The sequence below is a fragment of the Pelmatolapia mariae genome, linkage group LG2, assembly GCF_036321145.2.
Source record: "Pelmatolapia mariae isolate MD_Pm_ZW linkage group LG2, Pm_UMD_F_2, whole genome shotgun sequence".
Taxonomy (NCBI): domain Eukaryota; kingdom Metazoa; phylum Chordata; class Actinopteri; order Cichliformes; family Cichlidae; genus Pelmatolapia; species Pelmatolapia mariae.
In genome coordinates, this window is record NC_086228.1 from 6,705,669 (window position 1) to 6,907,580 (window position 201,912).

Here is a 201,912-nt window from a genome sequence, read left to right on the forward strand (position 1 = left end):
CCCCCACATTACCCAAATCCAACAAAAGTGGTATCAAACGTTTGTGCTACGTTTGTGCTGCAAAAATCTTTGTTTGTGCCGCTATCATTTTAAAGATATTAACAAAAAATTCTAGAGGTCAACAGAGGTCAACCAGCCCCCCCACATTAATGGAATCAAACAAAATTGATGTCAAATGTTTGTGCTGGTTTGTGCTGCAAAATTTTTTGTTTGTGCTGCTATCATTTTAAAAGTCTTGATGCATGCTTAATTATCCAGGTAAGTAAATCCCAAAAGGTTGATTATATTCAACTGGACATTTTCAGTTGGAGAAACGTTTCGTCACTCATCCAAGTGACTTCTTCACTCTCAGCTGACTGCAGGTTTCCCCAACCTTATAAACAGTACATTTGCATAGTGAAGGAAACTAGCACCACTGAATGAACAATGTGCTGGGGGGTTAGTTCCATGATTGTTAGTATGCAAATTCTTATGACCATTGAGTGGAGTCACCTGTAATGGAGAGGACCTTCCAGATGAGGCAGGTGCAGCTGCTCTCACTACCCGTTGTCATTTTTTCCTGCAGAACCCAGTGCAGTAAGGGGCAGTTGAAATTCCATCATCGGTTGAGCGTTTTGACCGGTATGCGAACTCAAATGGATCCAGGTTGGGGGAAAGCGATCATTTGATTTGATGCATGACTAACCGTTCAAAGCACTTCATAATGATGGAGGTGAGTTTGACAGGACGGTAGTCCTTAAAGCAGGAGGTCGATGACTTCTTGGGTACAGTAATGATGGTGGAGGCTTTGAGGCATGTGGGAACAGCGGTACTGATTTTGGCAAGGGATCTCCACACACTGTGGGGATTTGTTCACCACGGTCTGCAGAGTGGGCTTGTAGTCTGTGATGGTTTGTATTCCTTGCCACTGCCTCCAAGTATCTCTGCTGTTGCTGAAGTTTTGCTGTAGCTGATGCCACGTGACAGGTTTGACCTTGCTGTTCTTAGGCTCACCTAATTCCCAGCTCTGAAGGCTTGCATTTTTCAACCTTAGGAGCATTTAAACCTGACCTGTGAGCCATGGTTTCTGATTGGCCCGGACAGTGATAGTCCTGGTCTCTGTGACATGAACGATGCATTTTGGGATGTAGGCAATGACAGTTTCTGTATATTCCTGAAAGTCTGTGGTGCTGTCATGTGTGGCAGCCTGTGGTGGAAAAGCAGTCTTGCAGTGCCTCTGAGGACCCTTCTGGCCACACCTGTACCTGCTTACGAACTGGTTTGGTGACTTTGACCAGGGGCCTGGGGGAACCCATGGCACACCTAGGTTTCTGCCTGTAGTACTGACCCTTATGCAAAATAGGTGGAATTAAGACACAGTTCCAAAAGCAAACAACTGATCAGTGCTGAGAGTGGTTCTGTTGCTGAGGTTGGGGTGATCCTGTAATCTCTTAAGAACTACCTCCAACGCTTCTATGACTGGGATGCAAGTGAAGACAGATGTAACATCTCTCTCTCACTGTACATGTACTGTTTATAAAATTAGGGAAACATAACCTGCACAAACAAAATAATATGCAGGACAAATGTTTGACATCAATTTTGTTCGATTTGAAGAAGGTAGGGGGACCAACTTCACTCACATGTGTTTATAAGGTTGGGGAAACCTGCAGTCAGCTGAGAATGAAGAAGTCACTTGGATGAGTGATGAAACGTTTCTCCAACTGAAAATGTCCAGATGAACAGAATCAACCTTTTGGGATTTACTTACCTGGATGATTAAGCACGCATCAAGATGTTATTTTATTAAGATTTTTAAAATGATAGCAGCACAAACAAAAATTTTTGCAGCACAAACCAGCACAAACGTTTGACATCAATTTTGTTTGATTCCATTAATGTGTGTGTGTGTGTGGGGGGGGGGCTGGTTGACCTCTGTTGACCTCTAGAAATTTGTGTTAATATCTTTAAAATGATAGTGGCACAAACAAAAATTTTTGCAGAACAAACCAGCACAAAGGTAGCACAAACGTTTAACATCAATTTTGTTTGATTTGGGTAATGTGGGGGGGCTGGTTGACCATTTGACCTTTACATTTTCATTAATACCTTTAAAACAGAAGCAGCACAAATGACAATTTTAGCAGCACAAACCAGCACAAACATAGCACAAACGTTTGATACCACTTTTGTTGGATTTGAAGAAGGTGGGGGGGCCAACTTCACTCACATCTACCATGTAACCTGAGCGCTGCATTGCGATGAGGTGTGCAAGCCAGCAGGTGCAGGTGGAGTGGCTAATTTCGGAACAAACAGTGATGGAGCTTCTCTTTCGCACTTCACACAGACACATTTAGTCTGCTGGAGAATATTCAGGCAGAGCAGGATGTGCTGCCACTTTTTAAAACATAATTTGCTCGACCAGAGTTCTGCTGAGCAAACACGCAGCTCATTTAAACACACCTGAATTATCCTGATGTTTCAGCCCTCTGCTGGGGTCCAATTAAAGGTAATAAATTAGAAAACGTTCTCTTCAGTGTCCACTGTTCTCACTTTATGGCTATTAAACATCAAAAATAGTTTAATTATATATTTTTTTTCTTAAATGCCTACTCACTTTCTACAGAATTTATTATCACCACACTGTGAGACCTGGATTTAATAAATATGGGAAGGACACCAGGTTTTATGCATGTAGTGTACCAAATGCCTACTACCTGAAATCTAAATCTTTGGCTGTGTCTGTCCATCCAGTGTTCTCCTTGCTTCAGTCAGAAGTTAGAGCACACATCACCGGCTTCTGCTGTCCAAATTTGTTTGGTTGTGTGCCGGTTTTTCACAGAGGGGCCAGCGTCAGTGCATCACTACATGCTGCATTTCGGTTTGCTGGCTAGTAGCAGCAGCAGCTACGCTCAGATGATCAAGCTAAATTTCTGACACTGTCACAGTTTTATTCCACACCACACACTGTGATGCAGGACCAGGACTGAATTATAGGAACTGAGGTGAGATGACAAAGCTTTGAGAGCAGCTCCATGAAAATATAAAAATATCAGTGTTATCCTTCAGCCTCTTAGTAGCACATATAGAATAAATTTCAAAACCCTGCATCACCTCAGTCTCAAGTGATAAGACTTGGCATCCGACCTTGAGGTCAAGGTCACGAAGATGCAAACTTTTTCGAGACTTGTACTAGATGTATCTATGGTATCAATTTGAAAATACAACATTGCTTCGTTTTCAAGTTATTGTATTTGCAAACCTGGGCGTCCATGGCCCGCAGGCAGGTGGCAAGGTCAAGGTGGGATCCTTGACCTTTAAACAGGAAACAAACAGAAGATAACTGACTGAAGATGAGCTCGAGCATGATCACAGACAGTGAAGCACAGAAGACAGAAGCACATGAAGGGATATAAATCTGTCTAATTAAGAAGCAGAAACCACTGTGAGTCTATTTCAACCTCGTTAGTTTAAGATTAAAGCGACAGCAGGTGCAAAATTACAAAACTCTGAAGCAGGGAATGGCTTGGCAGAGCGTTGTTCTCTCCTGATCCCTCCTGATGGATTTTTGTCTACCTCTGATTTTCTTTGTGTCCATCCCACCAATTCCGGTGGTCTCGGGCAAATACCAGTTCAATAAAGTGAGAAATTTCAGAGATGAATTCTTCTGCGTCTCTTTCCGTTATACGTGTGATGTCTTATCCTTCATATTTTGTTCTGACATGTGTTTGTAAGCCACCATGGCATTTTCTGGCCACACGCTGAGTTTGTTTCCTCAATTTGGCTCTTATCAAATTTGCAAGGCGATAAAACTAAACTGAGACTAAAGTTACACTGAAATAACAATGCTTCTCTTTACTCTGTGTTGCCTCTGAAGTATAAAACCCAGTGGGAAACATAATCAGGTTCGTCTGCAACAATCCATCATCACTCAGCGTGAAACTAAAGGTGACTGTCTTAAAAACAAGAACCAGATTTTTTTTTGCTTTCCAGGAGTTCTGTTATCCTCGCTTATTGTGGATGCAAAGACCTGATACAGCCGTTTGTAAGACAACACATTTATGGTTATTCCTGACATACAAAGTGTGCAACAGACACATTACATAGTTATCTATGATGTGCAGTAATGAGGAAAAGGACAGAATTTCTTCTGAATTTCCACTTTCATTGATTTCCACCTGTGATATTTCATTTCCCAACATTTTCACATGGAACAGTTTAACAAACCCATAATACTATCATATAAACTGCAATATTGAATAAAACAAGGAGTCAAACGGAAAAACAAACAAACCAAAAATGGTTTTAAATCCTGATTTGTATCAGCTACCTGTTAACCTATATTAGTTCCTTTCAGATTAATGAAAGTTTCCTTTAGTTGTTGTTCTAACTCTCTGATCAATACAATCGATAGAACTCCACTCAGTTCTATCGATTGAATTTAACCTGATTCAGTCCACCCAATGCTTTTACTCACTGTATGCGCAAACTGTCTAGTTATGATACCCAGTAACACTTCAACGAGTTACCAATACAACTCAGACACAATGAATTTGTCTTGAAAGGTGCTATATAAATAAAACTGTACTTTTATTTACTTTCTTTACTCACTTTTTATGTTATTGCAATAATACTTTTTACACTTTTTTTTTAACACAAAAGAATTATCCTCATTCAAAAGTCATGTAAGAACCTCATTGGCTTACGGAATGTTGATGTTATTTAAAAAATTCATACAAAAACATGACCTCATTCAAAAATGTCATGTGACAACCTCATTGGCTTATGGAATTCTGATGTCACAGGCTTCTAAAGCGTTGATCCTTTGAAGCTTTGATCCTCAAATCCTTAAATAGGGGTGAGGATGTACAACTTTTAGTCCGTTATTTGCAGCACTTATGTTAGCAGCATTCAAACGTTCACCAGTAAATCATTTCGAAACATTTGGATCCTTTTCGTACTCACGGTATACAGACTCCAACATGTCTCAGAAAGAGCAAGAAAGACAAGAAGCTGACCCCAGCTCTATTCCATGGTATGAGTCCCTAGACCCTTATATCAGCTCTCTTCCTTGGGATGAACAGGTGGAATTAGAGGAAAAGCGATTGGAAGAAATGGAGAATGAAAATCTCATGAACAGAGAAAAGATTAAGATCCTGACAGAAGAAAATGAGAGAAAGAGCGCTGAATTAGAAAAATTATCCTACCAGCTTCAGGAAAGGGAAAGTATTATTGAGGAGAAACAATTGGCTCTCCAAGATAAGAAGAATCACGAGCTCCAAGAAAAGCTTGATGGAGCTCTGGAAAAAATTAAAGATCTGCTCCAAAAGGAGGAAAAAGAGAGCATTAAAGGGGATAAAATGCTCAAGAAGAATGAGGAGCTCCAAGAAAAGCTTGATGGAGCTCTGAAAAAAAATAAAGATCTGCTCCAAAAGGAGAAAAAAGAGAGCATAAAACAGGAAAACATGGTCAAGAAGAATCAGGAGCTCCAAGAGAAGCTTGACGAAGCTCTGGAAAAACTGAAAGAAATCCACCAAGAAGAGAAGCAACAGTCCACGCAGCAGAGAGACCTGCAGAGCAAACTCCAAGCCATGGAGGAAAAATACAAAGCTCTGCAGGTGAAACATGATAAAACTCTGCACAAAAGTCAACAGTTGCTTCAAGACAAGAAGCAAATGGAAATGAAACAGAAAGAAATGGACTCCAAGCTTGACGAGATGGAGGAAAAACACAGATTGCTCCAAATCAAGCTTGAGAAAACAGTGCACAGAAACAAAGAGTTCATTCAAGAGAGAGAGCAACAAGAAATGCTAGAGAAAGAAACAGACTCCAAGCTTGAAGTCTTGGAGGAAAAACTGAAAATGCTGCAAATAACTCTTGAGGAAACACTGCTCAAAAATAAAGAGATGCTTCACGAGAAAGACCAACAGAAAATACATCAGGAAGAAATGGATTGCAAGCTGAGGAACATCGAGAAACAAAATGAAGGCTTGCAAGTAATGCTTAAAGAAGCTCTGGAGAGAAATAAAGTGTTTCTTCACGAGAAAGACCAACAGAAATTACAAAAGGAAGAAATGGATTGCAAGCTGAGGCACATCAAGAAACAGAATGAAGGCTTGCAAGTAATGCTTGATGAAGCTCTGGAGAGGAATAAAGTGTTGCTTCACGAGAAAGACCAACAGAAAATACAAAAGGAAGAAATGGATTGCAAGCTGAGGAACATCGAGAAACAAAATGAAGGCTTGAAAGTAATGCTTGATGAAGCTCTGGAGAGAAATAAGGAGATCCTCCAAGACAAGAAACAAGAGCCCGTAGAGCAGAGAGACCTGCAGAGCAAACTCCAAGCCATGGAGGAAAAATACAAAGCTCTGCAGGTGAAACATGATAAAACTCTGCACAAAAGTCAACAGTTGCTTCAAGACAAGAAGCAAATGGAAATGAAACAGAAGGAAATGGACTCCAAGCTTGACGAGATGGAGGAAAAACACAGATTGCTTCAAATCAAGCTGGATAAAAAAGTGCACAGAAATAAAGAGTTCATCCAAGAGAGAGAGCAAGAAGGAATGCTCGAGAAAGAAACGGACCGCAAGTTTGAAGTCTTGGAGGAAAAATGCAAAATGCTCCAAATAACTCTTGAGGAAACACTGCTCAAAAATAAAGAGTTGCTTCACGAGAAAGACCAACAGAAAATACAAAAGGAAGAAATGGATTGCAAGCTGAGGAACATCGAGAAACAAAATGAAGGCTTGCAAGTAATACTCGATGAAGCTCTGGAGAAAAATAAAGAGATCCACCAAGACAAGAAACAAGAGCCCGTAGAGCAGAGAGACCTGCAGAGCAACCTCCAAGCCATGGAGGAAAAATACAAAGCTCTGCAGGTGAAGCATGACAAAACTCTGCACAAAAGTCAACAGTTGCTTCAAGACAAGAAGAAAATGGAAATGAAACAGAAGGAAATGGACTCCAAGCTTGACGAGATGGAGGAAAAACACAGATTGCTTCAAGTCAGGCTCGATAAAAAAGTGCACAGAAATAAAGAGTTCATTCAAGAGAGAGAGCAAGAAGGAATGCTCCAGAAAGAAACGGACCACAAGTTTGAAGTCTTGGAGGAAAAATGCAAAATGCTCCAAATAACTCTTGAGGAAACACTGCTCAAAAATAAAGAGTTGCTTCACGAGAAAGACCAACAGAAAATACAAAAGGAAGAAATGGATTGCAAGCTGAGGAACATCGAGAAACAAAATGAAGGCTTGCAAGTAATACTCGATGAAGCTCTGGAGAAAAATAAAGAGATCCACCAAGACAAGAAACAAGAGCCCGTAGAGCAGAGAGACCTGCAGAGCAAACTCCAAGCCATGGAGGAAAAATACAAAGCTCTGCAGGTGAAGCATGACAAAACTCTGCACAAAAGTCAACAGTTGCTTCAAGACAAGAAGCAAATGGAAACGAAACAGAAGGAAATGGACTCCAAGCTTGACGAGATGGAGGAAAAACACAGATTGCTCCAAATCAGGCTTGATAAAAAAGTGCACGGAAATAAAGAGGTGCTTCAAGAAAAAGACCAACAGAAAATACAACAGGAAGAAGAAAAACTTAATCTCCAGAGGAAAAATCAAGCACTCCAAGAATTGTATAACGAAACGAAGTACAAAACAACTGTACTGGAAGGAGAAAAGAAAAAACTGGAAAAACAATGCTCAGCGATACAGAGTAGCATCAATGAGATGCTGAGCAAAAATACCGAACTTGAGGAACTTTCTAAGACCTTGAAGTACAAAAACACTGAAATCCAGGCGCAAAAGCAAGAACAACAGAAAACACATAAAGACCTCCAGTGTAGACTTCAAGAAATCCAGAAGAGAAACCAGCAGCTGGAAGACATGCACACAGATGTGCACAAGGCAAAGCGAATAGAGGAGGCAACAGTTAAAGAACTGAAAGACAAGCTTAAAGAAAAACAAGAACAATTAGAAGACATGGTGAAAAGATGCAGCAAACTTGAGAAAGAAAACACAGAAACAATGGATGAGCTGAAAACCCTCATCATTGAGAAAAAAGTGCTCGTGGAACAGTGTCTGAAAAAGAAGAAAAAACGCTTCCACTGGTTCTGGAGGAGGGACACTGCTGCTTCTCACCTCATGTAACCTCGTCTTCCTCCACCTCTATTCCATCTTCATTTCCCCCCTTCCCCTCCCTCCTTTTTCTTTTTTCACCCTCACCCCCCGACCAGTCCCGGCAGTTGATTGCCCCCTCCTGAGCCTGGTTCTGCCATAGGTTTCTCCTTTAGGTTTCTTTCACTTTAAAAGGAGTTTTTCCTATCCACTGTCGCCTGGTGCTTGCTCAGAGGGGATTGTTGGGGTTTTCTCTCCTCTCTCTCTTTCATTCTTTCTATCCCCCCCCCCCCTTCTACCTTTTCCTTTACCCAATAAACACAATTGTCCACATTTTACATGTGTTTGAAAAATGTCTTCATTCAACAATAATTCATCTTAGGTATAAAAACAAGAAATAGGTAATAGCTGCATGTGTGTTTGTGTGTGTGCATAATATACATACTTGTATTCCAGAAAGAATTAATACTAGATGGATAGAGACAGGTTTTAAAGACTAGAAATGAAAACATGTGAGTCCTGTCTTTAAATAAAAATATATAAATCCCTATATTCCTATCTATTCCAAACAACGGTAGTAAGTAACAAAGTTTCAAATTTGTCTTTCACTTTTACTCTTAATTTACTAACCATGAACAAGAGGTCAGAGGTCAAATGTGGCACGATACCTTAAATCTTTCTATGATACTTTCTGTATGTGGACCAGAGATGGGCAACACCGCATAGTGTGATTACTTTTTTCAAGTAACGAGTAAAGTAAGGGATTACTATTGCAAAAAAGGTAATTAGATTACTGTTACTTTCCCGTAAGCAGGCTACATTACTGCGTTACTAATCCTCATCATTTTCTTCGTGAGAGTGTCTCATGACAATGATGTACGAGCGTGCGACGTCCGTGGCAGCAACAGACGTGTGTAGATCAACAAAGGATAATATGGAGTGCAGGAGAGAGTACGACCATGCAGGGTTTAAAGCTTACTTTGAGTTTGATTCCGTAAAAAGAGACAAAAACATTGAAAACATACAGTAGTGAAGTTCTTAGCTCCCTGTTTTAGTTTTGTTGTCGTCCTCCCCGGTGTTCCCCTGACTCTCTTGGTATTTGATGCATGAATGCTTCCTCGGCTCAGCTCCCGTCCCCCTTTTTTAAATACTTCCATCACACCAACAGGCACTTTAGAATCACCAATTGACAAGCATGTCTTTGGACAGGCTCAAACCGGAGAGGTGCTCAATGGACCACAGCGCTGCACACCCCTGGCAACTTTGGGGGTAAAGCCACTGGTTTGTGGTGGTTGCCAGGTGAAATCAGGGTCTGCTGCACCAAAAACATAATTGTGATTGCTTTGGTTGCAATCAGATTGCCATAGTCATCTGCAGTTTGCATGTTGGATGCCAACTACTCACAAAGCAGTGGGAAAAGTTTGGTTTGGTTTAGTTTGGCTTTCATCTTTACTTTTGCATCCTTTCTAAAAACACTGACATATAGGTCTGGTCTACCTGGACTGGCAGCATGCTCGAGGTATCCCAGGCTCGTCTGTTTAGTGACGCGGTAGATGAGCTCGCCCGGCTCGCTGTCCTGGTCGCTGGCTGACAGCTGCAGCGTGGTCAGCTTCTGAAAAATTACATTTTCTTATGTTGCAAGTCTCAAATCTTGATTGCCTGGATCCATTTAGTGTTTTATCATATGTGCTTTAAGCAGTAAATCTCAGGTAAAATGAACTGTTCTATCTACCGGGAAGGATACAAACACAGACCCAAGATAAACAAAGACTGGATACAGTCTTTATATTATCTGCATATCGTTTGAAATCTACAAGACATGCTGACTCCATGTCTGTGTAGGTTCCTAGTCAATCAGGTCATGGTTGTCTTAAGAGAGGCAGCTGGACTCCTTTAAAACATTTTACTTCTCATCCAAGAGGTTTGTTCAGCTTGAAAAACAAAAAGGTGGAGAGTCCCAGCTATTTAAACCCTAGTGGAGGTTGTTCTCTATGGAGGTGGTAGCTGACCTACCTACTATTAATCATGAGCTAAGGTTTGAAAAACCGCATGTGTCATTACCAACAGGGGTTCCAAGTAAAACCACTGGCATCATGGGAGAGTGTCTGCGTCTAAATTTCATTCATGGATGCCAGCATATGCTTATCAAATAAAGCCTGATTTTAGTTTAGTTTTCCTTCTATAAATAGAGATATTTCTAAACTGGAAATGTTCAAACTTCAAACTGGCGCAGAAAAACAATTCAAAGGGTATTAAGTGTCTGATGGTTCAAATTACCTTGAAGAACGATCATTGCAGTATACTGTAAAATGAAACACTGCATGTACATATTATACTAGAGAGTACCTGTGTGTAGTATGAATAACATAACCACTGCACCAGAGGTGTAAGCACCTTTTGCAAGGCACTCAAGGAAACCAATGAACAGCCTCAAAAATAAATGAACAGGTGGAGATGCAGACTGTATTTGCAGATTACAGCTCCACCACAAATCAAACTTCCATATTACAGCGAGACAGCTCAGCAAGGAAAAATAGTCAATCTCAGTAAGACTGAATGAAGACAGACTAAAAATTAATTGCATTTGCTCACACATTACTCAGCTGTAAGGTTTTCTAAGTACTCAGATGCAACACTGTTGAGGAAAACCCAAAGAAATGGCAAACAGAAGTTCATTCTAATAAATTGGAAATGTGGGTCAAATCCGTCAAATGGAGAAAGAAACTTGTCTCAGTGAAGACAAAAAAAGAATGTACAAAAGTCAAAACATTTTAATTAAATCATTAATAAAACAGATAAAAATATTAAGAAGACTCCGTGTAATAAACATCTTCACGTGAGCAGACAATGCAAACCAGCTTGCTCGAGCTCTCTCCTTGTCCATCTATTGACAATGGAGAAAGTTTTTTTCAAATCCAAGCAATGACATGTAAATAATGCGCAGTGTGTGTGTGTGTGTGTGTGTGTGTGTGTGTGTGTGTGTGTGTGTGTGTGTGTAAAGACCTGGTAAAATCTGTGAGTCTTCAGTATTAAAGGAAAAATGTAACTTTTGATGCCTAAAGTGAGGATCTGGGTGCTTGACTTTATCCTTTTAGAGGGAACCATCATTTTAATGTAGTGTACGTTTTTTTTTTTCTGATCAGTCACCTCTTCAAGGTGAATTTAACATTTACAACGAAGAGGGTGAAAATAATGTAAGATGACAGTGCCACTGCTGGCACTGACATCTCATGTGAGGCCCACTTTAGTGTTTAAGTAGTACAAGTGTAACAGTGTTTGTTGCTGTTATTTTATTGTACATTATAAATTGTAATATTGCTGCAGTAATCGCGGCCAGTCTGCCGTAGCCATACTAGAGTGTGCTGTGCGGAGTGGTGTGTGGCGAGCCTGTGCACTGATAAAACACCGTTGTTTCCATTCAGGAAATAAAGTGGCAACGATCGATCAGAGACTCTTTGTCTTCTTAAAAACACAACACAACACAGAGTCGAGGAGTCTGTTTGGGCCGAACTGTTGCAGCGGGATGAAGCAGAAACCGGTTACACAAGAAACAAACAAACAAGGAAACATCCACAAATATTTCTGAAAATGTAGTGGGGTTTTTTTTTTTAATTTCAAATATTGTATAGCAAGAAAAAGCTGCAAATGTGAACACATTTTTTTCTCACTCTTAACTAACTGAAGCCTGTCATTGACTACCAAAAAAACAAATTGGTACTCTCTTTATGGCCAGACACATGCCAGCACTTTTAATTTTGCTTCTACTTAACAAAATAAAAATGCAGACATAAGTGTACACATTAGTTTTTGACTGCTATTGAAAATTGTTTTCTTTACAAATAACTCTCTCACTGAGCTAACACAGCCAATCCCTCGACACTGTTGTGCTCTCTGCTCATATTGCCTTTGTATTAAATAATTTTTTTTGCTTTTTAACCCTTTAAGACTACCATAGAACCAAGTCCACCAGAGCTTATATTATATTTTTACATGTTGTAGTGCCATGTTGATGTTGATATACATGAATACAGCCATTACAGCCCAAATTTTAATAATATGTATGCATAAAGTGCATAGTAATTACATAAATTGCAAAAAAGTGCAATAAACTACAAAAAAATTGAAAATCGTTTTTGTTTTTTTAACATATATTTCTAGTTAGAGAAGTTTAAGAGGCTTATCCCTCAAAACTGTACATACAAAAAAGTTGCACAAACTAGTTTCCCACCACAGGAAATTTGTTTTAAGTGTCTTCATAGTTTTATTTTTGAAATACACCAATTTTCATATACTGCAGGAAAAACAAAAATAAATATTATAATGCAAATTTGCAAAATAACAGCATATGCATCAAAATAAACTATTCCCAGCAGTGCAATATGAGTCCTAAGCATCCCAGAAACGACACATAAAGTCATAAAGTCATAAAGTGGAGATATTTGTACGGGGCAACGGACAACTACAGCAGCAGTAGCAGTAGCGATGGCTACAAGTGATGGACGCGATTATTTTAAGAGAGCACGTCTCTTCTGGATGGTCACCCTGTCAGTGGCGCTGATATATTTCGCTTGCACAGTGTTTGCACCAGATGTAGTCCCATTTGAGCTTCTTGGTCCATTTGGCACCTTCTCCAAAAACCTTGCGTATAACCATCATGATCTACTGTACAAAGGGTGGTGGTTGACCTGTGCTATTCATATTTGTGAGGCCCTGGTTGCACTGAAGTTGTGCAGCAACAAAGGCATCAAGGACAAGACCACTCAGTGCCTGTGGTTTATCCAGACCTTTCTGTTCGGCTTCGCCTCCCTCCGCCTGCTAATTAAGTATGACCCAGAGCGTTCCAAGCAGGACTGACCTTACCAGGAGAAGCCTACAGAACAACACATCTGAGTCTAGAGACCCCTTCTTGGGGCCTCAACTTCTTCCACTGTTCACTTTGATTATAAGATCCTGCTGGAGAGCATGAAATGGAGCAATACTCTTGAGCCATTTCTTTAATTGTGTTTCTTTTAATATAATTCTGAAGACATATCTTTGATAGAAACGCTAGAAATTTTCTTACATAGTTTACAAGATCTTTAATTCCTGTAATAGATCTGTTTCATTCCATATTTTCTAGAGCTGAGGGAGTACGGTGCTACCTTTTCAGAAATAATATATTTTAAGGTTTGTCTTGATGCTGATGACTAGGGATAAGGGTTATTTAAATATGAGTGTTCTCTTGATGAATTTGAGTGCAGTACATAGAACAAAATTTAGAACAGATTACCTAAAGGTGTTTACATTCAGCCTACATGGTGCAGTACAGGTGGGTTGGTTTTGGGGGATTTTCCCTTTTTTCTCAGCTGCTTGGATGAACTGACAGGTTTGCTACAGATGGTATTTTGCCATCATCCTCAAAAGTGCTCTTGGATTAAATAAAGAGGGGAGCTGCTGTCAAATTTGCCTTTCTCAGATTAAAGTCCTGTGATTCATAGTCTTAATGTTGACACTACAAAATAAAGGATGAGTGAACTGAAAAAAAAAAAAAAAAAGGCCCCGATGGTAAAAAAAATAAAACAAACAAACAAAAAACTACATCTCCGCAAAATGACGTCACTTCCGGTTTCGGGCAGGTCATGGCGGACATGCGATAGTTCACGCTGATGGACGTAGGGAGTGTTATGAACAGCTGATCGGATCGGCAAAGCGTGTTTCTGGAATATTATGTTTTTATTGCTGCAAGTGCTTTTTATGCAGTTTTTGCAAAGCTATATGTGGAAGGAAACTGTGACCTAGGGCAAGCTGCGCGGCGGCGCGGCAGTAGCACGCAGCGGCCGCTCCGGAGCCAAAATGGTGCTACATTGTTTACGTTTTGTGTGTAACGTGTCTATTTTACTCTATGTATGAATATCGTCGCAACTGGTGTCCGTACATACAACAGACAGACACTTTTCAACCTAAATAACCCGGTTAACAACATCCAAGATGGGCTGCGGGAAACGCTACGTGAACTCGGCTTGCTCCGCGAACCAGGCCTCGAAGCCTCGGCGTTGCCTGGTGCCGGCGGCCGGAGGAGGGGACATCGGAAGCGGTGCGCGAGGAAGCGGAAGCGCGGCAAGCGGGCGGGAGTCCGTGCTAGGCTAAAAACAAACCCTAGCCGGCCGGCTCTCCCGTCCATCATCTTATCCAACGTCTGCTCCCTGGATAATGAACTGGATTACATCCGACTCCAGCAGGCTACACAGCGTGAGGTTAGAGACTGCTGTGTCTTTGTTTTCACGGAGACATGGCTCAGCGACAGAGTACCGGACCCCTCTATTCAGCTAAACGGGTTGGCCTCGTTTCGCGCCGACAGAAATGCAGCCCTGTGCGGTAAGACTCGCGGTGGCGGCTTGTGTGTTTACATCAACACGAAATGGTGCAAGAACTCTGTGCTAGTTTCTAGTTATTGCTCATCGCTGGTGGAGTTTGTGACTGTTAGATGCAGACCTTTTTATTTACCACGGGAATTCACCACTGTTTTCATTATCGGAGTGTACATTCCACCTGGCGCTAATGCTGAGGAAGCGCTATGGGAACTGTATACAAAGATCAGTGATCTGCAAAATACACACCCGTACGGACTGTTTATTGTTGCTGGAGATTTCAACCATGCAAATCTCAAGTCAGTGCTTCCTAGATTCCATCATTATGTGGACTTTGCAACGAGAGGGGAAAACACGCTGGATCTTGTTTACACAAACATCCCCGGCGCATATCGGGCAGAGCCCCGCCCACACCTCGCCTACTCAGACCACATCTCTGTTATGCTAATTCCAGCATACAGACCACTCGTCAGGCGATCAAAACCGGTTCTGAAGCAGGTGAAAACCTGGCCAGCAGGAGCCATCTCTGCTCTTCAGGACTGTTTCGAGAGCACTGACTGGAACATGTTTAGGGAGGCTGCAACTCACGGTGACTTCACTGACTTGGAGGAGTACACGTCATCAGTGTCCAGCTACATCAACAAGTGCACCGATGACGTCACTGTCTCCAAGACCATCATCTCACGACCCAACCAGAAACCGTGGATTACTGCGGAAGTGCGTGCACTTCTGAGGACCCGAGACTCTGCCTTCAAAGCGGGAGATAAGGTGGCGCTTAGAAGAGCTAGGGCCGAACTTTCTCGGGCCATCAGAGAGGCGAAGCGCGCACATGCCCAGAGAATCCACAACCACTTCAAGGACAGCGGCGTCAACCCACGTAAAGCTGCTGGACCTGACAACATCCCAGGCAGAGTGCTCAGAGAATGTGCTGAACAGCTGGCAGATGTTCTCACCGACATCTTCAACATCTCTCTGAGCAGTGCCGTCGTTCCCACATGCTTCAAGGCCACCACCATCGTCCCCGTGCCCAAGAAGTCTTCTGTGTCCGGTCTCAACGACTACCGTCCTGTTGCACTTACACCCACCATCATGAAGTGCTTCGAGCGGCTCGTCATGAAACACATCAAGACCCTGCTGCCCCCTCACTGGACCCACTGCAATTTGCGTACCGCCATAACCGCTCAACGGACAACGCCATCTCCACTGCACTCCACCTTGCCCTCACACACTTGGACAAGAAGGACACACACGTTCGAATGCTATACATAGATTTCAGCTCAGCATTCAACACGATCATCCCCCAACAACTGATCGGAAAGCTGAGCCTGTTGGGCCTGAACACCTCCCTCTGCAACTGGATCCTGGACTTTCTGACCGGTAGGCCTCAGTCAGTACGGATCGGGAACTGCACCTCCAGCACCACCACACTGAGCACTGGGGTCCCACAAGGCTGTGTGCTCAGTCCTCTGCTGTTCACACTGCTGACTCATGACTGTGTAGCAACACACAGTTCAAATCACATCATTAAGTTCGCTGATGACACGACCGTGGTGGGTCTCATTAGCAAGAACGACGAGTCAGCGTACAGAGAGGAAGTGCAGAGGCTAACGGACTGGTGTAAAGACAACAACCTGTCTCTGAATGTTGACAAGACAAAAGAGATGGTTGTTGACTTTAGGAGGACACGAGGCAACCATTCACCGCTGAGCATCAATGGCTCCTCTGTGGAGATCGTCGACAGCACCAAATTCCTGGGCGTCCACCTGGAGAAGGACCTCGGCTGGTCCCTCAACACCAGCTCCCTGCACAAGAAAGCCCAACAGCGTCTCTTCTTTTTGAGAGGACTGAGAAAGGCCCAGCTTCCACCACCGATCCTGACCACCTTCTATAGAGGAACTATCGAGAGCATCCTGAGCGGCTGCATCACTGTCTGGTTTGGGAACTGTGCCACATCAGACCGCAAGACCCTACAGCGGATAGTGGGAACAGCAGAGAAGATCATCGGGGTCTCTCTCCCCTCTATTGAGGACATCTACACCACACGCTGTATTCGCAAAGCCACCAGCATTGTGGCTGATCGGACACACCCCTCTCACACACTCTTCACACTCCTGCCATCTGGAAAAAGGTACCGAAGCATTCGGGCACACACATCCAGACTGTGCAACAGCTTTTTTCCACAAGCCATCCGTCTCCTCAACAAAAAGGGACTGGTCTGATAAACACACACACATGCGCGCGCGCGCACACACACACACACACATTATCACTCAGCTTAACTCAACTACCTCAAAACATTGATAAAACTGGTGTTGCTCTTTTGCAAAATATTATTACTGGACTTTTTTGCACTAACTTCTTTACCTCCTAATTATTGCTGCTACACTAAGGAATGTTTACGGTTCCTCCACTATGTTTACTGTTCCTCCACTACCTCAACTCATCACCACAAAACCTTGTTATTATGTTACGTTGTTGTCACACTGTCACTTGTTGCTCTTGTTTGCACATTTGCACGTACACTTTGTCTGCTGTCTGCTAACAAAAAAAAAGAAAAAAAGTCTTCCTTAGAATAGTTAGATAGTTTTGTTTTTTGTTTTTTTTGTTAATTTATGTTGTAATTTATGTTAGGTCAGTCTGTCTTGTCTCTGCTAGCCAGCTAACTTGGCCTCTTAGTTAGCTAGTTTAGTGTTTTCTGTTAATTTATGTTGTAAATTTATGTTGCATGTAGCACCTTGGTCCTGGAGGAACGTTGTTTCGTTTCACTGTGTACTACCTGTATATGGTTGAAGTGACAATAAAGCCGACTTGACTTGACTTGACTTGAAGCTGATGGCATAAGATGTAAGTACAACTCCTCCGGGATTTAAAAATAGTTACGCAAAATGAAGCGTGTCCGCTCCGACCGGCTTTAAAGGGTTAAAGAACTTATTTTAACATTGCACTGAACAATAAAAAATCCTCCCTAACAAAGAAAAGTAACTTCAAGGGCCAAAGTGCATTATATTTCTTCACGTCAATATACGGGCTGCAAATAGGGGTGATGTGGGCCGGAAGTGGCCCCCAGACCGTGAGTTTAAGACCCCGGTTTGACTACTCGGTCGGATCTCTAGCTGTCCGTGTTTGTAGCAGAGAATAATCAAGACTCAAACAACGGACACAGAGACGAATCAGTGGGTCAGCTGCTATGAGGGACAGCTTCCCCCGAGTTTGTGTCGGTCTTGTGTGCGGTGGTTTTTGATGCCGTTAGTCTTTAACGGGTTGGGCAAGGGTAAGTCAAATACCGAGATCTCGTTTAGAGCGCAGGAAAACTTTTTAAAGATTAAACGAAAGCTCTTTAAAAAAAAAAAAAAGTACCCTTCGTACTTTACTGCTGAGTTGAAAGTTTTTTATAAATTATTATATAAAGCAGTGAGGATTCATTTCCATCACTATTGATCAGTAGGCATGTGTGGTCCACAAAATTATTTGCGCATGTGTCAATTGTCTGTCTGTTTCGATCTGTGCTGAGAGTTGTGTGGGTCTATTTAGATCTCACTCCCGCTCTGTCCCTTTCCGTGTGTTTGTGTACTTGTGATTATTTGTAAATGTGTAAAGAAAGCTTTAAGCGTGCATAAGTATTAATGACTGAAAATGATTAAGGTTTTGCTCAAAGTACTGAAAATACACACGTCATCAGTTGCAACCAATTTTAACTTGGTTAATGCAACATTTTGTAGGCATATTATTTGAAATAGCTTCCTGCCTACTTCTGTGATTACTTTAAACTTGTTCAACGGTTGTTGTTTTTTTTGTTTCTTTTAATAAATGAATAATAATACTAATTCAGTTGAATTTTATATTGTACCATATATATTGGGTACAATATATATGGTACCCAACAATCAGACGATCCATTATGAGCAAGTACTTGGCGGCATGGAATAGAAGAATCACTACTAATAACGTCACTTATACATAAACAGTAGGGGTGCAACAATACTCGTATCGATATTGAACCGTTCGATACAGTGCTTTCGGTTCGGTACGCATATGTATCGAACAATACAAAATTTTTAATGTATTTTATCAACTTTTCCTCTGACGATGCTGTCTGTGTTGAGAGCTCAGTGGATCTGCGTTCGACTTATCCGCCTAGGCTGCACTGTCGAGCGCAGATCCACTGAGCGCAGGGCAAGCTAGCGAGACAGAAGTTAAAGTCGTTGCAACATGGCAAATTGAACCTCCCCCACCCTCATTTAGATCTGGCGTTTGGAACTATTTTGGTCTTCATGTGAAATATGACCCTGAAGGTAAGCGCGTCATGGACAAAAGTAAAACAGTATGTGGGATGTGCCACGCAATGCTCAGTTACATTGGTGGGAAATAGTGCGTTAGTGCAGTTAACGTGTTGACGCCGTCCAGCCCCACGCACGGGGCGATCCGCGGTAACTCGTTAACGGAGATTTGCCGTGTCGTGGCGTTAACGTCATTTCAACGAGATTAACGCTGACAGCACTAGTGGGAACACAACGAATATGACTGCACATTTACTCCGACATCATCCTAGTGCAAAGACAAGTGGAAGCAGACAAAAACAACAAGCACGCATGCTACAAACTTTACCCGAGTCATTTAGACAGCCGTTAGCACATGATTCTCCTTATGGGGACCTGATATGTTTAATATGCTGCTGAGAATATACCCCAGAAGAAGCTATAGTATAGCTTTTATTTTGGAAAGAGCCATTTCTCTGTAAGAAACCCTCTTTTCCAAAGATGAGTGATTTCTCTATCAGATAGATTTATTTTTTTATTACTTTGTTTCAGCAACATTAAATTTAAAAACTGTACTTTTGAGTTAAAATATATATTTATAATTTTAATAAATGACAAATTAAAAAAGCATGAACATTTTTTTGTATCAAAAAAATATCGAACCGTGACACCAAAGTATCAAACCGAACCGTAAATTTTGTGTATCGTTGCACCCCTAATAAACAGTTTAAATTGTAATCATATCATAGCAAAATACACCACATTTGTGTTCATTGTATCTTGTAGCTCTGTTTTTATTTTCAACATATTTAAATGTAGCATTCGGAAATTACGTTGATCCTAAAACATAGTATTATATCATTGACTTCTTTATTAGCAGATATCCATATTCTTGTTTCAGCATGCACCAATGACAGTTTTCAACTTGTTTAATTGAAGCATAATTTTAAAATAAGTGGATTCTAAAGTTTTTAGGTTAATTGGTGACTCTCAATAGGACACTGGTTTTAGAAGTGAGCATGAATGGCTGCTTGTGTCTGTGTTAGCTCTGTACTGGACTGGCAACCTGGACCCTTCACGTCACCCTGAAGTGGATAAGTGGAATAAAATGGATGGATGAAAGTGTGTTGTGTGTACTGAGGTTTTGTGTGGCTACAATTTGGCACAATGTAGTGGTCCTCAGCAATGTTCCCTCTAAGCTGCGCACGTGCGCAATTGCGCACTGCTGGCACGGTCTCTGTGCACAGAAAATCTGCGTTGCGCACAAAAAAAATCTAACCTGAATTGAAATTAAAATTAATACTTTAACAATTCTGTTTTGCAGTGTTAGTCAGTGAGTGACTGGCTGCTCCCATATGGGATTAGAACGATGCCACCTTATCCCATAGTTCAGCCAATAATGCGTATATACGCAGCCAATCAACGTCGTTGACAGGCTATGACAGCGTCCTTATGTGCCGACACCGGTGTTTGAGCTGGCAAAGCGGCGTGGCTGATGTGGAGTGAAGCCACGTTAATGACAACTTGTACAACCATTGGATATGTGAGCAGGACAGACGGAACAATTGACGGAAAAAGTGTGGACTTTATACCAGTTTTTAAATTGTGTTTGTTGGCCACGTAAAACCAGAGTTATGATAAAAAAAATATGCAACGTTTGGTTTTCTTCCTGAATACTATCGTTGTTTATATTTACTGCCGGAAGAAACGGTAAAAACGGCGTTTTATAAGAAAAAAGGCTCGAAAGCACTCTCCGCCTGTGAGGAAACACAAAACAAAAAAACCCCACCCTTTCCTATTGGTGGAAAAAAGTACCATGTCGACCAATCAAAAAATGATATGGCAACGTGGCATCTAGTTGTTAAGAAACGGGGGGAAGTTTTAGGAGTGACGGCGGTGTTTTGAGATGTGAGAGATTTGAGACGTTTAGCGCAAATGTTGTGTAGTTAGTGTGTAGTCAGTAGTTTTGTTGTATGTGTCAGAACAATGAGGCGACTGCTGAATGTTAAAGGTGTTACAGGAGTGATACATCTCCTGTTTTCAGGCCTGCAGGTAACATGCTGTTGTTCTCCTTTATCTCATAGTGGACAGAAATTATTTTTTGGAGTGGCACAAATAATTTGTGTGGCATCAGACTTGATGCAGAACAGCTGATTGTTCTGTAAATAGTTTGAAATGTTTATTTAAAAATGCCTTGGCTGCATTTAAAAAAATAGCTGCAAAAAACTTTGTTGTTTGCCAAACTGAGTTACTTTTTTGAAGAAGTAACTATATAATTAATTGCCCAGCATTGGTCATTATATACTGTATTTTGCAGACAGAGAGTTACAGGACTCTCTCCCAGACCACAGACTCATACTCATAATACAAGTCAGAGCTTTATAAAAAAAAAATAAAAAAAAAAGAAAGTTGTGTTTTCGAAATTGGATTTCAAGTTATTTTTATTTCCAATAGTGTTAACATACTACACAGGTCAATGACTAGATTTTTTTTTTATTTTCATTGTAAGTGGGCTAAAGCAGTTAATTAAAAGTAGTCTAACATAAATGTAAATGCTGTAATTTGATTATTTTAATAAACCATGTAACTTGGATGGATTAGATGCCGGTGTGACCACAGTGCACACGTCTGATGTCGCTCACAGTGGTCCAAGGGATCGCTCAGGGAGTTTGTGTGTTCGCTCAGACACATGAAAAATTAGAGGGAACATTGGTCCTCAGTCAGTTAATCAGTTGCTGTGCTGTGGAGGTCATGCATGTGGGGTGTAGATTGAGGAGGAAGAAAGTACAAAAACAAAAAAAATAAGGTGAATGAATTTGCCTTCTTAACGGCAGTGAGGTAAGAGTTTATCGATGCTCAACAAAATTTAACTTGAATCCTTTCTTAATCCTTCTTAAGAGATAAAAGTAGTGGGATGTAGAGCATGAACGTTTTTATGGGTTTCTTGTTTTGTTTTTTGTTTTCATGGCCTCCGAAGTAGAACACATGTCAGAAATGGTTTTAGAGCCAATGGTGTATTTTGTTATTAAAGTGGTCACCAACTGGGATCTGGAAGCACTACAGCACTTTGTCAGCTGCAAACTAGTCTGTTATGAGAAAACAGCTGCATACAACCTTTTGTTGCCAAGTTTGAAAACTGAGCTGTTGTTTGAAAACAGCAGAAGCCTAAGGGAGACTGTGACAGGCTGTTTGTCAGGTACAGTCCCTGGTTTCTTCAGTCCACATGCTGATTTATGCTCAGGGCTTCATGTATGAAGTTGTTTGAGTAGTCAGTAAGATTAGGAGAGCATCATATGAATAAAGGTTTAGAGCAGGTCACACTGACAAAAAGACAGGGGGCAGAGTCTAAGATGGTTTTTAAAGGGGTGATTATAGAATAGTATTTGGTGGATATACTGGACAAAGGATGTTAAAGATGGCCAGGCAGGAGTAAAAGTGGAAGATCACAGAGAAGAATCATGGATGTAGTTAAGGAGGAGGATGCTAGAGATAGCATGCGATGGAGGCAGGTTGTCTTCTGTATTGCAGCGGAAGGAATAAGGAACCCTTTTAACGACAGTTTCAATGTATATGAAAAATCCCATGTTAAAAATCCAGTTACTTCTTATCAGAACAGTAGAGTGTTGTTAATTCAAATACAATTTCATCATTAAGCAGAGCAAAGAAAAAGCGGTTAAATAAACCTAGTCCTATCTCTGGACAGATCAGCTCACAGCTCACCTACGGCCAATTTAGAATGTGTTTTAAATTACTTAAAATTGTGAGGATATTCTGTATCTAAAGAGACGATAGCCAGACAAATTTCAGAAAAAAGTAAACTATTTCAATATGTTTTGAGTGAAATTACATAAGTCTGCTACCTAGCCTGTGAGACTATTATCTAGTATTTATAAAATAAATGTAATTCCAATTTATTTGTTTTAGTTGTGACAAAAAAGTGAACACTTGGATTTCATTAAAAAAGAGAAAAAAACTACTCCAAATAATAAAACTGCAGTTTTTGAACTCTACTTTATTGCTCTAATTATAAATACAAATTATTGCAGGTTTTCCCCAAACAACTTAGCTTTTAATTTACCCAGTATTGAAGATGATTTTCTGGCTGTTTCAGGTCTTTTTTTTTTTCTTTTTTTTTATTTAACCTTTATTTAACCAGGAATGTCCCATTGAGATTAAAAACCTCTTTTTCAAGGGAGTCCTGGCCAAGAGGCAGCACATTTCCAAACACATACAAACAAACAAGATTAAAAATTACACAAAACAATTACACATTATTGAGGCAGTCTGTAAGCCTTTGAGTTTAGTTTTAAAAACATTTAAAGACAACAATTCAGTCAGTTTCCAGTCTTTCTGTAACAGGTTCCACGAAAAAGGCGCAGAGTGGACAAAGGCTTTCTTACCCAACTCTGTGCGGACAAGGGGAACAGACAGCAGCAACTGATCATTTGAACGCAAGGAGTAAGAACCACTATTTGTCCTTGTGACCAAAGTACAAATATAAGGAGGCAACAATCCAAGCATAGCTTTGTAAATAAAAGTGTACCAATGCCCCTGTCTTCTAATGGCCAAAGAAGGCCAATTTACTCTTAAGTACAAGTCACAATGATGGGTCAGATATCTACAATTGGTGATAAACCTCAAGGAAGCATGATACATCGTGTCCAACATTAGAAGACATGAGGAAGAAGCGTTCATATACAGAATGTCACCATAATCTAACACAGATAAAAAGGTTGCAGTGACAAGACGTTTTTTTACTGCAAAAGAAAAACACTGTTTATTACGGAAAAAAAAACGAAGTTTCAGCCTCAGTTTCTTTACAAGTCTTTCTATATGTGGTTTAAAGGTAAAGGAGTCATCTATCCAGACACCAAGGTATTTATATTCATGAACTATCTCTATGGCATTTCCTTCAAGGGTGGACACCACTGGAATAGGCTCTGGGACCTTCTTTGACTTAGAAAACAACATTAGCTTAGTCTTGTCAGCATTGAGAACTAATTTTAGCTGGATAAGTGAATGCTGGAAAGCAACAAAGGCTTTCTGTAAGGTTTCAATGGCCTGAGTAAGAGATGATCCGTAGCAGTAAATAACTGTATCGTCAGCATAAAAATGCAAATTTGTGTCTGAGACATTTTGACCCAAGTCATTGATATATAAAAGAAACAGAAGGGGACCCAAAACTGAGCCCTGTGGCACCCCCTTGTGGACAGCAACAAATTTAGAACAAAGACCTTCAAGTTTAATGCACTGGGTTCTATTATTCAGATAATTTGAGAACCACGCTATTGCATGTTCTGACAATCCAAGGCTGAGCAGTCTGTTTTTTAGGACAGCATGATCAACAGTGTCAAAAGCTTTTGAGAGGTCAATAAAGAGTGACGCACAGTACAATTTCTTATCAAGTGCCATAATAATATCATTTATCACTTTCATAGTGGCAGTGTTAGTACTGTGTTTTTTCCTGAAGCCTGACTGAAATTTAGAGACAATATCATTAGAGTACAAAAACTCCTTCAACTGGTCACAAACTAGAGATTCCATGATTTTGGATAAAACACACAAATTTGATATTGGCCTATAATTAGTCAACACCGATGGATCACCTCCTTTCAATAAAGGCAGGACAAAAGCTGATTTCCAAACCGATGGAATTTCTTTGGTTTTAATTGAAAAATTAAATAGAATTGAAAGTGGTTCTGCAATATAATCCGCTGCCAGCTTCAAAAAATAAGGTTCCATCAAGTCTGGACCAGGAGGTTTTCTGTGATCCAAAGCCTTTAAAGCTTTATGCACTTCATAAACACTAAAAGGTACAAAGTTAAAACGGTCTCCAGAAAACATAGAGAATTCTGGGCAAGAATTTGTTAAAAAAGTTTCTGCAGAATCAAACAAGGAACCCACTGATAAAAAGTGCTCATTAAAGCAATTCAAAATTTCAGTTTTATCATTAATTGAGACTGAATCTTTTACAACAAATTTAGGAAAGGTTTGAGTCATTTTATTGGCAGAAAAGGACTTGATTACTTTCCAAAATTTCTGTGGATCATTGAGATTCTCAGTGGTGACAGACAAAAAGTATTCGGATTTGGCCTTTTTAATAAGAGAAGTGCATTTATTTCTAAGCTGTTTGAAAACAGACCAATCAGTAGAAGTATCTGTTTGCCTCGCCTTGTCCCATGCTCTATTACGCTTGTGTATGTTATCTGCGAGTGTCTGCGAAAACCAGGGATTTTCTCGACCTTTAATTCTAACTTTCCGTAAGGGGGCATGTTTATTAACAATTTCCATAAAGCTTTCCTTAAAATATGTCCAGGCTAACTCTACATCTGGTAATAGTCCGATTTTTTCCCAATTAACTACTGACAAATCATGATGAAAAGCCTGTTCATTGAATTGTTTAAGATTCCTTTTACACACTATGCGCGGCTTACATTTTGGAATTTTAGCATTTCTACAAACAGCAACAACACAGTGATCACTTAGGTCATTACAGAAGACACCAAGCGAAGAGAATTTATGAGGTACATTTGTTAAAACCAAATCAATTAATGTGGACTTTTCAGGGCATTTAAGATTTGGCCTGGTAGGAAGATAGACTAGCTGGGTAAGATTAATTGAATCGCAAAATTCTTTAAATTCACCAGAAGTTGCATTTAGCCAGTCCCAGTTCAAATCTCCAGCCATTAGTAGTTCAGTGTAATTTAATTTAGCCAAAAGATGCTTTAGTGAAGATAATGCCTCTTTTGAAGCAGATGGGGGCCTGTAACACCCAACAATGGTTATCGAAAGAGTATTAGCAATATCTACATTCAAAGCCAAAAACTCCATTTGTTTACATATCGATTGGGACAGAACAATCGAGGCATTAAATCTTGATTTGACATAAATAGCTACACCGCCTCCTTTTTTTGGCCTATCAGTACGATATACATTGTACCCATATATGTTAATGTCTTCATTAGTAATAGATTTAGTTAACCACGTTTCAGAAATTATAACAACATCTGCATCTGTAGATTTAACCCAAATTTTGACCATGTCCATCTTCGGTAGTAGGCTGCGCACATTAAGATGAATATATTTGACACCAGACATTATTTTAAAATCAGAAGGAGTCTGGGAATATTGCAGTTCAGGGCCAGGATTTGGTTGCACATTTCCTGACAAAAATAGGAGCAAGACAATCAACAACCTCTGTTTCACCTTTGATTTGGGTTCAGAACTTTGATATGTTGAACCCGAGCTGAAGCCTCCATTAAATGGGCAAATGAAATAAGTATGCAAGACCAGAGTAGACTGAAGTTTAGGGAAGTCTCTGGGCAAAACAGGCATGAAATTAATGTCATGATCCAACTGAGCTGGTAGCTGCTCTATTTTTTGCAACATTATAGAGGTCTTATTGTTTTATGAGAGTTTTGCTGTTTTAATTGACTATGTTTAGTCATGCAAAACGTTTTAGATTTAGATTACATAAGTAGATAGGAGAATTGTTATTTAATGTTAAAAAAGATAATGTTTTACTATTTTGTGCCTGCCCTAACTTTAATGGTGACAACTAAGAGTGTTTCTTTATTAGGAGGATAGTTTTGGTTGTTTTTGTGAACAGACAAGTTGTTTGACAATTTTCTACATTTCTGCACAGAGAATAGTTTATAATGTAAACTGAAAAGACCAAAAAAAGACCTCTGTTGTCCTGTCATGCACACAGCTTTCCAACATAAAAATCAACTTTTGTGTAGTTGGTTTTCAGCTTTTAGGATGCTTTTATCTTGTATTACATCATTGTCCAAAATTCTGCTGTTATTATGATTAAAATCATCTCAGATTCATGTCTAGATTTCAAAGTAATGACTCAGGGTTTCCAGAATGACTCCAGATATTTTTTTTTTATCTTGCAGGTTCTTCAGTTGAGGACATGAGTGTAAACATGGAGAAGGTAGGAAAGTCTAAATTTATGTCACAAGATCTTATAGGCATTCTATGCACATATTATTTCTTAACATACAGTTTGTTTTTATTTGCTTGTGTACTGCAGTCTGGGGAGTTTTCAGAAGACATAAAAAAGAAGAACCTATGTCAAAGAAAAACTGAGGAACAAATTTCAACAGAAGTTGTCACCAGCAGATTTTCTTCAAATACATCCACCTGTGAAACGGCACCATGTGACATCTGAGAAAGATCTAGCTCAAACCTTTCTCCACAGGCTGATGATGTTAGACTACAGGGCCAGATATATTCCTCTAAAAGCAAACGGGTCTTTGGGGACACATCTAAAGCTTGCTCCAGAGGTCAATATTACTGGGAAAGATCACAGTGATTGGGATGTTTTTTAAACACGACTTTAGACACAGATCACACAGAACAGACTCATGTGCATCCAATGGACGTTCAGATGGCAGTATTTCACTGCTCAGACAGCTTCCTTAAACAGATGATGATTACAAAGCTCTCTCAGTGTCAGTATGCCTTACCATTGCTTGTTCTTGACCCAGTCACTATGGAGATCGAGTGTCCTCTGTGGACTTTCAGACAAATAACAAAGACCTGGAAGGTAACTGACATGAAAAATGGCTCAAACATTATGAAGAGTGTCCCAGTCTGCAAAGCTCGGACACACTTGGTGTCATTTTTCCGCCTGGGTTCTCTGTCAGTGTCTAAATCTCAGCTGATGAACACTTTGATCAATGACCGTCACAGCACCTTCTTCCACAGAAACTGTCCAGGAAGCACCAAGTCTCGCTATCTGATGGATGGTGTGGCAGAGATTGCCTGGTACTGTCCTGCTGGGAAACCCAATGATGCCTTCAATGACTGCATTGCCTTTTGTAATCTTCGTGGTGATGCTCTGTTGATTGAAAAACAGCGTGACATACTGATTGAAAAATCATCCATCAATATTTTTCTTGTTGCATCTCTGCAAGAACATGAAGAAAGCCAATCATTTATATCAGCTCTTTTTAAATCTCACAAACCGCTCGTTTGTCTCTGTGTTGATGACCGCTGTGGTGGTGTTAAGACAAAAAAGGGAAAATACAAAATGGGTCTCAAAGACAGAAGCCAGTCAGATATATCTGAAGAACTGAAACAGATCATTAGTGACATTTTATTTTCTCTAGATGGTTCCAGGTTGAACCCATCCTTCCAGCTTGAAACCATGGCTGAGCTCTCGGAAATCAAAGTGGATGAAAGTGACCCATTTTGTCAAATAGGGAAATCTGCTGCTATGAAAATAATGGATCTGCTTACAGCAGATAATATGGATGTCTCCCACACATTTCTGCCATGTCAAGGCCATCTGTGGCATCGGTGGAGCAAAATACACAAAGAACTGTATCATCTCAGAGGAGACATTGAAAAGGAGAAAAGTAAAAAGCAACAAGAACTGATGAAAATACGCCAGAAACAATGTGCTGTTTCCTGCAGTAAACTGATACAGTTGTTCATTGAAAGTCTGTCATCATTGCCACCAAAAGATAAAGAATATTTTCTGAAATTGATTCAAATCTTAATGGATGCCCTGTCCACAGATGAGCTTCCTGTTATTCTCAAAAGCTATGATGAAAAGTGGTCTGAGGTCTTGGCTTTGAAGAACAAACACATGAAATCAGATCTGTTAATAAAAAAACAAACTGAGCTTGAAGAAATATCCAAAAAACTGCAGTCTGCAACTTTTGGTTTGGAGCACATCTTCAGAGAAATGGGACAGATCTATGAAGCTCATAGAGCAATAGAAGGAGAGAGCAGACACACTGACTGGTCTAAATACCCTGAGGTGGCTGCACAGCTGATGATATCAGGACACCCGATGGAGCTGATGGATGGTGATGCAGGTCACATGCCTTTAACATGGATCTCCACTCTTTTAGAGGAAGTCATCAAGAAACTGGGGGACCAGAGAGTTTTTGTGTTGTCAGTTTTGGGCATAAAAAGCAGTGGAAAATCAACAATGCTGAGCACCATGTTTGGATTGCAGTTTGCAGTGAGTGCAGGCAGGTGCACCAAAGGTGCCTTCATGCAGCTGCTCAAAGTATCAGAGGAGATGAAGAAAGACTTGAAGTTTGACTATCTTCTAGTGGTGGACACTGAAGGACTGCGCGCTCTTGAGCTGGAAGGTAACATCACTCTTCACCATAACAACGAACTGGCAACATTTGTTGTTGGTCTGGGAAACCTGACACTGATCAACATCTTTGGAGAGAATCCATCTGAGATGCAAGACATCCTGCAGATTGTTGTTCAGGCTTTCATGAGGATGAAGAAAGTTCAACTTTCTCCCAGTTGTGTGTTTGTTCACCAGAATGTTACAGATGTTGCAGCAGTAGAGAAAAACATGGATGGAAGGAGACGCCTGCAAGAAAAACTGGACCAGATGGCCAAACTAGCAGCTGAAGAGGAGTTTTGCAGTGCAGAGTGCTTCAGTGATGTCATTGAGTTTGATGTCCAAAAAGATGTGAAATACTGTGCCCAGCTGTGGGAGGGCAGTCCACCCATGGCTCCTCCTAATCCAGGTTACAGTGAGAGCATCCAAGAAGTGAAGAACACCATCCTCTCTAAAGCTTCACAGTCTGCTGGGATCACTCTCTTACAGTTTAAAACCAAAATTCAGGACCTGTGGAGTGCCCTCCTCACTGAAAACTTTGTTTTCAGTTTTAAAAACACACTTGAAATTGCAGCGTACAGAAAACTGGAGGCCCAGTACGGAAACTGGACCTGGGCCCTGAGGAGCAACATGTTGGCCATTGAAAACCAACTTCATAACAGAATTGAAAATGGAAATCTTGACAAGGTGGACCTGAGTGACCTTAAAAAGGAATCAGACAAAACATATGAAACTATAGCAAAAGAAATGACAACATACTTTGAGGAGGACAAAGAGAAAGAAATGTTGGCTCAGTGGAGAGGCCGATTTGAAACCAAAATCAAAGAGTTTCATGATGAACAGGTGAGCACGGTGAAAAGAAAACTGGATGAAGTTATTCAGCAGAAGAAGACTCGTGAAAAGCTGGATGATAAGAAGAAAGAGTTTGAGGACAAGCTGCTACAGAAGAGCAAAGAGCTCGCTCAGCAGCTGAAGGATAAGGCCAAAGATGAAGAAGAGCTTAACAAACAGTTCAGCTCTGTTTGGAGAGACTTGGTTACTGAATTAACAGCTGATATAAAACCTGTTGAAGATATCGACCTGAAAGAAGATCAGTTTATTATCCTTCAAGAACTTGGTTTTGAAGAGACTCTCATAAATGAACGCAAAGGAAATGGCAGATACAAGAAACTATCACATTTGGGAGATTATTCGGATTATGTAAAACAAACAAAAGTTCTGGGAATTAAATGGCCATTAAATGCATTATCATATGAAAACCAACAACAGATCATATCACTTATTGAAAGAGCTGAAATTGAGTCACTTGATGCAATCAAAAGCAAGCCTGTAGCTACAAGAGGCTACAAACTAGCTTATTTGCAAGAAACAGCCAAACAGGTAAAACAAGAAGTTGACAGTTTTCAGAAGGAGGGGAAATGTGCTTTGAAGAAGGAGTTCACAGTCGATCTCATACTGTATGTGTTCTCAAAATCAGAGAGTTGGATCCTAGACTCCCTGAAAACATTAAAATCAAACAATGATATAGTCACTTATTTAGAAAGCACGGAAACACAGTATTACAATGTTTTTAGAAGCTTTTGTAAAGGAAGCTCATCTGCTGTTGTGCTCGCAGAACTGATCTGTGAAAGCTTCCACTCTTGAGGCTGTCTGTAACAAGACTGCCATTGGTCTGGCTTGAGAGATGAGGTGTAATTTCCCAGCATTCAATGGGAACAGGCTGAACTTGGAGAAACATGTGCTGAAGTCACTCGCTGAGTTTGAAAACTTTGATGATTTCATCACCTACATCAGAAATCCAAGGAGACAAACAGAAGCTTTTATAAAAGCACAAGTAAAGAAATACATCTTCACAGGTCACAAAGATGAAACTGTGAATGTACTCAAGAATAATGTTGATGATGTCAACTCACTTGTGAGTCGAGCTTTATCTACAGCAACACAGAAAGTCCAAACTCAGACAGGAGACATAAACATGTGGCTGAAGGAATTTTCTAGTTTGCTAAAAGATGAGTTAACTCTTGATACCATTTCTTCTCAAAACTTCAGTGACATCAATAATTTTGATTTCTTTATGGAAGCAATAAAGAAAGAATTTACATGCATAATTCATGAGATGAGCAGCCTCTCATTGGAAAAACTGAAGGAATCCAGGCTGAAGCCTGATGAAATCCTCATTGATCAGCTGTGTAATTGTTGCTGGGTAACATGTCCCTTCTGTGCAGCTGTTTGTACTAACACCATTGGGGATCACAGTGATGCTGACCACAGCGTCCCTTTTCATCGACCTGAAGGAATCAAAGGATGGCACTATAGAGACACAGTGGAATTCAGCATCAATTTCTGCACAACAAACGTTGCAAGTGATGGCAAATTTTATCCTCGTCATGATTCAGAGGAAACTGTTCCCTATAAACTGTACAGAACTGCTGGTCCAAAGTATGCTGACTGGAGAATCACCTATGATGAGTCTAAACTGGTGTACTGGAAATGGTTTGTGTGTCGATTTCAAAAGAAACTGGAAGAGCACTACAATTATAAGTTCCAGGGCAGAGGAGAGATTCTCAGTGAGTGGAAAACAATCTCTAAATGCAAAGCCATTAGAAGTCTGGACGAAATGTGCGAATGAGTCAAAGAAACAACGTTCTTCGGTTTATATATCTTACATAATGACAGAAAGAAAGATTTAGTGATTCAAGTAAAATAGCAGAATCTTTTTAGAAATGACAGGATTATTACAACATAGTTACACATAGTTCTAACAATTAAAGAGAATCACAGCATGTGAGATTAGACTCTTACTATGTAATAATGATTGAACATTTAAAAGTAACTCTTATTGAAATGTAGCTTTTGTAATAAAACCTTTTTGTGTGTATTTTGCGCTTACATTGAACAAATACATTCATTTTACTTTATCTTTCTTTTGCTGAAAGTTGTTGGAGATAAAGTTAAATTAGAATTATTTAATCAACTGTGTCCAGTAATATAATCTGAATTATCTGAATTTGTCTCGTGTGTTAATATTCTGTATATTTTGTAGTTTTATTTTAGTCTTCTGTTGAACAACTTCCAGTTTATCACATTTGTATATTAATCAAGTTTTCTAATTACAGTTTAGAGGAAATTAGAGAGATGAAACATGAATATCCACTGACAGATTTAGGGTTCATGAGATTTGTTTACTTGGTTACAATAAATTTAGAACAATTTAGATTTTTTGTTTTGAAAATTGTCTAACTTTTGTTTTCATGATGATATCTTTTTAGACCATTTATTTAGTAACAAAATAAAAAAAATATTTGAGATGAAGATTGCTGTTATCAATGTGCAAAGGTATTTTTATAAAATAAATATATGGTGACTACTATAACCTCAGTTCTTTGAAAAGCATAACTATTGGGAGTCCCCTTTGGCGTAAAAGACAGATCAGTCACTCCAGTCTGCAGCTTTACTTCCTCAGCGCTCCTGCTCAGGCCAGGGCCAGGTACCAGTTACAGCTTTCCTTTCAAAAACCATTTCTAATAATAACTGTACCCAAGAGGACACCAACAATGAACACTTTGTCTCTCCAGTGACAGAAAGCCAGCAGTTAAAGAATGTTGCAGCAGCAGAGAATGGAGAACACCATCTTGTCCAAAAACCTTTTATGTTTTTATTTTTAGCAGTCTCTTTTTTTTTTTCTGCAAAATGATAACCAAGTTAGCCTTTTCTGTTGATACAACATACCTCCTTTGGTTGGAATCGGTGCTTAAACAATGGGAAACACAAACTTTATACTAAAACCTCTCATGTTTATCTGTTTTTTTTTGTAAAAAGATAACAATGTTAGCCTTTTCTGCAGCTATAGGCATATATGGTATCATTCTATCAAATAAGAACATGTGAGTGAAGTTGCCCCCCCCCCCTTCTTCAAATCCAACAAAAGTGGTATCAAACGTTTGTGCTGGTTTGTGCTGCAAAAATTTTCGTTTGTGCTGCTTTCATTTTAATGATATTAATAAAAATTTCTAGAGGTCATCAAAGGTCAACCAGCCCCCCCACATTACCCAAATCCAACAAAAGTGGTATAAAACGTTTGTGCTACGTTTGTGCTGGTTTGTGCTGCAAAAATCTTTGTTTGTGCCGCTATCATTTTAAAGATATTAACACAAATTTCTAGAGGTCAACAGAGGTCAACCAGCCCCCCCACATTAATGGAATCAAACAAAATTGATGTCAAACATTTGTGCTGGTTTGTGCTGCAAAATTTTTTGTTTGTGCTGCTATCATTTTAAAAGTCTTGATGCATGCTTAATTATCCAGGTAAGTAAATCCCAAAAGGTTGATTATATTCAACTGGACATTTTCAGTTGGAGAAACGTTTCGTCACTCATCCAAGTGACTTCTTCACTCTCAGCTGACTGCAGGTTTCCCCAACCTTATAAACAGTACATTTGCATAGTGAAGGAAACTAGCACCACTGAATGAACAATGTGCTGGGGGGTTAGTTCCATGATTGTTAGTATGCAAATTCTTATGACCATTGAGTGGAGTCACCTGTAATGGAGAGGACCTTCCAGATGAGGCAGGTGCAGCTGCTCTCACTACCCGTTGTCATTTTTTCCTGCAGAACCCAGTGCAGTAAGGGGCAGTTGAAATTCCATCATCGGTTGAGCGTTTTGACCGGTATGCGAACTCAAATGGATCCAGGTTGGGGGAAAGCGATCATTTGATTTGATGCATGACTAACCGTTCAAAGCACTTCATAATGATGGAGGTGAGTTTGACAGGACGGTAGTCCTTAAAGCAGGAGGTCGATGACTTCTTGGGTACAGTAATGATGGTGGAGGCTTTGAGGCATGTGGGAACAGCGGTACTGATTTTGGCAAGGGATCTCCACACACTGTGGGGATTTGTTCACCACGGTCTGCAGAGTGGGCTTGTAGTCTGTGATGGTTTGTATTCCTTGCCACTGCCTCCAAGTATCTCTGCTGTTGCTGAAGTTTTGCTGTAGCTGATGCCACGTGACAGGTTTGACCTTGCTGTTCTTAGGCTCACCTAATTCCCAGCTCTGAAGGCTTGCATTTTTCAACCTTAGGAGCATTTAAACCTGACCTGTGAGCCATGGTTTCTGATTGGCCCGGACAGTGATAGTCCTGGTCTCTGTGACATGAACGATGCATTTTGGGATGTAGGCAATGACAGTTTCTGTATATTCCTGAAAGTCTGTGGTGCTGTCATGTGTGGCAGCCTGTGGTGGAAAAGCAGTCTTGCAGTGCCTCTGAGGACCCTTCTGGCCACACCTGTACCTGCTTACGAACTGGTTTGGTGACTTTGACCAGGGGCCTGGGGGAACCCATGGCACACCTAGGTTTCTGCCTGTAGTACTGACCCTTATGCAAAATAGGTGGAATTAAGACACAGTTCCAAAAGCAAACAACTGATCAGTGCTGAGAGTGGTTCTGTTGCTGAGGTTGGGGTGATCCTGTAATCTCTTAAGAACTACCTCCAACGCTTCTATGACTGGGATGCAAGTGAAGACAGATGTAACATCTCTCTCTCACTGTACATGTACTGTTTATAAAATTAGGGAAACATAACCTGCACAAACAAAATAATATGCAGGACAAATGTTTGACATCAATTTTGTTCGATTTGAAGAAGGTAGGGGGACCAACTTCACTCACATGTGTTTATAAGGTTGGGGAAACCTGCAGTCAGCTGAGAATGAAGAAGTCACTTGGATGAGTGATGAAACGTTTCTCCAACTGAAAATGTCCAGATGAACAGAATCAACCTTTTGGGATTTACTTACCTGGATGATTAAGCACGCATCAAGATGTTATTTTATTAAGATTTTTAAAATGATAGCAGCACAAACAAAAATTTTTGCAGCACAAACCAGCACAAACGTTTGACATCAATTTTGTTTGATTCCATTAATGTGTGTGTGTGTGTGGGGGGGGGGGGGGCTGGTTGACCTCTGTTGACCTCTAGAAATTTGTGTTAATATCTTTAAAATGATAGTGGCACAAACAAAAATTTTTGCAGAACAAACCAGCACAAAGGTAGCACAAACGTTTAACATCAATTTTGTTTGATTTGGGTAATGTGGGGGGGCTGGTTGACCATTTGACCTTTACATTTTCATTAATACCTTTAAAACAGAAGCAGCACAAATGACAATTTTAGCAGCACAAACCAGCACAAACATAGCACAAACGTTTGATACCACTTTTGTTGGATTTGAAGAAGGTGGGGGGGCCAACTTCACTCACATCTACCATGTAACCTGAGCGCTGCATTGCGATGAGGTGTGCAAGCCAGCAGGTGCAGGTGGAGTGGCTAATTTCGGAACAAACAGTGATGGAGCTTCTCTTTCGCACTTCACACAGACACATTTAGTCTGCTGGAGAATATTCAGGCAGAGCAGGATGTGCTGCCACTTTTTAAAACATAATTTGCTCGACCAGAGTTCTGCTGAGCAAACACGCAGCTCATTTAAACACACCTGAATTATCCTGATGTTTCAGCCCTCTGCTGGGGTCCAATTAAAGGTAATAAATTAGAAAACGTTCTCTTCAGTGTCCACTGTTCTCACTTTATGGCTATTAAACATCAAAAATAGTTTAATTATATATTTTTTTTCTTAAATGCCTACTCACTTTCTACAGAATTTATTATCACCACACTGTGAGACCTGGATTTAATAAATATGGGAAGGACACCAGGTTTTATGCATGTAGTGTACCAAATGCCTACTACCTGAAATCTAAATCTTTGGCTGTGTCTGTCCATCCAGTGTTCTCCTTGCTTCAGTCAGAAGTTAGAGCACACATCACCGGCTTCTGCTGTCCAAATTTGTTTGGTTGTGTGCCGGTTTTTCACAGAGGGGCCAGCGTCAGTGCATCACTACATGCTGCATTTCGGTTTGCTGGCTAGTAGCAGCAGCAGCTACGCTCAGATGATCAAGCTAAATTTCTGACACTGTCACAGTTTTATTCCACACCACACACTGTGATGCAGGACCAGGACTGAATTATAGGAACTGAGGTGAGATGACAAAGCTTTGAGAGCAGCTCCATGAAAATATAAAAATATCAGTGTTATCCTTCAGCCTCTTAGTAGCACATATAGAATAAATTTCAAAACCCTGCATCACCTCAGTCTCAAGTGATAAGACTTGGCATCCGACCTTGAGGTCAAGGTCACGAAGATGCAAACTTTTTCGAGACTTGTACTAGATGTATCTATGGTATCAATTTGAAAATACAACATTGCTTCGTTTTCAAGTTATTGTATTTGCAAACCTGGGCGTCCATGGCCCGCAGGCAGGTGGCAAGGTCAAGGTGGGATCCTTGACCTTTAAACAGGAAACAAACAGAAGATAACTGACTGAAGATGAGCTCGAGCATGATCACAGACAGTGAAGCACAGAAGACAGAAGCACATGAAGGGATATAAATCTGTCTAATTAAGAAGCAGAAACCACTGTGAGTCTATTTCAACCTCGTTAGTTTAAGATTAAAGCGACAGCAGGTGCAAAATTACAAAACTCTGAAGCAGGGAATGGCTTGGCAGAGCGTTGTTCTCTCCTGATCCCTCCTGATGGATTTTTGTCTACCTCTGATTTTCTTTGTGTCCATCCCACCAATTCCGGTGGTCTCGGGCAAATACCAGTTCAATAAAGTGAGAAATTTCAGAGATGAATTCTTCTGCGTCTCTTTCCGTTATACGTGTGATGTCTTATCCTTCATATTTTGTTCTGACATGTGTTTGTAAGCCACCATGGCATTTTCTGGCCACACGCTGAGTTTGTTTCCTCAATTTGGCTCTTATCAAATTTGCAAGGCGATAAAACTAAACTGAGACTAAAGTTACACTGAAATAACAATGCTTCTCTTTACTCTGTGTTGCCTCTGAAGTATAAAACCCAGTGGGAAACATAATCAGGTTCGTCTGCAACAATCCATCATCACTCAGCGTGAAACTAAAGGTGACTGTCTTAAAAACAAGAACCAGATTTTTTTTTGCTTTCCAGGAGTTCTGTTATCCTCGCTTATTGTGGATGCAAAGACCTGATACAGCCGTTTGTAAGACAACACATTTATGGTTATTCCTGACATACAAAGTGTGCAACAGACACATTACATAGTTATCTATGATGTGCAGTAATGAGGAAAAGGACAGAATTTCTTCTGAATTTCCACTTTCATTGATTTCCACCTGTGATATTTCATTTCCCAACATTTTCACATGGAACAGTTTAACAAACCCATAATACTATCATATAAACTGCAATATTGAATAAAACAAGGAGTCAAACGGAAAAACAAACAAACCAAAAATGGTTTTAAATCCTGATTTGTATCAGCTACCTGTTAACCTATATTAGTTCCTTTCAGATTAATGAAAGTTTCCTTTAGTTGTTGTTCTAACTCTCTGATCAATACAATCGATAGAACTCCACTCAGTTCTATCGATTGAATTTAACCTGATTCAGTCCACCCAATGCTTTTACTCACTGTATGCGCAAACTGTCTAGTTATGATACCCAGTAACACTTCAACGAGTTACCAATACAACTCAGACACAATGAATTTGTCTTGAAAGGTGCTATATAAATAAAACTGTACTTTTATTTACTTTCTTTACTCACTTTTTATGTTATTGCAATAATACTTTTTACACTTTTTTTTAACACAAAAGAATTATCCTCATTCAAAAGTCATGTAAGAACCTCATTGGCTTACGGAATGTTGATGTTATTTAAAAAATTCATACAAAAACATGACCTCATTCAAAAATGTCATGTGACAACCTCATTGGCTTATGGAATTCTGATGTCACAGGCTTCTAAAGCGTTGATCCTTTGAAGCTTTGATCCTCAAATCCTTAAATAGGGGTGAGGATGTACAACTTTTAGTCCGTTATTTGCAGCACTTATGTTAGCAGCATTCAAACGTTCACCAGTAAATCATTTCGAAACATTTGGATCCTTTTCGTACTCACGGTATACAGACTCCAACATGTCTCAGAAAGAGCAAGAAAGACAAGAAGCTGACCCCAGCTCTATTCCATGGTATGAGTCCCTAGACCCTTATATCAGCTCTCTTCCTTGGGATGAACAGGTGGAATTAGAGGAAAAGCGATTGGAAGAAATGGAGAATGAAAATCTCATGAACAGAGAAAAGATTAAGATCCTGACAGAAGAAAATGAGAGAAAGAGCGCTGAATTAGAAAAATTATCCTACCAGCTTCAGGAAAGGGAAAGTATTATTGAGGAGAAACAATTGGCTCTCCAAGATAAGAAGAATCACGAGCTCCAAGAAAAGCTTGATGGAGCTCTGGAAAAAATTAAAGATCTGCTCCAAAAGGAGGAAAAAGAGAGCATTAAAGGGGACAAAATGCTCAAGAAGAATCACGAGCTCCAAGAAAAGCTTGATGGAGCTCTGGAAAAAATTAAAGATCTGCTCCAAAAGGAGGAAAAAGAGAGCATTAAAGGGGATAAAATGCTCAAGAAGAATGAGGAGCTCCAAGAAAAGCTTGATGGAGCTCTGAAAAAAAATAAAGATCTGCTCCAAAAGGAGAAAAAAGAGAGCATAAAACAGGAAAACATGGTCAAGAAGAATCAGGAGCTCCAAGAGAAGCTTGACGAAGCTCTGGAAAAACTGAAAGAAATCCACCAAGAAGAGAAGCAACAGTCCACGCAGCAGAGAGACCTGCAGAGCAAACTCCAAGCCATGGAGGAAAAATACAAAGCGCTGCAGGTGAAACATGATAAAACTCTGCACAAAAGTCAACAGTTGCTTCAAGACAAGAAGCAAATGGAAATGAAACAGAAAGAAATGGACTCCAAGCTTGACGAGATGGAGGAAAAACACAGATTGCTCCAAATCAAGCTTGAGAAAACAGTGCACAGAAACAAAGAGTTCATTCAAGAGAGAGAGCAACAAGAAATGCTAGAGAAAGAAACAGACTCCAAGCTTGAAGTCTTGGAGGAAAAACTGAAAATGCTGCAAATAACTCTTGAGGAAACACTGCTCAAAAATAAAGAGATGCTTCACGAGAAAGACCAACAGAAAATACATCAGGAAGAAATGGATTGCAAGCTGAGGAACATCGAGAAACAAAATGAAGGCTTGCAAGTAATGCTTAAAGAAGCTCTGGAGAGAAATAAAGTGTTTCTTCACGAGAAAGACCAACAGAAATTACAAAAGGAAGGAATGGATTGCAAGCTGAGGCACATCAAGAAACAGAATGAAGGCTTGCAAGTAATGCTTGATGAAGCTCTGGAGAGGAATAAAGTGTTGCTTCACGAGAAAGACCAACAGAAAATACAAAAGGAAGAAATGGATTGCAAGCTGAGGAACATCGAGAAACAAAATGAAGGCTTGCAAGTAATACTTGATGAAGCTCTGGAGAGAAATAAGGAGATCCTCCAAGACAAGAAACAAGAGCCCGTAGAGCAGAGAGACCTGCAGAGCAAACTCCAAGCCATGGAGGAAAAATACAAAGCTCTGCAGGTGAAACATGATAAAACTCTGCACAAAAGTCAACAGTTGCTTCAAGACAAGAAGCAAATGGAAATGAAACAGAAGGAAATGGACTCCAAGCTTGACGAGATGGAGGAAAAACACAGATTGCTTCAAATCAAGCTGGATAAAAAAGTGCACAGAAATAAAGAGTTCATCCAAGAGGGAGAGCAAGATGGAATGCTCGAGAAAGAAACGGACCGCAAGTTTGAAGTCTTGGAGGAAAAATGCAAAATGCTCCAAATAACTCTTGAGGAAACACTGCTCAAAAATAAAGAGTTGCTTCACGAGAAAGACCAACAGAAAATACAAAAGGAAGAAATGGATTGCAAGCTGAGGAACATCGAGAAACAAAATGAAGGCTTGCAAGTAATACTCGATGAAGCTCTGGAGAAAAATAAAGAGATCCGCCAAGACAAGAAACAAGAGCCCGTAGAGCAGAGAGACCTGCAGAGCAACCTCCAAGCCATGGAGGAAAAATACAAAGCTCTGCAGGTGAAGCATGACAAAACTCTGCACAAAAGTCAACAGTTGCTTCAAGACAAGAAGCAAATGGAAACGAAACAGAAGGAAATGGACTCCAAGCTTGACGAGATGGAGGAAAAACACAGATTGCTCCAAATCAGGCTTGATAAAAAAGTGCACGGAAATAAAGAGGTGCTTCAAGAAAAAGACCAACAGAAAATACAACAGGAAGAAGAAAAACTTAATCTCCAGAGGAAAAATCAAGCACTCCAAGAATTGTATAACGAAACGAAGTACAAAACAACTGTACTGGAAGGAGAAAAGAAAAAACTGGAAAAACAATGCTCAGCGATACAGAGTAGCATCAATGAGATGCTGAGCAAAAATACCGAACTTGAGGAACTTTCTAAGACCTTGAAGTACAAAAACACTGAAATCCAGGCGCAAAAGCAAGAACAACAGAAAACACATAAAGACCTGCAGTGTAGACTTCAAGAAATCCAGAAGAGAAACCAGCAGCTGGAAGACATGCACACAGATGTGCACAAGGCAAAGCGAATAGAGGAGGCAACAGTTAAAGAACTGAAAGACAAGCTTAAAGAAAAACAAGAACAATTAGAAGACATGGTGAAAAGATGCAGCAAACTTGAGAAAGAAAACACAGAAACAATGGATGAGCTGAAAACCCTCATCATTGAGAAAAAAGTGCTCGTGGAACAGTGTCTGAAAAAGAAGAAAAAACGCTTCCACTGGTTCTGGAGGAGGGACACTGCTGCTTCTCACCTCATGTAACCTCGTCTTCCTCCACCTCTATTCCATCTTCATTTCCCCCCTTCCCCTCCCTCCTTTTTCTTTTTTCACCCTCACCCCCCGACCAGTCCCGGCAGTTGATTGCCCCCTCCTGAGCCTGGTTCTGCCATAGGTTTCTCCTTTAGGTTTCTTTCACTTTAAAAGGAGTTTTTCCTATCCACTGTCGCCTGGTGCTTGCTCAGAGGGGATTGTTGGGGTTTTCTCTCCTCTCTCTCTTTCATTCTTTCTATCCCCCCCCCCTTCTACCTTTTCCTTTACCCAATAAACACAATTGTCCACATTTTACATGTGTTTGAAAAATGTCTTCATTCAACAATAATTCATCTTAGGTATAAAAACAAGAAATAGGTAATAGCTGCATGTGTGTTTGTGTGTGTGCATAATATACATACTTGTATTCCAGAAAGAATTAATACTAGATGGATAGAGACAGGTTTTAAAGACTAGAAATGAAAACATGTGAGTCCTGTCTTTAAATAAAAATATATAAATCCCTATATTCCTATCTATTCCAAACAACGGTAGTAAGTAACAAAGTTTCAAATTTGTCTTTCACTTTTACTCTTAATTTACTAACCATGAACAAGAGGTCAGAGGTCAAATGTGGCACGATACCTTAAATCTTTCTATGATACTTTCTGTATGTGGACCAGAGATGGGCAACACCGCATAGTGTGATTACTTTTTTCAAGTAACGAGTAAAGTAAGGGATTACTATTGCAAAAAAGGTAATTAGATTACTGTTACTTTCCCGTAAGCAGGCTACATTACTGCGTTACTAATCCTCATCATTTTCTTCGTGAGAGTGTCTCATGACAATGATGTACGAGCGTGCGACGTCCGTGGCAGCAACAGACGTGTGTAGATCAACAAAGGATAATATGGAGTGCAGGAGAGAGTACGACCATGCAGGGTTTAAAGCTTACTTTGAGTTTGATTCCGTAAAAAGAGACAAAAACATTGAAAACATACAGTAGTGAAGTTCTTAGCTCCCTGTTTTAGTTTTGTTGTCGTCCTCCCCGGTGTTCCCCTGACTCTCTTGGTATTTGATGCATGAATGCTTCCTCGGCTCAGCTCCCGTCCCCCTTTTTTAAATACTTCCATCACACCAACAGGCACTTTAGAATCACCAATTGACAAGCATGTCTTTGGACAGGCTCAAACCGGAGAGGTGCTCAATGGACCACAGCGCTGCACACCCCTGGCAACTTTGGGGGTAAAGCCACTGGTTTGTGGTGGTTGCCAGGTGAAATCAGGGTCTGCTGCACCAAAAACATAATTGTGATTGCTTTGGTTGCAATCAGATTGCCATAGTCATCTGCAGTTTGCATGTTGGATGCCAACTACTCACAAAGCAGTGGGAAAAGTTTGGTTTGGTTTAGTTTGGCTTTCATCTTTACTTTTGCATCCTTTCTAAAAACACTGACATATAGGTCTGGTCTACCTGGAAGGGGAGCATGCTCGAGGTGTCCCAGGCTCGTCTGTTTAGTGATGCGGTAGATGAGCTCGCCCGGCTCGCTGTCCTGGTCGCTGGCTGACAGCTGCAGCGTGGTCAGCTTCTGAAAAATTACATTTTCTTATGTTGCAAGTCTCAAATCTTGATTGCCTGGATCCATTTAGTGTTTTATCATATGTGCTTTAAGCAGTAAATCTCAGGTAAAATGAACTGTTCTATCTACCGGGAAGGATACAAACACAGACCCAAGATAAACAAAGACTGGATACAGTCTTTATATTATCTGCATATCGTTTGAAATCTACAAGACATGCTGACTCCATGTCTGTGTAGGTTCCTAGTCAATCAGGTCATGGTTGTCTTAAGAGAGGCAGCTGGACTCCTTTAAAACATTTTACTTCTCATCCAAGAGGTTTGTTCAGCTTGAAAAACAAAAAGGTGGAGAGTCCCAGCTATTTAAACCCTAGTGGAGGTTGTTCTCTATGGAGGTGGTAGCTGACCTACCTACTATTAATCATGAGCTAAGGTTTGAAAAACCGCATGTGTCATTACCAACAGGGGTTCCAAGTAAAACCACTGGCATCATGGGAGAGTGTCTGCGTCTAAATTTCATTCATGGATGCCAGCATATGCTTATCAAATAAAGCCTGATTTTAGTTTAGTTTTCCTTCTATAAATAGAGATATTTCTAAACTGGAAATGTTCAAACTTCAAACTGGCGCAGAAAAACAATTCAAAGGGTATTAAGTGTCTGATGGTTCAAATTACCTTGAAGAACGATCATTGCAGTATACTGTAAAATGAAACACTGCATGTACATATTATACTAGAGAGTACCTGTGTGTAGTATGAATAACATAACCACTGCACCAGAGGTGTAAGCACCTTTTGCAAGGCACTCAAGGAAACCAATGAACAGCCTCAAAAATAAATGAACAGGTGGAGATGCAGACTGTATTTGCAGATTACAGCTCCACCACAAATCAAACTTCCATATTACAGCGAGACAGCTCAGCAAGGAAAAATAGTCAATCTCAGTAAGACTGAATGAAGACAGACTAAAAATTAATTGCATTTGCTCACACATTACTCAGCTGTAAGGTTTTCTAAGTACTCAGATGCAACACTGTTGAGGAAAACCCAAAGAAATGGCAAACAGAAGTTCATTCTAATAGATTGGAAATGTGGGTCAAATCCGTCAAATGGAGAAAGAAACTTGTCTCAGTGAAGACAAAAAAAGAATGTACAAAAGTCAAAACATTTTAATTAAATCATTAATAAAACAGATAAAAATATTAAGAAGACTCCGTGTAATAAACATCTTCACGTGAGCAGACAATGCAAACCAGCTTGCTCGAGCTCTCTCCTTGTCCATCTATTGACAATGGAGAAAGTTTTTTTCAAATCCAAGCAATGACATGTAAATAATGCGCAGTGTGTGTGTGTGTGTGTGTGTGTGTGTGTGTGTGTGTGTGTGTGTGTGTGTGTGTGTGTGTGTGTGTGTGTAAAGACCTGGTAAAATCTGTGAGTCTTCAGTATTAAAGGAAAAATGTAACTTTTGATGCCTAAAGTGAGGATCTGGGTGCTTGACTTTATCCTTTTAGAGGGAACCATCATTTTAATGTAGTGTACATTTTTTTTTTCTGATCAGTCACCTCTTCAAGGTGAATTTAACATTTACAACGAAGAGGGTGAAAATAATGTAAGATGACAGTGCCACTGCTGGCACTGACATCTCATGTGAGGCCCACTTTAGTGTTTAAGTAGTACAAGTGTAACAGTGTTTGTTGCTGTTATTTTATTGTACATTATAAATTGTAATATTGCTGCAGTAATCGCGGCCAGTCTGCCGTAGCCATACTAGAGTGTGCTGTGCGGAGTGGTGTGTGACGAGCCTGTGCACTGATAAAACACCGTTGTTTCCATTCAGGAAACAAAGTGGCAACGATCGATCAGAGACTCTTTGTCTTCTTAAAAACACAACACAACGCAGAGTCGAGGAGTCTGTTTGGGCCGAACTGTTGCAGCGGGATGAAGCAGAAACCGGTTACACAAGAAACAAACAAACAAGGAAACATCCACAAATATTTCTGAAAATGTAGTGGGGTTTTTTTTTAATTTCAAATATTGTATAGCAAGAAAAAGCTGCAAATGTGAACACATTTTTTTCTCACTCTTAACTAACTGAAGCCTGTCATTGACTACCAAAAAAACAAATTGGTACTCTCTTTATGGCCAGACACATGCCAGCACTTTTAATTTTGCTTCTACTTAACAAAATAAAAATGCAGACATAAGTGTACACATTAATTTTTGACTGCTATTGAAAATTGTTTTCTTTACAAATAACTCTCTCACTGAGCTAACACAGCCAATCCCTCGACACTGTTGTGCTCTCTGCTCATATTGCCTTTGTATTAAATAATTTTTTTTGCTTTTTAACCCTTTAAGACTACCATAGAACCAAGTCCGCCAGAGCTTATATTATATTTTTACATGTTGTAGTGCCATGTTGATGTTGATATACATGAATACAGCCATTACAGCCCAAATTTTAATAATATGTATGCATAAAGTGCATAGTAATTACATAAATTGCAAAAAAGTGCAATAAACTACAAAAAAATTGAAAATCGTTTTTGTTTTTTTAACATATATTTCTAGTTAGAGAAGTTTAAGAGGCTTATCCCTCAAAACTTTAAATACAAAAAAGTTGCACAAACTAGTTTCCCACCACAGGAAATTTGTTTTAAGTGTCTTCATAGTTTTATTTTTGAAATACACCAATTTTCATATACTGCAGGAAAAACAAAAATAAATATTATAATGCAAATTTGCAAAATAACAGCATATGCATCAAAATAAACTATTCCCAGCAGTGCAATATGAGTCCTAAGCATCCCAGAAACGACACATAAAGTCATAAAGTCAAACATAACTTTTAAAACTTTTAAAAACACAAGTATAGGCTCATAAGGCCCCGATGGTGGAGATATTTGTACGGGGCAACGGACAACTACAGCAGCAGTAGCAGTAGCGATGGCTACAAGTGATGGACGCGATTATTTTAAGAGAGCACGTCTCTTCTGGATGGTCACCCTGTCAGTGGCGCTGATATATTTCGCTTGCACAGTGTTTGCACCAGATGTAGTCCCATTTGAGCTTCTTGGTCCATTTGGCACCTTCTCCAAAAACCTTGCGTATAACCATCATGATCTACTGTACAAAGGGTGGTGGTTGACCTGTGCTATTCATCTTTGTGAGGCCCTGGTTGCACTGAAGTTGTGCAGCAACAAAGGCATCAAGGACAAGACCACTCAGTGCCTGTGGTTTATCCAGACCTTTCTGTTCGGCTTCGCCTCCCTCCGCCTGCTAATTAAGTATGACCCAGAGCGTTCCAAGCAGGACTGACCTTACCAGGAGAAGCCTACAGAACAACACATCTGAGTCTAGAGACCCCTTCTTGGGGCCTCAACTTCTTCCACTGTTCACTTTGATTATAAGATCCTGCTGGAGAGCATGAAATGGAGCAATACTCTTGAGCCATTTCTTTAATTGTGTTTCTTTTAATATAATTCTGAAGACATATCTTTGATAGAAACGCTAGAAATTTTCTTACATAGTTTACAAGATCTTTAATTCCTGTAATAGATCTGTTTCATTCCATATTTTCTAGAGCTGAGGGAGTACGGTGCTACCTTTTCAGAAATAATATATTTTAAGGTTTGTCTTGATGCTGATGACTAGGGATAAGGGTTATTTAAATATGAGTGTTCTCTTGATGAATTTGAGTGCAGTACATAGAACAAAATTTAGAACAGATTACCTAAAGGTGTTTACATTCAGCCTACATGGTGCAGTACAGGTGGGTTGGTTTTGGGGGATTTTCCCTTTTTTCTCAGCTGCTTGGATGAACTGACAGGTTTGCTACAGATGGTATTTTGCCATCATCCTCAAAAGTGCTCTTGGATTAAATAAAGAGGGGAGCTGCTGTCAAATTTGCCTTTCTCAGATTAAAGTCCTGTGATTCATAGTCTTAATGTTGACACTACAAAATAAAGGATGAGTGAACTGAAAAAAAAAAAAAAAAAGGCCCCGATGGTAAAAAAAAAAACCAAACAAACAAAAAACTACATCTCCGCAAAATGACGTCACTTCCGGTTTCGGGCAGGTCATGGCGGACATGCGATAGTTCACGCTGATGGACGTAGGGAGTGTTATGAACAGCTGATCGGATCGGCAAAGCGTGTTTCTGGAATATTATGTTTTTATTGCTGCAAGTGCTTTTTATGCAGTTTTTGCAAAGCTATATGTGGAAGGAAACTGTGACCTAGGGCAAGCTGCGCGGCGGCGCGGCAGTAGCACGCAGCGGCCGCTCCGGAGCCAAAATGGTGCTACATTGTTTACGTTTTGTGTGTAACGTGTCTATTTTACTCTATGTATGAATATCGTCGCAACTGGTGTCCGTACATACAACAGACAGACACTTTTCAACCTAAATAACCCGGTTAACAACATCCAAGATGGGCTGCGGGAAACGCTACGTGAACTCGGCTTGCTCCGCGAACCAGGCCTCGAAGCCTCGGCGTTGCCTGGTGCCGGCGGCCGGAGGAGGGGACATCGGAAGCGGTGCGCGAGGAAGCGGAAGCGCGGCAAGCGGGCGGGAGTCCGTGCTAGGCTAAAAACAAACCCTAGCCGGCCGGCTCTCCCGTCCATCATCTTATCCAACGTCTGCTCCCTGGATAATGAACTGGATTACATCCGACTCCAGCAGGCTACACAGCGTGAGGTTAGAGACTGCTGTGTCTTTGTTTTCACGGAGACATGGCTCAGCGACAGAGTACCGGACCCCTCTATTCAGCTAAACGGGTTGGCCTCGTTTCGCGCCGACAGAAATGCAGCCCTGTGCGGTAAGACTCGCGGTGGCGGCTTGTGTGTTTACATCAACACGAAATGGTGCAAGAACTCTGTGCTAGTTTCTAGTTATTGCTCATCGCTGGTGGAGTTTGTGACTGTTAGATGCAGACCTTTTTATTTACCACGGGAATTCACCACTGTTTTCATTATCGGAGTGTACATTCCACCTGGCGCTAATGCTGAGGAAGCACTATGGGAACTGTATACAAAGATCAGTGATCTGCAAAATACACACCCGGAGGGACTGTTTATTGTTGCTGGAGATTTCAACCATGCAAATCTCAAGTCAGTGCTTCCTAGATTCCATCATTATGTGGACTTTGCAACGAGAGGGGAAAACACGCTGGATCTTGTTTACACAAACATCCCCGGCGCATATCGGGCAGAGCCCCGCCCACACCTCGGCTACTCAGACCACATCTCTGTTATGCTAATTCCAGCATACAGACCACTCGTCAGGCGATCAAAACCGGTTCTGAAGCAGGTGAAAACCTGGCCAGCAGGAGCCATCTCTGCTCTTCAGGACTGTTTCGAGAGCACTGACTGGAACATGTTTAGGGAGGCTGCAACTCACGGTGACTTCACTGACTTGGAGGAGTACACGTCATCAGTGTCCAGCTACATCAACAAGTGCACCGGTGACGTCACTGTCTCCAAGACCATCATCTCACGACCCAACCAGAAACCGTGGATTACTGCGGAAGTGCGTGCACTTCTGAGGACCCGAGACTCTGCCTTCAAAGCGGGAGATAAGGTGGCGCTTAGAAGAGCTAGGGCCGAACTTTCTCGGGCCATCAGAGAGGCGAAGCGCGCACATGCCCAGAGAATCCACAACCACTTCAAGGACATCGGCGTCAACCCACGTAAAGCTGCTGGACCTGACAACATCCCAGGCAGAGTGCTCAGAGAATGTGCTGAACAGCTGGCAGATGTTCTCACCGACATCTTCAACATCTCTCTGAGCAGTGCCGTCGTTCCCACATGCTTCAAGGCCACCACCATCGTCCCCGTGCCCAAGAAGTCTTCTGTGTCCGGTCTCAACGACTACCGTCCTGTTGCACTTACACCCACCATCATGAAGTGCTTCGAGCGGCTCGTCATGAAACACATCAAGACCCTGCTGCCCCCTCACTGGACCCACTGCAATTTGCGTACCGCCATAACCGCTCAACGGACAATGCCATCTCCACTGCACTCCACCTTGCCCTCACACACTTGGACAAGAAGGACACACACGTTCGAATGCTATACATAGATTTCAGCTCAGCATTCAACACGATCATCCCCCAACAACTGATCGGAAAGCTGAGCCTGTTGGGCCTGAACACCTCCCTCTGCAACTGGATCCTGGACTTTCTGACCGGTAGGCCTCAGTCAGTACGGATCGGGAACTGCACCTCCAGCACCACCACACTGAGCACTGGGGTCCCACAAGGCTGTGTGCTCAGTCCTCTGCTGTTCACACTGCTGACTCATGACTGTGTAGCAACACACAGTTCAAATCACATCATTAAGTTCGCTGATGACACGACCGTGGTGGGTCTCATTAGCAAGAACGACGAGTCAGCGTACAGAGAGGAAGTGCAGAGGCTAACGGACTGGTGTAAAGACAACAACCTGTCTCTGAATGTTGACAAGACAAAAGAGATGGTTGTTGACTTTAGGAGGACACGAGGCAACCATTCACCGCTGAGCATCAATGGCTCCTCTGTGGAGATCGTCGACAGCACCAAATTCCTGGGCGTCCACCTGGAGAAGGACCTCGGCTGGTCCCTCAACACCAGCTCCCTGCACAAGAAAGCCCAACAGCGTCTCTTCTTTTTGAGAGGACTGAGAAAGGCCCAGCTTCCACCACCGATCCTGACCACCTTCTATAGAGGAACTATCGAGAGCATCCTGAGCGGCTGCATCACTGTCTGGTTTGGGAACTGTGCCACATCAGACCGCAAGACCCTACAGCGGATAGTGGGAACAGCAGAGAAGATCATCGGGGTCTCTCTCCCCTCTATTGAGGACATCTACACCACACGCTGTATTCGCAAAGCCACCAGCATTGTGGCTGATCGGACACACCCCTCACACACACTCTTCACACTCCTGCCATCTGGAAAAAGGTACCGAAGCATTCGGGCACACACATCCAGACTGTGCAACAGCTTTTTTCCACAAGCCATCCGTCTCCTCAACAAAAAGGGACTGGTCTGATAAACACACACACATATGCGCGCGCGTGCACACACACACACACATTATCACTCAGCTTAACTCAACTACCTCAAAACATTGATAAAACTGGTGTTGCTCTTTTGCAAAATATTATTACTGGACTTTTTTGCACTAACTTCTTTACCTCCTAATTATTGCTGCTACACTAAGGAATGTTTACGGTTCCTCCACTATGTTTACTGTTCCTCCACTGCCTCAACTCATCACCACAAAACCTTGTTATTATGTTACGTTGTTGTCACACTGTCACTTGTTGCTCTTGTTTGCACATTTGCACGTACACTTTGTCTGCTGTCTGCTAACAAAAAAAAAAAAAAAGTCTTCCTTAGAATAGTTAGATAGTTTTGTTTTTTGTTTTTTTTGTTAATTTATGTTGTAATTTATGTTAGGTCAGTCTGTCTTGTCTCTGCTAGCCAGCTAACTTGGCCTCTTAGTTAGCTAGTTTAGTGTTTTCTGTTAATTTATGTTGTAAATTTATGTTGCATGTAGCACCTTGGTCCTGGAGGAACGTTGTTTCGTTTCACTGTGTACTACCTGTATATGGTTGAAGTGACAATAAAGCCAACTTGACTTGACTTGACTTGACTTGAAGCTGATGGCATAAGATGTAAGTACAACTCCTCCGGGATTTAAAAATAGTTACGCAAAATAGAGCGTGTCCGCTCCGACCGGCTTTAAAGGGTTAAAGAACTTATTTTAACATTGCACTGAACAATAAAAAATCCTCCCTAACAAAGAAAAGTAACTTCAAGGGCCAAAGTGCATTATATTTCTTCACGTCAATATACGGGCTGCAAATAGGGGTGATGTGGGCCGGAAGTGGCCCCCAGACCGTGAGTTTAAGACCCCGGTTTGACTACTCGGTCGGATCTCTAGCTGTCCGTGTTTGTAGCAGAGAATAATCAAGACTCAAACAACGGACACAGAGACGAATCAGTGGGTCAGCTGCTATGAGGGACAGCTTCCCCCGAGTTTGTGTCGGTCTTGTGTGCGGTGGTTTTTGATGCCGTTAGTCTTTAACGGGTTGGGCAAGGGTAAGTCAAATACCGAGATCTCGTTTAGAGCGCAGGAAAACTTTTTAAAGATTAAACGAAAGCTCTTTAAAAAAAAAAAAAAGTACCCTTCGTACTTTACTGCTGAGTTGAAAGTTTTTTATAAATTATTATATAAAGCAGTGAGGCTTCATTTCCATCACTATTGATCAGTAGGCATGTGTGGTCCACAAAATTATTTGCGCATGTGTCAATTGTCTGTCTGTTTCGATCTGTGCTGAGAGTTGTGTGGGTCTATTTAGATCTCACTCCCGCTCTGTCCCTTTCCGTGTGTTTGTGTACTTGTGATTATTTGTAAATGTGTAAAGAAAGCTTTAAGCGTGCATAAGTATTAATGACTGAAAATGATTAAGGTTTTGCTCAAAGTACTGAAAATACACACGTCATCAGTTGCAACCAATTTTAACTTGGTTAATGCAACATTTTGTAGGCATATTATTTGAAATAGCTTCCTGCCTACTTCTGTGATTACTTTAAACTTGTTCAACGGTTGTTGTTTTTTTTGTTTCTTTTAATAAATGAATAATAATACTAATTCAGTTGAATTTTATATTGTACCATATATATTGGGTACAATATATATGGTACCCAACAATCAGACGATCCATTATGAGCAAGTACTTGGCGGCATGGAATAGAAGAATCACTACTAATAACGTCACTTATACATAAACAGTAGGGGTGCAACAATACTCGTATCGATATTGAACCGTTCGATACAGTGCTTTCGGTTCGGTACGCATATGTATCGAACAATACAAAATTTTTAATGTATTTTATCAACTTTTCCTCTGACGATGCTGTCTGTGTTGAGAGCTCAGTGGATCTGCGTTCGACTTATCCGCCTAGGCTGCACTGTCGAGCGCAGATCCACTGAGCGCAGGGCAAGCTAGCGAGACAGAAGTTAAAGTCGTTGCAACATGGCAAATTGAACCTCCCCCACCCTCATTTAGATCTGGCGTTTGGAACTATTTTGGTCTTCATGTGAAATATGACCCTGAAGGTAAGCGCGTCATGGACAAAAGTAAAACAGTATGTGGGATGTGCCACGCAATGCTCAGTTACATTGGTGGGAAATAGTGCGTTAGTGCAGTTAACGTGTTGACGCCGTCCAGCCCCACGCACGGGGCGATCCGCGGTAACTCGTTAACGGAGATTTGCCGTGTCGTGGCGTTAACGTCATTTCAACGAGATTAACGCTGACAGCACTAGTGGGAACACAACGAATATGACTGCACATTTACTCCGACATCATCCTAGTGCAAAGACAAGTGGAAGCAGACAAAAACAACAAGCACGCATGCTACAAACTTTACCCGAGTCATTTAGACAGCCGTTAGCACATGATTCTCCTTATGGGGACCTGATATGTTTAATATGCTGCTGAGAATATACCCCAGAAGAAGCTATAGTATAGCTTTTATTTTGGAAAGAGCCATTTCTCTGTAAGAAACCCTCTTTTCCAAAGATGAGTGATTTCTCGATCAGATAGATTTATTTTTTTATTACTTTGTTTCAGCAACATTAAATTTAAAAACTGTACTTTTGAGTTAAAATATATATTTATAATTTTAATAAATGACAAATTAAAAAAGCATGAACATTTTTTTGTATCAAAAAAATATCGAACCGTGACACCAAAGTATCAAACCGAACCGTAAATTTTGTGTATCGTTGCACCCCTAATAAACAGTTTAAATTGTAATCATATCATAGCAAAATACACCACATTTGTGTTCATTGTATCTTGTAGCTCTGTTTTTATTTTCAACATATTTAAATGTAGCATTCGGAAATTACGTTGATCCTAAAACATAGTATTATATCATTGACTTCTTTATTAGCAGATATCCATATTCTTGTTTCAGCATGCACCAATGACAGTTTTCAACTTGTTTAATTGAAGCATAATTTTAAAATAAGTGGATTCTAAAGTTTTTAGGTTAATTGGTGACTCTCAATAGGACACTGGTTTTAGAAGTGAGCATGAATGGCTGCTTGTGTCTGTGTTAGCTCTGTACTGGACTGGCAACCTGGACCCTTCACGTCACCCTGAAGTGGATAAGTGGAATAAAATGGATGGATGAAAGTGTGTTGTGTGTACTGAGGTTTTGTGTGGCTACAATTTGGCACAATGTAGTGGTCCTCAGCAATGTTCCCTCTAAGCTGCGCACGTGCGCAATTGCGCACTGCTGGCACGGTCTCTGTGCACAGAAAATCTGCGTTGCGCACAAAAAAAATCTAACCTGAATTGAAATTAAAATTAATACTTTAACAATTCTGTTTTGCAGTGTTAGTCAGTGAGTGACTGGCTGCTCCCATATGGGATTAGAACGATGCCACCTTATCCCATAGTTCAGCCAATAATGCGTATATACGCAGCCAATCAACGTCGTTGACAGGCTATGACAGCGTCCTTATGTGCCGACACCGGTGTTTGAGCTGGCAAAGCGGCGTGGCTGATGTGGAGTGAAGCCACGTTAATGACAACTTGTACAACCATTGGATATGTGAGCAGGACAGACGGAACAATTGACGGAAAAAGTGTGGACTTTATACCAGTTTTTAAATTGTGTTTGTTGGCCACGTAAAACCAGAGTTATGATAAAAAAAATATGCAACGTTTGGTTTTCTTCCTGAATACTATCGTTGTTTATATTTACTGCCGGAAGAAACGGTAAAAACGGCGTTTTATAAGAAAAAAGGCTCGAAAGCACTCTCCGCCTGTGAGGAAACACAAAACAAAAAAACCCCACCCTTTCCTATTGGTGGAAAAAAGTACCATGTCGACCAATCAAAAAATGATATGGCAACGTGGCATCTAGTTGTTAAGAAACGGGGGGAAGTTTTAGGAGTGACGGCGGTGTTTTGAGATGTGAGAGATTTGAGACGTTTAGCGCAAATGTTGTGTAGTTAGTGTGTAGTCAGTAGTTTTGTTGTGTGTGTCAGAACAATGAGGCGACTGCTGAATGTTACAGGTGTTACAGGAGTGATACATCTCCTGTTGTCAGGCCTGCAGGTAACATGCTGTTGTTCTCCTTTATCTCATAGTGGACAGAAATTATTTTTTGGAGTGGCACAAATAATTTGTGTGGCATCAGACTTGATGCAGAACAGCTGATTGTTCTGTAAATAGTTTGAAATGTTTATTTAAAAATGCCTTGGCTGCATTTAAAAAAATAGCTGCAAAAAACTTTGTTGTTTGCCAAACTGAGTTACTTTTTTGAAGAAGTAACTATATAATTAATTGCCCAGCATTGGTCATTATATACTGTATTTTGCAGACAGAGAGTTACAGGACTCTCTCCCAGACCACAGACTCATACTCATAATACAAGTCAGAGCTTTATAAAAAAAAAATAAAAAAAAAAGAAAGTTGTGTTTTCGAAATTGGATTTCAAGTTATTTTTATTTCCAATAGTGTTAACATACTACACAGGTCAATGACTAGATTTTTTTTTTTTTTTCATTGTAAGTGGGCTAAAGCAGTTAATTAAAAGTAGTCTAACATAAATGTAAATGCTGTAATTTGATTATTTTAATAAACCATGTAACTTGGATGGATTAGATGCCGGTGTGACCACAGTGCACACGTCTGATGTCGCTCACAGTGGTCCAAGGGATCGCTCAGGGAGTTTGTGTGTTCGCTCAGACACATGAAAAATTAGAGGGAACATTGGTCCTCAGTCAGTTAATCAGTTGCTGTGCTGTGGAGGTCATGCATGTGGGGTGTAGATTGAGGAGGAAGAAAGTACAAAAACAAAAAAAATAAGGTGAATGAATTTGCCTTCTTAACGGCAGTGAGGTAAGAGTTTATCGATGCTCAACAAAATTTAACTTGAATCCTTTCTTAATCCTTCTTAAGAGATAAAAGTAGTGGGATGTAGAGCATGAACGTTTTTATGGGTTTCTTGTTTTGTTTTTTGTTTTCATGGCCTCCGAAGTAGAACACATGTCAGAAATGGTTTTAGAGCCAATGGTGTATTTTGTTATTAAAGTGGTCACCAACTGGGATCTGGAAGCACTACAGCACTTTGTCAGCTGCAAACTAGTCTGTTATGAGAAAACAGCTGCATACAACCTTTTGTTGCCAAGTTTGAAAACTGAGCTGTTGTTTGAAAACAGCAGAAGCCTAAGGGAGACTGTGACAGGCTGTTTGTCAGGTACAGTCCCTGGTTTCTTCAGTCCACATGCTGATTTATGCTCAGGGCTTCATGTATGAAGTTGTTTGAGTAGTCAGTAAGATTAGGAGAGCATCATATGAATAAAGGTTTAGAGCAGGTCACACTGACAAAAAGACAGGGGGCAGAGTCTAAGATGGTTTTTAAAGGGGTGATTATAGAATAGTATTTGGTGGATATACTGGACAAAGGATGTTAAAGATGGCCAGGCAGGAGTAAAAGTGGAAGATCACAGAGAAGAATCATGGATGTAGTTAAGGAGGAGGATGCTAGAGATAGCATGCGATGGAGGCAGGTTGTCTTCTGTATTGCAGCGGAAGGAATAAGGAACCCTTTTAACGACAGTTTCAATGTATATGAAAAATCCCATGTTAAAAATCCAGTTACTTCTTATCAGAACAGTAGAGTGTTGTTAATTCAAATACAATTTCATCATTAAGCAGAGCAAAGAAAAAGCAGTTAAATAAACCTAGTCCTATCTCTGGACAGATCAGCTCACAGCTCACCTACGGCCAATTTAGAATGTGTTTTAAATTACTTAAAATTGTGAGGATATTCTGTATCTAAAGAGACGATAGCCAGACAAATTTCAGAAAAAAGTAAACTATTTCAATATGTTTTGAGTGAAATTACATAAGTCTGCTACCTAGCCTGTGAGACTATTATCTAGTATTTATAAAATAAATGTAATTCCAATTTATTTGTTTTAGTTGTGACAAAAAAGTGAACACTTGGATTTCATTAAAAAAGAGAAAAAAACTACTCCAAATAATAAAACTGCAGTTTTTGAACTCTACTTTATTGCTCTAATTATAAATACAAATTATTGCAGGTTTTCCCCAAACAACTTAGCTTTTAATTTACCCAGTATTGAAGATGATTTTCTGGCTGTTTCAGGTCTTTTTTTTTTTCTTTTTTTTTATTTAACCTTTATTTAACCAGGAATGTCCCATTGAGATTAAAAACCTCTTTTTCAAGGGAGTCCTGGCCAAGAGGCAGCACATTTCCAAACACATACAAACAAACAAGATTAAAAATTACACAAAACAATTACACATTATTGAGGCAGTCTGTAGGCCTTTGAGTTTAGTTTTAAAAACATTTAAAGACAACAATTCAGTCAGTTTCCAGTCTTTCTGTAACAGGTTCCACGAAAAAGGCGCAGAGTGGACAAAGGCTTTCTTACCCAACTCTGTGCGGACAAGGGGAACAGACAGCAGCAACTGATCATTTGAACGCAAGGAGTAAGAACCACTATTTGTCCTTGTGACCAAAGTACAAATATAAGGAGGCAACAATCCAAGCATAGCTTTGTAAATAAAAGTGTACCAATGCCCCTGTCTTCTAATGGCCAAAGAAGGCCAATTTACTCTTAAGTACAAGTCACAATGATGGGTCAGATATCTACAATTGGTGATAAACCTCAAGGAAGCATGATACATCGTGTCCAACATTAGAAGACATGAGGAAGAAGCGTTCATATACAGAATGTCACCATAATCTAACACAGATAAAAAGGTTGCAGTGACAAGACGTTTTTTTACTGCAAAAGAAAAACACTGTTTATTACGGAAAAAAAAACGAAGTTTCAGCCTCAGTTTCTTTACAAGTCTTTCTATATGTGGTTTAAAGGTAAAGGAGTCATCTATCCAGACACCAAGGTATTTATATTCATGAACTATCTCTATGACATTTCCTTCAAGGGTGGACACCACTGGAATAGGCTCTGGGACCTTCTTTGACTTAGAAAACAACATTAGCTTAGTCTTGTCAGCATTGAGAACTAATTTTAGCTGGATAAGTGAATGCTGGAAAGCAACAAAGGCTTTCTGTAAGGTTTCAATGGCCTGAGTAAGAGATGATCCGTAGCAGTAAATAACTGTATCGTCAGCATAAAAATGCAAATTTGTGTCTGAGACATTTTGACCCAAGTCATTGATATATAAAAGAAACAGAAGGGGACCCAAAACTGAGCCCTGTGGCACCCCCTTGTGGACAGCAACAAATTTAGAACAAAGACCTTCAAGTTTAATGCACTGGGTTCTATTATTCAGATAATTTGAGAACCACGCTATTGCATGTTCTGACAATCCAAGGCTGAGCAGTCTGTTTTTTAGGACAGCATGATCAACAGTGTCAAAAGCTTTTGAGAGGTCAATAAAGAGTGACGCACAGTACAATTTCTTATCAAGTGCCATAATAATATCATTTATCACTTTCATAGTGGCAGTGTTAGTACTGTGTTTTTTCCTGAAGCCTGACTGAAATTTAGAGACAATATCATTAGAGTACAAAAACTCCTTCAACTGGTCACAAACTAGAGATTCCATGATTTTGGATAAAACACACAAATTTGATATTGGCCTATAATTAGTCAACACCGATGGATCACCTCCTTTCAATAAAGGCAGGACAAAAGCTGATTTCCAAACCGATGGAATTTCTTTGGTTTTAATTGAAAAATTAAATAGAATTGAAAGTGGTTCTGCAATATAATCCGCTGCCAGCTTCAAAAAATAAGGTTCCATCAAGTCTGGACCAGGAGGTTTTCTGTGATCCAAAGCCTTTAAAGCTTTATGCACTTCATAAACACTAAAAGGTACAAAGTTAAAACGGTCTCCAGAAAACATAGAGAATTCTGGGCAAGAATTTGTTAAAAAAGTTTCTGCAGAATCAAACAAGGAACCCACTGATAAAAAGTGCTCATTAAAGCAATTCAAAATTTCAGTTTTATCATTAATTGAGACTGAATCTTTTACAACAAATTTAGGAAAGGTTTGAGTCATTTTATTGGCAGAAAAGGACTTGATTACTTTCCAAAATTTCTGTGGATCATTGAGATTCTCAGTGGTGACAGACAAAAAGTATTCGGATTTGGCCTTTTTAATAAGAGAAGTGCATTTATTTCTAAGCTGTTTGAAAACAGACCAATCAGTAGAAGTATCTGTTTGCCTCGCCTTGTCCCATGCTCTATTACGCTTGTGTATGTTATCTGCGAGTGTCTGCGAAAACCAGGGATTTTCTCGACCTTTAATTCTAACTTTCCGTAAGGGGGCATGTTTATTAACAATTTCCATAAAGCTTTCCTTAAAATATGTCCAGGCTAACTCTACATCTGGTAATAGTCCGATTTTTTCCCAATTAACTACTGACAAATCATGATGAAAAGCCTGTTCAGTGAATTGTTTAAGATTCCTTTTACACACTATGCGCGGCTTACATTTTGGAATTTTAGCATTTCTACAAACAGCAACAACACAGTGATCACTTAGGTCATTACAGAAGACACCAAGCGAAGAGAATTTATGAGGTACATTTGTTAAAACCAAATCAATTAATGTGGACTTTTCAGGGCATTTAAGATTTGGCCTGGTAGGAAGATAGACTAGCTGGGTAAGATTAATTGAATTGCAAAATTCTTTAAATTCACCAGAAGTTGCATTTAGCCAGTCCCAGTTCAAATCTCCAGCCATTAGTAGTTCAGTGTAATTTAATTTAGCCAAAAGGTGCTTTAGTGAAGATAATGCCTCTTTTGAAGCAGATGGGGGCCTGTAACACCCAACAATGGTTATCGAAAGAGTATTAGCAATATCTACATTCAAAGCCAAAAACTCCATTTGTTTACATATCGATTGGGACAGAACAATCGAGGCATTAAATCTTGATTTGACATAAATAGCTACACCGCCTCCTTTTTTTGGCCTATCAGTACGATATACATTGTACCCATATATGTTAATGTCTTCATTAGTAATAGATTTAGTTAACCACGTTTCAGAAATTATAACAACATCTGCATCTGTAGATTTAACCCAAATTTTGACCATGTCCATCTTCGGTAGTAGGCTGCGCACATTAAGATGAATATATTTGACACCAGACATTATTTTAAAATCAGAAGGAGTCTGGGAATATTGCAGTTCAGGGCCAGGATTTGGTTGCACATTTCCTGACAAAAATAGGAGCAAGACAATCAACAACCTCTGTTTCACCTTTGATTTGGGTTCAGAACTTTGATATGTTGAACCCGAGCTGAAGCCTCCATTAAATGGGCAAATGAAATAAGTATGCAAGACCAGAGTAGACTGAAGTTTAGGGAAGTCTCTGGGCAAAACAGGCATGAAATTAATGTCATGATCCAACTGAGCTGGTAGCTGCTCTATTTTTTGCAACATTATAGAGGTCTTATTGTTTTATGAGAGTTTTGCTGTTTTAATTGACTATGTTTAGTCATGCAAAACGTTTTAGATTTAGATTACATAAGTAGATAGGAGAATTGTTATTTAATGTTAAAAAAGATAATGTTTTACTATTTTGTGCCTGCCCTAACTTTGATGGTGACAACTAAGAGTGTTTCTTTATTAGGAGGATAGTTTTGGTTGTTTTTGTGAACAGACAAGTTGTTTGACAATTTTCTACATTTCTGCACAGAGAATAGTTTATAATGTAAACTGAAAAGACCAAAGAAAGACCTCTGTTGTCCTGTCACGCACACAGCTTTCCAACATAAAAATAAACTTTTGTGTAGTTGGTTTTCAGCTTTTAGGATGCTTTTATCTTGTATTACATCATTGTCCAAAATTCTGCTGTTATTATGATTAAAATCATCTCAGATTCATGTCTAGATTTCAAAGTAATGACTCAGGGTTTCCAGAATGACTCCAGATATTTTTTTTTTATCTTGCAGGTTCTTCAGTTGAGGACATGAGTGTAAACATGGAGAAGGTAGGAAAGTCTAAATTTATGTCACAAGATCTTATAGGCATTCTATGCACATATTATTTCTTAACATACAGTTTGTTTTTATTTGCTTGTGTACTGCAGTCTGGGGAGTTTTCAGAAGACATAAAAAAGAAGAACCTATGTCAAAGAAAAACTGAGGAACAAATTTCAACAGAAGTTGTCACCAGCAGATTTTCTTCAAATACATCCACCTGTGAAACGGCACCATGTGACATCTGAGAAAGATCTAGCTCAAACCTTTCTCCACAGGCTGATGATGTTAGACTACAGGGCCAGATATATTCCTCTAAAAGCAAACGGGTCTTTGGGGACACATCTAAAGCTTGCTCCAGAGGTCAATATTACTGGGAAAGATCACAGTGATTGGGATGTTTTTTAAACACGACTTTAGACACAGATCACACAGAACAGACTCATGTGCATCCAATGGACGTTCAGATGGCAGTATTTCACTGCTCAGACAGCTTCCTTAAACAGATGATGATTACAAAGCTCTCTCAGTGTCAGTATGCCTTACCATTGCTTGTTCTTGACCCAGTCACTATGGAGATCGAGTATCCTCTGTGGACTTTCAGACAAATAACAAAGACCTGGAAGGTAACTGACATGAAAAATGGCTCAAACATTATGAAGAGTGTCCCAGTCTGCAAAGCTCGGACACACTTGGTGTCATTTTTCCGCCTGGGCTCTCTGTCAGTGTCTAAATCTCAGCTGATGAACACTTTGATCAACGACCGTCACAGCACCTTCTTCCACAGAAACTGTCCAGGAAGCACCAAGTCTCGCTATCTGATGGATGGTGTGGCAGAGATTGCCTGGTACTGTCCTGCTGGGAAACCCAATGATGCCTTCAATGACTGCATTGCCTTTTGTAATCTTCGTGGTGATGCTCTGTTGATTGAAAAACAGCGTGACATACTGATTGAAAAATCATCCATCAATATTTTTCTTGTTGCATCTCTGCAAGAACATGAAGAAAGCCAATCATTTATATCAGCTCTTTTTAAATCTCACAAACCGCTCGTTTGTCTCTGTGTTGATGACCGCTGTGGTGGTGTTAAGACAAAAAAGGGAAAATACAAAATGGGTCTCAAAGACAGAAGCCAGTCAGATATATCTGAAGAACTGAAACAGATCATTAGTGACATTTTATTTTCTCTAGATGGTTCCAGGTTGAACCCATCCTTCCAGCTTGAAACCATGGCTGAGCTCTCGGAAATCAAAGTGGATGAAAGTGACCCATTTTGTCAAATAGGGAAATCTGCTGCTATGAAAATAATGGATCTGCTTACAGCAGATAATATGGATGTCTCCCACACATTTCTGCCATGTCAAGGCCATCTGTGGCATCGGTGGAGCAAAATACACAAAGAACTGTATCATCTCAGAGGAGACATTGAAAAGGAGAAAAGTAAAAAGCAACAAGAACTGATGAAAATACGCCAGAAACAATGTGCTGTTTCCTGCAGTAAACTGATACAGTTGTTCATTGAAAGTCTGTCATCATTGCCACCAAAAGATAAAGAATATTTTCTGAAATTGATTCAAATCTTAATGGATGCCCTGTCCACAGATGAGCTTCCTGTTATTCTCAAAAGCTATGATGAAAACTGGTCTGAGGTCTTGGCTTTGAAGAACAAACACATGAAATCAGATCTGTTAATAAAAAAACAAACTGAGCTTGAAGAAATATCCAAAAAACTGCAGTCTGCAACTTTTGGTTTGGAGCACATCTTCAGAGAAATGGGACAGATCTATGAAGCTCATGGAGCAATAGAAAGAGACAGCAGACACACTGACTGGTCTAAATACCCTGAGGTGGCTGCACAGCTGATGATATCAGGACACCCGATGGAGCTGATAGATGGTGATGCAGGTCACGTGCCTTTAACATGGATCTCCAGTCTTTTAGAGGAAGTCATCAAGAAACTGGGGGACCAGAGAGTTTTTGTGTTGTCAGTTTTGGGCATACAAAGCAGTGGAAAATCAACAATGCTGAACACCATGTTTGGATTGCAGTTTGCAGTGAGTGCAGGCAGGTGCACCAAAGGTGCCTTCATGCAGCTGCTCAAAGTATCAGAGGAGATGAAGAAAGACTTGAAGTTTGACTATCTTCTAGTGGTGGACACTGAAGGACTGCGCGCTCTTGAGCTGGAAGGTAACATCACTCTTCACCATAACAACGAACTGGCAACATTTGTTGTTGGTCTGGGAAACCTGACACTGATCAACATTATGGGAGAGAATCCATCTGAGATGCAGGACATCCTGCAGATTGTTGTTCAGGCTTTCATGAGGATGAAGAAAGTTAAACTTTCTCCCAGTTGTGTGTTTGTTCACCAGAATGTTACAGATGTTGCAGCAGCAGAGAAAAACATGGATGGAAAGAGACGCCTGCAGGAAAAACTGGACCAGATGGCCAAACTAGCAGCTGAAGAGGAGTTTTGCAGTGCAGAGTGCTTCAGTGATGTCATTGAGTTTGATGTCCAAAAAGATGTGAAATACTGTGCCCAGCTGTGGGAGGGCAGTCCACCCATGGCTCCTCCTAATCCAGGATACAGTGAGAGCATCCAAGAAGTGAAGAACACCATCCTCTCTAAAGCTTCACAGTCTGCTGGGATCACTCTCTCACATTTCAAAAGAAAAATTCAGGACCTGTGGAGTGCCCTCCTCAATGAAAACTTTGTTTTCAGTTTTAAAATCACACTTGAAATTGCAGCGTACAGAAAACTGGAGGCCCAGTACGGAAACTGGACCTGGGCCCTGAGGAGCAACATGTTGACCATTGAAAACCAACTTCATAACAGAATTAAAAATGGAAATCTTGACAAGGTGGAGCTGAGTTATCTTAAAAAGGAATCAGACAAAACATATGAAACTATAGCAAAAGAAATGACAACATACTTTGAGGAGGACAAAGAGAAAGAAATGTTGGCTCAGTGGAGAGGCCGATTTGAAACCAAAATCAAAGAGTTTCATGATGAACAGGTGAGCACAGTGAAAAGAAAACTGGATGAAATTATTCAACAGAAGAAGACTTGTGAAAAGCTGGATGATAAGAAGAAATAGTTTGAGGACAAGCTGCTACAGAAGAGCAAAGAGCTCGCTCAGCAGCTGAAGGATAAGGCCAAAGATGATGAAGAGCTTAACAAACAGTTCAGCTCTGTTTGGAGAGACTTGGTTACTGAATTAACAGCTGATATAAAACCTGTTGAAGATATCGACCTGAAAGAACATCAGTTTATTATCCTTCAAGAACTTAGTTTTGAAGAGACTCTCATAAATGAACGCAAAAAAAATGGCAGATACAAGAAACTATCACGTTTGGGAGATTATTCGGATTATGTAAAACAAACAAAAGTTCTGGGAGTTAAATGGCCATTAAATGCATTATCATATGAAAACCAACAACAGATCATATCACTTATTGAAAGAGCTGAAACTGAGTCACTTGATGCGATCAAAAGCAAGCCTGTAGCTATAAGAGGCTACAAGCTAGATTATTTGCAAGAAACAGCCAAACAGGTAAAACAAGAAGTTGACAGTTTTCAGAAGGAGGGGAAATGTGCTTTGAAGAAGGAGTTTACAGTCGATCTCATACTGTATGTGTTCTCAAAATCAGAGAGTTGGATCCTAGACTCCCTGAAAACATTAAAATCAAACAATGATATAGTCACTTATTTAGAAAGCACGAAAACACAGTATTACAATGTTTTTAGAAGCTTTTGTAAAGGAAGCTCATCTGCTGTTGTGCTCGCAGAACTGATCTGCGAAAAGCTGAAAGCTTCCACTCTTGAGGCTGTCTGTAACAAGACTGCCATTGGTCTGGCTGGAGAGATGAGGTGTAATTTCCCAGCATTCAATGGGAACAGGCTGAACTTGGAGAAACATGTGCTGAAGTCACTCGCTGAGTTTGAAAACTTTGATGATTTCATCACCTACATCAGAAATCCAAGGAGACAAACAGAAGCTTTTATAAAAGCAGAAGTAGAGAAATATGTCTTCACAGATCACAAAGACGAAACTGTGAATATACTCAAGAAAAATGCTGATGATGTCAACACACTGATGAGTCAAGCTTTATCTACAGCAACACAGAAAGTCCAAACTCAGAGAGGAGACATAAACATGTGGCTGAAGGAATTTACTAGTTTGCTAAAACATCAGTTAACTCTTGATATCATTTCTTCTCAAAATTTCAGTGACATAATTGATTTTGAGTTTCTGAAGAAAGAGATAAAGGAAATATTTGCATCCATCATTGATCAGATGAGCAGCCTCTCATTGGATAAACTGAAAAAATACAAGCTGAAGCCTGATGAAATCCTCATTGATCAGCTGTGTAAGTGTTGCTGGGTAACATGTCCATTCTGTGCGGCTGTTTGTACTAACACCATTGAAGATCACAGTCCTGATGACCACAGCGCCCCTTTTCATCGACCTTGTGGAATCAATGGATCACACTATGACAGTAAAATGGAATTCAACATCAATTTCTGCACAATAGATATTGCAAGTGATGGCAGATTTAGACCTCATGATTCAGAGGAATACATTCTTTATAAAGAGTACAGAAGAGCTGGTCCAAAGTATGCTAACTGGAGAATCACCCCTGATGAGTCTAAGCTGATATACTGGAAGTGGTTTGTGTGTTTGACTGTGAAATGAGGAATGAGAAGGTGATAAGAGGTCAAAATAACATAATCCTGTTTCATATTTGCAAAATTTCTTACATGTGTTTAATTTGTTGAAATGACAGGTAAAGGTATTTTGTCTTTGTGTAATAACAACCTAAAATTCAACAGTAACTCTAATTTAAAAATACAGTGAAAAGTGTAACTGCATTCAAATCATAATGGAGCAAAAAAATTCTCATCTGACTTTTCATGTTGTTGATGTTTAAGGTCACCACAAGTAGAGTTATTGTTTTTATTCTTTTTTTTCTTGTTTTTCAGTAGCATGAAATATGTATATTACAACTGTGTAACGGAGCATATTTTAAATCATTTGAATTTGTTTCATAGATTTAGAGTAATGTTTTCACTCATTTTATTTTCTCATGTTCAGATTATGACATCTTATCACTTTTAGATATCAATCTTAATGCTGTCTAATTCAAAAATTTAAGAGTAAGAAAATATTGTTGAATTCTTCCATTTACAGAGTAATCTATTCACAAATTTAGAGCTCATTATGTTTGCTTGAACACATTATCCTCATATGACTTAAACCAGTTAATCACAGTAATGGAAGTTTGGTTAGACTTGTTTTTGCTTTTATTTGCACTTTTATGATATCCAGTTCATTTTTATGATACATTCGTGTAAAATTTTTATTTTAGCTTTAAACATGTTGTTCAGTGACTGTCTATCTGTCTGTCTATCTATCTGATGCATCACAAAATAAACAACAATTGTCTTTATGATGCTAGTGTGTTTGTGTGTGTGTGTGACTGGGTCTGGGGCCTGTTGCGCTTTGGCACTTCTGAGCCTGGGCTTTTCAGCCTCATTATAAAGTATGTTTTTGTAGACAAAGAGAGAGCCATGCATGCACACACACACACCCTCTCTACAGGAACATTGTTGGTTTGTGTATCCAGTTTTTTGTTTCTTTGTTTGTATATTTTGTTTGTATGTATGTACTTACAGGTGCAGCACTTGGTGACACCTTCTGTTTGTATTCTCTGTCCGTTTATCTTTCCTCCTGTTTTCTCCCCCTTTTTCTTTTTTCTTTCTGACTCTATTTTTTTTCTTTTCTTTTTGCCGCTTCTATCCCCTCCCACCTGTCATTTCTGTTATTAGTATATAACACATGCACTCATGTGAATAATAATGGACAAATCGCAGCAAAAATGTCTGGCACAACTTCACCTACTTCCAAGGTGCATGGAGAGGATGAGAAACTATCAACGCAGGAACTCCAGCAACACTTAAAAGTAAAGAGGAACAACTTTAATAAGTGACCTATGCGTTTCGGCTCGTGGCCTTCATCAGGATCGTAGTAACACATAATACAATTCGTGCCTAAATAAAGGATAAGAAACAGAAAAAAATTCTAATTAATCAATCTTATCCTCATAGGTAAACTAGCTGGCGTATAACAGGTTGGTATTGGTTAAGTCACAGCCCAAGTAAATACTGGATTAATAATAATAATGAACAAGACAGGATAAAAAAAACATGTTTCATACATGGTTGATGAGTCATGAAATAAACATTGTACATTTACTAAAACATGTAAATGTACAATGGATGTGTCGTTTCCAACTCGCACTGCTGGATTGTCATATATTAACACTTACCAAATGTGAAGATATGATAATACTGTATGTGTTATAACCAGTAAGCTAACTTTTTCAGTGAACTCTAAAGCAAGTCCCAGACCACTCTGAGCATTTTTTTAAAAAAAGTTTCATTTTACAGAAATTCAGGTCAATAAACTAGAGTCAAGGGGGAATGGCAGGGTTTTTTTTTTGTTGTTGTTGTTGTTGTTGTTATTTTAAAGATTTAAAAAAAATAATGCAGTGTGTGGAGAGGCAGGTGAAATACAGGTAAGTGAAAATATGATTCTTCCTTCACAAGAACTGACCAGCTCAAGATTGTGAGCGACTTCCCTGAGAGATCAGTTCAGACCAGGAGTTGGGTCAGGTGAAGCTTGGGATAATGAGTGTCTCACATCTTAAATGAACAAATAGTGTCAGCTGTACAGTTAGATTTTCAAAGATTTATTAATGACATATACAAGATGTTGTGGATGTGTTGTCTCCAATAAGCACTGATGGATCGTCATATTTCACTGTTTTCTTATATTACATGAAAATTCATTCACAGATTTAAAGCTCATTTGTTTTGTTTACTTAGTTGGTACATTTAAAATTAGACTGAGTTTACTTTAATTAGACTTTAATTGTGAATTTTATCCTGTTTTTCTCCATTTTATCTTGAATATTGTCCTAAATATTGTTTTTATTATAAAATATCTTTTTACAGGTTTTTCTAAGTGTACCATTCGGTAACAAGTATAAGATGAACATTGGTGTTTACTGTGTGCAAATGTGTTATGACAAAATAAGAGATTTTCTTTCTGACAAATTGTGTGACATTTATATACTTGAGTCTTTCGAAAATTTGGCCAGTCATGTCAGTAAGCAAAAAAAAGTCAGTGCCTTTCAGTTGCATGTTCTCCCCGTGTTTGTGTGGGTTCTAATCGGGTACTTTCTCCCACAGTCCAAAGACATGCAGTAAGTGGGGACAGGTTAATTGGTAATTCTAAATTGCACTTAGGTACCCTTAACATGGGTAAGCAGAAGAGGATGGATAGATGAACTGTTAAAGTACCTGCAGTCTTCATTATTCAGCACCTGCCCTTCTTCTATTGCACTTTTATCTTTGTGATTGCTAATAGTTATATGTTACTTGGTCATTCTTGTTAGGCAGATGTGATTGCTATGTGGTACCTAAGAGAAACAGAGTTAAAGGGCTTTTTGGTGTTGTGTTGTTCTGTTTGTTTGTTTAAATTATTGTAAGGTTAAGGTTTTTTGGTAATAGTTTTAATGAATTTATTTTCTCCCTCACAAAACAGCTTTCAAGAACTTCCACTGACAAATGGCTGCAGTACTAGAGTATACAGTCACAATGGTGGAGAAAGTGTTCAGTAAACCTACCAGTACAACAGGATACAATACTTGATTAAAAGTTCAGGTCCTCCATGAAAAATTCCTAATTTAATAATTAAAGGATAAAATTAGCTTGATAAATACTGATGTTTTCTCAACTACCACTTCACCTGTTTTGCTCAAAATGACGTCATAGCTAGTGATGATTTAAGGTCATGTCTGCAGCGACTGAATTATCTGTCACTGTGAAGAGTCAGTCAACTAACTATAGGCAGAGTAACATAATTATAAATTGACAGAGTAGAAGATAAACCAATATTCATTATAAAATAAATAATCTTCACAGTAAATAAACATTTTTTTTAATTAACGGTCAAAAAGATAATTCCTAAAGAAAGCCATTACAGCATTTTCCACATTTACTCCCGATCTACTGCTATTGATAAAAACTGACGAACTAATAGCGCCCCCAGAAGTCCAGAAAAAGGTCTCTACTGCCCCCTGGTGTTTGACTGTAGTATATGCCTGGATAGAAGCATTCACAGTCTCTACCAGTGTTGACATGCAGGTGGAGCCCTGCATGTCAACACTGGTAGATCACAAATCACTCGCAGCTTTCACACAACCGCGCTGTCCATAAACTCTCACTTACTGTCCTAAAAAAAAGCAAAAAAAAAAAAAAGTTGTTGGGGGCGATGGTCACTTATCCCCATCATCCAACATACTGAAAGAATAGGTTCCACCTTAAACAGGCACAAGAGTGTGGCTCCAAAGATATGTGATGATTTAAGGGGAAAAAAGCAGTTAAAATTAAAGTTAACACGTTGCCCAAAATACAGTATCCTTCTGTTAAACAAAATGCCATTAAAAACTGTAAAATAAATTACAGTATGGTAGCAGTAAATTGTCAGTGTTCAGTCCATACTGGGCAGTGTCTTCTCAGGAAAATGAAACCTATCTTTTCCTATGTCACATGGTTTCTGGGAAATCAAGTGGTGTAGCCATTCAACTTTGGCTTTTCATTTCGATATCACTCAATTGAAACTCATGTACACTCCTCTAATATGACATGCCATTTATTGAGAGCCGCTGGGAGGAGTTTGTTAGGGCCAGACCTATCATTAAATAGTACTGATGTCTCTATATAAAGAACTGTGTCTGGTAGGATTCATAAGAAGGCAGCAGCATCTACACAAAACAGACAGAACTATAAGAAAAAAAACCCCACACACAACAAACAAAGGTGAGTTTATTATTGATTTCTGTAGTGTGTGTGTGTGCGTGTGTGTGTGTGTGTGTGTGTGTGTGTGTGTCTGCAAATACCTGGTAAAATCTGTGCCTGTGTGAGTACGATGGGTAGCAAATTAAAGGAAAAAATTAACAGCTGATCCCTAAAGTGAAGGTCTGGGTCTGGGTTACCTTGTCAAGGGAAATTTAGCATTTACCTTAAAGAGGTTGAAAATGATGTTCAGCACTAATGAGAAATGTTAAATGAACATATTAGATGTTAATCTCCAACTCCACAGACAAGGAGCACTGAAGTTGTTATGCCAGCACATAGTGTTGCAGTACTTAGCTAGGACAGAAACCTGTTGGTTTTTCCTTGTCTGTATGTTTGCAGTACCGTTACACACCCATACTCGCTTTATTTGTTTTCAGCGAGGGTTCGTCAGCACTTTCTCTAGAAAGGGAGATCTACTCCAGTTAATAATTATACTGTGGTTTACCCTGCAGCAGTATCATTTTCAGGTACCTGTTACACCAGGGACAACATGCTGTTTTATAACTAAGTTGCAGATTTGTACTCTTATGTTGCATTTCTACATGCAGCAACATAACAATGACCTCCATCACTTTTACAGCTAGATAAGCAACATCTCCCTCTCTGATATTACATTTAATCTCTTATTGTTTTTAGCGCCCATATTTCTTAGTGATCGCGACGATGCTTTAACCATTAAATTACAATGAGGAGTGATGAGGAATTGTTTAAAGTAGATGCTTTATGAAAATACCGACTATATTTACCACATTATACTACAAATAAACTGTACAATTAAAAAATGCATTAAAAAAAATCAATTTTAAAGTTTTAAAATTAAAAGTACTCATTCAACATGAAGAAAACACCAGTGTTATTCTGGATTATCATGGGAGATGTTTAATGTTGAGCTCAGCTGAAATACTTTTTGTTAATCCTCCTTGCAAAACAGACACTACAAATATATGATTGATTGATTGATCGATCGATCGATCGATCGATCGATCGATCGATCGATCGATCGATTGATTGAATGAATCTTTATTTTGAACATGTTGAAAAAGTACAACAACATAGAATTAAAAGAGACAAATAAACAAAGCAAAACAAAAGGAAAACGAGCAACCACAACTACAAATAACTTTCATGTTCAAAAAGGAGCAGGAAGAAGCATAAGCTTATTGATTTTATAGAATATAATGAACAGGATTTTTCTAATCTTCTGTTTTTGGTGAGTCTGTGTAACCTGCAGCCTCAGTTTTCTGTTCTTAGCTGAAAGGAGTGGCACCTGGTGTGGTCTTCTGCTGCTGTAAGCCATCTGCTTCACAGTTGGAAATGTTGTGCATTCAGAGATGCTCTTCAGCATATCTTCATTGTAACAATCGATTGAGATCAAAGGAGCTTGGAAAGAAAAGCGTCTGGACTTCTTTATGTTGCTTGAAGACGTTTTACCTCTCATGCGAGAAGCTTCTTCAGTTCTAAGGTCAAATGGTGGAGAGTCCCAGATTTAAACCCAGTGGGAGTATCACCCCAAAGAGGGACAAAAGGACCCCCTGATGATCCTCTAATCACCTAGGTTTAAAAGGTTTGCAAGCTCCTTTGACTACGATGACCTGGATGACTGAGAACCTTCACACACAAATCGATTGAGATAAATATTTTGAGTCTTCCTATCAGCTTATAGCAGTCTACCCATTTTCTTCTGACACGAGTGATTATCACCCAGAGAAATGCTGCTATGATATTTTTAATTTTTTGGACCATAAGCAGTTTGAGTCAACTGCTGTTGTGATTTTGCACTATGTAAATAAAATTGAACTGAATTGAATTCTCTGTAAATACTGGAGAAAATCATGGAAAATCCCAGTAGATCATGCCACATTCGAAATGAAATAAATGAGTTTTCTTATCAATTCTGAGGCTCAGTTTGAACTTCAGCAGGTCATTCTGACCATGTCTACATGCCTAAATGTTTTGAGTTGCTGTCATGTCATTAATGAGCAGGTCCATGTTTGTACCTGATAAAGTGTAGTGATTTTATGCTGCACACAGGGGACAAATAAATAGTTGTCTTTTTGTACTTTCATCTTTGATAAAGTGAATGCATATATGATACACAGACCTGCAGTAAAATGAGAAGCTGATGAGATGGAGGATCAAGATAACGCAGCTGCAGAGCAGAACAACGACAGCACAGGTGGAGACTCTGAAAACACATCTGAAACACCTCCCATCAATGAGAGAGGTAATGTGATCATATTATAGTGTTATAGTCAGACCTATTTAGAGTATGCATCTGATTTGAGTTTAGAGACAATGAAAAATGATTAAACTAGTTAAATGTAACTTTAATTTCTTTGTATATTTAGTTACTGTTCAGTAAAATCATACTCAGGCTGTGATTTTAATGGTTTCTGTATTATAACATGCTAATGTTGCTCTTTTTCTTCAGTGGCTCCTGATCTCACACTTGTACTAATTGGTGACCCAGCTTCCACTGAGATCGGACCAAAGAACATTTTCCTTGACCATGAAGTGCAAACAAATGTGGAACAGTTTTCCTCCAATCTGTATAATCTGTGTGGTCGACACGTCTGTGTCATTAACATGCTCGGCCTACAAACAAAGAGAATCCCTTTAAATCAGGGAGTTCATGCCTTTGTCTTACTATTACCCAACACTCTGCATAGCAGCCAGTACAGCTCAGGAGTGCAGTGGTTAGAGAAAGTTTTTGGGAGAGGAGCACTTTCTTATTTAATCACAGTGGTGACTCATAAAACAGGTGAAACATGTGAAAGTGCATTAAAGGAGCTGAAAACTAACACAGAGTTCAATGAAAAAAGGTTCCACACATGTAACAGAAGTATGATGGACGGAAAACAGGTAGCAAATTTGTTAGAAAAAATAAACGTCATGGTCTCTGAAAATGATCCACAAAGCTACACTCAACTGATGTGTGCTGAAGATAAAGACCAAGAAGGACACCTGGAGGAAAAATCCCACAAAGAAGAAAGGAAAAACTCAACAAATGAAAGAGGTACCTGCCTGTCTGTGTTTTAGGCATTTTTCCAACACTGTTGCAATTCTTAAAACAAACTCTTGCACTCAGCAGTGGGCTAACCTGTGAATCTTAATTTGATTAGATACAATGAATTCAGTGACATTAATTTATCAACAGTAACTTTAGAATTGTCCTTGTAAGCAAAATTTTATTCATTTGATAGATTTGTGCAAAAGTTGTGAGGGTTTCTGTCCAGAAAGTATTAAACGCAGAGGTGTAGTGCTGTTTGTTTAAATAGTGGTTACCCATCTGCCTATGTCTACACACAAATTAGAGTTATTTGTTTCTGAGGCTGTTTCACCCCAGTGACAAATTCACATTGTTGTAGTTATGCATTAACTGAGCATAAAGTCGTCTATCAGACCATTTTCATACATACCACTTCTTTTCATTCTTTCATTTGAGATACCTGCCTCCTCTCTACGTCCAGATGCGCTCGGAAGAACATAATGATTCTTCGTCAGCCTTATCTCATGTCTCTTAACTGCCACATTGATGTCTGGGAGCTAAATGGGCTTAAATTGTAATATTACCACTCATTTTGGTATGATCATGGAGACACAAAACACATTAGCTTATTCGTGTTTTAATCAGTATTAGTTCACTGTCGCCCAATGGACATGCCCTAATCGATGCTCAAAAGCTTTAAAATTGCTTTCTGCCATCAAAGCTCAGGTCCTCCACAACCATCTGCAACCACTAAAGGGTAAAATTTTAATGAAAATTGGATTTTATATTAATAGGAATAAGCCAAAAATGGAAATGGTGACAAAATGCTTATGTCAGCTGCTCCCTTATTTACAAGAGGTCACCAGAGCAGATGGATTCATATATTTGATTTGGCAGAAATTTCACACTGGGTGCCCTTCCTGACACAACCCCACCCAGGGTTTTATGTCTCCTCCGTGTCTCCAGCCAGAGATTGTTTGTGTGTTAGGAAAATGTGTTGACCACTATACTACAAAGTCCCAAAGAACAAGTTTGAAAGGTTTGCAGCAAAAACTAGAGAATTGTATTACTTTCATTACACACTGATTTGACTTTTTGGTTCCACTTTAAACTGTAGGAACCTCAGATGAGGAGGTGAGTGTAAAGGAGAACATCAGTGGAAACAAGGAGGTAAGAAAGTCACCATTTTTTTCATATAGGACATTTTACTTTACCACACTATATAACACTATAATTTCTTTACACAGAGTACATGTTTATTTGCTTATTTTCTGCAGCCAGTGAAGGTTTCTAGAGAAATCAAAAAGAAGAACTCATGTCAAAAACAAACTGAGATACTGCTTGGCAGACTTCAACTTCAAGACAAATTTCAAGATAAGTTTCCACCAGCAGATTTTCTTCAGATACATCCACCTGTGAAACAACACCATGTTACATCTGAGAAAGATCTAGCTCAGACATTTCTCCACACGCTGATGATGTTAGACTACAGAGTCAGATACATTCCTGTAAAATCAGACAGTCAGACAGAGGGGACACATCCAAAACCTGTTCAGGTGATTGACATAACTGAGGAAGATTTTAGTGATTTGGGGGCTTTATTAAGAATGGGTGCAGGCACACATCAGTCAGAACAGACTCATGTGCATCCAGTTGATGTTCAGATGGCAGTATTTCACTGCTCAGACAGCTTCCTTAAACAGATGATGATTACAAAGCTCTCTCAGTGTCAGTATGCCTTACCTTTGCTTGTTCCTGACCCAGTCACAATGGAGATCGAGTGTCCTCTGTGGACTTTCAGACAAATAACAAAAACCTGGAAGGTAACTGAAATCAAAGATGGCTCAAACATCGTCACTATGAAGAGTGTTCCAGTCTGCAAAGCTCAGACACCCTTGGTGTCATTTTTCCGCCTGGGTTCTCTGTCAGTGTCTAAATCTCAGCTGATGAACACTTTGATCAACGACCGTCACAGCACCTTCTTCCACAGGAACTGTTCAGGAAGCACCAAGTCTCGATATCTGATGGATGGTGTGGCAGAGATTGCCTGGTACTGTCCTGCTGGGAAACCCAATGATGCCTTCAATGACTGCATTGCTTTTTGTAATCTTCATGGTGATGCTCTGTTGACTGAAAAACAGCGTGACATACTGATTGAAAAATCTTCCATTAATATTGTTCTTTTTGCTTCTCTGCAAAAGCATGAAGAAAGCCAATCACTGATATCAGGTCTTTTTAAATCTCGCAAACCTCTCATTTGTCTCTGTGTTGATGACTGTGATGTTGTAAAGACAACAACTGGACAATACATCATAGGTCTCAAGGACAGAAGCCAGTCAGAGGTATCTGAAAAACTGAAACAAATCATTAGAGAATTTTTATCTGTAGATGGTTCCAGCTTGAAACCATCCTTCCAGCTTGAAATGATGGCTGAGCTCTCTGAAATCAGAGTGGATGAAAGTGACCCAGCCTGTCAAAAAGGGAAATCTGCTGCTATGAAAATAATGGATTTGATTAAAAAGAATAACATGGATGTCTCAAAGCTCAAAGATGAATTCCTTCCTTATCGAGGTGATCTGTGGCATCAGTGGTGCAAAATACACAAAGAACTGTATCATCTCAGAGGAGACATCGAAAATGAGAAAAGTAAAAAGCAACAACAACTGATGAACATACGTGAGAAACAATGTGATGCTTCCTGCAGTAAACTGATGGAGTTGTTCACTGAAACTCTCTCATCATTGCCACTGACAGACAAACAGTATTTTCTGAAATGGATTCAGATATTAATAGATGATCTCTCCACAGATGAGCTTTCCTCAGTTCTCCAAAGTTATGATAAAAAATGGTCTGAGGTCTTGGCTTTAAAGAACAAATGCAATAAATCAGATGTGTTATCAATAAAACAAACTGAGCTTGAAGAAATTTCCAGAAAACTGCAGTCTGCAACATTTGGTTTGGAGCACATCTTCAGAGAAATGGGACAGATCTATGAAGCTCATAGAGCAATAGAAGGAGAGAACAGACACACTGACTGGTCTAAATACCCTGAGCTGGCTGCACAGCTGATGATATCAGGACACCCGATGGAGCTGATGGATGGTGATGCAGGTCACGTGCCTTTAACGTGGATCTCCAGTCTTTTAGAGGAAGTCATCAAGAAACTGGGGGACCAGAGAGTTTTTGTGTTGTCAGTTTTGGGCATACAAAGCAGTGGAAAATCAACAATGCTGAACACCATGTTTGGATTGCAGTTTGCAGTGAGTGCAGGCAGGTGCACCAAAGGTGCCTTCATGCAGCTGCTCAAAGTATCAGAGGAGATGAAGAAAGACTTGAAGTTTGACTATCTTCTAGTGGTGGACACTGAAGGACTGCGCGCTCTTGAGCTGGAAGGTAACACCACTCGTCACCATGACAACGAACTGGCAACATTTGTTGTTGGTCTGGGAAACCTGACACTGATCAACATCTTTGGAGAGAATCCATCTGAGATGCAGGACATCCTGCAGATTGTTGTTCAGGCTTTCATGAGGATGAAGAAAGTTAAACTTTCTCCCAGTTGTGTGTTTGTTCACCAGAATGTTACAGATGTTGCAGCAGTAGAGAAAAACATGGATGGAAAGAGACGCCTGCAGGAAAAACTGGACCAGATGGCCAAACTAGCAGCTGAAGAGGAGTTTTGCAGTGCAGAGTGCTTCAGTGATGTCATTGAGTTTGATGTCCAAAAAGATGTGAAATACTGTGCCCAGCTGTGGGAGGGCAGTCCACCCATGGCTCCTCCTAATCCAGGATACAGCGAGAGCATCCAAGAAGTGAAGAACACCATCCTCTCTAAAGCTTCAAAGTCTGCTGGGATCACTCTCTCACAGTTCAAATACAAAATTCAGGACCTGTGGAGTGCCCTCCTCACTGAAAACTTTGTTTTCAGTTTTAAAAACACACTTGAAATTGCAGCGTACAGAAAACTGGAGGCCGAATATGGAAACTGGACCTGGGACCTGAGGAGCAACATGTTGACCATTGAAAACCAACTTCATAACAGAATTGAAAATGGAAATCTTGACAAGGTGGAGCTGAGTTATCTTAAAAAAGAATCAAACAAAACATATGAAACTATAGCAAAAGAAATGACAACATACTTTGAAGATAAAAGAGAGAAAGAAATGTTGGCTCAGTGGAGAGGCCGATTTGAAACCAAAATCAAAGAGTTTCATGATGATCAGGTGAGCACAGTGAAAAGAAAACTGGATGAAGTTATTCAGCAGAAGAAGGCTCGTGAAAAGCTGGATGATAAGAAGAAAGAGTTTGAGGACAAGCTGCTACAGAAGAGCAAAGAGCTCGCTCAGCAGCTGAAGGATAAGGCCAAAGATGAAGAAGAGCTTCAAAAACAGTTCAGCTCTGTTTGGAGTGACCGGGTCACTGAATTAACAGCAGATATAAAACCTGTTGAAGATATCGACCTGGAAGAGGATATGTTTGCTATCCTTCAGGAACTTGGTTTTGAGTGGCCTCTGATAAATGAATGCAAAGAAAATGGCAGATACAAGAATATATCACTTCTTGGAGATTATACGGATTATGTCATCCTTCCAAAGAAAGGAAATCTCTCTGACACAAGTGAACCAACTCAAGATATTGAGGAGGATGACAATGCTTCAAGTTTTTGGCAATATATTAAAAAAACCTTTGGATATAATTCAAAAACAAAACAAAGAAAACATAAATCACACAGTGCTTTATCTTATGATGAACGGCAAGAGATCAGACTGCTTATTGACAAAGCTGACAAACAGTCACTTGATGCAATTAAAGACAAACCTGTGGCTACAAGAGGCTACACACAAACTCACTTGCATGAAGTGGCCAAAAATGTAAAAGAGGAAGTGAAGAATTTTTCAAGGACATATACTTTGAAGAAGGAGTTCACAGTCGATCTCATACTGTATGTGTTTGACAGAGCAGAGAGTTGGCTTCTAGACTCCCAGAAGAAATTTAAAATGAGCGCAGATGCACTCACTTATTTAGAAAGCAAGAAAACACAGTTTTACACAATCTTTAGAAGCTTTTGCAAAGGAAGCTCATCTGCTGTTGTGCTCGCAGAACTGATCTGTGAAAAGCTGAAAGCTTCCACTGTTGAGGCTGTCTGTAACAAGACTGCCATTGGTCTGGCTGGAGAGATGAGGTGTAATTTCCCAGCATTCAGTGGGAACAGGCTGAACTTGGAGAAACATGTGCTGAAGTCACTCGCTGAGAATGAAAACTTTGATGATTTCATCACCTACATCAGAAATCCAAGGAGACAAACAAAAGCTTTTATAAAAGCACAAGTAAAGAAATACATCTTCACAGATCACAAAGACGAAACTGTGAATGTACTCAAGAAAAATGTTGATGATGTCAACTCACTTGTGAGTCAAGCTTTATCTACAGCAACACAGAAAGTCCAAACTCAGACAGGAGACACAAACATGTGGCTGAAGGAATTTTCTAGTTTGCTAAAAGATGAGTTAACTCTTGATATCATTTCTTCCCAAAATTTCAGTGATATAAGTGATTTTGAGTTTCTGAAGGAAGAGATAAAGGAAATATTTGCATCCATCATTGATCAGATGAGCAGCTTCTCACTGGACAAACTGAAGGAATCCAGGCTGAAGCCTGATGAAATCCTCATTGATCAGCTGTGTAAGTGTTGCTGGGTAAAATGTCCCTTCTGTGCAGCTGTTTGTACTAACACCATTGAAGGTCACAGTCCTGATGACCACAACGCCCCTTTTCATCGACCTAAAGGAATCAAAGGATGCCACACAAGAGGAACAGTGGAATTCAGCATCAATTTCTGCACAACAAACATTGCAAGTGATGGCAAATTTTATCCTCATCATGATTCAGAGGAAACTGTTCCCTATAAACTGTACAGAAATGCTGGTCCAAAGTTTGCTAACTGGAGAATCACCCCTGATGAGTCTAAGCTGGCATACTGGAAATGGTTTGTGTGTCGATTTCAAAAGAAACTGGAAGAGTACTATAAGTACAAATTCCAGGGCAGAGGAAAGATTCCCACTGAGTGGAAAACAATCTCTAAATACGAAGCCATTAAAAGTCTGGATGAAATGTGTGACTAAGTCAAAGAAACAAAACCCTTCAGTTTTGATTTCACATCATAACTCATTACGCAAATGCTAAAAGAATGGATTTTAGTGACGTAAACAAAAGTGCAAGACTGAAATGACAGCATTACTACAGGAAAAGAGAAACAGTGTGTGAGATTAGACTGTTCTTCTATGTAATAATGTCTTGATATTTAAAAGTAACTTTTATTGAAATGTTATTTTACAATAAAAAAAACTTTCTGTGGAGATTATGCTGAAACAAATAAAGTTATTGTATATATATATTTTAGTTTCTTTTGTTCAAGGTTGCTATAGAACATGTAAAATGATATTTCTTCATTCTTTTTTAGTCGTTCATATAGTCAAGTAGTATGTTACCAGTCATCTGAATTTGTCTCATATTGATTTTTCTGTAATGTATTTTTGTCATTTTCTTATATTATGTTGAAATTATGATAGCTGCCAGTTCATCACTTTATTACAGTTTATAAACTTATATACATGAGAATTCATTCTGATATTTAAAACTCGTTTGTTTTGTTTACTTGGTTCTAATACATTTTTAAGCAGTTATCCAGATTGAGTTTAGTTTGAATATTATATACTATTTTACCCCATTTTATCCTGAATAGTGTCCTAACTATTGTTTTCAGTAACAAAATTTTAGTCTATGAGATCAACATTGGTGTTATTAGTAGTCAGATGTGTTACATTAAAATAAAATCTTTGTTTTTCTTTCTGACATGCAGCGCAAATTGTGTGATATTTATATACTTAGAATTGTATCTTTCTTGTCCGATATATTTCCTTCTCGCTCCCTTTGACCTCTGGACTTCAAGTTCAGTATTAAGTACAGATGTTCCTTTTTTTAAATACATATACATATATATATATATTTTATTTTATTTTTTTAAACTTTTAACTTATTACAATCGAAACGGACAGGGCCAGGGAATAGGAAAGAGAAAGGCGAGGAAAAAAGAATTTGCGAAGAGGCTCAACAGAAGAAGAGAGAAAGAAAAATAGAGGAGAAGAGAGATAGAGAGAAGACACAAAAAATCTGTTTGATCACCTGGTGGAGAAAAAAAAGGGTGGGGGGAAGAAAAAACAGGCAAAAAGAGAACAACACAGTAGGCAAACCACAGCAACAACCAACATAAGCATAGATAACAGTAAATAATAAATCTCGAATGTTACTGAGTAGCACACAAGACCAACTGCATGAAGCAGCAGCCAACCAAGATAGTATGTGTCTGTGAGTATCTGTACAAACCGGTACTCAGGTGTGAACACTTGTGTGAACACCCGTGTGCACACCTGTGCGTGTAAGTGTGCTTGTATTGACAAGGTTTCTGTCTAAGTAACTGTCTAATAGTAGGTGTGGGGAGTCACAGCCCTGCCGGGGCATGGAGGAGATCCAGGCCCCAGACATCTAGAGGGCACCCAGCAGCCACGGTGCAGAAGCCACAGGGGACTGCCACAACAAGCCCGCAGGCTCTGGCGGCTGCTGGCTACGCCAGAGCAGACCGGGCCCCAGGCCCAGAAACCCCACATCCAAGGGCCCTCCACACCCCGGAAGAGGCCTGACTGAGCCATGGGGGCCAGGCCCCACCAAGCAGCCACCGGGAGTGAGCCAGTACATACCCAAGCACCCAGCCCTGGACACAGAGAACCACCAACGCATTGATGGGCGGCAGGGAGTGTGGTTGGGGGAGATGTTCCGAGAGATGAAGTCTAAGACCAGACCTGATCCATAAACATAGAAAAACAGGCACACAAAGACACGGACATGTATTCCCACCCTCATGCACACATATACAAATACTTAGCACTCGCCCACCATGGAGACAAACAGAAATGAACACTGTACACACACTCACACTCCCCAAACATACTCTATACCCCCAGGTCCAGGCACCATCACCCCCAGAGGGGCAACCCACCCTCAGACCTAGGAGATGTTTCCCTTTACTCTGGGGTGGAGACAAGCAAACCGCCCCCAGTCCTGCAGCAGCAGGGAGGCCCAACAGCCCAGACCCTGACAGATGGCCAGTTCCTCCTCCCAAGCCCTCCACCCCAGATGGTGAACAGTGTGAAGACCCTATACCTCACTGCGGGTGCTCATATGTGGTGTTGCTGCGTGCTGTTCTAAAGTGATTTAAAACATGTGAGGGGATTGGTGCCAACAACCCTCTGCCAGATAACAGCTGGCATCAGCACACCCCCTCCCAGGAACCATCGATGTCTACATCTATTTAAAATTGAGAGGTGGGCACAGGAGGTGAGGCTGAATAAACAGACCGTCCTCTGGATGCCGTTTAGTGTGCCCACCCCCAAGGCCCTATATATATGTGTCATGAGAGTGTAAGTAATGTGAGTGTCTAAGTTGTGGAATAAAGTGGCACAGGTGGCCAGGAGGGGACAGAGGAGGAATGCCTCCCCTGTACCTCAGTGACACACCTGTACCGCAAGGCCCTGCATGTGTGGTGGTGTGATGGAGCGGGAGGAGGGAGGCAACTGGGGGTGGGGGGGCAAAGCACCCCCTCCCTGGAGCCATCTCCCCCGCTGACACCCCAGAAGGCACCCTGTTCCCTGGACTCCACCAAGGGCAGGGGGCCCAAGCCCATGTAGACTGGGGCCCACAACAGCAGCACCACCAAGCCCCACAGAGCCCGGGGCGGCCCTCCTGATCCCACAGCAGAGGAAAACTTACACCCATCCCAGCATTCAGCTGTTGGGATGGGTTGGGATGGCCCAGCCAGAACCACAGCCCGGAGGCGGAACACCCTCAGAACTCCTAGTCCCCAAGCCCGCCCCGGACCTACCTAGGGGCAGCTAGGCTACCAGGCCAGTAACCTACATCCACTGGCACAAACCCTCCCCCAGTCCTACTGCAAGCAGTGGCTAGAAAAACACCACCCAAGAGCCACCAGAGCCCTCTCCAGGTCATGACCACAGCCCCCGGGTTGAGCAACAAAAGAAGCCTGTACCTACCCCCACATCAACTACAATATCGGAGGCAGGACAAAACCACGACCCCCACACCCCCACCAGGCGATGGAGCCAATCACAGGAGCCCAGAGAGATTGACCTAATGTAGAATAGAATAGAATAGAATAATCCTTTAATTTTCCCACAAGGGGAAATTTGGTTGTAACAGCAGCAAAAAAGAACAGAACAGGACACAGTACAGAAACACACACAATTTTTACAGAAAAAAATATTTACATCATAGACAAAAGTTACAAAAACAGGGTAATGTGGCAGCAGAGGCTGTATTAAGATTAATATTGTCACGGTTCGCGAGGCGAGCTGTATGGAATTACTAAAGGACCCAAGATGCGGCACAACTGAGGTGAGGAAGCTTTATTGATGGAGCGTGCTCATACAACAAAGGCGAGGGTGATGAAAAACAGAACTGAGTAAACCTAAACTGGGAAAACTAAGCATAGAAAACAAAACTGAAACCTAGAGACACAAATGGAGATGCAGGGAGACTACAAACGCCACTGCTGTTTACTTTCTTGTCTTCATTTTTGTCTGAAGTGATAGCAATGCTGTACGTCTTAATTTGTTTCAGAAATCCCTCAGTCAGAACATGGTATATCATGTTTAGGTGGAAACTAGCGATCTAACTCCCTGCTAACTTCTAACTCTGTTAAATTTAATAAATTCTGTTTTCATGGATGCCTGGATGTTAAACTTAATTGTTACACCTGGTAGAGCAACCACACTGATCATTTTATTACAGATGAAAGAATTTAGACAGTTTTTCAACTCTCAGTAATGCTGCAGTAATCGTTTGACTTTGGGTCCTGCAGCGGAGTTTGGGCCCAGACATGGCTAATGATGTCAGACTTAAAGACCGGATTGCCTTGACAGTGTGAGCAGTTGTTAGAAGACGTAAAACCCATCTTGAACATCCGTTGACCTATATAGTGTACTCTATGTAGTATTTTTGTATTGTATTAATCGTAGACTGGGATTTCTAATCAGTTTAAAGGTTTTTAAGCATATTTGAGACCAGAAGTTGTGGTCTAAGCTGACTGATAGATCCGCTTCCCATTTTGCAATAGGAAGGGATATTGAGTCATCTTTTTTGGAGATGGTCCTGTATATTTTACACAGTGATTTGGGGGATTTGAGATTAAGGAATTGTACCACACTTAATGGTCTTTGTGATTCAACTTGATTAGGTTTAATTTTCTTTTAACTATAGATGTAATTTGTTGATATTCTAAACATCTGTTCTTGTTAATCCCATACTGTATAATTAGTCTGTCAAACGGAATAAAGTCTGTTCCTTCGAATATATATATAAGGAATTAAATACTTATATATATGAATATAAGTATTTAATTCCTTTACAACTCCAATCTGAGAAGTTTTCATTAAGTAGGCTAGTTTCAGTCATTGTGCAAATGCAATCTTTATAAGGTTCGGGAAACCTGCAGTCAGCTGAGACTGAAGAAGTCACTTGGATGAGTGACGAAACGTTTCTCCCTCTGAAAACGTTACGTCCAGATGAACCGAATCAACCTTTTGAGATCAAAGGAAGTTAATCATGTAGTGAAGTAGACTCTGGGTTAGGATGTTACATGATGTCCATAAACGCACCACTGACATCCACACCTTCCAGCCGACAATTACCCGGCTATAAGAAACAGCTGCGCTTCACCACTGAGAGAAGGCATTTGGCAGTCGTGGCAATCCAAGGTGGCTGCGAGCATTAGGCAGTCGAACACTGCATATCTCTTAAGGAAAGCTACTTAGAATTGCCCTTTAGAGAGTGGTAAGTGCGACCTTTGTGTTTATCATACTGTGGCATAGTAGGGTGGACTTTGACTACTGTTTCCCTCCTTTGTTGCAGGTGTGCATTATACTGCTGCTGTCTTGTCAGATGCCGTTTTGTTTGTTATGCACTACTTTTATAACGTACAGTGATTTGGGATGTGTTGGTTTTATGTAGATCTTTTATTGATTGTTTAACGTTTTATCTTTTCTTTTATTGCTTTAGTGGAGGTGCGGCCGCTTGTTCAGAGGCTAGGCACGTGAGGTGGAATCCCCTCCCCGATGCATGCGAGTGTACACACCGGGCATAGGCAGATTGCACCCTTTAGTTTAGTGTGAGTGAGGTTTGCTGTGAAATCACACGGGTGAGTAATTGGTGGCACCCTTGGGCACTCCTCCCTGTAGGTTGCCTCCTCAAGTGGCCGGTCTCCACCATTTTGTCTAGTTGCTTCCTTTTAATATGTTGTGCTTGTTTTAGGGTTGCATTGTGATAGGGAGTATGTCGTTTTAATCATCGTTGTTAATAAAGTGTTTTAATTATGTTACTGTGTCTTTTGATCTTACAGTTATGTTTTAGTAGTTTCTTCTAATAAACTTTTGAATTGTAAACTCCCTTTGTCTCACCTCTGCCATTAAATAACGAGTCTGTGGGCTTTGGTAGCCAGTGCAATCTTTTCATTGGCTAGAGAAATCTTTCCTGGGGTTGTAGCGCCCTCCCTCATTACCTTCTGTGTATTTATGTCAGAATCTCCCTCTGTTCCATTTCGCGTCGTCCCTCAGTGTTCTGTGCATTTCCCCGTGGTTTCCCCGTGCCTCCTTGTGAGTTAGTTTTAGTTCTTCCCAGTGTAGTTTCGTATCGCCCTTTGCCTTTCTGTTAATAAAGTCGTGTTTTGAGTTTAACCTCCCCGTTTACGAGTCCAGCGTTTGGGTCCAATCCTGCCTGCCTGCACAGCACATCATGACAAAAATAGCATGAGCCATCATCTACAACACAAAGCTATTCAGCACCTGCTGACACAAAACAGTAAATAGGAAAATCTTACTAGTTCTACTTTAAAAATTATTATCACCATTTTTCTCATTTTAGATTTGAGTTTCTAAGGTGTGCTTGCATCTAAACCACGCAATCAGAGACTAAAATTAATATTAATTTATCTAAAATGTTAGGTAGCATCTCAGATTAAAGACATATCAAGTGTAATCTGTTAATAAAAGAACTCCAGGTAATTTGGAAAAAAGTTATCATTATATCATATTATCTCAAGTTATGAATTTTAGTTGTATTACATAAAATCACTAAGAACAAGCGCTATTTGCTGTAATCACAATTTGCCATTCAATCTTTCTCACAATAAAATTCACGATTAAACAACTCTGCCTCTGTCCGTTATCTATGAACCACAAACATGGATGTCTATGCTTCTTTAAAAGATGATCAAATGCTATCTTGCTGCTCCAGAAGGTTTTAGTGTAAAAACATGGACGAACTAACAGGCCCCAGAAGTCAAGAAGAAGGTCTCTGCTGTCCCCTGGTGTTTGACCTGGATAGGAAAAAAGCTCAAACAGAAGAAACTTCACTGCAGATATTTTAAAAATTAACACATTGCTCAAAATGTGCCTTTTAGGAATAATTAAGGACATAAGCATAACTGCAGAGTGTATACTTCAAGCAAAGATTGTGTTACCTTACTTAACACAAGTCTGTGTACTTTGCTGCAGCTCTGGTAGTCTTCCTTTGTGGTAAGGCCAAAACCTCACTGGGTGCCACAGTCCTGATTAATTCTGCACTCTGACATTTCATGTGGTTTCATGCACATGTTTCTGGAGGGAGACAGGAAAGAAGTTTTACTAATGAGAAGAGAATGCATATGATGCAGCTGGTATCTGCTTGGACCCTTTGGTTTTTACATCTAGTTTCAATTAGAACATGCAAAATATATGTTGATATATGGATGTGTGGTATCATTAGTTCAGTTGCACCAGTCACAGTGTTTATTAAACCACATATTGTAATAAGAAACTGTGATTTTGATCCTGTGTGTATGGTATGTTATGTAATGAGAAGATTTCAAATTGTATGTCAATGTTAATAAAAACATGCATGATAAAGATCGAAGTTCTGAAATGTTGGGTCATTCTGATCATGAACTGGGTTTCCCAGGGAGCCTTTCCCCTCATGAAAGTTAAAAGCTGTTGTATTGACCTAAAATAAAGTCCATGCTTCGTGAACTTCAACATCAGAGGCCACAAGCTGGTTAAAGGTTATATGTAAGCAGGGTGTGCAAATGTTGAACTAAGATAACTGATAATCAGTGAATGGCTGGTGTTATTTGATACAGTATCTCAATAGGATTTTGTAGGACGAATAATCAAAGGTAATTATAAATGAATAGATAGTAAATACTGAAATATTGTAATTATGAATAAATTAAATACATTTTTAGAAATGGAGTCAGATGTTTTATTTCAGTCCTAATGTGCAGCTGTAGAGGGGTAAACATGTGTCCATTACAGTGGATACTGTGCATTAACAAGAGGTGCTTAAAAATGACATGAAGATTTCACTGGACATTTTATTAGTATTAGCTTGGTTGTACTGGGTACTGCTACCATTTTGCCCTCAGAACTGCTTTAATTCTTTATAGCATAGACTTAACAAGGTGCTGGAAACATTTCTTAGATTTTGCTCCATACTGACATGACATCAGACGGTTGAATCTCCTATTCCACCACATCTCAAAGGTTCTCTATTGGATTGAGATCTGGTGACTGTGAAGGCCATGTGAGTACAGTGAACTTATGTTCAACAACATGATTTAAGCCTTGGTTATCCTGCTAAAAAGCTGCCATGAGAGTATGGGTGCAGTGCAGTCAAAAAGGGATGATCAGCAACAATAACCAGGTAGGTTGTGGGATTTTTAAACAATGCTCAGTTCATACTAAGGGCCCCAAAGTGTGCTATGAAAATATTCCCTATACTGAGACACCACCAGCCTGAACCGTCAATACAAGGCAGGATGTGTTCATGTTCTTTATACCCTGACATCTGAATGTTGCAGCAGAAATTGACTCACAAGACCAGGCAATGGTTTTCAAGTCTTCTGTTGTCCAGTTTTGGTGAGGTTTGAATTGTAGCCTCTGATTTGTTCTTAGCAGACATGAGTGGCATCCAGTGTTGTCTTTTGCTGCCATAACCCACCTGCTTCAAAGTTCCATGTGCTCTGCACTCAGAGATGCTCTTCTGCATCTTTGAGATGTAATAAGTGGCTGTCAGTCTTGCCTTCCCATCAGTTTAACCTCCTAGGACAGGGGTGGGCAATCTCAGTCCACGAGGGCCGGTGTCCCTGCAGGTTTTAGATCTCACCTTGGGTCAACACACCTGAATCACATTAGTTCGTTACCAGGCCATCAGCATTTTGTGATATACAAAGACCTATCCGGCATTAACAACATCAAAGTCACTTAAATCACCTTCCTTCCTCATTCATTGTAGCTTCATGCTATTAGCACTGAAAAATTCTCTGAAAAATGATAGACGGCACATGTCCCGTGATGGTGCAAGTGATTTTCAATAACTTTATTAAAACCATATTGTGACACAGACCAGAACACTTACAGAGCACACAACAGAAATAAATACCATCATGTGTACAGCGCTCATTGCCGAACAGAATTATTGCAGCTGGCTTTTGATTTATGTCATCCAGAAAGAGAGAGGGCATGCTATGTCATCAGACAGAGATACCACCAGGAGCTGGGCTCAGTGTGCCAAACACCCTGCCTGCTTTTTGACCGTAGAGAGCAGTTCCTTAAACACATCACCGGCTCTGATATACAGCTAGGCTGCGTCTCAATCTAAAACAATCAGCTCCTGCACAGCTCCGCTCGAGGAGGCATCGGGTTGCTTTAATCAAGGTCCATGTCAGGCTTGCTCTCTGTAGCTTCTGAGGCGGGATTGCCCGCAGCCTCGGGCGTTCCCTTGTCTGCCGCTGCTTCCTGGGGTTTCTCCTGGCCGTCGACAGGCCCGTTCTGCTCTGCAGGGGTCTCCTCTTTGGGAAGCTCCACTTTGGGTTTGGGCTTGGTCACGATAGGGTTACAAGCCCCGAAAAGCTCCTGTGGAAAAATGAAATGATGGGTTGATTCAATAAAAACTGAACCAACCCTACAGTCTAATATTCCCAGTGCTTACAATCTTAAACTCACCCTTGTTTTTGCTTTAATGTCTTTGACTTTGACAGATGGATCCACCGCCAGGCTCTGTTTGCTCTGCTGGTTCATGGCACTGTTCATCCAGATCATTGCATCGTTGTTCAGTTTGTCCACCTTGTTTACATCTGCCTCCTCTAAATGGTCATACTGCTCATCCTGGAAATCAAACAGGCAACATTATGTGCTGTGCAGGCAACAGAAGCTATTAATAGTAGTTCATGTCTTTTAAAAAATACCATCTAAACATATTTAAAAGCAAATACATTTCTTAATACTGTAGTCAATAGTAGTCACCTTCATTTTGTAGGCTTCGATAAATTTCATGTACTGCTGGATTTGTTTTCCCAGCTCATCAAAAGCTTTAGGTCTCTCTTCAGACTCGGCATACCTGTCCTGAATCGGCTGACCGAGTTTCTGCAGAGCACATGGTACACACATCAGATCAATATGTGATCAGACTAAGACAAGAAACATAAAGAAATAAGAACGAAATCAGCGCAATTATCACCTTCAACTCTGCCAGTTTGTCAATGTACACCTGTTTGGGTTGGTCCTCTCCATCTTCATACAGCCAGTTTTCAGTATCCTCCAGCTTTAAGGACAAAACATCTCGGTCCTAAAGAATTAGAATGATTTCACATTATGTCGAGGAACATTGAATCTGCTGCTAATTACATCACGGCTTATCTTAAACGATGAATGAGACGATGCTGTTCACTCACAGATTCGCTGACGAACTTCTCCAGCATGCCGTGCAGTTTGTCCCTCATTTCGTACACGTACTCTTCTACATTATTCTTAGCGTCATTCCTCTCCTTCTCCAGCTTATCCTGCATGATCATCTTGCCCTGAGGAGAACAAACACAGCCATTCTTACTCCCAGGCGAGATGACTGGATTGTGTAATGTCAGTGTGAGAGATGGGTGAAAATATAGGTACCTCATTTTCTACAAAAAGATTGAGCATGTCGTTTGCTAGCTGCCACTGTGGGTTGTTTTCAATTGGAAGCTCCAGAACTTTTGTCTTGACTTTGGGTTTTTTGGCTTGTGGAGGCTGATCGGACTTCTTCTCACCCTTGTTCTCCTCTGTGGAAGTCTAAGGAAAAAAGGTATAACAAAATATAAACACACAGAATGAAACAACTGTATTATAACATTTACACAGTCTAATGAATTCGCTTCATAAGGATAAAACATTATAAGAATGAAAACATTACAGGGTTCTAACATAGAGACTTTAGTCTGGCCTATCAATATTTAACTGATTCTACACAAACATCTCACCTCCATCTCTTCACTCTCTCGTGGCGTCTTCTCTTCCGTTTCTTTCTGAGCATCTCCCTGAGTCGGCTGCTCATCCTGATCTGTCTGCATTTTGCTCTGCTGTGGGAAGAAATTTAAGAAGTCTTTAAGAAGAAGCATCTCACAATGAGTACCACATGACTCTTTGTGATGAACTGTTTGTCCAAACTACCTCTCCCTCTTTGTCGGCAGCCTGTTCTGTTTCCATTGGTTCCTCTGCCTCATCAGACTTCTGCACTTCAACCAGAGAGGCGCTGGACACACTAAAGATTCCATGAATGTTCACCCGCACTTTCACTTTCACTTTGGAGCTCTCACCTGATGCCTGGGGGACAACTTTCTGGATCATAAACTGACCTGTGGAAATAAAGGGTTAAAAGGAATAAAGATTAAAAAAAAAAACTAGGAAAAATAGGTTTAGTGAAGCTTGTTAATCGCTGCCTGTTATATCCCACAGTCATTAAAAATATATCACTCAGGGTCAGTTATAGGTCTGCATTTATTAAAAAAAAACAAAAACACAAAAAACCCTAGGGAGACTGCAACATATTATTAAAACCTGGGATGATAATGGTGAACCGTGATGTATTAGGTAGAAACTGATCAGAGAGAGAGAGAAAAAAAAAGATGATTACTGGAGATCATTTTAAAATTTAGTGAGATCAAACTGGTTAAAAAAAAAAAAGGCCAAGTTTAATAGTGAAATTAAGAGGATTTCCAGCACAAGGAACTCAAAGCATTGGGCCTAAACAGCTGTGTAGCCTTAAGAAAAACTGTTATCAGTGAGACTAATAAAAAAAATGCTTCAGTTGGCAGAAGGAACATAAAAATTGGACTCTGGAGCAACAGAAAAAGATCATGAGGTCTGTAAAGGATTTACTGTGATGGTCACATCAGGGTACAAAGAAAGGCGGATTAAGTGACGTACTCATCATCTACAGCGTAGAGTACAAGCTTATGAGAGCAGTGTTGATGATGTGGCATTACTTCAGTTGGTCAGTTCTTGGTTCAACAACATTCTGCACCCAAAACTTCACCTGATAGTCTGGATATAGTGAGTGAACAGGTTTTTCGATCATAGGATTTTTTTTCATCTTTATCATCGATGGTTCAATTTGTGAAGGAGTTGTTCAGGTACCACGAGACATCAGTTTCAATGGGACACCAACTGGTCCAGACATTAACCCAACTTTTTAAGGGTGTGCTGGAGAAGACTATACACGGTGGTCCACCTCTCCACTCGTGAGCACAAGATCTTGGTGAGATATTAATGTGATTCTGGACATATATAATTCTTTAGACATTGCATACGCTTATTGAAAAGAAGTGATGGCAAATGAGCACCATCATCAAAGCTTATGGGGTTCAACTACATATTAGTGTGTGACTTTGTTTGGCCAGGCAGTAAATTTGAAAGTGAGGAAAGGTACACCAACCAAGATATTTTTCTAAGGACTTTATGGGGCGAAAAAATTAAAACTTATAGGTACTAATCTAGCTGTGTGTCTGCTTGATGTGTAGGTAACACAGTTTTAGGAAGGTTTCATTTCTTACCTATAGTGGGATCTGGATAAGGCAGCTCATTAGGGGAACTGTAGTAAGCCTCCAAAGAGAAAGGCTCTTTCCGGTAGAAAGTCAGCACTTTGGAAAAGGGCGCAGCATGGTTTTTGGGAAACACCTCGCAATCACTGCAACAAATGAATATTAAATTACATTAAATAATTAAGATAAATTTCAGCATAAATAAATAATAATAATAATAATAATAATAATAATAATAATGATGATGATGATGATGATGATGATGATGATGATAAAAAGAAAGAAGCGTTTTTCTTTTTTTTACCTCACACCGTCCTCTGCAGCAGAATGCCATTTCAAAGAGATGGGATATGGAACGGCATCTGTGATGGAGAATTCACGGACTTTGAAGGCCGGAGACAGGATTGCACACTGAGGAGAGGGATGGCCTTGTGTCAATGAGCGCTGCAGTAGTATTGTATTATATTAACTCCTCTCAATCATCAACACTTGTTAAAGTTCGTCAAATGCAAACAACTGATTATTTTCTAGTAGACATCAGAATAAAACCTGACTGCAGTGTACCTGCAGAGCGCATCCTCTGGCCACAGCTTCATCAGCATTCAGTGTAGTGCTCAACTCCTTTCCAAAGAATTTGCTGATTCTCTCTTTGACAGCTGGGATTCTGGAAGCTCCGCCGACCATCTCAACCGCATAGATGTCTTCTTTCTTCAGTTCTTATGAAATAAAAACAAAGTTTAATCTTAAACATGAAGAAAAACTAATGAGTTCCATTTTTAAACTCAATTAGCCAAAAACTAAATTAAACTTACTGGCCTGTTCCAACAGACTCTGCAGAGGGGGTTCTACTCGGGCCAAAATGTCAGCACACATCTCTTCAAACTGAGCCCTGCAAAAGAAAAGCGGAACATGCCGTCAGATTTAAAGCAGATATCAACAATCAGCAAAAAATTGCTTTCTTGTCGAACTACCTGTTCATTTTTCCAGTGACATCGATGTCATTCATGAAGCACTCGATGTTGAGTGGCAGGTCAGAGGAGTTAGCGCTCATCAGTTTCTTCAGTTTTTCACACTCCTGGTAGAGCCTGACCAGAGCCCGGGGCTTTGACTTCACATCAAGCTTGTACTTTTTGCCAAATTCCTCGCAGAAATGTTTAACGAGCACCTCGTCAAAATCCTTTCCTCCCAACAGCGGGTCACACGCTGTGGCAAGAACCTGAGCGGCAGGGTAAAGAGTTATGGTTATGACACAAACTCAGTTGTAGACTGATAAACTGTGTGCAGTGCACTGGGATGTCTACACACCTTGAGCTTGCCTTTATTAAAGGCACACACAGATGTCTGGTATCCAGAATGGCCCAGGTCAACAAACACCACATTCCTGGCCTTCTCCTCAGGAGCAGGCAGATCCTGTTTGTAGATTCCATAAGCCAAGGCAACTGCAAGGACATTAATCAAGTCAATTAGAATTTTTAGGTGTACCTTATTAACTAGTTAGAAGATGGGAGCTAGTATGCTTACAAACAACACCAAGCTACAGTGGCTTTGTATGACTCAAAGTTCAAAATAATCCTCATCTTATATTCAACTCAATTTTATTTATACTGGGCAGTGATGTAGCCCTTTTAGTGCCTGATATGATCATATTATGATATCTCCTTTTAAGAAAAAAAAAAACCTGTTTGAAATTTGAGTATGTAGAGCAGTTCGACTGACTTGAGCATCCACCACTTTGAATATGACAGAAAATGATCAAGAGCATAATAGGTCTCAATTACTGTCAGATCAGAGTTGATTAGTGAGATGCACTTCCTTGCCTAAAAGCCCTGGTACAGACCTGCAGTTGTCTCATTCATCAGCCTCAAGCAATTGAGTCCAGCAATCTGAGCAGCATCTACTACAGATCTCCTCTCAGCATCAGTGTAGTAGCAAGGAACCTGGTTAGAACAGAAGGGAGTCCATTGATTAGTCAATTAGCCTGGTTAATCAGCCCGCAAGGTGGCACACACTATAAGCCAGATGATGTGATTCTGATCTTTCTCAGCTGATAAACAGTGGATAATTTGGTCACACGAATATGCTCTCATGTTAAGCAACACAATATATCTGTGTCTGAATTACAGTAAAGTCACAGACTGAATATCAGACGCATCTTTAGTATTTGCCACAGGTTTTTATTGTTTTGAAGGTTGACAAGCGGAAGGAAATGCTTGTGTATGATTGCTGAGAAATAAACTTCCACTGCCAATTTGAAAAGAACTCTGAGCAATTAAAAAAAACAAACAAAAACAACTTATAAGCAGCTGTCTCAAAAATGAGTCTCTCATCCAACTCCAGTCTGCAAGTTCTGGTTTAGTGTGCAGCAGATCTCCAGAGCAGAAGGATCACTACTGTAACCAACAGAAGTTCTTGGAGGTGAGTTTAAGTATTAATTCTAAAATAAGTCTGATGCACAATCAAAGGTCATGGGTTTCTGATAGAATATGGATAATTCAATAATTAAGACTGGATTTAGTGAAACCAAACTATGTACAACATAGACTCTGTGTCTCTGTTGTATGCCATTCTCTCAGAGCTTGGGCGTTATTGTGTTAACCTACTTAATGAAAGACAGATTCAGGACAAGTCTGATCAGGTAACATGACAAATGCATGTGTGTGAGGCATGGACTTGTTATGACAGCATACTTACAGACACAACGCAGTCAGCCACGGGCTTCTTCAGGGCGTTCTCTGCCGTCTCCTTGAGCTTGGTGAGAAGCATGGCGGTGACCTGTTCAATGCTGAATACCTTTTCTTCCTCCATGTACATCACCTTTAACAAAAATCCAATTGACAGACATGGAAGTTTATTACGCGCCAGCTCAAAATGATTGTTTTGTATAGCAGCAGCTTCTTTAAAATATTCCAGTTAGTGACACAGAGCAGCAACAGGTTCTCAGAGGTTTTCGATTAGATCCTTAAAGAAAAACAAACCCATTCTCAGCCGCTAGAGAAAATGTTAAACCAAGTTTACTGTAAAGTCAGGTCTGGAAAAAGAATACAAAAATTTTAACTATAATGCAAATGTTCCCGCTACTTGTCTTACCTTGATGCCTGTTGTTCCCGTGGGCATTTGTGCAATATCGTAGACCATGTTTTCTTTGAGGGACTGCACATATGGATCTGAAAATGCCCTGCCATGAAACTTCTTGAACCCTTGGACTGTGTTCTTGCAGTTTGTGACGACCTGTTTAATCAGAGAAAAAAAAGAAACAACTCTGTTTAATTGATGCACAACTACTAACTGCGCAAACTGTCAGTTTATGACTTGGCAAATTGATTTGTGTTGGTGCAGTTTCTGTGTAGAGAGTTGTTCATGCTCTGTGCACTGTGTGATGAAGCGACCCCCACCCCGTATCCTCTCCTGAGCAAAACCTGTACCCAGCACCCCTCAGCTTCTCGTGAAAACATACCTGGCTTTTTGCAGCTGCACCAATTGATCGATTCCGGGGTCCAAAAGAAACACATGCTCTAAAAACAGAAAACACAATTCACCTCTCTCATCTACAACAATTACTTCACAATGGTGCGGCTAGTTCACAAACTGGCGATATAATATTAACTTTTTCACGTGTATTTTTTAAGATTCTGAAATCACAATTCTATGGTCCTTTATGTGGTTTTTCTGTGGACCGAAAGCGTTAAAAATGAAGCACAATAGGCTGATAATGTGGTTTTGACAGCCTGGTTCCGGCCTCCTCCCGTCAGCCTGCAGTAAAACATCCATCACCTGACTAGTTAGGTCACTTAACGACCTTTAAATGTTTTTTCGATGGTATTAATGTATTCAAACCCCAAAAGAAACAATAAATTAAAATGAAGTTATCCCAGGGTTTCTTTTTCTCCAACAATTTCGTTCCGGCTTGCTAGCATTAGCTTTAGCACTCACATGCTGTTTCCTGTTGTGAAATCTGTTAGCATGCTAACTAGCTAGCAATGTTAGCTTCACTCAATATTAGGATAAAGAAAAGTACATTCATTCACATTCTGTAGGCGTTATCGACGCACACGATAGATTGCAAAGCATCCTCAATAATGTGACTAGTCGTACTTACGGTGTACATCGATCGCTGTATTCATTGGCGACAGTTTCAATCCCTCCGGCTCGGGCTACTGCTACATAGCAGTTCAAAAACCCGACGTCAAAGCCTACAACTGACATTATCGCTAGCTAACTTGGTAGTGTGGAGTTACAAGGAGGAACAAAAATACAGTTCGGTGCTCAAAGTGACAGCGGTGGCTACAGAAGCTCTCAGTCAGCGGACGGTGATACACCCTTGTTCTTCTTGTTCCATGAAGCTGAGCAGCAGCATGCGGTACGCCGGCAGATGCGTGACAGCGTTCAGGAATTTTCTGTCTGTGCACTGACCAATAGCATCCGACTGCGGGGACCACAGAGATGTTATCATGCGCCACCTACAGCTCAGACCCGGAATCGCATCAGCAGGTCTTTTATTTTCCTTTGGGGGTCGCAACAGCGGATCATGTGATTCCTTCTCACCCTGTTCATAGCATCCTCTTCTGTTACACCAACCCTCTGCATGTCCTCCTTTGGTACATCCATGAATCTTTTTTGTGGTCTTTCTCTTTTCCTCCTAGGTGGAAGCTCCATATCCATCCACCAACTCTTTCTCATATCTTCATGGTATGGGTCATCAGCTTTATCTCTATATATTTACTACCACTCGGTCTGTCACACTTGTTTCTTCTCTTCTCTATACCTCAGGAATCATTTCACTCTCCAGGACTGTGTTAAACTATCTGGTTAAGAACTTAGCTGAGCTCTACATACCTCCACAGGTATGTCATCTGGACCAACCGCCTTTCCACTTCTCATTCTTTTTATAGCTGCCATCATTTCCTCCTACTAATCCTCTGCACTTCCTGATTCACAGCTTCCTCTCTCTCTTTCTTATTTTATACATTCATCAGGTGCTTAAAGTACTCCTTCCACCTTCTCAGCACACCCTGTTCACTGATTAGTACATCCTCACCTCTATCCATAATCGCCCTAAACTGTTGCACATCCCAGTATCTCACTAGAGTCTGTATCATCGCTGTCTGACTTCTGGTAGCTGTAGTGCCAACCATTAGCAGGTTGGTATTTTCTAAAGTATCACAACTACTTCAAATCAGCTGTCAGCTGCAAATCAGCTGTAATAAAATTGTCTGGCTGTTAAGACTTCTGATTAAGTTTCTGGCAACTCTCACCAGTTAAACATATCAAGCAGTCACATCAGCAAATTAGCATCAGGTGATGCAAAATCATGTTACAACAGAATGTTCTGCTTTTACTTTGACACATAGTACCCACCTACGCTGTTGCAGATCCTGCCATGGCAACAGCACTCACCAGTGACTGTGGCCAGCAGGACACTGGATTCTACATCAAAGTCAATTATCCTACTTTTATTAGAGACTCGTGAATCTAGAGATTCAACTAACACAGGGAAGGAATACAGTATATAAAGTTCAATGTCGTGCAAAAAGACAGCTGTGGCACTGCCTCCACCCCTGGGACTCAAAGCGTGGGGATGATTCCAGAAACACTGAGCCTGAAAATAAATAAGTTATATGTCTATTCTTTAGCACTACTTTTATAATTGACTAGTATTATCTTCTGCAGCTGCACTATTTCTGCCTCATCAGCATTATTCTTATGGGATCAAAAATAGCAAATAATCACATCAAACTGTTCAAACTCATTGGGATCTTGCTCAAACACAGATTCCAGCATTTTTAACCAAACCAGTTATTTTTTCTGTGCACTGAAATTAATTCAATGCAAAATATGTATTAGAACATGTAAAAATGCAGCCCTATTACAACATCCACCACATAATAAGTGGAAACATGACAAACTGGTGTGCACAGGCATCAGATGATTGGCCAGAACATCACCAAACTTCATTTGTGAGAGTACTACACTTATCCTCCAAACGTCACACTCTGACTGAACTATTTTTTTTATTTTGTCATTCAATGTTAGGAATTAAAGTGAACCAACAGTCAATCAAAACTGATTTCACATAAATATTTTCACTTTTTATTGGTTAGACAGACAGACTTGGAATTATAAACAGAGGGCAGTTTAGAAAGGCTGTGAGTGTTCATTGATCGTTCTCGTAGTCGGCTGGATTCTTCCTCTTGCCCTGCTGATGGACGCTGTTGCCCCAGCTGTAGGTCAGATACATAAGGACCATTGCTGCAAAAAGGATAATGACAAAACAGATTAGCATCACCGATCTGACACTTTATTTTTAAGTAGCTGCACCTTACTGTGAAATAACTGTCTTTAGTAAATCCTTAAAAATCATATTGTCTGTACTCTCCGTTCTCTTCAAATCTTCACTCATGCTTCACACACGACACCACTAAAACGCTTCTATTATATTAGCACAAATACTGTTATGGTCAAACTTATAATCAATTAATTTAACAGGTCATCTAGGTTTGCTTTATTTTTTTTTTAATCTTAAAAATAGCCTAAAGTAGTTCAGAACAAGATCCTTTTATAGCTTAAAATACCAGCATTTTTAGCTCAGAGCCCAACTCCCAACTCCCAGATTCCAGGTGAAGTTCAACTAGAAAATTTGAACGACAGAGCTGAAACAAACAGGCCAAGCATGCTACATATACTCTCATTTAATTATAAGAATTTACTGCTATAGACATAATGAGCTGGTATACCAGAATCCTAACATAGTGTAAAAGAAAAACACTCACGGGGTGCAACTTTGAAGAAAGACGACGTGACCCTCCTCCACACATTTGGGATTCCCTTGGAGAAGTAGTTGGGGAAAGCCCTCTGCTCAAAGGGAGACAGACTGTATGTGATTATATGCCTGACCTTGGCCAAGTTTCCAAAGTGGCGTCCCATGTTTACTGGAGAGCTGGGCTGAAAAGACAGCAAGACGCATACAAACACAGTCATCAGTGCTTAAGTGCTTCTGTGAGCTGGATTTAAAGCAAATATTTTTTAACCCAATAGCTGGATAATATATCTAATGCTCTCCTCAGAAACCAGCCTGTCATTGGAAAGGGGGTTATTGGGGTTACTGAATTTTAAATATAAAGGGCAATACATACGTGTCGTATTAACTTTAACGTAAAGTCGTCATTTAAACGTTAGCTTATGTAATGAGGTTCACAAGTTAGCTTTATAAAGCGGTTTTATGTAACAGTATTACATAAACAATCACCTGCCCTTGTCTTAAAAACTTCTTGTGATAGTCACTAACACAGAACCCCCAAAGGGTGCCAGATTATTGATCCGTAGCCTGTCTCAAAGAACACAAAATTAAAATCTCAAACGAGCTAAGGTTAGCCGCGCTAAATGTTAGCTCGTCTGTTAGCTCAAACAGGCTAGCTCCTGAGGTACAACAGACCTTGAGCTTGCACGAAAGCGTGGTATTTGAATCGCAATAGGCTCACACTAGCTCAGTTTCGCTATAAAAATTTACTGACATATTACGTTTTGGTATTACGGATAAATTCAAGAAAAACTATGCAGTTGAAATAATGACATTGAGACTCACCGCTTTGCTTGTCCACGGTGTTTCTGAACACTTCCGGTGTCCGTCGACCTTTGTTATTTAGGCGTCAGCTCACGCCGAGGGCATTACTGCCGCCTGACGGGCTGGGGTTTAAACGGCAAGCCATGCTCTAAGTGAGGAAAATGCGTTTTTTCTAGTTCCAGGTCTATTAATACTGTGCTCGTGTGTTTTCAGATATTCCAATATTTGATTGTGGGCATCATCTAGTTTAGGCCACAGATCCTAGCTGCTACAACAAACCACACTCAGAAGGTGGCATCAGATAAAATGCAATAAAATCGACTAAGCTCTAAAGGTTTTTTCCTCAGCTCCTCAGCTGGGACTTTAAACAAAACAGGTAAAGTTGTGGTCGAAAGTTCCCTTACACTCATCGTGGGCATGGATGTCATGTTAATTTTTATTCAATGATCCAGGGTGGAATGATTGTGCTTCACAGATCTTTGTCTGTGAAGGTTCTCAGTCATCCAGGTCATCGTAGTCTAAGGAGCTTGGAAAGAAAAGCGTCTGGACTTCTTTAAGTTGCTTGAAGGCGTTTCACCTCTCATCCGAGAAGCTTCTTCAGTTCTAAGGTCAAATGGCGGAGAGTCCCAGATTTACAGATCTTCACAGATCTTTAATCACTTAAAAAAAAAAAAAAAACAAGAATTGGGTGCAGAATTGAATTTGTGTTGGATTTTCTTTAGTATACATTTGTATACAGGCTTAAATATGAATATATACACTCCCACTAATATTTAGCTAAATGTCTCTTAACGTGTTGCACCTCAACCAGACACTTTGGTTGCCATAAATAAGCTTGAGGCATATTTTTGGCTGGATGACCACTTTTCATGGCACAATTGGTAGTTCATTTAAATTGATTGCTTTCAAGGCAATGACTGGGCATTTAAACATAGTCCACAATTTTTCACAAGGGTTGAGGTCAGCGTTTTGGCAAGACCATTACAAAAGTGTAATATTAGCCTGCTTTATTTATTCCAAAACCATTTGTGATGTGTGCTTGGCATCATTGTCCTGTTGGAACATGCAATTAGATTTGAGTTCATACTGTCTAGCTTTAATTTAAGGTGATGAAGAAAGACACCTCTCATCTCTGTGGCCAGATAGCTCAATCTTTGTCTCGTCTGGCCATAAAACTTTTCTTTTTTCAGTAGATTCCCTCAATTTCAGCGCCACTCGTCTGTATTTGGCATTGTACACAGAATACACTATTCCAACAGTAAAACGCTCTTTTCTTTAGTGGCCCATAGCTTTTCACACAATTCCATTTAGACAAAAACGAGGTTTATGCATGCTATTTTTAATTTTTTTCAACTTTTGCCTACATAATTTCATTCTTTCGAATATTCCTAAGCTGAGCACAGACACACAGTGAATTCATTCAGTTTGCATAAATAGACATGACGTGCATTTAGTCTCATTCAACCAGTACAAATATATAAGCATGCAGTCAGTTCACACGTATGCAGTCACTCAGTGACCAGAAGTAATAAATACACACTGAAACCTCGACAACTTTCATTCTGGACATTATGCAGACAGACGTCTGTAATCCCCATGAATAAAACGATATGTAAAAGGTTTGGGAAGCGTTTGTGACTGCTTTTTCTTTTTGTCCAGAACAGGGCTACTTAAAATTTGGCAAATTGTGTTAAATTAAAGAATAATGACAGACAACCCACCCAGAATAAATTAACAAAAACAAGCAAACTTAAAATAAATCATACATCACACATTTTCAAGTGTGTTAGATTCATTACAACATTTCTAACAGCTGAAGATCAGGATGCATCTGCACCTTTTCTGGCCATGCCTTAACAAAACCGAAATAAATGCCACACTTTTACATGATAAAATTCTTTAAGTAAACACACCTGCTCCAGATCAAACTTCTTTCATGCACAACGATTTTATAAATTCGTGAAATCACCGAGCCTGGTCAGAATATTTGATGCTTGGAAACAGTCCACCTGTGTGATGACTGCTGATGAGGGTTTGTTGACATTCTGATCAGCCTGAAAAAGAGAAAGGCATGTTGGTAGCTGGCTTAGCGACATGTACACCTGGTGGCGACCATGTCTTCAAACTCCTTGTAGACATAAGAGCCGTCCTCTTCAAAGATCATGACACTGAGGGGGCTGTAGTGGGAGGGGACACACGAGGGCCTGGGAACAGAGGAGTCAAGCTTCTCATAGATGAGGTTTTGCACCATGGTGTGGACGGGTGACCCGTAGATGAAGCCCATTATCCTCGGGCAGATTCCTCTGCAGTACCTGGGATTGTACTTAGGAGGAAACACAATCCAGTGGTCCAGTTTGAGCTGACTGAAGCGCACCCTGAAATCATACAAGGCGCAGTCACGTGTTGGGAATTCGGAACTTGGGAGAAGCTCAGGCAGCTGGATGTCCAACCTTGTATCACCTCGTTTGCTCTTTGGAGATTCCCTCTTCCATCTCCTCTTGCGCCCACGGCTGCGTTCTGGTTTTAAAACCCCCTCCTTCTGAAAATTATTAAAGGCCACAGATGGCCTTTTACTTGCTTTAGCACTCTCTAGTGACCTCTGGTGGGCGATTTTACTGGTGTCATTGAGGTAAAGAAGTAGAGGAGGGGACCTCAAGGTGATCTCCAGGGGACTTTTGCAGCCATTGCCCTTGGCTCTTTGTTCCTCTGGGCAGGTGATGTTGACAAGCAAGTGTATGTTCTTTTTTGGAGACTTTAGGAGAGGCAGAAAAAATGAGGTGATGTCAACCTCCACCCAGTTTCTCCGGCTCCTCCTGCCTGTGCTGGCTGAAAAGTTCACTGCACGTTGGACCCCTGGACAGAGCGGGCACTGATTTGACCGCTCATACTCCTCGATAGTGATGTAACACAGAGAGCTGACAGGTGCTGAACTTTCATGGTCCAAACTGTACAGTAGGGCCGAGTTCAGAAGCTGCTCTTTTCTTCTCACTTGATGGAGGCTGTAGGATAAATCCTGCATAAAACTCTCTGTGGAAGAACACAAGAACACAAAGGGCAGAAAGTCACCATCATGTCATGATGCAGACGTGCTCAAGATTACACCAAATTTTAATTAGGTTGAATAAACATGCACAACTTATACATGTAGCCAATTCCACCAATGACATTTTACTTTTAAGGGAAGGTAAAAATGTCTGATTAGTGACAATAATGTGTTTCCATAATCAGTTACACACAAAAAACTCCCTAAAAACGCACACTTTTTGTATCTAAAACATCAACTTTTACACACTTTTAAAAAAATATATAATACAAAATATTGGTATATTGTAGCATACCCAAGTATTATCACACTAAAGTTGAATGACTAAAAAAAATAAAAAATAAAAAAGATCTCAAGCTTTAATGTCTGTGAAACCATTCATGTGGTTTGAACCGTTTAAGATATTATGTGTTGTATATTAGAAGCTATAAATAATATATCAGTCCCCTGTCTGCAAAACTGTGATTTCTACAGGCATCCAATCTGCTGTCAGAGATCCGACATTCAAATATTTTGTGATTTTAAACAGTATTCATTCTGCGTTAACTTGAGCTACATCCATGAGAGTCCATATTCATAGAATTACAGTAATAGATTTAACCAAAACGTATCTGAAGGACCTCACTCAAGACGCTTTGTAGATAATAGAACTACAAAATGAACCCTCACAAAAAAAGTGAAAGACTAAAACATCTAGAAACCACCTACCTTCATCCCTCACAGTTTATGTAATAAATCTTATTAAAGACGTGCATCTTTTTCCTGGAACATTATTAAATCCAGCAGCCACAGTATATACCAGCCTTGTGTAGAAATTAGTTCTCCCTTTAAACCAGGTTTCCCATGGTACCCTCTATAATTTGGGTTAGCACTACGGTTAAGTTATGGCATTTCATAGGTGCTTGACTGAGCAGTTTTGCTGTAATTTTGCTGCACCAGCAATCATATAGCAAGCAACACAATCCTCAGAGCAGGTATGACTACCTTCACCACACTGGCCTAGTGAGTTTGTGTGTCAACAGTGCAAACAACGCACCTAGTTGAGCGAGGGTGTGTGCAAATGTACGTGCATCTCTTGGCAGCGAACATCTACCTGCTGCTCTGCCTAATAACAAAAAAAGCGCAGAGCAAAATGATCTGGGGAAGAAATATAGGTAAGGCAGAGAGGGAGGGAATAAAAATGAGAAAGAACAGGCAGCTAAATGCTGCAAAAAACATCCCAGTTATGAACCAGATCAAACAAACACTCACCACACATGCAGCCTAATGATTTATGCAGGTGCACCAAAAGCCATAGCATTACCTTGAAATTCAGTATTTAGGATTGTTGGCAGTCCCAGGTTGCCTTTTTTAATGTTATAATATGAATAAAGTTATTCATTTATAACTAACATCAACGCACAACCTGTAAAATCAGTGGTTAGTGTACGTATGATCTCAGTCTGCCCCTGGTACAGCAGAGAGAAGTGGGTCAGGTCAGTGTAAGATGAGGAGATGTAGTATAAGGTATGGTTAATGTCTAGGTAAGGTGAAACATGAGACAGTCACAACACTGTAATACCATTAAATGAACCACTTTTTGTTCTGTGTTGAGTCAGTTTGTTGGGACATTTGACTCAAAAACTTTATTTATATTACCAAATATAAACAGAGATACTTATCCTAAGGTGCATCTGGGACTTGAATTTCTTCTGAGATCTAGGAAGCTCTGGTAATCTCGCTTTGCTTTACCTCATCTTTGAAAAAGTGACCTATATCTCCAAAACATTGAAACTCTATAATCTTAAGCACATGACCCTTAGTAACTATCCTTTGGCGTTTTAAAGCTGTGTGCGATGTTTCAGAGCCTGTTCGTTTATTTAAATGGCCATGGAGCATCAGTGCTGCATGAATGTTTTGTTTTCTCCAGTGCAGTCAGCTGTCCGTGTGACTTGCTCACCTTTGTTACTTTGTGCCAGGCACTCGTCTTGTGGCTTGATCAGTCGGACAGTGTTGTAGATTTTGCTCCCGTCCACACTCATCTGCACTCTGGAGGACTTCTTGTAAACCTCCGTCAGATATTTCATGTACCTGTGCTCGGGTTTGAGCTTTTTCTTCAGACCGGGGTTCCACCTCGACCCCCCGTGCTCCGACAGAGCTTTCAGCAGCGGGGAGAAGATGCTGTCGTACTGGTAGGTGAAGTCGGTCAGGGTGTGCGGCGCGTTAGTGGCAGGCCTGGAGGGTGCAACCAGCGGGAAGCTGCAGGTGACGAGCAGCAGCAGAGCGACAGTGCGAAAACGACGAAGGGCAGCTGACATCAGCATTTGTTTTTCCATTATAAACAACGAAACCGGTCAAAACCTATCGGGACTCTCTGTGGAGAGCTCGAGGTCAACAGGAGCGAACACGTGCTGCCGCTGATCAACACGCGCAGGTGAGGGCAATCAGCTCCATCACTCATATTACTTTGTCATGTAAAAGAAAGCTGCTGCAGGAAACCCTGTGGCTTGGTCGTGTGAAAAATAAGAATCAAAACTGCAGCGAGCTTGTTTTATATGTGGCATAAGTGAGAGGAATGTGTTTTGTAAAGCACCAACTCTGATTAAACTTTAACTTCTGGCATTGAAGTATGTTTCCGGTTATTGTAAAAATAAGGTCAGACTACACGTTTTAACATTTAAAGTGGAAAACCGAGCCCTCTAAACAGATTTGAAACACATTTTAGCAAATTTAAATACATTTAATCCTAAAGTAGGTGAATTTTAGCAGAGCTACACTGTCTCAGAAATTATTTAAATTGTTATTTAAATTGTTTACTTTTACCTGAATATAAAATCCTAAATGGTCACGGGCCTTTTTATATTTCTGTAAGTCTGTAAGTTTTAGATCCTATGCTGCCTAATTTTTAGTTATCTAGTAGTACTCGCGGAGAAAAACTGGGGGCGCAGCTCTCCCAATTTTTGCTGCCAAACTTTGGAATAGCCTACCCTACCTCAAAATTTTAGGAAAGGAAACTCTACAGATAATTTCAGAAAACATATATAAACACGCCTTTTTAAATCCGGTATTTAGCTAGTGCTTCCACCTAATAATAAAAATACCACTGTGCAGCTATATCTGCTGCATCATTCATCATTTTATTGTTTATGTATTTCTGATGCGTTTCTTGTTTGTTTAAATGCTTGTTTTAACATTTTTATTTACCTCATTTTATAACATAGATTTATTTTATAACTATATCTAATATAGATATAAAATAAACTGAACTGAGTTTTCGCAGCATGGATAAGGAAGAATTTAAGCTAACAAAAACCAAACATGTTGGCATGGCAATATGTTTTTATTTTGAAGAGGTTCCTCCAAACTTCCGGCGCCACTCTTATTCTTGTGTTTTGAGTTTAAGCGAAAAACCTAAAGCAAAAATTGTCAAGAAATATATAGTTGGCTGATTATTTATTGGAAGTATCAACCGACCGTTTTATATAAGCGTATGCTGTCTGCTGGGCGTAAGCTAGCAAGCTTCACTCCCTCCCCCCAAGTACAGCTAAAGTTATTTTTAACAGGTGGAAAAATATGCCAAATGACTAATTACCTTTCAGTAATTCAAACGTACTACATCTTAAATAATTTGACTTAACTGAGCTTACCTGCTTTAAAAACAAAAATTATGCTAACAGTTAAACTTAACTGCTATTTTATTTCTTACAAAGACGAACGTGTTAGTAAGGGTATTCTGTATGTTTCAGGGAAATGAGATCCCAGCAGGAACCATTGGTTCCCATTAACACGGTAAGAGATAACTCAACTTAATAATTAAACAAGTTTGAGAACAGTACAGTATTATGCTATAAAGAACATAAACAAGCCATACAAACAAAATTTACTTTTTGCCAGCTTCCCAGTACATTTTTTTCCTTTATTTCTTTTTACACCATTTTATTTGGACAGCTTGAAAAGGCTGCCAACAGATTTATGTGGTGAGTTTGAAATAACCAATCTGGACCATGTCCCAGACAAATGTGTGTAGTTTTTGACAGAAACTGTTTATTTCCTCCATCAGCTCTCTAGGAAAAGCTCGTCAAATGTGACAGTATGTTTTGTCATGTCATCACTTCAGAAGTGTGGGTTTATGTTTACTGAATGGCTTCTCACCATTGGACCTGACATACTGTGCCAGATGACTAATTTGTATTATTTCCAATATCTTTGGGATCTAAACATCAACAATAGCTGGTATTAGCTAACATTATGCCAGCTTATGTTAGGCTCGAGTGTCCTGAAAATCACACCTTGCCTCTGAAAAACAGTTTGGTTACATTCTCATTTTGTGAGTTTATTCACTAAGCATCAGAGTCCAACAATGTTAGATACACTGGCAGATATAGCAGTGCTTAGCAGCAGAGAAGTTCAGAATATCCTCAATATCAGTGTCATCTAACAGAAGTGAGTTTTACTGGCTCATTGACTCATTTCGGACTCCTTTCACAAAGCCTCCTCCAGAGTAAATAGATGTATGCACCCAGCATATTGCTAACGTAAACAGTGGACTGACAGCCTACACTTACTACAGTTGAACGTCAGCCAGAGTTTTTTGAGTGGACTTGGGGGTAAAAATGTAAAATACTGCAATTTATTTTCTATTCCTGATTTATTGATAAGGGGTGATAGTATTCAAATATGCTAAAATATAGTTTGTAGAAAAAAAATTTGTACAGAAATGCAAAGCAGCTGGCTGTGGCTGTTATAGAGCAGTCTAATTTTAATGTTTTGCTCTCTCTTGGCTTACTATTTCCCAAGAAGTAGGGAGGTACAATCTATTTTTGTATTTCCTCATACTTTGAAAAGTCAGGAATCGAGAAGTGACCTGTAAACATTTACTACACATTAGGTAATGAAAATATGCGTGACTATACACATTGTGGTGTTAATCAGTGAGAAAAATAACACATCAGTTTACATGAAATTTAAGATAAACAATGATCATTATAAATACCATTAATAATAAAACAAATGCACTGTGCAGTGCCATACAAAATGGTTACAGTAAGTACTCCTCTGTAATTCCGTTAAAGACTATAAGATATGTAAAGCCTTAATAAGGTGTAAATTATAAACAGTGTTATCTCCTTCAGGTTTAATAGTTCATGACACAGCTTGTTTTGTGATACTTCTTACCAGTCATGAACAAACTTAGTCTTTTGTTTCTTCCCATGGGGCTGAAACAGTTTACTGATTGTGTTGAAGCCTTTCGTCTGCTCTCTGTACTCCTCTATATCTTCTGCTTTCAAATTCTGCTTCATTCCCAGAAGTGCTCTGACCTCAGCCGGAGCACCTTTGCCCAGGTAGTAAAAGGCCTTTTTGCCATCATTGTCTCTTTCGTTTACATTGGCTCTGTATCTTTGCACAAGCAGAACCATGACCTCAGTGTGCCCATGTATGGCAGCGATGTGCAAAGGCGTGTAGCCTCCATGTGCTTTGGTGTTGACGTTTACATGGATGCCACGTTTCCTGGGGATGTCCATGAGTTTGCGTATCATTTCGCTGCTGCCGTCCTTGGCAGCCCAGTGAAGTGCTGTGAACCCTGACATGAAGTCTTTCCTCTGGGCTAAACCAGTGTCCCGCAGCAGCAAAGCATATATATGTCCCCACATCCCAGCTGCACACTTCACCAACCACTCATGAGCTAGTCGCTCCAAAGGCACAGACTCTGAGTACTTGGCATCATCTGCTTGTCTTGTGGTCTTGTTTGGCGGCCTCACCTCTGGTAAAACTCGTGGGTGCGTGTCATCTCTGTGTGTGACCATCTTACTTTGGATTTCTCTGGATATACCCTTGCAAGCGGAAAAGTTTGCGTTTGAAGTTGGTGCTGGTCGTGTAGAAACTTTAGCACTCGAATTAATTGGTTTGTCTAAAGTTATCTGCTGATGCACTCGGGAGTGTGATCCGCCCAGTGCTGCTGGTGCACAGTCTCTCCCTGGAGATTTCACAGCTATGACAGCGAACACAGCTCCAGATTTCCCCGCTCTACTCGTCTGATCTCCGGAGATATTCAGGACCTTAACGGTGGTCGTATCCTCGATACTCACGTTTCTAGATATCACACTCTTTTTCTGCATTTCCCACAGAGACATGTGTTTTACATCGGTGTTAGAACTGGGATTAAAGTTTGAGGCGTCGCCTACGTTATTGTTTTCAATATCTGAGTCAGTCCTGGCTGGCTCGGCTCGGTCTGGAGATGTGCAGGAAAAACTCGTGTTTTGGCTGGAAAAGCTCTCATCCATCTGCAGTTTCTGCGACACATCCTGTGCCGCCTCTTTAATAAAGTCCTGGTACCTTTTCTTCACGACCACAAACTTCACCTCGTCGATCTGTTTGACCACAGCGACGCTGTTCACCAGCTTCTTGAAAAGCTCTCTATTGTGCTGCTTTTCCGCGGGATCGCTGCAGTTGATGTGGCTTCTGAAATAGTTTAGCAGCTCCGAGTTCTTTACTTTGCCTCCGTGCTCTAGTAAAAAGGACAAAATGGACTCTTGGGTCAGATCCATGTCGTCCCGGCGGCGCAAAAATATGAAAAGATATAGCGGATGGTTTAAGTAGAGCCCAAAGGATAATCCCGCACTGCTTGCTCCCCTCTCTGCTGTCCTGCACCAACCTGCTGCTTCCGGCGCCTCTCTAAATAAATCCACCCGTATGTTATTGCGGCCCTCCCAGTTAAAAAGACTGTGTGCAGGACTGACCCTCCCGTGATCAGTGGATTCATATAAAAGCTTAAGTCTTACATTTAAAGATTGAAATTAAAATGTCTGTATTTTGTCCTTATCAGCGTAGTATTTATTTACGTCATACATGAGTACATGAGTTTAGCTTGATTTAAGATGTGTGTGTGTGTGCGTGTGTGTCTGTGTGTGTGTGTATATATATATATTTACATACCACAGATATATTCAATTTCTCAAATATCTCATCATTGAGGGCTTATAAAATTACATTGATTAAATTACATTGAAAAACGAAATCGATAAATACACGAGAAGTGGAAATAAACATATTAAAAGACAGATTTCGACAGCAAACTGGTGTCTGCATGTTGTAGCTGGTCACGGACGCCTATTTTAACTATTTTGCATGTTTTTGCACGGTTAGTTTTTCCTTTAATCATATATTTTCTCTGCAAACTTACATTTTCAACCATGGTTATCAAATAAATATTTGTAGCATTAAATAGAAAAAGTAAGGTGAACAGGTATAAAATGCATACATTTTCCACGGTCCTACTGTGTCGTTCATTTTCTTTATAGGCTATGTACTCTGCTGTAACCCCACTGAAATTAATCGCAATGCAGTTATATCTTCGTATATAAAATCATTTTCTGGGTGCAGATATTACTATTTAGTGTCACTTTCTGTAAATATATAAACCTCGACAATTACGTGGTACAGGTTTTCAAGTCAGAAAACTGGATGAATATTGGAAAGCGGCAGAAAAAACTCCCTCTAATAAATAAATTGTACCATTTCCATTTCCATTGAAAATAATTACAAATAATAGTTAAAAAGTGCTCCCATTGTGAACCAGGTTGTTGAGGTTTTCCGTGGCAGCCGTTGCAAACCCAGTCAAAGCCGTTATTATCGTAATTTCGCGTAAAATCTTATCAAAAGCAACTATCTCGGTGTCGTTTAGTATATTTCGAGCTGCTGTAATATCATCCTCCAGCACCGAGGGGGTGTTGCCTTCAAGTAGCCATATTGAGAGCAGTGTGAGTCTGTGTGTGATGTGGATGGAGTGCAGGTCGCGCTGAACACTCATAATTCCTGCACACAGCCACTTGTGACGATGGCGGCCAGCGAGGTGGATGCTTTTGCGGTAAGTACGACGGTGGGCTGTGTGCGGGCCTGCAGCGGTGACGAGCGGTTTTTAGAAGAGCAGCATTGAGCTAGCAAACGGTTTCTTACATTCAGGTGTAAATAAAAGCAAGGTGATGTGTGCGGGGATTGCAGCAGGATGGCTGCGGTGATGAGGAAAGCTCGTTATGTGTAATGAATCGCGATGAAGATGGTTGATTCAGCGGAGAAATGCCTCGTCGCTCCGTTTTGAGGAGCTGGTCCTTGGAGACGTGCGGAAAGCGCGCACTTCAGCATCCAGGCGCGCTGTCTAGGACGAAACAGCACGGAGCCCTGCTGTGTGTCAGTACTTTCCTGTTCACCGTGTCAGCACCTCTGACAGGTGTGCACTGGGGCTGAATTAACAGCACGAAAGGAGCATGTGGTTGAAGACCAGGTCAGCAATGACTGAGAGACTGAGTTAAGAGGATAAACGTAAGTAGTAGTAAGTGGTAGCTACCAGCTCCTCAACCGTCAGCATCATATTGCTCAGCAAAAAAATGTCAGCATGTTTCAGCCAGACATGTAATTCAGGGTAATGCCATGCGTTAATTAAATCCCATCATGGCTCACCTCACATACCTGGAATTTAGTTTCCTGTCTACGTTGTAAAGGATGGAAGAGTTCAAGTTAATGTAGTGTTTGTGTTTGTGGAGGGGAGCGAGGGGGGTACCAGGGCAGCCAGCAGCTTGGATATCCTCCCATCCTGTGAAATAACATCCACATAAAGAGCTCTTTGTGTGGGTGTGTGTGTGAGAGAGAGAGATGTGAGGGAGAAGCAGAGGATTGTTGTGTTGAACACATCCTGGTGCTCATGTTGAGCCTTTTTGCAAGATGCCAGGCTCCCAGGGTGAATCTGGTATTGGAGGAACAGTCTCTCACTGCCAACTTACCAGGCCGTAGCATCATTCATCCTACTGCGTATAGTTTGGGCTACTATATACAAACTCGCAATACCCAAAGCTCAAGCTGGGAATTCTGAGTGAGTTTATCAGCTTGAGTCTCTGGCTACATATACAAAAAGATTCACTGATATGATTGTCAGTAAGTTACTTATAAGCGCCAGTTTTAAAAATAATTCATCAAACAAATATTTGTTGATGATTTAAATGTTCAATAATAATAATATCTTTATTTTTGTACCTGAGGGAGGCTGTAACAAAGTTTAGCTGCTATAACGTCTAAAGTATGCTGGAAAACAGTCCCAGGGAGTTTGGTATATACAGAGCAGCTTGTGTATGTAGTTTTTTGTGTGTAATTAATTCATTTTTAATATGGATACTGGATTACACTTGAAGCTAATGAAATCATGAAAAAACACTCTAATCTGCTCCATTTCATAACACATGAAGCACATGATACATTTAACGTGACATCAGTGCTAACTGGAATTTGGTTCACTATTTGGATGGTTCCTTTTTATAGATGGGACTGTTCAGTGTGTTAATTGGAAGAGGGAGAGAGGGAGAGAGAGATGACCTCATTTGCAAAAGATGCTTTTAAGCCTAAGAGCAGAGTGTGTGTGGATGGGATGTGACAGATGGACCTTTTAAGCTCACCATTCCAGTCACTGTTTTATTTTGTTGGATATTTACTAGCATAGGATGAATATGGTTTTGTTTTCATTGTAATTGCTCAGAATGAAGAGAAGCGAACTCTGGAGCTCAGTGGCCATGTGGGGTTTGACAGCCTTCCAGATCAGCTGGTCAGCAAAGCATCTGCACAGGGATTCTGCTTCAACATCCTCTGTGTGGGTATGTCTGAACCTAGGAGGAGCTTCAAACTTAGTCCTGTAACCATAATAAGAGTTCATTTGAAATTCATATACACTCTTTCTGCTTCATGTGTAATTTTCGCTCTCTGTTTTTCTGTCTGTTTTTAAGGTGAGACTGGGATCGGCAAGTCCACATTGATGAACACTCTTTTCAATACAACATTTGAAAATGAGGAAGCCAGCCACTATGAGCAAAAGGTGGAGCTGCGCCCGCACACGTATGAACTGCGGGAGAGCAATGTCAACCTCAAGCTGACTGTTGTGCACACTGTAGGGTTTGGAGACCAGATCAACAAAGAACAGAGGTACAGGTTGTTGATGGATGTGATGATGGACTTTTAGTTAAAATGACTGCTATCCAGACTGAGCATTTTTTTTTTTTAAAGAGGAAGAAACAGTTTAGAAATCAAAGAAAACCTTTGAAAATTCACAGAGATTAGACTATAAACCTGATAGATCAGTGCCAACCCTGAATCACTTTGCCATTTTTCTCTTATGCTGAAACAATTTCCGATTGTAAAATCGAGAGCCAGCTCTGCCCCGCTGCTGGCATTTAAATTGGAGAGGAAGAAAGGGAACGGGGGAGTGACTGATAGAGCAAATGTGGTTTCAATAGCTGTTTGAGTGCTCCATCAGCAGGAAGTGTACACATCTAACATGCTTGGCTGTGTACAGAGTTTGTACCCTGGTTACCGATATGTCTGTTGAACAACATGAAGTTGAATGTTCATGCATGTAATGTTTTTTTTACTGCAGCTACAAACCCATTCTTGAGTATATCGATGCCCAGTTTGAGAAGTTTCTTGAAGAGGAGCTAAAAATAAAGCGCTCCCTGTTTAACTACCACGACACGAGGATCCACATCTGCCTGTATTTCATCGCCCCCAACGGACATTCTCTGAAGTCCCTCGATCTCGTCACGATGAAGAAACTGGACAGCAAGGTGAAAAGAGATCCAAGCTCTGTGTATTTCAGCAGTTTTTACTGAGTCCATGGCTTATCTTATGGTTATCTTCAGGTGAACATCATCCCTGTGATTGCTAAGGCAGACACTGTGTCCAGGAATGAGCTAGAAAAGTTAAAGATCAAGGTTATGAGTGAGCTGGTCAGCAATGGAGTCCAGATATATCAGTTTCCCACAGAGGATGAGGCTGTTGCAGAGATCAACTCCTCCATGAATGTGAGTCCTAAAAACAGATAAACATAAAAACATGTGCACCGTGGATTTGGTACCTAATGCTTTTTTAATGCTTGTTTGTAGTCATCGGTTAATCTGCATACTTGCTCTCTCTTTTTTAAGCTAACTAATATTATGCTGATAATCACATGTAAGGATAATCAACTTTGTCATGTCATTTGAAAATAGATGTTCATTGGTAAGGAAACAGTATTTTTAGAAACATTATATAATGCATAATGGCATATTAGGATCCTGGATATGACGCAGCATTATTAATAGCTCTGTATTCTAACATTATCAGTACTCTTTGTCACAGACTCTTCTGCCGTTTGCTGTGATTGGAAGCGTAGACGACGTGAAAGTAGGAAATAAGATGGTGAAAGGAAGGCTGTACCCCTGGGGATCTGTGGAGGGTGAGTCTGCTGAAATGGTTTGGCAGTCATCATGAGGGAGCTGTTTAGTCAGATGCCTGCTGCTCAACTCCAGTTTTCTTTTTATTTATTTATTATTTGACGTATAAACATGATGGATTTTATGAGCAATTAAAAGACCAGTTTTTCTTTTCAGTGGAAAACGAAAAGCATTGTGATTTTGTGAAGCTGAGGGAGATGTTGCTGCGTGTGAACATGGAGGATCTCCGGGAGCAAACGCACGCTCGTCACTATGAGCTGTACCGTCGCTGCAAGCTGGAAGAGATGGGCTTCAAGGACACAGGCACTGACAGCCAGTCGTTCAGGTGAAATTAGGGAAAGCAGTGATGCAAATGCATCTGGGCAATTTACTTTATCAAAAAAAAACAAACCCAAAACAAAACTCTAGCTTTCTTATGAGGTTAAAAATGTGCAAATAAATTGGATTATTCATAAACAGCACATTAAAGTCAATGGTTTAAGGAGATTTAGATAAAGAATGTGACTTGAAAACTATTAATCCCTCAGTATCACAGTTAAAATGTTTTATAATTTGGTGTGTCTTGTTTTCTAATTTTGAATGTTGAGTTAAAATATTGCTTGTTTATTATTATTTATTACTATTGCAGAGCATTTTTCTGGATGAGTTCTGTTAGCGGTAGTTAACATTACAGCGTTTGCGCTACAGATTTTATGGCTCAACGAAGTGTGAAGTTATAGGGCAGTAAAGTGAGCATATTATTGACTTTACCCTGATCTTCAGCCTGCAGCAGACATACGAAGCCAAGAGGAAGGAATTTCTTGTGGAGCTGCAGCACAAAGAAGAAGAAATGAGACAGATGTTTGTCAACAAAGTGAAGGAGACAGAAGCTGAGCTGAAAGAGAAAGAAAAAGAGGTGAGGATTAACAAAGTCGTAAAAGAACTCCTGTGTGATCATATCTCATATTTGGCTTGTATGACATTGCTCTGTGTATATACATTATCATCACCTGTAGCTTCATGAGAGGTTTGAGCAGCTCAAGCGTATGCACCAAGAAGAAAAGAAGAATCTGGAGGAGAAAAGACGAGAGCTGGAGGAGGAGATGAATGCCTTCAATAGGAGGAAGGTTGCAGCAGAGACACTGATGGGACAGGCACTCCAAGGTTGCTCACAGCAGCCATTCAAAAAGGACAAAGACAAGAAGAAGTAAGTTAATGTGTTTGCATTTACCTTGTGCTGGTTGCTTAATTCACACACTGATTGTCAGCAGAACTGTTAATACAGTCAATGAGTAATACCATAAGATCAAGCTATTTATGGATAACCATTGTCAATCTACATTATATTCACTGACCTTCCATATCATGGAGGTCAGTCTTTGTGGTGTTTTTTAGAAAGGGGGGAGCAGTAGAACGTGATTAACGAGATAGTGTTATCTTCCCGGCGGCCATGTTGGCTCAGAAAAGGATACGGGGACAGATTCAGACTGACACTGTGTGCCCAGACACTGTAGGAAGGGTCACAGCTTGGATGACACAGCCTGATGCTTATGTCTCTGCAGGCTGACCTGCCAGACTGTATCTCGGGCAGGGACAATTCTGTTTACATTGGACTGGTCTCACCGATGCTCTCGCCATGCAGAGCACAGATGATACTCATACATCCCGCAAAGAGCTGTAATCATGATGTTGCGTATGCTTTAAATGCAGCTTGATCCTGGCATCAGCCTTATAAAACACAGCACACCAAAGCTGTCTTAATAGTCAGTAAAATAGAAAAATGAAAAGAACTGAGTGAGCAGAGTTTCTTGGAAACATTTACTATTAATGGTAAGGGCTTCAGTATTCCAGACAGTAAAATTTTATGAGGCGTTTAGCCAGTATAATTACATGTGAGGTGGATGAAGAGATTTCAGGTATTTTAATGTTTTAATAATTCTTCCTGCTATTCTTATAACACTGTTTTTGAAAAAGCAATAAATGCATTTTTATGCATTTCAAAATTAACAGCTTCGTACACTAAGCATATACACAAAGGGATTTATAAAATAATCCTTTAAATATGTCATATGAAAGATGAGGAAATGTTTGTAAAAATCTTACTGTAGACAAGAGTGAGCTGAAGCTTTAAGGTAAGATAGCAAGTGGAGAGTATTTAAAGTCACTGTCTAACCAAAAAGTCTGGTTGCTGTTGCTGTTTTTTTTAAATACACTCACTGAGCACTTCATTAGGTACACATTGCTAGTACCAGCTTGACCTCCCTTTTTACTTCAAAAAACCATCTTAATTTGTCATGGTACAGATTCAACAAGGTGTTAGAAACATTCCTCAGAGGTTCCTCAGGTCCATATTGACATACTAGCGTCACCCAGCTCCTGCAGATTTGTCAGCTACAGTGATCCCTCGCTATAACGCGGTTTACCTTTCACGGCCTCGCTGTTTCGTAGATTTTTTTTCCATGCAATTTTGCATGCTTTTTTGAATTTTAATTTTTTACAGCACGTTGTGTTCTGTGTCCTGATTGGCTGTAGATCATTGTCAATCAATCTCTTCAGTGCCGTGTCTCCTGTACACTACAGAATGCGTTTAGCTTGTCAAATTTACATAAATCTTCGATCGCTAGCAGCGTGACTCTGAAGTGCTGTACTGTATGTTTGGAAGTTTTCTCCCCAACAAACACAACAATGTCGACGAAAAGTTTTGCACTGTCAAAGGCACCTGCGGTAGCACCCAAAAGGCAGAGGAAGATGCTAACCATCGCACAAAAAGTTGCACTTCTGGACATGCTAAAGGAAGGTAGAAGTTACTGTATTTTTCAGGTAATAAGGCGCATTAAGCAAAACAAAACAGTCAGATAAGTCAAACTTTACTCAACTCATTCTTCTTGCTTCCTCCACTTCCGTATGATTGAATTACACTGAATTGAATTGAATTGATTCATTATGTTAAATTCTCTCACAGCTGCTCTATTCTGTTCTGTTCTGTACCTGAAATTAGGGTTTGAGCTTTGGTTTCGTTCTATAATACTGGACTTATTTTTCTACAAAGGTTTGAACTTTGAGAATGTTTAAACAAGTGAGAAAAGTGTGAAAATGTTCATGCCTGTCTCAGAGAAGTGAATAAAGTGCATGGTGAGGGGTTTTACAACCTTAAAACATCTATAATAATTGTAAATAATAAAGTTGGCTACTTCACGGATTTCACCTATCGCAGGTTGTTTTTAGAACGAGGGACCACTGTATACATCCACAATGTGGATTTCCCATTCCACTACATCCCCATTGTGCTCTATTGGATTGAGACCTGGTGACTATGGAGGCCATAGTACAGGGGTATTGTACTGAGGTTTTGTACTTTTGTATTGAGTACAGGGAACTCATTGTCATGTTCAAGAAATCAGTTATCCTGCTAAAAAGAGCCATCAGATGATGGGTACTCCATCATACAGAGATAGTCATGGTCAGCAACCATATTCAGTTAGGCTGTGGTGTTTAAATAATGCCTAGATACGAAGAAAATATCGCCCGCACCACCAGCAGCCTTCATTCTGATTCTGCCATCCAAATTTTGCAGCACAAATCAAGATTCATCACACCAGACAATATTTTCCATTTCCTATTGTCCAATTTTGGGTTATTTTGCAATAATGAGCAGCTGAACAGGTGTACCTAATAATGTGGCTGGTGAGTGTGTGTATAGGCATTGTTGGTGTATAAAGAGTTAAGCTGTCAGTGTTTTCCTGTTGGACTTGAGCTCAGAGACAGTTTAAACCTCAGACTTGTCACACAGCTAAATGTCTCTCTGGGATATTTGTTAGTAAATGTGATTTAAATGTTAAACTGTCAGTAATGGGAGTTGAGCTGCCAGCATATTTCAACCCAAACACTCTTGCATTCCATTTCATTCACTATTTACTTTTGATTCCTGCCATATTTCAGATCCTTCATCCTTTTTTTTTTTCTTTTGCCATATTTTGTCATATTTCTTTTCCCCTTTCAGTTGATTTATGGATCAAACATCAGTGGAAACCAGGAATGTTTGTGCCATCAGCATGGGAAAAACGATCTTACGGATGAGAAAGGGAGCCTTGTTCAGTGTATTTAAGTTTTATATGCTGATTGTGCTAAACACATAATAATAAATCAATGGACGTTTTTCATAACATGTAACTTGTGTAATTTTATGTTCTTGACAAGAATGTATGTTCATCTTCAGTTGTAAATTTAAGTCTCTGGTTCTCAATGAGACACTAACAGAACTTTATATTAAAAAATAAATATTGAATAATCTTTTTACGTATATATTAATACATTTATTCACAAGATGCTTTGTAACGTATATGAATATACTGATCTTTTTTAATTGTTGTTTTTCTCAGGTGATATCTTTCAATTGCCTAAGCAGTGTTCTGTGCAGCATTATGAAGAACATGGTTAAATTTACTGACAGTGAATCTGGAAATGAACACAATTTCTTTGTCTTCATTTACATTTAAATAAAGAGAGATGATGGGAAACAGAATAGAGCATCAGTTTGTGTGTCACCTGAACCCATTTCCATCGGAATGCCTCAGTGCTTTGGGACTTTCATCGCATGAGCCCTTTGGTTGACTCAAAGCATTTCATATTGTAGCTGTTGTGTCATGCCATACCCAAAACACATCTGATAATTTTGATTTATTTAACAGTGTTGCTTGTTTTATTTTTATATCAATCAGTGGCAGCAGCAGGAAACCCAGCAACATGATTTATTTTTAATCAACATGTGCAGTGTTATTGAATTTGTCACATGACCTTTACTGACTGATGCTTGTTTGGATAAATGATGATGTGGTTTTTCTTTCCTCTCATAGCTTCTTTAGTCTCCCATCTGCGTGCTCCCTAACCTCAGGAAGGAATTTGAATTAGAAGACTTTCTACCACGTCTAAAGATCACAGACTAACTACTCAAGTTTATTATTTTTACAGTGTTAAAATAAAAGTTTTGCTGAACTTTCACTTGAAGTGAGTCAAAGTCTTCCATGTCTACTAAACAATGTTCTTTTTAAACAGCGCTCTGTAGCATGGTCTCTGCATGGCTCCTAAACTGCAAGTATTAAAATATCTCCAATACCAAAATTTCCAATTTTTTTTGTACTAAATGTGCTACTTTCGTCTGTTATGCTTGTGGTTTCTGATAAATGACAAGTTACACTGTGAAATATATACTATAAACTGACATGATTATTGCTGTTAAAGGTACTGATTGTGAATCATTATGATTTAGAAGCACTTTAAATCAGTTATAGTAAATATGCTTTCTTTATTTATATCCAATTATAAATGGTACCCTGTACTACTAACTTGTCAGCTCTTTGTTGTGTTTGCAATATATATATATATATATATATATATATATATATATATATATATATATATATATATATATATATATATATATATATATATATGAGAGAGATTTCATATTTTAAACTGTATATAAATTCAGGATTAGATCTCTTTATGTCATAAGATCTATATACTGGGTCTGTGTAGACCTGCTTGGCAGATTTTTAAATCCTAATGTAATAAAGAGTTACTTTATTGAAAAATGAACTGTGTACTCTCTATATTTACTTTGATTTTTAGACAGAAAAGACCAAAGAAGTGATGGAAAATGCAGGTTCCTTCCAGATTGTTCCAGAAACTTGCCAGTGGCCCTCAACATAGTATGGTTGTTTTGTGTGTGTGTGTTCCTTAAACTAACATCTGGACCATGGAAACACTTAAAAACATGAATTTTAGAGGAAAGTTTTCTATAAAAGTTGTGTGCGTGTGTGTCTTTTTTTTAAATAGTTTTCTATGATTTCGACACCCTTTTAAAAATGTAATCTATTTTACTACCCACTAAAGACATTACTGTGTAAATGTTGATATCATTTGTATATCTGTATTTATTTATTAATGAATTTAAAAAAATTTAATCCAATATAATTTATATACCAAAGGAGCCAACTTTATTACGACGCTATTTTGGGTCGTATCCCACCTTCTGACGTGCGATTGGCCCTAATGCATGAATGGGGTGGACCTTGTATGTGACTTGCTAGTTAAATATCCAATTAAAATGTAGAGCTGTTAACGTCACTTGTTGAGGACCAATAGAAAATCGACATGGTTGGTCATGGGCTTGGTTTTATGCCTGTTTTAACGCCTTAACTGTCCTTTTCCCCGTCGCCTTACGCCAAGGGTAGGGGGTGTGCATAGGCAGAAACTAACCTATGCTTAAAACTTTCTTTAGTGAAAGTTCATACTTACACTTTTGTGTGTTTTATTTCTCCATTCACTCGCTTATTTAAAGCGCGTGGATTTTTTTCACCTGCTCTTTTTTTTTAATATAAAAAGCAACGTAACTGTTTAAGGTAAGTAAACCCATTTTCCTTATATGATATATATATATTTTTTATCTAGTGGTGTTCGTGGCTCTAAACAGTAAATGACGTGTTGCTATCAGCCAAAAAAAATGCTACTAGTTTTAGAGATGGATTTTTAGCTAGCGTTAGCTTTAATTGCTAAACAGTTTACGTCGTCAACAAAGAGTAGTTTGTCATTTTCTGGTTTCTCTAATAAAGTATGAAGTTTACCTTACATAGTACTTACAGACTTATGTTGTTGTTTCACTCTTATCTTTACTGTTTAAACTGTGTACTGTCACTTTGGTTTGCTGTGCCATGCTTTGCGTTAGCTCTCCATTGGTGTGTATGGCAGGGACATGTCTCGACATGACGCCGGTCCTTGCCCTGACATACACAAGGCCTGCTGCTGTGATACGGCTACATGTATTGTGGACTCACAAACTAGCACTAGAGCTGTGGAACTCGTGTTTTACACACTTTTAGTAGCAGAAATGTCGCTTTAACTAAAAACGGAGAAACTTTTTTTAAGCATATCCCTGTTCTGTATTCGTCTCATTTCGCCTCCTGTTTATATACAGTCATTGCTCCTGTCCAGTCCAGTTTAGTCCAGTTCAGTGACGGGCATGTGTTAGCGGAAGGCTTGTTGCAGGATCTTGTTAGTAAACTGCGCTCACTGTATTTGTTTAACCATTTTTGTTTCGGACTAGATGTCCTTTAAATACACCAGTCTAATATTTTAATTACGTCGCAGACAGAGCCTTGCCTTATTAAAGAGACTAAGATGTTTATCAGAATTATGTTAATACTTTATACACATTTTATGGTCACACAGTTAATCCCAGTGTATCTTTTGTTTGTTTGTTCGTGTTTTTTTTTTTTTTTTGGTTTTTTTTTACTGTATCACTAAGTTTTATTTTCATGTCTGTGCAGATGATTGACACAGTAACAGGCCCTGTGGCACAGCCCTTTGCAGCCCAGCTGAAGGCCCTGATTGATCTGGAGGGCCGATACCAACCAAAGCTGAGTGGCTTGAGGTTCATTGAAAGCGCCCAGGACAATGGCCTCAGGATGACTTCTCGACTCAGGGAGCTGGAGGTGAAGGACCTGCTTTCGCTGACCAGGTTCTTTGGTTTCAGTTCAGAGAGCTTCTCGTTGGCTGTCAGTTTGCTGGACCGATTTCTGTCTGTCATGAAGGTTTGTAAATGCAGTACATTTTGCTTACTTTCTTAAAATCTTAGCAGTTGTTCCGTGCTCCAATATCCATTTCCCCATCTCCTACAGATTCAGCCAAAGCACCTTTCTTGTGTCGGCCTGTGCTGCTTTTACATCGCTGTGAAGTCCACAGAAGAAGAGAAGAACGTGCCTCTGGCCAATGACCTGATTCGCATCAGTCAGAATCGCTTTACAGTGTCTGACATGATGAGGATGGAGAAGATCATCATGGAGAAGCTCTACTGGAAGGTGAAGGCCCCCACGGCCCTGCGCTTTCTCCGCGTCTTTCACAGCCACGTCCTGGAGCAGCTCGACGCTGAGAGGTAAGGACAGACGGTCACACCAACCTGCAGGGCTGAGCTATGACTCAACGAGATTATATTTACTCTACTAAAATGTGTCTTCTCATATTTGGTTTGAAAGCTAACACTAACCAAAAATATATTTTTTAGCCAACAGGCACAGTCCTGTTTGAAATCGTGTAGACTTTTAGACATGTGACAGGGTGTTAGAAAACAAATATGCAAGTCCCCCTTTTCAAACGTTACCTTTTAAAAAATAGAAATCCTTTTGGTTGGCTTTTTTATCACTATTTATGTAAGCTGTACTTCACATTCAGTTTGCTTTGACACTAAAAGCATTTTTTCCCTTTAGCATGAAGCTCCTGAGCCTTGAGAGACTGGAGGCGCAGCTGAAAGCCTGTCACTGCTCATTTGTCTTCTCCAAAATAAAGGTAAGCCAAAACAACTACTCTCTCCACATTGAAAATAATGACTTATTTCAATGCTTTTCTGCGCTTTTCATTGAAAATCAGACTGCTTTTGTCTTGTACACTTCTCGTTTGTTGTTGTATTTCAGGTATAATGTAATCTGCGTCGATTTACTTTTAAATGTTGTCATAGTTTCTACTTTTCTTTTCTTTTTTTTTAACAAGAGACTGTTTGTGTTTCTGTGCAGCCATCTCTGCTTGCCCTGGCTCTCCTGTGTTTTGAGGCCCATGATGAACATGACCCAGAGCACCTTGACAAAATATCTGAGGCCTTGAGCAATCTGCAGCAGCAGCTAAATGTAAGTCCAGCTCTGAGCCTTTTGCTTTAAAGAATATATACGAGCAGTTCAAACTAATCCTTATTTTAAACTGGGCCTCAGAGACACAAGCCCTTTATGCCAACGTTCTTCTGATTGGTTGCCCCTAGCAGGCAGAAGGTTTAAACAGGTCAGTGGGACTTGTGTGCTCATGGCTACACCCGTGTGCCTTATTAGGAATAGGTCCGCCTTATCAACATACAGGTCAAAGAGTAGGAAAAAACTGTATCAAAATGAGCCTTTGCTCAACTCAAACCAAAATGGCTCGTTTTTAACATTATTGCATATTAGTGTTTTTGTCTAACAGTTAATATAAGGTGGTGATGATCCATGCAGTGTAGCTTAATGAATTTTAATGCTTCTTGCCAAGTGTTAAGCAGAGAAAGATGTGACGCCTCATTCTTCTTTCCTGCAGATCAAAGACGGGGATCTGGTTTGCATGCGGGAGCTAGTTGGAAAATGCTTGGCTGAGTACGCCACCACTAAGTGCTGCAGGCCAAACGTCCAGAGACTTCGCTGGACTATTTCGGGAAGAACTGCACGTCAGCTGAAGCACAGCTACTACAAGATCACTCACCTTCCCACCATACCTGAGTCAGCTTGTTAAAACCTGGGCGTCCAAGTGGGTGACTTTACATGGAAAGAAAAATTACAGCATTACCACTGTTACATCTTTGTCCTCTGACTGGATGTAACATGCAGTATGGTCACCCACTTACAGCTCCAGCTTTATTTTCCTTAGAGACCTTCATCTGTGATGATGGATGTCTTTAAGGAAATGCTTTCTTATCCCTTAAGTTTGTAATCATATGTTGATCAGACACACATTTTTCTATCCCTATGACAAGGAGTAATTCTTCCTCAGAAAGGTTGAAGTTTTACTTTCTTGGTTGAGCCGTTTGCACAGGTGTCTAGTATGTTCTTGTTTAAATCCGTACCACGGTGTTTGGTGTTTCCCTGGAACGGGTTGCTGGTTTTAAGCTAATAAGTATAGAACCACCTAGGTCCTCAGTCCACCATGTGGAAGAGGAGGGAGAGGGATTTTGTGAACAGCAAAAAATGGAACCAAAAGATCGGGCCCAAAGTCCTTCACTCCCACCCTAGGTTGCTAAGCTGTCCTGAATGCACACTCCTACCCAAGGTGATGATTTTTTTTTTTGTTAAAGAAAACATTTTATTTTGATGTGGCGAGGGAGCTCTGGTTTGTACCAGGGAAATTAAGCTAGTGATGATCCTGTTATCTACAGCTCATCAGTGTTTGAGATGCAACGTTACCAACGGTTACAGATGAGTTGTTTTCACCAACTCTTAATTTGTGGACACCGTGTGAAGCACCACAAATATACTGAGTTAAGTTGTTAGTTTTTTAGAGAGCACCCAGAAAACCCCAAAAAAGGTCATTGCAGTGGAAATTCAGGTTGAAATTTATATCGCATTTTCTGTGCCAGTTTCCCTGTTTAGTTTGATTTTAGTGACAAAACAAAATGTGGTCTCAAATTCAAAATGACTGAATACGCCATCTGATTAACCTATGTATTTGTACCTTTCAATAAAACTTTATTGAAAAGCTATTGCTGAGTGCACTTTGTTTTTATTAAAACATGTCAGAAAATTCTCATAACGAGAGTTATCAACTTCCTTTGTAGAGTCTTCCCACTCCCCACATCTGGTTTGCACAAAATCAGTCCTTTGAGGACGAGACCAATGATGTGACAGCCAGGCTTTTTAGTTCGTCTCAAGGCAAATTCTTGTCACAGTAGACCGAATGAATCCACTGTTGTTCTGCACATTGTGCATGATGGGCAGAGGTAACGCCTCAAGCATGTACTAGCATCATGTTAAGGGTCACTTCTGTAAGCTGGAAAAGTCTGGACCGCCACCGGCAAAATTCCCAGAGATCTCTGCACCGCTGAAGTCAAATCCAGGATTCTAACAAAGGAAAAAGAGTCAGTAAGACATACTGCTGATTGTTAATCTGTAATTAAGATTTCCTGAGGATGTATCTGAGTTTAAGAAACAGATGTAAGAAGACAAACTCATCACTGAGTGCTCATCTCAACAATTTCCAGAATCACAGCAGTAACACTGCAATGAGTGTTTAATAAAGACACACTTATTAGGTTAGTTAGTGATAGTAAATTAGCCACAGGTGTGCACACAAATGGTTGGTAGTCTCACTGTTAGCCCTGCAATAGACTGGTGACCTGTCAGCCTCTCACACAATATCAGCAGAGAGACTCCAGCTCATCCTGATTTGGATAAATAGTTAAGAAGATGAACTGATGGATGGATTGCTTGATAAAGGGCTTTGAGGTTGAAAGCAATGCCTTCATTAACTTAACAGATCATCACCTTTAAAACATTCTCAGGAATGAGCTCTGACAGCCAGACTTTCAGAACCCCTTACAGGTTTCATTACGCAAAAAATGTAATATGTTAAAAGTCAGTGACTCAACACACTGCCACATAACTGCAAGTTAGCAATGTCGCACATTACATCAGAAATCTCTATCGTAATGAGAAAGACATTTTCCAATCTTTCCTTCAAGCTGAAGTGTTACTGCTAATCCTACAACTCAAAGAGCATGTCAGCTGCATTTCTGAGAATTAAGGTGGCATGGTTATTTTTGTTTTCTCCTTAGCCTACCCAGAAATGACCATCACAGAGTTCCCTTGATTATTTCCCTTCATTATTTATGGATTGCTTCATTTATAAGAAAAACAGATTCATCACAACCTGGGGACTGAGTTATTATTAATGGATTGGAAATGAAAACATTAGTCAGCTGTCTATATTTCAACAATCCAAAACATACACTCATTACACCTGTCCAACTGCTCGTTAATGTGCATATCTAATCAGCCTGATGGCAGCAACTTAATACAGTTAGCCATACACACATGGTCAAGATGATGTGCTTCAAACTGAGCATCAGACCGAGGAATAAAGGTAATTTAAGTAGCTTTTTTGGAATATTTATATTTCAGAAACTGCTCATCTCACTGCAATTTCCCCACAGACCCACCTGTGGGGTTTATGGAGAATGGTTTGAAAAAGAGAAACTATCCAGTTATTGGCAGCTCTGTAAGAAAAAATATATTGTTGATAGTGGAGGTCAGAGGAGAGTGCCCTGACTGCTTCAAGCTGCAGGTAGCAGGAGCTTCAATAACTACTTGTTACAACCAAGATGTAGAAAAGAGTTTCTCTGGAAACACATGCTGAAACTCAAAGCAGATGAACTACAACAGCAGAAGACCCATCCTGTCAGCTAAGAACAGGAAACTGATGCTACAATTCAAGCGGGCTCAAATTGGACAATAGTCTCAATCTCTGCTGCAACATTTGGATGGATCCACGTGGCCCTGTATCAAAAGTTCAGACTGCTGGTGGTGGTGATGGTCTAATGATACTGGAGATAGACTGTGGTGTTTAAATTATGCCCAGCTGGTACTAATGAGCCCACAGACCAAAACCTGAGTATTTTTGCTGCCCATGTCAATCCCATTATGACCACAGCATGACCATGTTCTCAGGGTTGTTTCCATTAAGAAAATACACCATGTCACAAATCTCAAATCATCTCAAAGTGGTGTCTTGAACATGACAGTGGTCTCAAATGGCCTCCACGGTCACCGGATCTCAATCCATTAGAGAACCTCTGGGATGTGGCAGAACTGGAGATTCACATCATGAATGCTGACAAATCTGCAGCGACTGTGTGACGCTATTATGTCAACATAGAACAAAATCTCAGCGGAATATTTCCAGCACCTTGTTGAATCTGTGCCATTAAGAATTAAAGCAGCCCTGAAGGCAAAATGGGCTCCAAACCCAGTTGTAAGATATGTACCTAATGAAGTGACCAGTAAGTGTATGTAAAGCCTTTAAAAGTTTCCTTTTTAGAAGGTGGTCCTAACCTGGCTGAAAAAGTAGCAGCTGTGCAGTAGAAGAAATGTATTAGGATTACATGCGTGCAACATACGACAGTCATTAGGATGTACAGTAGAGTCGACGTTGCTACAGAGGTCAGCGAATCAAACTCACCTCTCGCTGAAACCTCTCCAGAGTGAGTTTTCTCTGCATCTGGTCTTGGACCCAAGCATTCGCACAATACTCCCCCTCCAGCAGCGAGGACCAGCAGTTTCCTGCTTCTCTGTTGGTCTTCATCAGAATGATCCGGATAAGACATTTATCCTCTGAGGAGATGATCAGCAAAGCAAACGATGCATCAAGCTGGCTCTCATTAAAGTCTAATTTGGTAGTTTCTGAGAATGTCTCCTTTCTATCTGACCATTTCTAATTCAACAATGAAATAATACACAGGGTGAACATAAAGCCCCCAGTAACTTAACATAAGTAACATAAAGACATGAATGGATGAATATCACAAGTCTTAACACAGCCAGTCAACAGCAATCATTAGAGTTATAAGGATAGTTATTAATTCCTTTAATATTTCTGTGAGTGTGTCACTTACCTAGTGTCCATGTGGCCTCATCTGATACAGTTGTTCCAAATAACTTTCCCTGGCAAAAAATAAAATAAAACAAAAAATGAATAATATCCGTTTTATTCATATCAGCACATCTGGACCTGTTCTTGGAAGAGTTAAAAGACCTGCACAGGTCTAGCTGCGTTACAGCAAAATACAGTGAAGTTACATACTCTTTGCGTACACACAACAGCCAGACTGATTTCATTGTACGGTATCAAAATAGGCGACACTGCTGATTAACTGTGACGTGGACTTTTAGGTCCAACTGTGATAAGTATGACGGAAAGGGGCTACATGAATGGTCTTACAAGGCTGGATTGTGTTTACTGGTTAGTTCAGTCACTGGGTAAAAGAGGGTGAGAGTGGGGTGGAGTTGGAGGATACACCAGGAATCGCATTATCTTACTTTCTGCAAATAAAGATCACAGCATGCAGGTTCATCTCGGGACCTGGGAGTCACTTTGGTGCCCTACCTTGAATATTTCCTTTCCCTTGACCAACAGCTCGATGTCTCTGGACCCCAGGTGACACTTGACCTCTTTAGCAGTGGTCCCGTGAGGCACGTTGACTTCAATGAAGACCTCCTCCATGGTCTGGTACCAGGAGCCCCATGGCGTCTTGCAGGGGACGACACCGCTCCTCTCCTCGAAGTGTACCGACATGCTACGGCTGCAAGCCGGCTCACGGGTCGGCTAACCTCCGCTGACCAGCTTCCAGCGTGAAACCGAGCAGGTCGAAGATACGCTGGAGGCTTGCTGTGCGGTTAACTGTTACAGTTACCTATATGTTTTTTAACTTTAAAGGACTGTTTTTAAGTTGGTGTATTTTACCTCTCCCTGTGGTGTTATGCCCCTCACAAGCTCCAAATTTCTTCTTCTTCTTCTGAGTCTCGGTGTCATTTCCGGTTGTGAAAATCACGGAAGCTGCAGCGCCATCTACTGCCCGATAGGATGAACCAGTAATTAGAAAACCTTGCTCCCACGAGACACACCATAGACTCTTTAGCTAGAATTTTTCTTTCTTTTTAATGTTACTGAAATGTCACGTGTTGTATTTATTTCCTGTTTTAATGCTCCTATTTTAACTATTATTAGCTAGTTATTTTAACTAAATAAAGCAGCTGAATCCGGAGTTTTTCTAAAAATGGAGTGGATTTGCTAATCTGTTAATTAGATTACTCTCCCTGCCTCGTTGCTTCCTGCGTCCATATACATACCTACTGGTAACTTTAGCGACACATAAGCAGAAATCCTGCTCTGAAGTGGCTCTTTTTTTCTTTCTTTTTTTAATTTTATGAACTTGTGAAACCTGATTCAAAACCAAGGATGGCCGTCCCTTCATTAATTTTAGCTGCTTTTATCTGCTGGATGAGGTAAGTCCTGTCTGTGGAGTTAAACATGGAACAGAAAGCAGTGATCGTGCGAGTTTAAGGTTTGATTTTCTCTCTGCAGTCTAGGTAATGTATGGGGAAATGAAAAGATATACTCAGACAACATCACTCGCATTCTGGACAGACTTCTAGATGGTTATGACAACAGACTGCGACCCGGTTCTGGAGGTAATTTAAACTTTATGTCCTAATGCCTTGCTCCTTGAGACCTTAGAGATAAAGACATTATGCAACAGCACTTTTTGTGCTCTTAGGTACATTTTGCATTTGTTAATTAATGTTGCAGGCGGCACCACCGAGGTGAAGACAGACATCTTTGTCACCAGCTTTGGACCCGTTTCAGATGTTGAAATGGTAAGATAGTACTTCTGTCAGGAAGTGTGTATGTGCTGACTGTGGGAGATAATAGTGCTTCAGTGACCAGCCTTACGGGCACTCTGCCATGAGACCATCTAATGAGCTTTAATCTGTTTGACCAGCCCTATAACTCCGTTATTGATGGCCTCTAAATCAATATGACAACATGTCAGAGAGCGAGGATGGCTGAGTGGATTGATTAATGATTATCCGGGATGAGTGGCATCCATCACTGCCTCATCATCTCCCCTCACCTTTCACTCTGTATTGAAATGTCGCCTCGGTCTTGTGCGTGCTGATGAATGGACGAAGATAGAAATTTCATTCTTGAATCTGGGATTGTAGCTGTGGGAGTTTTTTGTATCAAAACAATATTACGTTTGTGCCTCAGGAGTACACCATGGACATGTTCTTCCGCCAGATGTGGGTTGATGAGAGGCTGAAATTCGAGGGCCCCATTGAAATCCTGCGGCTGAATAACCTCATGGTGGACAAAATCTGGACGCCAGACACTTTCTTCAGAAACTCCAAGAAGTCCATTTCCCATAACATGACCACACCCAACAAGCTCTTCCGCATCATGCAGAACGGGACTGTCCTTTACACCATGAGGTGATTTTTCACAGTGAACGTGTATTTTTGTTCTTTGTTTTTTTGTTTGTTGGAGCAGATCATCTTTGCTAAACACAAGACCAAATCAAAACATTTATCAGAGACTGATCCCAGCTCCTGCTTTCAGGCTCACAATCAGTGCAGAGTGTCCAATGAGCCTGATGGATTTCCCTATGGACGGCCACTCCTGTCCTCTACGGTTTGGAAGCTGTGAGTATTTCAGACCAACGCTAGCATCCAGGAATATACAGATTGATAAATATGACCAAACCTTGAGCATGTTGATGTGATATTTTCTTCCTATTTTAGATGCATACACCAGCAGTGAAATTCTATTTACCTGGAGGAAGGGGCCAATAGCTTCCGTGGACTGTCCCAAAGAGTCAATGAGTCTTCTGCAGTACGATCTTGTGGGACAGACTTTGTCCAGTGAGATATTCAAATCAAACACAGGTAATGCAAAAAAAAAAAAAACCTATTTTCATAAGCAGCCTATTATGGCCGTAGCCACATATACAGGCATAATTAAAAGATCCTCAAGTGTTTATTAATGTTTGTGTAGAAAGGGGTCAAATGAGTGTCTGCAAGCCCTGCACTAGTGTCCATTACTCCCCGCAGCAGGCCGATATATAAAAGCAAAGACTTCCTTGAGCCACCATCTAAGATGCTTAAGTGGTCAGGCCCTAATGCGTACCGTGCACCTTAATAGAATAGAATAGAATAGAATAGAATAGGCCTTTATTGTCATTGTACATGTACAACAAAATTCTGGGTGCTCCACATCAACTGTGCCAGAATAAAATATAAATAGTAAACCGCTTAAAAAACGTGTAGAACCCCAGTGGTTGCTCAGGCGGGGTGGGGGGTGAGTTTTCTCTTTTTACCAGGAGAAAGCCTCCCTGCTGTGAATCCAGCACATTCCTCGAATGGAGCAGAAAAGGATGAGGCAGGCTCCAAAATGTAGCGATGATACACATTTAAGAAACACGGAGTAAGACAGAGTACATCTAAATAAGTGTGTGTGAGCGTGCATGATGCAGCACGTTTTTGGTCTGTGAATGTCTGCATGCATGTGTTCAGACAGAGCAGGGCAGCAAACACATAGTGGCACTGCATGCTCTCCGCCAACCCCCACCTCACTGGCTCCTTCCCCCTCTTCCTCTTTCCTTCCTTCCTTTTTTTGTCCCACTGTCTTCTCTCCTCTCTTCCTATCTCCTCTTTCTTTTGCTCCCTTAGACTTAGCAGCCTGTTCCTGTCCTGGCAGCATCAATAACTGGTTCTCTCAGCTGCTATTCCCTTTTGAAGGGCAAGCAAGGGCATCCGTTCTGTGCGACCACGCTCTGTCCCTCACACTCGCTGTCTTCTCACGTGCTGTTTATCTTGCAGGTCACTACTCTGTGCAGGTGGTCCATTTTCACCTCCAGAGGAAGCTGGGCTACTACCTCATACAGACCTACATTCCTCTTATCATGGTTGTCGTACTGTCACAAGTCTCTTTTTGGATCAACAAAGAGTCTGTTCCTGCACGCACAGTTGCTGGTATGCCCTGTCTTCCCTCATGCCCAGTTTGATCTAATCTTCCTCTGCATGTGTGATTCATGAATACTCTGCTGCCCTTCAGGCATCACCACAGTGCTGACCATGACCACCTTAAGCATCAGTGCCCGCCAGTCTCTACCTAAAGTAGCCTATGCCACGGCAATGGATTGGTTCATTGCTGTGTGTTTTGCCTTCGTGGCGTCAGCTCTCGTCGAATTTGCGGCAGTGAACTACTTCGCCACCTTGCAGGCCCACCGTCTGAAGAAGAAGGCAGCCAGACAGGAGAAGCTTGAGGTCCTGGCCACCGGCAGCGATGATGATGACACAGTTTCGGTAAGCAGTTTTCATATTAAAATGTAGAAAAGCTTGTATATAACTTCTTTAAAGGGGAACCCTACTGATCTTTCCACCAGAGGGCCTGATAAATCACTCAAAAATGAGCAAATTTCATTGGGGTGAGAACAGAATGAATCCTCTTTAGCCAGCTCCTCAGCTCTGTGGGATAACGGTTACAAGCTACATTTACTGTTAAGAGCCAGTGTGGCTGGGGTTTACTGTGGGTAATGCAGTCACCAGATAGTGTTAAGAAAGATGAATGTAAAGAAGCCATTTCTGAATCTGAACCACCTATTTCGATGCATTTTAAAAGTCACTGTCAAGCACTAATGCTTAAATGTTTGGGGTCAATTAGAAATGTCTTGCTTTTAAAAGAAAACTACCTTTCACATTAAATTGATCAGAAATAACAAAAGCTGATAAATGGAATTATTAATCATGATTTTTAATGCATATGTGGGTGGCATTTTCAGCAATCGTGACACTAATGGCGTCTAATGCAAGTTTATAATGTTGAAAACATTACACTCACACTAATACAAGAGGCAACACATTTAGTGAGTGAGTGTGTGAGAAATCAGCCCCTGTGCTTACACTGTAGTTTTAAAAACCCCACATTTTTGTAGAACAGTCATTATTCTTGATGTGAGAAATGAAGGCTATTCAAGTGGGACCCTGACATAAAACCTCTGGTGTGTACTACTTCCTACACAGAACAGGATACGCGGTTTCTAACCTGAAAAAGAAAGAGAAGTGGAGATCTGAGCAGCTGAGTCTTTAGTCTGAGAAACGAACACCTCACAGGTCCTCAACTGGCTGCTTCATTAAAGTGCCAGATTGTAGTGGTTGGAAAGAGAGTAGTACACTCCTTTGTGTGAATTTTCTTTTGGGCACAATTTCTTGTGTGGTATAATCTTCATTCACTTGGAAAAAGACCAAATGTATTTTTTCAGGTTGATTGTGAGACTATAATCAAATCCACAGGGGCTCAAGGTCCAGACAGTTCTCAGTGGAGTTATCGTAAATGAGAAAAATTCTTTTTAGTGATAAATCAACCTTTACATTGGATAAACATAAAACAGGTAACATAAAATGTCAACAGGATGAACAGGCTTTTATAGATATTCCAATAAAATCATTAAATCAAGCATTTATAGTTCTAATTCCATCAGTTATTAATTGTTATATTAGAACAATTTGCTTTTCTTTCAAAACCATGGACATTACGGAGTAACCGTAATGCTGAGAGGTAGTGTAAGTCTCGCAGTGGTGTAATAGAGCAATTCTAAATATGTAGTTTAGATTAACCTGATCTTTTAAGAGATCATCCGTTTTTTCAGCAAAGCAATAAAGCAAAACTATATACTGTATGTTTTAAAGGCTATATCTGGGAAGGCACTTATTCATTTTGTTGCTAAGGAGGGATATGTTGCCAAGATGCAGTGAGTTTCCAGTTATGAACATGGAGACCTGTATACCCTATAGGCTGCATCTTTATAGCCAGTTTCATGAGTTGACTGGATAAGTGTTGTCTTAAAAAAATTTTTTATAGAAACACAATGCTCAGTTACATCATCTTTTCCACAGTGTATTTACAGCACTAATAATGGCGAATCTATAGGTACAGAGCCTCTGAGTCTCTAGTTGATGCAGTGATGTTAGTGACGAGCAGACAGTCAGCAGCTGCAGAAGCAGAAAAAAGAAACCATGTCACACACACGGCTCTTTTTCTATGCATTTCCAAGTAGTCCTCCTGCCTCTTTCGCTCTTCTCACTTGGGGCACACCATGCATTAAAAAGTAATATGGGCTGTTGTGTACTCTCATCTCTGGGCTAGCTATATACTGCCTGCTTTATGCTAATACAGTAAGCCACCCCGGTGTCCTCCTGGGACCTGCCTCACGTGTAGATCTCATGGTTAGATGCTCACTTTAAAAATAGCTTCAGTGTGAGAACAGAGAGCAGCTCCAGCACTCCTCCCCGTGTGATCTCACAGCCATCATATATGCATCCTCAAAACTTCCTGCTGCTTCCTATAGAAATGTAGAGATGCGTGCCATGGTGAGAACGCTCCTGTGGAAACAAACATGGCTTGCAGCCTTGCATACATGACACTAACATGTTAGCATGTGTTCCCATTTATAAATTTGGAGGTTAAAAATCTGCCCTATCTTTTTTTTTTTTTATATATATATATATCCACCTCCTCCCTTTCAGTGATTACCACAAAATCAACACTTACCTCATTTTACCTCTTTCCGCTTTTCCACAAAATCATTCCTGCTGCTCCCCCCATCAGTCGGACAGCAGCCCCCGGGAAGGCCTGAAGAGGAGAAACCACTCAGTGAGCCGCAGTGAGCCAGGAGATATTCCCCATCTGCCCATTTTCCTCCAGCAGGGCTCAGCCATTCCCCAAATCCCACAGCTGGCCGGCACCAGCCCTATTGATGCGTATGCCCGCATCCTCTTCCCCCTTTCCTTTGCTCTCTTCAACTTGATTTACTGGTATATCTATCTGGTCAAGGACACAATGGAGAAGCCCAGGTAAACATCCTGTTCTTAATTACACTGGTACATCTATTTTTGTCTATTTATTATGTCTAATAGGGCAATGGCAAAGTATATAGAAGTCCAGATATTTAAAAGGTAAGTAATCATCAATAATTCGTGAAAAAAACAAGGTGGAAACGAAATGCGTGATGCCAAGCATGAGCTTATTCATCTGTGCTAGAGAGCTCCATTTTGGTCCAGACACCACTAAGCACAAAACTAAGACACATCTGAGTACATCTGCTAAAGGCTGCAATTTTATTTCAGTACGTCAGAGAGGAAATGGGCATCACTGGCTTTTGCCCTAACATGATAAATACATTTTCCAGTTCAACAAAGAGTTTCTGTTCTTTCCTTTTCACGCTGCTTAAAATATCAGGTATAAATAAAAGACACTGATTTAAATTAGACCACAGTCCCCTTCAAGATGGTCTCCTTGAGCAGCCCTGCATCGTTCCTAGTGTTCCTGCTATTTATGGAGCTCAATATTCAAGTTCTGACCTTCATTTTGTGGATAATTACAAGCGACAGGAGTTTTTAAGCAGATGACTCCGCAGAGCGCAGCCAGGGCTTTCATAGGGTTGGATCACAATGTCCTGAGAGGTCTGAGGGAGAACATGCGCCGTTGTGCTAACAGAGGATTCAAAATGCAGGGCTTTTAGCCACAGGACAAAAATGAAATTTTACTTCAACAGTGCACCTTAACAGACTCACACATGCCAAGCGGTCAGGACAGGACATCTGATCTGGGGAGCAATCTAAACAGCGGGGGACATAAAAGTGGTGCAGCGCTGCACAAGTAGACTGTGGGTTTGCTGTTTTGAATATATTCGTAACGATTATCCAGACAAGATAACCTTATGAAAAAGACACAACTTTTCAAATGTATTTGTCCTTGTTTACATCTCAATGTAAATGGTTAAATCTTACCTTCTGAGTCATGCAGAAAGCAGTGAAAATGGCTGACACAGAGTTGGAGGGTATCCGGCATTCTGCAGATGAAGTTAAAAACATCTTACGGTGAACAAAAAAACCCCAAAAAACGTGTACACACATACTTAGTCCGTGCCTCAAAAAGCCACAATCCTGTCTTGCTCATATAATAGTTTCAGTGGAACCATAACTACCCACAGTTTTTGTCAAACACTTATCTAGGCAGTAAAGACATCAATAATTTCTAATGCTGAAACAGCCCCGGGAGCTGTAGGCGAAAAAGGAAAAGAAGAAAAAAGGAAAAGGAGAATGATGTTAGGTGGCATTGCTGCTGCACTGACGCCAGCGTTGAGGCTTTTATCATCATCATCATAGATTTACAATACAACAACAGGCCGGACTCTCAGCTAATTTGAGAGGAAAGTAAGCATCACGCTCTGGTTTCTTTTATGTAAGGTTTACCTGAGGGAGGGTGGCTGTGTTAATGACAACAAACCTGAGTTTACTTTGTGCATCAACCACACGAACAAGCTTCTCTTCTTCACTTTCTCACCTATAAGTGAGCCACTTATAGAGTGCAAAGCTCCATGTCCAAGAAGGAAAAAGAGAGGTACAGTACAAAAAGACAGAGAGAGGCCGAGGGAGAGATGGTGGGGGAGAGAGAAGGAGAGGGAGAGATCTGTTATGTAACACTGGGGAGTGCAAATCTGCTCATCATGCTTCTCATGTTCCTGTCAGAGAATTTTTATGGTTGTTTTGTTTATAACGTTCTGCAGAATAATGAGAGAGACAAGATGGAGAGCATGAGAGCAGCTGCATCACATCTCTTCCCCTTTATATTTTCGCCATGTCTCTCGCCTGCTACTTTTTTCTTTTCTTTCTTTTTTTAAGGAGAGGACAGGGAGCACGGTAACAGTTTTGGCTGTGCAGTATACTGCAGAGAGAGCATCTCTGAATGTGGAAACAGAGAGGCTTCTGTACACTCTGCTCACATCCCCCCCCCCCCCCCCCCCCCTTCCACTCTGCTGTATTCTGGTGTTGCAGGGATATGGAGCTAGACTGAGAAGACCTGGAAAAGGGCATGTGCAGCCTGAGAGACCTTCAGCATCCAGCCGGCTTCACCTCACCCTCCTCTGCCTCAGCGAACGAGCTCTCAGCATTCACTGTGCTCTCATCTGACAGAGGAAATGAATCAGAAACTCATTTATTCTCCCGCTGCACATCTATTCATTTCACAGGCTATGACCACTGCCCACTTGTGTTCTGATCAGTAGCTGAAGAGCCGCCCTTTCACGGGCCTCGGCCACTTTAAAACCCCACCGCGGCACACATGACAACTTCTGAGACCCCCGGACCGAAGCTGACGACACACACACACACACACACATGGTATGCATGACGCCCACACACACGCACAAACCAAGAAACACATCAAAAAGATGTGGATGATATAATCTATGATGGCTTTAACTGGTGGTGATGCAACAGTGAACCAACACTTTCAGAAGCCTGCCCTCTACAGAAGCACAGCTCCCACTACAACAACATCAAAGGCAATTTAGAGGAGGCTGCATCCTTCCTTGAAGCCTCAAAAATGTACTGAAACCTGAAGAAGAAGAAGAATTGTGGGCTTGTGTTTTCCATCCCACATTTCTGCTTTGGTGCTCCCCTTGCATTTCCAGAAGTACAGCAGGTCCTCTGGAAACGCTGCAGGGAGGAGTACGTTATATACCCATGGGTGATGGTGGTATTCTTTTCCTATTCTTGTATGTAAGGTGCATAAAAGATAGTTGTGTAAAGGTGGACTCGTGTACCTGTGATGGATTGATTCTGTTTTTCACCACTTAATATATCCGGTAAGATGAAAACAGAGGGAATAAAGTTGTTCTTAACTTAATCTGACCATTTTAAATCCTGCAGTTTATCCCATTCTTCGACCTTGTCAGGAAATAGACAAACTCATCTGCCGTGTAATCAGCACGAAGAATAAAAGCAGCCTAAACGAACGCGGTTGTCGGTGTTTTCACTCCTGCCACGAACGCTTGTTTCTTCATTACGCACATTCACTTGTCCCTTTAATATTTTTCTCTGCAATGGAAACTGCTCATCCACCATCATCAGTCTCCACTCTTTGATCTTGGGCTGGCTGCACGCATGCGCCCCTCATTGGCTCCTCTGCACTGTCTGGAGTAAGTTGGATGTGCGCTCTCCTCACTCGCATCCCGAAGGCGCCTCAAAAACTGTTGCGATGGGGAGGATCAGGAAAAACCACTTTGGGATTTTGACTTTTTCTTTACTAGTGACTTTTGTGTGGGCTCAAAGGTAATGTCGTTTACGCTTTTTTTGCGTCTGTGTGTCTTGCATGCGATTTTAGCTCTGTGAACGCGTGCCTGGCGCGTGACATTAATGCGCTAATTTTTTTTTTTTAAATATGTGGTTCTTTTCTTGCATTACACCGCCCTTTTTCTCCACAGCGTCAAGGATATCAAAGATCCGAGCAATATGCCTCTGGTAAAAGAAACAGTGGACAGGCTGATGAAAGGATACGACATTCGGTTGAGGCCAGATTTCGGAGGTAACGAGCAAATTGAAAACGGGAATGTCATGTTTTCACGCCCTCCTGACGTGCGATACATGTTTAATGAATCGCAAAATCTGCTTTCATTTACATAATTATCCCTTCACAGTCAAATAGGCCTTTCCAATTAGCCCAAGAGAGATGATGTGCATATATTTCATTTGATGATGGGGGGCTTTTAACGTGATCGATACCGCTCATCAATGTTTGATTACGCCGCTAAATAAATAAATGAAATTAACACCATTTAAGCTCATCTGTGTATCAAGCGTGTAGGGTTTTTTTTTTCTTGATCGGGCTGATGATGCACAAGCCTCCTGTAGGTGCGGGGTTCGGAGAGGAACCTGCGCTGGCGTCACGAATTTGTTAAAATTTACATGATGGTGAGAATAATTCATGTCCCGTGTTAATGCCTCCTTTTTCACCACCCCCTTCCTTCCTTCACAGGTGCCCCGGTGGCTGTGGGGATGAATATAGACATAGCCAGCATAGACATGGTCTCAGAAGTCAACATGGTAGGTGAATCTTTATTATCATTACCGCCCGCTTCATGTTGCCAAATGTACCTGGCACGGCCGCTATGTCCTCTGAAGTGAGCTATACTTATCATGGGGGCAGTATACGTGATGGAGCCAGGTCGTTAATTACATTTAGAGGTGGGGGGGATATAAAAAAAATGTGAAGGCTTCCGTCCCCCCTCCTCCTACCCCAAACACATCATCGCCATCCTCTCCTCAGTCTCCGCATTTGCAGTTCTGGTGTGTTGCTGCATTTGAATTCAAAACACACACTCACTGGCGCACTCGGACGCACAGCCCCGGCTGCGCGCACGGAGAGAGCTGCTTCTGTGTGTGTGTGTGTGTGTGTGTGTGTTTGTGTGCGTGTCACTGCTTCACGTTGTCAAGCCTCGGTGCTGTAATTTTGTTGCCTCTCTCTCACACACACGCACAAAACACGCAAAAAAGAAGGAGATCTAAAACGCCACCTTTCCTCTAAATGCGCATAATTTCGCCCTTTTTAATTCAACGGCCAATCACATCATCAACCTCTACACAAGCGATCTCCCCTCTATTTGTCAGATGACGTCAGCAATTTGTTATTAATAAATGTATAATCACACGGCGGTGGAAAAGAACCCCCCACCCCCACCATCACACACACAAAAAAGAAGGAGGGTGTGTGTGTGTGTGTTGGTTCGGGGGTGCACAAAGATGTAGAACTTCTGCGACTTGGTAGGGCAGATGGGGGGGGGGGGGGGGGGGGTATTTAAGCAGCCCATGCAAGAGCACCACCTATTGATCCGTGTGACTGACAGACAGACAGACGGACCACTGCAGCACACATGACACTGCCAAGCAGTTTAAGCTACTTCACTGCAGCTGTAGGGCATCAAATACTGTCTGCCTCCATTGTAAAATTAGTGGTTTTGCTCATGGGAGGAGGGCGAGGAGGAGGTGGGGGGGGGGGGGGGGGGGTAATGAAAATATTAAGGCCATATTGAAGAACTCAGAGTGTGAGAAAAGATGATTTCTAAAGCAGCCTCTCTGCAGGGCAACATAATAGATGTGTTATATAAGAGCGTGAAAAACAAGTTTGCCACCAGGAATGGAAGGAGGTGTGTTTTCTATCATTAACAGAAGCTTTTTCTTTTTTCTTTTCCTTTTTTCTGAGCTGACGTCTAGTTCATTTTGCTTGTCAGATTTTGATTTGGCAGCCCGTTAAAGCCGCTGTGTCTGATGGTCGTTTGAAAGCGGACAGAGTGGGCTTTCCTTTTTTTTCAGCAGATAGATACGACAGTGATGTGAGTTTGCTTTGGGTGGGGAAAAGCACTCAATGGTCAGAGCTTCTCCTTTGATGGAAATGATTCATTTTGGTGGAGGATGCTGCCAGAACGGAAGTGCCTTGGGGGTCCGGGGAGATTTGAAATAGAAACCCCTCACCAGCTTCCGCCTCTCCTTGTCTCTCTCCCTCCCTCTCACTTTTCCTCTCTCCCTTCTCCATCCTTCCCTCCCACCACATTGACTGGATCCCTGGATGTGACTCTGGGCTCAGCAGCCATGTAATCCACCTCTGCCTTGCTCCAAAGGGTTATCTTACTTAAGAACTGGGCATCTATGCAGGCATTCATCTGGAAAAAAAACACTGCTTCATACATCCATGTGTGTGTGTGTGTGTGTGTGTGTGTGTGTGTGTGTGTGTGTGTGTGTGTGTGTGACAAAACACAAAACTGAGCGCAAACAGTGAATGGCGACTGACGTCATGCAACTCCCCGTGGCTATGAGAGAGCATTCATCTCTCTCATTTCTCAGAAAAGCTCTCCCTGCCAAATCGGCACAAGCGTCCCTCTGACACGACAGACAAATTTAGACAAAAAGAAAGGGAAAAAAAAAGTCTAAGTTCTTGTGGACTTGTGCTACGTTGTGAAAAATCCTCCTTGCGACTTACATAACACGCTGGAATTTCCTCCTCCTCCTCCTTCTATCTTCACGTCCGGCTTCTCTTTGGTGCAGTAGAGGATAACAGCAGTTGACGAGATTGATCTTGGAGAAATCAATAATATCACCGTGCGCCATGATCACGAGGATGGAGTCGGTGACCTGTGCTTGGTGCAGGGCTGCTTTGATCTTCCTCATCAGGGGCAGCTTGCTTTTAAGATTAAAGTGCTGAGAGGGAAAACAACAAGGAGAGAGAAGCGAGGATGAAACTGGTGATGAAGGTGGCGAGGAGCGGGGTGGGAGGGATGTGAAGGTTACTGTGATCAGTTTCGGCATCTCCTCTAATGATATCTGCACACATGGTGTGAGCTGAAGTAAAGTTGCTGCAGACCTTTGTGCCAGCACAGAAGATCTGGAGTGTCCTTCCTAAACGCAGTGCCACTTTTTTCCATTTTGACATCCAGTATTAGCACACGTGTGTATTCCTTGTCAGGTATTTTCAGCTTCCCCACTGAAATTATACAACCTTAAAAACTTGCATCAAAACCCAAGATTTTTGTGGCAGAGTCACCTAATGAAATGGAAATTTTCTGCATGCTTGTGCATAATTTCCCACACTCTTTTGGAGGTCTGCTGTATTTTAAAGTAATCTATGGGACCTTTGTGGTCCAAGATTTGGCTACAAACCACAAGTTTGTTATGACTTTGGTGCAGGGTGGGGGGTTAAAAACAGAGCTCTGCATCAAGCAAATTAGATGACTGCAAATGTGCATCGTGCAGTCTTGTCTAAACAGTGTCAGAAGAGATAGCCACTGGAAAAACAGGCATTAAACAATGTCCATGACATTGTTTAATGCCTGTTTTTTTCTTCTGCCTGTAGTGCCAAGCTGGCAGTTAGAAGAAAATTGATTTGTTGTAACTTGTGCAAGTGATCAGAATTAAAACGAAGAATGCAGATGTTAAACTTGTAATAGTTAAGCTGATTTTGAATGTGCTGTCCACCTTCACCATCTTCAAGATCAAAAAATGTTCTGCAGGCTGTCCTAGTCAGAGCAAAGACTAACTTTCTGAAAGCAAAACTGGAAGTCTAAAGATATATTCAGATGGGAATGATTTCTGAAGAAGCTTTTCTAGGGATAAATCCAACTTCATCCAAGTCATGTCTGTTTCCAAATGAATGCAGTTTGCGAAAGGGAAGGAAAATGGAGGAATCAGCTGTATGCAGGGCCATCTCCAGGATGTTTTCATAAGGGTGGCCATATGGGAGCCACTAAAAGTATTTGGGGTCGCACACCAAAAACAGAATTTCCAGTTTTATTATGCTGTTGTCAAGTATAGGTTACCTGAAAAATATGACAACAAAGATACAAAAAAAAAAAGGTAATAATCTGTGTTAATTGATTGACTGATTGATTGGGAGTCCCAGGCATCACTTTAATAATTCTCAGTATTAGATCGTGTAAGAGTGTGAACTGGTACCTGTCCAGGGATTGGCACCAACTTTTCTACAACCTTATTACATTATTACCAACATAGGACAGGAAGGGGAAAGCAGCAAATTTTGGGGGGTGGCCAATGCCCCCACCCCCGGTGGCGCCCCTGGCTGTACGAAGTGATCTTGAAATCAGCTGTTTGTGTGCAGGCCCGCTTTCATGGTGGTGTTCAGCACTGGGTTGCAGACAGCTGCTCGCTCCTCTAATTAACGCTAAAAACGCCTCTGGTGGAGAATGAACTCTGCATTTTGAACGGGGGGTGGCTGATTGAAGCCATTGTGGCATTTTTATTTTATTTTATTTATTTATTTTTTGCTCTGCGCTGACATGAAGACCATGACGGTTGTGGGAATTGTAGTTTTGCTGCTCCTCTCGCTGTTTCAGTGCCTGTTCACATGTGTTTGTACCACAGCTGTGAAGTAGTATACATGTATATATATATATATATATATATATATATATATATATATATGTATATATATGTATATATATATATATATATATATATTTGCACATTCTTGTGCGGTCTGCAGCACTGGCTTGCTCAGGCTCAAAGGTCAGCCATGTTGTGGGGCCATAAAAATGTGCAGGTCAGTCAGCGCTGTGGTAGCAGCCTCGCCTGCATGACATTACAAATGTGCTATTTTGAGAGGAAAGTGTCCTCCGAGTCCGAGGTGTGACCACACATCTTTGCTGGGTGGGCTGTGCTGACTCACTGGGGTTAGTGCAAAATATGGCACAGATATGATATCATGGCCAAGACCCCCACCCCCAACCCTACTCCACGGTTTATCTCTGTCTGTCTGTCTGTCCTCTCCATCACTCATCTCCCTCACTTAGCAGCTGAAGTTTGATTTGCATAATGCTGTTTGTTTTTTCGCTGAAACCACAGATCCAGGAACCCAAACCCTGGTTACGGTGCATTAAAAAGTGTTCTGCACACAGCCGGTGCAGCTGATTAAATACAAGTCGAGTCTGTTGTCTCAGCAATGCATCAGCGCTGCATAATAATGCCTTCAGTATGCGATCCATATGTTGAGCATAGCTGTGCACTGCAAGGCAGGAATGCGGAGGGAGTTAAATGAGTATTTTCACTCCTCTTTTTTTCCCTCTTCTCCTTCCCGGTTGTTAATTACATGTAAAATACCTGAGGTTGGTGGTTGTTAAGAGGCACTGCCTGTACTATAATACTGTTCTCTGAATGTTAATTAGCTGGCTGTGAATTAAAAGATTTAAACAAACCAGCTGTGGTGGCTTCTGGGATGGAGGAATTAGTGGGGCGTGAGTGTAGCTTTTTATTAAGATCTTTATCCCGGCTGTTGCCAGTTGTGTTTCTTTACGTGAGTAACGGGATCTGGCCGTCAGATAACGGCGGCCGATGTCCAGAGGGACGGGAACGGCCGTGCAGCACGTCCATGTGATGCAGCTTCGCTTGTGTGTCTGTGAATTAGCAACCATTTTGATCTTGTTTGTCCAAACTGATCCTGTTCCATTTTATTTTCAGCTTGTGGAAAATAAGCTTGTGTTATTTTTACTCAGTGTTGCTATGACAACCCAGCCATTTCTTTTTCCTCTTTTTCTTCTTCTTTTTTTATATGGTGGATCCAATGAAGTCAAGGGGGAAAAGGCCTCTTTTTTTGTTGATGAGACTTTTTTGAGGTTTTCTATCACTTATATTCCAGGTGAAGGTTGTTTTGACTTTGTTTTAGCATTTTGTTTTTAATTTCTGTTTCTCTCCATCCATTTTCTTAACTTCTTATCCACCTGAAGTCCTGGTTGTGGCTGGTTCAAAGCCTCTGGACACTCTGAACACCATCCCATCAACACAGGGACACAGACAGGTGTTCACATCACACCTGGAGTCAGTTTAGGATCAAGCACTTAACCTAGGGAGAGCATGCCTGGTCCAAATCTCCAGATCACCAGAAGCTTCGAACCCACAACCCTCCCTGCTTATCATCTAAGCAGATTAAAAACTGATCGAGCTTCTGTGTGATGAATGGCTTTTAAAAAACCACCTAGTTACCTAAATTTGCACATTTTCATACAGATATATTCACACCTTTCCACCATTTAAATACAAGAAAGACTTTTTTTCATGTGTTGCTGCTTCAATTCTTCTTTCTGCCTTTGCTCTGCTGAGCTTTCCAAAAAAAAAGCTTAAGAGAAGAATCCAGGTTATCCAGAACACTGTCATTAGTAATGCTGAGTGGACGCACACAGTAACAGATTAATATGGTAAGCAGTATAATTACAACAGTGCAAGAACAACACTTAATCCTGCAGCTTTCTTACATGCATGCCGGCTCTTCTGCCTTAATGTTTAGTCCATGGTCACTTAAACTGTTAAACCTAAGGTACTGTAAAGAGGCACACTAATGAGCTTTATGCTACACCTAAAGGTAAAATCTGGCACAACATACATTGTTAAATATGGAAAAGTATGCATATTTTGAACACTAGGCAGTTAGTGACTTAAATGGAAATGCAAACATTATGCCAATTTTTAAACAATTTCTTCCAACGGCACTTATATAATAACAGGAAATCGCTGCTTTGCTAATGTACTGAATGTTCTTATTATTAACTTACCCTTGTAGAGTCCCGCAGCATAAAGTTGCACAAACTTTAAATTGGTTTTAATCTAATTTCATTGTGGCCAGTGCAAAGGGAAAAAAATCTAAGCTTCCTAAAGTGGGATGTAAGTTATCCGGCTCCATTAAAAGCCTTTAATGTGTTTTGATGACTCTGTTAATGATTCTGTCAGGCACTTTCTCCACTGAAACTAAGTAGCTGAAAAATGACCAACTGGAAGGAGAGTCATAAAGGCCATGTTGTCACTTCCCTCAGGATGTGCATGGCTGGCAACTCATTCAGAATGCACTTACGGCCCCCTTGACCCCTAATATTTAATTTGAAGACTGTACTTAACCAGAAACACAGATAGAGAAAGACAAATGAATACGCTCAGCTTGACCAGTTGTTCTGGGTATGTGCCTCCGCTTGTAAATGCTGAGACGTCTGCAGACAAGCTCGTTATTCCCCAAATGTCCAGTTGTCTCCTCACACACAGTAGATTTTGTTATTAGCAGATTCTTCCTGCTTTTGCTGGAGCGCCTGACAGCAGGACCAAGCACATGAGAGCATTAGCAATATGGTGGACTTCTGTCCACTGCTGTAAAGCTGCAGAGAGACGAGGGAAAGGTGCACAAACCAAACATCCATGGATCTGTTTTTGGTTTTTTTTTTTAGTATTATTTTTATTTCATGTGTATATTTCACCACAGTGAAAATATCTTTAGTAAAATTAATAATAATGATAATAATAATAATAATAATAATAATAATAATGATAATAATAATAATAATAATAATAGTCTTTTAATGAAGACAACGAACAAGTAAAAATAGACCCATGCTGTTTTCATAAATATTGTAATGTATTTATCATTGTGTGGCTATAGACCACAGAGAGGCTGATTGGTCTGTCGCAGAAAATGTTTGACAAAAAAAGGGAGTGCTGTGTAGAAAGCATTATTAGCAACAAGTACAAATTATATCCATCACATTTAATTACGTTTTACGGTGGGAATTAGTGCAGGACAGCGACTTAATAAATTATTAATTAGAAATTAATAAAGAACATGAAAGTGACTGTCGGTGGACGTGTCTTTTCACACACTGTAAAAAATTATCCTGTTGATTAAGAGTAAATTCTGGCAACGGGGTTTCTCGTATTGTAGCGTTAGTTTCCTACTAAATCTACACTGCAGCAAATCACCATGGTAACACAAGCACACCCAATCACAGTAAACGGCTGTGTTTTATTTGTATTATTGAGCAGCGTTCACGGTACATTATCGTTTTTTTTAATTTGTTTTGTTTTTACAATTTTCTTACAGTAAAGTTACAGTTTCTTACTCTTTATGTTTATTATGTTATATGTATTATATAAAATCTAGTGAATTTTCACTATAATCAAGGTAGCAGGGTAGTCAGTGCAAAAGTATTTTTTATTTTAATTTTTTTAAGATTATCAAGGGAATTTCACCTTTACCTAAATAAATGTATATAATATCAGCCTTTACTGTTGATTAGCAATTTCAATAAACCAAACCATTCTCTGGGAAAGAGGAGACTTGGAAAATAATGTCACCCAAAAATGAGTTCAATCTGAAAAAACAAAAACATCAATCAGTTTCATATTTCAGGCACATACCATCACCGTTACCCCTTCCTAAACCTAATGTGACTGCTTTGCACAGACAGAACAGAGGAAGCAGTTTATATGTTTATGAAAAGTGAATGCTTAAAGTCAACTTTTCCCTCAAATCTAAATTTACAAACCCAGCAGTATATTGTGTTAAGCCCATCTATGTGCAGCCCCCCTCTTATGTCGCTTGTGACAGCTGATGTAGTTGTAATGGAGGACTTGTAACAACCATAGTCTGTCAGATTTCTCAGGGAAACACAAATGTACTCCTTGTCACTCTGTCAGGTTCTTAATGGGGGTTTGTTAGCCCAGAAACATATCTGCAGCGAGACACTGTCACTGTGCACCCAGCCTTGATGTTTTTTCAAGTTAGCCGAGCCTCGTTTGTATGCTCTTTGTGTTTATGTATTCGGTGCTGTCGTGCCTTTTCTTTTAAATGTTGGTGCTCTCCACAAGATGTCTCCCTCACTGATGCTTACTGGGCTGTCTGTGTGATGTTAATGGAGTTTCTGAGAAGTGCTTGTGACAAGGAGATTGAAGGTCGCTCTGGAGACCAGTGCTCAAGCATGGGATGCTCCGACTAGCTGCAGCTTTTTTCTAGGTGCGGATGGGAGAAATATCAATCAGGATTTTCTCTCCTTACACAGCCCTAGTGACTGAATGCTAATATACAAGATGCAGAAACATATTTGTCAGATTGTCAAAGATAGTCTCGTTATTTTTTTAGGCTTTTGAGGGTTTTTTTGCATAAAAATAACATGGTTGTCCTGCTTACTTTACTGCACAGCACCTGTACAGCATGACTCAGCCAGCACTTCGTCTGTTACAAAACTGTTCCCTTGCAGTACTCTGTGTTGCAGATTTGGTTCTCAGGCTGCACTGAGAGAGAGAGAGGTGAGGCAGCTGTACTTTGTGTCTCTCTCTAAGCTCAAGTGATGTCCAAGTCAAGGTAAACAGCACCATCTGCAAGGACGTAATTATGCTGCCATTTTACAGCACAGCCAGGAGGCAGCGTGCAGGCCCAGGTGTTCTCTGTGCATATCTATACTGTTAAAACCTCTAACGTACACACACAGAGGCCCTGCAAATATGCAAGCTCAACACTTTAAAATGAGGACAGGCATCTTTAAAATCCAGGTTTAGCTAATTTAGCATTTCACATCGTTTGGTGTCCACTCCTCATCTAATCTGAGAGGTCACAGTGAGAAAAGTACATGTGTAACTGCCTCACTGTCACCCTGTCATGTCAGAAATCTTTATCTTATTAGTAACACCTGAACTTTTCCTACTATGACAGGATAAAATGTCCGCTGTGAATATGTGACTCATTTAGTATCCGAGTACAGGAGACACTTCACAATGATCCAAAATCAGATTTTTATTTTTATTTGTTGCCTACTATTGAGTGTTTACTGTTTATACGTGGAGTAGTGACATATTTTGGTAACAGCCTGTTATTTTTATTATTTTTTATTGTTTTATTCTAATCGGTGAAATAAAATAAAGCTGACTTTATTTTAGAATTGTAAAATTTGAAAATTAAAAACAGAAGTCTAAAAACAAAAGTTTGAATTTTGTCGGAAAAATGTCAGAATTTTGAGATTAAAAACAAATTTGCGTCTTTTTTTCATTTTTCATTTTTATTTTTTCAGTGGCCCCTGTCTTCTTCCATGAAAAGTGAACAAACTCTTATGAAAAAAATAAACTGAGCGTTGAAGCCAAACTGGTTTTCTGAGATTTATTGAAAGAAACTCTGCAGAGGGATCAATACAGTACAGACAGTCTTTGCATTAGCATCGATACAGAAAAGAAAATTCGCAGTTCCTTTATGCTCATTGTGTGGATACAAACTGTGTGATCAGCTGTGGAGGGTTTTCTTCTCACTGTCACGTGGGCGCCTGCTTGATAACAACGACACAGAAAGCGCCTCATGACCTCGAACACAGAAAACAGTCGGTTGTTTTTCCATCTTCTCACACGCTTTTTGTAAACATGTTACAATCACATAAATGAGCTGAAATACACATTTTCCATTGTATCATCAACATCTAAAGACAACATGCTATGTTAACAGTCTGATTATTACTTAATTCATTACCTGAACTTACACCTAAACTTAAACAGTAGCAATCCTTTGAGTGTGACAATGTTCCATGTTTAGAATCTAATTAACTGAAACACGTATGGAGGCTGAAAGTCCAGAAAACTCAGTGTGAACAAGTTAAATTGAATAATCAACTGAAGTTAAATGCATCGTGTCATTTTAAGAAAGGACATTTCATTTTCAGTGTAATAATGCTGAAATGGACTGAAACTAATATCACCAGGTAATCACCAGAATTTGCTGGTTATCTTTCTGTTATATCTTCGTGACTCTTAAATCTTTAGGTTTTAGTTACTCGAGTAATTTCAAGTTGAGAGCTGGGACTGCAAACAAGAAAATCAAAAATAGGAATATGGAACTCCCGGTTCACACCAGTGACTCTATATTAAAGATGGACCTGGCAACTGTGACATCACCCTTTGGTTTATGGACTACCGTTTTTGTCGCCATCTTGGCTGTTGGAGGCAGAAGTAACAATATTTGGACACAAACTTTCCTTACAGAAGTTTATCATCTAATGATTTGTGTTTCTGGGCACAAATTTGGCATCATTTTGTTTTCCTCAATATAAAATTCCCATCATTTTTTTCCTATCCATGAACACAACTTTTTATCAGCCCACTGTCATATGTGCTGATTTGATTCCATTTTCACTATGTTAATATTTTTCCACAGTCTTCATTCGGAGGGTGGAGGGGTTTGTGGCTGTGGAGACTAATTCACTGTTAACGCCAGAGACTCAAATTTGAGCTACAGACTTTTCAGATGTAATTTCTGTCATTTTTAAATATGTTATTAATTAACGCTGTAACGATAAATGTATGACATTTGATATATTTGTTTTTGAGAGATCAGAGTGATTTTTTCTCTAGAACAACATAAATAAATTACACCATAAATTGCACACAAAAAATGCTGGATGCAGCAAAAATTATACAAACTAAAACTCATATATGCAAATACACACACACATAAATATGTATATATATATATATAGATATATATATATACATATATGTAGATATATAAAATATCTCAGAAAGTTCATTAAACGCTTCGATTCCCAAAAATTAGAATTTACTGGCAATTATTTCATAGTTAAGGCTTTATAGGGTTAAAAATATGCTGCTTGGTTTAGGCACTAAAAAGGATTTGGTTAATGTTTGCTTTCTTGGTTGCCATGACAACGCCTCCCTATTGCTCGCGTGTTTATGGTATGACCTGTATGTCCTGCTGAAGCACATTACTTACAAATACACACTTACTGACACGAAGCAACCCGACAATTTGTGTTCATGAACCACAGCAGTTTGAGAAAAGTTGTATAGCTAAATTATTAGCATCTCTAATCCTTGCTTGCTTGGTTAGCAAGGTGCATACACAGACTCTATTGCTATTATCCGAGTTATTCTGAGTGTTTTTGAGTTGCAGCTGGGGCTTTAAAAGCAAGGATACTGCCTCAGCAGAATATCTAGTAGTGACCAGATGGACTGCACTGGTGCAAAGGTGATCTCCATTTTAACATGGAGGTCTATGGGGATTGACTCACATTTGAAGCTAGCCTCAAGTGGCCGCATGAGGAACTGCAGTTTGTTGTCTTTATTACTTAGCCTCCTTGTCACATTGTGATTTTATCCACCAAAATGTCTGACACCACATTAACAGAAAGTTTCCACAACAATAATTTCTGTAACCATCTTCTCACACTGGGTTAATATTATGTGTTATTTTTTTTATAATTCTGCTAAAGAGAGGCCTGTTTGTTTTCCTGCGATAAAGACAGGAGTGTATCACAGGATGTGCTGCCTGGGTTTGTGATGTACTCTGAGCCTGCAGGCAGCAGCTAACGATCCCAAAGGTGATAGAGATATCCGATCGACAGGCTGATAATGAGACAGAGAGGGAGCGAGTGTGAGAGGAGGGTTCAGTGGGAACCCTTGTAAAACAGGATAAGGAAGCAGCTGTCCTCGCGTGACTTTTTTTTTATTCCTGAAAAAGAAAAAATCAAGATGGCAGAATCTGGTGTATTTTTAGATGGCCTTTTTTACACTAATACTTCGGTCGGGCACACTGCACACAGTGAATTTAGTGTTTAGTGGCAACTGCGCAGCAGCGTCACGCCAATGTGTTCTGATGGGGCTCGGAAACATAGATACACGGCAATAAGTGATGATGATGGCTGCTTGGAGTAAAAGCTCAAGGGCCTTGTTTCACGGACCGTATTTTTTAATTTGTTTTCCCACTCGCTGATTGCACTGCAACACACTGTAACCAAGCAGATCCGACTGCAGTGCTGTGTTTCGCTGTGGCTGTGTGTGGGTGTGAGTCTTTTTTTAAGAGTGAGAAGCAGAGAAAAGAGACACACGGAGAGGGAGGAGGAGGAGGAGGAGGTACGGTTTTCTACCACATCTCTGAGCATGTGTAAAAACAAACTGTACAGTATAAATACTGCTTTTTTCCCCTCCCCACTAAGGTTAAATCTGGAAAAGTCTCCCCTGAATCTCAGTCGCTGTGATTGTTTATTATGCAAAGTCAGAACATAAAAAAAGAGAGAGAGAGAGAGGGAGGAAGCCCCAGCTGCAGATATCTACCAGGAGTTTGCATTAAAGAGGGTATCGTCTCTGTAAAGCAGAAGGCAGCTTCATTCGCTCAAGTGGAAGCAGATATTTTTAGCATGAGACAATAGTCAGCCAGCTGAGAAAGTTGCCCTCTGGTTATGGTCTAAAAATTAATGGAGGATAGTTGAATATTAACCCCCCAACCCTGGCCACCACGGGCCCCCTAGTGCAGGCTGTGGCCTTTCAGACCACCGACGACCTTTTGGCTGACCTTCTCACTATGCAGAGCCCATGAAAACGTGCCACAGCTCAGACATGAGCGTGACATGACATCCCGGTAGAGCTTCATGTGCTCCCCGGTTGAAATGGTGATGAAAATAAAACATATATAAAAAAATGTACAATGAGTTTGACTGTGGCGTTAAATGTAGTTCACCTCTGTTTGGCAGGACTACACCTTGACAATGTACTTCCAGCAAGCGTGGCGGGACAAGCGCCTCTCCTACTCTGAGATTGCTTACAACCTGACTCTGGATAACCGAGTGGCTGACCAGCTGTGGGTCCCTGACACCTATTTCCTCAACGACAAGAAGTCCTTTGTGCATGGCGTCACAGTGAAGAACAGGATGATTCGTCTCCACCCTGATGGAACGGTGCTGTATGGACTCAGGTAAGACTTTTATGTGTCATAGCTGTGTCTTTATGAATTGTTTTTATTGGCAAGTGATCTGGTTGGACCACAAAACAAAGAAAAAAAAAGGAAGAAAATAAGAGAAGCTATTTCAGCCTCTACAAACTCTACTCAGAGCAGTCAAGCTGCACTTTTCATACGCAAGGAGGGATTATTACGAGGCCACCCATGGTGCCGCTTTCTGAGATGATTAACAAGGTTGAAAAGAAGAGGCAACACGGAGGCCAAGCGAGGCAGGTGTGTTTGTGTAGCGTTGCTCAACAACAAGGCATTTCAAAATAAAACCCAGGGTTATATATATTTAAAAAGGCAGTGTTTTCAAAGAATAACCTAAATCTGATTATTAAAAAAGCCGATATATGACACAAAATTAGCACCTGTTAAAGCAAGAAAAAGTGCAAATGTGTATATTTCCTGTTTTTTTCTTCCTCTTCTTTATTGATATCAAAGGATTGGTGATTGTGTTTGGGCACAGAAAGGTTACGTTTGACTGTTTAAGTTAGAGCTCAGTGATTTCAATCTATACCACTGACTCATTGACTTTCCATGCTAATGTCATCGAATTAATTGCACACAAGCCACAAATCTAAAAAATAACACCCTGGGTCGTAGTGAAGTATAGGAGGTGTGTATAGGAGGAACTATATGCACTTGTACTGTAGCCTTTCATATCTCCTGATGATCATCAATAATAAAAAGCTGAACTGACTCTGATTGTGTGCAGCCCATCTACACGACGTCTCTTTGTGGCGCAGGGCTGCGATGCCTCTGAGGATGCTGTCATCCATAATTGATAAAGTCATAATCAATAATGTAGCAGTTCAATACAAACACTGAATCTGTATTTGTACTGACGCTGCGTATTTGACTGCATAGGCTAACGCAACCCGTCCATCACTGTGCCGCTGCCTCCTCTGATCTGTCACCCCCTTTTCGTGTGCGTGTGTGTTCATGCATGTGTGTGTGTTAAAAGCTGAGGTTATTGTTGCTAATTCAAGATGTTGCAGTCGTTCCCTCTCTTGACTGAGATGCCCTTCTTGCGCAAAGGCTGCTTAAAAAATTTAAGTATCTGCACTGCACCACATTATTCATCGCTACATTTTGTCTCAACAGTCGAGAAATGTAATTCCGAACACTCTGACTCAATTATATAAGCCTAACACATATTCTTTGCATAACAGCCAAAAAGCAATGAAAGCCAGGGGAGTTGTAAGAGTGTTGTGAAATTTTAAGGGGGGTGTGCGCAGCAGAGACATGTGGTTTTTACCTCGGATGCGTTGTCCTTGTCAGTGCCGGTGCCTGCCGGCTCCTCCGTTATTTGGTTCGTGGGTTTGGTCCAGCTTTTATTTGATGCTAGCGAGTCCAGACACAAGCTGCTGTCAGAGTCAGCCCGGCCAGATGCCTGCGTGCTCTGAGCACACTGACACGTACCTGCAGAGACGGGTCAGCTGGTTGCAACAGCACAGCTTTAGTGGGTGTGGAGAAGATGGCTAACTGAGAGTCTATAGGAAAGAGGACGTATGTGAGCACACATCCTGTCAGAGGTCCGGGGATGTGAATTCATTCAAGGCATGTCATCGGGGTAAAGGGCAGCAGTGGTGGAAGAAGTTTTAGTTCAGAGTTAAAGTAAAAAGGAAACAGTAAAGGGGAGAACATTTTAAAATTATGCTGCAGAAAGAGCATAAAATTATATCAGCATGTTATGACAAATTAAAAACGGATGCATTATTAAGTAAGAAAGCTTTTACTGTGGTTATTGGTCATTTTGATAATAAAATTCACTTTCTTTACACACTGCTGTTTAATTCATACCACTGCATCATATTTCTGAAGCTGACTGGCTGTAGCTAAAATATAAAAAAGGAAAAGTGGAGTAACTACAGCTGTCAAATACATGTATCTGAGTAAAAAGTAGAAAAGTAGAGAAAAAATGTTTCCAAGTAGTTCCACCATAATTACTGTCCCTGAAAGCCATTTCCTAATTATTTATAAACATGTAAACTGTGAAAGGGACCACTTTCATGAGTAAATCTATATGTATGTAGGACATAAACATTAACTATTGATGTAAAAGTACATTGAAGAATCAGAGGGTAATTAAAATTATTGCAGCTGTGCCTTTGAAATCTTGTAATCTTGTTGCTTTAGCCATGAGGACCAGGTCTTACAGGTAGTTGCACTCTTCAGTGCAGCTTAGGTTTGTCAAAAAGGCGATGAGTGTGTTATCAGTTTGCAACTGAGTAGGGTCAAGGTCACAATTCCATGTAAACTGGTTGTGATAATATAGTGAGTGACTGTGAATGAATAAATCGCAGGAAATCATAAACCTTTTGCTGTCTGTTGCCGTCTGCATACACAGAAATCCACATGAAAGTGAAAAACCACACTGTTTAACTACTTCCACTCAGTGTCCAGCCAGAATCTCTGAAATTTGAGACTGAAATTCAGAAATTCCTCCAAAAACAGTGACATAGTTTCTTCAGGACAGTGATTCAACTGCAACATGACAAAGACAACCTTGGCAACCTTGCTCTGACGTAATAGAACCAGAATACAACCAGTTGGCAACTAGTTAGTCCAAGTCTCCTACTGCAAAGAGATGCATTGCAGATAAGTTGTATCCATTAGCACAGACTGACTCAGATTGATCCCGATGTGTTTATAATCTCTCTGCTTGTATAAATTATAAATGCATTTTTGCAAATCTTAGCTGATTTTTCTGAAAGTGAGTCAGACGACGAGTGTTTGGAGACAGGTTGCCTCCAATCAGGCGACCTGTGCAATCATCTTGCAATCTAAAGTGGTCCCCCAGTGGTTGAGGACTTTGGATACTCATCTACTTGCAAGCCATTGCATTTTTAAAAAATTAAATGCAATCATCCAGCAACTACCAATTTTTCCAAGTCGTATGTATTTTGTGATTTGTTTTTTTCTATTTTGATTTGCAGCAATGTGGCAATCAAAAAGTCAGTGACTTCAGTGATTAATGTCCACTGGCAGTATGCAGTGGGTGGGTCCCACTTTTCTGTTTTATTATATGGATAAACTCTGCACAGCACTTCCAGAGGCCTCCAGTGGCACACCTGCCAAGTTTGAACTAAACTGCATGAATGGCTGCTAAACATTACAAACATACAGAGATTTCTTCATTTCCTCATTTATTAAAGCAAAGTTTTGCATTAAATTAGTAAGAAATGAAGAAGGTAGGAAACTAAAAGATGTCATTTAGAAATCTATGGGTGCTGACATGTTTATGGAGCTCTGCGGTCAGGATATCTTCACCTCTGCTGTGATATTAAATCACTGGAGTAGATGAAGCCACATGCAGGACACAGTGACTCTCTTATTCAATCTGCACAATATAAACACAGCAAAACTCAACCAAACAACTGTCTGTAAATGTTTAAATAAATTTTAAATTTATTCTAAAATCTACCGACTGGTCTGCTGACTCAGCCTCTGGATAGAGCAAACTAATTTTGGCAAGTAATAATTGTCAGCTAATAGTCATCACATGCCATCCTTCTAATGCAAGTAAAGCTTGCTCAAAGTGACTTATCAATAGTGCTTGAACTACAGACTGAAAACCAGAAAGCTTCCTGCCCCTATAATCTTACCCCCTTACTATATGCTGAATCTGTCTTTTGGGAGATTAAGCTAAAATGTTTGACTATAAAATATCACGTAGTATTGCTAAATCCTTAGATAATGAGGGGCAAAAGTAAACATATTATTGATCTTGCAGGAGGAGTATTTGTGCTGAGCTGAAACCAGCTAACGCTAACTGGGAAACGCCAGTAGGTTAAACTGTTTAGTTTGCAGGAGATGTGTGTGTGTGCAATTTGTGTCTCTGGGTACATGTGTGTGTGAATGAGTGAGTGTTATTTTCAGGGGTGCATACGAAGGAGGAAGAGTGAGGGTGTTGTTTACTCCTTATTCTGTGGATATATAGTGCATCCCAATCCTGCCAAATCCTGGTCTTCAATTACCAGGAGGAGCAGAAAATTACAACAGTGCTCCCAACTGTCACTTTAGAGCTCGGTTTGACTCTCGGGGAGAGGCAGTCTGATCTAATTACCCAGCCCCTGAAAAGGCTCAGCCAATAACACAGATACCGCCCAGGCAGCGAGGAAAAAACACACATACACACACACAACAGGAAAACACAAACTCCACTTAGCTTTTCATTTTATGCAGGAAAAAATGAAAAAGAAACATACACACAGACACCGAGTGCGTGACTCGTGCTGTATGTCGCTCCACATTGGCATACAGAGAGAGACTGAGCCGAAGAGGGAGAAAGAGACGTGAAGGTCAGACTTCATTCAAAATGGAGAAATTATTAGGATTCTCCCCACTCCCTCTCCACCCTCCCTCCTTTCTCTGTGAATATTGTAACTCCTTTTGTGTTGTGAGAGGACACATCCTTGTGCTTTGGAGACTGACGTCGTCTTCTGTCAGGCCGAGGAGCGTTTCTGCTCTGCAGCTAAAATGCACGATGATATCCCGTGGCCTGGGATGAGAAAGCTGCCTTCTTTTCTGCGAATGCTGTCAATGGGATCACTTTTAGAGTTATCTCCTTCTGAAGTTACCGATCAGGCGAGAGGGAAACGCAGAAACCTCCTCTTTATTTTTCCTGCTTTTTGATTGGATGTGCTCTGTGACCTGCCTGAGCAGGAAGAGGCAATCCTGCATGTGTTAGCTCAGCTCAACATGGGCTCTCTATCCAAAATGGAGGAAGCTTCTCCATCTTAATTTAACTTCTGAAATGATCTTTCTATTTTTTTCTCCTGATGCCTGCATGCGTGATGAAATGTCAGTTTAAGTCAGCCTGCACCAGGTTTGGAACCTGCAAAAATCCTCCTCCCCTCTGCATTTTGGCCTCTTCTTCTCTGATGCTCCCTCGAAATGAGATTCTGTCTGGGAATTCGTGGTGGTTGTGTTATGTCCGTAAACAAGGTCATTTGGAATAAAGGTGCACAGGCCGCCTTAGGGGGGTCCACACACACACATATACAGAGAGAGAGAGCGCCTGGGTTGAACTGTGAGAGGAACATAGACAAAAAAAGAAAAAAACTGCCTTTTTTAGACTCTGTGTCCTATTAGCTCCGACGCAGAGCAAATGTAGCGTGTTTGATTCTGCGTGATCTGCGAGAGCATGGCCTCTCCGCCGGCAGGTTGGGATGAGCGAGAGATGGACCGGCTCTGATGTTGATGAAGAGCAAACAAGCCTGTGCTTCATGACAACTGCTGCTGCTGCTGCTGCTGCAGAGGTCCACAGCAGACTCTCTCTGCAGTGGAGATGACGAAGACGAGGAGGAGGAGGAGATTCAAAGATGGGGAGGGAATCCTGCAGAGAGAAACCCTCGTCCTGCTTCTCCTGCGTGCTCATTATTTGCATTTTTGGGGTAATTGTTAGCGCAGGTTTTGGATGCTCTAGCTCAGCCGGGTGAGGTAGGGGGGTGCAGAAGCAGTTCTTGATCAGCCGTGCGGAGTCTCAGACGAGAAAGCTGTGAGACTTCTGCTGATGATGTAGGTGGGCTATAAATAGGCTGTTATTTTTACCCCTGCCATTTTGGCCTCATTTCTGCTTTTCCCCTGTGTTTCCTCTGTGCCACCGCGATGATTTAGTGATGGCGATGGCGATGATGGTGAGTGATGAGTGCCTGGCTGTGCGAGCGCAACATCCTGGGAAGTTGTGGCCATAAAAAAGGGGTAAACTAGGACAGAAATGAGCCTCCTGTTTTAATCCCCCAGTGCACCATGGCCCTGCTAACTGGCTCTTACATAAGAGCCCAGAGAGCAAGAAAAAAGGAGGCAGAGACGGAGAGAGCCCGAGTGTGTGAAAGAAAGACTGCGAGTCTCTGCAGCTCGAAAAAATGAAATCCCAAACTTGCCAGGCTCGGCCTGAGGGAGCTGAACATCTTATGCAGAAAGATTTCAAATAAAGTTTGCTCTTAATTATTAAAGACAAGGCGCTCTTAAAGATGCGTCTGCAGATGTGATGAAGTTAACCGAGAGAAGGCATTGTGATTGTGTTTTTTTATTGCCATAGTGTCCCCGCAGCTCCACGGGACCACGTTCTTAATCTCAAAGCAGCAGCGATTTGAAAAATGTGTGAACTCAGAACATTTTTTTGCCCATTTCTATTCATGTTTAAAACATTTACAGGCTTTCAGGAGATGACAATGCACACCAAACAATATACATTTCAGCACTTTGTCATACATTTTTTTCCCATGGTAGCACTTCCATTATGATTTTATAAATAGTGGAATGACGTAAAGTCTTTGATTTATCAAAATAAACAAATCCAGACACCACTGCTTGTTTTTTTTTAATGGTAAACAACAGATTTTTTATTATTTAATATTTATTGTCCCTGATTTATAAAATTGCATATCCTCCTGAGGCCCAATTTCTGAACAGAGATGTGCAAAGGTGACCCTCATAAGCCCTCAAATAAGGACAGCGGGTTTGTTTTACAGCTTAACACTGTAAAATGATCACCTCTCTTATAAGGACAGTTTACCTTTCATTTAGTTTTGTATTTGTTCAAATTCATTGATAAGCAGCAAGATTCATTTGTTCCCATTACGAACGCTGTATTTCACAAAATGGTGAAACTGAAGAAATAAAGAATAAAAGGACATATGAATTAATATATTGATGGAAAGTGAAATTATGAATAAAGACAAATTATGACTGTGCGACACTGAGGGATCCTTGTTGTTGAACTGAATGTCCAACGAATGTAAAGTGTAAATGTAGCGTGACTTTTACTGGATGATCTGGCTACTCAGTGGCCTTTTTCATTGTCACGTACGAATGAATGGACCGCTAACACAATAAATCGATGATGACCGTAATCAGCTGTGACAAGGAAAACCCGCGGTTATGACAAACACTTCAACCTATACTGGGAATTCTCCCACAGGCTGCTATTATTATTAATGGTCGCGTGACGCCATCATGTTTTATATCAATCAGTGTGTTTGTGTGTGCATGTGTGTGAGGGGGTTCGTCTTACACGTCTACGCTAGATTTAGCCCCCATAGTTAGATTGTGTGTCCAGTCTCTCTCAGACAGCCTCGGGGGTTTGGTGCGGCCGGGTGCCAGCCCGTCTCAGCTCTGGCCAACTTGTCATCTATAACGGGAAGTGCGTCACCCTGACTGAACCTGTTGGATATGACTGGCCTGTGCTCGACGGCTCTTTTTTTAAGGAGCCCATTGACCAGAGGTTGAACCCTGCTTTTTTTTATCTCTTTATGGGATAAAAGTAAAACCAGCATAGTGTCCAAATTCCACACTTTGTTAAGTACAATAATTACTAGCTTTAATAGTTTCCCAATCTTGTGATAGGAATAAAATATGCATTAAATTTCATAATAAAAGCAGAAAAGAATTTCTCAATAAAAAGACATCATCAGCATCAGCTCATGATTTATGGAGGCTTGAACTGAGGCTGATGTATATTTAAAATCTGATTAATACGTCCATTTTCTTCCTGTATCGCTTTAATGGTTAGACAACAGAGTGCATCAACACCATAGTAAAAACAACAGAGGAAAAAAAAGTTGGTCTTTTGCATACATAACTGTACATCGGTGTGACAAAACTGTCCAATCCAAACATGTTTATAGTTTAGGTTTATAGTCTGAATCTGGGAAACCTGAAAGCCACACAGCTGACACCTGTGTGTGTCTCTGGCATATGCGATGACTTTTCTGCTGCGTGAATTCTTTAATTGATTTAACTTTTATATAATGTTGTCTTGTTAGTGCTGTGTTGGGGTCTGAGAGAAGAGGAAGGATGGTTGCAGAAAATAAAGCACTGTATGTTAGTTGCATGGATTGACCCTGAAAGTAGAAACCAAACTTTAAAGGCAGGACAGAGTTTTCTTTAAAACTCTACCTGTGGCATAATCACAGAAAAATCACAATATTTATTCCGGAAACCCAAAAATTCCAAATAACTCCATCTGAGCAAGCACTTGGTAACCATGCGGCGCAAAAAGTGTGCTTTAACAAGAAGAAAACCAGACAGAACCAGGCTCCGGGAGCGCGGCCATCTGCCTCGGCCGGTTGGAATGGTTTCTCGGATTTGCCAAACAGCATCTGATTTTGAATTAATCCTGATCCCCACATTTGATGGCATTTTCCATTTGAACCTGTTATTTCCGGAAGAATGGCTTTCATGTCTGGTGCTCTTCAGGTTTGCCAACATCCTGCAGGGATGTGTACATTACTCTGCGCAGTGAAGGTCAAATAAAATGATCCCAGCCTGCTCGTGGCCGCCTCCACCTGTTTCTGCGTTGAATCCTATATTTCTTTATCCCTCTCTCTGTGTGTAGGATCACTACAACCGCAGCCTGCATGATGGACCTGCGCCGCTACCCTCTAGATGAGCAAAACTGCACCCTGGAGATCGAAAGCTGTAAGTACCGTTGTCCCTGACAACCAGCTCTCACACCCACACGAAGACATCGAATTAAAGAGATCCCACGTACGCATGCAGCTCGGAAAACCGTCCTGAAAACAGTCTGCCGGCCCAGTGGCACCGAGGTAGAAAGACAGTTGATAAGACAGGATGTAAAATGCTGAGAAAGGCTGATGAGATATCAAGAGATATGCATCAAGAAGAGGAACATCACTAATGGCTCAGTGACTGATAACATCCAGCCTAATTAATTCAACTGCTACTGCAGTGGCTTCCCAAGGCGAGGAGGAGCCTGATTAGGTCCAGTATTTCAGGAGGGTGCTGATAGTGGATGTTGTGTTCAGCTTTCTCGTGAAGCCGCCTCCATGTTTGTGAAGTACAAAGACTCAGTTTCACGTGGAGTTTGTAATTGTACGTGATCCGGTGCTCTCAAGTCAGGGGAGCGAGGAAAGAGAGGAGGAACGTGAGAGAGAAAGACGAGGTCCTCTGCGTGTATTATCTGGGTCCCCTAGGAGAAGGATTATGGGGCTGGGATGTGGTGTAGGGCTCAGTCTTCCCGGGTTTGATCACACTATTGCCAGCAGCGTTAAGCAGCACAAAAACAGCGCGGGTCAGAACCACCCCCCCCCCTGCTGCTCCTCTCCCATTATGCTTGCCATCTCTCTCCCCATCACCCTCTCTTTCCGTTTCTCATCTCCTTTCTTCGCACGGTCTCATCCTCTTCTTTTTTTTCCCTCCCAGCCTTTTTATCTCTCTCTCCATCACTCATATGCTCTTTTTTTCTCTCCTCCTCTCTCAGGCAGAAATGCACACACACACACACACACACACACACACACACACACACACACACACACACACACACACACACACACACACAGAGCTCCAGTTTTGATCACCAGGCAGTATCTGCTCTCATATGGATTAACTGGCAACGGTTTTAACGTTGGAATCTCTTCATGCCAGAGCATGCTATTTTATTCAGACTAATGAGCCCAGAGAAGTCTCACTCCCCTTGATAAACTCAATGCATTTTTAACAGACACAAGTCTTAAAACCCCAGAAACCCCCGATACATCAGCGACTCACTGCTGCGACTCAGGCCGCTGGTCTCACGTGCTGCACTGAACAAAAACAAAGCATTTCTTCCCCTCTAACACCAACTAATACGATCTGTTATGCACATATAAATGCTGACATACAGTATCCATGCACATCTTTGGCTCAGGCACTCTTCACATCAGTCTTGATAGGCCAGGTTGAGTGCAGTGATGTAATGCACTAACAGAGACAATGGTCTGGAACGAATGGAGCTACAAACTAACTGAATGTACTGGCCATAAACTGCTCCCTTCATATCGAAAAAAAAAAACCTCCCCTCTACCAAATGACTCAACACCCCGCTGATCCCCAGCCTGACGTAGCCGATAAGAACTTAACCGAGCTGCACCTCAACAGCAGCATGGTACACTAATTGGGGTAATGCTGTGGCGATAACGCTAGAGCTTATTTATCTGCTGGTGTGGAGTTCCAGCATCCACTGCTTTATGCTCTGCAGATGCATTCAGTATTCAGTGCCGTAGTTTGCCCTGGCAAGAAAAGCTTTAATTAAAGCATAAGACTCATTTTAAACAAATATCGGAGAAGTTCGTGCTTCCTCTGCACCAGAGAGCTTCTGTATTGCACTGATGGACATGCTTCTTCATTACTGTCATCACACACTGTGAGTTTGTTTTGAGTCGATCCCACGTACTTCATCCTGCTGCTGTGAATACTCACCAGAGCACCAAATGTGTTGCAGAACCTGAACAGATGCAGAATTTACTCCTGTTTGAGTAATATTGGCCATGAGCTACAGGACCCAGCTGTTTCGGGGGATTTCTTTTTTTTTTCTTTCAAACAAAAACAGCAAAAAAAAAAAAAAAGAAAGAAGAAAGAAAGAAAATCTGTATTTGTGTGCCATTACCTTAACTGTCAGTGATGCAAGATGTTAAAACCACCCTGGAGACAGAGTCTCTTTCTTCCACAGCAGACACATCGCAGTAGGAAAAGCACAGGTATAAATAATACACCGAATGGTGGCTGTTGAGTTTCCTGACATTGTGCATGCAGGTTCGTGCAGAAGGAAGCCATTGCTGATATTATTAGTAACACCTGAGCTTCTCCAACTATGACAAATCAAAATGTCTGCTGTGAAAAAAAAAGGCCTGTGGGTGAAGCCGGCTGCCCGTCCGACCAATAACAACCCGACGTGACTAACTTCACCTTCAGTGTCAGCGCCATAGCAACAAAGAATTTAGTGTTAATTTTTAAAAATCAAAGCCTCGGAGTTTAATTATTCATCACATCTGAATAGGTCACTGCCTCTATTTTGAGCATGCGGCAGTCAAAGTGGAGCTTTGGAGTAGGGAGACGGCCATTCCCCGGGTGAGCCCACGACGCCGCTCGGTTGACTGTAGTGGGATAAAGTTCCGACGAGAACATGTTTCTTGGTGCATATACATGCTTCACACACAGAGAGTTGAAAATGCTGAGTGTTGATTAATTTTTTATATGCAGATAGGTTCCTTTGTCTCCATTCACGATGTGTGCAGCTATGTAGAAATTAGCTTTCTGCTTTAAAGTGCTGAAAAATAAACATGTTGTCAACCAGATAACTTCTTGCAGTTACACAAATTGTTTCAGGTTGATGGAAACAGGTTATGGAAACAAACCTGCAGTGAACCGGCAGCCACATATTTAGTGAGCGTCCCTCTGTTTCTTGTCCCGGTGATGGAGCTGAGAGACTTCTACTTCCTGCAAGTTCTTGAAATCACCAACAATCACCTCCTTCTTACGCTCATGATTAATTTTGAGTGACAAATGGATGAATGCATGTTTATAGAGATTACGCTTACACAAAGTTTGTCAGCAAATACTCAGAGCACCTCTCAAAGATTTCTGAGGGCTGTAGGTGTTTCTGTAATCTTCCCTGCTGTTTATAACCTTAAAATTTTAAAATGTGACAAGCCCCTAATGCAAAGATGGCCTCTGCAGCAGTGACTGGCTAAATGGGAGATCTTAAATGTGTGCTGGTTTAATGATCCTCACCCTAACCACAACCATAGAGATTTGTTTCTGCAGTGAGCGCCGCAGGACTTTTTTCTGGCTTGTGGCACTTAAAGTCAAATTGCAACACCTCCTTAAATTTTAAACACTTTAAATACTTTAAACCAAAAGTGATTTCATATTTTTAGAGCCCTAAAATGGCACCTTTATTCTATTTTTGTAGAAAGCATAAAATATGTTGTTAAATTTCCTGTTATTTTGATTGATTGATGATTAGTTATAGTTCCTAATCATCTTATGACCCCTCAGATGTAATCAGAGTTGGTGACGGCTGCTGTGGATATTGCCAAGCATTAAGTATAGTTAAGGGCAAAGACAGACAAAACCGCAGACAACGACTTTTAACATTGCAGCACTTTGCTGTGATATATTATAGAGCATTAATGGATGGTGATAATGTTTCTCTAAGTGTCCTGGCTTTTTTCCTCTGCAGATGGATACACCACAGACGATATTGAGTTTTACTGGCGAGGTGGAGACGGCGCAGTGTCCGGCGTGGACAGGATAGAGCTGCCTCAGTTCTCGATCGTCGACTACAAACTCATCTCCAAGAACGTCGTCTTCTCCACAGGTGTGCAGAAGCTTCACTGGGTTTTGCGGGTTTTAATTAGCATAAGCTGCTGCGTTAACAATTTTTTGGCCTTTTATTTTTAACATAAAATCGACAGTCAGTATTAGAGAGAGAGAGTGTATGTGACAGACTCCCTTGCGTCAAGGAAAATGTACTTGGTGTCACTGAGGAAACTCTATTTCTATCCCACTTCCTCTGCTCCTTTGCCTCCTTCAGGTTCCTACCCCCGCCTGTCCCTCAGCTTTAAACTGAAGAGGAACATTGGTTACTTCATCCTGCAGACATACATGCCTTCCATCCTGATTACCATCCTCTCCTGGGTCTCCTTCTGGATCAACTACGATGCATCGGCTGCCAGAGTGGCCCTGGGTAGGATCGGCTCGCTTCTGCTCAGCGCTGACCCTCAGAAATAACCCAGAGCCAAATGATAGCAGAGCATGAAAAGAGCCATTTAACGTACATTATAATGCTCAGGATTTCTGCATTATTGTGTCTGTGCCGAGCCTGATGTTTTCCCTGTATTTTCTCAGCGTTTACTTTTTTTCCTCATTAGCTCTAAGCACAGTGAGTGATAGCAGTGTGTGATAGGCTGCCTGGCTAAATGTCTGTTGTTCAGAGATGACTATATGCATGAGTCATGCAGAGCGAGAGGCACTGCAGCTCGACCTTGAAGTGTGCTGTCTTTCTCTCATCCTGTCTGTCTTTTGGAGCCTCTCGCTGGCCAGAGATCGCAGCTTATCAGAGCCCGAGCGCAGCTGTATTTGTTTAAATGCACCGTGCACGCTCTCACGCCAATGTCAAACTGGCACGTCGGTAGCTTTTGCGTTTTGCGCGTCTCTTTCTTGTCACACACCGTTTGTTTTTTCGGAGGTGGGGACGGCTGGCAGGTCAGAGTCCCAGACGGTGCGTTTAGAGGGTAACGTGATTTAAAGATGTCTCCCACCCCCCCCACCCCCCCGCTCTGCTCTCAGCGTCCTAACCAAAAGAGAACAAGTGCAGCCAATGGGGAGACGAGGCTCCGTGCTACAGTGACAGTGCTGGCTGCCGGGTTATTTATAATACGTGTGAATCTGACCAAATGCAGATTGTGCAGGCAGATGACTAATGTATCAAACACAATGTGTACATGTCAGGAAAGCAGGTGAATCGTGCTGTGACTAACAGCAGATGTTTACAGTGGCAATGTGGCCCTTTTTTAAAAGCCTACAGTTTGTTCCATCATTTGGTTGCACGACGGGATGTAAGCTATCGCAGTCTCAGGTGTTTTTTTTAATCCATATGGACTTCTCTCAAATTTGACTGCTTGCGTTCATTAAACACTATATAATGTACAGCATAAGAGCAAACGCACATGTTCCCAAGCATGTATACTTTGGAGATGAGCACCTGAGCTCAGTTAGTTTGATGCTGGGGCAAATTCCAGCGAAGCGAGAAAGACATCTGTGTTCATTCATTATGCACTGCCTCTATAGTAGATCCTCAGTTGTAAGCAGCTTATATAAAATGCAGAGTTGTGGCATCAGATGCAGAAAACTGTGCACAGTGTTTTGCCTAAAACCAGTGGAATAAAATGGCAGACAGTAGCTATAGTGCACCATAGCCTGCACAGGGAATGACTCACCTATAGACTTGGGCAGAGCGGTGCTTTGGGCCAAACGCTAACATCAGCATGTTAAGCTCTGCATGCTAATGTGTCCACACTGATGACTAACATCAAATTTAAAGGGTTCATCGTGGTAGTATTAGTATTAAGGTGTTAAATAATCAGGCCTCATCTTATCTTAAAGACCTGATAGTATTGTATCACCCAAATAGAGCACTTTGCTCTCATACTGCTGGTTTACTTGTGGTTTCTAGAGTATTTAAAAGTAGAATGGGAGAAAAGCCGGCAGCTTTCAGGCCCCTCTTCTGTGGAATCAGCTCCCAGTTTGGATTTGTGAGACGGACACTATCTCTGCTTTTAAGATTAGGCTTAAAACTTTCCTTTTTTGATAAACATATAGTTCGTGCTGGATCAGGTGACCCTGAATCCTCCCTTAGTTACGCTGCAGTAGGTCTAGGCTGCTTTGGGCTTCCCATGATGCACTTTGTTTCTTGCCTTGCTCACTCATTATGTGTTTATAAACCACTCTGTGTTCTACAGTGTGTTTTTTGTCCTGTCTCCCTCCCCCCAAACGGTCGCAGCAGATGGCTGCCCCTCTCTGAGCCTGGTGCTACTGGAGGTTTCTTCCTGTTAAAAGGGAGTTTTTCCTTCCCACTGTTTCCAAGTACTTGCTCAAAGGGGGTAGTTTGACTGTTGGGATTTTCTCTGTATTATTGTATGGTCTTTACCTTACAGTATAAAGCACCTCAAGGCAACTCATAAATACATAAATAAAATTTAATTTTAAAAAAGTATTAGCATCATAAACACATGCTGCAGTTCCAGTTCAGTTCTCGAGGTATTTGCTCTTAAAGCTTTAAATTCTAGACAGAAATCTGGATGAATCGCAAAAGTGATTATCATTATAACAGTTGAATATCGTGACTAAACTTCACTAACACCTGACACAAAACATCACATGCGGGGCTTTTGTCTCTGAAACTGTGACTCTGTTGATCTCCAGGGATCACCACGGTGCTGACCATGACCACCATCAACACCCACTTGCGAGAGACACTCCCCAAAATCCCCTACGTGAAGGCTATTGACATGTACCTGATGGGGTGCTTTGTCTTTGTCTTCCTGGCCCTGCTGGAGTACGCCTTTGTCAACTACATCTTCTTCGGCCAGGGCCCCCAGCGACAGAAGAAGGCGGCCGAGAAAGCAGCCACCGCCAATAACGAGAAGCTGAGACCCGACCCCAACAAGGTACGTGCGCGAGCCGAGCTCCTCCAAAGGTATCCGTGTTGTCAGTTAATGTGCGTGTTTGTTTCTGTGCGAGAAAATTACCTCTTCTCCTTTCAAGGTCAATGTGATGCTGTGATCAATGCTTGATGTCCTTTACCAGCACTCTTTACTCCTGCTCTAGCTCTCCATTTCTCACTGGTTTAGCCCTGTGTATCAACTTTATTACTCAGCTAGGATCTGAAAGAGTGAATGCAGAAGCAATGACTGGCTTATACTTTATCTCCATATTTCTGTGTCTCCCAAAGGGCAAGGCGCCTCGGAAAAATCACTGGCTGTGGTGCCAAAAGCCTTCTCTTTAAATTTTATTCAGCTGCTAAAGTTAGCAAGAACAACGGCAGCATAAGAAAAAAGAAATCAAACACCCTTTCCTTCTGAGTGTGGCAAGCTACGATTTCCCCCTAAGTAACAGTGCTGATTTTGTATGCTTGCAGTGGCTGGTGGGAAATGTAGTTCAGAGAGATGATGCTCTGTATGCCAGAATGAAACAGAGGGAAATTGACGCATATGACTCGATGTGGGATCCCATCTTTGTGGACGATGCCGCATTAGGACTAGGCGAGCAAAGAAATAAGGTACTGGAGGTTTTGAAAGTCAAAACTAACAATGTCATCAATCTGAATCAATCCAGATCAGAGGAAAATGCTGTAGTTTTTTGTGCATTTCTTTGATTTTTTATAGATTTTTTAAGGCAACCTTGATCATCACTCCCACCATTGTGTTTTTTTCCCTCTCTTGGTTTGCTCTTCATGCATTTTCCTGACAAACATGGCTTAGCAGTTTGATTTCTGCAGGCATTAATTTAATCTTAACTTGGGCTGTACATCTGAATTAATGGGAAATGAGAACAAGAGAAATGAAAACATCAGTAGCTCCTCTTAAGATAATATCATCTAGACCGAAATACTGTATCTCTAAGGTGACTGATTAATCTCTTGAAACTAAGTGAAGCAATTGAAAAGAAAACAAAAGCAAAGAAAAAAAAAAGCATCTCCAGATAAGAGAAAGAAATCATTTGCAGTTTGATGAAAAGCTCCAACTAAGTGGCTTCGCTTTAAACCCCCTCAAAAAAAAAATCAACAAAATGCATCAGGCTGACATTTACAGCAGGACGGGATTGGATTATTGGGATGTTTTTCCTCAGAAGTCAGGCTATGGATGAAGAAATGTTGATCCGAATTCACTTCCCACAACGTCTTTCCTGACCTGCCCTGAACCTTTTAGCCTCTCCTCCATCTTTGCAAAGTCCTTTACAGTTTCTCTCAACCTTCTCCTGTCACATTTTCCTTTTCCTTTGCTTTTCTCTTTTCTGTTTTTGTTCAGTTTGTCTTGTGAATCGACAGAATTTTAACCACACGCTGGTTGAAATTCTGACATGGCAATGAAGGTTTCTCCATGAGAATTAAGTTTGTGGAGTGCGTTGTGCTTTTCCAGGAGTGTTATCTCATAGTCTTGTGGTTGTATTGTCACTCAGATAACGACGACAGATGATCAATGATTTATTTAGAGCTTTTTTTAAAGTGCTTAAAATCTTTTCTTCACTGTAAGTAACACGATTTTTGACTCATTTGCATTACCCATTCTAGCACCCCATCAGTGTTTTTACACAGTAAACTGCATAATTATCATTACAACTTCAATTATAATTTTGCTAGACGTAGACTGAACGCTCCAAAATTTCCTCCCTGGCAGTAACTTCTCATGGCTGCGCCTGTTTTGTTTTGTTTTGTTTTTGTTTGCACCTTCACACAGATGACCCCCGATGACAACATCCTCTTCAGCACCCTGGAGATGAAGAATGAGATGGGCGGCGCCGGGGATCTGTCCCGGGGCCTAGGAGCACCCGGAGACCCCCGCAACACCATGCTGGCCTATGATAGCTCGACGCTGCAGTACCGCAGGGCAGCCATGGCACGCCAGAACTATGGCCACAGCGCCTTGGAGCGCCACGCCCAGAAGAAGTCGCGCCTACGGAGACGGGCTTCCCAGCTCAAGGTGAACATCCCAGACCTGTCTGACGTGAACTCTATTGACAAGTGGTCCAGGATGATCTTCCCCACTGTCTTCTCCTTCTTCAACGTGGTCTACTGGCTTTACTACGTCCATTAAACCGAGCCAGCTCACGGCAGGCATGTAAAGAAAGAGGGAAGAAGGGGAGGAGGGAAAAAATAAGAGGAGATGAGAGAGAGGATGTGTGTGAGAGAGAGAATGTGAGATGAACAGTGCACCGACTTTTTTTAGGTGGTTCGTTTTAGAGAAAATACGGAGATACAAAAGACTTTTAGACGGACTGCAGCAGCACCCAACACTTCAGTCGGCAGTGACTCTTTTAGGATTTGGGAAACACCTTCAAATCGACTGACAAGCTCTTGAGAAAAGAAGAGAGAGTTTTAAAAAGACAGAAACGGTGCCTGTTCCAGAATTTCAATATATCACTAATATTTGTCATTCGTAGCTTACTCTCTGTGGATCAAATATTTATGCTTGTGTTTGCATATACTTTTAAGGATTTCTTTTGTTTAGTATCTATTTACTTCGTAGCCGAGCTGTCTGCATCCAGGAAAGCTTTATAAATGATTTTAAAGGAGTCATCCTTGGATAGTCTATTTTCCTATAATTATTGTATATCAAAAACATCCTTTAAAAGCATGCTTATGTTTGATTTCATTTGCATCTCAGTCACGATGATGATGATGATGATGATGGAGTGCAAAGCATTTTTAGTTGTGCTAGTAGAGGTTGTCCTGTCAGCTAACGTTTGCAGCTTTGGCTTAGCACGGCTCACCTGGGTGGATTGTTTTGAGCGTCGCTGGATGGGAACAGGTGGACAGCAGGGGGCATGCTCTTCTCTGGATGTCTATGTGGGGCTTTCGTGGTGGCAACGCTCAACAGGAAAAGCTTGCTGTGTGCCGAAAGAAGAGTGGACACTGAAGCTTCAGCCAAGTTTCTGTTTTCGCTTTTGCTGATGGAATCGAATCCATTTCACCACGCGTGTTTATTTCTTCTTCTTTTCTTTTTCTCGTTTGTTTTGTTTGACTTAACTTGACTCCCTAAACTTTCCGCCATCACGCAAGGAGCTCGAGAGGCTTGGACGGCTTCAACGCAACCTAGGCTGCTGTGGGGACTTTGAGCTGAGTTTCATTGCAACCAGACTTGCTGCATAAATATGGCAATCCACAATCCATCATTATCAGTAGAATTGAATGATAGAAGTATGATGCGTTCCATTGTGCTTATAGGTTTCTGTTTTGAAAAAAATGTAGATAAACATAAAGTCATATTTAAAGAAAAAGAGATGATTCATTTTTATAAACCAGTACTCACATTATTGTGTAAATATTACGGATTTATTCTATTTAAATGGGTCTTCGTTGTTGTTTTTGCAGTTGAATTACAGATCAAATGTTCCATTCAGTCGAGAAAATAAAAAGATAACGAAAAAAGAAAAGAGCAATTTAACTGAGGATAAAAAAAAAGAAAGAAAAAGAAAACACAATTCACAACTTTGCTGACTCTGTACCTTTTGGGATTTTCTCTCTTTTTTTCTTTTTAATGGACTCTTAAAAGCATCTACTTGCTGAAACTAAAGCACTTCCAGACACCAGTGACTTTTGGGTCAATGTTTTGCTCTCCGGAAACGACTTAACAAGGACCCCACTATCCAGGCATTGAAGTCAGGCATATTTTGTACAAAGTTTCTGTAAATTCCAATTGTAATATTTCATAATGACTGTAAATATCTTGTGTAATGATTGTCAGCAATTATGAAGATGTATCTAAATTCAATTAAAACTCAATTCAGTCTATCACTTCAACAACAGAGTACATGGGTGGCAGTTTTATGTGTCCTGCATGAATGAGAGCCTGATTACTGACTGTCTGAGCTGCATGGCTGATTGAGTGTCTGCATGAGCGAATGAACAACTGAGCCCAGCACAGGGAATGAGTAGGCATGTGAGAGGAGCAAATGTAGGGGTGAACAGAGAGTCGAGAGTGCTGCAGCTGGGACTATTGGCTGCATAATGGATGGAGTGGAGGAGTTGGAGTGAGAGGCCGTGGCGGTGGTCTAGGCTGGCTGTGATGGGCTTGGCTGGGGTTTGAGCGGGGCTGAGCTTAACCCGGGCCTCGGGGGGGCATTAACGCAGAGAGCCATAGATATGGAGGCACTCTGCAGACTCGACTGTGGCCCTCTGGCTGAAGCCACGAAGAGAAAGAAAATAAAGGACAAGAAAGAGAACGAGCCATCCATGCAGCCATCCGTGCCACGACCTCTCGCTGCATCCTCCCCGTCACGCAGCAAAAGCGAGTGCACTCTGCGTGCACTGGCTGACCACTTAAATGGATGCTGGTGAATATTTAATGGCGCAAAACACTGAATATTTATTATTTAAAGTGGGATTTTGTTCTAGTGTGAAGCTAATGTCTGGGTTTTAAGCTTAGGAAAGTGAGGAAATAACTGGTGAATATAAAAAAAAATCAGGCAAAAAATGCAGATGAAAATGCACAGAAAACCAAATTATCAGCCAAAGATTTCTGTCACTAAGCTCTGGAAAATAGAGGACAAAAAAACAGCGAGGCTGAGAGAGCATCAACTTTGAGTGTTTTGTAGTTGCTGTTTGTTTATGAGAAAAAAAGAGGAACTACGTTTTTATGTTTGAATAGGACTCTGCATGTGTGAAGCTGCTGGGAGTAAAAAAAACTATCTCAAAAGGCAAATTGGTGTAAAAACTGATGTAATGTGACATGTAACCTTGTTCCAGGTTCCTCCATGCATCGCTAAAAAAGCAGCTCTACACGACTGTTGCCCGCTCAGTATAACAGATGTATTATCTCACTACAGAAGACAGATGGTTTGTGCTAAATTGGCCCTCTCTCCCTCTCTTTCTCTTTTCCTCTTTTTCAAAAAGGGCATTAGTGTTGTCATGTAAGGGGGGGGGGGGGGGGGGGGGGGGGAAGAAAGGCAGATGCTTTCTACTTTGTTGTGTTTCCATGTCTCTGGCATAATTAGTAATGCACAGACCTCTGTTCTGTGGAATCTGGTGTGTGCGTGTTGTTGTTCCAAGACCGTGTTTGTTTCTGTGTGTGTGTGTGTGTGTGTGTGTGTGTGTGTGTGTGGACTCACAGCTGCGCCACTGTGAAAGTCAGTGTGCCAGCCAAGCCAAACCCAGCCAGAGCTGACTGGGACGGGTGAGAGGGTGAGTCTGCCGCACTCCCTTAATGCTACACCGAAAGCCACCCCCCTCCTCGCTGTACACATATTTGATGGAAAAACACGCTGAGCTCCCCGGTGAAGCTGAACCTGATTGTGTCATCTGTTCTGTAACAAAATAAATCACCCGCAAGGTCATGCGTGGCATCCTTACTGTGTGTAAAATACTACATATAGATTTACTGCAGTCACTATAAATATACCTGAAGTTTAAATTTAAGCACGTTAAACGACTGACCCGGTGCAAATCAGGCCTCCTTAAACAGGTTTGGCAGACTGCTTTGGAAAAGACAACATATGTCAACATGAGGAAGTGGAAAGCATCCTACATGCTTGCCATCTGTGCAAGAGGCTGCTTTGCTGTAGTCCATCAAACATGGACTCGCACACATGCATGTGAGCAGTTCCACTCACAGACTCCTGCATAATTGATGCCATCAAAGTTCCAGCTCTCGACACGCCCGTCCGGAAAATTCTACATCTGTCCTCCTAAAGCGGTGACAAGAAGTCACCTGTGAAGCTTCTGTAGCTGACCTCTGACCTTTCTGCAGAGACAGCAGACCATGAGCATTGGAATTTATGTCTCCCGTGCACCAATAAAGAGCCTTGCTATCCATTGCCGGTTTCATGCAGACTCTTCATATATACTGGCCCTGGGCAGTCTGTTCAGTGTTGTGCTGTCAGTTCAAATCTCCCTATGACCCACTGCACCAATTTTCTGCTCTGCAACTATGACATTGTCAGTTTTTCAGGGCCTTTGACTTGCATATGTGATAGTAGCTTTTTGTTTATGTGTGTTATTTTTTTAATCAACACCCAAAGTCTGTAATATACCGACAACACACTACACAGACTCACCACACTGAAGTGTAAGATTATTTCAGTTGAAAACATGATATAACTTAAGGAAGGTGATCACTTCCAGCCAAATTGAAATCAGCTGATTCATTGAGACACATCACAACAATTTTTTTGGGTGTAATCACCTGGCTTATTTTCCCTGACAGCTCGAGCACGAGGAATGCAACACACCTGTCAGTGCAAGGGGGAGGACTCAAGAGAAGAACTAGGTGTGTTGTCATTTGTTTCGGCACAGGCCTCACACACTCACCTAGAATCTCTGGAGGAAAGACGGAGCCTGAGGAGAGTCTATTTAACACAAACCAGCAGTGGATTTCTAGATGATGGGAAGGAAAAATTGGTGAGAAGAGTAAAAGGAAAAAGGACAGGCAACCATGACGTGGAGGAGCCCGCTGGCCCTGGTGAGGGATGCCCTGCGAGGTCAAAGGGCACGGGAGAACGAACTCCGCAGCTTAGAGTCTAATCTACCTTATGAAGGATTAGAGAAGGGAAAGCAACCTAACCGCTACTTCCCATCAAATGCCATCAAGACCACAAAATACAGCCTCCTCTTCTTCATCCCCATGAACCTTTATGAGCAGTTTCACCGTCTGGCCAACCTCTACTTTGTGGGGCTTGTTATTCTGAACTTTATCCCTGAAGTGAATGCTTTCCAGCCAGAAATAGCCCTTATCCCAATTTGTGTCATCTTGTCTCTGACCGCTATGAAGGACGCCTGGGAGGACTTCAGGAGGTACCAGTCTGACAGGAAGCTTAACAACATGCCGTGCTTCATCTACAGCAGGTAACTGACTAGATGACAGTTATGTCCCAAATATAGAAACAGCTGTGCCGTGCTGTTTATGCACGATGTGCCCTGAACGATCCACATCTGTGCTTGTGATTCCTCTTCCCTGCTGTTTGATTGCGTAGATCTGTACAATTGTGTTCTACCTCCTCTGCGCTGCAGCACCCCCGTGGGAATTTTCGACTTAGAAATAGAACATGTGTGGGTGATTATTCCTCCTTTGAAGAGCCTCATAACAATATCTCTCACCGTCACATTGTGCACATTTGATGAAATCCTCATTCGGGCATTGCGTCAGCAAAGACAGTAATGTTAGACGTTATCTGTTTTTTAGAATTACTGGTGAAAAATGAATAATTCACAAAGGAGGATAAACTCTGTCATTTCCATCCCTCTTGCTGCTGTGATTTTGGAGTACAGTGGGACATGGAGGGAGCGGGGAGGTGGGTATGACGTGAGACTGGAGACACTGCCTCCAATGATGAAGCCTCAACTTCTGGTGGGGTTTATAATTAACCCGCCGCCCGCTGCTGGTTTCCCCGAAGAGACAGCAGAGGTGTTAGGAAGCCTCATCTGGGGGAAAAGCCCATAGTGTGAATCTGTGTGTGTGTGTGTGTGTGTGTGTGGTGACAGGGTCCAGGTGGCCTGAAGGGTGGTCTCCAGACACAACATTTCAAACACTTCAGAGAACACGCCGGTCCATCTGGACACTAGTTGCCTCTGCTTCACACACAGAGCAGTTGTGCGGTGCTGTGCAGGTTCCTGTGGGTCTCTCACGGCTCACTGGGAGGGGATGCTAATGCTTCATTTTGGGCTCATAAAGCTTAGGACAAAATCATTTGGTTGGGATTTCTTCGAAGTATACAAATATTTCCTAAAGAAGCTCAGGAATAGATTTTTAGGCCTCCACACACATCCTTCCTTTCTTCTTGGGAAGCCATTTTTACAGACACGATGACAGAAGCCTTTCCACCATCTGTACCTGAAAAGGCCCACGTGGAGGTGCAGACTGATGACAGAGATCAGACTTTAATCAATCGGGCCATCTCTTAAGCACGTAGTTTTCCCCCCATTATCTCAACATAATTTTGTTTTCAAAGAAGTGTGAAGTGTCTGAGCAGAACGTGCTTATCTTCTGGCTCATTCTACCCATCTTGTCTCAAACACTTGTCAGTCCACCTGCATGGAAACGTGCCAAGCATGAAGCATGCCGGCTGTTTGTCACAGCGTTTGAATGCCACGTCGTCCTCTCCTCTTGTTAAGCATGTCTCACCGCATAGCATTACAACCAGTCACCACACCTCGCAGGCTGTTCCCATGTCTGCTGTTTAAATCAGCTAAACAAATCTGGCTGATATTGTATCATCACTGCTTTCAAGTATCACTTGATGGCCAAAGAAGTAGGCAACCTTTAAAGGAGAATCAAAAATGTATTTTTTTTAGTTCTCTAAAAAAGAAAAAAATGTGGCTCAGAGCAGTTGAATTTAATAATTGTGAGAGTTTTAAGGTTAAAATTTCCCTTTTTGGAAATAACTGTCTGTCTCCATTAAACAGCTCACCAACCCAACAACTTACTTCTAAAGCTCGCCAAGTAACATGTTCAAGTATTTTTTCAACTGTTATTTGTGGCACACAATGACTACTGCGTAATTGTGGGTGCAATTACGCAGGTTTTTGTGCCTAAAGTCAGGTTTTAGGGAAACAGGTTTCCCCAGTTTCCAGTCTTTTGTTCTAAGCTAACTGCCTCGTGGCAGTTAGCTCCTAATTTAACATTAACAGCTCATCAGCTGTGTGAGTCTTCTTATATAAATCCTAGTAAGAAAGCATATCTCATAAAACGTGTCAGAATGATTGACAAAATAAATCAGAAGAATGATGTCAAAGGTTAGAGCACACACTTAACACCTCCCACACCTGGAATTCAACTGCCTGACGCTAAAAAACAAAAACTAACGTAACAACTGTAAAGCCTTCTTGACATGAAAAGGATTGTGCGTGCATCTCGTGAGATTAATAAGCACAAGAAACTAAAAATATATAAGTCTGCGGTCCTGGCTTTGTTTGGTGTGAGGCGTGGTGTTCAGCAGTAGCTAACCGATCAGGTCCTACATGCAGAGCAGCATACCTGCATCTCTCACCCTCATGGCTAAACCTCACTACCTGGGAACAGCCTCATCTGTTAATGTTCAACGTGCAGTACTTCGTTGACAAACACCATCTCTACAATTTTCCTTTTCTGAAACACATATCACATTCTGTGTTCCCCCCTATCCCCCGAAAAACGAAACCTGATATCATTTTGTCTGCTCCTGCTGTTTACGCTCTAACTTCAACCACTTCATAACACAGCACACGTGTGATTCCCCAAAACCTACCTTGGAATTTTTAAAAAGAATTCGAGGTGTAATTTTCAGTTCATTAAAAAAACAACAACTTTCCAGTAGGTTCAGTAGAATGGTTTGTATTTGTATTATTATTTTTTTACTATTTTTAACCTCCTAGGACCTGGCGTCCACATATGTGGACATCACATTTTGGGTTGTCTACACCAAAATAATAAATTCTGCTCTACAAGGGCCTGATATCCACTTATGAGGACATCATACTGCCACTGTTCTATCGAAATTTTAAACAAATGTCCTCATATATGGATCTCATTTTTCTCAGAAACAAAAAACAGGTAAAAAAAAAAACCAAAATCTGGAAATTCATTGTTTTTACATTGATCAGGTCCCAGCATGCCCAAATATCAAAGCGAAATTAAAAATGCATGCCATGGAAGAGTTCGGGTCTTAGGAGGTTAAGTAAATGTAACAACTAGAGGTCACAAAGGAAAGAAGAAACTAATTAAACTTTTAAGTATTTTTAAGTAATGACTACTGTAGGGGTCATTCAGAGGAAAGGACAAGGGACAATTTCATAGAGTATCATAATTGTCCATTCTCATAATACATTTAAACATGATTTTGAGGTACTACCTGTAGTACACTTCAGTTAATGTGTGAAAAAAGCCTCTAAAGGGAGGCGCTCTGGCATGCTCTCTCATTCAGAAGTGATAAACCTGAAGCCATACGCTTAAGGCCTTTAAAGGTTTGTGAAGTCATGTCCCAACCTAAAGGACAAAAATAAGCTAAATGGAAAAAAGCAACCAGAACACCATCACGTTGCCAGAAGACATGGTTAAAATAGACTCTCAACTGATGTTTAATAAGGATTTTTTTTTTTACTGTGAAGTTAAAAAGGTAAAATAATTCATTAATTTAATTTAATAATATAAAAGCTGTTCTATTTAACTAATACCGAAACCAAACTGTTTACTTCGTCCTTTACGCCGGGCCTTGAGTCCACAACGCCTTTCAGGTCTAAAGTGTTTTAGTGTTGTCACTATTGAATGAAAGGGCACTCCAGAGGACCACGTATGAAGGAGAGCATAGATTTTGGACTGTATTTCATTTTCACCTCCACCATTGCCATTTATACTACACCAAAGTAAGTAATTGGTAGTTAATGGATTATTATTGTGCAGAAAAACTGAGAAGTACTGTTGAAATGGCACTTTTCTTATATTATAATGCTTTAAATGTGTGTAAACATCTTTACACTGACTGAAAGGGGGCTTCCGTAAGTTCAGCCCACTTTAGATCAAAGTGGACCACATGAGGCCCACATTGTAAAATGAGTTTGACTTCCCTTCTTTGTGTTATAGCCTGCAACCCTAATAATACTGCGCAACTTAAGAAGTGCAATAATTTATTTCTTCTTTCTTTTGAGACCTCCAGTTGTTCTGTTGTATCTATTGGTAAGTATTTTAGCGGCTTATCTGGGCAATCATAAATTGCAGACAGCATCAAAAGTGTTATCATTTGCATACATTTATAAAAAAAAAGATGGCTATGTCTTTAATGAATGAGACAAAAACCTCAGCATAAATTAGTATAAAAGTTTTTCAAAAGAAAAAAAAAATTCAGATAAAAATGTAATGATCGCTGGCACCTGACATCTCTGCAGGAAAGAGAAGCAGTTTGTGGAGAGACACTGGAAAGATGTGCGAGTGGGAGATTTTGTGAAGGTGGTTTGCAATGAGATCATTCCTGCAGACCTCCTCCTGCTTTACACATCAGACCCCAACGGTGTGTGTCACATAGAGACAGCCAACCTGGATGGAGAGACCAACCTGAAGCAGAGGACAGCTGTGTCTGGAGTCTGCAACGCGGTGAGAGTTAAATCTGCCTCCCGGTTTTTGTTTTCTCTTTCCTTCTTTCTCTGCGTGACTGAAATTGAATACACTCTGAAAACAGTCGTGCCATGTCCGGATGTTACTTAAAGTGCAAATCATTACAACTTGTCAAAGTAAGTGAAGACATACCTGCTGGATTACTTAGCTTTAACGCATGTATTTGGAGAGGGATTGCCGTTCCCGGGTGCAGGAGACAACTTGAAGTACAGGTTAAGCTGCATTTAAAAAGTTTCCATTTGTAATGATTTTCCCGTGTCTCTTCTCTCTTTCCTTTTCCCAGCATCCAGAATTTGAGCCTGAAAGCTTCAATGGGATCGTGGTGTGTGAAAAGCCCAACAACAACCTGAATCATTTCAAGGGTTACGTGTGGGTATCAAATACACAGACAACATAAACCCCTCCCTGCACCCCCAGTTTCTATTAGCCTTTCAAAGCAGCCAAGCAAAACTAATTCCAACCCCCTTGCTGGACTTTCTGATTCAACCAGAGGCATTATTGGGGCTGTAATAGACTAGAATCGATTTTCTCAGGCACCACGGCTCTTACAGGTGGTCTGCCTATGCTGGCCAGCTATAGACATAAAGCAGGAGAATTGCTAATGGGGAATATATAAGCAGTAATGAATATCTAACGAGATCTGACAGTAAAAAGGAGGCTTCTCACTTTCTCCTGCTGCAGAGAGAAACCCGATAAGCAGAAGGTGGGAGCTGGAATTGAAAGTCTGCTGCTGCGAGGCTGCACAGTGAGAAACACGGACCATGCTGTTGGCTTTGTGGTATATGCAGGTATATTCTCCATTTTCTCAGCTGGTTCGCTGTTTTAACCTTGAGCTTTTAATGTTTGTTCCCATCACGATTCTTGAAATACTGAGCTCACAAGAAGATGCTTTTCGCAATCTACAAGTGTACCTCTACAAAATTACTATTTAAAAATGTCACATTTTCTTTGCATTTATTCATTATGTTTCCCTTTGTTATTCTTTACTGTCAGAAAAGTAATTATTGTGCAGTGTAATGAAGCCGGCTGCTCTATGAGACTTACATAATCATAATTGTAATCACAGACTGTATAAAAAGGACAGAAGTAGCCATCATGCCTTCACCCACAGTTTGCTTATAGTATGCATCTATATTAACTGGTCAGTGCATTCACCTAACAGCTTGGGGTTTTGGAGTCAGAAGTGACCAGATTTAGACCAGTGGGTGGATTGCTAAAGCACAAAAAGAAAAAAAAACACAGGAAACAACAAGGTATAGGAACTAGAAACCTGGACGTCTTAAGGGGTGTGCAAACAGGAGAAGTGGGTGGGTCCTGACTGAAGCAACTAGACTACCACCAAGAGTGACGTGTGCTGTTGAATGACATAACAGAATGGCAATTACATTAGAGAGTTACCCTGGCAACAACTGATGGTCAGCCACAAAGTGATGGCGAAAGTGATCACTTCCTGTGTGAACATACTTTTATGCTAGAAAAACATCTGACAAAGAGGAGGACATGACTAGTTATACACAGAGGGCTGGTTGGGGAAGTTGAGACAGGTGGGTAAAGGAAAGTTAAAAACAAAACTAGTTAACATAATAAAACAGGAAATAAACAACAACCACAAATGAAACCAGCAGATGCTGAAGGGAGGAGCAGATGGTGAAATAATGAGGGAGCTAAACACAAATAACAAACTCAAAATAGGACTGAGTGAAAAACAAACAAGGATTCAGAAGCAACCCTAGAACAGCCGATCATCTTCACCAGTATTCACACTTCATATACACTAGGCCAAATAGTGGTATGTAAATGAAATCAAAACAGAAACTCTACTTAACAAGAATCAAGAACAACAATGACTTTAAAATTCTGGGACCAAAGCCTGAGACCATGACAGCACTGGTAAAAAGCAAAAACACAGATGCTGGCTTGTTTTTTCACATATCGAGGTCCAGGTCATGGGAGCAGCAGTCTAAACAGAGACATCTAGACCTTGCTCTCTCCACCAGATCTTCTGGAGGGACACAGAGGCATTGACAAGCCAGCTAAGAGATAGAACTCATCCAGACTGTCTTGCCTACATTTTGGTCCCTGTAGGTAGGATAAAACACTTCACCTAGGTGGAGCTAGGAGCCATCATAGTCGGATGCTAAACCACCTCATCTGGTTCCTTTAACTATGGAGGAATTTACAGTCCGCTCTGAGTCCCTCTTAAATTACTATGCTCCTCACACTGTCTGTATGAGAGAGCCCTGTTGCCACTTGTATCAGCGACATTATTCTTTCTGTTGCTGCTTGTAGCCTCATGACCACAGATGAAGATGGGAACACAGATGTAATGGTACATCAGTCTTCATTGTGACAAACTGGTGTACCATCGCTCAAGGAACTACAAGTATCAGTACTTCCACAATGGCTTTAATTTTTAGCCCCATATGCTAATGTTAGCATGCTAAAAAAACCAAAAAACAAACAAACAACAAAGCTAGCATGATGACGTTTGCCACCATGTTGAGTGTTTATTTAACATTTTAGCATTTATGAATTTGGAATCCTGGACTCAAGAGATCGAACAGATGAAAATGATGTTCATTTTGCATAAATGTAATACTGTAATAATGTATATTATTACAGTATTTTATTACAATATTAAGATTTTTGGCTTTTTTTAGTGAGCACAACCTAATGTGATGCTGTGACAGTGGCACAATGACAGTAAAATCTCTTATGTATTATGCATGTCTTAACGTGTGATACCGATTTTCACTCACCATGTGGGGTGTGGAATCAACACCTTCTCCTCCTTCCTTTAAGGCCATGAAACCAAGTCCATGCTCAACAACAGCGGGCCAAGATACAAGCGCAGCAAACTCGAGCGGAGGCTGAACATAGACGTCTTCTTCTGCGTCATTCTCCTCTTCACCATGTGTCTTATCGGAGCACTAGGTCAGTAATGAATTACATCTCTTAACCGTAAAATCGCTACACAAAATGATTCATGTTTGATGGCTTTACATTTATGAGGGGACATTAACTTCCAATAAAACAAAATGGGCACAAGTCCAAGCTCATATCAAGACAGAAGACAGAGGAAGGTATGCTGCTAAAAATAGCTTTCCTCCGTGCACTGCAGTCAGTGATTAATCCTGCTGTCCTCCTGTATGCAGGTCACTACTTATGGCTTAATGCTATGCCTGTTGTGCCCCCTTACCTGGTACCCCCCACCAGCAGTCAGCTGGACAGGCCTAGTCTTACTAGTTTCTACATGTTCTTCACCATGATCATCCTGCTGCAGGTACTGCTCTCTCTGACAGTTTGGAAGGTGTTGTTATTCATTTTGAAGTCATTAAACTAATCTTCTCTCCTCTTGTCTCATCTACTGTCCTCCTGTTCACTCTCTGGGTTACCTTTCACCTTTTTTCCTATTTACTCCTCTCCTCTCAAGATCCTGATTCCCATCTCTCTCTACGTATCCATCGAGTTGGTCAAGATTGGCCAGATTTTCTTCATCACTAATGATATTGATCTGTACGATGAGGAGACTGACAGCCGCATACAGTGTAAGGCTCTGAACATCACAGAGGACCTGGGGCAGATTGAATACATCTTCTCAGACAAAACAGGCACCCTGACTGAGAACAAGATGGTGTTTCGGAGATGCTCCATCATGGGAACCGAGTACCCACACAAAGAGAACGGTAAACATCTTCGCTGAGTTATTTTAACCTAAAGCTGATGCAGTTTAGCTAACCTCATGATTATGACCTGTTTTGTAACATTGTTACAAATGGTGTTTTCATATGCAGATTTCTCCAAATGAAAATTTGGATGTCTGATTAAATCAGACAGAAAACTAGGATAAAAGAATCAGAAGGTTATCACTAGTTTAACAGAAATATTAAGAGAGCTCTCTTAATCATTAATAATCTTGTTACCTTGCTGAATACTCTGGTGTTTTGACTTACTGAAAGAGTCCTTCCACTCAGCTGTCTAATCTCGGATTTTAAACAGTCCCTCAACACTGTTAGTGTATTAATGCATGTGTCAACATGTTTTTGGGGGTGATTTGCAGCCATCCGCCTGGCTGTCCTGGATGAGCCCGAGGCAGAAGAGGAGGTCATCTTCAACCAGCATGCACGACCTCTACCGACTCGTTGGTCCTTGGATAGTGAAGAAGCCAACGCTGAAGACACACATGGCCATGGCAGCCGACGCAGAAGCAAAGTCACAGGAAATGCCCAGAGTGATGTGGCCTTCAGCAGCCCACTAGTACGATGATGTTTATTTTTCTTTTTTCTCTCTGTCTGGATACCTGCTTTCCTCCAAATCTGTTGTTCAGTTATTGCGCAATTCACAACTTCAGTTTTAAACGAGGAAGTCCGCCCTCGGCCTTATTTCACATCTGAATCCTTATTTCAACCTAATTTCAAACTCTTACTTTTTTACCCAAATGTGACCCAACCTTCTGTCAGAAGGTCCCAGTCCCTGCTGCAGATGGCCGAGCTGCTAGGTGTCAGTGATGAGCACATTCATTTTGGCTCAAAGCTGCCCCTGTGTCTGTGACAGGACATATGGTCATGCTGAGCATCATTTGGCACAGGCCGGTGATGTCACATAAACTGTAAATGTGCACTATAGATTAGTCATCGTCGTCTTGATTTACAGTACAGTGACTCTGCGCCTATTTTTATCTGCGGGGTAGAGAGCGGAGGCCTGGGCATACAGGCGGAGACAGGAAAAGTCTTATGTTTATGCCAGCAAGGTAGTACACAGCCCATCTTTAGCACTCCTCATGCTGCGTCTCAAACAGAGCTGAATGCTCGTATGAACGTACACTTCCTCCCTTCCTTCTGTCCTTCTCTCCTCGCAGCTCTTCCTTAAACATAGACCAAACAAAAACACAATGAAAACAGAGAAACGTTATCCAGTCTCCTCAAGTCAAAGCTTGAAAAGCGTAACGTAAGCAATAAATCTACTAATAAAAGTGTTTCATTAACAAAATCATTAACTTGCTCTCCGACAGGAAACTGAGGTGGTCCCAGACGGGAAGCTGTTTCAGAAGATTAGCAGGACATCAAGCGGCAGCCTCAGCCACAGCCAGAAGACAGATGCTTACCTGGATTTTTTTCTGGCCCTCGCCATTTGCAACACAGTGGTGGTTTCCATGGCAACAACAAAGAGAAGGAGGGTGAGTGCTCAGTTTGCTGCGACAGTGGATGGGAAGTAGAGATGGAGGGCACATCCGGTGGAGAAATGATAGATGAAAGATGTGCCCTCTTTAAACTTCCAGTGTCCTATAACTATAAACTTTAAATAGAACAAAAAAAAGAAGAAAAAAAAACCAGTCTTCACTAAATTGACATGTAGCAAGTGGAGATTTGCAAACAGGGCAAGCTTCATTAAGTTGAACATTTGCTGCTCTGGACTGTGCAGTTCTGAAGCCTGGCAGATGGATGATGGGTGTAATCTGTGTGTTTTTTCCCCCTGAGTTCACAATCAAAGGTTAATGCACAAAAAGAAACTGAGTAGTAAAAGAATTGTTACTGGGACGTTTTGCCGTGTTACCATATGTGTAATGTGAGAAGAGGTCTTCCTAAAGCTATTTAATGAATTTTTTGATTCTTTTTTTTTTCTCAGGTGAGTGTGTCTCCACAAGCCAAGCACACAAATACTCCACTGGAAACTTTATCCAGCCTGATGAGAAATGCTGGCAGCATTTTTAAATTCTGCAAGCGCAAGCCCAAGAGACACCGTACCTTCACAGAGGACTCAGAGGAAAATTTTCAACCCTCTGGACAAACAGAGGGGGTCGGCACCACCGGGCTCCAGCCGTGTTCGCTTCATCCTCCATCCCTGAGCGACGAGCCCGCGCTGACCTCAGATAATCTGAGATATGAGGCGGAGAGTCCAGATGAGGCTGCCTTGGTCTATGCTGCCAAAGCATATGGCTTCACTCTGCTGTCTCGCACCCCTGACAGCGTTTCAGTGAGACTACCATCTGGGGAGGTGCTGGATTTTGAGGTGCTGGACACCTTGACCTTTGACTCCAACAGGAAGAGAATGTCTGTGTTGGTGCGACACCCAATCACCAAAGAGTATGTGCTGTACACTAAAGGCGCAGATTTTGCAATCATGGAATTACTCGGTACACCCTATGCAGGTATGTTGAGATAAGAGTACATTAAGTGCTTATAGTATGCATCTATATTAACTGGTCAGTGCATTTCTAATTAATTTGTAATATTTCCAGAGCACTTCAGTGGCAATAAGAAAAATATAGCAACTGTTACTCAGCGTCATCTCGACTGCTATGCTAAAGAGGGGCTCCGCACACTGTGCATCGCAAAGAAGGTGCAAAATCATCCATTATCCTATTTACCAGCATGATTTGCTTATTTGAGTGAAGCTTTGTTTCATTTTTTTCTGCACGTGTTTCAGGTTGTGAGTGAAGCAGTGTATAAACGCTGGTCAGTGGACAGAAAGAAAGCTATGGCTGCTATAGAAGACAGAGAGAGGCTCGTCATGGACACTGCTGTGCAGCTAGAGAAAAAGCTCACCCTGCTAGGTGACACATCCACCAATCGTGCATTGGTTGCTGTATACTGTATATCTTTGTGATAATATTTCTGTGCGAATGGTGCCTTTATTTGAAATATGTCCACCTGCAGGAGCTACAGGCATTGAAGACCGTCTGCAGGAGAACGTTCCAGACACCATCCAGGCACTGCGCGAGGCAGGGATCAAGGTGTGGGTGCTGACAGGTGACAAGCCAGAGACAGCTGTCAACATTGGATATGCTTGTGGGCTCCTTGAAGACGAAGACCTGCTGATAAATATGGGCTGCAAAGACAAGGTGAGGAAGCCTCACATTTAAGGGTTGCTGACTGAGGTGTTTTTCATTATGGCATATGTTGAAAATGGAGCATTCATTTATTTTTCAGGAAATCAAAGTAATGTACTTAGGTAGTGCAACCTACAACACTCATGTGCATGGTAAATATGTAGATAGTACAGATTCGGCAAACAAGGGAAAGTTCCTAGGACGAGACACAAATCCCCTTTGGGTTGTGTCAGAAATGACATCTGACTTGGAAAAAAAAAATCTGCCACCTGCTGTGGCGACCCCTTGCATCAAGGCACCAGTCAAAAGTAGTTTTATCCTAGGGGGCCAGTGTACTCCTAGTACCTGTCCCAAGTCTGGATAAATGTGGAGGGTTGTGTCAGAAAGGGCATTCAAGATGTTACACTAAGCTAACTGACTAACAGTGGCATCTTCCTATTTACAGTGCAGATTATGGTGTCAAATCATGGAATCTAACTTTTAACAAAAAATAAGAATTTTAAATAAAAGGTTAAAATAAAATCTTGTTAATGTATATCTTCTGGTGATTTAAAGAAGTACACAATCTGATAAATTAGAGATGTTGATTTAGTCAGAATAAGGAAATCTGACCAAAAAGTTGGTGGAATTTCTACACCAGTCAAATCAGAAATTTACCTTCACTTTCAGTGTTCCTGATCCGCAACAGGAGAGATGTTCACAGTTTTCAAGACAAAAAGCACCACTGTTTGAGTGTGAAAACTACCACTAATTAAATAAAACAGAAATTAAAGGGACAGAGGGTGTCAGATTTTACAGGAGACTTGGAAAAAAACCTTAGAAACATTCCCGGGTGCCTAGTTTTCTGTCTGGAGATTTGCAGGTGTATGTAACAGAGCAGCGATAACCCTCTGCATGAAAGAAGAAATCATCAAAACAAATTGTTATCTTAGGAATCTACTGGAGCAGATTTTTTTTTTAAAATAACAGCATTTTTGTGCTCTTGCAGTTTGATATTGTTTTATAAAAACAATATTGAAGTTAAATGGCATAGCTGACCAAAGAGCACAAAGTAGAAGCACATTAAACTGTTTGCATGGTTACATTTAATTGGATCACCTATGTCTGAAGAGGAAAATATTAGACAGAGTATAGTGCGCATATTGATTTCATTAAAACGAAAAATTTTACAAAATTCTTGTAAAAGATGTGGAATTAGTTTATCCTGAACCCTTTTAGTTGAAGTTCATAATTATTCAATAAACACACAGATTCATACCATTAGTAAATAATAAATACTCTAACAGGGTTCAAAGGAAATAGGACCATTTCCTCAATTATTTTAATTCATCAAAAACTAAAAACATTGTGAAGACCGGAAGCATTAGTAGCTAACAGATATGAAAAAAGTCTATTAAACGTTGGCCTTTTAAAGCAGATTAGGGAAATGTGTAATTTATATTTCACAGAATCACATACAGCTTGTTTCAGGGGACAACACTGATTTTCTTTAATGGTCTTTCAAGGAAAGTTGTGTGTTTTCCCAGCAGTAACTTCAGGGTAGGTTTCTCCTCCTGTGAGCTTGTATCCTTCCAATTTAAATGACTGAACCTTTGTGACCACTTTTACATTTTAACTAAAGGTCAAACCTCCGCATTTCCATCAGAGAAAGATAAGGTGTCAGGTGTGGCCCTGCTTCTCTTAGGTCATTAAAGAACTGGTACCACCGAAATGAAGCCTTCATAACAACCTGACCATGTCTAATCATCGGCAGCCTCAAATAGACTGAAATTGGCTGTCGGCCCTGAGGGATACATGTGGGACTTTCTGAAACAAACGGGCTGCTGCGCTTCCCTCAGATGGACTAGTCACTGATGATGAATGGAGTGAGATAGCCTCAACACAATAACTAATGCTTTCATATCCAATTACCAGTCTAATGTTCAACCCTCAGAGGAAATAATTCTCTCATAATCCAGAGTGGAGGCATATTAGAAACGAACCATTTTTTTCCACCATCGTAACTCGGTGATCACCTGAGAGATACACTCCCACAACCACCGTCCTACCAAAGCCTAATGAAATTTAAAATAATAAAAATAGAAAGAAAACCCTTTTTCTTCCATCAGTTTCCTTTTTGTTGGAGTTATTTACACACAACAATGATGAGTCTGATGGGACCAGAGCCTGGTATCTGCTTGTATTCAGAAATCATGAATGTGAATCAGCAGTAGAGTAATCATGTTGCTAAAATACCAAAAAAATGGGCGTGTTTATTTTTTCTGGAAATCTGTCCAGAACCCAGGCATATTTAGTTTTCCATTATTAACAAAAGAGGAAAGTAGGAACTCTTTACAACAATTTTATTTTTCCACAATTTTTAGCTCACGTTTGACAAACTTCAAAGCAAAAATCATCTAAATGATCAGCTGCTGTTTTTCAGATCACGTGTACAAACATCCTGGACTGCACTCTGGAAGAAGTGAGGAGGTACAACGCTGATCCTCGTAATGTGGATACCACCCTAAACATGTCTCTGGTGATTGACGGTCTTACCCTGGACAAGGCTTTGTCGCCGGACCTGCTGGATCGCTTTGTGGCCCTGGTGAAGCACTGCCGCGCCGTGCTCTGCTGCAGAGTCACGCCGTTACAGAAGAGCCGAGTGGTGAAAGTGATCCGGGAGAAACTCAAGGTCATGACACTCGCCGTTGGTAAGAAAATCAATGAAATGCTTACATGTTCAGTATAGTAAAAAGTTGATTTAATGTGTTCTTGACTTCTTCCCATCATACATAAAATACAGTAAAAATAATATGAAAGTGACCAAAAACATTTTCTTTGTATACTTTCTGAACCAAACACTAGAGCTTGAGATGCAAGATAAAGACCTGAAACTTACTTTTAAAATTAATCCATGCTGAGGTCAAACACAGGTACACTTTGGGTCAAATATTTCAAGAGGTATAACTAAAAGAATAAGGCAAAAAGGAAGAAGTCATAGCCTATAGGAGAGGCTCACATAGACACTGGAAAGCTTTTGGAAACCTCAACATATCAGTGAGACAGTCTGACTGGAAACAATGGGAATCGTGGCTGTATTTTTACTGGGTTAGCTGATGGTCATGACAATAATGTAGCAAAGTGAAAAAGTGCTCATATTGATGAAGTTAAAATTGTCACCTGTATTTGGAGACCACTTCAGATGTTTGTTTAATTGTTGTGCTTTAGTTCACTTCACAGAAAGCTGCTCCTACAAAAGAAACTTCTACGTGCTCAGCACAAACTTTTCACAGGACTGTGAAGTTTAAACACACCCATGATTCAGGAGCTTGTAGAACCACTTTTAGCAACAATAACTATAAGAAATTGTTTTCGTTATTACTTTATCAGTCTCTCAAATCATTGTAGAGGAATCTTTGGCTCACTCTACAGTTTTCAGTTCACTGAGGTTTGCAGGCATTTGTTTATGTCCACAGCTCTCTTAAAGCATTTCAGTCAGGTTGAGGTGTGGACTTTGACTTGACCAATGCAACATCACGATTCTTTTCTTTTTTTAATCTTCCTGTTGTAGATTTGCTTCTCTGTTTGGGATGATTGCATGAGTTAGTTCAACTTAGCTTTAACTGTCAGAGGAGTTGGTTGACTCAATGACTGCAAGATGCCCAGCTTCTGCAGCTGCAAAACAAATCCAAATGATGACCCAACCATCACCATGCACTTTTGTGAGGTGCTTGTGATGATATGCCATGTTTAGTTTTTGCCAGACGTGGTGCTATGCATTACTGCCAGACATCTCCACTTCGATCTCACCTGTCCAAAGGACATTCTTCCACAAGTCTTGTGGTTGGTTCAGATGTAACTTTGTTGCCATGTTGTTTTTAGAGAGAAGAGGCTTTCTCCTGGGAACCCTGTAAAACAAGCCATACCTGTCCAGTCTTTTTCTAATTGTAATACATTATTGCACCAGACCAGCAAACTTATAGCAAATGATCAGTTTGATTAGCAGCACTTGGCTGCTACTTCCTAAGTTCTAAGGAAGTGGTAAGGGTGTGCTTACTGAGAAAACTTTGATTTTCATGCAAATGTATGGTTATCAGAGAGCTTTTTAGAGACCAAACACAGAGCTAAATGAGATAAATTAGTAATCATATTGATACGTTTCCTGATAGGTTTCCCATAGCAGCTTAAAACATGATAATAAGTCAGTGTCATGTTCACTAACGACTTAAATCCATGTAGTAAAGAGAATAAGACTCAATACAGTGCATAGAGTTTGTGAATCGAGTGAATCTTAAAACATTTTTAAGCTTCTGTATAAACCACTAAATCAGCGTCTGTGCTGTGTTCAGGTGATGGTGCAAATGATGTAAATATGATCCAAGCAGCTGACATTGGCATTGGGATATCTGGACAGGAGGGGATGCAGGTTGGAATTGATTTCTTTACCTCCACGTATGTGCTTTGTTCTCCTGCCTCACAGCCTCAAACGTATCAAAATTCTTCTTTGTCATCTGCAGGCCGTCATGGCCAGTGATTTTGCCATATCTCGCTTCAAACACCTGAAAAAACTTCTCCTGGTCCACGGACACTGGTGCTACACTCGACTGGCCAACATGATCATTTATTTCTTCTATAAGAACGTGGTGAGTGTTATATCTGCATCCCGATGCTCTGCTGTCTAAATTAACATCCTGTCATGATTCATCCTTTAACCGTCTGTGTTTAATATGTTTCTCAGGCCTACGTAAACCTGCTGTTCTGGTATCAGTTCTTCTGCGGATTCTCTGCCACTGCCATGATCGACTACTGGCTGATGATTTTCTTCAACCTTTTCTTCACCTCTGTGCCACCCATAATGTTTGGAATCATGGACAAAGACATCTCAGCAGAGATGCTGCTGGGTGTGCCCGAGCTGTACAAGACTGGACAGGGTGAAGGGGTTAGTGACACTCTCAAAAAGTCATGCAAGCGTTCGGTCTTGAATAAAAATGTGCAGAATGCTTTGATAAGTTTCTGTCTTCATGAATTCCAACTTTTGTGTTGTTTGTTCAGGATTACAGGTTTACAACTTTCTGGGTTTCCATCCTCGATGCCTTCTATCAGAGTCTGGTCTGCTTCTTTGTTCCATATTTTGTAAGTGACACATTTTAAACAGTCTAATCTTTGATTGGATTGAGTAATGCTTTCATAACTGGGCGTCATTTGATTTATTTACTGGTTAACTACTCTATGTGATAACTGCTTTCTGCTTTATATTTGATAGTGTACTTACTTTACTTACTTTTATCTCAGGTCTACCAGGATTCAGACATTGATATGTTCACTTTTGGAACACCTATGAACACGTCTGCTTTATTTATCATCCTCATGCATCTGTCAATAGAGATCAAATCCTGGGTGAGTTCTGAACGGACATAATCATGATATACGTCAGTAGAAATGTCTTTAATTCACTTCTTTTTATTAGTGCATATTCGAATTCTAACATTTTTAAGACCTGTAAACTGGTTTTAAATTAAAGGAAGACACACAAAAATTAGAAAATGCAATAGAGAGTTAACCTAGGTGGTTTTTCTATGTTTCCAGGAGAAAAATGTTCTTGAAATCTGGATGATGTATAACAGCCTCTCTGTGAAAACCTTGTGAATATAGGCAGAATAAAGTAAAACTAAGGAATAAGGATCTACATCATTTTTTCAGTAATCATTTTTAATCCACAGCTTTTACTCCAAATATTCAAAATACAAATATTTGTATCTCTTTTTAGAAAGACTAAATTTTATGCATTTACTAACAAACCACTAAACTTATTCCTAACTTTTTATACATATGCATACTTTCCAAAATGTTAAGTGAGGTATTTAATTTATATGCAAGTTTAACAGAAGGTAATACATTTTTTTAAAAGCATGGAAACAAAGTAATGCAAAAAAACTGATGAAGAGGGCGGGGTGCATGAAAAAAACATGTTTTTGCCGTAAATATTTCTCTTGCAGCAGAAAACAGAGAATTAACGGGTATTTGTTGCTAACTGGATTGTTTCCACCACATGTAATTGCTGTTTTTTGTCATTTGTGCCGCAGACGGTGGTTCACTGGATAATCATGCTGGGCAGTGTGGCATTGTACTTCATCGTGACACTCGCCTACAGCGCCGTCTGTGTAACCTGCAACCCTCCCTCCAACCCATACTGGATCCTCCAGAGCCAGATGGAGGACCCCATGTTCTACCTTATCTGCATCCTCTCCACTGTGGTGGCTCTCCTGCCCAGGTACCGTGTCTGTCACTCTTTAAACCCAGTGGGACTGAAGAGTGCGGGTATTTTAATGGGCGCTTTTGCATTTAATTGTCCAGAGTTTTGGGGTGTATTTGTGAGCACTTTCTAGCGTTGGTAAGTCTTTTCAGTGTCAATGTTTAACAATCACATAGTCTAATTTTGAAATATGAGCAGCATAAGGTGGGTTTTGCTCTGTATTTCCCTTCATTTCTACTTTAAGGAGTCACCAAATGTGAAAGGATGTACATAAACTTACAGATCTATTATTATGGAAAAGCAACAATTAGCCGCACAGGTGTTAATTAACACTAAGGATATTAAACTCTAACGTTCTCCATTCTTTTGTCATATGACAACCAGAGGAAAATAAAAATGTTCTGAAACTAATAATAATTTCTTTTAATAAATGTATTTTGCGTTCAGCACAGTCGACGGTACGGTGACTCAAAATGGAATAAAGAGAAAAAGCAGCAAATATTCTCTATTTTTAGTTAAAGAATGACTCATTCAATGCTGAATTCATGTTCAAAATATAACTCACTTAAATGATTTTCGAAAACCCATTTGAGCAGTTTTCCTATTATGTTTATGTCTATTTCCTAATACACGTCTATTTGTGTTGGATTTTCTAGCCCAGTGGTTCTCAACAGCAAATCTGAATCATCCTGAGGTTTTTAAAGGGAACAGACAATGCTACTTTTCTCTAATGTTACCCTTTTCTTAGCCACTTAAAATCTTTAAAAAAAATATAGAACATCTCTGCAGAAAAAGGCCATAGATAACCTTAGATGAGCGGCAACAGAAAAACCAACAAAAACAGAAATCACTATTTTAGTCTACATTTGCACACATATTTAAAGCTAGCCGGTCTCATATTTTAATTACTTCTATTGATCTAGAGCACGCTTTGACTTGTGTACATCATTAACTGCTATAAAATTATGAGGCTCTTACGGTGCGTAAACCCTACCTGCAGAATTGTAGTTAAATATTGTTAAACGTGAAGGTCAGGAAGGACTGCACCACAGCTTGGTCTTCTTCTTCTCGGTTGCTGATGCGTCTGAAAGTGCTGATATTTAGAGAGAACGCTCTGATTTACATCAAAGGGCTGCATATTTTTCACTGGCCTACTTTCTCACCACCACACTCTCTCCCTCAGGTACATTTTTCACGTGCTGCAGAACTCTATCGCCCTCTCCCCGTTCATACAAGCTAAGCATCTGGACCGTAAGGACCCCTCCATCAGAGAAGAGTGGATGAAGGAGTTGAGGAGCTACAGGGGCGGCGGGCAGGTCAAACGCTCTAGGCTCTCTACCCCACCCTCTCCCACCCTGGAGACCCCTGTGGACTTCATTCCCGAGTCTCTTGCGGTTGCTGATATCATGGGGGATGATTTCACACTGAATGTCATAACTAAAAACTATCAAAAGTCTGCAGATTCACAGGGAACATGAAGGGAAAAGGAATTCTAAGATGATTATTTATTCAGAGGATTTTATATACATGAAGTCCCCCTGTATACATTAATGTTTCATTTTTGAAATGCAATCAGGGAGATACTGCTGCTCTCTAACTGGAGTTTATTTTGCAATAAACTACGTGACAAAAGCACGTGGGCCGTCTGTTCCTTCCTCCTAACAAAGTAACACATAAGCCTGTTAGTTTCCTGATGGGGTTTCAGCGCATAGTGGTAACCCAATTAGTCATGCCACCCACCCCTTCAAAAAGTGGCACTTTTCCAGGACAAAATGCTTAGCTGGTTTAATGTGGTCCTCTCACCTAGATATCCTAAACAGCCACAGTTACAGATCCTCTATTTAATTTGCTGCCATTATTAATATTATTAATGGCATTTATAAGCTAGCCTGGGAGTAATTTTTGTGTTCGCTATGCATGTCTGTGAAAATTACCATGGAAATGCATGGAAATCAAATTTTATTTTCCACACCAACAACCAGTGTGTGTGTGTGTGTGTGTGTGTGTGAGAGAGAGAGAATGTTTGTGTGTCAAGCTTTATGTAAATCCAGCTGGAGCATCTACATCAAACAAGCCAAAAAAAGATAAATTTAGAAGAATCAGAAGCAAAGACTTCTGAGCTACAAAGTCTGCTGCTTTTTTTAAATGGAAATCGAGTGTGCACAAGCAAATCCACTTGTAAAAAAAGGGCTGAGGTATCATTGGTATACCTCATTATACAGTAGCAGCTCTGCTTATATAACGTCCCATTTCCCCCCGGTTAGATCTTTGCTGCCCTCTAGAGCTGAAAACGAAGTGCTGCAGAAAGGTCAAACGGGACAAAGTCAGCTTGGATCAGGCTTCACTGTTTAGGAGATCATGCAACATTAAAGTTATATAAACATGTTTTTTTTATTAGTATTTAAATACAGCCTGTGTAGAATAAAAAGCAGTTTCAATGAAGCTGACATCAATGCTGCACATACACAAAAACCACTAACAATAAGTGATATAAATTTATACAGCGATTCTTCTTCTACTAACTACATCCATGCAAAGTAAACAAATACAAAACAGATCTTTACAGCTGTATGTGGGACAGCGTGTCATTGCACATCGTGGGCCTGTAATGTTTCATTTGTACCTTTTGCACAAAACTATCGTCATAATCACATTTGATACAAATATTTCAGTTTTAAACAGAGGAACGACTGTGAGTTGGTACTCCCTTACAAGCAAAGAACCAACTAACTACATATTAAATCCCACAGGACAATAATAAAACAAAAATAATAATAAAAATAAAAAATGTAACACTCAAAAAACAAATCACGCCCAAAGTGCTGACTTTAAGTAATTTGATTACATGTAAATTTTCCATGTAATGTTACATTTAAAGGAATCTGGCAGTACATTTTATACCAAGCATATTTTTGCTTAATGATTACTTATTTTAATAAATAAACCTTTGATTTGATAGATTTCAGCTGTCTTTGCCTCAAAATTATTGCTTCATGTTTATGAGGACAGCAAATCTTTTTTTTAAGTGCACATGTTTTGTTTTTTAAAAAAGGGAAAAAAAGAAAAGAAGAACTGTTGACCTGACAGTGTCACAGCATAAACTGACCACGTCACCACATCACCTAATCTGAGTTCTGCATATTCATTTCTGTTCAAAGCTTTTAGTCAAATACCTGCTATTACCTGATTTTTAACACCTGTCAACTAAATGAAAAGACGGCAAAGTAAAACTGGCCAACAGACAAAATACCCATTGTGTTTTCCATGGAGGTGTGACTCGCTCCGACTCAACAGGAAACAGGAAACTCCTGTTCTTTCTGCAATGAACCGGTATCACTGTGGTTAGTGTCCTCACCTGGATGAATGCAAATGTGGTTAAATCCAGAAAAATCAGTAACTTAAGGAAGAGTTTTAAATTAACTGGTTAATTATTTCATTAATTTTAAGATTTTCAGAAGGATGCAGAAACGTAAAGAACTTGTGAATTATGTTTGGGGGGTTTTTCCCTACCAACGACCAGCAGATGGCAGAGTCACGCTCTTTCATACACCATGGTTAAAAATGTAGCCCATCATTCAACTGCAACCAACATGTTTCATTACAACATGAAGTGACAGACAGAAAGCAATCAGACGTTTTTATGCATGAACTATTTTCAGAGAAGTGTATTATTCTTACATAAAATTCACTGATGGTACACAACAGCTACAGAAATTACCCATAGTGAGCGGGCCAAGACGCGCCGTGAAGAAATGTTTTCACCTTTCCTGATTTTTTTCCCAGCATATTTCTCATGCTTACATGTTTCAGATCACCAAACAAATTTTAATATTAGACACAGAAAACTGAAGTAAATACATTTTGCAGTTTTTTTGAACAATGACTTTGCTTACTGAGAGAGAAAAAAGGTACCCAAACCTACCTGGCACTTGTTTGAAAGACAAATCCCCCCTAAACCTGATAAGTGGTTGTGCCACTGTTGGTAGCAAGAACTGCAATCAAACTATCTGCTTTAGGACCTGGATGACCTGCTGTAATTAATGGAACCATAAATTCTGCTCTCTACCAGAAGATCCTGAAGGAGAATTTCTGGTCATCATTTCATGGACTGAAGCTCAATCAAACTTGGGTTACGCAGCACGGTGATGATTTGAAACACATCAGCAGGTCCACCTCTGAATGGCTCAAGAAACAAACAAAAAAAAACAAACAAACCCCAAAAAACAAACAAAGTGAAGGTTTGGGAGAAGCCAAGTGAAAGTATGAACTTAGATTGAGATACTTCACCATGACCTTAAGTGTTTTCAACTCTTCTTCTGCAAAGAAGAGTGGGCAAAAATCATTGCAAATTATCACAAACACTTGATTGCAGCTCTTGTTGCCAAGAGTGGCACAACCCCTTATTACTTTTAGGGGTCAGTTATTCTTTCCCACAGGATCAGGTAGATTTGGATAGCTTTTGTTCCCTTAATAAATTAAATTGTTATTTAAAAACTGCATTTTGTATTCATTCTGACTCTTTGTATAACATTTAAGATTTGTTTGATGATCTGAAACATGTAAGTGTGACAAATGTGCAAGAACATAAGAAATCAAATCATTTTTCACATGATAGAGATAGGGTGATGGTGGTGCGCTGGCAGTGGATTTTCACCTGGGAAAGCAGGGTTCCAATCTTACACAAAGCCAAACATATATGCCTGTGCTTCTCTGGCCCAAAGTCTTTCTCCAAGCAGGGCTTTCCAGTAAGGGGCCATCTTGAAATGGATTTTTCGTTCTTGCTTTTTTAAATGTTATGTCTATTAAAATTTTAAACTGTAACCATAGTTTAATGCCATCGTTGATAGCTCTGGCTTCATGTCAGCCTACCAGGTGGGCATCATATCAGGAAACCACATCCGCCCGAGGTGCTTCGACACCTCACTGTGGATCTGCTCCATGTTGTAGCTGCTGTCTGGGATCAGCACCTCCTCCATGATTGACAGCTGTGTCAGCCTGCCCCCGCACATCTTCACAAACTCCACAAAGCCACTGCAAGTCACCTCACACTCACCTAGCCCGATCGCTGTCAAGCTCTTGCAGCGCTCTGCGATGCGGATTAGCTCCTCATCCAGGGGCTCAATGCCATTGGCGCACACAACCAGCTCCACCAGCCGAGGGCAGTTCAGTCCAATGCGGCCTAGCATCATTTTACTAACAGCTCGGCCAAAGTACAGGTGGGTGACGGGGGTCTCCTCGCAGAAAAAGGGCTCAAACTCCTCCTCATACAGGAAGAAATACATGACTATGTTGACCTTCGGCGAGTGGCGGATCAAAGCCTCCCAGCTGCTCCTCTTGATGGTGTGAAAATGTGTTTGGCCGGGGTTTTCACTCACCACGTCAATGCGCAGGTGTTCCAAGTGAACGTGTTTTTCAGAAGACAGGGCAAGAAGAAGCTCATCACTTAGGAGATGGTAGTTCAACGCCAGCTCCCTGAGGCCATGACACTGGTCTGCCACACACAAGATACCTTATGAAAAAGAGAGAAGAGTGTCTTAATGTTTTAGAGCCTTTGAGAATATATATGCCTTTTAAATATGATTATGTTAGCTGAGGTACGGTTGTACCCTTAATCACAGACTGTATACTAAAAGGTGTGCATAGCTTCTGGGTATTAAAGGTTTGTCCTTAAAGCTGCATTCTTTCTTGGGCAGCAGGGGTCAACTGTAAAGAAATCTATAAGAAGATAACCTTACTTCTCACTTGCTTTATGGCCACAATAAACACTTTCCTGATGATTTTATGGTGTTACGGTACGATTTCACAGTGGGGCCACCTTGTGACTGTCAAGTTACTACCCAACTGGCCTATAGTGTGCTTGGGTTTAGGGTCAGCTCCACTCCCCTGTCATATAGTTTAAAGGCTTCATAATGGGAGTCCATAAGCTGACAGGTGACATCGTGTTGCTTATGTTCACCTTCATAAACAGTCTGTGAAGTTAATTTTCTTTTTGGCAATCAGTTCCATGCTGAAGTACCTCAGTTCCAAGAAAAGCAAAATTGAGCATCTTGTTGACGAGTATTCACAGTGCCCACTTTGAAGCTAAAATACTGCAGGTGTACTAACCAGCTGGGGAGACATGAGGACAGCTGCTCATCTTCAGCAACTTAAGGGTGTCACTGTTGTTGGCAACCAGCACCTTCAGGGACGGATCATCCACTGGGGTGTCATCGATCCTGATGGAGGATAATGACTTGGAGTTTACGAACACCACCGTCAGGGCAGACACAAAATGGGCCTGAGGAGACACAACGATGTTCATCAAACCAGGATTCATTATCTGTTATTGTGATGTAGAAAACTGTGCCAATCTTTTTACAGGAAGTGCAAAAAATAATAATGCACCAGGGGAAGAGGTGAAGACAATCTTCATGATGACTTGAAATACCAGCATATATTATGTGTGTTAAAAAAAATAAATCAAATATAAACAGGCCGTTTCTTACTTGAGATACATCCATGAAGCTGGGCCGTGCTGTAGAAATCAGCCCCAGGGTCTTGATGGTGCAGTTCACCAGCTGAGAGAGAATGTCACAAGCTGCCTCTGCAGATTCGGTGCAGCTGTCCACCTGATTTACCAGCAGTGATTCAACATTTTGGAGAGGAGGGAAGAGACATTAAAATAATTAATGAAAGACTGAGGTGTAAGAATTACTTGAGATAATTAAGCACGCCGATGCCAAGACTGCTGACATGTGATACTCAATTCTGCAGCAGTTCAGATTAAGGAGGGCAGGTATTGTTTATAAGACAGTGTGTTGTGAAAATGGAGGAAGAGAAACAGGCCACAGCAGGTGAAACAGGTGAGAGGAAATGAGAGACGGCAGGGGAGGCTCTTACTTTGAAGCTAACATACTGCAGGTGTTGGGCATGCCTCTTGATGATCTGCTGAATGAGGTCAGGGTGAGTGGAGCGTAAGTAAGACGTGGCTGGCTGATTGAGCTCAAACTCAAACCTCCTCCACAGGTCAGGGGTGTGAAAGACGTCATTCCAGCACCGGCACACGGATGATGCCCTGGCTCGGTCGACCAGGGACAGATGCTGGAAGATCTGCAGGACGACGTGATGGGGCAGGTTCCCCCAGTCCTGTGCTGGAGTCATCCACTTCAGTCTCTTAGCCCGCTCTCCGAGGGAGGGGAAAATCTGGCACTGTGATTTCAGACCTGTCCTTCCTCGCTTCATTCTGAAGCAAATCAGCCCACTGTGGTGTCATAAAATCAAGGATCTGTTTAAAAGGGTTGTGCAGGGTTAAGATTTTACTGTGTGCTGGGATTACACAAGCCATGAATTGCAGTACAATGTGAACTCAGTTTATGCTCTAAACACTGAACCGGTTCAGTGTTTACACTGAACCGGTTCAGTGTTTAGGGACAAACATATCCAATTCTATAATTACCAGCTTTAACACTATTTACCCACTTAATTATAGCTTCCTGAAATGTTTCATTAATTATTTTCTTTTATAATTTTATGCTTTTAAAGCCCTGATATAATAAAGAAGCAACGTTTGGCTGCTCCATTATTCACAGGGAGTCACCACAGCAATTTTTACACTGGGTTGTCTTTCTGTCAAAGCCCCAATTTGAGTTTTTTCTAGTCTCAGGTTTCTTTCAGAGTTCAGGGTTCTTGTGCTTGCTGGGCAAATGTGTAACTATGGAGCCACCAACGCGCTGATAAATCAAAGAGTTTTAAATGTGTCTGGATCCAATGAGAATTTTCTCTATTTTTCACACATTCAGTATTTGCCAGTGACATGTTTTCTGTTTAGTATAATTTAAAAAAAGAACAAAGAACTTATTTATTTCTCCACTAAAAGCACAGAGTTCTCTAACGTATAACCTTCTATGTTATCTGCGTTATATGACAGCCAAACTATACTCAAACAAATAAATGCTGTCAGAACTAGATTTATGAACTCCCAACTATGTCAAAGGACATATGAGCACTGTATAACGCAAATATAAGGTACGTTATATATATATATATATATATATATATATATATATATATATAGTAAGATAAAGAACTCTTTGTCCTTTATCTTATCACCACCACACTTGAAGAAACAATCTGAGACACTATAAGCACCGACATAATTTAATGCAACAGCGACCAGTCTAAAAACTAAAAGTGTCTAAAAACTAACCCTACAGAGATGCACTGTAAAAATGTGTCTGTGAGCTGATGTTGTTTTTATTCAAGAGTCAATACTGGCTCCAGAATATGTACGAAGGTCTTCTAAATAAAGTATCAACTAACCATGAAATATGCTAATCTGTTTTAAAACCATTTATAGTATTGTCCCTCTGTTATTACCACTACTATTGCTTTCCTTGCATTGTATTGTGTTGCTGTTGTTGTTGCCGTCGTTGCATATTATTGCATGTTGCACATGCTTAAAAAAAAGCTGAACAGAAACTTTAAAATGCATAAATGCAGGTGTTCTATGAGCATTTATGAGTCTGCAGCAAAGCTGACCGAATCATAACACAGCCCTTCTCCTCCAGCCTCCTCCAATTCCGCAATCGATCTTTTACTCACAGTCCAAAATATCAATAAAACTCAGAGTTACTTACCCGAACGGCTTAAAAACGACGCCTTCCGCAGGGTTTCGTGCTCTGCCAGCTGAGATGACAGCGTCCACTCGGAGCCATGGCTGGAGATGACTGGAGAAATGCTGGCTGCTGTTGATATAGGACAGCAGGAGCAGCTCCCATAATAAGCTCTCTTCACTTTAGCGACAGCTTGACGGGCGCTGCCGAGCAGCCGGTACACGTGAGCTGAGGAAAACATGGATCTGCATCTCCCACCACCATCTTGCGCGCAGAAAAACAGATTAACAGTTCTGCGTGAGCAGAGGACATATATTTTCACATTTCAGGAAGTCGGAAAGGACTGTTTACACTAACTCTAATTTATGTGGTCACTCAATGAGTGTGTTGCTGTTGTCCTCATGACCAGTGAGCAGAGGGCACAAGATAGTGTGTGCACGCGTGCACACAGAAACTAGGTCAGTGTGTCAAAGTGTGCGTGCGTGTGTTTGTGTGACAGAGAGAGTGATCTTGTGGACATGCTTATTAAAACCCCCACACAGGAACACACTTTATAAACCCTTGATTATCGAACCTGTGCCGATTAAAGCAGTTTATTAAGAAGAAAAGTTAGAATACGACGTCAGGTGGTTTCTTAGTGTTATGAATCTTGCTGCTTCACAAACTGGCACATCTAAAGCAGATAGCAACAACAATACCTGATAAAAAAGTTTACATTTATCTAAACTCATTAAAAACAATAGCAGTCACATGTGGGTTTACAAGCTTAAATCACAGTTTGTTCCTCCGACTTTGGCTGCTATTTCTCAATACCTTACAGAACTTTGGGTTTTTGGCAACCCCAGTGTTTTAGGCCTACTTGCATGTCTGGATACTGAGTTTGCAGAGTGGAATAGCAACAGAGGGAGGAGCAGACAAGAAGAGATGCTCATGTTTACCACTCTGTGGACTACACTGTGCAGGGCATTTCCAAAATTATTTTGAAATGGAAAGGCACAAGAACAATTTGTAGAAAATTGACATAGAAAATCTTGGGCACAGACTCTTGTGCAGCCTGGGGTCTTAACTAAGAGAAGTTTATTTACAAAGCATCTTTCACAGTCAATGTCACAAAGTGCCTGATGTCAAAAGTCCAATCTTCACATTTTAAAATAAGTACGAGGCCAAGAGGCAACATGTTAAAGCCAAACTGTATAGGCTACAAAATGGATCTCTGTGGAACACCACAGGATGGGGTAGCCCTTTTTTTGACGAGAAATTATTAGTAGAGTGAGAAAAACTTTTGTCTGCAAGGTTAAATTTAAACCAGTCTTATGCAGACACACACACCACCTGATGTAATGTGTTTAATAAGACTGTGCGATCCACATTATCAAACTCAGATCATAGAAAACCAGAACAATCTGAAGCGGATTGATTATGTGAAAGATGGTGCTGCACAGGAGTTTACATTTGTCATTCTTCTATATTTCAAATCATCAAAAACAGATTTTAACTTTAGACAAAGATAACGTGAGTAAATACAAACTGCATTTTTTAAAATGATGATTTCATTTATTAAGAGAAAAACAGCTATCCAAATATACCGGTCCCCCCGTAAAAAAGTAATTAAAACCTAAAAAAATCTTCTACCACATTTGGCAGCAAGAACTGTAATCAAATGTTTGCAATAACTGGCAATTATTCTTTCACATTGCTGTAAATTTTGTCCCACTCTTCTTTGCAGAATTGTTATAATTTAGACACACTGGAGGGTTTACATTCAACAGAATGGTCTATTTAAGGTCATACCAAAGCATCTGAGTCTGATTTTATTTCGCTTGAGCCTCAGGGCACAAACTGCTGGCTGTCCTTTCCCATTCAGGATTTTCTGGTTGAGAGCTAAATTCGTAGTTACGTCATTTACAGCAAGTCGTCCAGGAAGTGAAGCAGCAAAGCAACCTCAGACTATCATGCTACCACCACCATGTTTTAATGTTGATATGATCTTTTTTTTTAAAAAATAAATAAATAAAAAATACTGTGTTAGTGACGCTCTTTATATTAGTTTTATACCAGATATGACTGGACACAAACTTTTGCGGAAGTTCAACTTTTTGCCACAGAATGTTTCCCCAAAAGTCTTGGGGATCATTTAGATGTCAGTTATTTTGTTTTTCAGCAGTTTCTTTAGATCGTTGCGCAATGTGTTGCTTTTTCTGTTATCCTCTGTATAGGAATTTCTTTCACTTATGTATTAATCACATTATTTTATTGTAATGCCTTGGTGCCACTGGATTTTAACATGTCTGACACCCATACTGTAAGACAAATGGTGGGGGTCTAGTTAGGAAGTTGGGGGAGGCAGACCACTTCACAGGAAGAGTCTTTTGTCTCTGCAAGGACTCTGGGAAGGTGTGAAACAGCTGTGTACTGCCTTTTGTTCATGGAGAAAGTATTTAACTGAGAGACACACTACTCTCAGTGAGACTCTGCTGACCTGCCCCGCGTCATGCAGGCTCTCCATCAAGCTTGGTTGTCTGTCTTTGTGTGTCTGGATTAAAGAATGTTAGCTACCGCTCACCGCTCGTCTGCAGGCTTTATTTAAGTGGAAAAACTTCCACAACAGAATGGCGCTGTGAGCAGGATGGTCCGTGTGGTCACTGAACAACGGTTCCGTGGATGGGCTGATCACCCCTGAGGGAAAAGGTACCTTTGTCCTACCAGCTGTTGAAGCAAAGGAAATGGAGGAGTCACGGAGCCGTGTGTTTCAGTCACCACCGAGACCATCAACTTTGGGGGGACTCCTGCAGATGGGTGAGTTGTAGCTAACTTGTATACAGAGTTTTTTGTCTGGCCGAGGGGGGGAACGCTGGCCGACTCCGGAGTTCGAGTCTCCGGAGGGAAAATCCTGGCGGTTTGAGACCCCAGGCTTGTGATTGGGTACGGTCCATCACAAGGACATTGGTTCGAGTGCGCTGTTGGGGAGAAGCCGGCCCAGACCTGTGTTCGGTCCAAGTACGTCACAGGGACAGCGACTCGGGTACACTGTCGGGGACAGGAAAATCCTGGTGGTTTGAGACCCCAGGCTTGTGTTGGGAACGGCTCATCACAAGGACAGTGGCTCGAGCACGCTGTTTGGGAGAAGCCGCCCGGGCCTGTGGTCAGTCCAAGTACGCCACAGGAACGGCGGTTCGGGTACACTGTCGGGAATCATTTCTGCGTACTACAGTGCGTGAAATGACGGTATTTTAGCACTTTTCTGCCGGTAAGGGAAGAAGGCCATTGCAGAGGACGCTCTGAATGTAAAGGGAAACTGGATCCAGTAAAGCGGCAGGCCTTCCACCAGGCGGCCAGGGACAAAACTCAATATCTGACTGTATGTTAAGAACTGAGTAAATGTGTGGTGTGTAAGATTGCAGAGAATGGTTGTGTGGGAAAAGATTGTGTGTGTAAAAAGAGTGAAAATGGGGTTAAAAAAAAAAAATGTTGAAAATGGGGAACAAAAACAAGGGAAACGAGAAAAAAAAAAGAGAGGAGTGTAGAAATGTGTGCAAAAGTTGTTTCCAACTAGCGGGAGAGGGTGGTACTGCAGACCACCAGCTCCCCTAGGGTGGACACACAAAAATTTCTATTTTAGCAGACTTGATGAAAATAAGCAAAAATAGGAAGAGGGTTTAGTGATTTTCAGTGTAGAACAACTACAATCTCTCTGGGTTTTTAAGAAAGGGGAGTTCAGAACCAGAGAGGGGAGACGTGTTTTCTTTAAGCAGTGATAAGAATGATCAAAATGTCTCAGTGTGTCACTTGCAGGTGAAGAGCAGACCCGGATCAATTTTCCACGTTCAGCAGTCGGAAGAAAATTATAGGTCAACACCATTAGAAACACTCAAGCTAAGTTCTGGCTGAATTGCTTTACAGCTTAACTTTCATGTGTTTGTCACCCTGAGAACACAAGCTCCAAGAATCTCTCCCTGAAGACAAGAAATGCAGTTCCAGAACAACGAGATGGATATCAAGAGCTTAGAGCAGTATCCTGAGCAGTGAAGGTCCAGCAGCAGCAGCTGTGCAAGACAGCGACAGCAAGGAGAAAATGGCATCATCATGACTGGATGGATGGATGTGCATTTCCAACGAGCTGCAACTTCACTGTGTGTGAATGGACTTTTGAAAAGACTGCCTGAGTTGGACATTTGCCACTTTTGGAGCAAAATGGCAAGATGAGACAGTGGAAAACACAGGACAAAGCTGAAAGACAACTGACTCTCACTGGACTGCTGCAAGAGGGGAGAGATGAGATGAGACCACAGTGGAAGGAGCAGGGGAGAACATGGAGGAAGGTTGTTTTAGTGTGGGAAATGAAATTTGGGTTTAGGAAACTGGGAAGGAAAATGACTGCCTTGCGTGGAGAATTGAAAAGTGTCTGCAGCACCGCAAAGAAAAGAGGTACACAAAATTACACAAACAGAAAAATGCATTAATCCTACTAACACAAACACACGCAATGAAGCTCATGAAGACCAAATAGCATTTTAAGCATGCATTGCTGTTACCATCATCTTGTCCGGTTCACTTAGTGGGTTAAGAAGTGATACATAGACTAGTGAACTAGTATTATTTTGGGGAAGGATGATTGAATTATTGCAGGGGTGAACAGAATGCTGCAGGGGGGTCAGATGAGTGGGGACTAATAGATTATTGAGTTTCTTGTTTCTGATGTGTGGGGGAGGTCTTATCATAACACACATCTGGGTACACGGGGGAAAAACAGAACTCATTATCTAATAGAATATTGTTGTGTGAGGTGTGTGACTGGTGGATGAAAGTTTTGGGGATTTACTTGGCTGATGCATTTTCTTTGCATTTTCTTTTGGTACCACTTTTAACCTACCAATTAGTTGTTTTGATCTATCATTCTGAGAGAGTATGCTTAGACAACTTCTAAAAAAAGGAGGCCTTCATGTTTTTTGATTTTTAACAGTGCACTGAGATTTTTGTTTGGCAATTTTCTTTTTTTTGAAGCAGGCCTTCAAGATCGGGATCGAAAGCGCTACACAACATGTTGAACAATCGCAAGTGAGTTTCTCCAAAAAATTAAAATGGGCTCGGGAGAAAGCCACGTATTTGGGACAGAAAACAAGTCCCCGCCAAAAGGATTCAGCGATGTAATCCAGTCTAAATTATTTTTCTTTTTTTGAAATGACGTCATTGCTGGCAGTAGAAACTTATTGCGTCACGAAAGGTTCTACTGTCAGCAAATAAAAAATGGGGACTGACTGTGGGGACTGACAAAAGCTTTGACTGACTTGACACCAGTATGCAAGATTGCACCTCCACCTTGACCTGACAAAAGGGTGGATGTATGTATGTTTCTTTTTACAGCAGCAGGAAGGTGACAGCAACAGGTTGCATGACCTTTGGGGCATGCAGACTTAACCTTTAATCGCCACTTTCTGTGTCTTTGTGAATTTACCAGGGGTGTGTTATTCATGACCTTGTATTGTTTACAGTGCAGAGGTCACTGTGAGAAAGTGTGCATACAGATGCGCTGCGCTAACATCTATTTTTCCACAGCAAAGGGTTAATCATATGATCCAATCACATGATTTACAGCAGGACACACCACTGGCTAATGTTTTCTTACGACAGGGCCTGGAGTGAAGCTACTTCAGGGGAGAATCCCTGGGGAATTTTTAAGAGACAATGCACAACTTCATTGTGCATGTCTAATTGTGCTAAGCTGACATAGGGCAAAAGAGGGAAGCTTTCCGTGGAAGCTTTCATTTTTAAATTGCAGAGACTGTGACATGAGGAAATGGAAGGATTGACGCAGATACAGACCACGAGAAAGGACGCTTCAACAGGACCAGTGAGAAGCAGGGATCATCTGCAGGACAGCAGACAAACGACAGTGGGCTGCACCACTGGGCTTCCAAAAGATTGTCACGAGGAGATTTTGAACAGCAAAATCTTAAAATAAAATGAAAAGTTTCTACGTTGACGTTGAGGAAGACAACTAAGGTGTACGACGTGCTCTGCCTTAAATCTACAGCCGCGTTGGAACAGAAATCGAGGGATGGAGAGAGCATGCCAAGCTCCAAAGGTGACAGCACAGAGGGAGATCAGCGTTGGAATTACAACTCTGTCAATGGCACAGACACCAGGAGCCATGATCGGGAACTGAGAATGACCATCTAATGCTTTTTCACTTTGCCATGCAAAGTACTTTGACACTCTGGAAAAGACCTTTCCTCTGTATCATTGTTGTTGCCATTAGCATGTGAGAGCTTAGATTGGGGGGAAGTTTAAAGATGAACAAAGGGTGGTGGGAGACCAGTGAAGTTAGGATACACAGTGTGAAACTCCTTTAAGTGTAAAATAATGTTGATGTGATATACAGA

General features: G+C 40.8%; 15 protein-coding genes and 2 pseudogenes across 19 annotated transcripts; 11 read left to right on the top strand and 6 right to left on the bottom strand.

Moving 5' to 3' along the window:
- Window positions 1-4,961: 4,961 nt before the first annotated feature.
- Window positions 4,962-8,123, top strand: LOC135932416 (trichohyalin-like). The gene has a single exon (XM_065469904.1). It carries the CDS (start codon window positions 4,962-4,964, stop codon window positions 8,121-8,123), a length of 3,162 nt encoding a protein of 1,053 aa, XP_065325976.1.
- A 4,419-nt stretch (window positions 8,124-12,542) lies between these two features.
- Window positions 12,543-13,226, top strand: LOC134635055 (transmembrane protein 254-like). The gene has a single exon (XM_063484573.1). The coding sequence runs from the start codon at window positions 12,573-12,575 to the stop codon at window positions 12,942-12,944; it is 372 nt and encodes a 123-aa protein (XP_063340643.1). The 5' UTR covers window positions 12,543-12,572; the 3' UTR covers window positions 12,945-13,226.
- Window positions 13,227-13,975: 749 nt separating this feature from the next.
- LOC134638225 (interferon-induced very large GTPase 1-like) lies at window positions 13,976-31,494 on the top strand (annotated as a pseudogene).
- A 13,560-nt stretch (window positions 31,495-45,054) lies between these two features.
- On the top strand, window positions 45,055-45,736 carry LOC134635066 (transmembrane protein 254-like). The gene has a single exon (XM_063484583.1). The coding sequence runs from the start codon at window positions 45,083-45,085 to the stop codon at window positions 45,452-45,454; it is 372 nt and encodes a 123-aa protein (XP_063340653.1). The 5' UTR covers window positions 45,055-45,082; the 3' UTR covers window positions 45,455-45,736.
- A 748-nt stretch (window positions 45,737-46,484) lies between these two features.
- On the top strand, window positions 46,485-63,830 carry LOC134638227 (interferon-induced very large GTPase 1-like; annotated as a pseudogene).
- An 8,825-nt stretch (window positions 63,831-72,655) lies between these two features.
- LOC134638238 (interferon-induced very large GTPase 1-like) lies at window positions 72,656-79,789 on the top strand. The gene is made up of 4 exons (XM_063488761.2): window positions 72,656-73,870; window positions 73,919-77,160; window positions 79,067-79,275; window positions 79,566-79,789. The coding sequence occupies exons 1-4, from the start codon at window positions 72,656-72,658 to the stop codon at window positions 79,787-79,789; spliced, it is 4,890 nt and encodes a 1,629-aa protein (XP_063344831.2).
- A 5,710-nt stretch (window positions 79,790-85,499) lies between these two features.
- Window positions 85,500-93,414, bottom strand: hspa4b (heat shock protein 4b). The gene is made up of 19 exons (XM_063491968.1): window positions 93,098-93,414; window positions 92,456-92,513; window positions 92,089-92,229; window positions 91,693-91,815; window positions 90,839-90,938; window positions 90,307-90,440; window positions 89,973-90,217; window positions 89,814-89,890; window positions 89,566-89,717; window positions 89,306-89,412; window positions 89,014-89,147; window positions 87,632-87,816; window positions 87,442-87,540; window positions 87,098-87,253; window positions 86,881-87,006; window positions 86,667-86,774; window positions 86,453-86,572; window positions 86,153-86,314; window positions 85,500-86,062 (listed from the first exon to the last, which is right to left on the bottom strand). The coding sequence occupies exons 1-19, from the start codon at window positions 93,202-93,204 to the stop codon at window positions 85,856-85,858; spliced, it is 2,541 nt and encodes an 846-aa protein (XP_063348038.1). The 5' UTR covers window positions 93,205-93,414; the 3' UTR covers window positions 85,500-85,855.
- A 1,648-nt stretch (window positions 93,415-95,062) lies between these two features.
- LOC134635077 (cytochrome b-c1 complex subunit 8) lies at window positions 95,063-96,682 on the bottom strand. The gene is made up of 3 exons (XM_063484593.1): window positions 96,581-96,682; window positions 95,769-95,940; window positions 95,063-95,247 (listed from the first exon to the last, which is right to left on the bottom strand). Exons 2-3 carry the CDS (start codon window positions 95,920-95,922, stop codon window positions 95,153-95,155), a joined length of 249 nt encoding a protein of 82 aa, XP_063340663.1. The 5' UTR covers window positions 95,923-95,940; window positions 96,581-96,682; the 3' UTR covers window positions 95,063-95,152.
- A 1,963-nt stretch (window positions 96,683-98,645) lies between these two features.
- Window positions 98,646-101,917, bottom strand: gdf9 (growth differentiation factor 9). Its single transcript, XM_063484606.1, has 2 exons — window positions 101,542-101,917; window positions 98,646-99,586 (listed from the first exon to the last, which is right to left on the bottom strand). The coding sequence occupies exons 1-2, from the start codon at window positions 101,915-101,917 to the stop codon at window positions 98,646-98,648; spliced, it is 1,317 nt and encodes a 438-aa protein (XP_063340676.1).
- A 1,643-nt stretch (window positions 101,918-103,560) lies between these two features.
- On the bottom strand, window positions 103,561-106,329 carry sowahab (sosondowah ankyrin repeat domain family member Ab). Its single transcript, XM_063484601.1, has one exon. It carries the CDS (start codon window positions 106,124-106,126, stop codon window positions 104,753-104,755), a length of 1,374 nt encoding a protein of 457 aa, XP_063340671.1. The 5' UTR covers window positions 106,127-106,329; the 3' UTR covers window positions 103,561-104,752.
- Window positions 106,330-107,312: 983 nt separating this feature from the next.
- On the top strand, window positions 107,313-116,166 carry LOC134640292 (septin-8-A-like). 3 transcript variants are annotated; one of them, XM_063491992.1, is made up of 10 exons: window positions 107,313-107,445; window positions 109,102-109,216; window positions 109,346-109,541; window positions 109,993-110,179; window positions 110,255-110,416; window positions 110,733-110,829; window positions 110,984-111,152; window positions 111,590-111,722; window positions 111,823-112,013; window positions 112,369-114,798. In XM_063491992.1, the coding sequence occupies exons 1-10, from the start codon at window positions 107,416-107,418 to the stop codon at window positions 112,457-112,459; spliced, it is 1,371 nt and encodes a 456-aa protein (XP_063348062.1). In that variant the 5' UTR covers window positions 107,313-107,415; the 3' UTR covers window positions 112,460-114,798. The 3 variants fall into 3 exon arrangements, with proteins under 3 accessions (XP_063348062.1, XP_063348055.1, XP_063348048.1); XM_063491985.1 differs by lacking the exon at window positions 112,369-114,798 and adding an exon at window positions 114,807-116,166 and having other exon boundaries at window positions 107,315-107,445; XM_063491978.1 differs by lacking the exon at window positions 112,369-114,798 and adding an exon at window positions 115,660-116,163 and having other exon boundaries at window positions 107,316-107,445.
- An 837-nt stretch (window positions 116,167-117,003) lies between these two features.
- On the top strand, window positions 117,004-121,070 carry ccng1 (cyclin G1). The gene is made up of 6 exons (XM_063492037.1): window positions 117,004-117,207; window positions 118,132-118,395; window positions 118,483-118,736; window positions 119,068-119,146; window positions 119,371-119,481; window positions 119,915-121,070. Exons 2-6 carry the CDS (start codon window positions 118,132-118,134, stop codon window positions 120,104-120,106), a joined length of 900 nt encoding a protein of 299 aa, XP_063348107.1. The 5' UTR covers window positions 117,004-117,207; the 3' UTR covers window positions 120,107-121,070.
- Window positions 120,648-124,888, bottom strand: nudcd2 (NudC domain containing 2). The gene is made up of 4 exons (XM_063492053.1): window positions 124,469-124,888; window positions 123,978-124,026; window positions 123,545-123,696; window positions 120,648-121,428 (listed from the first exon to the last, which is right to left on the bottom strand). The coding sequence occupies exons 1-4, from the start codon at window positions 124,655-124,657 to the stop codon at window positions 121,345-121,347; spliced, it is 474 nt and encodes a 157-aa protein (XP_063348123.1). The 5' UTR covers window positions 124,658-124,888; the 3' UTR covers window positions 120,648-121,344.
- Window positions 124,889-125,096: 208 nt separating this feature from the next.
- Window positions 125,097-133,718, top strand: gabra6a (gamma-aminobutyric acid type A receptor subunit alpha6a). Of its 2 annotated transcripts, XM_063492004.1 has the most exons (10): window positions 125,118-125,367; window positions 125,447-125,553; window positions 125,672-125,739; window positions 126,134-126,354; window positions 126,482-126,564; window positions 126,664-126,807; window positions 127,741-127,893; window positions 127,976-128,226; window positions 130,529-130,773; window positions 132,757-132,889. In XM_063492004.1, exons 1-10 carry the CDS (start codon window positions 125,321-125,323, stop codon window positions 132,773-132,775), a joined length of 1,338 nt encoding a protein of 445 aa, XP_063348074.1. In that variant the 5' UTR covers window positions 125,118-125,320; the 3' UTR covers window positions 132,776-132,889. The 2 variants fall into 2 exon arrangements, with proteins under 2 accessions (XP_063348081.1, XP_063348074.1); XM_063492011.1 differs by lacking the exon at window positions 130,529-130,773 and having other exon boundaries at window positions 125,097-125,367; window positions 132,757-133,718.
- Window positions 133,719-133,824: 106 nt separating this feature from the next.
- gabrb2a (gamma-aminobutyric acid type A receptor subunit beta2a) lies at window positions 133,825-166,614 on the top strand. The gene is made up of 10 exons (XM_063492023.1): window positions 133,825-134,034; window positions 134,187-134,287; window positions 134,738-134,805; window positions 147,543-147,763; window positions 156,138-156,220; window positions 159,765-159,902; window positions 160,119-160,271; window positions 162,509-162,753; window positions 163,224-163,364; window positions 164,542-166,614. The coding sequence occupies exons 1-10, from the start codon at window positions 133,961-133,963 to the stop codon at window positions 164,896-164,898; spliced, it is 1,581 nt and encodes a 526-aa protein (XP_063348093.1). The 5' UTR covers window positions 133,825-133,960; the 3' UTR covers window positions 164,899-166,614.
- On the top strand, window positions 164,923-188,419 carry atp10b (ATPase phospholipid transporting 10B; the record flags this gene model as incomplete). The annotated part of the gene is given in 22 exon segments (XM_063488772.1): window positions 164,923-164,981; window positions 169,311-169,643; window positions 173,655-173,859; window positions 174,164-174,249; window positions 174,562-174,668; window positions 176,683-176,814; window positions 177,036-177,163; window positions 177,314-177,566; window positions 177,941-178,137; window positions 178,892-179,056; window positions 179,506-180,028; window positions 180,119-180,219; window positions 180,307-180,433; window positions 180,537-180,721; window positions 183,132-183,399; window positions 185,038-185,114; window positions 185,206-185,331; window positions 185,427-185,627; window positions 185,741-185,821; window positions 185,981-186,085; window positions 186,772-186,959; window positions 188,125-188,419. Coding segments are annotated over 22 exon segments (3,942 nt in total), but the record flags the coding sequence as incomplete, so codon positions are not given.
- Window positions 188,420-189,347: 928 nt separating this feature from the next.
- fbxl3l (F-box and leucine-rich repeat protein 3, like) lies at window positions 189,348-195,837 on the bottom strand. 2 transcript variants are annotated; one of them, XM_063492072.1, is made up of 5 exons: window positions 195,557-195,837; window positions 193,821-194,181; window positions 193,427-193,549; window positions 193,047-193,218; window positions 189,348-192,450 (listed from the first exon to the last, which is right to left on the bottom strand). In XM_063492072.1, exons 2-5 carry the CDS (start codon window positions 194,160-194,162, stop codon window positions 191,807-191,809), a joined length of 1,281 nt encoding a protein of 426 aa, XP_063348142.1. In that variant the 5' UTR covers window positions 194,163-194,181; window positions 195,557-195,837; the 3' UTR covers window positions 189,348-191,806. The 2 variants fall into 2 exon arrangements, with proteins under 2 accessions (XP_063348142.1, XP_063348134.1); XM_063492064.1 differs by having other exon boundaries at window positions 193,821-194,205.
- Between the last annotated feature and the right edge of the window lie 6,075 nt (window positions 195,838-201,912).

Bases quoted from the DNA above. Each gene is read 5' to 3' on its own strand.
- LOC134638238 (XM_063488761.2), top strand. From the start codon at position 72,656: ATGGGTGCAGGCACACATCAGTCAGAACAGACTCATGTGCATCCAGTT. The intron at 73,871-73,918 runs GTTCTCCAAAGT...TTGGCTTTAAAG, and splicing joins CCACAGATGAGCTTTCCTCA to AACAAATGCAATAAATCAGA. The intron at 79,276-79,565 runs GTGCTCATATGT...AAAGTGGCACAG, and splicing joins GACCCTATACCTCACTGCGG to GTGGCCAGGAGGGGACAGAG.
- LOC135932416 (XM_065469904.1), top strand. From the start codon at position 4,962: ATGTCTCAGAAAGAGCAAGAAAGACAAGAAGCTGACCCCAGCTCTATT.
- sowahab (XM_063484601.1), bottom strand. From the start codon at position 106,126: ATGGATCTGACCCAAGAGTCCATTTTGTCCTTTTTACTAGAGCACGGA.
- gdf9 (XM_063484606.1), bottom strand. From the start codon at position 101,917: ATGGAAAAACAAATGCTGATGTCAGCTGCCCTTCGTCGTTTTCGCACT. The intron at 99,587-101,541 runs GTGAGCAAGTCA...GTTCTTCCACAG, and splicing joins CCTGGCACAAAGTAACAAAG to AGAGTTTTATGCAGGATTTA.
- fbxl3l (XM_063492072.1), bottom strand. From the start codon at position 194,162: ATGAAGCGAGGAAGGACAGGTCTGAAATCACAGTGCCAGATTTTCCCC. The intron at 193,219-193,426 runs GTAAGAAACGGC...GTGTCTCCTCAG, and splicing joins GCTTCATGGATGTATCTCAA to GCCCATTTTGTGTCTGCCCT. The intron at 192,451-193,046 runs GTTAGTACACCT...CTTTTTCATAAG, and splicing joins TCCTCATGTCTCCCCAGCTG to GTATCTTGTGTGTGGCAGAC.
- hspa4b (XM_063491968.1), bottom strand. From the start codon at position 93,204: ATGTCAGTTGTAGGCTTTGACGTCGGGTTTTTGAACTGCTATGTAGCA. The intron at 89,891-89,972 runs GTAGTTCGACAA...TTTCTTTTGCAG, and splicing joins GTCACTGGAAAAATGAACAG to GGCTCAGTTTGAAGAGATGT. The intron at 86,775-86,880 runs GTGAGTGAACAG...CTAATTCTTTAG, and splicing joins AGAAGTTCGTCAGCGAATCT to GACCGAGATGTTTTGTCCTT.
- LOC134640292 (XM_063491992.1), top strand. From the start codon at position 107,416: ATGGCGGCCAGCGAGGTGGATGCTTTTGCG. The intron at 109,217-109,345 runs GTATGTCTGAAC...TCTGTTTTTAAG, and splicing joins CTTCAACATCCTCTGTGTGG to GTGAGACTGGGATCGGCAAG. The intron at 109,542-109,992 runs GTACAGGTTGTT...TTTTTACTGCAG, and splicing joins CAGATCAACAAAGAACAGAG to CTACAAACCCATTCTTGAGT.
- LOC134635066 (XM_063484583.1), top strand. From the start codon at position 45,083: ATGGCTACAAGTGATGGACGCGATTATTTTAAGAGAGCACGTCTCTTC.
- gabra6a (XM_063492004.1), top strand. From the start codon at position 125,321: ATGGCCGTCCCTTCATTAATTTTAGCTGCTTTTATCTGCTGGATGAG. The intron at 126,355-126,481 runs GTGATTTTTCAC...TCCTGCTTTCAG, and splicing joins ACTGTCCTTTACACCATGAG to GCTCACAATCAGTGCAGAGT. The intron at 126,808-127,740 runs GTAATGCAAAAA...TTTATCTTGCAG, and splicing joins GATATTCAAATCAAACACAG to GTCACTACTCTGTGCAGGTG.
- gabrb2a (XM_063492023.1), top strand. From the start codon at position 133,961: ATGGGGAGGATCAGGAAAAACCACTTTGGGATTTTGACTTTTTCTTTA. The intron at 134,288-134,737 runs GTAACGAGCAAA...CTTCCTTCACAG, and splicing joins GTTGAGGCCAGATTTCGGAG to GTGCCCCGGTGGCTGTGGGG. The intron at 156,221-159,764 runs GTAAGTACCGTT...TTTCCTCTGCAG, and splicing joins CACCCTGGAGATCGAAAGCT to ATGGATACACCACAGACGAT.
- nudcd2 (XM_063492053.1), bottom strand. From the start codon at position 124,657: ATGTCGGTACACTTCGAGGAGAGGAGCGGTGTCGTCCCCTGCAAGACG. The intron at 123,697-123,977 runs GTAAGTGACACA...TCATCTCCTCAG, and splicing joins TGAGGCCACATGGACACTAG to AGGATAAATGTCTTATCCGG. The intron at 121,429-123,544 runs GTGAGTTTGATT...TTCCTTTGTTAG, and splicing joins TGGAGAGGTTTCAGCGAGAG to AATCCTGGATTTGACTTCAG.
- LOC134635055 (XM_063484573.1), top strand. From the start codon at position 12,573: ATGGCTACAAGTGATGGACGCGATTATTTTAAGAGAGCACGTCTCTTC.
- LOC134635077 (XM_063484593.1), bottom strand. From the start codon at position 95,922: ATGGGACGCCACTTTGGAAACTTGGCCAAGGTCAGGCATATAATCACA. The intron at 95,248-95,768 runs GTGAGTGTTTTT...TCCTTTTTGCAG, and splicing joins TTTCTTCAAAGTTGCACCCC to CAATGGTCCTTATGTATCTG.
- ccng1 (XM_063492037.1), top strand. From the start codon at position 118,132: ATGATTGACACAGTAACAGGCCCTGTGGCACAGCCCTTTGCAGCCCAG. The intron at 119,147-119,370 runs GTAAGCCAAAAC...GTTTCTGTGCAG, and splicing joins TTGTCTTCTCCAAAATAAAG to CCATCTCTGCTTGCCCTGGC. The intron at 119,482-119,914 runs GTAAGTCCAGCT...TCTTTCCTGCAG, and splicing joins ATCTGCAGCAGCAGCTAAAT to ATCAAAGACGGGGATCTGGT.